We start from the raw sequence: 288358 nt of genomic DNA on the forward strand, positions 1-288358 counted from the left end.
CTTATCTGATTAAAGATTAGTTAGGGAGGGTGGAGGAAGGACAAATAAGAACCACATCTCTTGCTCTTTATAGTGTTACTGTGTGTAGCTTATTAACCTTGTGAAATGCCTCATTTTTCAGCTCCTAGTCTGTAAATCACGTGCTCTCCTGAAGATACCTGAGTCTCCTCTGGTTCTGTTAGTAATGTACCTGCTTTGAAGTCTACTTTCAAGGGAAATATTTTGCATTGGCAACTTTTGTACCTGTTATTCTCCTCTGTGTAAATTGTGAAAGGTAATTTGTGTTTATAAACCATCTTCTGATATGATGTGATGATTGGAACGGGATCATTTAAAGAATCTAGGTACTTGATATTATGGAGAGGCCTTAGCACTGAGGAGAAGGAAAATGTAATGATTCTCATGAAGAAAGACACAACTGTAAATAGAGATCATGACTCCTGAGGAAAGTCTAAACACTGTTGAAAAATCCACTCCTACTTTTTTTTTTTTTTTTTTGGGTAAAAACCCACTGGCTCTGGTAAAACAGTGATGTATGCTTTTTTTCAGTTGGATGAGAGTCTCTTGATCGTAGGGCTACACCACCTCTTTAAATTCACAAGTTTTGCAGTAGAATTTTGGCTGGCCTGAAAAGACAAGTGTCAATACTAGTAACAGTAAAGGAAAAGTAGCATGTGTTCAAAATGCTGTTAGCATCCCACCAAAGACGCCCCATTGCAGTGGAAGGTACCAAATCCCAGGGAATAATTCAGACTGCCTTTATGCTGAATAGAGAGGTGACAGCTGTGATTAGTCAGCAGTGTGTGCCCACCATGTCCTTCTCACCCCTGTGATCAGCCTGGCACAGATACATTGAAATCAAGGTTCATAATTTCTGCAGTCCTGCTTCAATTGGTTGTAGGTGGGGTGGATAGATAAAGTACGCCCAACTGATGAGCAATTAGATTTTGGTGAGTAAAAGACCAGTAGAAAAAAAGCCAGCATTTCTCCATAGAGGAGCTTTGGTAAAGAGCAAATGTGGAGAGAGTATCCTCCTTTCACCTGAGGCATACAAATGATTCTGGGTTATACCATGAACTTTGTACTGTGAAAATCCTTGAACAGGTGTGAATCAGAAATAGTTCCCCTTTGGAAATTGTTTCCTTCAACAGTGTGGCACCTTATGCACTTGCAGTTAACAGCAGAATGAAGAGGATAGGAAATGTTCATTCAACGAAGAAAATATCAGAAGTGTGAGAATTCTGGGTGGATTGGAGGAGGAAGTGGACAGGAAAGCACATGCTTGTATACAAAACTAAAAGAGCAATACAACAGAACAAAAGCTAAGCATATCATTGCAGAGCTATAAATTCTGTCATGAGTTTGAGCTAAGGTGAAGGAGAAGAGGCTTGTGGATTTTTCTTTCTGTCACTCTGGTTTCTTTCACCAACATGGACTTCGCTTCATCTCAGAATGGGTCTGCTTTGTGGTTATGAGAAGATATTTCTGTTTGACTAATTTATGCTTCCTGTTATTCTCTTTATGAGCCCATGGAAGCAACCTCTGAAAGCCTGGTGTAAGTTAAGACAAGGCATATTGGCTAGGCATTGGAAAATATTTTATGTGGGTAAAAGAAAGAATTGACTGCTTCTTCTCTCTCTCCTTCATTCAGAGCAAAGGAGTTACTCCAAATGATGAATTACACAAGACATGAGAATCTATATCCAGGCACTGGTGTACTATGTCAGCCTGAAATTTTTACATAGCTATACCTTGCTACTGTGTCTGAAGATTCATGCCTGTGGTTCCTACAGATGTTTGTGTTTAAAGTATTGATGCTAAGAATAGGCAGAAATTTGAAAACTGTTACTGTGATTGCCTACTGCAAGCTGCTTATGTTGTAAGATGAGCTAAGGTTGTAGCAATGAGAGAGAAAGCCAAGCTATAACTGCATAGCCTTATTGGAGGGGAGTGGTGTTGTGTGGGTGTCTCTGAGGGCATAGTTTCTTCTGCAGTATCTTTATGATCAGAAAGGAAAAATCAGTCTAGTATGAGTTTGGAAGATAACATTCAAGAAACTATATGGAAGGAAAAAAGCTATCTTTTCTTTCTCAGGGAATTATCTGCTATAGTGCCACTGAGAGGCAATAAAGAGAGTCTTGTATGGAGCCACTCTTCAGAGCAGGATCTTACTTTAAATCAAGTAAGAGTGTCTGTCAGTTAATGCATTTTATGATTTCCTGCAGGAAAGTCAAGTGTGAGGAAAGCATTACTATGTAAAGAAGTGCTGTCTCCACTGTAGGGAATCATTTGATCTGTACTTGTAGTGGAAACTATGGTTCAATTGACCTTGAAAAGAGATATTTTATAATAGTACTGGGAAAATGTAGCAGCCCATTGATAAAAAGTACACAGCCTCTATAGGTGATTAACAAATTTTGTACAGCATTATCAGTTTTATATTTTTCTGTGAAGATCAGTGCTAGAATATTACCAGGTTTTAGTTGACTGATATATAGCATGGTTATGATTTTCCTTTCCCCCCTTCATGCCATATGTCTTTAGACGATAAAAGTACAGGATGTAGTATAGAAATTTATCTCCAAAATCAAAATAGTGCTACAGTTACAAATCCACTCAAAGGAAATAATCTTACTCAGAAGTAAGGATGTGCCAAAATTAAAGCTGCCTGTGTGATGTTTATATGAGAAAGAATTCATAAGAACATTTTCTTTCTGTGACTACATGTTCTTCAGGTTTTGTTTGTGGGGTTTTTTTCCCCCTCGTAGTGTCAAGCAGATGGTTAGTGCTTTTCTTCCTAGCGTCCCTCTTAGTAGGAAAGTAGCGCAAAAAATGAGTTTTAGTATGTTCCTAAGCCTGAAAAGAGAGCAAAGTTTTCATTTTGTGAAAGTAAATAAAGTAACAGAACTGTCCCTGGAAGAAAGTGACATTTGAAACAGCATGACCAGGTATAGAGGCAAATTAATTTGCTGTAGTAAAACTGAACATATCTGAGTGGCTTTAGTCCGCTTCAGAGTTTATCTCCATGCAGTGGATTTGTGACCACTAAATGCTTATGGATAATTTTAGGCTGTCTATAGAGCTCCAGTCCATGTAGTTAACCATTGCTTTCAATAAATTCGTGTTACAGAAATCTGTGCAGATTCTATTGTGTTGGTAATGAGCTCTAGTTCTATCCCTTTGCGTTTGATGGAGGGAGAGGAGATACACTCTTACTGCTCTGTGATGAAAGAAATCTGCATGTATGCTGTCAACAAGTGTGCTGGACTTGGTGAACAGGCACTACAGTCAGTCTGACAGCATTAAAAAGGTGAAGTTCTACAAGATAATTTAGTAGCCTTATCTTAATTTGGATCCACTATTTTCGTATGTTTCTTTTTTTTTTTTTGTTAACTTGCTTATGATGTTTAAAATGCTCTAAATACAAGCAGATACATTGGCTTATTAGCTAGTGTGTATATGTGTCAAGTGACTAACTGTTCAGTCAGATGAGTTCAAGAGCAGTTGTTCTGTGTTTCTTGATTTCATGGCATGATGAGAGTTCTCTAACTCTTTTCACAGTGCATTCCTACAGGTGAGCTTCCTCCACTGTTTTCTTCCCATCATGGGCAAAAAAAAAGGTACTCAGCATCACTGTGTGTCTACCACTTGTTTTATTTCCTCCTGTTTTAAATGTATATATTTGAGGCCTCTACTACAAGCTCTAACTGGTAAAGATTGGGCCGAATCTCTTTGTGATCATCACAATAATCTTTGTTTCAAAGACACAGGCCTTACTGTGTTAGATGCTGCATTGATGAACGTAAAGAAAAGAGGTGTGGTCACTGTCTTGCAGGATTAGGAAATGGGGAAGAAACATATATATTACATGCACATGCATGGCAGATCAGATTTTAACTATTCTGCTCACAAGACACATGAAGAGACACATGCTAAATGTGAAAAGCAAACACTCAGCTTCCTTGGATATCTGTTTGGAGAGAGAAGATGACAGAAGTATTGAAGAGGGAAAAGAAGGAGGAAGGAACATCTTGAGTCTGGAACCTTAAGAACATGGTTGGTTACTCTTATGAAAAATACAGTTGATAAACATACATTGTTTCTCTGTATGTTAAAATATCTCTAAGGTATTTTAGAAGATGATAAAATATTTTAAAGGTGTTAATGATAAACCATTGAGAGAAGGAAAGAATGTCACCAGAAGAGAGTTATACACAGGAACAAATCTAGAAATTCTGATTTGGAACTGTGAGATTCTTGTATACCAAGCAAATGCGATTTCCATTACTTAAGAAGTGGAGATAATTCTAAAGCCTAGCTTCATCTTTCCAGTGAAATTCTGAGTAGTTTAATGTTTTGAGTGTTGCAAGCCAGAATTTTATCTGCTGCAAGGAAGGGTAGTGCACAAAATTTGGATTTAGATGTGTATTTTGCAATTGCGAATTCAGCTCATCAGTATTTAAACCTCCAATTAAAGTGTGTCTTGTGAGCAGAATGAGTAAAATGTGATTTGCTACACATGTGCATGTAAGCACAGTCTTGGTAAGGTGCATCATTGCAAAAGAAAGGGGACAATGAAGCATAGTTTTGACTGATACACACTGGTTAGGTTTGTATTGTATGTAAATCAGGTTTTTATTTGTCCCCCTGTGTGTATGTATTCCTTTTCTCATTGCTTTCAGGTTGTGTTGGGCAAAAGCTTGATAATCCCATCATCCCAGGAATATTATGAAAGAAAATCTTGTAATTAATTGAAGGTATAATTGGAAGAACGAAATTAACCAAAATAATGCAAAAGCAGAAACTGTTATGTGTTGCATCTCATGGGGCATCAAAAGAGACAATTCTGACCGAAAAAGCAGTGCAGACAGATGGTAATCAAGCAGGTGTTATTCAACATTTTTGGGAATTGGCAAATCATCAAAACAAAATATAACTGGAATTCATTCTAACAGAGAATCAGACTCAAACATTTCAGATGAGCAGGATCTGTTTAATGTGTCACCTTCATTCCTCAAGCACAACCTGCTGTTGAATGCAACAGGGAAATGTAGCTTCTTAACCAGAGGCACTGATAGGATGAAAATTTTCATAGAATCATAGAATACACTGAATCGGAGGGGACCCATCAGGATCATTGAGTCCAACTCTTGGCCCTGTGCAGGACACCCGAAGAATCACACCATGTGCCTGAGAGCGTTGCCCAAATGCTTCAACTCTGTCAGGCTTGGTGCTGTGACCACTTCTCTGGGGAGCCTGTTCCAGTGCCCGACCACCCTCTGGGTGAAGAACGTTTCCCTGATATCTAACCTAAACCTCTCCTGACTCATCTTCATGCCATTTCCTCAAGTCCCACCGCTGGTCATAAGAGTGAAGAGATCTATACCTGACCCTCTGCTTCCCTTCATGAGGATGTTGAAGGCTGCAATGAGGTCTCGCATCAGTCTCCTCCAGGCTGAACAGACCAAGTGACCTCAGCTGCTCCTCATACGGCTTCCCCTCAAGACCTTTAACAATCTTCATTCCCCTCCTTTGGACGCTCTCCAAGAGCTGAATATCTTTCTTATACTGTGGTGCCCAAAACTGCACACAGTATTCAAGGTGAGGCCAACACAGTGCAGAGCAGAGCAGGACAATCCCCTCCCTTGATTGGCTAGCAATGCTTTGCCTGATGCCCCCAGGACATGGTTGGCCCTCCTGGCTGCCAGGGCACTGCTGACTCATATTCAACTTGCCATCGACCAGGACCCCCAGGTCCCTTTCCATGGCACTGCTTTCCAGCATCTCATTCCCCAGTCTGTACGAACATCCAGGGTTACCCCATCCCAGATGTAGAATCCGGCTCTTTCCCGTGTTGAACTTCATATGGTTGGTGATTGCCCAGTCTTCTGTTTTTTCAAGGTCTCTCTGCAGGGCCTCTCTGCCCTCAAAGGAGTCAACAGCTCCTCCAAATTTAGTATCATCTGCAAACTTAGTATTTCTTCAAGCTCTGCATCCAAGTGATTTATGAAGATGTTGAAGAGCACAGGGCCCAAGATGGAGCCCTGTGGAACCCCACTAGTGACAGGTCACCAGTCTGATGTTACCCCATTTACTGTCACCCTCTGTGCTCCATCTGTGAGCCAATTGCTCACCCACTGTATGATGTGTTTATCCAGCTGTGTCCTGCACATTTTGTCCTGAAGGATCCTGTGACAGACAGAATCAAAAGCTATACCGAAATCCAAAAAGGTTACATCAACTGGCTTCCCTTGATCCAACTAGGTGGGTTACCTTGTCATAGAAGGAAATCAGGTTTGATAAGCAGGACTTTGCTCTCATGAAGCCATGCTGGTTGTGACCGATGACTGTGTTGTCTCTCAGATGTTTTTCAGTATCTCCCAGAATAATCTTTTCCATGATTTTACCAGGTACTGAAGTGACAGGCCTGTAGGTTCCGGGGTCCTCCTTCTTGCCCTTCTTGCAAATCGGGACAACATTCACCAGCTTCCAGTCAGCTGAGACCTCTCTGGATTCCCAAGACCACTCAAAAATCGAGAGAGGTTTTGTGGTGACATCAGCCAGCTCTTTGAGGATTCTGGGATGAATCCCATCAGGCTCCATAGATTTGTAGGGATCCAGCTGGACCAGCAGATCCTGCACAATTTTAGGGTTGACTGGGAGTCAATTGTTCTTGCAGTCATGGTCCTCCATCTGAGGGATTCAGTAAAGGAAAAAATGTGGGTTTCCTTCCAATCTGTTAAGGAGACGAATTTTTTTCTTCATTAATCTGAAAGTGGTTCACTTCTTTAATCACTGGAATTTTTATTTCTAAGTGCTTGCATGGTAGACATACTAAGTCTAAAGAGTTTCCTTACACATTATAGCGTGCAAATGAATAATATCTTTATGTAAATGACCAGCAGTGCTTTTCTTATTATACCAAGAAGTGCAGCATTGGAAGGTATCTGAAGGACAATATTCCTGAGTTTTTATTAATGATACTGGTAACACTGCCATCAAATAGGCATATGACATTTTATCCCTATCTTAGAGATGGTGTAACTGAGGCCCAGATGAGATATATACTTGTTAAAACAGAGGTAATAAATCTCAAACCTGTACCTGTCCATCTGCTAAACTGTGCAGCAGTTTGGTAGGCTAGAACTGCACCTATCTGAAGTAATGATGTTCTTTATTCACCTTTTATGATTAAAGCAACTTATTAATTTTCCAGTATGTTCTCACAGCTTGTCTTTTAGTCATCTTCATAACACATTTTACAGGGATATTTTCAGCAAGGATCTGCACACAGGCACCAAGCTAGGAGGAAATGGCTGAGTGCTTTCCAGAAACTATGTAACATATTTCAAGAGTATGTTCCACTTCTTCTCAGAGGAAGCATCCGCTGAGCTTCTTGAGACAGGTGAAACTAGAAACCCAAAATTAAAAGAAAGGCACTGAGCCAGATTGTTTCCTAAAAGAGGGAAACAGATTAGTTCTACTAATAAAATAAGTTAAAGACATCACTGGTTTTGGCATTTGTCAGAATCTTGTGGTAAGACAAGCAATACTTTAGTGAGTGTGTTACACTGTAATAAAGATGTAAAATAGACTTTATTCTCAATAACCCTAAATGCCTTTTTCGTTGCAATATACTGTTTAATTCACTTAAATATATGGAGCTCTTTCTATAATCTGCAGGCAACTCTTTAGGCTCTACTAGAGGATCAGAAAGCCTGGAGTTGGTCCAAACGAAATAAAACACATGCTGTGAAATTCTATTTAACTGCAGTGAATAAAATGACTACTGCAGAATAATCTTAATTAACGCAATAATAATTTAAAAGCAAAACACAGTTGATGGTTTTTCTTACAAATAGATCTCTTCTGGTTTTCATATAAAGAACAAAGGAAAATCAAAGTGGCTGTGCATCAGAGTTAACAAAGTCACTCAGTTCTTCTTTCTTAGCACAGAACTATGAGTGTTGTAAGCAGTTTCATACAAATCCATTCTGTCCCCACTCCATGATACACGAGCAGGAGGATTCAGAAATTTACAAATTAATTAGCCAGGAGGATTCAGAAATTTACAAATTAATTAGCCAGCAGAGACCACATGGAGGATTCAGTCCTACATGTCTACAAACAAGTCAGTCTGTAGTGTATATGACTGGCATGTATACCCCTCACGCCATAAAGCTCTTATGTTACTTAAAATAAGTCCAAACATATGAAGCAACATAAGGGGACAGGAACTAATTAAAATAATTCTAGGAGAAGTTTCTGGGGTATTTAATCCATTGCTTGGAATTCCAATTAAAATTACATATCTAGTGAAGAGCTTCTGGTACCAGATTCTTATTGGTACCTTAAAGTTGGATGGCTTCCTTTTTAAAAGAAGAAAAATATTAATTAGAAAAAAATTATTTTTATAAGTTCTGTAGTTTTCTTTTGGAATGAAAGTTGTGATGTAAAATACATGCCTGCAGCTTAGTTATCATAGAACCGTGGAGTGGCTGGAAGGGACCTGTAAGGGTCGTCTATTCCAACTCCCCTGCAATGAGCAGGGACATCTTCAACAGAGCCCTGTCCAGTCTTACCTTGAATGTTTCTAGGTATGAGGAATCTACCACCTCTCTGGGCAAACCGTTCCTGTGTTTCACCACCCCTATCATAAAAAACTTCTTCCTTATATTTAGTGTGAATCTACACTCTTTTGGTTTAAAACCATTACCTCTTGTCCTATGACAACAGGTCCTGCAAAAAAATTTGCCCTCGTCTTTATTAGAAGCCCTCTCTAAGTAGTGAGAGGCCGCAATCAGGTCTCCCCAGAGCTTTCTCTTTTCCAGGCTGAACAATCAATCCTCTTTCAGTCTTTCTTCATAAGAGAGGTGCTCCATCCCTCTGAGCGTTTTCATGGCCCTCCTTTGGACTTGCTCCGACAGGTTCATGTCTTTCTTGAGGACCCCAGAGCTGGATGCAGCCCTCCAGGTGGGGTCTCACCAGAGTGGAGTAGAGTGGCAGAACCACCTCCCTTGACCTGCTGGCCACAGTGCTTTCGATGCAACCCAGGACATGGTTGGCTTTCTGAGCTGCAAACACACATTGATGGCTCATGTCCAGCTTTTCATCCATTGGGTTGTCTTTAAGCATAATGTTGCTCCATAAGCAATTTAATGAATAGACTGTACAGTTGCTTAAGTTGGTTCTAAGACTAAACGTATGGGCTTGGTTCACTGAAGAACATGAACTTATGTGACCATTCTTACCCCAAATGTTTTCACACTCGATTATGGTTTTCTGATGGGAACATTGTTTGGTTTTTTTTTTTCCAAAACAACTGTCAGTATATGATTCACACCAACAAGTAAGCTTCTGAATGAAAAAAAACATAGGGATGTAAGAGTTAGTTTGGTTTATTGGTGCCACTTATGAGAGCAGAAAAGTATGATTGCTGCTATTTGCAAAGTTTCCATGCATTTTTCTGAGGTAATAAAAATATAAGTATTGTTTTGTACAGTGCAGAGATTACTGATGCTTATTTTAATATAAGAATTATCACAAATTGTCATTATCATAACTCCTGTATTTGGGATACTGCAATAGAGTGTGCCCATTGTTCTTGTGGAAGGACTTAGATTTGTGCCTAAGAATATAAATTATAAAATATGTTCTAATTTTCAGTTGTTTCAGCTGATAAATGTGTGGACATGCTTATTTTGTAAGTAAGATATCACAGATTTTAAACTCCTTTAACAAATATCTTTGGGGTGTGAGATTTTTGAAATAATGAATATTTTCCGAATCCTGCCAACAAAATATCTTTTAGAAAGGGCATCAAACTTTAGGCCTCTGCGATGGTTTAACCCTAGCCAGCAACTAAGTATTACACAGATGCTTGCTCACTCCACCCGTTCCCTGTGGTAGGAAGAAGAATCACAAAAAGCTCCCAAAACTTGTGGGTTGAGATAAGAACTGTTTATTAATTGAATTATAATATAATATACTACTACTACTACTAAAAAATAATTGTAATGAAAAGGAGAGGAATAAACCCCAAAACAGACAAGCAATGCACAATACAGTTGCTCACCACCTTGCTCACCACTGCCCAGACTGACCCTGAGCAGCCATCGACGGCTCCCATCCAACTCCCCCCCAGTTCATGTACTGAGGATGACATTCTGTGGTAGGGAATATCCCTTCGGCCGGTTCAGATCAGCTGTCCTGGCCATGCTCCCTCACAGCTTCTTGTGCGCTTCCTTGCTGGCAGAGCCTGGGACACTGAAAAGTCCTTGACTTGGGGTAAGTACTTCTTAGCAACAACCAAACATCAGTGTATTATCAACATTATTCTCATAGTGAATCCAAAACACAGCACCATACCAGCTACTAGGAAACAAATTAACTCTATTCCCGCTGAAACCAGGACAGCCCAAAGTATCAGTCAAGAACACAGACCAAAAAAAAAAAAACCGAAAGAAGAGTGTTTAACTACTTCTTCAATTTATTTTGCTCAGTATTAGGTGCTGAAAATCAATTTCCATCTGGACTGAAACACTGGTCTCTTTTCTGCCCTGACTTTGAATCATAGAATCATAGAATCATAGAATCAAAGAATCATAGAATCAGCTGGATTGGAAAGGACATCTGAGATCATCAAGGGAGTTCAGTTCTGGCAAGAACCTTGCATCTTCCACTTTTCAGCACAAATGTGTTAAGATGCAGCTTTAACTCTGATCTCAGTTGTAATCATTACTCAGCAGGTGTATTTATGTGTATTTTGAGCAAAACATAACAACCTGCATGTTGTTATGTTTGTGGTGGTTACCCTTTAGCAGTATTTGTTGGTCTCTGGAGTGTACATTACCCACCAGAGGGAGCTCAAGCCAAGAACCATCTGATTTTTATAGACTCATACAATCATTTAAGGTGGAAAAGACTGGTATGATCGCTGAGTCCAGCCGGTAACCTAACACTGCCAAGTGCACCACTAAACCATGTCCCAAAGTGCCACATCTACAGCCTTTTAAATACTGCCAGGGATGGTGACTCAACCACTTCCCTGGGCAGCCTGTTCCAATGCTTGACAACCCTTCTGGTGAAGAAATTTTTGCTAAAATCCAATCTACCTTCTTCTGGAGCAACGTGAGCTGTCCTTTCAATTCCCAGAAGATTACTGGTGGAAGTCCTCTCTAAACTTCACAGGGCTTTGGATTTGGGCATCTGTCCTCAAGTTAAGCTGGAGCAGATGGCAACCAGATAAGAAATAGTGCATGTCCCTATGCTCCCATTTTTGAGAACGTGTCACAATCAGTCCTCAAGCAAGCAAAGCAAAATCTTGTGATGTATATGTCATCATCTTTGGGATTTATGTATGCTGTTCTTTTTAGCATGAAACAAGGCCACCAAATTGTACAAAATAGAAATATCTTTGAGAGTAAAGTAGTATTCCCCTGAGAAAATTAGGCCAGGTGGAATCAAGTGTGAATAGGTATCTGTGTGTCTAAAAAGAAGTCTCTCAAAATTCCTGACTACAAAGCAGGATGGAGAGGACATTTCTGCTCTGTGTAAACTGAAATTTTGTTTATAAAAAATTAATTGGCTGAAAAGGATAGAAAGTGTAGTTCATCCATATTATGTGTTTTGATTTTTCAGCACAGAATATGTGTCAAGTGTTAAAAGTGTTTAGTTTGACTGAAAAATTTTGGAACTAAATATTTAAGTGTTTTCCAAACTTACATATGTTCATTTTTTCCTTAAAAAAATCACAGTATTTTGGTGTATTCCATTTTATCCCAATTCATGATGATATACTGACAAGTGTTCTGACTTTTTTACTTAGCTAATTTTTTATTCAGCTCAACTACAGTGATTTCCTAGTTGTATATTATTAGAAGTTTGTTAAAATCCAAGCCATTTTTTTATTGTATCGAGCTATGTTTTCATTATTACATATAAACCCTCAGACTATGGTGAGCAGGTTAGTAGCCTGAAAAATCCCATATAAAGCAATTAAAAAAAAATTTGAGAATTTTAGCTGCTTTGTTTGTCCATAAACATTAGGGCTTAACACGTGCATCCCCTTGGCTTGGCTATGCCAGTACCAACATGGGCAACGAATGAGGAACTCCTTAGGGGTTTTTTTGTGATAAACAATTGGTCAAGTTGGGAGGGGTTTTATTGTTCTTGTTCTTGTTTTTTAAATCATAAGATCAATTTATATTTCATTGACTTTTAAAAAAACCTCTTCCTTTGACTTAGAGGATGGGAGGAGCACTGGTCCTTCTGGACAAGTGAGCTTCTTTCCACACATTTCCTTCTGCGTTTGGAATAAGTCATCCACAGAGAAATAAGTAGATGTTGAGATATGGAGATTAACAGCTGAAAGGTGGTAAAGAACAGCTTCTGATACCATTTCTGAGTTGTAGCTGACCACATGAACATAAACAGTCCTTAGGAATAGGTGGAGTTGACTTCTTTGTACTAAAAAAGGCAGGAAAGCTCATACAGTTAATTATAGCTGACCTATTATATACAAAGCTGGTCCTTATTGCCTCTGTGCTGCTTCCTGCTTGCTCAAGTCATTTGTAATTTTCAGTGCCGTTGCTTCCTTTGACTTCTTCAAAATGGTTAGTCTATTGGTCATAAGAATTGGGACTGATAGGAGACAGAGAAACTTCCCTAGTAGTAGTTAAATTTGCTTTCTACACCACCAATTATGGCTGAACAGTCTATGAGACTTTCTACAGGATTTCTTTTTCAGTTCCAAAATCTTGTCTTGCAAAAATGGTAACAGTCACATCAAACCTCAGTTTCAGCTCAGGTTTCTGTTCCTTGACAGTATTTTGTCATGTCCTTGAAAGGAAGGTACAAGATAGTTTATATCAAATTGCTGTCTAATGGACTTCGCTTTATGGCTTCCTCAGTTAGAAGTTGCATTATATACTGGAGCATGAGGTTTTAATACTTTTTTTTTTTTTAATGTCTGAATCTGTTCTAACTTACAAAAAGCTCATTATTCTTTTTTTTTTCCCAGCATTTCTGAGAGGAGGGCTTACTTCTGTACTTATTTTGCTGTCAGTTTAGTTACTGATAGGATAAGTTGTCAGGACTTTTAGTAGGCATTTTCCAACATTTCAATGGGAGTGAATCTGTCAAATATAGAAAATAAAAAGGGAAATGTAAATATTTCAAAAATATGAGCAGGACACTCATAAATTTCAAACCCCAAACAAACCTTAAATTATGCAGTTTAAAATTGTGTCTCTCAGCAGTGGCTGTAAAATAACTTACAGTGCTGTATGACACTTTGAATGTGCATTTAAGGATTTTCCTAATTAAAGAAAAGAGAATGGGAGAAAATTTTACAACTTTTTGGAAGAGGAGATATATTATAATTTCTTTCAGATATAGTTAACTAGCTATAAAATGACCCTTCACTTTGCTTTTTTAGGTTTTTTTAATTACTTTTTATGCTCCTCTTAATTATTTCTGACAGCTTTTTTCTTCTCTCTCTGCACTTCATTGCTGCTGTCATTTCAATCCTCTCGTTTGGATTTGTTTTTCTCTCTTGCTTTGTGTGGTGGTTATACTTCCATATTCTCTGTTTTCATATATGACTTTCCTTCCCCTTAGAATTTTATTGCCTTATACTTTATTCTGAGGTCAGGAAAGGGAAAGGAATACATGCAGCTGCAGATTCAGGAAACATACTCAACTCTGTGAGCCTATACTCTTTTTTTATTATTATTTCAGGGTTTTGATCTGAAGCACTCATGCCAGTTGCTGCATTAAATACTCATTTCTTCAGCAAACACTACTATACACAGAGATTTCTCCATACTTAAGAGATCCAGTGAAAGATTATATTCTATGTGCTTATAGAGTAGTAGAAAGTATTTTTCACTATTGAGAATTTAGGATTTAAAAATTCCTGAATATCAGTCTTCCTTCATTATCTTTTTGCGAAAGTCAGGTCTGTTAACAATTTCTTTATATTTACTCCATTGCTGTATAATTGATGTATTTTCATTATGTAATCTGAATCCAAATGTTATAAGGGATCCCAAGGATACATTTTGTAGCTTTGAATTCTCTCATCTTTTCAACAACCTACTGTATCTTGCAGTGACAAACTGCTACTCAAGTACTTCTTCCAAATGCAGGTTGAAGGGCATCCTCCTAGTTTGCTACACCAATCCAGCATGCAGCTTTATGTTTGTTGAGGTGATTTCTGAGAACAAGGTTTGTCCTAGTGCAGCGCAGGAGTGTTCTCTCAGTTGGTGTCCTATTCCCTGTATCAGCTGGGAGTTCATTATTAATCTTTGCTATATAAATATTGTAGTCATGTAAAAAACTGATGGGCTTTCTAAGGGTGACTAGTCCACTTCTATAGCATATAATGGTAGGAAAGGACAGTAACATAGTTACGCAGTATGTTTCACTGGATTTGAATGGTGAGATTTAGGGGAAGTGTCTGCCACTCTCATTAATTTGATTTCAAATGGCACTGGCAATACCCTGTATCAAAGACAGAAATATTTTGCAAAGGTAAATCCAGTTGCAATGAGTTAAGACAAAGTGTTAGAAAGCAAATGGATGAAAAAGGAAGGAAGCAATACATAAAAGGGATTGTAAAGGGGATCATCCAAATTGTATGTTGATGTCCTTATTCAGCCCTGTTTTTTCTCACTTTTTTATCACTGGTACATCCGAAGGGTATAAAACTAGATGTGCGGATGGTGATGGCATTGGGACGACAGCAAATCATAATGAACACTGCATCTAGATTCAGTGCAGGCAGAAACAATGGCAAAATATTTCAAAAAAAGCAAAATCAAACCATATTAAAAATTCCTACTGTATGTGACAATCTTTTATACCATTATAATGTGCAGTTAACTATCATATTTAGCAATCTGATAGTTTTTATTCCTGAACTGTCACTTCCAGAGCAATCCTTCCCTTCCCCTCCCAGTCATATCATAGTTGGTATAAAAAGTCCAAATCAGGATGCATCAGAGCATCTGGAGTTTATTCAGTGACTTGCTCATCTGGTTGATTCTGACAGTATAGACCTGACGTTGTCATATACCTCTTGCACTGGGTTGAGCATACACATCTGGAAACAATTCAGTCTTCCTTGTTCATGCACTTAAGTCTTCAGATTTTATTTAGTAGTGTGATATATTAGGGCTACAGATATGTGTTCTCTGTTTTAGTTGACTCATCTTTTCTACAGAAATAAAAAAGAAGCCATGATGTTCAGTGCTAGCAAAGGAGATGTGGTTGTTAAACTGATACACCAAGACTCTGTGGCCACTGTTCATGGAGAAGCTGTAACTAATGACTACTTCCTTGTGATCCTTAAGTAATGAATGTTTAGAAACTATATTCTTGCTTCTCCAAAAAAGGAAGTTTTGACCAATTTTAAAAAATATGTTGGTGGCCCATGAAGTCTTCAAGAGCATCTTTTCTAAATTCTTCTGGAATTTTTGAAAATCACTCTGGCAGCCTTCCAACAATTTCAGGTGCCTAATTCTTCCTAAAAGTCTGGGCTTTTGCCCCTAACTTTTTCATCCAGCTGTGTTCTGTCCGGAAGCTGGAGATTTCGGCTCTCTCATGCCTCCAGTGAACCCTCCAGATTCTGGTACCTGCATCCTATCCTGCCCAGCAGCTGCTCCAAGATCAAATTCTGTATTACTCTGTTACTTTTGGAAGGACCAGCAGGGCTGCCTTCACTTTACACTGACATTTGACCCTGAATTTTTCTTGAGAGAACATGTTTTCTTTTCAAGTAGTCTTACAGATTTTCAAACAATTGCTGTTATAAAGTGCCTGTAGTGCTGTAATAGAAACCTCCCTCTTGCTATGAACAGCTCTGCTGTTCCTTACAGGGCAGCAGCTGTTATGCAAGTAGAACTTTTAGTGTTAGCATCTTTGTCTACTCTTGCACTCTTCAGGGTTGCTGCAAGGACTTTATTTGTACCTGCTTCATTAATCATCTGGGTTATTACCTCAAGGTATTAAAATGTATTCCAGACATTAATACTACTGAGATAATACTCTGGAATGTGAAGACCACAGGCATATGGCCAAGTTACTTTCAGTTCATCCTGGAGGTGAGTGGTTTCATTTCTGCTTCCATTTCTTAAATAAAGGAGAATTTTTTCTTTGGATTTGAATAATTTCTGAAAGGATCATGCAAATGGAAATCTCAAACTATTGATATTGTCATTCCGTATTCTACTTCTATAATCTCTTCTGCTTTACCATGGTACATTGTTTAATTTCTTAATGTTTCACATAAAGATCTGCAACAAGGTAGCAATGAAAAACAGTGTGCCATGTAGTTAAAAAAATAATGCCAAATAACCTGAGTGCTGTGAAATATATCATGTGACAAAGGAAATGGGCTTAAGTAGTGAGTAAGTGTATTCATATTTGTGAAAATAAAAGAAATGTGAATAAAATTTCCTGTGAATTTTGTGGAATTTTAGGGGAATTTAAATTTAGTTCCAAATGTTATGTTTGCTCCTTATCACTGAAATGTACCCTAATCCTAAAAACCTCCATTCTGGAAAGCAAGGTATGATTTTCAGTGCTGAATGAAAGTTTCTGCTGCTATCTCAATAGTTTATCAGTAAACTGAATACTAATACCAATAATTGAACATACATTTTAGATTTTCTTGTAATAGTATGAGATTTAAAAATACATTTGATGGCATTAAAGTCAAACAATGGCTTATTCTAAAAACTGTCCTGTGCAGCGTGGCTCAGGAAAAGATACCTGGAAACATTCCTTCTGAACACAGATGTTGTGGTAAGACAGTAGAAGAGAGAAAATTTTGCTAATTTCTACTTTCTCTGTAAGCCAGATTACATTAGGCTTTATACGTAGTGATCAGCACTCTGTATTTCACCTACAAAGTTAAATGATCACCAATGCAAACATTTGTGTACCTGGCCTTTGTGTACTTGCCAAAAAGGTGGCAAAATCCAGACAGACCATTCAAGCAACTTCACAATATTGTCATAGTAAAATAACCACAAACACAAGTGTTAACTGCAGAATATTCTATTCTTGTGTTACAAATGCTTTTTTTTTTTAATTTAACCTTAAATATGTAGGTGTTTCTCCTGAACTTCTTTGTTTACCCTTTTGTGGGGGAGAGAACTACCTTCAAATGGAACTTGGCTGCAAAGATCAATAACCAGTAATTGACTGTTACTACAAACAAGGCAAAAAATACAACTGTTATTTGAGACATTGTGGTTATACAGACTTGTTCCAGGCACGTTCAACATATACAGATATTAGATGTTTAAACATTGCCTTTCTTTAAGTTCAGGGCACGTAGCTGACAAGACAACATGAAAAGCATAGTGTTGCCTTTGAAAACATGACTGAAACCTTCAACAGGTGATTCAGCCAAAAAGAGCACACAAAATGTACTACTTTTAATAATTGGGGGGGCTGGGTTCAGAACTAACATAATGAGCATAATGCTGAACATTGCTAGAATCATCCAGTTACAAGCAAGTTGAACATAAAGAGTTAGCCAAAGGACTCGTCTTTGCAACATCTTGACATGTGCGGACTTTTTTAGACCATGTCTCAGCCAAATTATAGCAAAAAAAAAAGGATTTTTTTTTTAAATTAATAATTAATTATGAGAGCTCAGAACTCCAAAAGTGAGCTCCCACTGGTTTCAGTGAGGCCAGGATTTCAGCTCTGTGTTGCAACTGGATACATATGTATCTGCGCTGGGAAATTGGAGATGACTGCCATGGAATTATTCAAAAGATTCATAAACCAAGCCACTTCAAACATTAAAACATAACAGACACAACTCTGTAGGCAGAATAATTACTAGTCATAAATTGTGAATGGTTTGGGTTTTTTTTGTCTAGGAGATGTTGTATGCAGGAATCTCAGTGCTGGAGTGGTTACAGTGTGAAACAGTAAAATCAGGATGCTATGCTGTTAGAATGGAAAAGGTAGAAATCATTGAAATTGAGCTGATGAAGGATACAGAACTCTGTGTATTTGCAAACAAGGGATTTGCCTTTCTTCTGGATTCTCTAACACTTATTTTTCATGTACTAAATACAAATTTACTCATAAAATAAGTTTGGGGGGTTGTGCATGCTTATTGGCTTTTTTTTTTTTTTTTTACATTTCTGTAAAGCCTAATTAAACAAGACATTTGCTTAGATAATTAATTACACAAAGCAGGCAAGGGATTTTTTAAATATATTTTTACTAGACTCTGTTAACTTATGACCTTTTGAAAAAAGTATGTGAAGAAACAGTCAGGTCACTACATCGTTCCTTGCCAAAGTAAAGAGTACAGGATTCTTGAGGAATTCTACTGCTTGACCTCTCTGAGATTAGGTAAGAGTTTGTCTCTGGCACTGACTGCATCACTTATTGCATCATCCACAAAGTTTTATGTATAGAAAAAAATCATATGTTTGTGCTCCATAAAACTAACTGCTAAATACTTTTAATTAGAATGATTGTTCAGTCAACCGTCTTAATTTCTTTTATTTTCTTGAGTCACAATAGTTATTAGCATAAAGGTAATTCTCTTAAAATCCATCAGATACTTGTGGAAGTCTCTAAATAAAATTAACATCTGAAAATAAGGAATTCTTTACAGTATATTGTGTTTCTGAGTGGAAACTTTAAGTCTGGTTAAGGTCAGCTTTACTTAGTTTCAAAGCTACTGTGGGAAGGCCCCCTTTTCCAGAAATGGAGGGAGACAAAAGAAGTTGCTTTCTGTGGATAAAACTCTCTAACAGTAATAAAGACCTCACTGGAGCAGAAAGATGCAACTCATTCTTCCCTGTGCCTGTTGGACTGAGTTGGTTTTCTCTAGCATTTGTGAGGTCTGTGAGAAATGTTTGGATAAGATCTTTTGGTGCTGTTCCCAGAACATAGTTCATGTGATATCAAAGAATCCTGATGTTTTGCCAGGGAACTTTTTGTCATTGGGAATTTGGAGGCTGGGTTTGTAAAGGATTGGATGAGCTGCAATACAAAGGCAGCTCCTGAGCAACCTACTCTGGCAGGCCATCTTCTGTCAAAGGCCACCAGGGACCTGTACCAGCAGACTCCACCCAAAAGAAGAATGGAGCAAAGGAGAGACAGGTGACAACTTTAACTTCTGTAGCACTGCAGAGCTGAAGCTGAAACATCAGTTGTCCAGGTCATGGATTTGCACTGAAATATGAATTACTGGAATAACTAAAGGAGATCACTGTAACCTTCCTTAAAGCCAGAGTGTCCTTGTCTTGAAGCAGGGAGATCAGAGATGAAGACCAGACTGATGTGCAATTATTATATTCCTTCAACTGCAAGAATTGGTGACCCTAGCTGTCTGAGAAGTGGGAAGGAGAGGTTGTGACTGTCCTCACTTAAATACTGTTTCAGTAGCATTACCATCTCTCTGCACATCAGTCTAAAGCAGTGGTTCCCAATGTTTTTTTCCACCTGTCACCCCTAAGTTCTGTTCACTGACAGGACAGTCCTGGGTGAATGGAAGGTAGGCATACAGACAATTTTCCTCACTACTTCCATTCACCTCCTGAAGTCTGGAGTTGCAGACAGCATGTTTTGACTTCTGAGTAAATGCAAGGAATTTATTCTACCACTACTGTTCACAGTAGTTACTTAAGGTGCAGTCTGTCACCACCTGCTTACAATATACAAAAGATGAGAAAGAACCAGGTTTTCCAGAACCCTTAAATTTGTAGTGATTACCTATTAGGTATATTGTGCATCTTTTGTGCTTAGTGAAGATGAAAAGTTGAGAATCCTAACATATCAAGTTTATATAGCTTCAGCTCACAAAATATTATTCTGCTTACTAATGCATATGTTACGTAAGAATTGTTAGAAATCTGAGAAGCTATTTTGTCCAACTTTGGTTTCTCTCCATAGTTTCCGTTATGATCTGGTATGAGGAAGGTCTCAAACAGGTAAGTGTTCCGTGGTCATGACCATAATTAAGTCCACCTTTTGATTTCTTAACTTACACTGATGATTAAATTTCTAATCAGGAAATCTATGATTTTTCTTCCTAAAAATCAAGTTTTAAATTGTAATAAGAATTTTACAGTTTCGTTGTGTTTTAACCAGAATTTCTTTTTTTTCCCCACAACTTTACAACATTCATTAATAATCTTTGGTATTTACTGTCACCTGCATTTATGAAGTATAAGTGGGGCCCTGTGTTTGGCCTTACTGTGAACAGTTTCCCATCTGACATACTGTAGATAGTCTCAGCCCTGTGTTCATTTGAGATGACTTACTTTGATTTTTCTTAGTCATCACTGCATTGGGTCAACAGATAGATCAGCTGGAGAAGTTATGACAAGTGCATATGTGTACATATACAATAATTTATATAACCATATGAGGAGACTTATGCCTAGAGGTCCATTTGATTTTATGTTTCATTGACCACCACCAATGCCACTTAACTACTTACGTAAATAAACATGCAAAGACTGAGAGAAGGGTACATCTTTTTAATTAGATATAGATGAGATAAAAAGTGCTGACATAAATCTGTAGAAAAGTTATTGAGCTCGTGACTTGTGACATGATCTGCTGCTCCTTAGGTCACAGTGGGTTCATACCACGTGCACCATTTCTCTGAGTTGTTTGCAAGCCTTGTGCCAACTCCTTCTTCTTGAAACCAACACATCTATCCTCTTTCTATACATAACTGCCTTGACCTACAATAGATCCTATCTGGTGCTTCCCAGATACACTGAAGAAGAGAAAATTGACTGTGTCATACCATGGAACTTAGAAACTGGAATGCAACTTACTTTTTGTAGGTTTAAAGGGTCTTTTCATGTTGAAAACAATTTCTAGATGTGGTATTTATAAAAATAACCAAAAGTTTGGATAGTGAATATTTGCAGGAAACTACTCAGAAATGATCAGCACAGCAAGGATTACTTACTGAATATGTTCTCTAGATGCTAAAAATTCATGTACTCATTTTGCCAGTCCCTTCCACCAAAAATTAACAATTAACAAAGAAAATAATGTGAAGTATTATTCCAGTGTTTCTTGAATAGGTAGAAACCAAAGCATATATCCAGGGTTGCTGCTTAAGATACCTGAACATCTATCACATTTTCTATGAGTGTGAAAAATATAATTATTTTGTTATTAATTTATTAATTACTTGCAGCAAGGAGAAAGCAGAGCTGAAAATCCTTTTAGGAGATGATTTATTTCAATGGTACTGAAATTTATTATTATTGGGCCTGTCTTTCTACTGTAATAGGATAGGCCCTTCATATATACAAACATCCCTATTTTCAGTCCAGCAAATAGGTGGTACTTCTGTATAACACGTAGAATGTTGCTCCTGGGTAGTTGTGTTCTGAAGCTGCTGCCTGAATTGACAGGTATCATTACAAGCTTCCTCTGCCTGATCCAAGTCTTGATGCCCCTGGGAAGTTGCACCATTCCTCACATCCTATGCCTTTCAATGTTCTTCACTTGTGGATCTGGATTTCACTAGGAAGAGAAAGGTCAGCCTTCCCCATGCACTTTGTGCCACTGGGGTAGCAATAACTTCAACACAGTTCAGCTCACTCTTACCAGGGGAGTGCAATGAACATGCAACAAGTGCCCCCCCAGGTGGCCACTGGAGATGCTCCAAATGTGCCCCTAGGCAGGGCAAATCTGATGGCTCTGCACCCCTCCTGTCCTAAGAGCAAATACAACATTCTTCAAATGATTTTCAGAGAGAAATTTTAGGGGAATAGATAGGAAGGAGAAATATAAGACTAAATTCTCCTGGAGCTTTGCCTGGGCCTCCAAGGGTATGTCAGTGTCTTCCCACAGCTCAAGAACTCCTGATCCAATCCATTTCCCCTTGCCCAAAGGCAGGATCAGTTACAATTAAACTAATACCAACGTGATTGTATAGCCTGTCTTGTAGCATCTTTGTCACTGGAGATCTTTACTTTCCAAAGTGATATATTCCCATGTTTCACTGTCACTATGGTTGGACAGCTCATTTTTTTTGTTTTATTTTCTCCCTAGTGTCTTATTTAAACTTCCAATGCTCCATCCAAAGGACATTAGTATTGTCCTTTTGATTTACACAGATGTCCCTTTGCTTTTGGAAGCAAACTTTCACATCACTGGGGATTAGTGACTTCAGTCCTCTTCTTTCTAGGCTCTGTTCTATCATTAGAAGCCATTATCTTCTACACCTCTTCTCTATGTTGTTGCTTATTTGAACTCCCTTCACGTTTAAGAGTGGTTTCCTAAACTGAATAGCATGTAATTACTCAACAAATCTTAAAACAGAATTCCTATTTATTCATCTCACAAGATTTGGTTGGGTTTTTTTCTCAATAGTGCAAAATTAGTGACATATTGATCTTACTCTCTTCAAATCCTAGGGGTTTTTGTCATTGATTATTGTACTATATTAAATAATCATTAAAGGTGCTATTCCTTAAGACTAATATCAAATTAATATTAGATGTGTTTATCTGACAGGCACTTAAAATTACTATTTTTCTAAATTTTAGGTTTAAAAATTATTGAAAAATGAGCCAGATTTGTACTGCTAACAATTACATACGGTGGCAGAAGAATTGGGTTTGGAGTCATGATGGAAAATGAGTAAACTCCCAAATGTGTTCCTCTTTTGTTATTACATGAATGGCACAATCAACAATTATCAAGTCCTTCTACCAAATCTCTTGCTCAGAAAGGAAAAATGAGGAAGCTGGCTAATGCTGATAAGGTAACTTCATGAAATGCAAAGAATAAGTTAATGGATTTTGTGCTTCTGCTGATAAGTCAAGGATTTAAAATGTTTGTAAAAATTACTTTATCTTTTTAAACAAAATGACTTTCACATCATTTTATTCCACTCATTTGCGACTTTTCACTGTGGTTGGTCATCCTGCCAGGTTTTTTACCACTTAAAGGAATGACACAAATATATTAGTTTCTGCTTATATGTTCTGGAAATAAGCAGGAATGTTGAGCACTCATTAATAGAATGGCATGATTTGTTTGAAATTAGGCTTTGTCATGTGTCATCTTTAGTAAACAGTGCTCTCTTTACATGGGACTCAGGTTTTAAGTATGACTATTTGTGAATATGCCCCCACTTTTCCCAGCTAAAGTAGATGATGATCATTCCACTCTGGAGTAAAAAAATCTAATCACAGGGACACACCCACTGGGAGACCTGGGCTGAAGAAGGTAGAAGCATCAAACAAAATAAAGGGATCTAGTGAAAAATAAGACTTAGAAGAAATTTAGTATTTTTAAGGCATGAAGAGTAAGTAATGAGAGACAACTGAGAGAAGTTATGCGTGCCATTTATTTAGAGCTATTGGAAGTCCAGTCAGCTGTTTCATGATCTTTCCAAGCCTAACAGCTCAAGTGGTGATCTCTAATGGGCTTTATTTAAGATTTAAGATTTAAAAAGAGAACTGCTTGAAATGGTACACTGATATAAAACTACGACAAAGCTATTATACAATCTGGTTTAATGGAGCTGTTTATAGCAGCAGCACCTTCAACTGAAACTCATAACACTCCATTAAACATCTGCCTACATGGTTCAAAAGCATAGCAGAAATAGCAATACCATAATTATTGGTTCAGTTATTTCCCATGGAGTGATCCAGATACCTAATGAGATCTATCAGCATGTTTTAGAGCCTTGAGTTAGATGACTTCAACTCAGATATCTTACTTAGTTGCTTTCAGTTGATGCAATTTAAGCCTTCAGTAGGAACTTGGCCATTTTGCTGAAAACACAAGCAGTATCTTAGAGAAACGAGCTTACTGCCCTCTCATTACTAAGTGCTCTCATGCCTGGCTTTGGTTCAGGAGCTTGTACCCAGTGCCTCTCCTAATTTTTGCTATTCAAGGCAAAAATAAACAGTTTCAACATCATTATGTGCTCATGGTTTTTAAATTTAATAGAACCAATCTTTAAACAGAGACAGAACCTGCTATGTGCAGATTCCATATTTTGCCAAGGCCTCAATTTAAAATTGCACCTCAGTCTTACCAGTTATTCAGGCTGTTGAATAGGAGATGAAGCACCTGATAAAGAGCAAATCTGCACAAAACCTTTGGAGAAATGGGCAAAGTGGAAAGGCACAAGCTGTTAGGAAAGAACATCAGTTTATATCAGTGGGAAAAAACAGTGTTTGAAAGTACAGTCAGCCTAAGTAACTTAGCTTCGGCTATAAAGAATTGAATGGAAGTATAACATTTTTATATTCATCAGGTAATTCCATTTAAAAGCTGTGCCTAACTTAGTAAGAAGGAAAACTAGGTCTATAATCTGGGCCCATTTTATGTGTCTCTATATGCAGATTTACATTGACCATAAAGCTCAAGAAGGAGCCTCATCAAATGATCTGTTGGTCTGGCAAGCAGATAACATGACCTTAACGTATCAACAACTTTTTCCTACTGGGTTTTTTTGAACAAACTTTTGTCTAGAAGCAAAAGCTATTCCAAAATAGGAGATATATATTTTTTTTAATCCTTCATTCAGCAACAGAAGAGAGACAGGAGTGTTTTTGGTTACTGTCAGGACATTCCTCCTCTGCGGAATCTGCATGATTTGAATTAGTAAAAGAAGTTTTAAATTTATTTTCAGTTAATTTAATTCTTATAAGTTTTAACAGCCTTTTACAGCTAACAGTTACTGAAGCTGCAGTTCAGTTACTCTGGTGCACTCCACAAACCTTTCAAACCTGTGGATGCTTTCTTCTCTTCTGTTGTACCCCATACCAGCAAGTATGGAATAACAAGTCATTAAATACAAGACAGAGAGGTGTGAGCAAAAAAAATTTTATTAAGTATGAGACTTATGTCTGACCTGCTTCCCCCAAACCAATTTTGTCTCCGTGGCAACAGCCACAAGCGTGTGACAAAACATTACGGATTTCTCTAAAGAAAACTTTAAATACTTAAAATGTCACTTACCAAGAAAGCATCATCTTTTATCCTTAAGCAGGTTTCAAAAGTGCAGAGCACGTTTACAGGAAGGCAAGCCTTGTGGCTGTAAAGCTTCATTAGCTTTACAGTGCATTAAGTACCCTCCCCACAGCAAGCAGGACCATATGTTGCACAGGTGTAAGAACGGACACAGACTCTGTTAACTTACCTTGTCTGCAAGTGCTTTGGGAACAGGGAAGTATGTCTTCTGAAGTCGAGTTTAGAATAGCTCTGGTATGATAATCACAAATTTTATTGCATGTTCTTTACATAAAGTCATCCTGAAGTACCTTTGCAGCTTACTACAAATATTTTAATAGTGTAAGAGGGGACAGACTCAAAATTATTCTTACCTTCTATTGCTAAATAAAATGTAGTCATAATGTAGATGAATTTGCCATGCTGGTGCATATTATCATTAGATTGCAGAGTATTGCACTGAAAATCATAGCCAAAGTATGTATCCTTATTTAGAAAATGCTCAGAGGTCTGTTTGTGTATGACTTCAACTATTATTGAACATTTCCAAGTTTTATGAAATTAATATGAAGAGTTCTTTACCAATGCAGAAATTCTGTGATCCAACTGATACTCAGAAATGCAAATCATTTACTACTTTTTAAACTTCTTTAAAGCTCTCCCAAAAGCCATGTAATAGTGAGATTATCTTGTATCCCATGTCCCAGGTCTACTGATTAACTTACACAACTCATTGGCTTCAACTGACCATTGTTTGTTTTTTCAATATTATGCCTTTGGGGAAAAAAACATGTTTAGTTTTTTTCTTACAGACTTTACTATCTATTTGCATTTGAGTATGTTTTCGTTATCTGTTCACAGGATAAAAGCTTGGGATCCATTTGAACACCAGCATACAATTATTCCAGGTTATGAAGGAGGATCACATTATACTGTGATCATCAAACTCCAGCTGCTGGAGGAAAGGATAAAAGCAGTCCTACTTGCAGGTCTATAAAACTGACTATTATACTAGTACTGCTTCTATTTCTCATCTTTCTCCAGTAATAGATGGCATGTTAGCATTAAACATTTACAAGGCAAAATTTCTAAGTAGGCAATAAGGTAGGAATGTAATGGGCTGCAACTTTAGTACAGTTTTTATATTATCTTGATTTTGAAAAATGATGGGTACTTTCCGCTTTTAAATAGAATATTGAGGGCTTTAATTTTACTATCTGATAAGGTCAAAAGGAGCCTTGGAATAATTGTGTGTCTGCCCAGCAGCAGCTGACAGACTGGGGAGCATGCAGCCTCTCCTGCCCCACCCCACCTTGTCCCTGCACTGGGGAGCAGAATTGATGATCCTGGTTACCAATCCCTTCCTGCCTCAGCCACCAGGCTATCCAGGCTATTTATGGCTCCAATAAAGTATTCCTCAGACAATTAAAGGCATTCTTCAAGGCCTGAAAAGCACATTGTCCAGAGAGGACAAGGTTGAAAATAGTAAAAGAACAAGAAAACAGAACTAAGTAAATAACAGTACCAGATAATCTTCATGCAAATAGCAGAAAATTGGGAAGTTTTGTTGTTGCTTAACACAGGTCCCTTTACTCTAGACTTTTAATGTCCATTTATATTTATTTCCAAATGATAACCTATGCATTGTTAACCTCAAACAGCAAGAAAACAATATCTCCATACAAGCACAAAAGGGACTTACAGCTTATCTGGCACAACTACGGATGCTGGGACACCTGTGGGCAAATGAGTTGCACAACTCTCATCCATTTCCCTCCCCTCTACATTAAAAAACCAACCAACCAAAAACAACAAAAAAACTCCACACAAAAATGACAACAAAACAAACAAAAAAAATCCCCCAAAACCAACCAACCCAATACTGTTTCTCCACTGTTAGCAAATGCAACTACTGTGATAACCACACATTATACCTGTCTGGGCTGCTGTCTCCTAGTTGAACCTTGCCATATTCCTCCCTGGAAGATTACAGTTACAAGTAAATTGCAGTCTTTTCCACAGGAGTATGAAACAAGTTTACGCACCTAAAACTTGTCAGATTTTTAAATTCATCCTGCATATAGTTATATAGCGTTCAATTTGTCTCCCATAAAAACCTCTACCTCACTGATGCCACGCAGGGACAAAAAGTTTGGGGTGGCATCTATAAGCCTTCCATTTCATAGCCTGACTGGTGACCTAAATAAAACTTTTCAGTATTAGGTTTTTCCAAGATGTAATTTATACTATGGCTGTCAGGAGTTAAGATAGTAGTTGCCATGGAGCTTTAATCTTTTTTTAGGCTTTAGTCAAAGGAAGCTGGAAATCAGTATGCTGGTAGAACCCTGCTCAACAGAATTTTATTCAAATCGGTACAGGATTTTATCCTAATTTCTCTACTGAATGTTATTCTCAAATGTTCTAGAATTCATTCTATTTTCTTCTCTTTCTCAACAGGAGATGAAAGTTTCCTTTTAGGCTTCTGAAATCACACTACATTCAAACCAAAAAGTACCCAAGTTGCTCCAACTCCTCCAACTATAAGCTGTAACTTTCTTCTAGTCCTACTGTGCACAGTTAATCGCTGTAGTGAAATTCATTCACCAGCTTTTGCACTTTCAGTGAAGGCACTCCGTAAGTTTGCAGAAGCAAAGCTTTAGGGAGGATCTTATTTTTCTGTGTGCTCACTAGATGCTAACCTCTGCAATAAAAAACAGGCCTTCAGAACAGAAATTAGTTTGAATACGTGTATATGCTACTTATAACTTCCTTGACGTATACATAAGAAAAAAATTGAAGTATGCAATGCATGAAGTACAAATTTGCCCATGCTATAGTCAATGATGTTCTGCTAGAACACAGGTGCAACAGAAGAGAGATGCAGTTCAGTCTGCATATATACTTGAAGTTAAAACATCACTGGCTGACTTAAAGCTCAACTTCCTCTATACCAGGTAAAGCAAAAGAATGCAGACGTAGGTGGAAAAAAATGCAAAACTTGTCAAAATAAGCTTTTAGAACTCTCACACTACCCCAACCAGAAATTAGAAAGGATTCAGATATAATATTAGCTTGATCTTAAGAGACTTGGGTTCAAAGGCAAATGACAGCTTCACTTAATGAAAAATTTCCCAGAATTTTCACTAAATACAACTTCTACTGGCCAGCTGTAGTGAAAATCCATAATCCTCAAGCTATTCCAAAGATTGCAGAGTAATCAGGAAATTGGCACAAGAGAAAACTTCCAAATCTTTTCAGCTCTTTCATGGCATGCTAATAGTAAAAAATCCAAACATTTTTCCTTCTAGGATATACAAGTCTGTCGGACTTGAACAGTTGCACAGTAACATCTGTTTTTACCACTGACAGCAGACCGTCTTACCTAACTAGCACTGGACAGAAAAACAATTCTTGTGAATTTGAGTGACAGCCCTGCTCATCAGCTTCAGAGTATCAGATGCAAAAACCTTCAGTATTTTTTTCAATCTGAGGTGTCAATGTCAAAGACTTGCAGAGCTGCTGGAGATGACCCCTCTGAATAAAATAAGTGTGTAAGCAGATAAGAGGGAGAAAGAACTCTAAGCCATTAACTTGCTGGTGTGAAAATTGTTGGAGTTTTGTCCCAGTAGAGCAGTTGAGCCTAAAGAATAAAAACCCAGATCAGGACTTTCAAGAGCCAGATCTGTTGCAGTCAGAAACGGCACAAGCCACAGAAGTGCCAAACTGCATGTCAAGTATGAATTCAGACAACCTTCAAGCTGAAGTGAGAAGCTTTTAAATTGAGTCTTCAAAGTTATGAAATGCCATCTTCTTTACAAAGACTCACTTCAGCTCTGAAAGAATATCCAAAACAAAATTCTTAGATAAATTCAAGGAAGAAATGGGCATTTCACTTGCCACCATTCTGTACTAGTTTAAAGACTTGTCAGTACCACATTACTATTTCTGGATGTGTAGATTAGTTAGTTTGGCAGGGAAATACAGTTAAAACTAGTTTAAATATGGAGGTATTATCACTGTGCTGCAGATATCAAGATGGCCTTACAATATAGACGGCAAATACGAAATTGTTCATTTTGCTTTCAAAACAGTAATCTTTCTATTACGTGTATTTGTGTTTTGCTTTAAAGTTTGGTTTAACTAAATGATTATTTTGTCAAGATTAATCAAACTGGTCCATGGGACAATGATCAAGAAACACTCTCGCTCCGATACCGCTTCTTTTAAATAGTTTATGGGGACCTTTTGCTGCTGCTGAACTTGCATTACTTCAAAACTGAAAGGCAAAAAGCAAGAACTTAGAAGTGTACCATATTTTCATAAGCTTCAAGAAACAAGATATAACCTAGGCTGAATTAGGGTGCAGCAATTATTTTCAGAAGAGGAAGTGGTTTCCTGTGTAGTCACATACACTTCTATCAACTTCCAAAGTGTGTGTAGCCCAGATTTTTTTTTTTTTTTTGCAAGAAGCTAAACTTACTTCATGACAATCAATATATATCTTGAAGATGAACTGGTTTAGCAGTGTTTACTTTTTGTTTTCACTTCACTAGTGAGGTTCATCCCTTTAAGAAAAGGAACTCAACATTAAGAAGCAACATAAGAGTTCTCTACTTACCTTTCTGATTTCATACTAGCCTCTTATGTGCATCTTCAGCAATTACCATTGATCTTCTATGAAAACGGATGCAAACCCACAAAATTTGTGTTTGGTTAAAAAAAAAAAAGTGGTGAAATGCTAAATGCCAGATAACATCAGATCTTCTCATGTATGTCTTCACAACAAATTAGCCAGAGCATTTAAAAGAAGCAATTTTAGAAGCACCCATATATATTTGAGGCACGCTGCTAATCTGCAATATAAACTGAATTATATCTACATTCGAGCAATTTCATGTATTAGGCAAGCAAGTGCAATTTCCCCAGCAGCATCTTCACTGGAAAACTTAAGAATTCATATTCCCTACTAGAAGGTCCATTAGCATAAAAGAAACTATCTCTGCATTAGAGATATCTGGACCACTTTCAAAATCTAAAATTTTCTTTCTGTAACACCCCAACATACACTTCCTACTTTAGCAATTATTTCAGATGAAAAATTATATAAGGCTCCCTGCTTTCTCTTCAGCATTGGAAAAAATTATTCTTGATTTACCCAGTGCAAATTCAAGCAATACTTTTCAAGATAAATTAGTAATGTTAATAGTTACAAATTCACTTGTACTTCATTCTGCAATGGGACTGTTTACTTAAGTGATGTTTGTTTTTTAGTACTAGGAAGCATGCCATTTTAGGTCAACATTGCATGTTCATACAATCTTCAGCCCTAGGCTTCCAATCAATCTTGCCAAGAAGGAAATCTGAGAATCATTAACCCATAACAAATTAAAAAAGTAGTAAAATGCACAGACAACAACTTATGCCACTTATCTCCAACAGTGGGCCTGATCATACTCCATCAGTAGCCATGATCCAGCTCCCTCAAGAAGACTATCATTGCAACCTCACATCATCCACTAGGCCTGGAAAGCATGGTAGGGATAAGGCTTACCTTCTCTCCTACCCTGCTGATGGTCAGAGCCCTTACAGTAGTTTCCTGCAGGAGCTGTTTAATTACTGTGGTATGGGTCTCCCCAGTGGAGCACTAGTCCACTTAATAAACCTACAATTTTAGAGCAAAAATTGAAAACACTACCTCTACAGTCCCCTGACATATAATTACTATTACTTGCAAGTGTTAAATCCTGTCAAGTAATCAGATCATAACTGAGGAAACAAGCTCAGTATGTTACATAGCCTATAATATTGAGTGTCCTGCACATTGACTGGTGCCATCTGGCCTGACAGCATCAAGGCTTTTTTTGTGTGTATGCCACGCACAGCACATCCTGCCCTCCAGCCCCAGCCAGCACAGCCCTCTAGTGGGGATGCAGGAAGGAGTTTTGATGGCATTCATCCATCCCAGCTTGCCTTTGCTCACCTGCCTTCTGGGCTGCTCTCAACTCAGCACAACTGCTTCCAGCCAGGCTTGGCCAGAGATGGTGTCACTTCTCCTTCTGCCCTGTCAAGGGAAACCTTAGCAGCAAAGGGTAGAGACCTACGGAGACTAATGAGCACTTGCAGCCCACCCATAGATAACCCCCACACCCAGCCCTGCAGAGCTGCTGCCAAGCCCACCAGAATTCCAGTATCAAGAAGAGATTATTGAGCAGGAACCCTAAGTGCAAGCTTTGGTACCCCACTCACTTCTCCATTAGCATCTCCCATTACAAAGGAACAGAACACCTGTTTTCATCTTTTTTTCACTTCCCCTAAGACACGGAGATTAGGAAATTCACTTTTAAGTACCACCCAAGTAGTGTTTAGATACATCTGGACAACACTCTTTCACAGCCTTTCAGAAACCTGCTGGGATTTGTCTATTGGCTCTGTGCCAGGCATGCTTATGCCTTTTTTTTTTTATTATCTATCAAAACTTTTATTGAAAGCTTTTACCTTCAGGCTTTTTAGACAGTTGCCTAAGTCCAAGAAATGTGGTGCTATGCGTAAACCCAGGTGTAGCCACACACAGACACAAATACCACTTAAGGTATTAAAGTTTACAGCCCAGAAAATACCAGTCATGTTTCAGCTCTCGAGAGATCAATTATGATGAAGATTCCATCATATTTGCAATTTCTGTTCTCTGAAAAGGTAATATCCTTTCCTCCTAAGGGATCCTTCTATCACTTCAAGCTTTACATAAGCAGTGGCAAAATATAAACAATCAAGGAAATAGTTATGGCAATAGAGAGATCATCTTCAACAATATCGGGATGCTTGACAAAACTCAAACAAAACCTACTAAGAATATCCAAAATTGAGTATACACCATAATTCTATCATACCAAAAACTGACTCCCAAGTATAAAGTCACAAAGACAAGAGTTTAATATTGACCCAAAAAAAAAAAAAAGCTTAAGTTAGTGGTATTTTCTTCCTTGAAATAACATACTGGTCATATGAAAGTCACTGAAGAGGTGGGCTTTTAGCTCGGAAGACTTTTACAGTTACAGCTGAATTCAAAAACCCTAACTCCAAATGTGTGATGTTAACACAAAAACTGAAAACGTAAAACCTGGGATAAAGAACAAACTCAGTTGTTAAGATGCTAGCAGTTACGTGAGGCCTTTCAACACCTTTACCATAACATGAGAAGTTCTTCAGTATCTTTCCCACCACCATTAGTTCAAAATTCACAAGGTTCTTTAAAATACTAATGGGTTAAATTGAAATCAAGCTCCATATGCTTGTAATGTCTTCTGTGAAAGGTCTGAAGCCACCCTGTTTCAATTATTTGGTTATTCAGTGCAGAAAGTTAAAGATCACAGAAGGTATATAACAGCTTTTAATACTCCATTAATAGTATAGATTAAAAATTATTGCATAGTCTTATGCATTTCCTAAAACAGCGTTCTTGGGAAATGAAACATTTTAATATAAAAGGAGCAACTCTTTAAAACATAAATTGCTTTCACTACCTCGATCTTCTATCCTTTTTTGATTTGTCAGTACATTTGTCCATTGTTTTCTCATTGTCTCCTCTGCACTTAGGGCAATACCATTTCCCCTTCGGTTTGTAGGTGAGTCCAACACAGGAGAAGTGGAACCACTCGATAGGGCACTGTTCATTGTCACATCCTATCATTTCGCCGTAAGACACTTGGTTACATAAGCAGTAAGTTGGTTCATTGGGATCAATTGCAAATTCTACAGGTGAAACCTCCCTCTCCTGTTTGGCTTTGGAGCGTTTTTTCTTCTTGGAAGATTTCGATCTCTTTTCCTTAGGCGGCTGATCATCGCAGTCATCGATACCATTGGCTATGTGGCACAGATCGCGGCTCTCGCTGGTTCGCTGGCGACGGGGTCTGCGGGAAGATCTCTCTGGCTGGCACGACTCCATCTTTGCCTTTTCCAGAGGCTTTTCGTTCTCAGACAGATCTTGAAAACACTGAGAGTGTGTTTCCATTTGACGGGCTCTATTCTCTACCAGTTCTAGCATCTGAGTAACTATCTGAATTTTTTCATCTCCGAGTTCTTGACTGTTGATTAATGCACGCTGAAGATGCTGCTGCAAGCGTTTTTTCTGAACTGGGTCATTTTCCGACTTGTATTTTTCATAGACATCATCTATTTCTTTTAACGCTTCTATAAAATAAAGATAATAATAGGAATAATTACACAAGATGGAACATGCTCAAGAAAACACAGGAATGTATTTCTAACTGATGGGAAATAGTACAAATTTTGATTCTAGTATACTCAAGTGGGTTAGATAGGATATATTATTCAAGTTGCAGTGGTCATCAAATCACTGTTTAAGGTCACAATCTGTTGCAAGAAAAAAATTCTCAAGTTCTAAGAAAGAGCAAGCTTATTTTAGCCATTGGAAAAAGAAAGGATAACCCAAGAAAAGGGACACAGTAGTTGCTGATGCGTAGACAATCCAGATCCTCCCTTCATCTGAAAAAGCAAGAGTTTCTGTTAAGAGTCCTTATCACAGTAGTTCCAAACCCCTGGCCTAAATACCAAAGCAATAGCTTACTTTATCACAGGAAGAAACCTTAAATTCATAGAATCATTATGTATCATGATATATAACACTCCAGAATTAGGATACCTGGGTCCTCTGCCTTCCTCTTCTTATTCGTCTAAGGGTTTGGTATTACAGTTTCAGTGTAGTTATAAAAGGAGTATGACAACTGAAGTTACATAATAGCAAATTTACAATCAGGATGAAAATTAACTTACATCACTCAAAATATTTTTCCTATTACCAAAACAAAGTACAGCAAGTTGCATTTTAAATCAAGGCTGAACTTCTGAGAATAGGTGACCCTCTCTTTAGTGCGTCACAGGATATTTTTAAGCAACTAGTAAATGAGTGGCTTATAGCTTGACTACCAAGCTTTCCTTCTTGCTACTCACGCAAAATAACTGCATGAGTTGCTGTGAATTTCTCATTAAATATAGTACTCAGAAGCAAATTTAATGAACCCAAATATGAGACCAACAAATGCCTTATACATCAGTCTTAGTCTGTACACTGCTGTTCTATATTGGTGGATTTTAAAACAGTATTTTCCAAGCCAAAAGTTACACTAGATCTATACATAAAGGACAGGAAATACTTTAGAAAAACTGACAGTGCAACTTGATGCACAGTGTTAGATACAGTACTGGTGCCCTCAGAATTTAAGGATTTTATGTGAACCGGAAACAGAATTCATAAATGGTACTGAACTATTTATTTCTAAAGCAAGAAGACATGCAGCACAGTCTACCTCTTCCTAAAGACAGACCTGCGTTTCACAAACTGGCTTTCATTTTTAAAGAATTTGCATTATACAGTTGTAAAATGATTCAAGCTTGTGCTAAATAGAAGTCATAGCTATTATCTCCACATCGTTCCCAGCGGTTTTTTTCCTGCTGACATCCTGAAACAGTAGCTTAAGCATGAACAGCTGCTTTTTACTATAAATTCTGAAACCTGTACGACAACAGGAGCCAAACGCATCTTGTTCTGTTCCAGACTTTCACTAGGGGAAGATTCCTCTTGTCTGGTAACTCAATTAACCTGTATTTTCTCAATATCAGCATCCCAGCTACCATGAAAAACATTAGCTTCCCTGTATCTTCAGCTGCATCACTTGCCTGTTGCCCTGAAAAGGGGGAAAATAAACTAAAAAAATCTTAATCTCTGCTCCTGAAAAGCATGGAGTAAAGGTACTTTGTATGCTGTTGAATGAGAAAGGCATAACCAGAGTACAATAATCTCTAGCCACATTATTTCCCACATGAACTTCTTTGGAGGGGGGCCGGAAAGTGTACGTATAGTTACATAGACTACCCATATTTGGAATGCCCTACCCAGCAAAAGCCACAAACAATAACTGTTCACTTTTTCACACTGTGACAGAGAACAACATTCACCCCACGTCAGTTATTCCATAGATGCAGCCTGTAAAGATTTAAATGGATCAGCATCCACTAAAGAGAGGAAAGAACATTTTGACTAACAGAGATGGAAGTTTACCAAATGCTTTGTGAGTCCCTAAGACTAGAGAAGGCACCCATACATTGTAATAAACAGCTCTGAAATCCCTGTTAGGGGAAAACCAAAAACAAACAAAAAAACCCCTCAAACCAACACAAACCAGGGCCAAGTGTTCATTACAGATAATCTGATTAAGTTTGGTGGAGCTAATGAAAGCTAAAAGGATTTCTTTTCTAAGCACAGGAGTGACTTTGTTCCATCTGCACAGACTATCACTACCTTTCAAATTAGCTGAAATAACAGAGCATTGCTTTTACATCTTAAAACTTGGGCCTAAAATATTTTTATCCGTCTTTCAGGGTCTTTCAAGATTTTTTTGTTGCTTTTTAAAACAGTTGAAGGCTTTGGTTAAAACTAGCAACAAACTTCCGCTATGGCCCGTACTGGATGATATATATAGGAGATACAGCCTAAATAAAAGATTGAGTCTGTTCAAGGCAGATGAAGAGCGCTGAATAGTCACCACCGACCAGGAGGTAAAGAGCCTGCTAGGTATTCTAGCCTTAACTAGGAATTCCAAATGCTGCAGGCAAGTCTATGCCCTTTAAACTTTAAAATCCCAGGAAACTTACAAAAGCCTGTTCTTATGTATCTTTCCGAGTAATCAGAAAGATAATTGGAAGAATCCCTTCCCGACAGCTGCCTCCTGAGGTGGCCATGCACCGTCTGAGAGGCCTTGGCACTCCCCTCGGTCCCCTCCTGCCCATGCCGAAGGAGGGAGATGCAGCTCCAGTGCCGACTCCGGGGGACCAAATTTCTGCCTCATGGCAGGGCAAGCCGGCAGCTGCCGGGCACCGCTGCGCGCCGCTAACTCCGCGGGATGCTTTAATGGGCACTGAACCTCTCTTCCGAAGGAGCCGTGCCTCCGGATAAGTTTAGGGCAACTTCCCACTCCGCGGACCCGCTCCATGACCCAGGGGAGCGCTGCTGGCGCGTTATGCATCCCCCGCCGCCCCGTGCTGCGTACGCGGGACAGGGGTAGGGCCCCGCCCGGACCGGCGCCCCCGCCCGGCGGGCGGAGCTGCGGAAAGGCCGAATCCCGCGCCCCCGCCTCCAGCGGCACCGCCGGCGGGGCGGGGCGGGAGCGGACCCGCACAGCGGAGCCGGGGCCTAGCGCTGAGCAGCGCCGCCCCCAGAGCGGAGCCGCCTCCGCAGCAGGGACCGGGAGCCCCGCACCGCCCCGGGCTCAGCCCCGCAGGGCCCGGCAGCGTCCCACCGCGGCCCCTCCGCTCCAGGCGCATGTGCAGCAGGCGGGTTGGGCGGGCGGCCGTCCCCGTTCCCTTCCCCGCCCGGTGCCCCGCAGGCGCCCACCTTGGCACTGCGTGTCCATCTCCCGCAGCAGCGAGGCGTTGCGCTGGATGTCCAGCGGCAGCGACTCCACGCACTCCAGGTAGTCCTGCACGTAGAGCGAGAGCAACCGGGCCCGCTCTCCGCCCGGCGCCGCCGGCCCCGCCACCAGCTGCGGCCCCGCCAGCATCATCCCCCCGCGCCAGCAGCACATCCGCCGGCGCCGCGCCGCCCGCACCGGGCGCGGGGTCCCTGCGGCGGCCCCGCTCCCTCCTCCTCCTCCTCCTCCTTCTCCCCCTCCTCCTCTTCCTCCCGCCGCCGCCGCCCCTGTGCCGGCGGGCGGCCGCGCCGCGGTGTGCGGTGAGCGGATGTCGGTGAGCGCTCTCCGGCCCGGCCGCCCCCCGCGGGTCCCGCGCCCTTTCCCGCGGTGCCGCCGCCGAAGCGAAACCCCCGCTCGGCGCCCCCGCCCCTGCCCGCCGCGCGCATGCGCGAGGCCCTGCCCTTATAAGGCGCGGCCGGCGGCGCTGCCAGGGGTTTGCATTCTCCCGCCTTACCCTCGCGCGCGCTCCCATTGGCTCAACCCGCCGCGAGGGGCGGGAGCGCGCGCGGGGCGGGGCGCCCTTAAAGGCGCAGGATCCCCCGCCGCTTCCGCGACCGGGAGGAGCCGCGACTCGAGCGGGGGATCCCGCGGCGCCCGCAGGCGGGAGTTCGGACTGTCCTTGCCCATAAAAAAAGGTGCCCGATTTAGCTTTAAAGAAGAGCGATGATGGTTTGTGATAAACTGTGATTTAGGGAAGCTGAGTCATATTTTGTCCTGTCGAGGAATCAATTCAAGCGGGTTTTTTTGCCTAGCAGCGAATCTCCAAAATGTGACAGAATATCCCGTCTTTTCCAAGGCTGTTGCAGAATTTGTATCAAATGTTCGCCACAACAATTATAGCAGGAAAGTAGGAAACAATAGTAGAAATATACTTTCTAGATATGTACTTTTTAGCTACATAATTTTTCCTACTGGAAGAATGATATAAAGGGGATAGAACTACTAAAAAGTTGCAATTTTATCTCCACTTCTCTTTCAGACATTTTTCAGATCTTTACTGCAGGAATAATAATTGGTAAGCATCAGGAAATAAGATTAATCTTGTGGACTCTCGAAACATCATGAGAAGTCCTGTATGTTTTGCGGTATGTTGCATTTATATTTAAGGAACCTGAAAAAAATTAAAAAAAATAAAAAGCATCAGAAATGCTTTAAAAAGAAATAAAAAGCATCAGAGATGATTCAAGGATAAAAAAATGCAAACCTCGAAGCCCCTTCTGTCTTACATTCCTACCTTTGGTAAGTGGCCAGCACTAAAAAGTACCCATACTAGTCCTGTAGATAACATTTCAGGATGGCATGATCTAGAGTAGTGGTCAAACAGTAGGACAGGTTGCTCAGAGAGGTTGTATAGTCTCCATTCTTGGATATTTTTGGAGCCTACCTGGCTGAGACCTGAGACGACCTGATCTGGCTGTGAAGCTGGCTCTGCTTTGATGGCCTCCAGAGAATCTTTCCAGGCTCCTTTCTTCCTGTGATTCTGTCACTGTGTGATCTGTGCCAGATGGCTCCACGGCTAGTCCTACAGCAATATTAGCAGACATGATGGCAGTCTGCAAGTGTTATTTTCTAAAGACCCCAGTTCAGAGAAGTATTTAAACACGTTCCTAACTTCCATCTCATGCAGCTGCTAAGAGGGTATTCTACATGGCAGTGATTTTCATATATCTATGTCTAAGCTGTTGAATAATTGTAGCTGCAGACAGACAGCTTTGCCCAAGCCAGTAATGTGTTGCAAGTTCATAAAAATGAATGAAAACAAAGTTGTAGGCAGTACTTTCGAAACCCTCTTTATTATGCTGATGTCACTCTGGCCAAAAAACCAGGAAGTCTGTAATTCTGTGCATTCATGTTCTTAAGAAGGCACCCTCATCTTAAAATCTGTAACACCTGTAAAACCAGCTGCTTTTTCTTTCAATGTATTGTTAAAGCTCAGGTTAATGAAGCTAAGCCTCAGATCATTTTATGCTACTTGTCTCATTTTTGCACAAATAGATTTAGAAGGTGGCAATAACCTAGTTACCTTCACTTCCATCAGCAGTAACCCACTCAAACTTTACGGTGTAGCATTCATTGCTGTCACTTCTGAGTAACTGAAGTAACTGAGTAACTGAACGTTGAATTCTTTGATATAATATTAACACATAACACTTACTGTACAGGCGAAAACCACTATCTGTGCACCAGTGCAAAAGGACCTGAATTAGTATAAGTGATACAATGTTCTTGAGAAAGGTGTAGGCTGTTTTGAGGGGTTGTTTCTGCTTATAGTATGTTTGAATGGCTGTATCATTCTGTATCATTCATGAGGAAATAAAGCTGAGAAATAGGAGATTTCCCTTACAGATCAGAAAAAATAAAGCAAAAATGTTCATTCAAAATTAACATGTTATTTAAAATTAAACATTAATTATAATTAAATGTTAATTTAAAACCAACGTTTTGGCATAACTTTTTTTTTCTCTGACTGTTGGTAAAGAAATAGGCAAGACAGCACTTTTAGAATAATTCATAACATTTGTTACAGGTAGTTTCTGTGGTAAAAACTTGCAGTTTGTCACTATGGGGGAAGCAGTATCTAAGGTACAGTAGAGAACATCTAATGATTCTTGAATTTAGGTGTTGTTGCTGCTTTCAAACACTGAAATAAAGATTTACATTTTGAGTACCCTTAAGAATGCAGTAGCAACTTAGACCAGATGTCCCTAGAAAAAGGAAGCCTTAGCTTGCTGCCTGTTTGAAGCCTCAGGGGGAAAGAAAGCAGGAGTAACAGGCTGAATTCTCTGCATTGCCCATGTCTCAAAATGGCTAGGAGCAATCATGGGAGAATTTTGATGTATTTGATTCAAGCTTGCAGGTTGATACCTCTATGACCCAGCTGTGCCTCTTCTCTCACTGACTGCATGTGAGAACAGTGTGGATGTAAGAGAAGACAAGGTAGGGCAGAACCCTGATGTTTGTAGAGATGGAGAGGCCGAGTGACCATACATTTCCACCAACACTGTACTAAGTGGACAATTGTCAGCTTGTGGTTGACATACATGGTGATATCAGGGATGTGATACTGGGGTGTATTGCATAAGACCCATCTCAACGATTGTTATTCCAAGAGTAAATAATACACAGAAATCCTATATCCAATTTATTTAGATTTATTTACATGTCTCTAAACTAACCCAAGTTTTCATGGAGAATAGATCCCAACAGAAGCCCCAGTTAGAGTATCCCCCTTCTTTTTGTGAAAAATTATTTCATTATAGATTTTACTATGATAAAATATTTCCAGAGATTTAATCCAAATCTTATTTTCCCCATTTGCAGTTTTGCTTCTCACCTTTCACAGTCCTGATTTTACAGCCTCAAATCACAGCTGATTCCTGTCCTATTTCACCCAATAATACACAAGTTGGTTAGATTTTTTTTTTTTTTGCTTTTCATTGATAGTCCAGGAAGTGTTTCAGCCTGTGGGGGGGGAAAAAAAGAAAAAAAAAAGAAGAAAAGTAGAATTATTGATGAGGACAAGTCCACAGGGGGCTGTAGTTGTGAAAGACCTATTTAGTATTTAGTAAAAATGCTCAAATGATGATAACAGGATGCTTCTTTTAAGTAAAAGAACTGATTTTTGATGATCTATATTTCTTGGCAGAAATGCTTCTCTGGCTTCCACGAGATGAAGAGGATGAAGAATTATACAAGATAACAAGAAAATAAACCCAAAGAAATGAAAGAATGAGTACAAGCTAGATGAGCTCTTTACAGAGTCAGCTGAAGGAAGCTATAGGCCATAGCTCACCTTTGTATAGATGGCATTCCAGGAAGAAGCTATCCTTGCCAGAGCTACAGAGGTAATAGTGCGTTTGTCCAGGTAAGCTGTTCTCAAAAGCTTCTCTAACATCAGGCCATCCAAAACAGATAGTTCCCTATAATGCCAGACATCATTGCTTTTGGTCTTCCTTAAATATTAGGCTTGATTTATCTGGTGGAATACAAATCATATGAAAACAATCATTATTATTTTTTTCTTTCATTTACACAAGTGCAGAACACCTAAAAATAACATCAGGCCTAACATCAGATCATTTCAATATGATGATAAACTAAACAGTGCATTTCCTGAAAACATTGGCATGTGCTTTTTTCCCTGTTAGCTTCATCCTCAGCTGTACCAAAGAGCTTTCTAATACGAAGTAACAAACATCCCGCACTGATCAGGAGAGATATGTTCTTCCTCATTTAAATACAAACATCTCTTCAAAAACTGGAGAAGTTCCTGTTTTCTGCCCATGTGCTCTAAGAGAAAATCTCTTCCTGAGCCTGAATTAGTAATCAGTTGATTTGTATTAACACGGGGAAAAAGCAGCTACAAAATCCTGCTCAACTTTTTTCTTTAAATGGATGGGTTCTGCTTATCTCACCAGGATCAGACTAAAAAATGGAATAAAGTGTGCAAACTAAGTTTACTCTGTGCTTTGTTTTTTAATAACTATTTATCTGTTTTTTACAGTTCTTTCCATTCAGTTTCCATACTTTAATGCCATGGCTGTATCCAAAATGTTTTGAGAAGTTGATAGACCCAAGGCAGGACATGTTAGGGAATTGACTTTTATATGACATCATTGCTTCCATCAGAGCATACTGACCTATTGTCCCTTTGGTTTGAGCAGAACCATACTGCTCTTTTGTGAGAGTATAAGCTGTTTGTAATACCCTCTGGAAATCATCAGAGGCTGAATAGCACCAGCTTCTCGCAGGTCCTACGGAGTATGCTTGGCTGGCATAGGAACTGCAGCTCCTTAGAGGAGGGGGAGTCTGCTGACCAGATGAGGAGCAGCATCTGGTCACTGTGATGATAGGGCCACATGGATCATTTTCTGTCATTTACAACATGGATCTGTCCACTTGTGTCTCAAGTAATACTTCCCTGTCTTCCTCTGCAGAAAACTGCTTTCAGACGGTGACTCTTTTTTCCTCACCTCTTGTTTTAAAGCATAAATGATCAGTGGATTTGCTTTCCAGCTCCAGAGCCAATCACCATGCCAAAAAACTCAGGAAGTGTGCAGATGACGTTTAGGGAAGCCATTTGAGGAATGGTAACAAGGTAATCTTATGCAAATATGTAGTAACTGTCTTTCTTGTCTTAGCTCAGCCCTGAAGCTTGATCCTCTTCCATTCAAGTAAACGGAAGAATCCATATGACTTTAATGGAAAAGAACTGAGCCTTTTTTGCCCAAAGTAAACAAAGGATTTTTTGTGTGCTCTTACCTGAGCTACAACTAACATGCACGCTGCGTTTCCATGGTTCTGCTGCTCAGCACAGGTCATGTGAAAAACACATTCTTATTTCTTCCTCTTATGAGGAACAAACACACGTAATCGCACCTTTGTAACCAAGATTATGAAATGAGGGCTGGCAGTGCACCTGCAGGAAGTTTCAGTAGTTGACAGTTTAAGACATTCATAATACTCTCCCATATGTGGATGTTAATTTTTCTTTCTAGTTCAGAAAATAACGCTGGGAGTCACCCAGCTAAATATGTTGAATATGAGAGAATCTTAGCATAAATAGGCCTTGCTCTACAAATGTCTCCATTGACTGTAAGGGGAGCCCAGGTCTGCTGTCACAGATGTCAGTGAAATGAATCCCACTTCGTATGCAAAAATGGGGTAATTACATGCCTATAGGTACCGTTTATGAATTTCAGAGTTCCCCTGAAAACTTGAAGAGAGTTTTGCGTATGTCATTAAAACTCCACAACAACAGGGGGGAAGCCTCATTTCATTTCCCTCCACTCATAATGTGGATTTTTTTTCCTTTTGGCATTTGCTTATCCAAACCTCGTACAAATAATTAATCTCTAATGCAACTGAAAAGTCACTACAAATAGCACCAGCAAGTATTTCATGTTTTCAAAATAACTCTGTAGCACCTAAGTCACCCACATTATGTGTTTCCTAGGAGTGCTGCTGCTATGCAAACTTTTCAGTGCCACCATTTACTCCAAGCTACCTGAAAGCAGTACTACTAGGATATGACCAATGCAGACTTTTTTCCCCAGGAACTGACAGATTTTACATTTGCTTTATTATTCAGTTGTAATTGTGAGAAAAATTAATGGTTAAACAAGATTAATACAGGTCCTTAACCTCTCAAACATCATCTTCCTCAAAATAATAAAGAGAAATGTGGCATTTATTCCAAACTAAAGAAGAATTCGGGGTGGAAGGCTGTTGTCAAAATATAGGCAGCATCTGACTGAATATAGTTTGTCTCTTAAACTGCAGCTAAAATCACAGAATCACAGAATAGGTGAGGTTGGAAGGGACCACAGTGGGTCATCTGGGTCCAACCTCCCTGCTCAGGCAAGGTCCCCTAGAGCACATTACTTAGGATTGTGTTTAGACAGCTTTTGAAAATCCCCAGAGACGGAAGCTTCACAGCCTCTCTGGACAATCTGTTCCAGTGCACAGTCACCCACACAGTAATGAAGTTCTTCCTTATATTCAGGTGGAACATCCCGTGCATCAGTTTCTGCCCACTGCCTCTCATCCTATTGCTTGGCACCACCAAGAAGAACTTGGCTCCATCCTCTTGACACCCTCCCTTTGGATACTTGTTGACATGGATAAGATCCCCTCTCGGTTGTCTCTTCTCCAGGCTAAAAACCACAGGATTTGAAATGTAAAACATAAAGCATCAGAGGATTTAGAAAATCAGGCAAACATTGGTTAGATAAGCTTTCTTACTAGCAACACAGTATCTTTTCCCCAATGTGATTAATCTCTGACACTCATATTTAAAAGAAGTCCTTTTGCAGCCCTCTTGGGCCTAACAATTAATGTTACTTGACTAGCAATGACAGCTCAAACTTTAAAGGGCCGTAGGCTCAGATGTCAGAACCAAATGATGCTTTTTTAGTTGCAGAAATGTTCCTGGAGGAGGAAAATACCTAGCTGGTAGCCACTGGAACTTAATCTTCCATTGCTTTAGGAACAGGCAGTTGTGCTCAGAAATTATCATGCACCATTTTCAAAATTAGCCTGCAACATATTTGAAACTGTTACCAGGTATCAACATAAAACCTGTTTTCCTAAATGCCCATCTGTGAATGTGTGTTAATTAATCACAGACTAAAAACTGATACTTCCTAACAGCAAGATTTAATGACGGCATTTTCTTAAAGACACTTAAACTAGCTAATCGCAATACCTTTGCTGTGGCAGTGTCAACTAACAGAACCATCTAGTAGGCACACAAATGCAAGTTAATTGTTGTTACCTGGACACAGAGTGTGGCATATTATACATTATGCAACAACATTGCAAAAATGCACATTTTAGCTGAAAGGAAAGCTTAAAAAATATTCTGCAAAGCAGATATTGTTTTTATTTTCTCTGCACTTTGCAACTTACAAAAATGGGGAACTTACCTGCGCAGTGACAGAGAGAGACAGCATCAAAACTCTTTCCAAGTCAGCTTTTTCCCCTCAGTCTCTGGGCCACTAGACCATGTCATGTCAGCTTACTGTCATCTGTAGGGAAGAGAAGTTTAATGTTTGATGTATTCTCTCCTGCTAACAACATTTACCTGACGACCAACATTTACCATAAATTACAAGTGAAAGCATTTTGTTCACACACACACATACAGAACCAGCCCAAATTGTTAAGGTGCTATAGTGCACCTTAGAAAAACAAGCACACATCAGTCACTGCAGAAGCTTCAGCTTGTCTGCACAAGCTTGACTGTGGTCTTTAGCCTATACAGCAGGTGCTACCTGCACTACAGATGGATGACAACTCATGAAATGTTAGCTTCATAGAGCCTTAGATATATCTTTTTAACAGATGAAACTAGGACACTGGGATATCATTACAGCTTCTCAACCCAAAAAACAAAACTTTCATAGACTTGTGCCCTAGTTTAGTTGTTTCTTTGGGCATGGGTTCTTTGATAGCATTTTAATTTGAAATCTCTCTTTTCCCATGTACATATAGCTGATCACATGAAGAATAATGGGAGAAAAGAAAGACACTCAAGTAGTTCAAGTGGCCAAGACAGCAACCAAAGTAACAGCTCAAGCCAGATGGTTTCTCAGCCCCTTGTGCACCCTTTGCTGGCTGTTGTGTGAGGCAGTCAGAGCTGCCATCACTATTTCTGCAGAGGTACTCCCCACTCTGCAAACTGGTCTCCTCTGCCTTGTGCAGGGTCTTACATGGCTGGAAAGAGGTCACTGTGAGGATATTGCTGGATGAGTAACAACAGGTGTTGGAAAACAGAGGGGCTTGCAAATTGTGCTGTGCCTACATATAGGCTACATGCCCAAGGCTCAACCAAAAAGAAAGGCACTGCTAGTTTAGCAGACCTGGGCTCACCACAGGAGCTCCATAAATACCAAAACAGCATGGACCAGAAGGAAGCTTTGGCTCTGGGCTGCTTGGGAGTTTTTTACATAAGGCAGTAAAGGTAATTTCGGTAAGGTAGTAAATCATCTATTTGGGGTTTGAGGTGCCCAAACTTGATGTCATTTGGGGGATCTCTGCCAGTGCTCGTCTATCATGTTTCATACCCAAACATGACTGTGGGGCAGTAGAGGTTGAGCATGGTGGTGTGCTATTTGTTTGACGTATTAGAGGCAAGAACAGAACTGCCTATGAAATTAATTCAGCTTATCGGCAGGGCAGCAGCATCTTGAGTAGTACCTGGGAGCATGAGCATGAGAACCTGCTTAGAGTAGGCAGGTAACACTGGTGGCATGCATTGGCCTTCTCTGAGGAGGTCCAGGTGAGCAGGGGAACTGCACGGTGCAGGGTGAGTGGCTGCTGTGCTGGAGCAGCATGGTTTGTAGTCGGTGCTGTGCCAGTGTTTGTGCTGTCGCTCAGATACGCACTGGGCTCTCCTGTGTTTGGTGCTAAACTTTTGTGTGGTGCAAGTGCGTGTGGCAAAGCAGTTTGTCACAGTTTGTCAGTTCCATCTGACTTCTTGCTACATCCCGGAGCAGGGAAGGAAGGAAAGCCTTTTCAGGCACGGTTAAGTGCTCCACCTGGCGAGTGCCTCCCCGTCTGAGTGTGCCTAGGTTGGACATCAGGAAGAATTTCTTCACAGAAAGGGTTGTCAGGCATTGGAATGGGCTTGCCCAGGGAGGTGGTGTGTAGTCACTGTCTCTGGAGGTGTTTAAGCAGAGACTGGACGTGGCACTTAGTGCCATAGTCTGGTTGACATGGTGGTGTTTAGTCAAAGGTTGGGCTCGATGATCTCAGAGGTCTTTTACAGCCTAATTGACTCTCTGATTCTGTGCTCCAGGAGGTACCCGAAGCCTAGCAGATTTGAGCTAGCAGGGGGCTGCGGGACCGCGTGTCCTGCCCACCGCTGCCAGGAAGCAGACTTGTGTGCCCACGCGTGCTTTGTTCTCCCTGCGCAGGGCTGTGCTGCGCCGCGCCGGAAAGGTACCACGCAGCCGTGGGAGCTGTCCCGGGGGATCGGTCCGGCAAAAGGGGATGACCTGAGAGTGAGCCCCGTTCTGTTGGCGCGCGTGCCGCGCGCTACCTGCGTGTCTGTGGCCGTGACGAGAGCCCGCCCCGCGCGCATCCGCTCGGCCCGGGGGCGTCTCGGCGGCGTTTGTCGTGGGGCGGGGCGGGCGGGGGCGCGGCAGCGCCCGGCACTCTCTGCCGGCGGTCCGGGGACTTTCCCCTAGGCGGGCGCGGGGCCCGTGAGGAACGGGCGTCCTCCGTGCGTGGCCTAGCGAGCAGGTCTTCAGAACATCCCGGCATCCCCTCCCCGCTAACACAACATTATAAAGGTCGGCAGCTGGCTCAACCTACAGGGCAGGGCGAGGAGTGCGTAACACTTTAGTTGTCTGCATGCTACTCTCCACAGGCTAAGCACAGCAGACAGAGCGCTCGGCCGCCCCCGAGGGGCGCCACGACCCCGGGCGGCCGCGAAACCATCCCCATGGAGGGACAGAGCGGCGCCGGGAACACATTATGCAAATAGCGCCCCGAGGCCCCGCCCCGAGGCGGGCGGGCGCTCTGGCCCCGCCTTGTGGCCGCCGCTGGGACCGCCCCGCGCCACTCCAGGGACCGCCCCGCGCCACTCGTGCCCCCCGGGCGCGAACTGGGAACTTGGGGCGACAGCCCCCGAACCGGTGCGTGCCTTGGAGACTGGAAACAGCAACCAGCGGGGCGGCTGTCCACAAGGAGCCAGCGGTAGTACTTGGATGTTCTACTACACTCCAGAAGAAACGGGAGTCACTTCTGATGGCTGCGATTTCCTGTACTTCTGCAGACGAAACAGGCTCAGTTTTTCTTTCGGTTGGTTCGTTTCCTTTGTCCTCCTGAGGCAACTCTGCACACCTACAGTGTTAGTGCAATTGTTTTCGCCGGTCCTTGTCAGCAGGGTCTGACAGTTAAAGACCAACATCCCCATCCCTAGAGACCAGGACAGTACCTGGAGGGGAGACTGAAAGGTTTTAGAACTGACAGGACCTGCACAAACACTGCTTGCCAAGCCAGTTCTTTGAAACGCTTTCTTTCTTCCTTTGGGCTTAATGAAATGCTAAAAAATTCTCATTCAAATACTCGAATAATGCTTATTCAGTTGTATGTTAGAATGTGCGTTTTGAGTTGCTTTCCATGCAAAACGTGAAATAAAAGTAACACACTTCAACTTTCAGTTTCTATTAAGAGTAGCTACAGACTCATTCTTTAATGATTCACAACCAAACATCAAAGAGGAATAACATTCAAAATTTTTTAAAAGTAAGCCTAAGTCAGGTCTTTAAAAAATGCATCTAGCACCTCAGCCTTTTAACACAGTTGCCCTAACAGCCCTTGAGGTCAGTGAATGCTGTGAGCTTTGCTTTCCAGACGAGAAACACAGGTTTTCACACTGCAACACGCGCTGCAACTCTGACCAGAGATCTGGAGATGCCCCAAACCAACAGCAGCAAAAGCTGTACTCCAGAGGACACAGGATGCAACTCCTGCCCTGCAAACCCCGTCATTCTGTATCTCTACCTGAACAGGGTGGGGACTGAAATAAGATCTCCACTTCCCATGATGAATACCACAGCTCCTAAGCACAGCGTGAAGCTTGCCCTGAGCTTTAAGCGTGGTACCAGCTGTTGCGCTAAGATGCAACTGAGAGCATTCCGTTCTGAACATCAGGTTGTGCTCCAGGAGTACCGAGGGGGAACTCCTGAGAAACCTAACCAGGGCAAAGGGTGACCGAGGACACAGAAGCACAGGGGTCAGGTGGAGGAAGTTCTCAACCAGCCATTGGGAAGCATGAGTGCCTTGCAGGCTTCTGGTGCCACGGACAGCCACTGCTGTTTAAAATCACGTAGGGCAGAGCGTAACAACACAACTGTGGTTTAGTCCCAAAAATCACCAAAGAACTTGAAGTGGACATATGTACTGCTGGGATCCCAGAACTTCCTATTCACTCCTGTAGTACTTGATCAATGGATCTGTCAGTGAAGCATAAGGTCGCCACTAAATGATGCTAACTACTGTAATCAGACAAGATTAATTCAAAATAGCACTGAGGACATTATGTTTTTACAATTACATGTCATTATCCAATATACCAAAACATGCAGTTTGTGCAGGTATTTCAGTAACATTGAAAATAAAAGGTAATCTACTTTCCTTGCTTCAAATCATTCTGTACAGGGTATAAAAATGTAGCAAAGGAAGGGCTCAATTAGCATGAACGCTTTACAATACACTCACTGTCTCCAGCAGACAGCAGCATCTTGATTTTGATTATCTTGGTGTTACAAAAGTAGAAATTGATATTCTATAGGTCGACTCTATCAGTTTTACAGTATTTCAGCTACACATCTAAAGAAACCAACATCCTTGTGGGATTACACCTTGAAGCAGAAGTAAAGCTTTTCGGAAGGTGTTGCAAAGTTATTGAAATGGCTGGAATATTTAGTAGCCAAAACCAAAGTACTATAAAAGCTTATCCCAGAGGTTTTATTGTTTTGAGTAGCAGTCAAAATATACGTAGTGTAGAAATCCATGTTTATTTGAAAAAAACCCCCAGAACTGTAAATGATACTTCACAATATAAATTAAATCTGCTTAGTTTTGGTGGCTGAAATAGCTGTGACTTGACTAATTGCTAAGTCACCAGTGTGATGCTATGGCTCTAACCTGCTAGTATAATGTTAAATGGGATCAGGGTGTCACTTATATTGCAAGTGTTATGAAAACATCCCATAAAAATAGTCAACCAACTACTTTCTCTCCTAGTATGATCAACAGTGAACATTATGAGGAACAAGCCTGAAACAGACAATCCAACTTTTTGATTGAAATTTTTAAATAACCTTCAATCATTCAAGTATTATGGTCCCTACGTACACACTTCTATGTGGCTAGAAAAGACACGGTAGACAATTGAGCACACTGCCATCAAATTGTAAGAATTACAAAAATGTCAGGTTTTACAGCAAATTGTACCTTAATACTTTCATTAAAAATAGAAGAGTTAGGTAGACTATTTTGCAAATACAACAGCACACTAGTGTGCTGTATATTAAGGCAATACCTTTAAATGCACACTTGTCATCTCTAACAGTTTTATTACAATTGCTACTGAGTGAAAGAACTATCATTGTCTTGCAAAACTGAGAAAGAAATACAAAATATCTGGAAGCCTACATTTTCAAAGTACAAAATTAACCTTCAGTCCTTGTATTGAAATACTATACACAGTAGAAACAGTGATTCTCCCCTACAAGATCTCACGAGGATTTCTTAAAGCTGGAGGCAAATTTGAAGGCTTTGACTCTTCATCCAGTAGCACTAAATCTTCAATTTCGCTACCTTTGTATTTTCTTTTACATATCTTCACAATAACTTTCTTCTTGAGGAATAATTTCAAAGCTTCTCTCGAAGCCACTGCTTTGGCATTTTCCATACTTTTACCACAGCCAGTACCCAAGTAGACAGACTTGCACCTCAGTTCACAAACTATATTTTCTAGAGAGCTTTTATTTTGAGGCAGGTCTGCAAGTTCCTTCAGGGGAACAAAAGCAACATCTAATGTAGCTTTTACGGACTGAATAGATGAGTTTAGAAGTTCTGCATGATTTACATTAGGACTGAAGCCTCCAACAGCAACCAGTTTCCAGGCTACAGCTTTGTAGAGTCTGTTAAAAAAAGGCTGTCTTTCCTTTGCATCTTCACTGGTTAATGGTTTGCACAAAGCCTTAGCAGGGCTTTCACCTGCCTGTGAGCCACTCTTGGAAGCCAGCAGGGAAGCACCTGCCTGAGCTCCGCCCCGGGAAGAGGGACCTTGCTGAGCTCCACTCCGGGCAGCCAGCAGCGAGGCAGCCACCTGAGCGCTGCTCTTGGAAGCGAGCAGTGAGGATCCCGCTGTGCGCCACTCTCCGAGCGGCCAGCAACGAGGCGGCCACCTCGGCACTGCTCTTGGAGGGCCAGAAGTGAGGAGCCCACCTTAGCAGGCCCTTGGGGGACAGCAGCAGCGAGGGTGCCCACCTGAGTGCCGCTCTTGGGGGCCAGAGCAGTGAATCTGCCCACTTGAGCAGCACTCTTGGACACTGCTGCTGGGGTACTCGCTTGGTTTTTGGAAGACAGCAGTGCAGCATTTGTGGAGGGGGTGCTTTTGGTGGTTGGTGGCACCGCTGCCACCTGTGGGGTGCTCTTGGTGGTCAGTGGCATGGCTGCTGCCACCACCGCTGCCTGTGGGGTGCTCTTGGAAGCTGGTGACACTGTTGCTGCCACCACTGCTGCCTGTGGGGTACTCTTAGAAGCTGGTGGCACTGCTGCTGCCACCACTGCTACCTGTGGGGTGTTCTTGGTGGTTGGTGGCACTGCTGCTGCCACTGCTACAGCCTGTGGGGTGCCCTTGGCAATCAGTGGTACTGCTGCTGCCTGTGGGGTGCTCTTGGAGGTTGATGGCACTGCCACTGCCACCACTGCTGCCTGTGGGGTGGTCTTGGCAGCTGGTGGCACTGCTGCCGCCACTGCCTCTGGCTGCAGGGTGCTTTTGGCAGCCAGCGGCGCTACACTTACTGTAGTTTTCTTTTCAGGTGATGGCACATTTTCACACTTGCTTTCTTCAGATGGGCTTGAGCAAGGCTTCTTTCCTGGCTCTTTTTCAGATGAGGATGACTTTTGCTCAGCAGTATTTTCAGCATTAGCAGGTTTCCCTTCTGTTTCTATGTCTGATGCTACAACCATTTCTTGATCTGAGCTGCAAGTTGACTGGGAACTTTCTGGATCTTTGCTAGTAACTTTTTCCTGCTTTTTTGGCAATGTGCTCTCTGTTTCCTTCAGGGCTTCTGCCTTGATTATTTTCACATCCTTTCCAGCATCCTTAGAGTCTTTGCTTTTCTCAACAGCTTGTCTCTTGGAGGGGTGCTCTAGCCCTTCTGCAAAACAAGTAAAATATGTTATCCTCTTTCATTTCTGAACTATGAAATATCCATGTAGAGAGAAATCATCTACAACATTCTAGCAATAATTTCTGTGAATTTAAAAGGTATATATTAGGAATACACCTTGAACTGTAATTTCAAGTATTAACATACTATTTCAGAATATTTTAGTACTTTCTTGACAAAAACCTGAAAATACTCAGGTGTAAGATTTCAGGTGTTGGTTTGGGACCCATAGGCAACTATGTATTTCTATTCTTGAAGTCCAAACCAAAAGTAACTAACATACATTAAATGGACTATCTGACCTAAAAAAAAAAAGAAGTGTATTTTGTCTACTAATACAATAAAAGTTTCTTTAAGAAACTCAGTTTCTTACACAGCAGCGGTGTCTGACTAGCAGGAAAGGCAAAGCAACAAGAACGCATTTAAGCTGGAGTACAGCAGTCCATTGCAACGCACAAGTAATCAGCTTAAAAGTGCACCAGTTGTAGAAGTGCAAAACGACAGCACTACATTACCAAAGGAGTACGTGTGCACTACATCCATTTTAGAGATAGATACTATATTAGGAAAAAAATAGCACAGAGAGAGAAAACAAAAACCAGGAGTGTTTAAGGTAAATTATTTTGACTACTTTCTAAGCCCGAGGCAAGCCGAGAACATTTAGAAACAAGCATTTTCTAGACTCCTATGTATTGTCACAGCTATGATCTGCTAACCATTGCTACTTGATATGCCTCTTTTCTTCACCTTGGCAACCAGTTCGTCTCTCGTGGTGCGGACAGGCGCGCCGGTCACTTGGATGCCTTCAGCCATTTCCAGCGCCTTCTCCATGACCTGCGGAGGGTACCTGGAGGGGCGACAAGGGGAAAAGAGGGAAGGGGCGTCGTCAGGCGGCCGCGCCGCGCCGCGCCGCCCCCGGCGCCCCGGTGGGTCCCGCAGAACTCACCGGCATCCCAAGAAGACGTGGTTGGCCCACACCATGGAGAGGGACACCAGGCGCTGCAGCTGAGCGCTGCCCGCCGCCGGCGGCTCGCCCACGTTGCGCAGCAGAAACTCCCGGCGGTACCGCCAGTGGTGCTCGGGCTCGCAAGCCCCGCGCAGCGTCTCCGCCCAAGCCGCCTCCTCCGCCGTCCGCCCCAGGGGCTCGGCCGCCGCCGCCGCCTTCCCCGCCATCGCCGCCGCCGCGGAAACACCCGCCCCGCTCCTTCCGGAGGGCGCGGCCTGAGCTCATATCCGCCGGAGCCGGCGGGCGGGGCGGGCACCGCGGGCTGAGCGCCTCAGCCTTTGGGGCGGGGCAGAACCGTCTGAGTCACGCTGTCTCCGCGAGTGCCGGGGGAAAGGGGGGGTCTGGGCACTGTTACGTGCGCTGCATTGTGCCTGGGGAAAGCGTGAATAAAATTTCTGCTTTATGGCTTGATTTTTCTGGGCTTGCTGAGGTCGGAGTTCATGAAGATCAACTGGTGTTTTACCTCAGAATAACAGTGAGTTAGGTTAGAAAAGACGTCTGAGATCATCGAGTCTAACCTGTGACCGAACAGCACCTTGTCACCATGGCTTTAAGTGCCTCGTCCAGTTTTTAAGCACCTTCAGGGACAGTGACTCCACCAACGCGGGCAGCCCATTCCAATGTCTTATCGCCCTTTTTTTGAAGAAACTCCTCCCACTGTCCAGCCCGACCTTCCGCTGGTGCAGCTTGAGGCTGTTTCCTCTCTCAGCCTGTCGTTGGTTGCCTGGGAGAAGAGGCCGATTCCCACCTGGCTACAACCTCCTTTCAGGTAGTTGTAGAGAGCCTCCAGGCTGAACAACCCCAGCTCCCTCAACTAGAGGGAGTCCTTCTCATAAGACTTACTCTCTAGACCCATCACAAACTTCATTGCCCTTCTCTGGAGATGCTCCGACATCTCAATGTCCTTCCTGAATTGAGGGGCCCAAAACTGGACACAATACTCGAGGTGTGGCCTCACCAGTGCCGAGTACAGAGGGCTGATTATTACTGCAGTCCTGCTGGCCACACTATTTCTAGTACATGCCACTGGATGCCATTGGCCTTCTTGGCCCCCTGGGCACACTGCTGGCTCATGTTTGACCAGCTGTTGACCAGCACCCCTGGGTCCTTTTCTGCTGGTGAAAGGAAAAGGAATCCTAAGGTCCTTTTCTCCTTTCCTCCTTGGTGTTGTCCACAAAATTGGATTTGTTACCTGGTGTGCAATAAGCCAAAAATTGTACACTTGAGAGATAGAGAGTTGATATTTATTTCAGAGTTGCACAAGCCTGGGTGCTTGGTGGTATTCCACAAATCAAGCACGCCTCTCCATACTTTTTGTGCCATTATTTATACACAGAAGTTCACAGTTAGTAACCTTCCAAGCACAGCCCCTCTATTATGATTAATTAGTAATTTCCATACAAGCTATGTAACCTCAGTTAGCTTCTACACATGCTCAGGGGAAGGGTCTTTACCTGGGCAGGAATCTTTTTGACCCGTAGGCATGATTTTTAGTATTATAATATGGTGGGGTTCTGCAGGAGTTCATCTTAGGTTCTGTGTTCTTCAACATCTTCATAAATGACTTAGATGCATGACTGGAAGAGATACTAAGCAGATTTGCAGATGACACAAAACTGGAAGGAGCTGTTGACTCCCTCGAAGGCAGGGAGGCCCTGCAGAGAGACCTTGACAAATCAGAGGACTGGGCAATCACCAACCATATGAATTTCAACACGGGAAAATGGTGGATTCTGCACCTGAGATGGGACAACCCTGGATGTACATACAGACTGGGGCATGAGATGCTAGAAAGCAGTGCCATGGAAAGGGACCTGGGGGTCCTGGTCGATGGCAAGTTGAATATGAGTCAGTGGTACCCTGACAGCCAGGAGGGCCAACCGTGTCCTGGGGGGCATCAGGCAAAGCATCGCCAGCCAATCGAGGGAGGGGATTGTCCCATTCTGCTCTGCACTGATGCGGCCTCACCTTGAATATTGTGTGCAGTTTTGGGCACCACAATATAAGAAAGATATTAAGCTATTAGAGAGCATCCAAAGGAGGGCAACAGAGATGGTGAAGGGCCTTGAGGGAAAACTGTACAAGGTGTGGCTGAGGTCACTTGGTCTGTTCAGCCTGGAGAAGAGAAGACTGAGGGGAGGCCTCATTGCAGTCTACAACTTCCTTGTGAGGAGAAGAGGAGGGGCAGGCACTGATCTCTGGTCTGTGGTGACCAGTGACAGGACCTGAGGAATGGCCTGAAGTTGTGATAGTGGAGGTTTAGTTTAGGTTGAGTATTAGAAAAAGGTTCTTTACCCAGAGGGTGGTTGGGTACTGGAACAGGCTCCCCAGGGAAGTGGCCACAGCACCAAGCCTGACAGAGCTCAAGAAGCATTTTGATGATACTCTCAGGCTCATGGTGTGACTCTTGGGGTGGTCCTGTGCAGGGCTAAGAGTTGGACTCCATGATCCTTGTGGGTCCTTTCTAACTCAGCATATTCTGTGATTCTGCAATAGTTCACCTGCAGGATATATGAACCTTGAGTATTTTGCCAAGTTAACAATGTATATACATAGATATACATTGACATCTTGATTTACTATATCCTTTAAGCTTGTTAGTTCCCGGTTGTCCTTGACAAAGGGATGCTAGCTGCTGCCTGTTCCACTGATTAGGTCTCCTTACTTGCTGATTAGGCTTGCATCAGAGACCATCCTGACTTAAAATAATCTTGACCTATTCCACATTTTGCAGCATCGGCGTGTGACAGGAAAGTGGTGCCAAGGACATGGGTTGTTGTAGCCTTTTGGAGGAAGCATTAAGTGAGGACTGCTGTCTACAAAAGGTTCTTCTAATTGCTCTTGCAGCTCTGTAGGCTGCATTTAATTTGCAAAAGATTACCCCAGAATTCAATTCAAAACCATTTCGAGAACTCTGTGTAAAAAAGTAATAGGCACACTGTGAAAATATCACAAGCTTTGGTCTGCCAAGATGGTGCGTGCTGAATCAGTGCAACAGAGGAATGAATTTTGATTTCTAAAGGGCTGTCCCTGGAGAGCTGTATTGATTTTTCTCTCTGAATTAAAAGTCTGGGTTTGCTTAAGTTTTCAGTTTTTAATACCTACGTGTCATCATGAAGTGAACTACAAGACAGATTGCATTTAAGGAAGGAGTGTTTCTCCTTAAGGGACTTAAATGTCTTATTTTGTGGAAATTGTTGTGTAGTGGCTTAAATTAGAACACCTCTGTGGAGCAAAAACTAAGTGATTAAGGAAACTAAGAAAAATATAGTCCAATGCACTTTCGCTCTTTATCCATTGTTAGAGTGGAAGTACTTTTCCTTCACTTTCCTGATTAGCCCACACAGTGTTATGTTGTACATTGGCAAGAATAATTCAGTGACAGAGAGCAAGTAAACAGTAATGAGTGGGATGGAGCTGAGAGGCTCTCTATTGTTTTATATGTGCATGTAGAGGAAGAAAAGGGCAGAAAGTTTGTACCCTCTCTAGTGTGGGTGTCTTGGAGCAATGGGTTTGTTAAGAAACAATTTCAGAAGGTTTAGAAACAGCACTGTGGTTTCCATATTTGTTTCCAGTCATTAGTTGTATCAGCGTGGTTATCTGGTAATATAGGCTCAAATATATGAAGGACATGATTTGTCACGTTAGGGTTTTCATTGGGTGAGGTAGGCCTGTCTCCTAGACCCCTGAGTCTGTGATACCACAGTTCTTGACTTCATGGTCCATACAGGCCCTAGAATGGAAGGGTGAATGGAATCCCTGCAAACATAGGTTTGAGTTTGCACTTCAGACAAGATTGTCTGTGCTGCCAGCCTGTTTGTTCACACTCTTCAATGAACCAGTTTATTTTTAATGAAGCTGGTTGGGACTTGGTCCAGGCTTGAGATCTGACCCTCGGAGATAGCAGGAATTCAACAAGGCCTGCTCGATGTTATGTGCTCTTAATACCAGAGCTGGAATTCAACAGACAATTCAGCTGCAGCAGGACTGTCTGTACTCTTGCAGAAGTAGCAGAGCAAATAGCACAGGTGAGAATGCCCTGTCCTCCTCCACAAGCATCTGAGTTACCAAGTGAAGTGACTAAGGACCAGTCCACGATGAGCTGCTCATGTACCAGTCAAGAGTGGGAGCTGGGGAGGGTTAGGAGGGTGATAGGGGCATTTGTACACTCAGAGGGATCCCCAGAAGTCGTATTCTAGTGTTGCTGGGTTAATGACAGCCAAACATCAGAGGTTAGACTCCACACCTCAGAGCTTTGTGTCTGCTCCTGGTCACCCCATGTGGATCAGATTATATGGTCTCACCTCTGAGTCCCAGGCTCCTACAAAAGCATTGTTCTAGGGAATGTTGGAGACTCAGCACAGCTACAGAGCTTAGTACATTATCTGGTCCTAGAGTGGCTCAAGGACTGATAAAACCAACTTTTTCTTGCCCAGTTTTAGAGGACAAATGAACTGAGAGCTGTTCCACCTCTTTGCCCACTGACCAAATGTGTGAACACAAACATAGGTGACAGCTAGAGAAAAGTCAAAGGACGGTCCTGAACACATCTGGAACAGCTGTTGTAGTGAACAACTTCTATGGTCTGGTACCTTATGTTTTAATTTTCTCTTCTTAAATTTTCTCTGATGCTCCTGCTGCATTAATGTATTGGTGTTGTTGGTACAAAGACGACTAAAACAAGAATAGAACCTTTTGTCTTCCCCTCTACCTGTTTTTCCAGTCATAGTCTTTCTACTTGAATGTTGTGTGCTTGAATCATACTGGAAATGGGATAAATCCTAGCCCTGGAGCATGGGATGTCGTGCACAATCAAACATAGGTGTATACCTGGAGTGCTCTCTGAGCACTAGAGACATAGTATGTCTTAGGTTGATTAAACAAGTGTGTGTATTAGAAAAGAGAGAAAAACACTGCTGTTAATTTTTAAAAAAATGAAACAAGTAGTGTTTTCATTCTCACCAGGAAAGGCAATTTTGAAGTTAAACATCTTGCTGATCGTGCTATTGCTGTGCATTTAATTTTCAACATTGGAAGAAAAGATATGGTTTTGTTCCCACTAGGGAAACAAAAGGGAAGGAACTTCTAAATATTACACCAATAGTAGTGTTGTTTGAGTCATTTGGATCTTGATAATACCTGCTTTTGGCAAGATATAACTAAAATCTCAAGGTGAATCATACCAGTGTCTACAATCACAGTATTACACCTGCACTTTCTGTATAAGTTTATTTCTGCCTTTATAAACCAATGAATTATTATTTCTTCAAAGTCAAGTCCCACTGAAACACAAAGGGCAGCAGCTGCCATTGAGTTCAATTATATTCTGTGCAGTTAAGGTTAATATATAGTGACATTCTTTATTCAGCTTCATATGAGAAGTGTGCCCTTAACATCAGGACAATGCAAAGAGAGCTGTTGCAAGTTATTGCCACAGAAAGCCAATAACAGTGGGATCTTACTGGCCTGCCACAATAATCCCCTGAGCACCATCTGTAGGTTGGTCCCTGCTATACGTTATAAGTAAACGCTGGAGAGCTCTGGCTTGTGTTCGTTAGAAATGCATCTGGAAGAAGGATGGGGAAGAGACGTTTTGCTGTTACCCAAGATAATGTTATGCGTTCTGCTGGAGCAGATCGCTGAAGGTCTCCTAGCCAGGCAAGGGACAACACTGCTAGGGAGACATGTCTGCACATGCCAAGGTAGCCAGTTATTACTGTTCAGCAAACTAACCTTCGGAATAAAAGAGATAACTTGCGAGAAGAGTATTAATTACTGTATAGGCTTGTCAATGGAAGTGAGGTTACAGTAAATCTGTGTTTTCATTTCACCACAGTTACGCAACTGTTGTTATGCTACCATAAACAGATCTAGATTACAAAATCATCCACTCTTCTGAGATTACTCATCTGAGGAAAATGCATTGAGTAATTACAGACTATAAAACAAAATGTAAAAATGAAGAGGTAAATTTCTGATAATTTTCCTTTACACATACGTGTTCTTATTACTAGTTTAAATACTATTTTGCATTTAGTAATATGTTATACTTTAAATATATATAACAATGCCTAGGATAGGGTTGTTGTCTTTTAAATGAGTTTGTTAAACTTTAACTACAGCTAAAGGTAGCATATCACTTGTAGATTTTGCTTGCTAAATTATGCTTTAGGTAACATATCACTTGCTAAACGTCCATGGCTTGGCATGAAATTTTCCATACTGAGGATAGAAGTGTACTTCACTGCTGCCAAGCATGATCTAAGAAAAAAGGGCTTTTAGAGTAAATTATTGTGGAAATCTTATATTTGAGGTTCTTAAATGCCTTTATGCTTTAGAGCAAACTTGGAATTTGTCAGGAAAAACTGAACCAGGAGGGGGATGTATTGTCTTCTGACTACACATATCATAATTTATGAGCTTTGAAGAAATTAATTTTCCACATTCCTGAATTAGCATGTGTCCCTACCATCCTTGTAAGTACTGCAGTCAAGTGTCCCCTAGTTGTGAGCCCAAAAGAGACCACTGTTTGCCACTATGGACTGGGATGGGTCTGTGGACTGAGAGTGTGGCTAACCATGCATGTCCTGTGCTCTCAATAAGTTGCTGTCTTCTCTTCTTCATGGGTGTTTGAGTGTGTCTTTTTGGAATGGAGAGGGAACAAGGACTAGACTGAAGGGAAGGAAACATTAAATGTGGAGGCAGGGGATATGGCAAGACTGAAACTACTGGGCTTGGAAAACCTTAACATTAGAGCAATAGGGATAGCAATAGAGCAGTAGGATACTGGGATTAGGTGAGGAAGAAAATTAAATTCTCAAGGAGAAATGAAGGAGAATGAGTTCAAGGCAAGGGAGCAAGTTAATATAGATGAGGAATCGGTAGGGGACTGTATGCCAGGAGCTGAGGACTAAGAGACATGAGAGAGGATAGCCAGTGAGGAAACCAGAAGAATGAGAGCACGTTGGTAGAGCAGATAAAATCAAACAGAATCAAGTCTTGACTCTGAGAAAAGGAACAAGCCGTGATGGGAAGTGGAGCATTGACAGAGAAACCACTGGGATTTGAACAGGCTTAGAGAAAGGAAAGTTAAAACTCAGAAGCACAGAGACATTAGCATTTCAATAGGTTTGGTTTTTTCCATTGCAGTAGACATCTGCTAGGGTAAGTAAGACCAAGAAAATATTCTGACTTTTTAATATAGTAAAAGATATTTTCTTGTCTTTTCTGTATGCTATAAAGGAACAAAAGAGGTAGAAATCCATTTGTTTGCAGAAATCCATCTTGCATGCCACCTGTAAAGAGTTTTTAGGTAGGAAGCCTTAGGCCTTTAGCAGACAGCTCTATCCTGGAGTTAGAAAAAGCAAGAAAACGGCCTTAGGAATGTTAATGCAAATATTGGCATGAGTTCATAGTAATTTGAGAGGATTGAGGAAAGTACTAAAAGGGAAAGGAGGTTTTATATGAAAAAAGAATCTATTGTGAGGCTATAACTTATCTACATTTTATTTGTATACAGCACTTACGCATGTGTGCATACACACATATGTAATGCAATATAGATGTGTGTGAATATGTTTTTAAAATACTTGTATTATTGATCATGTAAGCACCTACAAATCTAGATATCCCTGCTCAAGCTATTTGTGCCTCAGAGGAGAAGCAGAATTACAACTAATATTTTATTGGCTTGAGTTGTGGATAGGTGCATTACATAAATGGATGCTGTTAAATCTTTATACTGTGCTGTACCAGTATGAATTTTGTATGTCCTACATATTTTGCAGACACAAATAACTATTTTAGAAATTATATAAGTAGCTTTCCTGAAACTACAAGCAACAATGTCAGATCTAATTTGAATTATAGCTTTTGGAAATTGTGGTTCTGTTTTTCATTACTGTTATACCAATATCCCTGACAACCTGCAATTTACCTGGTATGAACAGCACCTCCTGAAAATATAAAGCTGTTTTGTGTGCTGTTGTATTTTTGTATAAACTCCCTGTGCAAAAGAGTGATATTTCACATTAGTTCCACTGGGTGGCACCGAAGGAGACAAGATTGCGTGGAAATATCTCCTGAAGTTGAATATAACTCCGAAAGTCGAGAGTGGCTTACTTTTTCATTCCATTACTGAAAAAGACAAATGTGGACTCATTTTCCATCCTGATGTAACAATTTGTCATCAGAATCAGCTCTTAAACACTCGCAGCTGTAGTTCTAGGTTTTGACAGTAGCAAAATTACAGTGGAGGTAGAGTCAAGGCTTCTGAATCTGAATATCCCTTTTCCCCCCACAAAGATGAAGGCTAAGAGAAGTGGCTTTGGAAGGTTTACGAAGCATCTGAAAAATTTTTGACCCCTGTCCTCTGTGGCAATGATGTTGATCCTGGCCACTTCTACCATTATGAGCAAGTGCAAGTGTGTTAGCTTTTAAGCTCATTTGAAAAACCTACATAGGAAGGCATTCAGGATTAAAGGCTTCCACCTGTAGAGGAAATGTGGTATAGTGTTTCAGAGAACCTCCTGACTTGAAACTCCATCTGCAGTCTCTACACAAGGACCCCTGTTTTTTCCCAGGTAGGGACTTTGCAATCCTGCCTAGAAGACACACAATTACTCTCTGTCAATCAGACCTGTAGGAGTCATGGGAGTCATCTTTGACTCCATTCTTTTTTTGGCCTGTTTATCTTGATGTATATGAATTTTATTTCCTTTTCTTCTCTAAAGCCTCTTCTTATCCTTGTCCACATCACAGATATGCTTTTTTAGACTTTTGTTATCTCTCATCCTGCTTATGACAGCTTTTTTCCCTATGCCTGACCTGACATGTCAAAAAGGTCCCTTGAAACACTATTCTTGCACTTATCTCCCTGGCCTATTTCTGTGGTTCCTTTTTGTACTTACCTCTTTAGTGTATCTCCATAGATTTCCCTGTCTCTGCAAGCCCTCTAGCCCTCTGAGAGTGCAGTCTGACAATTTTTTTGGCAGCTGTGCTGGCCTAAGACAGTTTTTGCTCCCAGCCATCCGCGCCTGTCTCTTTGATATGCCTGCTGTTTTGCTGGCACAGTTGTTTTGCTCAGCTGTGTGGTAAACCAGATTAGGAACCCGATTTGGCTGAAAAATAGCATTGGAGAGGGAGGAGAGGAGCCATTTTCAACCAGTTTAGTTCTCCGATGGAGTCTGTCAGGCAGTTGGGTGTGGGGTAGAGTCAAGTGGTTAGAGACACGGGCTTGCAGAGCGGTGACGGCTGACGCTGGTTTATGTAGCACCGTTGGTAGGTATTAAGCTGCGACATGGTTTTGATGATAGAGCTAAGCCAAGCTAACAGGCAGCTGCTGCCAAAAGAGTAGTACTGTGCCTCCTTCCTCACCCTTCATCATAGGTTGGTTCCTGGCCCTTCCCTTGTGCCAACACAGGCGCTTATCTCACCCAAGGGAGTCAGCTGTGGGAGCTAACCCAGTACAGAAGCATTCACTTCTTGTCCTGAGGGCTCACCTGGCTGTTCTGTTCTGTTGAGAGCCCCTGGAGCCCACCCACTCAGCAGCAGCTGGGTGCTCTGTCAGCTTAGCTGTGTCCTCAGTTGCACCACAGCACTTCACAACTTTGCCTTTTCCTGTCATTCCCTGTCCTCTTCTCTCTCAGCCTTCGTATCTACTCCATCTGCTTTTCTCGTAGATGTGTTAATGAGGTCCTTTTGGTCACCCTCAACATACGGAATACCCTTCCTGGAGCAATTGCTTCATCCTTCAAATCTCTCAAGGTTTCCTCTACCATGACACATATGGTAAACTGCCAGCTGATAATGCCCAGTTTAGTTGCTTATAGGAATTTTGGATTTCATTACTACAGTTAATGTGTCCATGTGTTAGCTTGAAACGGGCATACTCTGTCAGTTTATTTGAGAAGTTAAAATGGATTAAACTGTCACAGAATATATATTTTTCAAAAAAACCATAAAAAATTCCCAAAGCTATACCCTGAAGGAGATGTACTTCCCTAAGCTCATATATAAATACGAGAGGCTTATTTTCTTGTGCTTCACACCTTGGATCATCATTCATGCTTGTGCAAATGGACATAGCATTGCTACTAAGCAGTTTACAGGAACATCTTACAGAATTGTAGATTAGTGCCCCAGAGACATGAGAGAAGAGAGTCAGCACTTACATGAGCAGCTGAGCGTAGAGACTTAGGGATTTCTTTTCACCTAGCCTTTTTCACTGTTTGGGTTCTTTTTAGACACATGTGGAAGCATATCCTAAACATATCCTAATATCTTGGTATGCTAAACTTTTTTTTCCTATTCAGTTAAATAGAAACTGTGTAGAGAAACAGCAGTAAGTGAAGCTACATGTTGCCTTGAAAGCAATAAAATAAAATCATCTGTGTTTGCTATTTAAAAAAAAACCAACACAAACATGACAGAGGCATCTCTACACCATGCAACAGAGCACAGGACTTAACATACCACATTCATTGAATTACTTGTGGAATAGGAGGCAGCAGCTGTAGACTTGCATATTAGTACCGTTGCACCCCAAGTACTTAACCCTGTGGTAGGTGGTGCTAATTAGGTTGGACATGGTGCTAATTAGGTTAGATACAACACTGTGGTCACGCAAATACACAGTGCCCGTGACTCCGGCTCAGACCTGGCTGGAGGATTCTGCACATACTGCTGCATCAAGCCATATGTGCACATCCAGAGAGAGAAATCATGTGCCCGTGGCCTCTTGTTCATTACCCCTGTAGGCTTTAGCTGCAGTAACAGATGTATTGCCACATACAGGTGTCAGATGTGGCTTTGTGCCAGGGATTACCTCCTTTTCTGTTAAAACCAAAGATACTCTTTTAGTTGTGTATTTCGGGCTCTGAGTTGTTGCTGTGGTACAGTAATAGGCATCCAACATAGCTGCTTCTTAAAACTGTTCTGTTTTACTTCTTAATTAAGACCGTAAGTACTGAGAGGAGCAGGAAAGAAGGGAATGGTAATTTTTTCAGTCACCATAACTTTATAGAAATTGTGAATCTGCTGCAAGGTCATGGAGGCAGACAGCAGTATGGCAAAGAGAAAAGCACATTCTCCTCCAGTACATTTAGCAGGACACCTGCCTTCCCCCTTCAGTGAGACAAAGCAATGTTTCACGTTAGAGACATGACATGACTACAACATAAATTCTGTGTCTGTGTAACTGAATGGCAAGTATATCCCTAAAGCACTGACTGCAGAATTGCTGTATTTTTAAATAACTGATTAATATATTTGTAAGCACAGCATTCTTTCAAAAATAATTTCAACATTCAAGTTGATGTTTGTAAAAAGGCTGGTGATTATTAGTAAGAACAAGGTAAAATGAAGAAGCAAAACAAAAACATTGTTCAAGAGGCAGTGTTCAGAATGACCTCTGGGGTAGAGGGTACTAGAACATCTTTCTCCTTTTTTTTTATTTCTTAAAGGATCTCAAGTGGTCATTCTGGCAACTTCTCTGTGGTATTTCATTTCCATTTGACAGACAGATGAGAGAGAAGTTTTATTAGAATGTAGTGAGCCACCGATAATAATTAGAGAAGACTAGGGAAAATGTGGGCCCTCTCTGGAAGGAAATGAGGGACCTGGTTACTCAGGATATGGAGAAGGCTGAGGTACTCAACACGTTTTTTGCCACTGTCTTCACTGGCAAGTGCTCCAGCCACAGCTCCCAAGCTGTAGAAGGGACTGGGAGAGTGAAGAACCACCCACTGTAGGAGAAGAGCAGGTTCTGAGAACCTGGATGTGCACAAGTTCATGGGACCTGATTAAATACATCCACAGGTCCTGAGGGACCAGAGAAAGTGGACACTATTCACTGTATTTGAGAAGTCATGGCACTTCGAAATTTCCTCTGACTGGAAAAGGAGAAATGTAACCCCCATTTTTAAGAAGGGGAAAAAGGAAGACATGGAGAACTACAGGCCAGTCAGTCTCACCTTTCTATCTGGTAGGATCATGAAGCAGATCCTCCTGGAAACTGTGCTATGACACCTGAAAATAAGGAAGTGATTGGTGACAGCCAGCATGACTTCACTAAGGGCACATCATGCCTGACAAATTTATTGACCTTCTACAATGGGGTTACAGTGTTGATGGATAAGGAAAAAGCAACTGACATTATCTACCTGGATTTGTGCAAAGCATTTGACACTGTCCTGCATACCATCCTTGTTTGCAAACTAGAGAGACGTGGATTTGATGGATGGACCACTCGGCAGATAAGGAATTGGCTGGATAGTCACACTCAAAAGAGTTGCGGTCATTGCCCAATGTCCAAATGGAAGAATGACAAGTGGCATTCCTCAGGAGTTGCTATTGAGACTGGTGCTGTTTCACACCTTTGCAGGTGACGTGGACAGTGGGATTGAGTGCACCCTCAGCAAGTTTGCCAACAATAAAAAGCTGTGTGGTTTGGCCAACACACTGGAGGGAAGGTGTGCCATCAGAGAGACCTGGACAGACTTGAGAGGTGGATCTGTGTGAACCTCATGAAGTTCAACAAAGCCGAGTGCAAGGTCCTACAGCTAGGTTGGGGCAATCCCAAGCATGAATACAGGCTGGACAGAAATGGACTGTACCCCTCTACTCCGTGCTCATGAGACCCTACCTGGAACACTGCATCCAGCTCTCTGGGATCTCCAGCACAGGAAGGACATTGACCTGTGAGTCCAGAGGAGGACCACAAAGATGATCAGGAGCCACCTCTCCTATGAAGACAGGGTGAGAGAGTTGGGATTGTTCAGCCTGGAGAAGAGAGGTCTCTCTGAGGAGACCTGATTGTGGCCTTTCACTACTCAGAAAGGACCTGCAAGAGAGCTGGAGAGAGACTTTTCACAGGGGCATGTAGTGGTAGCACAAGGGAGAAAGGCTTTAAATGGAATGAGGTTAGGTTTAGATTAGATATTAGGAAGAAATTCTTTACTGTAAGGGTAGTGAAGCACTGGCACAGGTTGCCCAGAGCAGCTGTGCATGCCCCATCCATGGAAGTGTTCAAGGCCAGGTTGGACGGGGCTTTGAGCAACCTGGTCTAGTGGAAAGTGTCCCTGCCCATGGCAGGGAGGTTGGAACTAGATGATCTTCAAGGTCCCTTCCAACCCAAACAGTGCTATGATCTGTGATGACTGACCCGTGGAAAGTCACCAAGGAACTATGCAGCATAATACACTTGGACATAATGGATTAAGATATTACATCTATGAAATTATTAATATTATGAGAATAAATAGCTTCTTGATATTGGTGTGGTTGTTCCTCTTGTTTTGTAAATTGTTTAATGTCACAGGGAGAGATCCAGTTCCCTGAAGATTTGAGAAATCATTGTAAACTTTATAATGCCATCAACCTATTTTTTTTTTTTGTCCAAGGTATAGCAGTGATACTGAGCGCTCAATAGTAGGAACATAGATTTTAAGAAATAATATTGCTTAGCAAAGACACACACAGAGTAAGGAATCAAGAAAACAAAGTTGTGTATTTTTCAGGTTTTTTTAATTCTTTTTGGTGCTATCTTCAATTAGGTTTTTTCTCACTGTGTCTGCCAGGAAAATTTATGCATACACAGCATAAAGGCATGGCATTTAGCAAAAGACTTTTTAAGAGAGTCACACAAAAGCCAACATTATCCATGAAAACTATGTAAATATTTATAGGCAGTATATGTTTGATTTCTGTTCTTTAAAAAAATTATTTATTTATTTTTAAAATCCATCTGCTGCTAGCAGATGATAAATATTTAAATCAAATTTGTGCCTCGGATACAAGGGCACTATTTCTTCCAGAAGGGACATCATAAATTTGATACTGTAGGCTCAGCCTCAGTTCCCCAGCTGAAACAGCATAGCAGACACTCTCTTGGGGTGCATTCATAGACTTGTATGAAAAAGCTTCCTCTCTGGAAGGCTACAAACAAGTGATCATTTTGACTAATCTCCTTCAGGAGTTTTGCTAGAGGCTGGACTGGAATATGACTTCTGGAAAAATACCTGATTTTTGCCTTAAAGACTCCAAGCAATGGTGACTCTACCACCTTCTCAGGTAAGTTGTTCCAATGTCTACTTATCCCCCTGCTAAGAAATTGCATCATTTCAATCTTGAATTTGTCTCCAGTTTCCAGTCATTAGATCCTGTTATGTTTCTGTCTGCAAGACTAAAAAGCTTCCCCTACGATCAAGTGCTCTTTCTGTATGTGTATATCTGTGTACAGTGATCCAGTTACCATTCTTCTCTAACAGATTTAATAGATTTCTTAAATCTTATACCCTAGATGTTATTTTTCAACCTCTGGATAACTTTTTTCTGCCATCTATCTGATTTTTTTTCTAGGGCTTATATATTCTTCTTGAATCATGGGCACTCGTTTTTCTGGTCCTGTGTGTAGAGCAAGGTCACATCCTAATAGTTCTTTTTTCATACAGCCAATAACCAGTTATTATATATTACAGCTGACATTTGCTGGATACATTGCATATATCAATAGATTGGTAGATGAAGTCCCTAAAACTTTTAGGAACACTTACATTCTAAATATGTGTTTGCATTATCTAATGTGTGCTGTAAATTGAAGGAACAATGTCTACCAGATCTTCTGTCGTACAATGTCCCTTTTTGCCACTTAGATGATCCATAAATACTACTAATACATATAAATTTTAATTACCCATTTTCTAAACAAAGAGGGAAAGGCTATGTTGTAAAGAGTGAATTTTGTTCTTCCTGTAGGAGAAGTCCTACATTAGGAAGAGAACTATTCTATTGCTGTGCTCAAAGTAGAAGAGGAATAGAGGGAGGAATAGGGGCAAAGAAGCACTGAGAGAGCACGGCGCCAGTCTTCTGAGAAAACTCTGAGTGACTGCTTTCCTGGGTAGCAGGAGAGCAGAAACAGCACCCAGTTAGGAGTTTTACCCAGGAAGAGTTGAAATTTAGCAGAGCTGGCTGGCTTAAGTGTGGCCACATGAAAAACTGGTAAGAGAAACATTATCACTTAATAGCTTGTGCAGGTTTGAAATACACTTATTAGTATAGCTCATTCAACACATACAGAATCTGTTCTGATTATTGGTGTATGACTTCTAATTCCTGTGGTAGAGAATTATAAAATCACAAAAATCTTATTTGGGAAGGATGTCTGCAAGCTGTGTAGTCCAGCTCTGTGTTTGACACAGGCTGTTGCAAACAATCACTCAGGAAGGGACCTCCTTGGAAAATCTGAAAATTTTGTCCACATTTCATCCAACTACTTATCTACTACACCTATCCACGTTTTCTTGTTCTGCTATTATGCAGGCAAATCTTGTTCAGCTCTAACATGCACTCAATCAGGGAACACTTCTGTCAGGAAAAAAAAAAGATGCTTTTTCTTCTCCAGACTTCTTGAATTTAATTAATCATTGATCCTGTCTAACACAGGCTGTATGATTATGGATGCTGGCACATGAACGGTACAGGAGCAGGTAGGAGCATTCAAAGGGAACCACTTATGCACCACAGCTTTGTGGTGTAACCACACAACTCTAGCAGTTTGCCAGTGCAAAAAAAGCGAGGTCATTCTGCTTCTCCCCCTCCTCCTTGGCCGCACATTTCCACTTTTCTGGTGGTCGTGGTGAGCTGAACTAGAGGGAAACAAATCTCACCATAAAAAGTAAGTAATTATTAAACGGTTTCTTGAATAGCAGTGCCATTTGGGGCAGACTAACTGCTCCTTCCAGTGGCAGATAGCCATTTGGTTGAGAAATTTCATCCCCGAAGTACAGCTCCATAGCAGTTTATCCTTATCGAAGAGCTATCATGGTCTGTCCTGGTATTTTTGCAGCTGAACAGTGGGTTGGTTCAGGGAGCTTTGCAGCCAAGAACTAAGCTTGTCAAAAAAAAAAAAAAAATCTGCTCATTCTCCACTGATTTCAGGGAGTTGTTGTGGCTGAAAATTAATCACTATTTTATACAGTGAGTTTTCAGCTAAACTTGCAACCTGACTTGATGCAGTGTGCTGGTACATGTGGTGAGAAGGGGAAAGGATAACGGCTGGAACGTGAATCTGTGTCCTCAGACACGAACAATGTCCATGATTTCACTTGTTCTTTTCCTGAAGCACATTATTGATGTGACTTTTTCTGTTCTCAGTAGGTCTTAAGATTATTGTAAGATGTTGAAAGAGGCCTGTTGTGTATGGAGACATGCAGCGTCAATATTCTGTGTATCATTCTGGACTCGCTGATTATTGAATGACAACTTATGTTTGCAGGGACTGGCTCAGTGACCCAGATGGTCTCTTCCAGTCTTATGTTTTCAGCAGTATCCTTCCTAAGAGTGCCCTACTCTTAAAACTCTTGAGAATTAATTTTTCTTTATTGTGATGTTATTTTAGCCTTTTTCTAATTTGTTGCATTTAATACTATTCAATTCTTCACTGCTGTATTATTTTAACAGCAGAGAGAAACAGAGAGAGTGCTTTTGCTCTTAACTGTGCTAAAGATTTTCCCCAAATGCAGCCATTAGAGACCAGCTCCAGACAAAAAGCACAGGCATTTGATTTTTCAGCAATGTTAGATTTTGAGCTCCTGTCTGCAGTAATTAATTAGCATCATTGCTGAGCCGACTCCCTGCGGGACTGCATGATCATTAGTGCCAAAGCCAGGAAGAGAGCACGAACTCCTAAATCCCTGAGAAGGCTACTGCAGTAACTGTTGTCATCTATAGAGCATTTCAAGAACATTTCAAGTGACACTAGTAGAAAAGATTCACTTTCTTTTCTGTATGAGGGGCTTGCCCAGATTCAGTTAGTCTGCTGGCTGGGATTGGGCAAATCTACTTCCTGGGCAAGATTTTCTCAAAGGCTATCTAAAACCCAAAGGGTTGCTTTCAGCTACTTCATCTTAATTTTGCTGATATGCAGAGAGAACTATAGAAGACTTGAGAGACATCAGGGTACAAATCAATGATGATGTACAGTACTGGGGCTGCTGTGCCAAAAGCTAGCCCAAACCCAAATATCTGTCAGCTAAAAATCAAACTTAAGCCAGCAGAGACACAAATTAATCTAAACATGCCAAAATGAAGGTGCTGGCATGAAATTACACAACTTCCTTCAGGTGCAGAAAAACAGCAGACATTAGGAGTATTTATAAGTTGCTTTTATGAAATACTTTTTGTAGGCTTGGGATGCAGTGTAATATGGTTTAATCTCTTCTCTCATCCCCCATGCTTGTTTCAGAAGAGAACAAGAAATTTAATCCAAACAAAGGATTAAGAAATTTCAATAACTGGACTACTGCCATTATCCAAACAATGTGCCAGCTCTTTAAATGCTTGTTCTTGATTGAATTGAAGTCAATGACTACATCAGAGGGAGCAGAATTGGAATGTAGTAAAGAGGAAATGAAAAGTCTAGAAGAGCTACACAATTATTTTACCTATTACGTGCTTCTAGCAATGCATCCCATAAACAAAGCAGCTCTGAGAAAGGATCTCTCCTCACTGGAGAATAACTTTTGAGAGATGGACAGAAGAAAGAGAAATGAGATTTAATATAGATAAATGTAAAATAATATACCTGGGAAGGAATAACAGTCATCACATATACAAAATCAGGAGCTGCTGTTTAAAAACCAGTAATAGAGAGGAAGGCCTGGGAGGGATGGTTTGTAATTAATTACTGCAGACAGGAACTCAAAATCTAACACTGGGGCAAAAATCAAATACTTTCTTATTCTGGGCCAGCGCTTGAGGTTTGTTTCTATAGTGAGTGCATGGAGATCATTTATAAAAACAAGAGGGAGCTGGCAACAACACAAGCAAAATGTTAAACCTGTAGTTACCATGTTATTAATTTTATTTATAAGCTAGAGCCTTGAGAGCTGATACCATGAGCACAAGCTTGTGGTTTTCTATTTGGTGAATACAGTAAAACAATAAAATATCTCCAAGATGCAAGCTCCTGCTTAGTTTGTAAAAGGGTACTTTTTCTTTTCTTGCCCTCATATTTAAATGCAGAACAGTGGCTTAAAAGTGATCAGATATAACCTAGCCAAGACTGACCAAATAAACCTCCTTTAAGAAAAACATTACAGATGAAAACAGCATAGAGAGAATTAAGACAACAACTATTTCATAACTCAGTAAGAGGGAATCTGCTGGTAAGAAATGAAGGCCAAATGCTTTTATTTAGGTATGAAGTGTTGCTCAATAAATGCATTTAGCAGATAGTGAATCAAGATATCACAACTATCTGTGTTCCAGCAAAGACCAGATGAAACATTACTATGCTGAGAAGACAGTGTCATGTGAAAGCCTGCCAGACAACCCAGACGGAGTGCCATAAAGAACTGTCTGATTGCAAGACCTGATGGCTGTGTATTTAGAAGTTCATAGACTTGTAGATCAGAACGAAACAGAAATTGATTCTAGTCCTAGAAAAGGAAAGGAGGAAAACCCTAACAAGGTACAGTACGCAAAATATTAAAGATTTACAGGACTATTTCCTCTTGCTAGTGCTGTGAGCTAGTATCACAGGGTATTCCTGTCTTTAGTTCCTTACAGGCCATGCCAGAAAGGTGTCACATCTCCCCACTATAAGGCAGCCTTGAGGTGGCTGTCATTTCTTCCCAGGCTGGATATAGCTTGTGCTCAAACCACCAGGCTGTATGCAAGCACAGAAAGAGGCATTGACTATCCCAAGGACAACCTTTTCTCCTTCTGGGAAAAGGATGATGGATCATTTCTTAAAACCCTATATGTCAAAAAGCATTTGTTTTGATAAGTGCAAAACTAAGTATTTTTTAAAAGCTGCAAAAAATATGGCAATATAAAATTGAAATTTCATCTTCCATCTGAGAAGGCAGATAAAGCTATGTAATTAGTCGGGAAAGGGTCGCTATCTTTCTCCCCACAGCCTCCAGAGAATAAACTCCAGATAAGCTTTTCAGAGACTACAGAGATTCAACTGTAGAGGGTTTTAGTCTGTGAAAGAGGTTTGGAGCACACAATAATTAGCAGCTCGCAGCTGAATTTTGCTAGCTGTCACAGTATTTGTTGCTATCACTGCATGAAAGTCCCACTGTAGGTCTCCTGAGTCTTCCTAAATGTGTGCTGTAGTCTGATTTGTCCACATGGAACTTTTTAATAAAAAATTTTGTCAGTTTACAACACTTAAAGGCTTACAGCAAATCCCTTTTCTGTGGCAGAACACCACCTGGACAGAATGAGAAAATAAAGGCTTTTTTCAGGGACAAAGCAGGAACTGCTTTACTCTTTATACCATACCCGGGCCCTTACAATCCAGGGGAATTCAGTATGCTGGGAGAATCGATGGGTAACCTGCTAATCCAAATCCACATCTTCTTTGTGTCCTCCAGTCAGAGTCCCCCAAGAGTTCTTGTGTCCCCAAGAGTTCTGGCAGAAGACAGACCTTTTTTTAAGACTCGTCCTTCATCTCTGCTTGCTCACAGTTTTAGGTCTCGGTGAGAAAACTATAGAGACACTGGGAAAAAGACAGTAAATATAGTGCAATTGCTTTAAACTTAATTGAGATTCACCTATATTTTAAGAAAGCAAACATCAAGAACTGTCCAGGTTACCTGAAATTCAGTATGTGCTTGAGGACTGACACTGTTTCTGAGGTAGACTTCATTACTGCTGCTTTCCCAACTGCAGTCTCAGATTTGTATGAATTTCTTACAAATACTTCCAGCCTGTAATTATAGGATACTTGCTAGGATGCCCATGCACTGACTCTTTTCTCATCTAAGTCGGCTGTTCAAGTTGTTGGTCTGTGGGCTCTGATTTGTTTTCAACAGTTGATGTCTGTCCTGTTACTGCTTTTTATCTTTTTCAGGTGTGCTTTGCTTACCTTCTCAGCTCCCATGGCCTCCTGCCTCCCTACCTGCCTAGAACAACCTGCTGCTGGGAGCTATGTGCATAACATATATGCACTTAACAACATTTTCATTGTCTTTCAATCCAATTGCAAAGGTCATTTTCTTGGCTCATTGTCCCAGTCCTGTCCCTCCTCATTTCTTGCACAACGCTATTGGCTCCCTTTTCTTCACTGTGTGAAATACAAATGACTTCTCTTTACTTTCCAAGCCGTGTTTAATCTACATCACCAAGAAGTATCTCTCACTGCCATTTTATAAACAATCCCCATATTTTAAAGTTCTCTTGTACATTCACTTTCATGCTTTCATCCATGCTGCTCATTATGCATAGCACAAAATCTGTGTAAATACTCCTAAGCCCTTATTCCTCTGCTTTTCCAAGCCTCCCATCTCTGCCTCAAGGTTTGTCAAAGTCTAAGCATAGCTACATAACTGTTTTGCTAGATACACTTTCTTATGTGAACTAGTATCACCTCTTCTTCCTGCTCATCTTCTCTCTATAAGCTTAGTAATAAAAAGTAGTCACTTCAAAGTCAAAACAGCCTGTTGTTTTTATCTATACAATGCAAGCTACAATGAGAGTGGGTTTACATGTAATTTTAAAAGCAGTATTAATGAAAAAAACACAGCAAACCAGACTTTTTGTCTTGTTTGTAAGTATATCATATACTTCCAGAAGTAGTTCTAGCATAGGCTATTTAATTTGCCATACCAAAGTTGCTTAAATCTGTGGATTCCAGGAACAAATTTGCCACAGGAACTAAGAGAGAAAGAGGGGAACTGGAACTGTGCCTTTTCTGACAGATGACTGTTACTGGCTTAGTAGTATTAGCAGACTGCACTCTGAGGGGCTGTAGTCACTCTGATTCAGTCAGTGAGAACCATGCTCAACATGGTGTGATGGGGGCATGGTAGTGTTTTCTACAGGTCCCTTACCAGTATCACAGTCAAATTCACCCCCAGTGCTGACTGGACAAACATGTGGCCACGTGTCTTTTAGAATGAAGCTACATGTGGTTCTACACAATTCTGTTTTATTGGGAGCTAATATAGAATGGCATTTTTTCCCTGATTCTGTTCCTTTTGGAAATTCTGTTATTTTGTCATCTCGTGTAGGTAGAGTGAAGTGAATATTCTGTTCTAAGTTATACCTTCCAAAACCAATTGAAAGGATTGAGGCTGGAGCAGAATTTAGGCTAGTAGCCAGGGTATGCAATTTAAGATTCTTAGAGACTTAAGACATCACTGAGAGGTGGACAGAAAGCTAGAGAACTAAGATCTACATGCTTTCAATATTTAGCAGCTAGAAGATCACATTTTTATTCATGACCACAGAGCGTCTGTTTTATTCAGGAAAAATGGGTCTTGTCAAATAGCTTTGATATCGTTCTCTGGGAAGATTACAAGTACATTTGATAAAGATGACTATTGACATAATACACTAGAGTGTATGTAGGGCATTTATGTTATTCTATATGGCAGCTTACATAAAAGAGATGTATGGGAAGCAAACAAATCTCTTTTTCTGTATGGTTGTTTGCTATGTCACAGCTACCTGCAATATGCCTGCCTTCTTTTTATGTTTTCCGTTACTTTATCACCTTATAATGCCTCTAGTTTAAAGATGTCCAGTCTTTGCATAACTTCTACCATCTTGAAGTATTCAGAATACAAATAACGGGCACAGGAACCAAAGCAGTTTGTTAAAGATCTGTCCTTTTCTAGTTACACCTCAAAATGCCAAGGTAAATATGTCTTCTCTGTTTTAGAAAATAAGTATTATCAGTTTCCTAATTGAATGAATCAGTGATGCAACCATGGAACAAAGCTCATGAACTCTGAAAAAATGTCCAGCTATTATTTGCATGCTGTTGGACTAATCTCAAGGGAATCTATGGGTTGGATAGTGAAAGGGTGAAAACTAGTCTCAAAGTGCCCAGTAAGACTGCAGCCCCAGCAGTTATGAACACACGTGCCAGTTGATAGGAGAGAGCTTCAGTCCCTGTGTGATTATAATGAATCCCTCATGCCATTCACTGATAATAAGTTATACAAAGTTTTATCTCAGTGATTTCAGTACAATTCTCAGTAGATTTCTTAGAATTTCTCCATGTAGGCAATGAAAGACAAAACTGGGGTGCTTTTTTTAGCAGTCAGGAACAAAAAGCACTGATAATAAAATGTCTCTTTAATTGTCTAGTAGTTTGGCTAATTAAGGTGACAGGCAATGAAAGTTTCAGAATACTTACGCTTTTAAAAGGTGGAGTATACACCAAATAAACAGTGCTAGGTAGCTGACTCTAGTATTCAGAAAGACTTGATTCCCAAGCTGCAAACCCTATTAATTGTCTGGATGTTAAGTATTGATTTTAGTAGGTACATCATAGAAAGGCCTTTGACTTCAGTCACTCATAATATACACACTCTCTGAGTAAATCATACACAGATGAAATTTCTGACTACAGGTGAGGAAGGCTCCCTCCTTCTTTATCTGAAAAAGTCTCAGAGGCTACACATTATTGTCTTTTTACTCATGAATGTGTAGGGAGCTGGGGCTCTGAGTATTCATTTGGTGAGTGTGGGAAACAAGGCACTAGAGAAATTACTTTTAAAAAATCTGTTCAATTGACAGCACTCAAAACCTTTCATTTTCTTCAAAAGTATATTTTGATTGAGACAATATTACAAGAAAATAGGCATTGTGTATTTAACTTTATTTGCTTTGAGGGAGAAAAAATTAAATATAATTTTTAGTGGCTTAGTATTCACCTGATATCTCCTAAAGTAAAAAAGTGCAACCTGTATCATTTTTAAGAAAGTTTCTCAGGATTATGTACATGTCTGTAACAAGTGACTAGTGTTATCAACAGAGCTTTTAAGTGAAGGCTTTACTGTTATAGACTTGTCTGACTTGGATAACAAACTCTTTTAGTATTTCAGCTCATAAATCCGGAAGAGAAAGATACTGTTCTCTTGGGTCACTGACAGACTAAAAGAGAATCTTTGTTTGCAGAGCTCCCCAGAGTTAATACAGTAACTAGTTAATGATTTCACCATGGTAATTACTTTCTATGGTCTGTCAGTCAGGCAGTTTTAATGTATGCAGGATGGGCTGCATCAATTTTGTGCAATAGTACTATTTTGCCTACGTTCATGCTCTTTGTCTATCTGCCTGTCCATGACAAGTTTTGAATGTGTGGACCAATTTTTCTCAGTATCATAGAATCATAGAATGGTTTGGGTTGGAAGAGACCTTAAAGATCATCTAGTTCCAACCTCCCTGCCATGGGCAGGGACACCTTCCACCAGACAAGGTTGCTCACAGTAAAGAATTTCTTCCTAATATCTGGTCTAAACCTAACTTCATTCAGTTTAAAGCCATTCCCCCTTGTGCTATCACTACATGCCCTTGTGAAAAGTCTCTGGCTTTATTGTAGGCCCCCTTCAGGTACTGGAAGGCTGAAATCAGGTGTCCTCAGAGTCTTCTCTTCTCCAGGCTGAAAAATCCCAATTCTCTTAGCCTTTTCTCATAGGAGAGGTGCTCCATCCCTCTAATCATCTTGGTGGCCCTCCTCTGGACTTGCTCCAATAGGTTTATGTCCTTCCTGTGCTGGGAAAGAGCTACAGATGGGGTCTCACCAGAGCAGAGTAGAGGGGCAGAATCATCTCTCTTCCTGCTGGCCATGCTGCTTTTGATGCAGCCCAGGAAATGGGCTGCATCCAGTGCACATTGCTGGGTCGTGTTCAGCCTCTTGTCCACCAGCACCCCCAAGTCCTTCTCGGCAGGGCTGCTCTTGATCCGTGGGCCCACTTCTCAAGCTAGTCCAGGTCCCTCTGGATGGCATCCCATCCTTCAGGTGTGTCAACAGCACCAGTCAACTTGGTATCATCTGCAAATTTGCTGAGGGTACACTTGATCCCTTTATCTATGTCATTAGTGAAGATATTAAATAGCACTAGTCTCACTGTGGACCCCTGAGGGACACCGCTTGTCACTATGTCCATTGGGACTGAGTCGTTGGCCAGTGCCCTCTGGATGCAACTGATCGTCCAGCAGTTTCTTATCCACCTGACAGTCCAGCCATCAAATCCCTCTCTTTCCAATTTAGAGAGAAGGATGTTATGAGGGACTATGTCAAAGGCTTTACAGAATTCCAGATAAATGACATCTGTAGCCCACCTTGTCCACTGATGTAGTCACTCCATCATAGAAGGCCACTGCATTGGTCAGGCAGGACTTGCCCTTGGAGAAGCCGTGCTGGCTGTCTCAAACCACCTCCCTGTCCTCCTTGTGCCTTTAGCACAGCTTCTAGGAGATCTGTTCCATGACCTTTCTAGGCAGAGAGGTGAGGCTGACAGGTCTGTAGCTCCAAGGGTCCTCCTTTCTACCCTTTTTAAAGATGGGCACTATGTTTCCCTTCTTCTCCAGTCACCTGGGACTTCACCTGACTGCCATGACTTTTCAAATATCATGGAGAGTGGCTTGGCAGCTATATCAGCCAGTTTCCTCAGGACTCTGGGATGTATCTCATCGTGTCATAGACTTATGTACATTCAGATTCCTCAGGTGGTCATGAACCTAATCTTTACTTACAGTGGGAGGGAATTTGCACCCCCAGTCCCCATGCTGCTGTCCATGCAATCATAAGGTGTATGAAGAGAGGCTGCCATTGCAAATTGAGGCAAAAAAGTTGTTGAATACCTCAGCCTTTTCCTCATCCATTGTTACCAGTTTTATATGCCAAGTTTGAGAAGAAAACAGTTTTTAAATATTAAAACCAGTTGGAATCATGCAAGTTTTGTCAATATGGAGAGGTGGGTAGAGAGAAACTCATGTGAGGGCTCCCATGGTGCAAAGGTTTGGGACAGGGCTCAGCTATCACCATTTCCCTAAGGTACACTAATTGCTATATGTCTAATTCAGAAATTGCACATCATGTGCTATGTCTTGTCAAGCTCACAGGTAGGGGACAAGGTGGACTAAAATGTACATGCAAATGATAGCTGTGTATTTTTTAAAGGTGCATTTATTCACCATGAACTCACCAGAATCATGATTTAGTCCTACCCTGCACTAAATTCCAAATTCATGAGCTTTATACTACAGTTGCATCACAGATTCATATGTGCTTTATTCAAACAAAGGCATCTAATTATACCTCTTTTATAAAACTAGGAGAAGGCAGGTATAATCTTACATTTTGAGGTGTAATTAGAAAGGGACAGATCCTTGATAAAATTCTTTTGTTCCCATACCTATTGTTTTGGTATTCTGAATACCACAAGACATTAGAAATTATGCAAATATTGGACTTTTTTTGAACATGAGTTCATTGAGTATGTTTGCCAGTGTTTGTAAAGGACTCTGGCACTCAGTTGGAGTGCTGACATTGGTTTCAATTAGTGTGTGATGAGTTCCTTTGTCGTTGAAAGCATCATGTTTAAAGGTATAAATAGGCAAAGTAACTGGCTAATAAAATGTAAAGTGAAAAAAAATCAGTTTTAATATGTTTGTAGGAGCTAGGTCATGACTTTTTTCAGCACAACAGTTGGAGTCACAGCTTGGAGAAACTTGAGAACATCTGTTATTTCTGTTGAAAAATACAAGTACATTGAGTAACTCACACCTTTGAAATTCCTTTATGGGGGTGGAAGACAACTCCTCTCTGAGACAAAGCTGATTTACTCAGGATTTGGAGAACATTTGACTGGTTCATCCTTTAGGTCTCTCATAATTCAGGCACAAATGTTCTTTGGAAGGAAGCTTGGAAAAGGTTTTTTTTCCTCTAGGGTTAGTTAATTCCAGAAGGAAAGGCTAAAATGTCTTACAAATTTGCAATATGTAGCACTTAATTTTGCATATAAGCTTATTTAGTTTGTAAAATACATGAAGTTGCTGTCTTAAAAAAAAAATCAAAACAACAAAAAACCAGAAGAAATCTACTTACAACTGATCTGTGATCCAATACTAATTTTCTTTTGTACATCTTAAATGCAACTATCTTACTGTATATTTTTGTAATAGATTTTGGTAAATCTATTTTCTTTTGTAGTAAGTCCTAGGAAAAAATCAGCAGGAGCTGAAAACATTTCTTATAATCAACACACCTATCATATATGCATACATGTTACACCCCTGGGCATATACATCACAACACATAATTCAAAGATGTTCTTTTTTTTTTTTTTTTAAACCTATGAATATATGTCCTTTGTGTCATCACACACCAAGGACTCTGTGTTTTACAAACACACTCACATATTCCATCGACCCTTTAACTAGCATCAGCTAAGAGGCTTTTGTTTTGTGGGCTCATGAAAAGGGTCTGAGTGACAGCCATTTGAGAATGAAGATTCCTGGACAGGCCAATGTGCCCGAAATACCAAGGAGAGCATATTACCTTTCATAGCAGACATACTGGCCTTCCTAGCAGACAGTAAAGGAGGGGGCAGAGAGAAGGTGACAGAAATGTGGAAAGAGATGTAGTAGTGGTAGGAGCATGGATTGTAGAAGAAATATTTTTGGGTGTGAAAGGTGGTGAGTGTAGGAAGCAAATAATCAGTATGACTGGGAAGGGGGATTTCTATGAAAGAAACTGTTCTGTGCCTTATTCCCTTTTTATCTCTAGACTAGGTGTCTGTTTAGGTGATGCCTCCTGTGACATAGTGGTTTTGCTGCAAGTAGTGTATAATGTAACAATTTTGGCAAATGGGAAGCTGCAATCCTCCTTGGGAAAGTTAATCCATTGAACAGAATGTGGTAGCTGAACAGTAACTCCCCAGAAACCCTACAACAATTTACACAGGAAAAGTTTAGTTATAGATTAACCCCAGATGAGGGGGTTTGATTGCTTAGGCAAACTTAATATCAATTCAGTATAACTGAGAATAACATATTTTGTTCTACTTTTCCTAATAGAATAGAAATATTTCAGGAAAACTGTGATTTGGACACTTCATTTTCCAGGGGAAAAAAAGGCAAAACATTTTGTAGAACTTTCCTGACTTTCTCTAAATCAAACAATATTGTGTATAATTTAGATTAGGTTTAGGACAAATGAGAAAATGACAGATAACTTAGAATGTTCTTTATTTTTCATGTTGGTTTTAGCTCCTGTTCTAGCTCCTGTTTCTTTAGTGTAGCTTAGTGAGTTTTTGTGGTGATTTTAATTTCTTCTGCATGTGCAACATCTTGTTATCTGTCTCACGCAACAACCCATATTTCTCTCTCACATCGTCTTGATGTCTCTTCCTATCAGTCTCCCTCATTTCTATATATTTTTTTTATTCTCTGCATTCATTTTTACTCTTTCTTTCTCACCAAATTGACCAAAAGCTCTATCTCATGTGGTTTTCTAGTGCTATTTTAAACTGCAATTCCAGCCTGCCATTAACTTCTCATTCTCTCCCTCAGAATCACATACTGACTTTTCTCTCACATTTTTAGAAAGCAGGTCCTTCAGTTTCCTTCCCTCTTCACTCAGCCATGATTTTATTTTTCTAGATCAAGACTTCTGTGGTTTTTTCCCTCAGTTATTTTTCTTCCAACTTCAACTTTTCCCCTAGGAGGTAGAACAAGATAGTAAGTTTTGCCCCTTGGATGGCATTCCTCTCTAAATGAGGAAGGTTATTTCTGTTCTCGATGGTGTTTAGTCATTAACAGAGACAGTTTGCTTTGCAAATATTTGTCAATAATTTAGTTAAATAGTAACAAAAAGTAAACTGTTTGATTGCAAATCCAAAATTCCTTCTCCTATAGTGGTTCAAGTGGTTTAGGTCATACATAAAAGGGAATTTCAGGTTACAGAGTAAAATATTTTAAAAAGTGCTTTTTAGTATGAACTTGTGTATAGGCTGCAAGAACAATTACAAAAATATTCCTATTAGAAAGTGCATTAACAACCAGAAAATAAAAGTTACAAGTTACCTTATTAATACTTTAAAATATATTTAACTGAAAGAATACACATATTAGACTTTAGGTAATACAAAGCTTATTTTTCCCCAGAGAAAAAGAAATCATGGCCAGAGTACATTAGTAGAGATAATTAGAGATTTGTTTCTTTTCTACCTCCCAAGGTAAGGCTTAATCCTCTCTTTATTGAGAGCCAAGTGTTAGTCAAGGAGCCTGCTGCACAGATTTGGCACTGGGATTTAGCTCATATTTTCAGTATTCTGGGAAGCAGCTATCCTATGATTTTATAGTCTGCATTGCTTTTTATTTTATTCTGCACTGTAATGCCCTGGCATGGATTCATGATACATTTGCTAGCTTATATCATGATATAGTGTGAGGCTTTTCGTTCATGACCAGTAAACCTCCAGAGCTCTTCTGTCCTTTAGCACAGAAGGGGGTTTGTATTGGGGACACAATGAATGGCACAGTCTGTGAATGAGAATAAACCGATTATCCCAGAACAATTCTACCTTTGAGCATTTCAGCATCATGTTGCCCCATTGTCAAGTGTGCTTTAAGGATAAATGCCAAACAAATTTGGGGTTCATTTGAGTGGGGCAGATATTAAGCAAATTGGTCTTCTGTCTTTCTTATTTCCAAACTGTGGTTTGCAGCCTTGTTGTAAACTGGTTGGCTCTTTTAATTTCCAGGTTAGATGAGAAAGAGAAATGTAGCAAAGAGAGAAAAGTACATACTGAGGTTAAGTTTGGGTTTTTTTTTTTTAAAGGCCTAAAGGTTAGATCTACAAATGTATTAAAATGATATTTATGTGTGTGATGTTAAAATTTGCTCTCAAGTGAAATTTTGCACTGAAGGATCTGTAACCCGCAGGTGCCAGCTTCTCTGATAGTAAAGTTCCCACATAGCATGTGCCCAGGGGTGCCTCAGACTTGCTGGTGCTGGAGAGCTCTGGGTCTCTCTCATCTGTGTAGGTCTCAGTGAGGTTCATACATGAGGTAACTCCTTCATAACTGGAAATTCCTCCAGTCACCCTCCTGGGCTTAATGAACACAGGGTTCATGCGAAATACAGCTAGCTCAGAAACAGGTAGTGGTACTTTTCAGGAGAAGAAATATGGAGCAAGGGACACTCTGTAGACCTGGGAGAACAGCTTAATAATAATACTTAATAAACCAACCTGTGGATGCCTGATTCATACTTAACTGTGTCATTTGGATACCAGTCCAGAAAGAGAAGTGGATGATCTAAAGATGAGCATGTCTGGAAGGGATGGATATTCGGTGGATATGGGTGTCCAGGTGACCCCATGTGACAGAGGCCTGTTCCTACATGGTGGTTTGAAGGATCGTGTAGAGAAAGGGTAGAGAAAATGTTTTGCTGCTTGCTGGGTTGACTTGCTATGGATATTTTTTTTTGTGTTTAAAATGAAGTTGACATAGAAAAGTTTTATTTATTATGTTATGCTGGTAAAAAGGCAAGAATGGCCTGTAATCTCTCTTTGTTTGTCCAACAGCTTAATAATTAGAGCATTAATGCAGACAGCAGGTACACAAAGTCCATTTAATTTACTGCTTGCAGGAATCCGAAATGCAATGCCCTTATTGCCAGTCTATAAAATGTTCTAGTGTTCTGCTTACTGAATTCCCTATAGTGAAGTTTTGCATTAAATGATTAAATATGCTTTGGACCGGGAAGAGTGAGTGTTTCACTTGCTAGTGAGAGTACTCCCAAAGAAAAGGGAAGGTAGGGGAGCCTGGTTCTTATGAATAGTTAATGTAGGATAGTTGCCAGAAGAAGGACTGAAATCCATGTGTCCTCCCTTGTGCAGATCTAACCACCAGGTTGTAGAGGTTACTCTCTTTACATGCAAAAATTAAAAATTGGGTCATTCAATTCCATATTTTCACACTGGGTAGAGGAACAGCTCCTCACTGCTACTCCTGAACTTGGTGATGTGTGGTGGTGAGAGTATTTTTTGTGGAGTTTTGCAGCATTTAAAGCAAAAATCTCCATGTTTGGTTGGGAAGTGGTTTTGTTTGTTTATAGGAAGTGCTACTATGGTAACTCAGCAGTTTCCACAAGAACATACCTGTTCACCAAAAGCTTCTCCAGTGTAAATGGCATTCCTAGTCAAAAGCAAGTACATGTCACGTGTGTAAGTGTACCCAACAACTGGGACACTCATTCAAAATCCAGCAGACAGAGGTCAAAATCAGCTTGAATAGAGTCTCTTTGATCTCAGCCGAACAACCAAAACTGTTTGCTCTTCTGGAATGAGCAAGTCTATATCATTTTATTCCTGTAGGTTTTTTTAAAGCATACGGGTCCATCTCAAAGCAAAACAAACTATTTTTCTGAAACCACCACAAATCTTTGTAATAGCAGAAAGCAGTCTGTTTCCTACCTTCTGATTAAAAAGCACTGAATGTCTTTTGTACACATCAGGAGAGTACAGGCCCTCTTTTCACCATAGGGATAGGAAACTGTTGCGGGATTGGCTCGCTGCAGAGGTATAACCCTGAATTAGCAGGAAGGAGGCTTAATGAAACCTGAGTACCTAATTACCCCTCAGCTGTGCCTGGAAGTATGAGGAACCTGTGGTGGCGGCTGGGAAGGTGGGTAGGAAAGACCTGTGAGAGGAGGAAAAACTCACTATAGTGACAGGGAGCTGCAGGAACCTAACTGGGGGCAGGAGTTTTACCATTTGTGCTTTGAGTGAGAGAAGGCTGGGATCAATTAGGAGTTCTGCAGAGAACTGTGGTATGAGAGGGGCAGACGTATTTGATTTGCAGTGATGTTTAACAAGACATATGAAAGTTGAGAGGGCTGTGCTCCTCTGTGAGAAGTGTTGCAACAAGGCCTTGGTGACCACTCTGAAGGAGGCTCACTCTTTTTTTGTGGTGCTTGCACTTAAATCTTGATGGGGGTTCCAGTTTGCACAGGATTTGCAGGATTTGTATGGCAGCACTGGTGTGGAAAGTTGTTGTTTGCACATAGAGATCAGCTTGAACAAAGGGATAAGTTGAGTGGTTTCTTGGAAAGAGGCTGATACTTTTGATGACTTGCACCACAGATTAACCTTTTTTCCCTTCCTCAAAAAAGATGTAGCAAGGTCTATGCATGTCTTTGGCAGGGCAGTGGGTGCTACATAACTTTTGTACTCGTGTTTCTGAGACAGTGCTTTTTCCAGTTTTCTGACATTCATAAACAGTGTCTTCTCTGTCCCTGCCCAAGTATACTGAGTGAGTGCTTATGGATTTCTTTCTAATGCCTGAGAAGGAGGCTTTTGAAACTTTGCTTTCCAGAAGAGATACAGGCAGCATGGCTGACAGACTGGTCATTACCACTGGGAATTTTTGACTGTAGGACTTGTTTGCTCCAGAGGCCTACCTGAACCTGGAACTTGTGACTTAAAAGGGTTGTTGGTATATCCCTCATATACCCCATCAGTCAGTGTGAGCAAGGGAGCTTGTTTTTTTGTCTCTATAGTTCTGAGTAGTTCAACTCTGAGAAAGACACAAAAATGATGCAAGATTTTCTATTCTAAGCTAATTAATAGTATCTATAATAGCATTGTGAGCAAGTCTGTTGGTTACCTGAGGCCTTTTTATAGCCAAAGAGTTAATTGCTGATAACACAGAGCACATCTTCATCATGTTGGTGTGGTGTAAAACCTGAATCTTGTCACAAAACTCTTGCACAGGACAAGTCTAAATTCAGGAAATCTAGGTAATCTCAGTGGCTACTGTTTGAGTTTGCACATTATCAGCTAGCTAGCTTTGCTAGATTGTTCTGGTTCAATTTAGAAGTAAACTAAAAATGAAGCATTTAATTTATTTAGAGAAGATCTATTCTACTTTTGTCTAGAACAATTTTCTCTTTTGCAAAAACAAAATGGTCTCCCTGTAGCTAGGATACATATTTTACCTTACCATATAAAGGTTCTCAGCTGCTTTTCCCCTTCTAACTTTTAAATGGGAATTTTCTTTCTTCACCCTCAATGATTAAAGGAGCATATATTAGAAATTGTGTTTGATTTCTCTCACAAACCAGGGCTGAACAAAGAATCATTGCTGTTTATCTTCTAATCATTCAGAACTTTTGTCTTCTACTGTGGTAGTGTACGATATTGAAATGTTAGCTTCTACGAATTGGCAGAACTGAGGTATTCTAATAAGAAATCCAACTAAAACTGGTTCATTAAAACTGGTTCTATTCTTGTTAAATATTAACTTTAAATTTAAATTACATGCTGGAAACAATCATATTAGAAGCACTTCTATGATTAAGAAGTTATTAAGAGTCACTAAAATCCTCCTTATGCATACTTATGTCTTATACTTTTATCTGTGTGTCTTAAAGCTCTAATGGCACTAGAAATAATTTCTCACAATGCAGCTCTCCATAATTCCCACTGGTATGCTGAAAGATAGCATTAAGAACATCATTAAGAGCATAGTCTCTCTACGTTCCCATAACCTCTCTGGTAATTTGCATGTAGCTGTCTAAACTACAGCAAAGTTAATATTTACAGCAAGTTAATACATTGCTAATAGAAATGTGAAGGACACTTACTCCTCCTGGTTATTAATATTATTGGCTGGGCACAGACGTGTTTTCATAGGATTTGTTTGCTTGCTAGGTATGTGCTAATGACAAGTGCACTCAGACTCTTGCTGGACACATTCAATTTGTAAGAGCACTCTGTCCTAAAAGCTCGATTATATATCAAGATGGGAAACCCTTTCATGTTTCCAAATGTCCCTGTAGAGTGGTGTTGGGAGCAATAACAGGCAGGCTTTACTCTAGATAAACATAATGTATGGATCGTAGACCAACAGCGTTGGCTGAGCCCATGGGGTATGTACAGCTCCTTCGGGAGACATGCGTGTTCTGTGGGTCTAGGAGTGGGCCATGAGGGTACAACCCACACACAGTGAAGAAGTGATTTCTGTTTGGCAGAGCAGTTGAATTAGCCTTTCTGTACATTCAGGCATGCACTGCTTTGTTTGATGATCAAAAACTGGAAGATAGGTTTAGATGAAATTACAGGACTTGATAAGCTGGTACTCAAGGCATGAATCTATTCTGCCTGTCCTACCAGGCTGCTGCTTTTATTTGCTGGTAAGGTAAGGAACTATGCTATAGTCTTTCCAGATGTGATGAAACAAATATTTTGTTAGAATAGAACACATTTGCATGTATTTGCTACAGTCTTGAAGAGACATGTTAGCTTCCATCAGATGGCAAGGTGGTAAATTTCATTGATTTAACTTGCTTCTCACTGCTGGCAGCCTTCTGTGCCTTACAGATCTGTTTTTACTGAGACCATTTCTAATGCTTAAAAGTTGGAAGCGGTTTTAAGTTGTTTATTTAAAAGCTGTCAGAGAGCTAAGGAGAATGAATGTTTTCTTAAAGTAGCCTCAGGCTTCCCATCTGATCCTGGGCTGTGCTACTGCTAAGAATGGGGACACAACTTAAGAGCAGAGAAAGAGTGTGTTGTTACTTAGCACAGCATCTAGTTTTCCTGTACACTGGTTGGAGCCTGAATGAACTTTTGCAATAATATTAAATGAGGCTTTTTCATCAGCCCCTCAGGGAAACTGTTACGGAAGGTTTTAATCTTTTCTTTTTGACTTAAAGTCCTTCAGGATCAGGCACTAACACTTTGTGTGCTGTCTTAGCATGTCTTGAAGCACTGCTCCATTTGTGCCTGGGATCACTGAGTAGTTGTATAATGAAAGGGAAAACAAATGGTAAATGACTCCCAGTTGCTTTGGTTGTGCTAACTGCACTTAGGTATTTGCTTAAGTGAAAGCTTTTAGCAGGAATAGCTATGCATACAGAAACAAATTCAAGTTTTGAGAGTTCTACCTAAAATTTCTGTTTGCTTCCACAACAGCTGTAAGGATGAAATAAACAGAATAGTCTGACAGGAACCATATGCCCTTTCTCATGTTAGAGCTATAACGATCAACTTGTTGTACATTATTGCACTCACAATAAAATGTTTGTAAGCTACGTAATAAAGGCATTTAGCAGTTAGTCTCTCAGATACTGAAGAACTCAAGATGCATTTAATAGGAAATCTTTCAAACAGTCAGCTTGGGTCATAAGGAAAATTGTAATATAAGAAAGGTAAGCATAATGTTAATCGATACTCTATTGTAACTTCCTCTGCGGTATGTAACCAGTTGGTTTGGTTTATGAATACACATAAACTGTGTCTGGAAATAACCCCCTGAATGTCTCTTATTTAAATGGAGAGGAAACTTATTTGTGGGGAAACTGCCTGGAATGGTTGTTCATTGCTTCTCTAGTATTTGATCATGGTTTTGCAGAAATACACTTTTACACTTTGCTTTTTTAAATACATGGCAACAGAAAATATTATGTATGTGAATGACTTTTTATATGATTTCTTTGAAAGAACAAGTCCTACTTGAAAAGAAGTAAATCTGGCAAGTAAGGGCTAAGTTGTGGTACAATAAATGATTCTAGCTTTTTGAAAAGGAATACCTAGAGACATAGCAGCATTAGAATAAGCCCCCTATTCTACAGTTATAATAAGCTTAAAAATGCTACCACAGCCCTTTATAACACACACCTTCTTAGTGTTGAGCTTCTAATGTAATTTAGATGACTGTCAGATCTGACTTTTAAGAAATTAAGTAGTGGCAAGTATAGCAAATTCTGACTTCATTGCCATATATATAAGCCCATTCCTCAGCTTGATGACCTGTTACAAAATCTGAGAAATTTTATATTTGAGTACTTACAGGATATCAGTAAAGGAGCAGAGTTCTACTACAGCTTTCCAAAAACTGAGAGAGAGAGAGAGAGAGAGAAATACAATAGAGACTTAAGGGGAGGTGGTTTAATTCTGCTTCACTTGCATTTAGTTCTTGAGGGTTATGTTTCCTATTTCTTTTGGCTTTCCAGTTGTGCCTGACATTGTAGCATAAGGAGGGTTTATACAACTCTCAGAGCTTGTTCCTAAGTAATCTTTTAGAGACATGGATTTTTTAATTGATTTTTTTTTTTCACAACCCTGTTAGAATAATAAAATGAAGGCAGCTATTCTTTACCTGAAGACATATCAACCTAGTGGCATTTGCCTTCAGATTAGGAATATAAAGCAGCAGGAGACTGATTAAAGCAAAATCTTGTTTCCTTGCAAATGTTACCACTGTCATGTCATTCTAAGTTCTGGTTTGTGTTGTTATTGACCTTGGGCGCTTCAGTGGTGCCTGAGTTAGAAAGAAAGATGGCTATTATTATTATTATTAATCAATACCTACAGAGGACATCTGGGACAAATTCTGATATATTCTGAAGGGACAATCAGGACTATTTGGAACAGAATGGATATTGGCAATATTACTTCCTGGGAAGGAAGGAAGGAAGCAAAGAGTGCCTAGCCTTCTATATCTAAGTGTGATGTTGGTGCTGCAATAAGAGATCCTGAAGTCAAGATTTTTTTTCCCTTTTTTTTTCCCACCTGGATGTCTTGTTTAGAGAAAATGATGTTATGTGACAGGGTTACAGCTGAAGTTGATAAAAGGTATCATTCAGTTCAGAATTGCTTATTTTGGCACAAAAATAAAATAAAAATAGCTAATGCAATTTTAAAAAATCTTTTGAATTCAAAGCTAGGGGATAGGTAGCAATGACTGTGATTATGGGTTTTGAGATTTATAGCTCACTAGTTATTTACTCTCTAGGATGCTAGTGGGATCCCAGAGCTACGTATTATTGGAATTTATGGGCAAATGGCAATGTAGCAACATACTGAGTTGTTGGAAATTTCCATATTTGCTGTATTTTGACGGAAGACTCTGTGGAAAAGCATTTCCTAATTTGGTTTGGCTTCCTTGATGCTAGCAGATTCCTTGTAAGTTTATGGAAAATAATTTTGTAGTTCCTGCTAGAATATGCAGAATGGCATGATGTGAGAATGTAAGAAGTTAGTATTTTTCATCTTCTGTAAGTGAGACTAAATATAGGCAGCTGGGGGGGAAATTAGGTGTCTGTGGAGGTGTGTTCACCAGAGATTCCAGAAATCCAATCCTGTTGTGCCACATGTTCTTTTTGAGACCTAGGAGCACTAAGGCAATGTATGTTTCTATGAAGTAAATACCCTTTTTGGAATGAATCCTGTTGAATCCTGTTCTTGAAATGAGTGCACAGCAGAGTTTTGATTCATAAGCATTGGAGTACCTATCTGACCTAACAGTGCTTGGTCAGGGATGAGAGGGAAGGGTATAAGCAACAAAACACATACATATTGCTTCTCCTTTTTATATTTGCCTCACCTTGAATCCTGAAAAAAATCAGGCATGTATAGGTGATCAAAAAGCTAGACCATTGTTAATGAAAATATTGGAGCTGCTGTGTACTTTATCCATTCTCACAGGATGAGGGAGTTACAGTAAGGTCACTGTTTAGATCCAGGACTCCATGCTGGTTTATACCCCAGATAACTTAATTTGGTAGAGTTAAGTAGGGAATTATATGCTGCCTAAATTACAGATACTTGCTATCCTTGTATAGACTTGGTTTTTATTCATTACTGGATTCTACTCATGGCATGTTCTTACTCTTTCCTGATTTATAATGGATCCCTTTATTGAATTATTGAGCAAAACTTTTAAATAAAACATCAAAGAATTTTTGTCTACTATCAATTCTCCTATAGTCATAAGATATATCAACCCTTAGGACCACTTTCCTCATCAGAATACTGACACTGCTAGACTTATTCCTAAATGTGCTGTGCTCTAAAACATTCATCCAATATAGACTTTTTTCTTCTGAAAGTGAAATGATTTGCCTTATAAAATGCAGAATTAGATTGCTTCTTGTACAAATATCTTCCACAGTAACTGTTTTGTTCTTTCTGGCCACCTTAGATGTGCAATAGTTTTATAGGTGAAGAAAAACAAGGTACTAGCAAAAAATACAGTTAAATTGCTTCTTAAAAGTACATTCATTACCAGAGTTGAGAAAAAGACTGGTGCTTGACTTGTAGCCCTTGGTCATCTTCATTTTTCTACCTGTTACATACTGTTTTGCTTGGTCTAGAGAGCCACTAAATCCAGACTATGGAACTATGAATTGTGATTTTTTTTTTTTTCTCAGCAATCCAGTTTGTGCGGAAATCAAAACTTGAGCTCAAGTCTTCTCATGGCCACTTGTGTAAACTCTGTGTTAATGTGTTTTTTGGTTTGTTTGTTTAATTTGTCTGCTTATTTGAATGCATTAAAACTGACTTTATGGTTCTGATTTCTGTTATACAATAACTTTATGCTACCTTTGAGCTTCTTGACACATCCATAGAACCAGTAAGTCTGGTTTTTTGCCTGGAGGGGACTGGCATTTAGTTTGCACATACCAAAACAAAGAGAAGGCATAAAGCACTGTTCAGTTATTCCAGAACCCTAGAAATATTTTGTAGTATAAGTATTGTGCTTCAAGGAGAGATGATATGAGGCTAGTGGGAACAGCATTCAATTTCTGAAAGTAAAATATATGATTCACAGAAAATGAAATTTCAAACAGCTTGGCTTTTTTTTTTTTTTTTTTAATAAGCGAAATACCAAAAGGAATATGCATATTTATATTTGATTGTTTAATTTCTGTGGGCACTATTTAAATATATGTTTTTGTCATCTGGCTACTTTCTTAAAGTCTGGAATAGTCTTGCTAGGATATCTGAACTAGAAACCCCTTTTATTATCTCTTCTTGTCTAATATTTTACTCCTTCAAAAGGAAATCAGCTGTACAAGCAGAAAAACTTATTAGGTGCTGATTTTAAAAAAGGGGGAAGGGACAAATTTTCACCACAAGCTAACACTTTTACTGGCAAGAGTTTTTTGTAGGCTTGGCCTGAGATGAGGAGGTTTTTTGTAGCTAAACATGATTTCAGTAAGTGCTTGGACAAAATTTAGAACAAGTGTAGGTCTGCTGAAGGCAAAACCACCACCTCTAGAAGCCCCTAACCTGCATTCAGGTGGAAGCTGGAAATATGTTGAGGATATGATATAGCATTATCTCCTTGCCCTGTTCTTCTGCTCTTCCCTAGAATCTCCTACCAGTCCCTGACAGAAATAGGATACTGGCTAAGCAGTGCTTTGGTGTATGGCTTTAATCTGCTCCTAGTGCACGTTCTTGGAGTTGGCCCCACCTGTGTGTGTCTGGGCAACAGAAGATTTTTCTTACTGCTTGGGCTTGTCAGTATGTTTTCAGCTGAAACTTTGAACTCTTGTAAATAACTGATTTTCCAACACCCTGCCCCCACCCTCACTCCCATTTAATACAAACATAAAGCAAGGGAGTCAAAGGCGGTTCAAGATGTATTTACATACAAACTTAATTTGAATCCTGTGACAACCTACTTCCCTGACTGCTTCTCATACCAAATTCTAACAATAGGGTTTCTTTGCTTTATGATCTAAATTGTTTTACTTTTTGCCTTCAGGGACCTAGCTATGTCTTTATAAATTAGGTTTTTATCTGTATCAGATGCTCCTGGCATTGCAGAGTCTCAAGTTTTCTATATTAATTATCTAATATTTCACATATGTAACATTTCAAAGATCTTTTTTATGCTTTAGTTTGCAGTGTTTCTGTGAGGCACACTCCCAAAGACAGCTTCTTCTCCCAGTTTGCCCAGCTGACTGTAAATCTTTCCTTTGTTGATGAAATGTTAGTAAGCTGCTCTCAGGCACTTCTTAGCTTCCTATCAGTTACTGCTTCTTCCCTGAGCTGTTGAAAACTCCCAAATTATGCATCCATAGCTCCTGCTTAATTTGCAAGAACCATTAATTTCTGCCTTTAATTCCTATTCCTACTGGCAGTGGGGATTGTGGCAGTCCCAAGCTGTGCTGCAGTACTTGACACTTCAGATCCTTCTACTGAAACTTGAACGTCTTCAGTCGCCGTCAAAGATCTTTTCATCTGTTATTGGTTGTTTAGGTCACTTACTAGGCTCCATCAGCATGCTGTTCTCTGGTACAGAGCTAAATCATACAAAAGACAAATGAGAGAGGGGTTTTGTTATCTTTTTGCCGTGAGATCGTCCAAACTTTGCCCAGGCCCACTTCTCCTGGTCTTGCACAAATAATGTATAGCTCTGTAGTTAACAGTGGGTCAGAAGATTCTGTTACATTGTGGTTCAATGCTGTGATGCAACACTATTGTTATATGCTGATAAAAGCTGTTCCCCACTCTGACTGTTTCATCACAGCTGGGCTTCTCAGCCCCATGAGGATTGCCAGCTTTGCAGCTTGGGCTACCCCAGATCAGCTGGAGGTAGAACCATGTTTTCCTGTATAAGTCTGAGGAGCCAGTTTATTTGCTACATTTTGCTACACTGTCTGACCACAAGAAAGGTAATGTTCTGTGTGGTAGTTGTGAGATGATTTGAGCACACTAATGTTTTCTGTACCCTAGAAAATAATCCAAGAGATGTGACTGCTCTGTAATTAAGCAGGAGAAAATGTCACAGCTACATACTGACTCACTTTTTCTTCTCATATGCACTGTGCCCCATGCGGGCACAGTATTTAGGAACTGAGCATCAGATCTTTAATAAGATCTTCCAAAGCTATATCCTTTCCCTACACTTTCCTCAAGCCACCTCATTTCCACCCATTCACAATCTGGACGCAGTTTGATTCTGATTCAGAGATCAGTAAAAGACTGCCTCTCTCTTGTATTTGTGGAGATGAAATAAGAGTTCAGCAGGGAGCTCAGTGATCAAACATTTCTAAAAGCAAACCACTTGCAGAGGTGAGAGACAAAGGTGCTTCTGTCAGGGCTACAGGGAGGGACACCAGCAGGGAGAAGAGGAAGGGGAATGCTTGTCAGCCCCTATCTTCTTCCATACATGTGCTAGGAGATGAGAAAGCTCCTTGTCTTGTCAACATCATCAGAAGTCAGAAAGTGTCTGTGTGTGTGCACGTGTGTGTGCACTGCAAGGAATGCAAATATGATAGCAGAATTAAAAATTACAGCAAATCATAAACTGAATGTGATTTAACGATGATAACAACAAAAAGCTACGTCCTTTTAGGGGCTGCAACAAGAGGAAAGTTGTTAAGAGAGCAGACAGTGCCCATTTCTGTGACGCATGATGTTATTCTTGGGGTTGTCCTGTGCAGAGCCAGGAGCTGGAATTAATGATCCTTGTAGGTCCTTTCCAACTCAGGATTTTCTAGGATATTTACCACTAGGTGCTATTGCTTAAGAAAGGAGAACAAAAGGGGAGAACATGAACATGGCCTTAGGAAATATGATCTGTACTCCAGTGCTTCATTAGAACAGGTTGCATAGGAATGCTATGTTTATTCTGTCAGCAGAGATTGTTTTTTTAAAGAAAACTGTGTATTAGTTGTGATTTGCTTTATTTTGTCTTGTAAGAGATGGATACAAAAGACTTTTAATGATTCATCAAATTTACATGGAAACTAGATGTGATTTTATTTCACCTTTGTTCAGAAACTCCCCAGGTTAAAAATATTTCTGCATCCTGCTGTCAGTGGTGTTCCTGTGGATTGTGGTCTGTGTAACTGGACATGTAGGTCAGATAGAGAATTTCACTTGCACTCTTAGAGGGATATAATGCCCCATTTTTCCCTCTACCACAATAGCAGAGAATTCATTGTCCAGCAGAGAAGTGATAATTAGGCAAAAAGAACCGTGATAATGTGTTGTAGCACAAAGGGTTTTTACATGAGTACAGATGTTTTGCTCCTGACCACTGAACCTATACTTTACGAAAATTATCATGCACTTGGGGCGAGGAGCACCTTCCTCATCTTATGCCATCTGTGCATGTGGACAAATATTACAGGAAACTCACTTGTACATCCACTTGTGAGTGTACCCTTCCTATTAAAAAAAAAAAGCCATTTTTAGATCGTATCTTGCAGTAGAAGATATTAGATTACAAGCAGACTACTGCTGAGATAATTCACTGTTTTCCATTGTATTTCTTGGGCTAGAGTTCTTGTTCTGCCAAAATGCAGACACCAAAATACCAATATACTAACAAGATGGTATTCACAATATTTTCAATTTCAGGAAAGATTTTAACAAGTCTTTTTGTCTTAAAGTGCATGGTGAACATGAACATAACTATGAAAATCATACTGGTAGTGGTATGAAAGAAGAGAGGTTTATTTTCCCACATCAGTTGTCTTATGGATGATAGTGTGCACACTGTATTGATCCCTGACAGTGGGAAGGTAGAATAACCACAAGAGAGATCACCACTCTTTCATCTGCTCAGAGGTAATTGTATATATAATAAGCTAGGATCTTTTAGCATAAACAAGACCTCTGCATAAGGATATTAAAGAGGTATATACCAAAAAGTATGCTGATTTTGGCTGCAATAGACTTAATTTTGTTCACAGTAGCTGGTATGGGGCTGTGATTTAGATTTGTGCTGAAAACAGTGTTGATAACAGAGGGATGTTTTGTCACTGAGCAGCACTTACACAAGGTCAAGGCCTTTTCTGGTCCACATCCCACCCCTCCAGTGAGGAGGCTGGGGGTGCACAGAGGGTTGGGAGGGGACACAACTGGGATAGCTGACTCCAGCTGACCAAAGGGATATTCCATACCATATGATGTCATGCTCCACATATACAGTAGGGGAAGAAGGAAGGGGCAGATGTTCAGAGTTTTGGCATTTGTCTTCCCCGGTCACTGTTATGTGTGATGGAGCCCTACTATCCTGGGGACGGCTGAACACCTGCCAGCCCATGGGAAGGGCTGAATTAATTCCTTCTTTTGCCTTCCTTTTGTGTGTGGCTTTTGTTTTCCATATGAAAATGTCTTTATCTCAAACCACAACTTTTCTCACTTTTACCCTTCCAATTCTCTCCCCAATCCTGAGGGTGGGGAGTGAGCAAGTGCCTGTGTGGGGCTTGGTTACTGGCTGGGGTTAAACCATGACAGAAGAATAATGAACATCACGTAAGAACTAGGGACTAGTAGGTAAAATGGTCTAGCAGTGAGTTTATAATTACGGGGGATGCAAGGCAAAATTAAACTGTGGAAGTCACTGTAAGGTGCTTTGGGTGCAGCAAATGTGTGCTTCAGGGGAAAATTCATAGGGGAAGGGGGTCCATCAAAGGCTACTAAACAAGATGATGTAGATTTAAAGTTCAGGCTCAGAGATTTTAACACTGTAGCATGGAGACAGTAGCAATCTATCCTTACCATGTTGTTATATTCTTTTCCTGCTGGGCTAGATGAACTTCTGGCTTGTCCTGGCATAGTACTACCATTCTTGTATTAGTGAATGTGGCTTTGCAAATATATGCCAAACTCACTAACGTATGTGTCTGTATACATTTCCCTAAATAATGTAGTTGTTACCTTTTGTCTTCATGGAGTTTCGTACAAAATAATGCAAACACTTGAGTATATTGCAGAATACTCACTTTCTCAGTATCTCTTCCTGGATACTATGTAAATTAAAAGTAGGCTCTTGTGACAGATCAAAGAATTAAAAGCAAATGTCTGGTCAAGTGAACATAGGTTATCTTCGTATTGGGGAATAACCATTTTAATCATTTTCACGATTGTTTTCTTGCACTCAGAGCCTAAGATTCTTCACTGTCTTTGATTTAGGATGAAGGATTCTCTGTTTAAATATTTGAATCCCTGGCACGGAGGTAACCTTCACCTCTATGCAAGTGTGTTTGGAAAATGTGCAATGCTTTGCAGAAGACTTAGTACTTTTCCAATATATGGTCATCATTGATTAGTTAAACCACTATCACATAACTATTGCAGAGGCATGATATTAGAAGTCTCCAGCAGTGACCTCTCTCTGGGTTGATATTGAACATGGGCAGGCATCGTCTCAATCTACTGACGCAGTATTAACTGAAACTCCTGCAGTCTCACTTCTCTTATCTATACCGTGTTTTGCACTACATGAGGCATTCCTGTGATAATGTATTCTACACATCATCCCTTTCACCTCTGCAGGCAGTATTTGACATCTGAGGGTGCTGCTAGGTGGCTGCAGTTGGTGGGAGGGCAGAGGAAATGAAGGGAGGAAACTGCTGTCCCTCTTTGCATCCATTCCCTCCTCTGGAGTAGCCATGGGCATCTTTACTTGATTCCCTCCTCGCTGTCCCCCTGAAGGAACCTGATTGGACCGAGGCCTTTTAGCTTTTCTTGATGTAAAGTAGGGGAGGTGAGAGGGAGCAGAGAGAAGGGGTGAAGATGAATATGGCAGAAGACAACAGTAAAGTGTATACTGAAAATGTAATGCTTTAATTTGTTAATGACAGGATCTCGTGAACTCTTTAAATAGGTTTTGCTGTTTATAGGTTTGCTGAGATTTCATTGAGGGGGGGATACTTAAATCCTGATTAAATCCTGTAATACTGTGAGGGAAGAAAAGCTTTCTTTTTTCAGCCAGAAAGATATGCAATCTGAGAGAGAACAATTGCTTGCTTTCTTGCTAGGAAAGGTCTTCACTTTCTGCATTTCCTAACTCTCTGTACCTTAAAAGGTAAAGAACAAAATCAGTTTAACCCACTAGAATCTTAGGAACAATCATATTTCAATTACCATACATTTGTTAAGCTTCTTTCCTCCCTTCCCCCAAATCTCAATATGACAGATGACCAAAATGCCACAGGTACTCACACTTCCTTCACTTGTCAAAAATTCTTGTGACTCATTTCCCATTCTGGCTAGATTGCTGTTAGAAGGTGTGTGCAGTCTTCTAATTTATGGTTAACAAGTCTGTATTATCTTTCTAATCCCAATTGTCACGCAATAACATTCCTCATGTGGGTTCAGCTGGGTACCACAAATAATTTCTCATAAGTTTGCCAACATTAAGAAATGTATCTTAAGGAATGAGAGAAAGCTTATTATAATAATTGTTTGCAGGTGTTAAATGAAAAGCATTATAGAAATATATATAACACTATATTAAACCAGAGTCTCATAATAAGGGATGCATAGTGATAAAGAAGCCTACATATTACACAACTCAGAAATTAATTTCTTAGTCTTCCATCATTCAAGGAAATCACATTCCAATCACTCAAGTGACATGAATTTTCGTACTTACAGTAATCTCCTGTATGGACAGTATATCAAAAATAGTTCCCTGAAGAATAAGGCTAATTTTCTAACCCAGTCAACCCTCACTTTGAAGTCTGGATTGGGATGGTGAGGGAAAATTTTCTGCAAAGGTTGAAGTAGTGAGCCTTAAAGCATTCTTTATTCTTCCAGTATAATGATGGCAAATCTACCCTCTCTCATTTCAACCTTTGAATAAGTCCCTAAAGCAGAAATCAACAGTTTCACCTTGCTGTGCTTGACTCTTTCAGTGCCTTTCTCTTCTAGATCTTGTGCAACTGCCATTAATTCTACATGACATCCTATTTCAAGCTTTTGATTAATCTTACAGAAGTGAAACTGTTAGCAAGGTCTTTCAATCACAGAAGTACCTTTCTTTTGCATACAAAACAGGCTCTTGTAAAGTTGCTTAATGAATTATATCCAAGGTTTGTAAAGGAGAGGTATGCTGGCTTGGGCAGTCCCTGCAATACTGACAAGCTGGGAATATTCCCTTTTGTGGAAGGAGGTCCTATTCAGAAGGCTGGAGATGGCTATGCCTTTTTCCCTTGTGAGAGGGCTCTGCAGCCCCTTCCTGGCTCTTCTGAAGGTGCTGATTGCTCACCTCCTACTGCCGTGCTGAACCCAGCTTTGCCTTGCTGTGCCAACCCTGGTGCACCAGTGCTGTGAAACCATCTGCAGTGGCTGCACTGCTGGGGTGTCCCCACTGCCCACGCTGGGGAGGGGGGATCAGAAGAGGTGATATGGCCTTTTGTGTGAAACCTTAGACTCTACCAATACAAATAATATTTTTGGTCAAAGTACACTTAAATGTAGACTAGAGTAAGTCAGTATGGACTGTGGTTTTTTCTTGGTGTTTCAATGGTTTCACTGAAGAGCACGTTGGATATGCAAACCCCAAAGAAGCTCCAGCACACAGACAAATGTGTTCTTAGATGGGTAAGAAAACACTAACACTTATAACTTCCAGTTCAAGCAATAATGTGGAAAGCAAAGGATTGAATGAATTAACTCACTTGTATTAAGATGCTAAAGACACTACCTTGCCAGCTTCTGACAGTAGCTATGTTTCACTGGCTGTAACTAAGATTGTCATAGAAAATCTGTACACTAGCTCTTATTTCCATCTTTTTCATATGTATCTATAAAATTGGAATCTAAAATTGAGAGACCTGTGAATGACTCATGACAGTACTTGACATTTAAATGAGCAACAAGAAATATTTAGGGAACTCCATGACTATCTTCAGATTAGAGAAAATAATGGTAGTATCTGGGGAATGCTATTGGAGATGATTGTACTTCACAGATGAGCACACTTTTGGAGCATTGAAGGAGAATAAACAAGCCACAAAATGAACATGATTATGCTTTATGAAGGAACTGAAAGTATAGGAAAGTGCCAGTCTCATAATACTGCTTTTGTGGTATTAAATTACCTAATCAGATTCCAAAGTCCTGCACCTGATATTTTTTCCTCTTATGCTGACCACAAAACATTGGGATAATTGTGTGGGCTGCCGATCTGTGTAAAGACAATTCCCTACTACTCTTTCCAGCTGGTAAAGTATTAGTGTATCCATCTCTCACCACGGAGGTTCCCAGAAGAGTTAGTGTAGCTTTTGAGGGACTATGTAATACTTGTAATGAGATTCACAATCCTTGTATTCAACCTGAAATGGTTTTATGGGGAGTAAAAATTTAATGCACTTAACTGCATAAAATGTTATGCATGCTGACCACTCCAATTCCCCTTCCGTGTAGTGAAAATCAATTTGCAAAATGATGCTTGGAGCTAGTTTGAATGAATTACGTGATCTCCAGTGCTTTAAAAAATATTCCTGAGCCTGTAGGAACCTGATCGTGACCTGTGCTGTATTTTTCACAGGCATTGTCTGTAACGTGAGGTACAAAAACTCAATGTCTCACAGAACTGGCTGCTGAAACAGTCATATGGCAACAGGAGCAAGCGCAAAGATGTACCACTCTTGTGTCTGTGACAAGTGCCTGGCTTCAGGGGGGCTGATGCTCTGGAGAGTCTCTGCTGGCCTGCATGAGTGACCAGAAGACTCTCTTCTCTGCACCTCAGTTCCTACAGGTTCAGATTGTTTTAGGTGCATAAGCCTCTGTAGGGCGGTATTGCTGTATGTTACATACATAAGGCTTTAAAATCTATAGGAAAAAAGAATGCGAAAATACTTGCTCTAAACCCACTCAAAGCCCCCTCTAAATTGATTCTCACCTTCCTTACTTGAAAGCACACTGGTCAGTGATAGCTGTACCTGCTCTTCCTTTTCTTCTTGACAAGCTTGTGTTGGACAAGCACAGTCCTTGCTGCAGAGGCTGGCAAGGCGAGCAGGGAGACGAGAAGGGGCAGCTCGCCTGTGCGTGGGCCCCAGCTCTGGCTCCAGAGGTCCCTGGTAGGCAGCTTCCCTGTCCCACCAGCCTGGGGGCATCTTTCAGTGGCCATCTCCACTGAAACCCCTTGAGATGATCTGTTGATTCAGGCTGTGCAGATGTCGGCAGATGTTTCTTCTCATGGCAATATAACAGTGAACCTTGGGCTTGTGTTTCAAATTACCCTGAGCCATAGGGCAGAAACTGATGGGAGCCCAGTTCTAGCCCCTGGGTTTCATAGAAACTCTGACATCTCACCATCTGTGTAGGCACAAGTCTACCAAAATAAAATTATTCTGAGAATGAGATATTTTTAGATGAGAGAGAAAAGAAAAAATAATAGCAGGTAGGAAAAATGTGAAAAAAGGACAAGGGAGTTTGGACTCAGGCAGTGACTGACTCGAGAATGTACATATCCCAGTTCAGCTGAGATTGTGATAAGATCAGTAAGTTTCAAGCAAAGGCATTTCAGACCCTTACTGCTGTCCTGGTGACAAGGGAAGTGTTACCTTACAGCCCCCCCCATATAATATATATATCATATAATATATATTGTATTATATATAATCACACAAGGATTATATATAATCTTATCCAGGATAGTGTAAGGAAGCTTTCCTTGCCCTAAGTTAAAAGTAAGCATGGTTAAAAGTAAGTTGCAGAACTTAATTGGCAGATCTTACTCATGCAGCAGTCCCAGTGCTTCTGATGGCTAAAATTTGAAGGCTGGCACACTGTTCCAGCTGTAATCAACATTTGAAAAATGAATGGACTTCACATGCCTGATCCTGTGCTGTCACACTACATGGACTGTTGGAATTGAGAGCAGAGAAGAAAATATTAAATGTTCACAGTCAAGAGAAAGGCAACAGGCTTCCAGTCTGTCGGTAACTGTGATTTTTAAAGTGAGATAAACATGTAGCCCCTGAAGGAGCAGAGTCACTCCTGGAGTGTGGTTGTTTATCTGAAAAATTATTCAAATGGCATTATGGAGATTCTCATTGAAAGTCATGATGATTTCCAGAACTAGCACTCTAGCAGAGAAGCGGGAGAGAAACAACACTGCCAAATCTGAAAGTACAATCTGGAGTCCAAATGAAAGAATGAATGTGGGATTGGTCTGTCTTCTTTTGCCTGGTGGATGGCTTGCGTCAGTTTGTTCCCAGTGTTGTCAGTTATATCCTTAAGGATTCCTGCTCTTGTGTATAGTAATTTTTTTACCAAGTAAAAGCCATTGGACTGGGCTGGTACACAAGATAAAGGGAAATAGATCATCTTTCCTTGTGTTGGTTCTTCACAGCTTGTGACAGGAAAAAAAAAGGGTTAGAAATTACAACTCCATACAGAAAAGGGGAAGAAGAGATTTTCTCACAGTGATATTTCTTGATGATACCCTTCAGGATTTTGGAAATCTTCAAAAGCAGTGTTATGTTTTCCCATCACATAATTCATTTTATGCAACTGAGAATTAAAAATATACAGATATATGTACATTATCACATCTAGGAAATGAAGTCAAGAAAGACTGGAAAACATCTCTGGGTCATACACATGTGCATGTGTTCACACTGCTCAGCTCCTGCTCCCTCCCATAAAGGCTGTGCTGTTACATGTGGGGAGGCGAACAGTAAACAGATGACCTTGCTGACCCTGTAGACATGCACAAGTGTAGCTGACATGAGAGGAGGAAAAAAGCTGAGTTTCCTATTGGGGTAATGGCATAATGGTATCTTGCTTTGATCAGAAAGGTGTACTAGGCATTCCTGGCCCTGGGACCATTGAGTGCCAAATGTTGTTGATATAGATACTAAGTGTATACACTGTGTGCCATCTGGGACATTGGCTTTAGGAAAGGGGACACCAAGCTGTTGTAAGTTGCTACCATGTTGTTGCTGAAGTCCTGGGGCAGGTAAAGTTTACACTGGCTGATGATCTGCCTGGGTTCATTATGGTGGAGGGATGTCTAGGATTTCATTTGCTATGGTACTTTCACCATACCCGTCTCCTTTTCCCCTTAAAAGTCTGTCAAAACAAAGCCCATTTTAAAAGAAATGAATGTAGAAAATGTGAAACATAAGGATCTTTTACAAAGCGTCTTTTACAGTGCCGGGGACATAGAACAGGGCAGTGGAAGATAAGCCATTATGTATGTTGAGGAAGTCTAAGAATAAAGATTATAGGCAAACAGTCTACCTTTCTTTACAAGGCCTTGATTTACATCCCTGAAATCTCAAATTTAGCTATTACAATGAAGTCCTGTTGCACACAGAGCTGCCTTTTTATCACCACTTAAAATCTAATTAATCCGTATTGAAGCACAAAGATTTCTGTTGTGTTTTAGGGTGAGGGGTCATAGAGCCCTCTTTGTTCATCCTCAGGCTTGTAATCATCAGGCATTGGGATATAATTTTACCAAGCAAATTGGAAGGTAACAGATCAAATCCTTATCGGAAAGCCTAACTCATGGTTTAGTGAAGCCCTTCGTCCTTTATGTGAAACTTTATATTCATGAAGAACAAAAAAGTGTTTCAGAGCTTGCAAAGGGTTAATAGCAAGGGCTTATATTTGGGGAAGCAGAAAACTAAAACCATCATAGCTTCCACCATCACTCAAGGTAGCAGCTGGTACAGAACTGCTGGGGAGACCTTCCTTCCTCCTCAAGCTTTCAGGACTCTGCTCTTATAATGGCCTTGGTCTATCAACCAGTGATGCAATTAAGTGGCATACTGTTCTCTCTGTTGGGATGGGTCCTGTCCTGTCTCACGACCTATCTACCCCAGTGGAAAAATCTTAACTTGGAACTGAATGAGTTGGAGATCTGGACCATGGGACTCTGGCAAGCTTGTGTTGTACAAGAAGAAGGGGGAATGCAATGCAAGGACTTTGATTCTTTCCTAGCTTTGCCTCCAGAGCTCAGGATTTCTAGGATTCTGATGTTTTTTTCCAATGGATCAGGGCTTCTGGGCCTCTTGCTCTCGGGATTTGGGTTGGACTGTTTGAAAATTGGTGAAAGACAACAGGAACAAAAGAAGAGGTTGTTGCTGTTTGGAGGAATGCTCGTCTGGATATCAGGGATTACAGCTATTGTCCCAGTTTCTTGGGTTGCCCATTCCACAGTCCAGGAGTTTTGGGATGAGAATATACCAGACATTGTTCCCAGGTGGGATTTTGGGGAAGCATTGTTTGTTGGCTGGCTTGCTGGATTTTGTCTAATATTAGGAGGATCCCTACTTAATTGCACAATCTGTTCCACTGAAGTCCATCCGTCTTCAGTCCATTACACAGTAGCAGAACAGCAGGATCAGTGTCAACGCTTGGAAACTGAAACTAGGCCTTAAAATGGAAGGTTTTAAGCAGTACGGAAATACTGTCCTATCTTTTCCAAACCCTAGTGCAAGCCAGAAGCTTGTTCCAGTAGTAATTCAAAGGACTCTTTGTTACCTAGCTGATTTCCTAAATTTATGTCTGTTTTCTCCATAAACTGGTATTGGAAGGTGGTGTGTTTTCGCACCTGGGGAACTGCTTAAAACTGTGTTTCAGAGAAGAATGCTGAAATTTTTGTAAACTCTGCAGGAGAGGTGCTTTTGCTTCTCAACTGCACTGTAAAATCCTGAAAATGAATATGCATGTTCTCTTACAGCTTGGGTTTTAACAAACATATGCTTCCTTTTTTATGTAACCAATGAAATGAGCCTCAAAGCTTGACTCGCTGTTTCAATTTTCCACTTGCCTAACGCAGTGATGTACAAACTAGAGGAGATTTCCTATCCTAAACAGTCTATAAATACCTGCATTGCATCAAATGGTTTTTCTGTGTATTTGGAAACAGTAGTTTTCTGAAATTGTAGCAAGCTTAGCAGATATCTTTTTGTGCATGAGGTGTGATGGTGTGGGTGCCTTATACCTAGCAAGTCGTGTTTTCCCAGTCTACCACATTAAACTGCCTATACAAGTTATTCTAGGCATTTCTGGCACCTGCATACTTTATGCACAAAAATAGCCTGAGAAATGCTAATTTAAAGAATAGTTACACTATCTTCTTCAGATACAGTCTTGAGGCATTATGCATCCTATCCACAGCTCCTTAAGCTCCATTCACTCATGTTTGGAATATGTTGCTGTGCAATCTTTTACTTTAAACATACAACACTTAACTTGCCACAGAGCAGACAGAATCGTTTTCTCTAAGTGGAAGTGCATCAATGTAGTACTAGAATTTAATATGAAAACAAACTGTGAGATGCCAAAACTAGCAGAACTGCTGTGATGTTTTAGCAGATTGATGGAAAGCCAAGTATATGCTTTTCTTAAAAAAAAAAACCCAAACAAACACAAAATTAACAAAAGGTGAGCCAGCTGTGGCCACACACTTCTGCTACTCGTTTACCACACCACCTCCCAGCACATGGAACCAGACTAACAAAGCAGGAGGGAGGGGGAGAAGTATTTCATGCTTCATAAAGCATTATTTTAACTTTTGCTTATGTACAGTATGACAAAGAATTGATTGGAACAATGCCTGCAAAAGCCAGCAGTTTGGTGCTTCTGTGACTGCAAAAAATGACCTTGGCATCCAGACACAGGCTACAGTTTGCTGGATTTCTGTTGTCTGTGCTAGGATGGATTTTAACTAGTACCTGTAACTATTTATCAGGCTGGAAAAAACTCAGCTTAGACCTAAATATACGGGAGCTCGGACCGTGGGACTCTGGCAAACCTGTGTAGTCCAAGGTGTAGGAGGAACACAGCTTAAGGATTTTGATTTTTTCCTAGTTTTACCTCTGGAATTCAAAATTTCCAGGATTTTAGTGTCTACATCAAATCGACTAGGACTTCTGAATGTTGTGATCTCTGGTCTTGGTTTGGACTGCCTAAAGATGGAGGATACAGAGCAGAAGCTAAAGAAACAGCTGTTACTACTTGGAGGAACACTCCTGTGTTCCTAAGATGCAGTCCCTGTGTCTTAGGTTGCCTATACTATAATCCAGGATTTTTGGAGATTGTGCCCAGATGGGAAATTGGGGATGCACTGTTCAGTGGCTGGTTTGGTGGATTTTTTATAATTCTAGGAGGATCTCTACTCCTCTCCACAATCTGCTTATCATCTGACTGTCAATTACCAGAGCAGTACACCCCATCTACAATGCTGCTGATGCCTTTGAGAAAGCACGCAGGATCACTCTCGAGGAGAAAAGACAATGCAGAAAGAATCGTGCCTTGCAGAATATACCACCTAAGGAGTCTTTCTGCTGTGCCTTCTGCAACCGGATGTGTCTGTCTTGTATTGGCCTTTTTAGCCACCAACGTACTTGCAACAAACGCGGGTAGAGCCTTTCCCAAATCTTTGTTTGCGAAGCCTAGCCATGATGGTGCAATGGCAGATATACAAGATGCCCAACAACATCTGGAAACTGGAAATAGAAGACTTTAAAAAAGGCAGATATCAGGTTTTCCGATTTCTTACTCTTGCATTACAGCAAGAAAGATCTGCTGAACAGGCAGGTCACTGTTTACAAAATCAGGGGAGGGGTTCTTTCTTACTAAGTAGTATCCACTGCTGTATTTCTCCAAATGTGATCAACTGCAGATTTTGTTTTCATAGTATGGCTTGGGTGTTTTTTTAGAATAAGTGAGTATAAAATTTTTAATCTCTAGGCCTGCATGGAGACTTGACCTTATCTTAAATAGCAGAACTCCTACTGAGGCTGCTTTAAACAAAGTATTTTTTACAAAAATAATATTAGTTTAATTCTGAAACAGTTTGTAGTGCCAGTTCAACATGCATAACAAAAACCTAATGCAGTACAACCTTGAATGAAGTTCGCTGGGCAGTATCATTTACAGTAAACTAAATGTTCTCAGACATAATGTCATGTAATACAAGATTCTCCATCATGACTCTGTGAGAGCGAGAGAGATAATATGACCACCTGTATCCCTGCCCAATCTCTTTCTCTCCCTCTCTAAGGAAAGCCAGTATTTCTGAATAATCATGAGATGTCCAGTGGAGTCGACTATGTTCATTGCTATTGCAGGTTTTACTTCATAAATGTAAAGAACTAACTTCAAGTATATGAATCAGTTCCTATATAACTTACCCTAAGAGCTGTCAGTGATTGATGTGAACTTTCTATAAATTGCCATGATTTTACATTGACAAAGCTGTAGCAGCCATCTGTTTCTGCAAAGAGCATATAAAGATATAGAACAGCAATAAAAGAATTAAATAAAACACTGGTCTGGAAAAGAGCTTTGTTAAAAAAATGTATTTTCCAATCACTGAAACACATGAAAAGTGCAGAGACAAGTTAATCTATGTGATGTACTTGCATACTCTTACAGACAAAATTAGAACAGAAACACATTCAGAATATAACCTGATTAAATATTTAGTTCAGTCCTGAGCATTTTATATTTAATACAGTATAAACATAGCAATAGTAAAAAGGAAAATAATCTTAAAATTATTTGATTTGTGTTCTATTACAATTTCTCCTAAACTTTGCTCATTTGGATAAATATTCTTGTACCAGTAATATTTAACTTTCATATATATGCAACTGCAGTGACATTGGTACCTGGCCATAGAACTAATTACATTCGTTGTACCCTAATGTGCGGAGTAAATTCCACTTTAACAGTAATATTTATAACTTTAAACTGATGGGAGCTTATTTGTATGTAGTATTTTAGCTTATTCGATTGAGTTTTTCAAGTGTGAATAAGCTGAATTAATAAAAAAAATCCCAAAAAGCCAGAATTTTTAAAAGCTGCCTATAAATATGTACAACTTTACAAATCTGGAAAATTAAGAGCATGAATATGTATAAGTCTATCATTTTCAAATGAGTTTTGCAAGCTGAAGCCAGCAATACTTAAGTTTTGACCTCATCTCATGCTTACAAATCACACAATAATACTTTTTTTTTTGAAATTATTCAACATGTGAGGAAAACCAGCTAATCTGGCAAGAATTTAGACAGCTCTAAGTATTTTTCACAATAGAATCCTTAATGTCAAATATTTTTATGACCAGAACTGAACTACATTAAACAGAACATAAATAAGACTGTAAATAAATAAAAGAAAAATCATAAAGTACACCTCTAAATATCATTCTACAAACAACTTATATAATCAAGTTGAGAAGTTGAAACTGACAACCATCATTTCACCTCTACATTAAATAATTCCAGATTTTTTTCTAAAATTGACCTTTCAAACATGAATGTTATCTCAAACCCAAGACACAAAAAACAAATGGGGCATTCATAAAGGATGTTCAATCAGTCATCTTGCCCAAAATAGCATGTTTGGCTATACTTTTCAGTGAACTGATGTATTTGTGCATAACAAAACCCTTGGGTGTTACACAGACCTCTCATCACAGAATTGTCACTTTGAATTTAAGACAGCTGCTACCATATAGTGGTTATATTTGTTTCCATTTTCTCATCAAGTAATTATAGCATATCTGAAAGATGAAGTCCATGCAATGTGGCTTGTTGCTTGGGGAAGAAAACTAGCGAGTGAATGAAATACATCTGAATGCAATATATTAAGTAGAAAATGAAATAATTCTGTTCTCTGCAATGTCCACCTACTTACACAGTACCCACAGAAGATAAGAACCCAATTGCTTTACCAAAACAGGACTGCTTAAAAACCTACCTACATCTAATGTTCTGGACTTCTAAGAGAAGGCATCCAAGTTGCCTTCTGATGAAGCAGCCTGCTAGGAGGAAGCATGTAAGACAAATTTGAAACAAGCCATTCACATCTATTCATTAAACCTGTGCACCCTCAACTGAATACAGGGTCAACTGTGTATTAAAAAAAATGGTTTTTATTGTACCGAAATATGTGCAGACTTGGAGTTTGGAGCTTTTCTTTTTCAGAAAGGGTTTACCTTACCAACAGGACTTCTGATAATTGAGTTAGCATGTGACAGATTTTTCTCCTGGTACAAATACTTTAAATGAAACATCTTCATATTTGTAAACCTAACACACACCTTTATGTATTCCTAGTTAGCAATCAGACAGCCCCCTAGGACAAAAGGTTAACAGAGAGAAACTCTCATTTTTAACTGTACACTGGATATAACTATTTCGATATCAATGTTGGAATTATGAATTTGATTCATCCCATTCAGAAAGCAGCTGCCCCTTTTGGTAGTCTCATAATAAGTTTTTAGGGTTACTTGTCTGCCTTGCCTTTGTTGCTCTCCTGCAGATGCAAGAAACCTTTTAGTGCAGGTTAAAGTACTGTACATTCACAAAACTAAACTCTGAACTCCATCTCTTCCTACAAAGTACTAAAAAACAAAAACAGAAGAAATTTGTTTTCAGAAACAAAATTCCAATGTGAGTGATGAATGCAATTAGCAGCTGTTGTGAGGCAGCCTGGATGTTTTGGAAAGGAGCTTACGCTTGTGGCTAACTTTAAACTATAAAAGTCACACTTGTACAAAAATATTGTATGGCAAAACAGCCATCTTCACAGTCTCCTCACATGAAAATAGTGAAAAGATAAACAATTGTCTGTTGAACACCATTTTTCTTAACACAGTGCAGTTCAACAGGATACTTGCTTAGTACTGCCTTAGTTCGTTTGTTCCATCTTTACAAAATAAAAACACATGTGACACATACAAACTGTACAAAATCAGCATCAGTATACCAAAATTAATCTACTTTGGTTTTCTGGTTGTTGGGTTTTTTTGCCATTTTTTAAGATTACAACTATTCAATTCACTATATTTTACAAATAAACATATCAATAGTGAATGTAAAATAGAAGATCTTTGAAAGCACATCACTGAAACTACAAAGCTCATCTGAAAAGAGATGAACAAATGGAAAAACACTTCAATGAAAAAGCATAATTATACATCATCAGCTGGAAGGGCTGGTATACTGATCTTTGCTCTTGTAAAGTATGCTATCTTCTCCCTGAAATTAGAAAAGAAAACAAGGGATTATTTTCCGTTTATGGCACAACTCCAATGTCATCCCCTGTAGAGCTGCTAATGTTACAACATAGTTCTGTAAAGTAGAGGTTTAGAAAATACACAATTTACGTACAAAAAATGTGTCACATTCATGTGACATAATTCCCTTCTTAGGCAGATTTATGTAAAAAGGAGCTCCAATTTTGAAAGAGAAAAAGATCAATATTTCATTAATAACTGCAATGGTAAGACTGAAATATTGAGTCAGTCACTGAATGTCCTATGATGATATTTTCAGCAGGGGGATGAAAAGGCAAAAGAAATCGTTTTATTCTGACATGGGAAAAGGGAAGGGTGGGAATTGTTGTGTCTAGGCAAGAGTTAGAGAAGCAGAATTGTCAACCCATTCTCCAGTTGTTTCCCCTGTGCTGTTACCATTTCTGTCTCCTATGAACTAAGAAATTACTGAAGCATAACAAGTTTACACAGGCTTGCCTAGCAGCAGGCTAGAAAGCAGAAGATAAGTATTAGGGGCTTAAAAATTAAAGCTCAGAAGAGTCAGTCTTCTTGAGAGCTTCAAAAATGCCTGTCTGTGATTAGTCTGAGGCCACAGCACTGTAACAAGCCTAATTAGCAGGGCATGTACAATTCAGCCTCAGGAGGTATCTGTCCAGAAGACAAACCATGTTTTCCACTGGTGAGGCTTAAATTTCCATTAAAAATAGTAGCTCAGAACAAATTCAACTCCCTAAACTGGATTCCTCCTCCTAGTTGTGTGGTGACTAGAAGATAAAGGACAATGGAGTGTTTTGATACCCTTCTTGCAGGGGAATGTCTTGAGCACTATCATATGTTCCTGTAGATTTAGGCAGCAGTCTGTCTGTGATGACTGTCATAAGACCAGCACTGACCAAAACTCTTTCTTAAGACTTGCAATAAGGTGAAAACTGTTTGAAGATGCTCTGAGTTTCACACTAAAGATAAATAACTCAGTTGTTCTTCGCTGAGGAACCCCTTTCTCTCTTGTTTCGATTCTGCGTCACTTACAGCTGTGATTTGCAATACATGTCACTTCACAGGCCCTTACTTGTTTATGTATTTCTCCAACTGCTCACAAAAGACGGTTAGAAAAGGAAGAATATCTCACATTCATTAGTAGCTGACTTAAATTTCCTATAAAGGAATCAAAGATTCAAACTTTAAAAACGTGTTACTGACAAAACAGATCAAATTAACTTGCAGTATTATTTCTATGTTCAAGAGCAAGCACTGTATTTTTCAATCAAAAGATTAATATTTATTTTTATATATAAGTGTGGCCTTCAGGCCGCTTATTGGCCAGCCTTTTAGGAATTTAGACCAGTTAAAATTAAGGTTTGAGATAGAAAGTATTCATGCTGGTTTATGCTAAGAAAAAATACTTCATTAATTGCTTCAAGTAATTGGTTGCTGTTCCCACAACCAAAAGGAGAAGGGAAAGAAAAAGGAGGAGGGATTCAAGATCTTTCTTTACTAGTAAGTCTTGAGCAAGGCAAAAGGAGTGGTTAATCAGTTTCCTGATGAGATGTATCCTGTTCTACCTCTCCTTGAGGAGTGCTTTGCTTCAGGCAGCTGCCATCACTAGAAGAGATCTCAAGACTTAAAGCCCACTGTCAACCTGCTGTGGGTGAGGTGAGCCATGACAACAGTCACACACAGGCCTGCCTACAGCAGATGACACACAGAGGTCTGAAATTTCCCCCTCGGCTTCCGCACCACCACAGCTCAGCTGACACACTGCCACCTCTGACATGAGCAAGTTACCAAGGCCTGGCCCTTCGAAACTCCAACTTAGAGCTGTGTTAGAAATGTGCGATGCTTCTGGCAATTCAAAAGCGCGTGGACTTTTGACTAATGTTACAGGGCACATCTGATTATATCTGTAAATAATTCGGGTTACTACATTAAAAAAGGCATGAAAAGCAGAACAGGCCATACCTGAATGACTGCACCTGCAGTGGCACTTTCTGGCTCTGCTCTCGTAGCCGGCACACATCCTTAGAAGCTTTCTTCATCAATTTCTCAGCACTTAAACCTTGTTTCTGCTCTTCTTTTGACTGTTCAGTCTGTAACAAGAAAAATAACTGTATTTTGCTGATAATGAAAAATTACTCATTTCAAAGAAATGAGAGATTCTTCTGTGTCAAGCAAAACACTTGGCAGTGTTAGGCTTACCGTTCGAGTCAATGATATTATAGGTCTTTTCTAACCTAAATTAATCTATGATAATTTCTATATAAAGGGTCTGCAAGACAAAAGACTGACATCACAAGCCTTGGCCATGGGCACAAAATAAGAATCAGGTTTTTTCCTAAGAAAGTAAATAGAACAAATCCCATGCCATCACAGGTGGCTACTAGGTTTTATAAATTTTGATATTTTTTAAGGCAATGCCTAAATTTGCATGAACATGTGTTGTCTATCCAAGTATCTTTTTAGAACTGGGAGCCACTGATTCTCTTTCCATGTAAGATACTTTTATTTCCTAATGAAACTCTCAGTAAAGTTACTTATAACTACTCTAAAATGACTGACAGAAAACCAAGGAAGGTGTGCTCTCAAAATATGCTTTCAAGTTTTGTTGACCTTGTTAGCAAGGAACTTTTGTGCTTTTATTGAGGACATGGCACCTATTTTGCACAAGACTTTTTTCATTTGCATTGTAGAGGTGTAAAAGCCAAGGCAATTGAACAGAACATCAGTGGTAACAACACATCAAAGGTCACTTGTGAACATTTTTGAGCAGCTACATACTCCCCAGGAAGTTACTGTATTTCTGTACCTTAGGATTCCTGGCTCTATGTCTTTACCAAGCAGTGCTGCATCACCAGGACAACCACAGCTGTGCCATCCACCTTTTCGGCAAGACTGCTATTAACAGTTGCACTTGGGTTTTTAAAAAGCTTAATCAAGGGTTTCTGAACACTCAATAATTTGAACAGCAGCACTTTTTAGGTCACCTGGACTTCTTAGACAAATAGCCACTGTCCACATGTGGGCGAATCCCCTAACACATGCATTATCACCCCAATAATGTGTAGGGTATGTGGCATGGGCAGTGCCACCTTAAGTGTACACTTAGTTTTCATTCCTAGACTGCAGGCACTGCCAGACAAATGTTATTTATTGTAGTTTGAATTTTGTCAACCATCAAAATTCAATAGAAGCAGTTCACATTCTTAAACAACTATAAAGTTCTAAAGAGGTTAATTTCTGATTCTTAACTTTAGATACTCAAAAATGCTGTTTTGTTACCTCAAATTAAAACACACATGCAAGCCAGAAACGGCAATCTTCAAGGTGGTTTGTAACTTAGGAGTTCACATCCCCAGTTCTGAATTCAGCCCAGTAGACTCCTAAACAACAAAACCAACTCATTCAAAAGAGTTAATCCATACTATCAGTTTCATACTGGGTAGTTATAAGAAAGCTGTTCACAGCAGGATAGTGGTACCCTCTGTCTGTTGAAATGCACTCTGGTGTTTTATATGAAAGTGTTTTACATGAAAGAGCATCACACTTTCAAAAACTTGCACAAAATCCTGTCCCCTTGTACTGCTATTAACTTCTTCACTCCCCAGCTCCAAAATAGCTATGATTTTAAAATGAAATTAACCTATAAATATAGTTTTCTTCATTAGATAGTGAGCATAAATTTGCAATCTACAACTGGTAATGTCTTAATTAATTTTATGTATGTCACTGGACATGTTTTACCAGCTCCCCTAGTTAATATTTATCATCAAAGCAGTAAACATACAATATTTCAAAATTTTCTAATTTTATCCTTTCCCTAACTATACATGAGATTCTTGTGACTACTGCATTTTAGGTTAACAGCATAGATGACTTCTTTGTTTTCATACTCTCTATTAGCATGTATTCTTTTTTCATTTTTGAATCCATTTATTTTTTCAGGATGCTCTCAGAGAAACTTGGATTTCAGCCCAATGTCTCTGGGAGTATGCATATCAGAAGGTAAGTACATGACTATGCTTGCATTTGCATCATGTTTCTCGAGTGATCTATATAAAATATGGAAAAGTACACTAATAAAATGGCCATGCATTCAATATGTCCCAAAAATCTGGCACTTATCTACCAAAAATAAGTGCCAGACTGGAATCCTCTATCTGGGCTTAGTTTAAGCTTAAATTATTTTAAGATGACAAAGAAGAAACACTATAAAAATTAAAGCTAAAACCCTATTTCCTGTCTCGTTCTTCCATGTTTTTTGTATAGAAGAAACTGAATCTAAGGAAAAATTATAACTGTGCTAAACACCAAAACACTGGAACAAGAATATACTTGTGGTATTAATGACAACTACAGGTTACCTCTACACAGAAGATGTACTGAAAAGAAATAAAGAAGATACGTACAGATCTTTACAGGAATCTCTTTGGATATAAACAAAGAAGTCCTTCAGAGGACAGCAGGTGTCTGAAAACTTACTTGTATGAGGAGTTAAGACTCAAACTTCACAACACTGCATGATTTCTCACAAAAATCCAATCTAAACAAGACAAAATGCTTCTGGTGCACAGAATTACCTACTGTTTTCTGATCTGCAGGTATTAGTGGGCTTTACATACTTGCTGTACTTAGGAAGGTGTGGTAGGAAGGAGAGGGAAGGTATGGAGTCTCTGTATTTGGCTTCAAGCAGAGTAACTGAGTGCTAGCAAGCAGCCACTGATTTTCAACATCCCCCACATCTGCGGTTTCATTTTCCACTCGAGACTCTCTCAATTTCTCTGGCGTTTCCAGCTGCTGCATTAGTTTGTGCCATTATAATGCCTGCAGGATCTAAAAAATAATCTATGACAATGTTCTCGAGGCTGCTGTGTTTTGCTAACCCAAGAGGAAACACTGACAGCAGAGTACAGCATTCTCAGGCTTGTTTCGCTCCACAGGGGAAGGCAACAATTTTAAGGGTAGAAATATTTCTAGAAACTTTGTAAGCACTCTTCAAAGAGGTGGAGTGACTGTGATCATTGTTCTGACTTCTACCTTTGAAAAGAGGACTTTGATGCTGCGCTACTGCCTCTATATATTTTAGGAATGTATATTATTGCCCTTATTCCTCATGGCAGTGTGTGTAATGCTGTTGATCACTGACACCAGCAATATAAAATGTGACAAACTTATTTGCTGCCTTGAAAGAGCCAGCTGAAATAGACCACAAATCCAAAGGATTCATAATATTAAATGTTGCAGAGTCATACTATGTTCCAGTGGGAATAGCTTTAGAGTGGGAGTAGTTTTAAATTAAACAATCAGAAATTATAATTTCTATCCTGCATCCACCATTAGATATAAACTATGAACTGAATTAATTTAGCTATACTTCTTTTCTATAAGCTACTATTTTTATGGATTAAAATGTAGATCATTCAGTGAATTCACATGGTAAAAAACCCACAGTTACACTGTGTGATGTTTTAACACTGCACTCTACCCCATTTGGCCCAAGGTTTTTTCTGACATTTGTCAGTCCTCAGCCTAAACTCTGCTAGTGCTTTATAGTAATTTTAGAACTCCACTAACTATAGTGAACAGCAGATACCAAAAGAGACAGGAAGACAGAACAGGGCATAAACATAGGGTTGGGAGAACATACTGGGAGAAGGTTTTGTTTCCTAAGCTGTTAGACATTCAAGGGCTTCTTGAAGTATATGGTAACATTACAGTTAATGACCTCTGATGTATTTTTCTTTCATGAATTTATAAAATTTATAAAATCATAAACTTTTGAACCTATGCAAACTTGCAGCACTCAATGTTCTGTTGAAAACATTTTTAGTTTCTGAATGTTGTGCTACGTTTGCTTGCATTTAAGCTGCCACCTCTTCAATTCTCTACTTCCTGTAGAATAAAAGACAATGATTGATTGCTTTCCTCCACCTCACTCATGATTGTATACACTTCAGTTGTAGCTACTTAGCCACTCCTAACATGAAAGCGGTTTCCTCCTTTGACCTCCTTGTTCACCCTCTGTAGTTTTATTTTCCACTTTGAGAAGGAGAACAAGAAATGAACAATGTTTAAGTTACAGGCATAACAGTATTTGTTTTGTTCTAAATTCTTTTCTTACTCATTCCTGTATTATTTGCTTTTTGACGTCTGCTGATTGCTGTGATGTTCTTGCTGATGTTTTTGTTCCTTATATCCAGAGTCTTGCATTCCTAACATCTAATTCAGAGCTCTGCTTTGTATATGTAAACATTAGGATCACCCTTCCCTCTTCTGCACAAGGCTATTTACTGACATTTAGCTTTAAAAAAAAAAAACAACAAAAAAACCCCAACAACTATTGCTTACATATTAGGAGGACCTCTGCACCTCACGAAAAAGTTTCCATTTTTACTACTCTCAATAGCTTGGTGTCATCAAAACACTAATTTCTATCAACCATAAATAGCTAAAGAGAACAGATCCTTCCTGGCTGTCACTCACAACCTGCCCTCATGGAAAACTGGTGTACATTGACTGACATGGATGGGAAGGGGGCTCCAGAGGGCATATACTCCAAGCTCCAGCTCAGAGCAGGTGATGCTAGAGCTGGGTGCTCAGGGTCTTGTCCAGTTAGGTCATGAATACCTCCAACTGTGCAGGTTGAGTGGAGTTTTTTTTGCTTGGTTGGGTTTTTTCCTCCTCTAACAACCTCTCTAGGCCCCTATTCCAGTCTATGATCTCCCTAATGATTTAAAAAACCAAACAACCATCGAAAAACATAACAAAAACCCCACAACATCTTTTTGATGTATCTTGTTGGAATTTTCCACATCCCAACTTCTTACCATTGCATCTTATTCTTCTATCCTGTTTCTTCTCTTTTATTCACATGAGGGAATCTTCCTACCTTATGGCAGTGCATATATACTTATACTGTTTTAGAGACCATTGCATAGAGAATAGAATTTGGCTTTCCTTTGCCAAAATTTCCTTTATGTCCTGAATAAAAAAATATGCCCCTACTACTCTAAGTAATGGTCATTGCCTCTCTCTACCTGTTACAAGCATCTTTTGAATACAAGTTCTGTGCAGCCTGCAAACCAAACGACGCTGAAGGATAGAGAGCATACACAAGTCTGTAGAAGTATGGCTGGAACGTAAGAATTTTAAATTAACTTCTAAGTAAATGTTATTTTACTACAGCAACCACAACTATTACTCCAAATAATAGAACTGCTACTCTGAATTACTGAAGTATTTAGAGGGCACTAGAAAAATACTACCTAAAATTATAGGTTTAAATGCCGTAGTATTGACCAATAAAGAAACAGTTTACATTATGTAGTTCAGAGGTGTAATTAGTCAAATGTCAACTTCTGTAAAAATCTTTTAACACGACTGACCAAATTCCTTAGCAAATTTAAGGCAAAGTTAGGAGCATATATGCCTATTTATTCACACATATCTGAACCGGCTCATACTTGTTTTTCAGCTTGTTTCAAGAGTTTCTGGAAACGTTCGTCCTCTAGCACACACAGGGGAAGGTCTGCCTCTCCTCTGCCTTTCATTTCCTCAAGTTTTTGTTTAAGGTCCCGCAAGGCCTGAAGCTCATCATTCAGACGATTCTGCCTTGTGCGTGACGCCTGGAGATCCAGCTCCAAGTCAAGGGAAGTGCGTACGGGGCATTCTTGCGTAGCTCTTCGCATGATCGGCTGGCAAACAGGCTGGATCATTTGGGAAACAGAATAAAAATTAACATATAGAAAGGCTAGAGTAGGGTTTGACATAATACAGTCAGAAAAGCTCAAATTTTATTTTTGTTTTTCTTTAGCAGTCTTTTTTTTTTAAGTACAAAAATTAATGTATCCTGGAATTTTTCTTCAGTCACTAGCTAAAAATAAATGCGAAAGTTTCTCCAACCAGGTGCACAATTTATAGATTAAACCCAAGAAAAACATTTTGATCCCCAGGATGACACTGCCAGGAGACCCAACACTATACATATTTCCCCATAGATTTCAATTACATTATTTAATTTTATAAACATTTGCTTTTTCCAGGCCTAACCAAACACACAATGTTACGAACTCTGTAAACATGCATTTCTTCAGCGTATTTCACATTATTTACTCATATGAAAAGTCACTGTGAAAGGACAGTAAGTCAGGCAGGAGAAGCCATCCCAGACTATTTAGTATTTCTTTTCTATGCAAAATGCAATCTTGCTACCTGGTAACGGGACTTCCACGGGACTATTTTTCTAGTTACAATTAAGATTAAAATATAACTCTCTCAATTTATGTAAGAATTAATTTCATGCAAGAGAAACAGAATCTTACTCTCTTGTTCTTCAATCCTTTTGCTACTTGAACACTTGGAAAAGAGTAAATCCCTTTAAAAAGATATCTAAATCCTTGACATTTCCACCAAAATTTGCTTCAGATGTACGTTGCTAGCGTTGACTTTTGTGCAGCATAAGCCTCCCTGTGTGACTTTGTAATAATCTGGTTCTTTAACCCAGATCCCTTTGGCAGTAACTCAAGTTTAACAACAAATGCCATGATGCTGAGCAGCCGTATCTGCCTGCTGGCTTCAGCGACAATTAAAACAGCACACGCTTTGTTGGAGAGCGAAGATGTAGGACTGGGACCACTGTGTTGAGATTTCAATGTGAAACTACAGGACTACATGTGGTACTTGCACTGGTTTTGCTGAAAAACTTTCAATAAAGCATATTCTTTAAGTTGTTTGGTATTCCTTCTCTGCCTGTACTTTGTCCTAAACCATGTCCTGTTAATAAAGCACATACCCGTTTAACTCTTAGGCTCCGCCGTTCTGTGGCATTTCTTACAAAGAGAGACCTTTTGGCTAGTGTTGAGCTGTCACTGTCACTTCGATTCAACTGTGAAAATGTACACAACAAAAAGAGAAATAAAGGACATTCATATACATCTGTGTCAATATACCAGTCAAGAGAATCTCAGTGTTGATATACATGTAGGTTGTATTCTTAGTATAAAGTAAAAAAATCTGCAACTAGAATCAGCATCTACTCCAAAATTCTAATCCTACACCAAGACAACCATTGATCTTACTGAATGAATAGTAAGTAAAGAGTAAGTAGACTCTTTAGGAATGCAAGGAAGGTAACTATGGTTATTAGGTACTGACAGATACAAACTATGAATTTCACTTACCTGGGGCAGGCTTTTAACGAATTACTACAGGGAAGATAAATTACTGTAGACATGCATCTGTCCAACAAGCAGTATTTTTGTATTATTTGTAACAAGTACAGGTGTGCCTACAGCTTCCTTCAGAAGCACTTCCTGCTTCTCAAAATTATGCGCCACAGCTCAGCAGTAGCTTCTTCTTAACTTTAGCATTAGCTCCATATCCATCAGTGCAGAGTGACTGTTAGATGCATTGGCATCTGACAGGTGGTAACCTCCAGGGAAAACAGAAGCATCTCTCTGCAGGATATGTATTTCTCCTCTTCAGAGAAGGACAGACAAAAAGAATCACTCTGCTAACATTTCTGCATGTGAAGCCGGAGTCCTAAAGCGTGCTTACAAAGGACTGGCTGGGAGCTAGGGGTGAGAAACACAACCTCTTGCAATACAAGCACACTTCTCAAGAGACAAATCTGTCTTTTCACCACAAGCCACTACTGGGAGCTCACCCCTGGATACAGAGACGCAGCTATCATCACTGATATTCTTTAAGCACTTTTCAAGGGATTTTTTTTTAAAGGCGCCAACAGATTTTGGTTCTGTCCTTTAGGCCTCCAAGATCTCTATGTTTTCTGAACATCATATGAGAGCAGGTGCTCTCTTAAAGCCAGGTCATCACTTCTGAATTGAGAGCAGCTGACAGCTCACCAGAGTGTATCCAACAGGTGATTTCCTCTTGTACAGCACCAAAAAGCAAGGCTGGATATGCAAACTGAGGTCTGGGACTGGAGAGACTCACACTGTTCAGCCCTCCCTGTGAATTTGGATGCAGCTACAGTGCCCACTCTGGAGCCCCAGCAGTGGACAACAAGTATTTCTGAAACTGCAAAAGATTCATCTGTGCAAAAGTGTTTTTTTCCCAGGACACTTTGCTTCCAGGCAATACCATACACAATGAGAAAAAAAAATGTTTATTCAAGGAAAGTTTTTTTTTTTATCCTGGCTTCTGGCAACAGGTATGTAGCAATGTTCAAAGATACAAAAGTCCAACACTGCTGCAGATGGAGAAACTGCAAGAGTTTACACTAACTAAACTACCAGAGCAACTAGTTTTTCTTCCTGTTGAAGACCTACATAGGCAGTAAGCTAAGGCTACATTTTTTGCCAATACTACTACTTTCCATTTAGGAATTAAGTTCTGGTACAGGAATTAAGATGAAGGCTAGGTTCTGAATTCGGCCAATAATGTAAATATGCAAATTATGTGAAGATTGTTAGAAAACAATCTGCTGTGTTTCATTCTGGAGGGTATATGAGATAGTTATTTAAGTATGTAGGTATTGACTATCAATCTATTTTGTTTTAGGCCAATGAGAATCACAGAGAAGTGATCAACTTTAATGTTCCCAAATGATTAAGGTAACTGCCTCTAACTGAACTGGAGAATTAAAGCATAAGCATTATTAAAAAAAACCCCAAACCTGTCATACTTGTATGAGCAATCTGTAGAAACTAAAGATCAAAATAAACTGCCTTTTCTAGGCTATCTGTAATTAAAATCTATAGAGCTGGTAATCCATGCTTAAATCTTTAAACACATGAGTTTTACAGTTAGTTTAACAGCAACAAGGCTGACAATTTAAATATCTTTTTTCCACACTACCATAGATCTAGAGAGACTGGGAACTTAGCTGCCAAAGCCATGTTTAAAACCCAGCCCTGAGGCAGCACTTGCACATCTTTCAAAGATGCAATTACAGCAGGATTTGGGCTGCATAGATTTAAAACCAGCTGAGATACAAAGCGATATTTAAAATTGATGACTGAGCTCTTTCCACACTGTTACCCTTAAATGGCTGCATTACTAAAATATGGTAATGCAATGGCATTTTACAGTGAATTCTATTTCATGTTTTAACAAATTATTTTGCTATGAGTGTTGTAGTTGCTGATGTGCAGGGAAACACACTTTTTGAAGAGAGCCAGCACAGGCATCTGTGTTACTTGTCTCCAGTAGGATGTATTTTTTTCCCTAGTAGAGATGTTTTGCAAGAGCGTGCAACTCTGCTGAAAGTCAATTCTACTATGCATCGGGTCAGTTAGGGAAAGAAAGACTCTAGAGAAAGCACAGGCTCTGCTTCTTGCAGGGAAAATTGGTACATGACTCACTGTCATTAATGCTTCATTCCCAAGAAGTTAAATGACTCTTTGGTTAATAGCTCTTCATTCCAAGTGTTTTTCCTCTTACCCTACAGATATATTGGTTCCGCTCTCCTGGAGAGAAGGTTTGTGAGCGCACTATCATGCTGTTCCTGACAAAGGGACGCTGTCTTGAGCTCCAGCTGGCTCTGTCCTTGGGTCGGACTGGTGTATTCTCATTAATCGATTCCTCAGTGTTGGTCTCTTTATCAACCTATGAAATGAAATTTAGTTTAAAAGACCTACTATATCCAGATACATGTCACTACATAGTTTTTGTGCCTTTGGATTTTACAAGCATTGTTGTTACCTTGCAGTAAATGGAAAAAGGCCAGCAGCAAAAAGCATCTTGCATTTACAGAGAAGCTATATTAAGTAAAGAAACACAAAATTCTCAAAAGGCTTAACATTGTGTGGAGAGACTTTGAAGGTATTCTTTGTTGCCAATAAAACCAGAGCTTTTGCAAAAAGGCCTTTGCTGCCAGACAGATGGTCTGATGCAACCACAGTGCAACAAATGTTTTACTTTGCTGTTTGCAGACATTATTCTTGTGCATTTATTTTTATTTTATTTTGTATTTTGCAGAAGACCAAGGTTCTGCCATGTTAGAGATGGTGCCTGTGCACACTGAAAGGGAGCAGCTGGGAAAGTTATATTGCTCAGGTTCTTCCAGACATACTGCCACGCATTCCAAACCTCAGCAGTAGGGCTGCTTTATGGTAATCTGCAGAGCTTCATCAGCCTTGTGAACCCAGGGAAAAGACCCTGCTGTCTGCTGTCCCTCAGCATGGCCTGCTGCCTACTGCAGTTGCCCCACATGTGCCACAGGGAGCCTCAGGTACTCCCACTTCTGTAGATGGCACGGCCTGTGCTAGCTTACATACTGCAATTATCTTGACTGCCAGGCTAGACCAAGTTCTGCAGTAGCTGAAACATCCAATGTTACTGATGTGCACCAGGGCTTTTTCTTCAACTTTGGTAATTTAATGAGGTTCATGGTTTTCAAAGTGCACATGATAAATACAGTGACCTAAATAGCACAACTGCAACCCCGAGAGGATCTGGCACACAAAGATCTATACTGTGCAATGGTGTCTGATATGTCTTTCACTCATTGTTCAGGTCCATCCAGCCCAGGCTTAGCAAAGTACTTGTGTGCGTGCCTAACCTTCCTATGTCGTCCTTGATGTCTCCCCTTGCCAAGTTAGGGCTTTGATCTATATTTGCTTGCTACCCAGCAGACTGTCAGTCCTTTTAATACCATGGCCTTAGCTCATTTGGCATCTTGCCACATTAATTGCAAGTTAATTACAATTTCCAGCAATCCCACTGAGGTGTTGAACTTTTGTATTGTCACAAAGTTGAAGGAACAATATGTCACTCTTCTCATTTTTACCTCTGCTGTTTTACAGAGCCTGCAAGTTTAACACTTGCAATAGTGTTTTTATTAAGGTGCCAAAAGGTTCTAAAAATTTTATTTCTGAGTGTGTGCTACTACATCAGGGATATGTTTACTAAAAAGGTACTAAAAGTGCTTCCAGGAAAGTGGAATATAATTTAAAGACAACAATTACCAAGAGCATGGAATTAGAATTTGTTTTGTGCAGTGTCTGGGTAGTTCCATAGTACACAGTTTAACACACATTTTTGAGTTTTCTACTCATTAATCTTCCATCCTTTTCTCTGCTAAGCTGGTTTTTGTATTTCACACCCTAAAACAGAAGGAAGAAATAAAGAAATCCCCGCATTGGTTTAAAGATCTTGACCCCTGTTTTGCCTTTCCCCCTGTTTATCATATGAATGGGGGGGAAGGAAACAATGTAACAGATGTGCAGAAATATTTTAAATGTGTACAAGCTGAAGCTACTGAACTGCACTTGTATTTTGAATATTCTCCCTATGCAACAAAAAAGCCAAGATAAGCGAGTTTTGGTTAATTGTTTTGGACTTAGAAGTTCTGCCTAGCTTGTCTGTTAAATGTCCTCTTTGTAGTTCAGAAGTGACCACACTCCACACTGACTTCACTACAAGTACATGCTGATTACTGCTACAGCAAAGGCCACATCAAATTGTAAATGCTCAGAATACAGTAGACTTCTATATTAACTGCTCAGAAATAGATCTTCAGACACAGCAAGATAATGGAGGAATGTAAATTTCAAGATATTCACCAGTGTTAGTATTACAGCAGCTTGCTGGCCCTCATGAGCCTCATCAGTGTTCTCTCTGTCCTTGTTTTCATTTGTTTCTGGTGCATCAATGAGTAACTCCATGTCATCAGTACAGCTGCCTTCTACTGCCAGCTTAATGCTGTCTTCCTCTTCATCCACAATTTCATCAGAGGCTTCTGTAAGCATCTCTAGCCTGTGTGAACAGAAGTAACCCAGGCTTATTCTCAAACTGAAAAAGTTCACCAGAGAAAGATATCAGAAGGCCTAGACCTGCACCCATAAAGTAATCATTTTCCTGACAGGGAAAACAACTGTCATCCAAATGCTTTCACTAACTTCACGTGAAGGCACATTTCATTGCAGCCTCCAGCAAAACTCAAGAAGTGCTACTACAGTTCACCCTCAAGATCATTATGACAACACTGCATTACATTTAATGGCTGTAATGTTGATAACATTGAAAAAATTTCATTATAATACATACGTAAAACAAACAACTGTGTCTCCCCCTCCCCCATAATAAAGCATGTATTTACTTCTACACTGCAGCTAAGAAACTGCACAATGAGAGAACTCAAATAGCAATTTAGCAAGAAATGTGTTTCTTGGGAAAGCTCACAGTTTCTCCAAAACCAAGACCAATAGAAGCACACCCACACTGACTGTCAGACAGCAGCTCTCTTTTCAAATCCTATTAGTTGCTTATCACACTTAATGCAACTATAACATGAGACATTTTGCTACACCTTCAGTGGCTTAGACTGCCCAAGTGGTTTCATAGGTTTACATGGAATGGAGGAGCATTGGCAGCAGGAGTTAACAGAGCAGCCAAAACACTGTAAACCTAAAAGAACATGAATTAATTGACCACACAAGAGAATGAGGCTTGACTTCAATTCCAGTGGTGGTGAGGCACTAGAACAAGTTGTCCAGAGAAGCTGTGGATGTCCTGTCCTTGGGAACGTTCACGGCCAGGCTGGATGCAGCGTTGAGCAACCCTGTCAAGTGGAAGGTGTCCCTGACAGTGGTAAGGGGGTTAGACTGGATGATCTTTAAGGGTTCTTTTCAACCCAAACCATTCTACAAGTCTATAATCTCCAAAAGTACAGCCCTTTTGTTTGTCTAAGAATAGGAAGAATGAGCCGAATCATTCAGGCATGAACAGTGAGGGAGAAAAAGTGGCTTTACCAGTCTTTCTCAGAGCCTCTTTGCTCCTGTTCCTCCTCCTCATCTTCAGCCAGCTCTTGTTCTACTGCTTCCAGCTCAGCAGATGTCCTCTCCAGCAGAGCTGACACAGCATCCTGCTCACAAGGAAAAAAGATAAAACCAGAATTGAGTGACACATAACAGGTAAAAAACTGACAAGTCTTGCAAGAGCTGCATTACCTTGCTGCTCCCTGATGTCAGCAGAAACAATGACCCAGTTCACAAGTAAAAAGTGTTTGAATTGTCCGCGTATAGCACATTAAATTATTGTTTTTATACAGAGTAAATATCAACCAAAAATAGACTGTTTTTAAAACAATAACGCAATCAAACATGCTCCTTTCATACTTTAATGTATTTTCTCTTCTTCCCTCTCATACTTGTAATATCCTGAGGTGAAAAAAGGGTGCTCTTCAAAGTTACATTTTAATGCAGTTCTCTTAAGAAGGTATTAAAGCAGAAAAGCTTCTTTAACCACAAGAATTAGTATGTGTTTTGCATAAACAGCATTTTAAGTGCAGTGGTTTTAAATATGCAGATTCAAATAGTTAATAAACTGACATTTTTGATGTGGCTATTCATATCTGGGTATATGAAAATAAATGGTAAACATTAGGATGCTCTTCAATAACATTCTTTTTATAAAGAAACACAGCTGAAGTGTTTCAAATTGGAGTGCAATTTTGTATCCCATTAAAAAGCATCTGCCATATCCCCCTCGCTAAAGAGTCTGACACCTCACACAGGAACTACTCACACACAAAGTCACTCTAGACAAAACTGCCCACGAAACAGGGCCTTGGACCTTCAGGGGAGGATGTATTTGAATTCACACATTCAAATAATCACAATGCAATGGCACAATTGGAGTGTCTGGATTTTTTCTTGCTGCTGCAGTAGTGGCCAACCCATTGCTCACCAAGTCCAGTGAGTGCAGTGACTGCTTGCTTAACAGAAAGATGCATTCATCATTTGTTCCTTGGGTTTTTGCCAGGAATTTGCTTGCAAGGCAACAGGTTGTACCACAGAGTACAGGTCTCATCCAAAAATGATAAATCTGCCAGGCTGATCTGAGTCCCTGCCTGCACAAAAAGGGGAAGAAAACTGTTTTACTTTGTTCTGTTCTCTACAAAACAGCTGAAAATAAATTCTACAGTACTTACCACGTAAAACAGGACAAATTTGACATGAATCTTAATTTCCTTTTTATCTGTACAATTTCCCACCTCCCTCCACTTCCAGTTAAAATAAACAAATAGAAGTTCATGGAAAAGTCCTTCATATTGTCCATTCTGCCATCCTTTATTTCAGTCTGCAGAATTTCTCCCCACATGCAGACACCACCCTCTCTATCACTGTAATGCACACACCTGCTTTCTGCTGCATTCAGTTACGAAAACCTGTGCCAATGAAGCCTGTAGCACCAACTCATGGGGAAACAATTTTTAGTTGTCCCACCACAAAAATCATCCATGTGGCAAATAATGGATGACCTTGTTTGCTCTAACCAGTGAAGGAGGAGATTAAAAGACAGTAAAAGATTAAGAAACCCTTTCATTTGGACAAGCATTGACATCCACTGAGTTGGTACTCCGGGAACACTTCTGAAGTACTCATGTTTGGGCTGTGCCTTGGAGATTAAAATCCTCTATTCTTTGGCAAATTATCTCCACAGCTACTGGGCTGCACACATAGCTCTTGCCAAGACTCTGGTCATGTTGCCCAGGGCTTTCTGCTGGGGATGGTACTTCCAACTCTTTCATTTGATCTTGTGATTAACCCTTGCCTTCCGTGGGTTTTTTTTTGTTTGTTTTGTTTTTGTGGGCTTTTTTGTTGTTGTTTTTTTTTCTTCACCTTTGTATCCTGCATTCTGTTGCATTTTTGTTCTGCTGCCCTTCCCTTTCCTGAGGGGAAACCTCTTACATACTGAAAAAGGTCAACACATCCCCAGGAATTAACTTCTACATTTCTGAAAGTGAGAGGCTGCTCCCAGCAGTTGGAGCTGATGAACCCCAGCAGGTTCCGGCATCTCTTCAGTGTGTTGTAACTAAAAAAGTCTCACTGTGCTACTAAAATCACTCTCACGGTGAAAAACTAAACTGAGTTGTACCAGACCATGCAAAAGCAATTTGAAAGTAAATGGAGCATCACTGATTAGGTGATGACCACGATTAACAACAAAATTTAAAACATGACAGTTCCCAATGGGATGATCTATGAATGTCAAACCTTTTTATTATTTCTACAGATCATAAAAACCAAAAAGGTGTTCATCATATAATTTAAAACAACATGCAAAAATGTAATGTAGTTTGTTCTTTGTGAAAAGTTTGTGATAATAAGGGTTCGCTTTTTTTCCCCCCTGTGGCTGTTTTTCAGCTTTTGCTTTAAAATCTAGCATTAAGGTAATGTTGCATTGAAGTTTATGGAGGTTTTACGTATAAAATGACAAAGATAGAATATCAATCTGTAATTAAAAGGGTTAAGGTAATGCAGTGTTAGAATTATCAAAACACCTGCTAGAACTTCCATCCAGGATTAGATTCTGTATCAGGAATTTCAGAGAAAGGCAGTATTTTAAGTACTGTAGCAACAGCTAATTATACTTCAGAGTTTGTCTCCAAGTACTGTGGAATTTTAGCAGCCTTGACCATCAAAATAAGAGGGGACACTATAAACAAATGCATTCCAGAAAAAGCCAGAAATAAAACTGCATACCAAGCATTCTTCCCGATGACTTCTACCAACAGCACAAACATCTACTCTCAGTGTCTTCTGTAGTAATGTAACTTGGGAAATGGCTACTCTGAATATCTCGTTGAATAAAACAGTTTCCGTGGCAGGATGAACTTTGGTGCGGAATAGACATCTGATGTCAGCTGAGGATGGAAGTACTGCTACTCTGATATACCTGCCGGACACAAAACAAAATTCTACACTGAATTTAAACTGGCACTTGTTGGTGACACATGATAGAACTTGACCCCATCAACTAAAGGACTGCATAGCAAGAAAATGGAACAGCAACAAATCAGAGGTGGAATGGAAAAGAGGTGACAAAGATGAGTGAGAAACTCCTCTTGCCCCTTGCAGAAACATTTCCCAAAAAGGAATTTCTGTGCCTGGTAAGGTAGTAGCAAGAGAGGTAGCTATTTTCTGTCTCTATCCAAATTTATCCTCTAGTATAGTACTGTAAACGCTGAAGATCATGCCACATATGGGAGGAAACACAACCTTAATTATAATTAAAAAATGAGAAAAATCAGGGTGGATATAAAAATTAAACTCAGAACAATGCAAGCAGCACTGAAAAGTAGCAAGATCTTTTAATATAAAGAAACAAACAAAACAAAGCCTCCCAAGAAACAAAAAACCGAAGGAAATCGAGGAAGAAAATAATTAGGGGCCATTGCTGCTCAAAATCAATTCATAATACATTAAGTGCAACCTAGAAGAATGCATCTTGCAAGCCTAAATTTAAGTAGAGAGAGTAGCTTGAAATTGTTACATGGCTGCATTCTTTTTATGTAACAAATATGGATAGATATTATGTGGATAAAAGTTGTACTAGCTAACTTGCAAGTCTCACTTTAGCAGCAGCTTAACAGAGTAAAGACATTTCTAATGCAATTTGTATGTGTTATTTACCTATTGCACAGTTTCTCATATGCTCATGAATGAGCATAGTAATTGTTTTATATCTTTTCTGTGCCCATGCAATAGTCTCTTTCTGGTACTGGCTTTATATATAATTGACATTCACTGTAGAATAGAATGCAACGAAGCTAGCTAGCTAAAGCAAGAAGAAAAAGTGGGACAAGGAAAACAATTCTGGCAAGAACTTCTCCCAAAATTTACAGCACTACCACTATGCTTTTTCACTTCGTGCATACTGTTGTTAATATTATTAAAAACTTGGATTTACAGTAATTAAACCAAAAGAAATTAGGTCTGTGAGAAATTTGATTTTTTACTTGAATTTGAGCATAGTATTTATTCCCCAATTATGCCAAACTTCTTGGGATAAAAAGCAAGATCTAAATTTTTAGGTTTGCATGTATAGCCTGGATAGAAGGTATGCAGTATTATGAGAAGCCAATCCTGAAGTCGTAGCATAACGTGATTCCAGCAATGCTGCTGCTGTATTCATATAAATGTAGGTAAGCAATTTGCATGGTCTACTGAAAACAGCCATTTTAATAGACTAAGCAATTAAAAACTTTGTTTTACAGGAGCGGTTACTTTCCTTTTAATTTAAAAAGTTAAAGAGTTAACCAATGCCTCAGATTTTGCTGTGACAAACCTACAACTCCTCAACGGATGAAAAAGTGTTCCTGACACAGTAACTCCTTAGCTACACTCTACCTACGCTAAAAGTGAACAGCTTTTACAGACAGTGTGGAAACAGATATCAGTAACACCTCATGTAAAATCTATTCCTTCATGTCTAAAGGTTCAACAGAGTATTAATCTATCCAATGTTCTAGGAAATGCAGCTATAACATAGCATCATTTTCCAGACCCGATTTTTATTATTGTATGTATCTGTACAGATTACATATATATGCATACAATGGTAAGTGACAGAAAAAAAATGCTATTTGCAAGATCCTGCCTTTACCCTGTCCTTCTTCCTCCTTGTTTGTGTAGCTTTAATTCATTACATCTCTTTTAGCAGCAGCAGGTCTAGACTTCTTGACTACTAATTACAACTTTACAGTTTAATTTCTAAAAAGATGCCATCTCTGACCTAACTTTATCTTACTGAACATCTTTTTGACAGTTTACATAATCTACTTTTCCTCTCAGCTGTGCCAATTTATTCTTCTATAGTTTTTCTGTATTCTTGTGCTAAATGTTAGCAGATCTGGAAGATGAGCAGAGGAAAAATGCAGGTCAGAGAAGGAAGGATGATAGTAGACAAGCATTTGTTATTAATAAAAACAGAAAAATCCAGCAAGCACCCGGGCTGGTATCATTAAGACAACCTCTCCATATTCAGTGGCTTCTTATTTATCCGCCAATCAAATTCAAGGCAATGGGGACAAAGGGAAAAGAACCAGAAAGAAAAGCAACTTTTCCAAGGATTGATTACGTTCTATTCCAATCTTATTAAGCTTTTCAACAGTTTAAGATAGTCTTACAGTCTGTCAAAAAATTCACTCAAGTACAAGTGTCCCAGGGAAAACTGCACTTATTTATACAGATGAGAATTTGGACTAGAATCTCAGTGGTAACATATTCAGGCATTTCTGTTCATTTTCTACATAGGATTTCCACTGTAATTTACTTTTAGACTTTTCGTGTTGGTCCAATTCGACACGAGAACTAATTCTTAACAGCCATCCAAGCTCCAGTTGTTAGGAATGATGTATCTCAATGTGACTGTGCACATACACTCACAATTTATTAAACTATCCCTTACCTTTAAAAGCTCACTTAGAAGACACATACTACTTTAAACTTTATTTTACATAAAGATGTCACTTAAATGTAAAAAGACAACATTCTGAGCTGAAAGGATGGCAAAGTATCAAAAGAATGTTTTTAGAACAGGTGTTTTGCACCCACGAAACTACAGAATGTTTAGAAGCATTAGATATAACACCATTTAAAAATCCTTTTTATTCCACTTCAGTGGAATGTGCAAATTCCGATAACTTCTTTTGCTTGCAGCATTGCCACAATATGTAAAAGCTGAATACTTCTACAGCTTGAAAGTTTATATATATTTCAGTGCTGTTAAGCAGTAAATTAACTGATTCTTTTGGAGAATTTTTAAAATTTCTTACTATACTCTCATATTTCAACACTACTGCTCAGTGATTGTTTGACTTACACCTTAGAGCCAAGACGTACAGAAAACGCTGGAAGATTTCTGAGTCGTATTATGATTATCACAAAACTTGAATTATCGTGGTCATATCTGTAAAAGAGAGGACAACATGAGGCAAGTTTACAATTCATGTTTACGTATGAACAGAAATATTCCCTTTGCTGGTCACTCACCTGAGTCCTATTTGTACTGAGCAGCTTCTAGAATTGTTGCATCATCTTCACTATATACAGTGTCCTCAGTTTCATTTGTTCTAAGGAAAACCAGGCAAATAGTCAAATTGTGGAAAATTATAGTTAGCTTTCAGCAATAATTAAGGCATGCATACACAGAACATATACACATTCTCCTAAACAGGCTGATTCAATGACAGCTGGCACTCCAAGTGAGAATTTCAGAGCCTACACAGCAGCAGCGCCCATTTTGGGGACAGTCGCTGCTGGAACCATTCAACAACTGCAGTAATGATTCAGAAAGGCCTTAGGCTGATTACCGAAGCAGGCCAAACTAAAAGTCAAGAGAGAATTGTTTGTTCTTATACGTACTTAGGACTTCTTTATCTCACTGAATACAAAATTGGAAATTAAAATTTGAAATAAACCACAGGCCACATGTAAACTAGATATGAAATACTGCTTTGGAGAACACTGAGCTTCAGAGCTCTGTAAAATACAAAAGTTTCTGTGCAAATAACAAGCATCTTTCCTCTGAGCCTGTTTTCAGAAGCATTCAAAGAACCAAAGGGACACAAGCCTTGCAGCTGAAGAACAAATCTAGTGTTGAAAGTAATTATAGGGAATCCATGTGGCAAAGTAATTCCAGTCATTTTCTGGGAGGTTTGAGTTAGGATGTGGTATTAATGTGTTTCATTGATTTTAAAACTAGACTGCTAGGATCAATAAACAAGATCAAGATAGAAATATCAAGATAGGAAATGTGGAGAATGACAGAGACAACATCTCACAAGACATGACAGCATTATTTTAGGACTCTGCATTTAGAGGTTTTCTTTTTACCACACATTTCCTTGCTGATGGCTAATTTCATAGAGTGAGTGTATTTCCTTCCCTACCTTAAATTACTTAACACAAAGGACTGGTCTATAGAGCAGAAATCACTGCATTGTAACATCAGGAGCACACTGACAAACTGTAAGTCATTCCATACACAGTGCTCTTAAAGACACTTCTACTAAACATAAGCAGCTCGCACAGAGGCACTCATTGCCTTTTCACTACTTCCTACTCAGTAATAATTAAGAATATCCACACCTAGAGCTATCATGGAATAGCCAGTATGTAAATCTTAGCTTGCCACAGATGTCAATAGTGTCCTTTTGTACACAGGTTTAGGGGATGCAATTGTCGTCTTTCCCCTTTTTCTGAGTAGTGACAGCAATTTCTTGTGTTTTCCACCTATCCCATCACTCACAGTCATTAGAGAGGACAGCTAATGACTGCTCCACAGAACACCCAAAGCTTGTAGCCCAATCTCTGCTTGTTTCTTACACTGGACTTGTAACTTGAGCAGATAGTAAGTTTTGATCACAGCAGCTCAAATTGAAACAAAATGCAATGACAACAGTGGTTATTGAACAAAATACAGAGTCTCAGCCACTTAGTCAAGAGAAGGCTAAAGTTTTAATAGACAGGAGTTTATTTCAGCCTAAGAAGTTGCATTAGGTGTAACTGAAGACATGGAGCAAACCAATATTAGGATTCAGAGTTCAGGGTGAAATACGGGTCCATGACCTAAGGTGAGATTGAATGGGCTTTCTAATACTTCAGAGAAAGCCCTTTTGTATTTGAGCATTTTTATTTGCTCTCATCTACTTTTATTACACTTTAATTTGTCAAAGACTTGACAAGTAATTTTATCAGATACCAATAAAACCATTTATGGTATCATAACACACCTTTCACGTCTTAATAGAAAAGCATTTAACCTGGCAAGAGAAGACACACATCTATGTCTTTGCAACCATCATGCTAAAACATATCTCCCCTGAATATTCAAAAGGACATAAAATTCTTAATGTCAACAACTTGCTAAACTGAGCTGAAAAATAAAGATTTTTGTTTCTCTCATAGTTAGCAAACCTTCTTTTATGCAGTCTGAAGTTCATTGTTCTCACTGTCAGAAACAGATAATACTATATAAACTAATATAAGAATCTGTAGAAGTTATCAACAGCAAATACGTTTCTTATATCCTGTTCACCAGGGTAACATTAAACCCCAATCTGGATTATTTTACTACCAGCATTACAACTGAGGATTTCTATCTTTTCTATAGCCTCTTTGAAAAAAGAAACATCCAAACAAAATGCATGCAATTTTAAGATTGTATCTAAACAAACAAAAGTAAAAACACTAACTCTGAGTAATGTCAATACAGACGCATGGCAGAAGTTTAAATCCAGTTTTTCTCTTGAGAACACTTCTAGCAAGAAAAAAAAACCCCAATATTATAAGAAAGCATATTATGCTACTCAACCAAGTCTACAGCACAAAAAATAACCCAAATCACCAAATCAAACTTCACTGTTTGGCAATATGCCTTCTTTTCCATCTGAAAGTACAAAATATTTCTAAAAAGGCAGGACCAATTAATGAGTTTTGCTGGTACTACGTAACTGCTCACAGATATATTTAACTTCCTGGTGGAAAGACTTGCATGATTTCTCAAACCTACTGTTTCACAGAAGCTTCATATACACCACTATCTCCAGCTACAGACTCATCAGACACAGCAGCAGATACACAAGCTGTTTTCTCCTCAGCAGGTGACTGGCTGCTCTCCGTGGTAAGTTAACACCTACAAAAAGGAAACAGAATGAATATTAGTCAAAGAGATTAATAGTCAGAAAAGAGAAGAGCATAGCTTAGAAAGTTGTCAAGTTGAAAGCGGTGACCCTTAACTGAGTATTGGAGAGTAGTTTTGTTTCACATCATTAAACATTCTTAGACTGTACTGCTGTTACCACATATTCTGGCTATAGATAAAACCAGACTGATGAACTTGAAAAGTACTATTATTCATTCCCAGAGAAACAGGCTCCCATCATCACCCTTTTCTGTTGAGCTAGTTATTATCCTTCATTATCCTTACTATTAACTCTCATTATCCTGATCTTTAAACCGTATTTGCCAAGTTCATACTCAGCACCTGTAGTAACACTTCAGCAACATGCCAAGTGCTTGTGTCATGTTTATTAAATATTCAGAATTCAGACAGACACCCTCTCCCCAGTGATATAACTGCTAGAAATGAAAATCCCCTCTGGTTTACTATCATCAAAACCTTTTATGCTACAGTCTCTTTACTATCAACGACTACTTAGCTTTAATCTTCAACTCGCATTCATATGCTAGTGTCATGCAGTGAAGCCACATTCTGCAGCACAGTAAGTTGAGGGCCTTTTATCTGCCAAGGGGTGAGGATATTGGTATGCATTATCATCCCTGTCTGAATCATGACTTACATCCTGTTAAGATGTTTAAAATTTAAGGCTCCAGATTAGATGATTGATTGCTGCATTTAGCTTTTATTTATGGCAGTAGGAATGCTTTTTCCTTGATGATGAAGTGCTCTTTCCCTTCCGCCTCACCATGTGAGGGGTGAAGGTGATGACATGATTTATTGATTACCCTTAGGAGTTATTACAGCAGCCTGAATTGACTTTGACAAGACAGAGACTGACTGTGGAATAACTATATGATATTCCAACTTGGTTTCTGACAGCAGGGACATGTGCAGAGGAGCAATCTGTAGGGTTCACCTGTACAGAAAAGACAGAGACAGAGAAGCAGGTGAACACTGCATCTAGAGAGCCAATGCAGACTACATGAAATATGAGCTATACTGTCTTCAAGTCTGTTTGTGTATGTCCAAGTTAAGAGTCAGTAGTGTTCAGGTTTGTTGTCTTGTCAAACTTAAGTGTGCGGGCTGAAATTTTCCATGCAGGTTTAATGTCTCCAGCTGAGTTTGTTGCAAACCTTCCCATTAACCATCACAGCAGCTTCAAGAACGAAACTGGACTAGAAACACTGAACCGACCCCAGGTCCATACCTCGCTGTTAATGTACAGAAGTCTCACCATGAGGCCCATTTTACTGTGGAAACTAGAGGTATTGAAGCATAATTAATTAGTATCCAGCTTTTCAAATCTGAATGCTTGTTTTGGGCAGCCTTAACATAGATTTAAAGATAATTTATATTGTGTATATGACCCTACTTGAGGAAGTATCAGTATGAAGAATCACAGGATGAATTTACAATTTAGAACAGTACCTACTCATATAGACTTAAGAGACACCCTGACAATATCCAGAATAATAGGTCCTCGAGAAGTTCAAAAATGTTAGACAACCACACAACAGCTGTGGAAATAATAATCTATAGAAATAAATAAAAAGAAACAACTCCGATTCCACACAGCCCTATGTGTTCCCAAATTCCAAGCCATCTTGAAGCCGTTCTCAGACTAGATGAATTGCAGCCAGACGCAAAGACAAACCCAAAGATGATTTTAATTTGGAAAGGATATGCTGCTGAAATACAGGCAGGAAAATTAATTATTGTTTCAATCTTTTATAATACAGTTCTTAAGTAAAATAACTAATGTGTTACACTATCCTGAAAAGACAAAGGACAAATGACCCCTGCCCCCAAATTTCCCTTCCATGTTTTTTCACTTTGCATTTCACAGGTTCACACCATCCATCAGTCAATTTCTTGTTTTCTTTCTGCAACAGTGGAACAGAGAGGGGGACTCACTGCCTTTCTTTTCTGGTGCCACATTGCTCTGGCCAACAGTGAGATTACTACTATATTAGAACCTAATATAAGTAAGGTAATATAATTAGCCAATGGACGTTACAACAATTTTCCTGAGAGAATTAAAAAAAATAAAATCAAATTTCTCATTAAAATATATAACTGTATCAATATGCCCAGGTACTTTTATTAATACTACCAATGCTAAGCACAAGGGTTCAAAGTTGACAACAAATCTGGACAATGCAACCTCAAGAGCTCGGCTGTATTTACTCAAGACACCCAAACTCCTCAGTTAGATGCTTCCCTAACAATTCAGGCACAGAAATGCAGAGCTGGGAATGCTAGGTACTGACCAGGTTTCATCTAGGGCTGCCAGCGCTCAGCGCTGCTGGAAATCTGTCTCCCTCAGTTCTTTCTTGGGAAAAAAGAGCCACTGTGTAACATAAACCATGTCCTGGGGTACATCAGGCAAAGCACCACCAGCTGGTTGAGGGAGGGGATTGTCCCCCTCTGCTCTGCAGTGATGCGGCCTCACCTTGAATATTGTGTGCAGTTTTGGGCACCACAATATAGGAAAGATATTAAGTTCTTGGAGAGCATCCAAAGGAGGGCAACAAAGATGGTGAAGGGCAACAAAGATGGTGAAGGGCAACAAAGATGGTGAAGGGCCTTGAGGGGAAACTGCATGAGGAGCGGCTGAGGTCACTTAGTCTGTTCAGCCTGGAGAAGAGGAGACTGAGGGGAGACCTCATCCCAGGCTACAACTTACTCATGACGGGAAGAGGAGGGGCAGGCACTGATCTCTGCTCTTTGGTGACCAGTGACAGGACTCGATGAAATGGTCTAAAGTTGTGTCAGGAGAGGTTTAGGTTGGGTATTAGAAAAAGGTTCTTTACCCAGAGGGTGATTGGGCACTGGAACAGGCTCCCCAGGAAGTGGTCACAACACCAAGCCTGACAGAGCTCAAGAAGTGTTTTGATGACACTCTCAGGCACATGGTGTGAATCTTGTAGATGGTCTGTGTGAGGCTAAGGGTTGGACTCAATGATCTTTGTGGGTCCCTTCCAACTCAGCATATTCTGTGATTCTGTATACATGAAGAGTTTGCAACATACTTGAAGACAATGACACAGAATTACACTAGAAAAGACTAGACATGCAGAGAAAGCATAACATACTGTCAACCCTAACAAAAGGCAGTAAAGTGAGCACTCTAAGACTGAGCACAAGCCATCAATTCTTAACAGCTGGCATTTTTGAAGCTCTGGTTCTGCCAAAGGTTTTGACAATATTAAGTATGTTGGATGGTTTTTACTGCAGACCAGAAGTAGAATTCACCACACCTAATTCAGCCACTTCAAAGTTAAAGGTAACTAGTTACTAAGGATGCCTTACCTCATCATTCATCCCACCAGTCATTCATCCCATATTCCTTAAAACAGAAGTATGGTCTAGGATGAGATGTCTCATTCTCTTGGAAGTTTCCCACAGGCTACAGGGGGAGCCTAGATTAGCTTAGGAGCTCTGTTCTAACTTGGATAAGAAGATAAAAGCTATGAAAACCTTGTTAAAAATGGGAAGAGCTTCACTGTAACTTACATGGCATGTGGTCACCCATCTTCCTCAACTCACAATGAACTGCAGACCTTTCAGTGATAGCAGGTTCAAATAACTAGATACACATACACACATAATTGAGTCCAGAAATCTCTGGACTGGGGATGTCAGTTTGTATGTAACTTATTCTTTGGTGAGAAACAAAGTGTCGGATTTCCAGTTACCAAAAACCAGCAAGAGGGCACTTTTATTCTATGTCTGTACATCCTGACAGTACCTGGGAACACCATGCATCCTCCATGCCTTCAGGATCCACCTCCAATGTTTTTTCATGACAGAGATTGCAATACATGGACTTTTTTTGGGATAGCGATAGCTATTGAAAATGTAGATGGAATCAGTGTGACTGCAGCTCTGTGCAGCCAAAGCTGGAAGTTCGGTAACTCAGGACTACTGACTGCCCACCCTCGTAAATGTGTGCTGATCAAGATACTCTTCAAATACACAAGGTACCTCCTCATTCAGGAGCCAGCTGTTAACTTTCATGTTACATACACATTTGACGTTAGATATTTTTTAATTACCTGAACTTCCTTCATGTAGAGAAGGCAGAGGCTGCCTAACACCTTCATTAAGATCTTTATCACCTGTAGGAATCTCAGATCCTGCTCCGGCCTCAGAGTGCAATAATATTTGGTTCTCACAGAGACTAATGCCTGCAAAATCACCCGAAAGGTCAGAGTCTTCAAAGTCCGTAGTGAGGTGATGCAGAGGGGAATTTTGAGTTGACACTGAAAATGCAGATTCTAAAACCAAAGGGGAGCCTGGGGGAGACAGGGAAGACAGCGAGGATCTGGAAGACAGTGATGTCACAGATTTGGGAGGTTCAATCAATTTGGGATGGTCTGCAGCTGAAGGAGAGTCACTGTAACCCAGTCTCCCATGGGAACTAATCACTTCATTTTCATGAATAGTAGTGATAGGCCCCGAAGGAATGTAACCACTTTTTTCTTGCAATATGAAATCAAGTTTGTACTGATAGTCCAAATCTGTTATTTGATCGCCTTGGTTATAGTAGAGATCCGTGGAGCTGAGCGAGTTTAGAGACCCTCTGCTTGACGTGTTCAGAGATCCTCGGCTGGATGCCAGGGATCCCAAACTGCTCCCTGAAGACACAGATAATGTACTAGCTGAGAGGCTGCAAAGAAAGCACAAACACATACACTTATGTTACTAAACTAAACCAGCACAAAACAGAACAAAGAGAGCTTGACTGCAACTGCACTATAGCGGTTTACAACCAAAAGCTGCTGGGCACATCATGTTCTTTTAACGACTCATACCTGGTTTAGACCAGTGTATTCAACCTGCACATCCCCAGGGCAATTTATCCAGCTTATGGCCAGCTGCCTAAGCCCCTTCTCTTCTGGAGAAGGCTGCAGATTTGACAAACTGGTCTGGCAGTAACGGCAGCCTTCTCAGCTGCTATATTTCGTCAAAGACCTGATCCACTCTGATGTGGGTGCTCACGTGGTCAATGTGACAGGAAAGGGATCCCCAGGATGGAGCTTAAGACAGCAGAGGAGTGCTGCCACCCCTAAAGCAATTTATGTGGCCTACCAAACACCTGGGAAAGATGGCAGCTAGAAGACAACTTATAGCAGAGCTGCTTCACATCTGTAAGACAACACACACTCTACATGCACAGTAAATCCAAATATAAAGTATGGCAAGGGCCATAACGTGCAATCTTGTCCTGCTAATAACAAGAGATAAGGAGTCCTGCCAGGCCAGCAAAACTGAGTGTCACTGCCTTGGCTCTGAAGGACTGCTGGGAAATAACTCAAGCAGGTCCTTCTAAACACTTAAAAGTTGTTTACTGAACAACAACAGAACTATCAACTCAAAAAATTTTTCCACTGGACTAGAAAGTTTCTTTTAACAGGACAAAGAGACTTCCCAAAGTCTACACAGGAGTACAAAATAGTTTCAAAAATTATTTAAAATAGTCTTTCCCTAACTAATCACCAATAAAGATGACATTTATGGGATCTGGTTGAGATGTCTGAAATAGCTAAACCAGCCTAGATCCAATGAATAGGATGTATGACATTGTGAGAGGAACTTTACAGAACACTTAAAAACATTCTTCCTCTTAAAGCCCTATTTTGATTTCTAAGGGAACAGGTAAACATTACAGTGTCTGATTGGTGTATCCCAGTGGGATATGCAAGAAAATTCAGGATTTTCTAAGTAAATATAATGGACACATAGTTTGGTAGTCCAGGGTAACAGTCCACAAGTGAGAGAAACTCTTCCCTAATACCAGTTACATGTATCATGAATCTCTGTAGGACAGGGCCCTGGGCAATCTGGTATAGTTGAAGGTGTGCCTGTCCATGTCAAGGGGATTGGAACTAGATGATCTCTAAGGTCCCTTTCAATCCAAATCATTCTATGATCCTATAATAATTAAATATTAGAATTCCCATCAGAGCAATGAGTTTGAGTTTACAGTTGTTGTAACTGATTACTCTTTTGTTATGACTATGAATTTCATAAACTCAGAGTCAAATTTTGATTCAATGACTGTCAGGAAAAAAATATCCAGCTGAGGATACATTTCTGTCTATAGACAGTGTAAATCAGTGTTGAAGAATCAAACCAGAATCAACTATTCACTAAATACTCACATGCATACATGTATTCATTAAGCATCATTAACTTATTTCATAGAATGAAGGCTACAGTTCTAATAACTCATTTTAGACAGAAATCTGAAAACCTGTTTGGTCTCCACAATGACAGGACTTTGAAGATATGGCCAAGTAGAGAACTTGTGATGTATTTATTTCCTTATGCAGAAGCAAAATAAAGTCTTCCTGTTTAACTACGAAGCAGTGCAAAAACCATTCAATCCAGTCTTGAGTGCTTACTGAAATTATAAAAGTACACCAGGTTTGCATGGTGACAAAATGTTTGACACTATTACACTTGCATATTCTTACTTAAATATTAAACAAATTTTGTTGAGCTTCCAGCTAATAGAAAAACCTAAAAATGAAGTTAAGACATCCAAGTCCACTAGCAAACAGGTTTTACATTATGCAGTACAGTCTCACCTCCTAAGTTGTGAATGCAAATAAGTAGTTAACTTTGTAGTTTCTTCAAGTTTCTGCACCAACTCTTTTCTTCTCTCCTCCAATTTTAATCTGCAAAGAGATGTATATATTAGTTCAGGAAAGCATTAGAGAATAATCTGTAGGCTAAAATACTTTATAGGTAAGAAAGAAACAAAGTGAAGATCCCTCGTATTTCTATCAGGTTGACAGCTACTAAAACCCAAAATACTGTGTTAGCTCTCAGTCCTATTGTAAAACCTGAACTGCTTCAGCAGAGTGACTTTACCTGCAGAATTCCAAGCATTGTAACAAACCTGCAGAGTGCACAAGCAAGTAGAGCGTTGGGACATGCACACAGTACCAAGGAGAACATGCACCCAATAAAAGAGTAACTGATGACCACTGGGAAAATAGCTGCAACTTAAGTACAATAAGATCTGCCCTAATACAGTTTTTAAAACCTATGCTGCAGACTGGCTCCTCACTTAATACAGTTCCAGGGAAAAAAACCCCAAAACCAGGGGGGAAAAAAAAAAAAGAAAAAAAAAAAAGAAAAAAAATCATCAAAACCCAAGAGAACACTAATTAGTTTTGATATTTCCAAGTTCTAAATCAAAGCACTCCCTTTAATTTCAGAATCTTCATATAGAGACAAAGTACAACAAGTCAAAGCAGCATTCAATGAAAGATTCTGAGATGACAGACGATATTTAGAAGTCCTGAAGTCCTTGGTAAAGATTTCTACATCCCCAACAGCTTTGTCATCACCTCAGAGCCACATAGCATTGTAATGCTTAAGGTTCACCCTTATAAAAAAGCAGGATTTATTGCCTCCTGTTTCATTATGTAGCATAGCTCTAAAGCCACAAAAGGTGGAACTCTCCAATTCCTCTTGGCTGGCTGCTAGCAGAAATGATTCACTAATCTTTACAGTGATTTTTTTTTCCTTTTATAATTCCCTTTATCACTCCATTTACAACACTAAATAAACTACTTTCCCTCAGTGGATTCAGCAAAAATCCTCCTGTAGTTGTGATTACTATATTGTCGTCTAGCCCTTGCTCAGTCAACTGATACATGTCACAAGTTCTCAAGCGACTAATCTGGGAAACAAGAAATTAACTCCCCTCCTTTAATGGATTAAAAAAAAAGTTAATGGTTCATTCTCAGAAATGGTTCCTTTAGCCCTTCTGTCATCTCAAGGATGTATAAATTAAAATTCAAATGCAAGAGAACAGTTCAAATAAAAAAAACCCAAAAATCAACCATTGCTTTCTTACGCAAAGTGAATTAACTGAATTAAATACTGGAGAGTTCCCAGAATTCACTCCCTTTGAGCGTCAGATACCAGTAAAAAGTCTCTGATTCAGCAAAGCATGAAAAGCACTTGCTTACACTCATGCTTATTCAGCGAGCAAATCTGGGTTATGCAAAGGTGAATAAGTTACCCTGAGGTCAGCCAGGGTGTGAACTTCCACTCGACTGCCCACACCCCATGTGCTCTTACACTCCAGTGATGGATTCAACTGCCAATGCCTGCCGAGGCTGTTAAAAGCATACACGGTATTTCATTCTTTGCCCAGGAAGACATACACACAGGTTTCCAAACCAGTTATGCTTATCTATACTATCACTCTTTCCAGTCGTTTTATGATTTATTGATGCCTTCTGTCTTCTTTTAAAGCCTAATCTATCCTGCTTTTCCCAAGCAAGAGTGCTCTTCACTAGCTCTTTTGTGGCATTTCAATAGTGAACTATCATTTTTTTCCTCAAAGAAGAGGCACAGAAATTGCTCTGTGTGTTCAACTACTAATGGTAGAAGGTAGGAAAGGAAATAAAAGCTTAGGATTTTCTCTAACTGAAGTCCTCTAGAGAGACACCTATAGTTGTTCCACTGAATTTGTACTATTGAACTAAAAAGTTTGTTTGTTTTTTGCCTCCACAAAGCACAATCAACAGTTTGTTTTCTTTTATTAAGGAGGTTGATAAAATATAATTTATCCCATATAATTTAGTACCTGAAAAAAATTCTTTCCTGGATGTAATTTGATGTACTAGTAATTAAAGTACAAATATTAATGCCTGCAGATAAATTTCAGATATATGTTAGTCACAAGTCACAAACACAAGATGCATGATGAAAACAATTTTACTATCTGACAACAAATTGAGATTCAAGGGATGTATTTTCATTCTACATTAGGCTGAATGGAAAAAAAAAACATCTAAAACTTTCAGGCAATGAACCTTCCCTTTTTATAGCATAAGTAGGAACTTTAATATCAAAAAACCCATGTAAACACCTAAACAATCATAGTCTTATCTATTTTGACACAGGCCTCTCTCAGTCTCTCCTGTTTGCATCCCTCCTATTTCAATTAACCTATTACTCATTGCAGGAAGGACTTCAGTATAAGTAAGATGTCTTTCTCCAGTTTTGATCTTAAATTGTAACATCGCTGAGAGGGGCATAAAATCTTAAAAGAAAATACATTAAAAAGTTAAAGTGTACATACCTCACCTTTCAGTGCAAACTTACGTGGACATGTTTGTTTATGACAGGCACAAGAGCAGGTGCCAATTTTGCAGGCAACACCACAACTAAGCAGTTAAATCATGCAACTGTTTAAATGCCTGTGATTACTTGGGAGATTTTGCCAAGGATTAAAGCAGTAATGGAATCTCCCTGACACCAATGCAGATGCAAGAAAGTAGTAAGTAGCTCTCAACAGTTCCCCAATCCAGTTATTTCTACTCAGTTGCTGGAAGGCTTCTTAAAGCAGAGTATGCCCTGTCTCTGCCTTTTTGAAGTTGATATGTTATGATCTATACCCTCCTTCTGTAAATTGAATCCACATACATCTACTAGTGGCAATTTCAGCATCCCACTCCAAAATAACCCAGGGCTATGCTATAATGTTTTTGTTTTAAGTCAGAGCACGTCTTCTGTTTCTTTTCACTTTAGAAATAAAGAAAAGAAACAAACCACCAAACCTGTGAAAAACCCTCATAACATTAAGCTCTGCACAATCCACAGCTTCTTACACTGTTGCTTCATTATCAGTACCTGTGAAAACATTGTAAACTGAAGGCATTCACAAAACTTCAGGGAAGAAAATAATAATGCAACAATAGTACAACATTTTGAAGATGGCTCCTCCACTGATAATGGAGAGGAGAATCTTCCTCATCTCCAAGAAACAAAACGCTGATGGTTTATCTGATACAATTAATCATCATTAATTAATTAATTTAATTAATTTCAAATTAAATTTCAGAAAAAGTTTCACCATCTGAATCCTTCTACAAAATGCACGTTTTCTTTATGTTTATAGAAGACAAATGAGAAACAATCCTCAAAATAGCCTGGTGTGAAACAATTTACATGCTCTGAAGTCAACAAGGGACACAGTTTTAATATCATAAACAGTTGTAGGTAGAAATTCACTGGAGATTCACTGACATAACAAAAAAGCAAGCCAAAAACTACCATAAGTGTTACCTCAACCAGCAGTGTAAAACATGATGTCTTACAGTAATCTCAGGAAAAAAAAAATATTAAAAAAATTCCACATTTTCTGGATTAAAAATCAGAAGGAGAAAAATTTGAGAAAAACAAAGGTAAAAAACTAAGCTCTAAACACTCATTGTGTCACTGTACATGGAAAATTCATTTCTTCTTGACACTAGGGGACAATTTTACTTGCCCTTTGTACTCCAAGTTTGGCATCTGCCACATATGGGAAAAGAGTCAGGTGCAGAATTTTCTTTGGCACTAAACAAGCAAATCCAAAACACAAGACTCAGACACCAGCTACCTATTTATACCATGAATCAAGACTTAGCTATTACTTACAACAGCATATGATCAAAATCTTAGATTAAAATTATTTGTGAATTTGCTTTTATTATTGACCCCTTATTCTCCACTTATTAATGGAGTCAGAGAGCAACAGATCTGTAGTACTTTAAATACTACTAGTACAGACAGGTAGCTTCTCCTGCAAAAATATAGCTCCAGTTGCACATAACCCTTCTTCTAGAACATATCTGAGTTATCAATATTATGCAGTTTAAACTATTATACAGTGTAAAAATGTTAAAAAATCATGCCTAATACACACTTATGAACTTTGTAAACAAAAAAACCATCCTTGCTACTCAGCTACAATCTAGGATCCAGCTTCCAATGCCACTAATAGGAATTTCATCATTCAATGAAACTGGAGAAACACCAAGTCTTTCTTAGTAGAGGGAAGTAAGAAAGCCACTCAATGCTGATTGTATTACATCAGTAAGGCATACTACACCAATACAGACAATGACATTTTCAGTTTATTGCATTTTACGTGTGCTAGAGGTGCCCATCAATTTATTTCCACTTACAGCTGATGACAGTCAGCTTTGATTTTCTCAAACTCTGAATCTGGTTAAAACAATTTATTGTGCTGCTCCAGTTACCAGGTAGGTAACAGCAACTTAGAAAAGTTTTGCAGCAATTATACTTCTCATCTGAACTTTTTGGTGGTTTTTTCCCCTTTTGGTTGCATTTTTGTATGTAATAAAACTCACAATGAAAGGCTTCAGATGTTACAACAATCAAGATAATCTTTGTAACCCAAGTTCAAACAGTTTACAGCTATTATCAGAAACGAGTGAATGATGTATTGGCTTCCTGCTGGTATGTTGACATTCCTCAGTTATTTAACATCTGTCACAAGCATTTTCAGTCTGGGAACAAAAGCAGAGCAACTGATATTGCAGACCACATACAGGGTGTTCACTTTCTCTCACAGAAGACTTCTTTGTGTTTCTGCCCATAGGACTAATAACAAATTTAATTAAGAACTACATAGAACTGTAACCAAAGACATAGTTCAGGTTCTGTAATGAGTACAAAGGTTAGATTGCAGAAAGCAGCATTTAATATTAGCAAAAGACAACCCCTTACCTTTCAGCAAGTGCTTGACTGGGTGTGCTTTTTACAGACACCAGCTCTTCTTCAAGCCTCTTCCTTTCCGCTTCTAGCTGCTCTAACTCATCTTGAGTACGTTCGCGTGGTGTAATAAACTGGAGCTCCTTTAAAAGCTCTTCTTTTTCATTGATTAACCTCAGCTTTTCCTTTTCCACATCCAGTGCTCCAGGCCAGGTTTCACTATCCAGCTTAGAGAGTTCAATCTTCAAATTAGCCATGCTAAAATAAAATAAAGCAGATTTGCCTGAGCTCAGCACAGCACACAAATCCCAGGAAAGAGAGAAGTGATACAGTATTTTGAAAGGTATCAGGACATAAAGACATTTTATACTCAAAGCCCTATTTTTAATTAGTTTTGCTTCACAAGAACGCAGATTACGCCGGAGAACCAGGCCACCTATCCAGGCCAACAGCAATATGCATATACATTAAAAATTAGTCGCTCCTGTTCCAATGCCGAATCCAAGCAGAAGTCAAAATGTTAATAAAAGATTTATGGAAAGTGATCTGTCTGGTAACATAGTAGTGGTACCATGCTTTACTCCTTCAGGAGTATGATGGATTTCTCCTAAACTGTTGGAGGCTGACTGCTCCTCAGAAATGGCAATGCCCATGGAAAGAATGTGCACCATAGCAAGGTGCTCACTTCAGTATCACACACGCATGCAAATCCCAAGACAAAACCACTCTTCTATGAAATTACAATGAAAGGTAATAGGACAATGGCTACCTAAACACAAAAGAGATTATTAACTCAACAGTTTGAGTTTCACAACTGTTGTTCCCATTGCAGATGTCAAACCACAGAGTTAAGACAGCCAAGTCTTGGTTATCCACACCTATTGCACAGATACACCCACACAACGGAAGCAGGAACTAATCTACATTATCATTGTACTAAAGCTTTGTCCTGATCAAGACCAGTTATTTTCAGTATTCAGTCTCCATAATCATTCTGTCTTTGGGCTCAGCAGCATAGCTTAAAAAGTGCAGGTCTTGCAATAAAGCCTCACTGTCCACTGGGAAAGCCTAAAAATTCCCTTTATAGGTGCTCTATATCTAGTAAGATGAGACCTTTCAGTCACTTCCAGGCTTAGCCACACCTGAACTAGCTGCATAGCTCAAGAATATGGAAGCTTTGAAATATGTACAGCTTTCTGCATCTCTTTCTTGTACGATGGGGAAAAGGCAGAGAAAGGGCACATCAAAACAGAAGTTCCCATACAACCTAGAGCGAGAGAAACTACTTTGCTACTTTTACTTACCTGTAACTGTCGTAGTTAAATGCACCTAAATCAGCTCAACAAATGATACCAGCCTGTGCAACTTCAGTGTTACCAGGCACTAAGGTAATGCCTGATACCACACTTCAAAACCACACAGAGATAATCTGGCACGTATAATCTTTGTGTAGTTCTGACGGATTTCTGGGAAAGCATTTTCCTTCTTTCCAGTTTGTTTTCAGTGATTAACAAAACCAATAATATCATGCTTATTTTGCATCTCTGGTATTAATTTTACAGTACATTGAGGCATTTATTTATGGTCCAAGCTAAGAAGAGTTCATGTTGAATCTAACTATCCCATTGCTCATACTAGAAGCTTAAGGGAAACCACCCCTTTCTTTTTCCATAGGTAATATTTCCTTCTTACCTGCACCTCAATTTAAAAACAACAGTTTCAAAAATGCAAACAACCCATACCTCCACCCAAACCCCACAAGAACAAGTTTGACTCAGGGTATTTTCACAAAAAAACTGCATATAAAATAAACAGAAATAATATCAGCAGTGCCACTGTAACCAAATGGTGGGATGAAATAAGGCGAAGACTTTCAACACATTTTGCAGCTGTTACATGTATCTTTTATATTCAACAGTCCCTCAGAGGAGCAGTTCTTAGATGGAAAACAACCAAATAATTTCAGATGGATAATGAAATGTCGAAACTTTCATCTCTAGGTCACTGGTTCTACCCAAGCTTACTCTGAAAGTAGTTGCTGCTGACAGCTGCTTGATGTCTTATGGGATGGGATGGCAGTCTCCAAACTGGTCTTTTGCTCTCTCTGCTATAAGACCACTCCTCGCTACCATAACTGACACTCTTTTCAGCTGCCTCATCAGACAGACAAAGGACTACATGGATGTGAAAACTGAACTGGTCTCACATGTTGGAGGAAGTCCTTGCTCAACAGGTGTAGAAGCCCAGAAGAGAAGGGGCTAATGTGTATGCCTCAGATACGGACAGCTGGATGGCTGTGGAGCCAACCAAGGACTGTTGGTAAGAACATGCTGTAAGAAAGAACAGGATGTGACTGGAAAAGGGGGCATACAGGGGTAGGGCAACACTTTTCTGGGTCAAACACCCTTGTTCTGGCTCCGGAGAAAAGCACAACACAGTACAGCACAAGCACAGGAATGAGACAGAGAAGTGGGCATGGACTGTCCACCAAAGGCTGACACAATAGGGAGGGATCAAGACCCTTGAAGCCCTCAACCCACTTCCAGATAGGGTTAGAAGAAAGGACTATACATAACTAATCTGCATAGAAAGCAAGAAACTTATATCCAGGGTAGGGACAAAGGTACCCCCACAGAGCCTGGGCAGCACCCCAGGACACTGGACCCCTATCAGCTACACTGACAATGGAGCCGGGGCTGGTGATGTTTGTTTCTTTGTTTCCTTCCTTCTTTCCTCCTTCCTTCCTCTCTCCCTCTCTTTAACCTCTCTCTCCTCCCTACCCCTTATTCAAAATCCACCAAAGTGCGTGGATTTAACATACCAGTTTCCATGCCATGTGTATAATTTACTAATCAAATTTTGTAAGTTTTTGCAGACTCTCTGACTTTTTGTCATTCCTTTTCGACCACAGGCATCTCTGAATCTTGCGTATTCCCTTCCCCTTAAGGGTGGGAAGGCCAAGAAGGAATATTTGCCAGATCTCCACCGCATCAGGATAGGACTGTCAGCATGCTGTATCAGATCCTTCTGAATAACAATTGCAACTGAATTTAGCATAGTTATGAGCATTCCACCTCCTCAAGACATTCTGCTGGCTAAGCAGCAGAAAATCTGCAATGTACAAAATTACCTGATAATTTTCAAGTTCACTTACAAGATCCTCTCTTTCTCTTAGTTATTTTATAAAAAAATTTGAGAATTTCCACATTTAACATTTTAGAAAAGATGGTCAATCCTTATTAAATTACACTGATGACTACAGTGGCCCAAATAATTGGGGAAAGGGTGTAATTAGGTTCTGAACTTTATGTGCAAACTGGTACGTATCTTCATTATTCCACGTTATGAACATTGAAATGTTCTTGGCTAACTAATTTGTGAAAAAGATCCTGTGCTGCAGTACTCCATATTCTGAGCACTGTACTGTTCTTCTTTTTCCTCTTTTTTTTTCCCCTCTCCAAGGTAGAAGTGGTAAACCGACTTACTGCCAGGTTTTTGTTCCTACAAAGGAAAGATAAAACATAATGCTGGAACTTCCTGGTATCAAGACACAGTCAGAGCAGAGGATGATCTGGTTTTGGATGAATTATGCCTGAGAAAAAATGCCATCTACCTGCATCTAAAACACCACCTGACAATTAAGATTATGTGCATGATGATTCTTAGCCAAAATCACACATGTTCAGTACTGAACAAACACAACAGCCTTAGCAGTCTTCAATGAATGCATTGATTATATAATAAAGTTTTATGATCCATAATGATTATATAAAGGATTACTGTTGTTACTGGCAAGGATGGTAGCTACTACTCTGTATGAAGAGAGTATACATATAAAATTAGGCAAAAAAAGAGTTGTGCAGCCTCCTGCCTTTAAAACCTAAAACCAACTATGCCTTTAATTGGTACTTACAAGTTGCAAATTTATTTTCGTAGTTTTCTAACTGACCATGCCATAGCATTCCAAGTGAAATAATATTTAAATCTCAGATTAAATAGCATTTTAGGTACAGTTTTCACCTGGGGAAAAGTATTACTTTTATTTTGTTGCCTTGCCTAGTTCTTTAAAGTAAAAAAAGGAACTTTAGTGTGGGATAGTCTTTAATACTATTTCCCTTATATTATGAAGAACCCCATAACAAAACCAATAAGGTTTCTGAATAGCTGACAATTATTTAGTGACAATATAAGAAAATAATACAATACAAGATTGCTATCTCAATAGTAAATCTTCCCCCAGCATTATGTAGCACTTCTGGTGCCCCAGAAGACATGTCATTTGAACCTTGAATGTTCTGCCTTTTGATGCCCATTTTTCAGTGCAGTGGCAATTCATCAAAATGGCACTGCTTTCATGAGCAACTACCACAGAACTTTATTTGAAAGGCATTCCACATTCATCAGTGCAGCAGTTTCAGATGTCTTTTCTCCTCAGGTTAAACTCATTAAAAAAACCAACCCCACAGTGATAACAAGTATTTAAATTATCCAAAGTCCCAGGAAAAAAAGAAGTAATTAAGCCTACTAAATCTGCACTGGAAATACGAAGCAATGCTGAAACTGAAGAGCCTTCAGTGGTATAGTAAAGTAAAATGATGATCCCAAAGAAGGACATAAATAACCTAGCAGCTCCTTTCAGCAGAAAGTCAGCTCACTCTATTCCCTTGATCCTGGACTTGCCAGTAATTTGTCACTGTCTTAATTTTCTTTCTTAACACATCCAACTTCGCACTAAATGACAAACATACTGTTCCAGAGCCCAGGCTGCCCCTGGAAGCTGCTTGCGTTCGGAAGGGAAGGGAACACGGCAGGAGCGCCGTCCGCTGGATGTCGCTGCGAGCACAAGGATAAGTGCCGCAGGGAGCCCGAACCTTCCCGGCTCCAGGCTGTGACCGAACACATCAACCGGCCTCGTTACCTTCTCTTGGCCTCTTCATACTGCAGACTTAGTCTGACCTTCTCTGCTAAATTTGATTTACTTCTTGCTCCAATCTGTTGAGGGGGGGAAAAAAAACAAGTAGCCTTATCACTGTGCAAAGCTGTTAAACGAATCAACAAAACCGAGGCAGAGGATAGAAAAATCACAACTTAAAATCAAAACTAGATTCCCTACCCACTCTGCAGCCAGCACCACACTTGCTTTTAAGTGCCTAGTTATCTCATCTACTGTGATGTACAAAACAGCACTATTTTCTTCTGAGCCAGTTCGTCTGTTTTTAACTACTATACTACCAGTTGTCCATGTTCCATCACAGTAAACCCAGAGTATTTTCAAAGAGGTCTTGTGGTGACTGTACCCAAAATTTTGATCTTCTACTTTGAACTCTGCTGAACTTGTAATTTAGAATTAAGTCCATGCATTTCAGAGTTCTCTTTGTTTGGAAACCCTTGTACATGCTCTTCCTTACATCCTCAGTTCACAGAACTTCAAAGAAACAACCAAAATTAAGTACAGTTTTCTGTGTATATAAAATATACCATCAGTGAAACAGAGAAGGTTTACCAAATCACTGAACAAGTAGTTCCACTAACAGTTTTTCAGCTCTGTAAAGTGAAATTGCACATTTAAATTCTGCGATCTTGTTTCTGAAAATTAAAAAAACCTTCATAGGGAATTACATCTGTAAGGTTAAACATATCCTAGAGACAGATCAATTTTCACTGTACTGGAACTATTTGACTAAATTAGATAGTCAAATGCTTCATGCTAATGTATAAAGTTCATCTGAATCTGATTTAAAATTCAAGGGACAAAAAAACCAGATACCTGATTCTAAGTAATCTCTCTGAAACAAATATATAAATACAAATATATATATATATGCCTATCAGCAACGTGAACACGTCATTTGATTCCATTCTATTAACTGTAGCATTCTGTTTCAATTTCTCTTTACATTGGACAAAATGGAAAAAAGTCTCACCTCACCAGAAATGTCAGTCTGCGAGACACTGTATCCAGAGTTTGTCTAGGAAAACACAGCTGGGAGTTTACAGAACTGGAACTTAAGTCTGGTTCAGATGTTTCAATGGTTTGGTCAAGACTGAATTTCTCTCTCAGCTTTGCACGACTCTGTCCAGGTAAACAGATAAAGAAGTGGTGTTAAAATTCCTTTGCACTTTTACCATGTTTATACCATTTTATCTCCAAAAGATATTTACATAAAAGACTCCACTATAAAAATTGCATGTTTATTTCCTATTAAGCAAACTATCCCTTTAATCAAGCCATTGGTAGCTGACACTAAGGGAAACCAACACCTGTGAAAATGCAAAAACTACTCATTTGGGTTTGTATCTGTTTTGGGATTTTGTTTGGTTTCGTTGCTTTATTGGGGGGATTTTATTTGTCAACCAATTAAATCTGGTTGATTAAAACAAAAAAACTTGCTTTCAGAAATGGAAATAGGACAATTTAGATTTGTTAAACTTTCACTGATTCAGAAAATGGTCCTGCATCTCAAAAACACATCTCAATTTCATCCACTTTATATTCTAAATTGTGATTTAGAGGTAACATATACATTGTAGCATACATACATGTTCAAAAAATCTATATTCTCTAACAGAGTGGCTTTTAGATCTAGGAACATCAGAGGCTTCAGTTTTCTGCATATGAAAATGGATTTTAATACTAGTTTGACTCAAAGAATTTGAGAATCCCTTAAAAGTTATAAAATGCAAAGTATTTATCATCTGGGAAGTGAATCGTGTTAAAACAAATCCACACAAAACTTTCATCGACCATTCAAAATACCTTAATTAAATCTTGTTTTTCTCTCTCGCCTGAACTTATTGCCTTTCTGATGGACTTCAGTTCCTCAGGATGGCTTTGGCCTCACAACAGTTCATACCCACTCTGGCCTCCAGACATTTTTTGGTCAATTCTGTGGAAAGAGAGAATATTAATATAAGATACAGAAAATAATACTAACATCTCTGCTGTTCTACTTCAGGCAGAAGCATACTTAGAGAACAGAAAAGGAAGGAGATGAGATACCATTCCTGTAACAGACATGCAAAAAGGAAAAATTACATTGAAATCTCCATTCAAATCCTGGGCAAAAACGTCAAAGCTATGTAGCATACACACAGTTTCCAGAAAATGGCTTACCAAAAGACTTCTATTCATTCTACCACAAGTACCGAGTTATCACTGACAACACTGCCAAAATTCCTATCCCCGCCATAACTCTGCAGCATAGTAGCAGCTTTTGGGTACACCTTTCATATAATTAAATGTCTGTGATCCTTACAGAAGCAGAATTTATTACCAGTAGTATTCTTCCACCCAGACCTGCACTGGGACATGGGCAGACAGGCAAGCTTCTTGGTACTAATCAGCCTTTCTGAGCAGGAACATAAGCAGCACCATTCCTGTCTCAGCTTCCCTCTAGTTCACCCTAATCCTTGGCATTAACCATCTGGTACAGCTGTTGTGCTCAGCCAGTCACCAGGCTCTCTTTATTCACAAAATCTCTAGATAATTAATACCACATGTCATAGATTGGACAATTCATTAAATTCCTGAACTATCAGGATTTTGAAAATAATTGAAAATTGAATTAATTAAATTGAAAATAATTAAATTGAAAATAATTTTAAAAATCCCTCCTAAATGTAGAGATAAAAAGATGATTCATTTTAGTATTTCAACATTTCCTTCAAGAACTATAGTTCGTAAGCATATTTCTCTTGTCTCTAGTTTAATTGAATATTTCATAGCATCATGGAAATGACTGCAGCTGTGTTTCACAAAATTAAAATCAACAGCCACCTTGACAAAAATCAATCATTTAGTAGAGAATACATTCTTTTATAATGCAATTGGTTTTCTGGGTTTTATTATCATCCATCATCTTTGCTGAAAGTCTTTTACCTTGTGAGTGAGGAATGAACAAACATTTTAATGATCAGAAGTGATCTTAAGCATCCCCTGCAAGAACAGCAACTTGCACAAAACACCTGTAACTGTATTCTATTTTTCTTCCAGTTTTGACCACGAAGATATCAAAGTTCTAAAGCAGTCTTTAAAGCTGTGAGCATGCCTGTTCTCCTTTCTCCACATTTCAGTTTTTGTAGAAACTAAAGTGCATTTATGTAAGAAAATTACCTATGTGACTCTGCAATCATTTCTATTCAAGGATGTATTTGTTTCAGCTTGAAAGTTCCTCAAAGTCTTTCATAGGCAGGCACTTGCTGTCTGACAACACTCAATTTTTGGTAACTTATCAGGTTGCTAAGGTCAAATAGATACAGGATACACCAATAACTGGGATCATGAATGAACAGTTGGGTAATACACCACATGCTGTCTAGAATATGACGTGCCACATTCAAATTGTAACTGCTTTATTCTGTATATAATTAAGATAGACAAGAAGGATCTCTGACATGTAAGATATTCCATCATCCTGTTTTAAATTAATGGGATTAGTACTGTTTGAAAGTGGCTGACTGAATTTTAAAAACAAACGTCCATTGTGTTTCTGTGGAATGCTGTTGACAGTTTCTGAAACATGCTTTGGATTCCTGTCAAAATGGCTTGTGAGCAAGCTGCTTTAAAACAATACTTCATTGTTGAATTAATATAATAAAATCAGCATGATTGGCTAACCTTTAATCCTGGGACAGCAGCATGAGTTTTTATTACCTTAAGCTTTAGAATCAATACGTCTTTCTTCTTCCAAATTTTACTACAAATGAGATCCGATTTATGGTTAAATTCAATCATCTATCCTTGCTGGTCTTTTTATATTTAAATAACAGACAAATCTTACATTTCTGTTTAAGTCAAAATGAAGAAGGATCCTCCTTAAGTGCTGAGAGTTTTCAGTCCCAAATTGACTTCAAACTCTTCATATAAAAACCCCACATTTTTCATCCATTTTGACATGTTTCTGATTATGACTGGTCACTTCCTAAACCAGATTTTCTCACAGTTAAAAAAACCCCTATTTTTTAGAAGTGATCTATTAAAATACACAGGCAATAGCTTACAAGATGTTTTGATTAAAACTGGGAAATGAACTCCAATCACTCAGCTCCAAACACAGATGCTCTGGCATCCTTTGCAAATCATTTCTCCGCATTTTAGTCCTCTATCTGGAATATGGAAATGCTCTTCCTTTTTCCCACCTTTTGTCCATTTTCTGTATGTATTTCTCAAGCTCTCCGGGATACAGATTATTACTTATCTGACAGCATCCTGCCAAACACAGGAGGTCCTGAGGAAAAGGGTAAATGATTCCAGACTAATGCTGCAACACTGCTTTTGCTACTGGAATTAGTGTACTAAGAGCAAACAGCTCAGCATTTTACTGTAAATGTATCCTTAATGTACGGGTACATACCATAGAACATATGGGTACATACTACAGAAAACAACTAGCATTAATAAATTTCTCTTCACATTAGTCAAGAAAACACACTTGTTAGCAAAGTTTCCTCTGCAGCAAATTCTTTGTGGTGACAGTTCCAGTAATGTTTAATATTTTAGGGCCCAATTTTGTAAGTCAGGAGCAGCAGGGATTGCTCAGACTGAAAAAAATTCATTCCCTAATAATCCACTTGGTTAAACACCCAGAAAGCTCATCCGGTTCAGCATCAGCCCTTTGGACACCAGGCATTCCAGCAACTGGAACAAAGAAAGTCAGGTCGCTAATCCTCAAATTGTGACTAATTTAAAACCCTGCACAGTTGTGTACCATTCATACCTCCAAGAACAGCACCCTTCTCTCTATCTCTTTTGAGCTCAAGTGTGAGGAAGGAGGAAAGACAGACCTAATTACTTTTTCAAAATTTAAAAAAAATAACTTTAAATGGGACACACAAAGTAGCTAATTTAATCCTACGGACCCTTAACCACCCTTCTTTCTGCCTCTCTGCAACACAAGCTACCTCATGAAAAAGAATAAGAGGGGAGACAGATTTCTCACGTTGACACTTGCACAAAAGGTTTGCCATTTCTACGGATTTCCTGCTTCCTAACTACAACAAAAAGAGTTACTAGGTTCCTGTTTCCCCACAATATTTCTCTCAGATAAAATGGATTCAATTCCATGCCAAAAAAAAAAAGAAATTAGATGTCTGAATTACGTCAGTTTCTACTATTTTCTTTTACTCACTGTTGCAGTGTTTCAAAGCCCTGTTCCTTGTACAGCAGCTCTTGCTTCATCTGAGAGAGTTCCCTCTTCAGCTTCTTAACCTTGTGTGTTAAATCAAAGCAAGAGTTAGAAAATTCCTCTTGTTAAATGGTGTAACACATGGCTTTGAACAATTACTGTATGCTCTACATCAGATAAGAGAAAAAGAGTAAATTGCTCTACTGACACACATTAAAAAAAAAAAAGGGATCTGTTCTCTTCCTGATGTCTATGGGCAACATGCTTTAGTATTAAAGAGACACAAGCAGATTAAATCACATTCCTTATTTGTATTGATACCACACTGTGTTATTAAACCTGAGAGAACTTTAACAAGTAATTTACTTCTCACTTGTTAAGCATGCATTCCAACTGTCCTACAGGGACGTGCCTGTTTACTTTTAGGCTTATTATATTTTCACTTTTTCATTCCTGGAAGCTCTCAAGTCATTTGCACTGTAAAAGACAGTGTAAAAGACTCTTCTTTTCCCCTATGAACCATCCTTTCTTATACAGCTTTCCATACACTGGATCCCTAAATATATAATTTACACTCATTGAGTTCAAAGACAACAATCACTAAACACATATGGATCACAAATATACATGTCTATTTAATAGAAATACCCTTGGAAAAACATTCTCTACTTTCCCCAAATTTGTACGGCCAATTGCTTCTTAATCTTAATACTGCTATTTCAGATGTCAGCAAATATGAGTACATTACAAAATATTTATGAATCAAGATTGAATAAAAAATCCTCCATTTAATTTTTAATGCCATATTTTCCAAATGTTTGAAACAAAATTTCTGGAGTACCCGAAAAGGAATGCACTTAAACACAAATGAATTATCAGCATACACATAGAGACAAATGTCTCCTTGAAGTGCGGAGTACCAGATTTTGGTATTCATACATCTGTATCTGGCTTGTTTGTACCACACACGTTAGCCAGATATTGTTACACTTTCTAATTTTCCAATCATTAGGGTGAAAAAAAGGAAAAGCTGAAAGACCCCTGCTGTCACCCACCAACGAGAAATTCTTGCTTGTTTTTATAAGGTCCTCAGATATCCAACTCTTTTGAAAAATTTATTATATTAAGAATTTAGACCACTTTAACTGAAATTAACTTCAAAATACGTCTCCAAAATGTTTTGTATCCAAATCCTGATAGAATTCCTATTTGCTGATATTCTTCAAATGAAAAAAAGGAAAAAAAAAGTGAGATTCCCAACATGCCAGGCAACTAAAAGTACTGAGCACCAGCAGCTGCTGAAGCTTTCCAAGAGACTTAAAATTCTTTAAATTTCTAAAATAACTAGTGATTTGCACAGCCTTCATACGGGTTTATGAATGATACTTAGGCATTCAAGTTTGTAGTTTCTGGCTAATGAACTTTCTGTGACAGAAATAGAATGTTTTTAATCTCCATTTTCTCCAAAGCAAAATCTGTTCTCTGGATGAGGGGTAAGGTTCAGGCTTTTGGAAACTATCACACTAGTTGCTTTACTTGACAGAAAACTGTTTTTATTTTGACTATACTGAATAGTTATCACAATAAATACACAATGTCACTAAGTACACATTCAGTGCTCTTTATTTCTTCCTTGACTAGAATGAAAACCCCAAGAGTAATCTCTCAAGTGTTCTGATCAAGGTAAAGGGAAATGTTCCAGGTAAAGTGATGTGTAAAATATGAAACAACTATGAATTTTTCTGAAAAATACAGGAAAGTTATTTCTTTTAAAATCAGAAATGTGAATTTACAGTAATAGCAGAAGGCACACTTGATTTCAACTTAGAGGACTGGATCTCTCAGAAACCATTACATTTTCCTCAAGAACATCTTCTGAGTGTTCTCTGCTGTACTTCATCATCATTTCATTATCAAGAAATGTGAGTTGGGCGCATTATCCTAGAAGGATGTGACCTACATCATAATATAGAATGCGTTTACTGCATCACACCTGCATTAAACTATTCTTAGGCTCATTGTCTTCACCTTCAAAACTTTCATATAATTCCTGGTTTTTCACAGCTCTTCACTTGTTTTAACATTCATCCCCTTCCTACTGCTTCTGCACGTCATCCTCAGTCACCTAACAGGTCTCTCGCTTCCTCCTTCTAACTGCATCTTCAAGCAGGCTCCTGTGCTAAGCCCCTTCTATTCCCAGCACTTGAGTACTAATGGAACAACAAGACCACCCTGCCCCTGCCCCCCCCCCCTTATTATTTTATAAAGGTGCCTTCCCTACTTGCTTGCTGCATATGCGTAAAACTTACTGTGATCACATATGCTTTGTGCTGTTTGAGTTATCTTAATGATTACTAATTAAGACGCCGAATGGGCCCACTCAAAGTCCACTGTAGGATCAGATCCTTCAGTTTTAATCTGGTGAGAAAGATCTTTCTTCTCCTTATTTCATTTAATAGCTATCCGATTTCTGTCATATTTTCTCCACAACCTATTGCACAATAAGCAATTCATGTATCCAGAAGGCTCCATATTGTGCATGGGCATATTATGCACAGCTAACAAGGGAAAGGCCAAAGGCCAACTCAGAACTTCCTTGAATGCTGAGTTTCCCCCCTCCAGCCACCACTAACCTGATGATACCAGTAAGTCTCAGATACTGTGTGAGAGAGAAACAGATTTAGTACAACTGACCCAACAGTTCACTAAACAATGTGCAAATTCTAAGTAACTGGCTAGCAGCTGACTAATGACTAACTTTGTTTCTCATTAAGTCCACGCATGCATATACTGCAAAATGCCCAAAGGTGGCATATTAGCAAGCATCCTCAAACATTCAAATAAGGGAAAACTATGATAACAGCCATACCTCTCTTGCCATCTTCCATGAAAACCACTTTCCAGCCCTAGCATCACAGGGCTCCACTTTTTCTTATATCAATTTTCATATCCAGTGGCTTTGGATGGATGACAACACACTTTACGCTGATAGAGATATTCTTGGACTGCACCCTTCTAAACTCTGCAGACAAGATTCAGGTCACCTATTTTAGCCACATATGCAGGACTTTGCAACGCCAATAAATCAGGTGTTGGGAACCAGTAGGATATTAGACTCCTTGACTCCAAGAAACAATGAAGAGAGGAAAGCACCTCCAAAAAACATATTACTGTGATTAACACATCTGACTCTCCCCTTGGTGAGCAAATTGTAGATCTGCAGTCAATGGTAATGGGAAAAAGTGAGCACAGGACCATGTCTGAATTTTCCCCTCTGACCTGTAGGTGACTATATTTAAATTTGGTCATGTGTTGTGTTCTTCAACAACATTGTTAATTTCCCCAAATATACTATAGTGACTGCCTTGCCAAAGGAAACATCTGTTACTGCTCCACTCATTTTAGAAATAAGTTATCACCTTGTCTCTTCTTTCTTGTTCCTTACTGCTGTTGATTCTTCCTACTAAATTTACAAAATCTTTCCTCCCACCTCCTCCAGCATTAAAATAAGTTCCCTCACTAGCCACCATCCCTTCTCCTTAAAGGATAAGGGACTACAAATTGGGTTTGTTAAGGAGAAACAGGTGTTCAGTAGGCAGGAGGGCAACATCCAGACACCAGTTTTAGAGTAAATTCCATCCCTGATTTATACTGGGTTTTAAAATTTTAATGAACTATTACACAGTTCCTTTTAAACATTAATTGTTTAGATTCCTAATCACAACTCTTATTCTAGGTGAAGGAGAATGTTACTCTCTGAGGCTTCTATGAGTGCTGCTCTGTGCAGAAACCAGGAGAGGGCAATGGAAGAGCTGAGTAAATGCTGTTCCTTGTGCTGCTTCTGCTCCCCCAGTCTGTATTTCAGGGCACATCGAAGAGGTGCTGTCTTTTTAACCTGGTTTGATTTAATGGTTTTTAAATGGTTTGATTTAACTTTTTTCATTATTAACTACAGAAAGTCTAAGATATCCATAGAGCGTTATATGCCGTAGCTGAAATAAATGAACTCCCTATATATATATTTTAAATGTCTTCCACATCATTTCCTCCTTATTGAAGATAAATTCACTAGAGACTAAACTGTGAATGAAAGTTCTTTAGAGTCTGTTAGTGACCATACCAAACACAGTTGAACAAATAATGGATTTGTGTTCATTAGCAATTTCAACATGCAGACACAAACTTTCATCCTTGATCTGAATTGTTACATTTTGACAAAACAGAGAGAGGTTTCACAATATTATTGAAAAGTGTTCTTCTAACCAACAGAAACTTCTGAGGCAGTTTATGTAGCTTATGATGCATTTCTAACAGAAAAAAGGTTGTGTAAAAAGTCATCTAGCTGCAGCTCACTTTGGCTATTACGTTTCTATTTTTACTATTTCTTTTAGAAACAAAAGCATATAACTGAAAACAGTTATGAGATTTATTTAAACCCACATCTACTCAGAATATCTGTCAAAGGTTCCCCAAAATGTGTTACTTGAAAGTACCAGGGACAGCTTTAAAAATTAATTTAAAACCTCTGAATGGTATCTAATTAGTATATTAGGAAGTTTCAGTACCAGGGTACAAGATACAACTGCTAGTTCAAGTTATGCTTATTCTATAGTCATAAACTTTGCAGAGAGAATCCAAATGAATATGTTAAGTACTCTCACCCTTAATCTTGTAGTGGAGATTTCAGCCTTCAGAATGTCAGGGTCATACTTCGTGCTTGATGAGGAGCCCGAAAACACTTTTTTTAAAAAGACAGAAAAAAAAAAAAGACAAATATTTAAGTACTTTTAAATCACTAATTGGTCCCTTCCTGGATGAATCCACATTGATCAAAAACTACAATTTGCAGAAAAACGTATAATGCTTTTTAAAAAAAAGCCTTTATAGAGTAGTCAGCATTGCAGCATGGCAATAATTAATGAATAATCAAAATTTTCTTCTTACTTTCCCTACTACTGTATGGCATTTCTTCTCATTTACTTATCCCAGGATCCTAAAGTAGTATCTAATTCTCCCTGGCTTTCTATCCTGTGTGCCATCTTGTGATCACTTCCTTCCTGAAAGTTGTAATTTCTAAGGAGATCTCTGGAAAGCAGATTTATTCAGAAGCCTGGTACTCAGTCCTTCTGCAGATGTACGTGCAACTCTTATCACACTACCTACTTCTAAGAGAGCTGTTTGGCCAATAACAGGCCTTTGACAGTGCTTTACTGTGTGCTTATTCTTTGCCCAACACTGTGATGTGTATCTCTGCTTCACCCCTGGTCACAGCACACAGGCTACAGAATTATTGTCTGGTCTTCTTATAAATCAGTAACAAATTCCTTTCTTGGTCTATCACAGACACCTGTCAACACAGTAGGATCATTTCAGTATGCAGACATGAAGGCGAGAGATCCTATTTACTTTGAACCTAGATCTAGCAGAATTTTGTCCTGACAAACTGCATGACAAAACAGATTTCAGAGCTGTTCTAAATCATGGCTCAAAGGAGTTCAATTGTACCAGAGAGAAGAGGGTTCTCACCAGCAGAATACCTTTCTATTAAATAAATAAATAATGCAGGGATGCTATCTCTAAAAAAGCCAGAGTACAAGGTGTTCATAGCAAACCTTTAAAACTCATCCTAAAGAGAAACAGGATCCCCTGCAAGGCACAGATCAAAGGAGTTACATTGTACTCTAAACCGTACTTACAGCTTGTACGAGAGCTTGACTTTTCTTTGTAGGCACCATTCAACCGTACATACTCATCCAGTGCAAGTGCTAGTCTCTGTTCTTTCACCTGGTACAGTTCCTTCTGAGTACTGAGAGCATCCTGGGCTATCATAAGATAATCTTTTAACATTCTCTCTTGTTCTTGACGCCATTGTTTCCTGGGATCTTCTATTTGTGTTGTTTCTTTATAGGAATAAAATAAAGGATTTAAAGAGACCTCTGCTGAAACCCATTGACAACTAAAATTGCTTCTTTGCTGTAATCCACAGTTAGAGTTTGGCTATTGAGCAGGTGCTTGACTTTGCCTGCCACAACAGTGTGTGTAAGAAACAGTACTTAAGGGATCAGTTACAAAATTAGAATGTAAGGTACGATAGGCAAATGCTTATGTAGATCATTCCCGTGTCTTCAATTTTGAATTAGTAACATTCTAAAACTCAAAAAAAAATTTTTTTTTGCATCAGAGTATTTGGAAATAATGGGATCAACAAAGTCTTTCAATGACATCTTAAAATTTAATGCATTTCTGTACAAAAATTAAAATCAATTTTAGCTATTAAAGTTTTTCAACCCCCTTCCTCCTCACTTCATTAATTTTTACAGCCATACGTTATGCATTATTTTAATGGTTATCTCTCTCCTTTCACTCTACAAAAAAAATTTTATTTTTCCCCCTATAACTGAACCAATAGACCATTAACTCTCCAGATCATCTCACTTAACTCTATCCCTACTCCTTCTAGACATCTGATCCAATACACAACTTCCTTTTACGGTCAATAGACAAGAGAGGGCTGCCCTCAGAGGGTACTGAACTCCATCAAAGACACGTATCCAAGATATTTGGGACCAAACTGTTTTTTTGAGGTGTCTCCTTTTCACTGACTAGTCAGGTAATATAAATGAGTAGGTTGGAACAGGCCTTTAATTCATGACAGGTTTCAGGTCGAGCATTTTAACTCCAGCAGCCACACAGAAGACAGACTTGCATAAGATATGTAGACAAGAGGATCAGACATACATAGTGGTATATATTAAGAAGGTATATGATAAGATCAATATAACTGCAGGTTTTAAGATTTTATTTTAATGTAAACATACAAAGAGGATGAATTGTGGTTGAATGTTCAACCTTATCTCCCTGACTTAGTTCAGCACTTTTTGAAGTTGCACAATGAATATACTTCCTTTAAAAGCTGTACTAAGTACAAAAACATTCTCATAAGACATAGCCACAAAAAGTTTGAAATCTAAATGCAAATGTGCACCTAACTTCCTAGGTCACATACTGTAAATCTGCAGAGATCTACAGAGATAAAAACTAACATTCAGTACCAAAGTATTTAAGTGCAAAGTATTTACTTCAGAATTTTTCTGCAAAAAGTAGGAGGGATGTTTATTCTCTGGGTTAGATTTCTACCACTTTAGTTCTTTGAGTTGCTTTACTGTGGAAACCAATGCAGGGCGGTGGGGAGGGGGGAAGGGAACAAGTGGCTGAAAGACATGGAGAGGAAAAAGAACTGCAGTAGAATCAATATGATTGCTCCAAACTATAGCTGAAGTGCACTCTTGGGAGAAGGCACTCTTTCAACTCCATATATGAGAACAGGTTTTGTAACAGTGAAAGCTGATAAGGGCAGGTTCTGGTTAATAACAATTTCCAATACTAACTACCAGTTTTTAAAAAGCCTTTTCTCTTGATAATATCACATAAACAAAAACACATGCAAAGAAAAGCAGCATTTTGTAAAACTAACCCTGTAGAATTCTAAACTGACAATATCTATGGAACTACTGATGCTTTTAAAATACACAAACACCCTCCGTCTATCATTTATAAATGTGACTTATCTACCTGGGAAAGCCATTTCTTAGATGTGCACAGTGGATGCACAGAGAGTATAAACCACGTAAATCCAAGTGTGGTGCATAAAAGATTAAAGAAGAGAAGCTTTATACACAGTTGGTTTTTCAATAACCCTAACAGGAACACTCTCTCCAAAAAACTAACTATAGCTACAGACACACATACACACAGATCCATGTTTATAGCCACCTGCTCTTTTACACAAAGATATTGGGCACACAAAGAAGCAAATCAATACCTTTTCTCTCCTAAATGGGCAACACATGTTCCTATCTGTGCCCACTTATTGTTGTTGTGCTTTAACACACTCCACATTCACAGTTATTTACACAAGATAAGAAGTGCTGGTTTCCAGAGTTGTCCTTTTTTGTGAAGCAGGATGAAGAGCATGAAGCAGGATTCTCATGGGTCAATGATCAAATACGATAAATGCAGTTATGGTGGTTTTTTAGAAGAATGTAATGATGTGATTGTGTTTTAAGAGTGCAACCAGCAGCCACCAAATAATCTTACAAGATTGGAAGGTCTCATCTTCGAGCATGTTGTAGGTAATTGCTTTGTAGGTTTTAAGTGAGGATTGCTCAACGTGCAGCCCAAAGACCAAATGTAGCCTGCAGAGTTCTAAAATGTGGCCTACAGATGCCCTGTCCTTGCAACTGCAAGAGAAGGACAAAGCTGATCAACAACAGATTATTTTGTATTGCTGACAAATACAATCCAACACCTTCTTTTTGCCTCCTCAAGCTGCAAGCACAAAACAATACTATGATTATATATGAGCTTTTATACTGATATATATAGAACTTTTATACTGATAGTCATAAATGAGTTAAAGGTGACCCTGCATTTTAAAAATTGCACACTGTAACTTCAGCATACCAAGGTTTGGATATTTGCCTCTGTAGGTACATTGAATGGTCAAATTACTCTCAGCCAATTCTATCTACATATTTTATTCTGGAACAAACACTCAGTTGTGAAAATACATCATTATGGAAAAAGCAAAGCAGTGTGTAATGACTATCCCAGAATTGTTACTCAACTTTTACCAAACAGAGAAGACTCTGAATATTTTTCACTGTACTCAAAAAAGCATATCACTTGTTTGGCAAGTTGTTCATGTATGCGTGTGTGTGTGTGTATATATATATATATATATGTATATATACACACACACTTCTTAATCATCTCCATTTCAAATCAGTAGGTTTACCCCGCAGAGCAAAAAAAACCCCAAAGACAGAACTATGGACAATATTTCTGTTACTGTAGCGCTGCATTTTGAAAAGTATGTTCATTTGAGCACATGGACCTTCCAGGAGCCAACAATTTCTTTTTAAAAGCAGGGTTCTTTCAAAAACAAATATTTATACTTCTCAGAGTAAAGCCTCAGAAAGATAAGGATTTTTTTCCTTGGACAAGAATGTTTCAAGCACCTGCTGTTAAGGTCAAACTTGTACACACAAGAATATTATTGGGATAGTTAACATGCAAGTCATTGAGGGAGCGGCTTGCTGAACATTCAGAAATGAGCTGTGAAGCCCTTCATGCTTAAACCAAAGTGAGATTTAAATCACAAAGAACATCCAAACTTTTTCCTACCCTTATTATTCAACAGCTGATGTAAAATAAACTAGGGAGATCTCATTCCTTTTATAAGGCAGATAAATGTTTCCACTGGTGACTGCAACAGGATGCCTTATAACCTTGTCTGCGGCACATACGAATCACGCAGCAGGTTGCTAGCTACATGGATGGGAAGATGTTATTTCTGCACATCAGGTGAGGAGTAAGCACTGGTAATGAACAGTAGATAGAGCTGAAGAGTTGCATCTGTTCTAGAAAATGTAAACTGGACTTCAATCCTTAGCAGTGGAGAATGACATCCCCTTTGGCAGGGCCTCTCCAAAACTTTCTACAGAAACACAGGTATGAACTAAAGGAATCTACTTCAAATGGATCTTTAAACAACTAAGAGTTGTACACCAGGCCCTATGAAGACAACCACTTCGATTAAAAAAAAATTGTATAAAACAACTTCCTCTGTCCAACCACAATGCAAAAATAATGATCCATAGTAACAGAATGAGAAGGTGTGGTGAGCGTAATATTCAGGTTACACATTCCTAATTTGCACTGGTTTGTGTAATTGTTTGGCAAAGCCACTTGCAAAGCAAAATGACTCAATTCTATTAAGAGATCTTAGTTTAAAACCAATTAATTTAACTTGAAACAAATTACTGCAAGTGCATAGTTAATAAATTTATGAAAAAAAAATAAAGAAGCAATTTACTTCCTCCTATTTTTAAAGAACTGAATGACTACCCAGATTAGGGGGGAAATTCTGTGGTCTCGCCCAGCGGAACTGCACAAACGGCAGGATGGCAACGCTCCACCCAAGAACATTATTGTGCAGTGAAATGATCATAGCCCTGTAACACAGAAGAGGAAGCTGTGCTGGCTTTAATCATACTGCTATTCATGAAATGCACTCTTCTTGGGTCACTGCCAGATAGGTTTCATGCACTTAAACTCAGCAAAAAAGCTGGCCCAAACAATAATTCAAAATCAAAATGCCAGGACTGACTTTCTGCCTTGAAAGTTTTGTTTATTCTTTTGGCTGGAGTGTGCTTCAAGGGCAGCAATGTTATGCATGCTCTGTGTAATTATACACAGGATATATATTATACATGGAATACAGGTGATAGTAAGGCACGTCAATGTTTTTAAATGAGATATTTTCATACGTTATGTTCCTGTCTACTATCAAGCAGCTCTGCCAAAATTTTACAGTCTACTTGAACAGAAGGAAACTATTACCTTATCAGCAGTAGATCTTATTTCCATAAAATACGAAATTAAAATCCCACTAGAAAATCCCACAGGAAAGGGAATGGCTCCTTGGCACCCTACTGTGAGACATGAGAGAATTGAACATTTTACTACAGGATTAACAATATGTGGAAGCAATAGTTTCCAACATCTCCCCTTGCCAAAAAAAAATAATAGCACTGACTGGGTCTAGAACAACCCACATGTAAATAATGTTCAGTTAGACACATTGCATTTAGGCAACACGGAGAACAAGTAGTCTCAAGCAATCAAACGTGGAAAAACAAAAGCCTTATATGCTAAATTGCTACTTGAGGAGGACAAATACACAGCAAGAGGAGACAAAAATCATTACATACTTTTCACTCTGAAGAGAGACCTCTCATCCGTTTAAACACATGCCCATACTATTCCAGTTTGTAAGTGTTGCAGAATCATCACCTCCAAAGAGAGGCTATTCCAAGGGAAACTAACTGACCTGGCAAGAAATGAGGACCAGAGACCTAAGATCTCTAGAAAGGAGAGCAGAGGGGAGTTGCACGCCACAGCTGGAGCTGTGCAATAGCTCTCCTTTTTGGCAGTGATGGTTTCCACCATATCACCTCAAACCCACACTCCCCAACATTACACATTCACAAGTTCTCTTTCACACAGTCTCTGGTGCGAACTCAATCCAGTGCAAAACCTGTTTTATGTACTAAATCCACTCAAACACTAACTGGTTCCAGAAGACAACATAAAAGCAGATGCATCACGTTCTGGCAGGTTAAGTGAGTTGTGATATGCTACCAAAGGTCCAATGAGCCAGTATAAAGGAAGAACTACACAGCTGGGGCAATAATCTTTTTTTTTGGCAGCAGTAAGCCTACTTACAGATCCACTGGATTCTTAAATATGGATCTACTCATCAGTACCATGCACCTTCTTCCTCATATACTAGAAAATTTCACTTACAGGAAAATTTCCAAACCTGGAAACCAGAACTACCAGACAAGAGGCAGCAAAACTGCAGTGGCTAAGTCCTGAAAAGAGGGCAGTTCTAACTGATGCAGAACTACTGCATGTCACAGCTGAGCTAGTTACCCTGCGTCAAGGTGGCAATTTCTTTGCCTGAAAGAGTAACTGATGAAAAGATAACTCCATTATACCTGACATCTCTGGTTAGCTTGCATAATAATTGCAGGACTACTCCTTCCAACCAAACAGAACCCCACCTTCAAGAGAATAAGACAGGCCTCAAAACCGCAAACCCAACAACTGACCACATTCAGGATCTCTTCTCACTGGAGCCCCTCCTGAACCCAGCGGGTGAAGAAAGTACACAAGTTAAATCCATACTGGTTTTTCAACAGCATCCAATACCTCTGCTGTACATTCTACTCCACAGAGGTGGTTTGAGAAGGAGGAGATACCTGGAAATCAGCTTACTGCATGCTGAGAGCAAGCCCCCAGAAAAGGGCTGCAGGCCAGCCAAACTAGGGCCAGGCGCAGCAAGGGAGAATCAGGATTTCAGTGGTATCTTGCACAAAAATGTCTGCAGATAGCACAAAAAAACCAAAAGCAATCCTTCCACGTATCATATCAGAGGAAAAATGGTGACTGATACTAACTATCACAGGATAATATGACTTAGCTTAGTGGTGGGTGGTGAAAGCAGTTTTATCAACAACATTACATAATCACTATGGATATGTTTATTCTACAAGTATATCCCACATTATTTGATAAACAAACTGGCTTTCAAATCTCCAGTACTTTTGCATGCAAACCAAAACTACATTTAGGGAAAAAAAGTGCAAATATTACTACATTGTACTTCAACAAGCATAACAAATATTGCAGGCAATTGAGATGCAAGTCTTAATGTTTAGCAAAGGAGCAAATGCACTAGCAGTAGTTTCAGGGAGAATAACCAAGTGTTACTAGACTGCCTAAAGGAATGTACTTTATTGTTTACATAGCAAATGCTTTCTGAATGCTTTTTTTTTCTTATTCCTTTTTCCCCCTGTTTTTAAAAATACTTACAAAAGTAAAGAGAGACATGGATGAAAATTAGATTATTTAGAGTATGTTCAAAATTGAGGTCTCTACAGTTTGTTTCCTGCATCATACTTTCATCCCCAAAAAAGAAATCCTCTCTTCTAGATACCTTCTTCATTTCTCCATAAAATAATTCTGTGTTTGAATTTGAGCAAAGAGAGAAAATGAGAACTTTTTCCAGCTATACTGTGTAAGTATGAGCAGATTTGCAAGAAAGATTTATTCAAAGACTTTTACTATCAGATTCCTTGAGATATCAGGTGACGTATGCTTATATATTTCAGAGTAAAATGCTGTAGAAACTCTGAGCACCTTTTTCTACATTACCAAGAAAGTAGGTAATATTCTACTGCTAAGGTTAGCAGAACTAAGACATTAGAAAAAGATGCAAGTATGATCTTTACATAAATGCCAGCAGGTAAAATCATCTTTAATTCAGAGCCTTCATTGCTTGAGCCCCCTTCTGTAGCCAGCATGCACCAGATTACTCTAATCCCTTCTTATAGCCAGGGCACAGAGAAGACACTTACCTACAAATAAGATTCAAGATAAGATATACTGCACTTGAGTTTCCACCATGTGTGTTTGCTGACAATAAAGAGTCTTCATAATTGTTCGCATGTCACCTTCTGCTCAGAAGATGGTGGTAGGTTGTGGGAACAAACAGTGCACAATTATGATCATGATACATGACTCTCTCAAACTACTGGTAATTGCAGACTCATGGTGGGATTTTCAGATTTCTTCCTTTTCTGAAAATACAGTCTGGCATACTTTCATAGATGCAGATGTATTAGAGTCCCAGGCTGGAGCAGAGAAAAATCAGTCTATCCACAAAAGCCCCTGTGTTAGATAAACCACTCGCACAGGCATAAACTAGCATGAAAACCTTTAAGATTACAACAAGAAATAAAATACCTGTAGTTAAAATATTGTGCTGTAAGTATCAAACAGTGTAGGTAAATAGTTAGGCTTAGAAATTTTAAGAAGGACACCAAGTGAGCAAAGAGGAACCTTTGATGAATTCTATTCTTGAGCTAAGCAGATACAAACCCCTTTGCCTTTTTTTTTTTTAGCATCTCTGACTCGATTTTCTTTTTCTCTGTGGATGAACAGTGATGTAACGCTGTTTCTGGAAAGGTACATTCATGCTTCCAAAGGGGACAATTAAAACTAAGTAGGGAGGAGCCGCAGAAGCAGAGAAGGTAGTTGTCCAACTCTGTTTTGAAAAAAAGTGCTGGGGAGGAAGGCAGGGAGAAAAAACATCATATTGAATACAAAGTACAGAATAGCAAAAAAAAAAGCAATGTGATGGTCTGAAACTGTACTAGGCTGAGAAGAGCTATTCCTTCCTATCATCATCTTTCAAATACCATCACTCAGTTTCTTTCTGCTACCTTTGCCACCAAACATTACTAACAGGAGAGTACCTGTTTTATAGGTTAACTAGATCAGTGTAATGCAGAAAACAACCACTTGCCTTGTTATTCCTGAGACTGAAGACAGGAACTGAAAGTAAAGAGGGTAAGTTATTTAGGAACACACAGGGTGCTGAAGGCAAATCCAGTTCAGGATTCTCTCAGACTATTCATGTCAAGCCAGAAGCAGAAGTTTCCCTTTCTTGCTCCTATTACCTCCACAGCTCTTCATCTAAACACACCATGTAATGATCCAGATCACAAAACCTGAGCAGCTGGGGGAAGGAAGAAGAGGTGGACAACAACTCAGACCTCAGGAAGCAGAGCGCTTCCCCATTGTCCATGTTTACTACATATCCTCACACTGACAATGTGGGGGCAGAAACCAGAGCAAGCAATGACTGCTACTTCAGCTGCTACCATCATCAGAGAAGTGCACCTGGAAATCACAGCTTCAGAGACAAAACTGCTTCCTGAAAAGTCTGCACAGAGCATGGAACAAATGAAAGTTCAAGGATGTAATTTCAAAGAACATGTAACCACTGCTGGTACGAAAAGTAGCTGTCCTCCATTTCTTCCACTTGACTATTGTTTCATATCCCCAGGTCACCTTCCCCTTCTTGCTTGCATAAATAGAGGTGTGGAAAGGAGAACAAACAGCAACTTTTATTTTTCCATACCAGATTAGTTTCAACTCGAATTGACTCCCTGATCTGATTCACTGTCTGGCCATGCAAATGTTCATGCCAGTATAAGCAAAAACATTGCAGGGACAGAACAAAAGGCCAGAGGTAGCAATAGAGCAGGACCAATTCTTTCAAAGATTATACCAGCTTAAAGGTTTTGCAAATCCAAGCTCTAAGAGCACAAATGTTTGCATCTCAGACACTTAATGCTTGATGTTGAAAACCCTGCAGCAGAATTGGAAAAAAATTGAAAGTGATCACTTTGCCTGCAGATATACAAAATAAAGTGGAGTAATAGTTATGTGTTAGCATTGCTTTGAGTTCCTAACCATGTTGTTTAGTAAAATTAGTAAATGTCAGCAAATTAGCTGAAGTAGGTGAACACAGAGGAGAACATATATACAATTATAAGAGCAAACAGCATAAGTTATAAAATCTTTGGACTCTCACAAACCACAGTATTAAGGATCCTGCACAAAAGGAACTCCTCGGGCCCTGGCCACGAAATAGTATCCCTTCAGTCATCCTCTAACACAGGGCACTACTGAACCATAGGGTAAGCATTTAAGTTCTTACAGCATTAGCTATCCATATCATATGCATGTTCTGCTTTGCCAGATGGCCTGTAATCTGGTCTCCCTTGAAGCTGAAAGCATCACATTAAAACTCCTAATTGGGGTAATATATTCATAAAGTAGTGACCTCAGTCAATGTTTCTCAAAGTGGGTTACATCATCCAAAAGGATCATGCAAAAGCTCTAAGGCAATCATTACGAGCTAAAAAAAAATCCCCAAACTGCATTTGGGGGAAAAAAATTAAGATATATAAAAGTATAGAAAATGTGAGATGATAATAAAATTAAATTATACTTAAACATATTGACACCAAAAGAATCTGAGGGATCGTTCTACAAATCCAGACTGCTCACAGACAACTCTTAACCCTCTCCAGAAGAGAAGAGTTTGCACTGGCCGTTAAGGAAAGCAGGCTTTTCTCGGGTTTGTGTGAGAGAAGGGAAGCTAAGGGACTAAGAAAAATAATTACACAGATGGGGAAAATATTTAGTTATCATGAAAAAATAATATATACATTGATTTACATAATTTAAGAACTTACGTTATAGAAATATAGTAGACTCTTTTATTAGAACTTTGCAATGTCCAGCCTAGTACGGCTTTCTCAAAATCAGTGGGAGTTTTGCCAATATCCACCCTTCCAGAGGAGTAAAGACTTATCTGACCACTAATGGAAATTCCATCCTTAACATTTTCAGCCTTGAATTTTTAACAGAAAAGGAGAAAAAAAAACATGAGTAAGACCTTCTGAATTTACAGTCTATTGCCTTAAGTTCTAGCCTGATCCTCATAGCTTACTGGGTTGGTTTGAGAAATTTAACAATATCAGAGCTGTTGTAGTAAAATGAGCCCAAGTCCCGTGGACAACCTGAAACTTCACAGTTGGATCAAACGTAGCTTTTTACAGAGGCACACAGTAGGAACAACAGTGGAAAAAGAAATGATAAAAAGGACAGATAATAGAGAAACTATTCAGAATAACCAATTATGGGATGCAAGAGGAAAGAATCAATGTGCCTTCCCTCAAACACTTTGCTAATATAAATCCAGCCAGAAGGCAGTGAATGTGAAATGTCATTACTCACCTCTCCCTACATAACACATGGGAGAAGATTTCTTCCAGAGGTGCCATCCCCTCAAGATACCACTTATGAGTCCTGAAATTCCACTTTATCCAACCTGTTTTTCAGGCATCTATCCATTTGTTCCTCCTTCTAGCAGTAGCTACAGGTTTTCTCCCTCATTGGGCTCCTTTGTCCAGTAACGGAGAGATCTACCAAAACTCCCTCCGAAAGAGGTAGTCTTCCTTGTTCTAATACAGCCACTGTCCCGACAGGGAATTTTAACAGTTCAAATCCAAAAAGCAGATCCAATACATCTGAATTATTACAAAGCTAATACAGCAGTAAGTAGGCACAAAAACTGTTTTCTAGAAAGGCTTTGCCCCCCTAATTCCAAATGACCTCCATACTAGAGATTTCAATGACATCAAAACAACACATGCACCCCTAGTCAGATGAAGTAGAAGTTATGATCTCCATATTTGGCACATCAGACAAATGACCTACGTGTAAGATTCTTAGGCAGTTTTTACCTCCCAACAACTCAGAAGTACTCTCACCAAAACACTGTGCAAAATACAGTGTACAAAACTAAAATATACCGCTGTACAAGATAAGAAGTTTCATTGAAATTGCTACAAAGAAATATATACGTTAATGTAAGAAGAATCAAATACACTACTGAACAAGGGATGGAAACTACTGTAAGTATACCAACATCCAAAGCACACCACTTTGATATCCATCTTGTAACATGACATAGCAAAACCAAGCTGATCACATTTGTCCCAGCCACAGAAGACGCGTGTACAGATGGATATACACAACTCTCCTCTATTAAATGAAAGCATTAGTGTTTCCAGTACATTTACAATCTTCAAGAGAATTCTGAGACAATGTTATCCAAGTCTCAACATCTTACATGTGTGTGAAGCAGAATTTCAACCCATGAGTAGCTCATAATAATCAGGAATTCACCTTCAATGCATAGAAATTACATTAAGAGTGAAGAAAGTATTTAAACTCTTTCTTAAAACAAAAACAAACAACAAAGTTACAAGAGATTTTTCAGAACTGAATAAATATTTTGAGCACACATGAAATAAAAAGAGCACAATTATCAGAGCAGTGATCTGAAAACACTTTCAAAACACCCAGAAATGAGAATTGCCTCTCAAAATTTTACAGCTTTATGTTTTATAGTTTTGGTCAAAGCAAAAGTTAGAGATGAGTTTAGTCTGCTATTAGAATTTAGATTCAGAAGCAAATCCTTTACTTTCCAAAGCAGACACCCAGTCAGCTACAGCACACTTTTCATTACACTGACTGTACTGACTATAGAGCTATTGACTATAAAAGCAGCTTAGACACTACAGGGCTGATTCACTTGCCCATATGTTTGAGATGCCACGTGTAGCAAGCCTTGTCTCCAGCTTTTGTTCCAGAAGGCCACTGGTCTCTTAATGTCCATGACATATCTACCATGCAGTTGTCTCTGCTAACTTAAAGCATCTGAAATGGCTGTAGACACCTTGCTATCTTTAAAGTAAGCATATAGCAGTACTAGTGCAGGTACCTAGATTCAGGTATTACTCTCAAATAGAATCTCTGTTATTGTGCTGCTAAATACTATTTCTGAGAAAACAGAAAAAGGTATCAATTAATATGGAGTAATGCACACAGAGAAAATAGACATGCTTTCAGAATTATATTCATTTCAGTAACTCTAAATAGCATTGTATTCCAATTTTGCTATTTTTGTATGGTTTAGACATAATTACCATCCAATTAAAAAGATACGTAGAAACAGATGTAGCCATTTTGTACCAGCAGATTTTCTTGTAAGCCTTTTAAAGCCAACAATGTTACACCAAAGGGCAAATTTTCCCCAGCATTTTGATGCTAATCAAGAACTCTGAGTCTAACCAAGATGAACCTGCTTTTATAATCAATATGGCAAACTGAAAAATACTTACGGTTTATGTGATCAATATAGTACACACCAATCTGAGGATCATATGCGGCTTCCCATCCCCACGGCAATTCATCCCCAACACAATCCGCAAATGACAAGGGCTTTGTTAACCTAAAACAAAGAAACAACTCAATGGCACAGCTTCCATACATATGTTTGTTATTCATATTAATTCCTATTATGACAGAAACTAAAGAAAGATTGCAGGGAGAAAGGAAAGCAAGTTGTTTTCTCCCTCTTAAAGTTGCGTGTTTTGACTGTTTTTCCCCTATTCCATCCTTCTGAATTTATTACCTCCAAGAACATATTACTGCAAACATTTTTCAGTCCAGGAACTCAAGTGAGAAATTCAGTGCAACATCTTTCATATTTGACAGTTTAAAATCAAACGACAACCAATAGCTTGTAAAAAAAAAATAAAAATTATCTACATTCCTATTTGTCACCAGGAGAACTGGACCCTTCAACCTTGAGTCGACAAGATTTCAAGATCATTTTCTCTAATGACCACAGACAAGAAAGTCAGAAAAGTGAATACAACCACCTAAGATGCAGTTAGCAGCACGCATCAATCCATGCACTTGAATAAAACAAACAGCAGTGTGCACAGAGCAGACATTTTATAAGTAACATTTAATGGGCCTTAGATGTTCACATGGTGCTTTTTTAGGAAGACAGACTATTAAAGTTTTTCATTTTAATAATGGAGCACTTATTTCTTACATTAAGTAGATTGATAAAAATAATACATGGGCTCTTTTCCAACTGAGGCTGAGCAGAGCTTTATATGATCATCTTTTTCTCCTTTTTTTAAAAAAGAAATTAGTATTGAGTTTCCTGTCGATAAATCCACAGATAAATGCCATCTATGGTATACTGATATATTTAACAGGAAGAACAAGAGATTTAAGGTTTTATTGTCACCATAGTGACAATAAGATTAGTACATATCCAAAGTTTAAATAAAAGAATCCTCAGAGTAAGATTATCAAGAGCAGTTTGTGGGACACAAGCAGCACTCCTTTGCTCACTGCTGATTAGGTGCTATCACCTAAGACAGTTTTTTTCATCTCACCATTAAAATTCTATATAAATAAAAAGCTAACAGTCTAACTCACACATGCTTTTCTGTGTCTCGGGATTTTTTTCTTTAATTATTTTCTGACCAAAATAAACTGGTTTATTGATACTTCTTGTGAGAAAAGAATATTATATTTTACCTTCTACAAACTGAAATGGATTTTGTGTAGAAACCACCAGACAGACAGTACTTTACAAAACTATTGAATTCTCTATGCAGCTGGAAAAAAACCAGAAATTTGAGCACAAGTTTGATTTAGAAACCATTGCCCCATTGTTACCTTTATTATCATCATCATCAAGGTACCTGATCTACCAATTCTTTCAGTAGGACAGTATTCCTCCAAAATAAGGCTGAAGAAATCACAAAGAACCAAGCTCTTAGGATTCAAAACATTTTGAACAGTGATTTTGTTTCCAATTTATGTTTTTTAAATTGCAAGCATGAATCCACTTCCTGATATTTCTCCAGAGTTTACAACATAATCCTATGAAGGTTACTAATGCTTAATTTGAGGTTCTGAACAAATTTGCAGGTATTAGACAAATTGGCCTATTTATTGCCACTTACAAACTGCTGTGCAAAACCACTAAACACACTGAAAACTATTACAAAATACAGGTGAGATTACCAATGTGGAATTACATCTGGACATAAAAATATGGATTATAAGCAGCACAAGCAAGCTGTCAGCTCCCCAGTGATTTCCAGGGAGAGAGTAAGTCTGTAGTAAGCCAAGCCTATCTATTCTAAACCCTAACACTACTAACATTAAAAATACATTTTTAAATCCAGACACTGGTATAGCTCTGAGTGAAGCTGCTCCAAGGAGCTCTCCAGAAACCCCAGCTCTGACCTGCCACCCTGCTCCTGACCCTCCTCCTTCCCTCAGGGCAGCAGAAGCTACGCAGCTCAGCAGGTTAACAGCTGCCTGGCACTGCCATATCAAACGCACCTGCCCAAATGCTGCCTACTAGTAATTACCAGCATCACTTCAAAGATTACTGTTTTGTTGCAAATAGTAACAGCTAGAAAGAAAGAGATGGCTCTTAGGAAAGTAGGAAAAGCCTTTTAAAGCCAGGGTAAGCACAATCACAGTTTCAGACAGGCAGCATGCAGCAGACTGAAAACAGGGTATCCACCCAAGTCAGAGTGTTCCCATGCCACTGCTGCTCAGAGGAAGCATCAATCACGTAAAAGCAACAGTTCTTTGGTGAATCTGGTTAGTCACGTGAACAAGATGTGCCAACCACAAGAGCGCATCTTGCTGTGAAGAAAGTCCTGTCTCAAATTTGATTACAACTGTAGATTTTCATGAAACATCTTAAACTGGATAAAAATAAAAGTTCAATGTCATCATTAGCTTTAATATTATAATATTAACTCAAAACTTAAATCATGTAGTTCAAGTAGAAAAAATATTTTAAATATCATACAGCAACATAGGAATCATAACAAACTCATATAAACATGGCCAGATGACCTCTAATAAATTAATTTAAAACTCTGCATAAGCAAGCATTCAATACTTTCACCAAAGATACACACCACAGCTAACAACACTCACAAGATGTGATTTTTAGATCACCTCTACAGGAAGGATATAAGCCCAGTACTATCCTGGCTTTTCTTCTGTGCTCCACATCAATTTTATTTTTAATCAAATACTGACTTCTTACTATAACAGCACATTCTGTATGTCAGACTGCAGTCGACTCTGATCATGCAAATGTTCTGTCCAGGTGTTATCACTTCCCTGAAATCAAATACCGTGGGAATGAATAGCAGCCATTCTCTCATCCCAGACGCTTCATACATTGAAGCGACTCCAAAAAACTGTGGAAAAGTACTTGAGTGACCGACTCTAGACTTAAAACAAAATGAGAAAAAGAGGGAGACAGAGATCCAAAAATACAGGTAGTACAGGATAAATTGTTCTATGAATTCTGCTCTGCTGGATGATGCTTGCATATCACATCCTTAAGATCTGAACTATGTCAGAAGAAGTACTTCCAAGTAGATTTTTAAAACATGAGAAAGTTTTCACATAGTAAGATCACAATTACTTAAGAGTGTAACGTTCCCACAACTCTCTTTTTCGTTCCAGAGTCTTTCAATGGCACAAAATTTTTGAGTCCGATGTGTACTTCTACATTTGAACAAGAATCAGCACAAGGTGATACCTGATTGCTTATGGCCCTCAGAATTGTCTCAATATAAATAGTATTTACTTTCAAAATACTTATGGCAAATGGATGAGATTAACATGATACGAAGCAAGAGAAAATTTGCAAGACAAAAGTTGAAAGCAGAGAGTTACGAGATGTAATTGGAAAGGAAATAATATCTAGGAACAAGGACTGAAGGAATCTTGTCTGTGTGAAGATCATTATCTGTGACATAATAACCTACGACAGACGGACTACCATTACATTCATTAACCGTGACCCAAGAAAAATGAGGTTTATTGCACCATAATAGAGAATTAAGTGCTGCATCTCTAGGGCACTGATATTCTGAGGTAGTTCATAATACTGTTTCATTTGTAGCCATCAATTTACATGTTCTTAAAAGAATGCTGATACTCTAAAAAGTAGAACTTAAAAGTCCACATTTACTATCCAATGAAGTTCAACTAGTTAACAAAACGCTTGGGGTTTTTTAATGCTTATCATTAAGCTCAAGTATGCTCACCCAGGGGCACTTTTCTTTTTAGCCTTAGTAAAAAAGAAGCAGGTGTGTGTAAGAAGTGGCTATTTTTAGGAAAACCAGGAAGCATTCTGTAATTCCATCATACAAACAATGTATAATTATGTTACTGCCAATCACTTCAGAGATGCCCTGGGAAACCCATGAGAAAAATACAGTTTATAAATCAAAAAGCTGTAATATCATATCAAATCCACTTTTTTCTTTAAAGTTTCCAAAACACAGAGTTAGCTAAGCTCTTAAAATGCAGTTTCTACGATGATATATGTGTTATTGTTAACAGTTGTTACTGCACCTACAGCCATAACTTTAAGAATAAGTCTGTATATGCATCTAAGGTTAACAATGAATCACAGAATATTCTGAGTTGGAAGGGACCCACAAGGATCATCGATTCCAACCCTTAAGTGAATGGCCCATATGGGGATCGAAGCTGCAACCATGGCATTGTTAGCACCATGCTCTAAAAAAAATGAGGCTGGTGATACTGTAAAATGGAACCGTAACTACAGACTGATGGGTTGTCAGTGCAGAAACACTGTTCCGTTTGGACAACTTTCTTGTTTGATGTAGACTACGTTTTGCGGTCCCTAGATCCCAAAAATACATAGAAGATAGATTTATTTCTAAGGTCAGGGTCCACAAAAATTAAGAAATTTACTATATATATTAGTAAAACTTACTATCATTCTGTGAAGATACAGACAGCCCATGATATTTCCCATTTCTGTGATCTGAGAGTATGAATGTGCACGTTCTTAAAAATGTGTATGCAAATGTATTTATGTATATACACGAACTATTTTGAACACACTGTTCAGTGCAAGAAAAATGCTGCATTCTGCTGCATTCCTTCTCTGAGCACCTTTTTTCTCCAAAATCCATTGAGGATTAAATCGAGTGCAACATTGAACTGGAAGTTAAACCATATTATGATTAGCACTCTATCAACAGAAAACTCCACACTTTGGTCTTCATCCTCTTCTAAACTCAGTTGATACCAGCATCACCTATCTCCTTACCCTACTACCAAGACCTGATTTTATCCGTATTTTGAATTACTGTGTGAATTCAGCTACTGATATGATTTGCTTACATAGAACAATGTGCACCAATTGCATCAATGATTTACTGTCACTTATAATACATGTGGTGGAGGGTGTGGTGAAGAGAGAAGGTTAAAGTAGGCAGATCTCAGAAAATGATGGGGTGGGGAAGAGGGAGAAAGAGACACAGATACTAAAAAAATCCCACCCCACCCAAACCTGAGATGATTTTTCCTCAATTAGAAAGGAAGAAAATACAGGTTGGTAGAGGTACACAAATACCTGAGAAATACGAACAGGTTCATCTTAATCTCTTTCAAAATTACTTTCAAGAATACCTCCTTTGCTGTGTGGCACTTCACCTACAGTCAACACTTGAAGTTTGGAATTCAATTATAACTAGGGTCAACGCACAACTCCTATAGCAACTTCAACATGCATTTCAAAACTTTCTTCAAATACCCAAAATGAACTCCTGTACTTTTCCATGTAGCAAGATCTTGTGTGACACTTATATGAAACGCTGCATGGATTAAATGTCACACCTACTCATTTTCATATATAATGATGTATATTACACCATTTATTTTCTCTTAAAATGCAGTACTCTCTAGAACCTTTTCTAGGCAGAAATTGTTCTGAAAACTATATCTCTTCTCCACAATCTAGAACTGAGAAGACAAAACACAACTTACGACTCAGATGTGCAGGAATGAGCATCTATTAAAACATAACAGAAGAAACCAACGATGGCAGAACTATACGCATACTTACCTGGAACCTGGCTCATTTAACTACATACACCTCCACAGAAGGGTGTAGAGATGATTTACCTATAACACAATACAACAGCAACACAAAAAGTTTACTCTGAATGCTTTCAGTTAGCACAATGACATAGAATAGGAACATATGATCAGGATCTTATTTTTCTTATTTTGCAAAAGGATGAAAGTATTTTACTCTTAATTTTGGTCCATAGAGCTTGAGACAAGCAAAGGTAAAAATTTAAATCAACTTATCAAGGAAAGAAATGTACAAACAGAAGAAGAAAATGTTCTAAATTCTTCCTCAGATCTCCTGAATTTAGTGCTCAAGTTGGATTTCAAAATCAATTCAATTCTTACCCAACTTTCTAATGCTATAGGTATTATGACTTTGAAGGATGTATAACTATGTATTCTAATCCAGCCTCAAATATCTTTACAAACATGGATTTTACTCACTTCAAGCATCCAACACAAATTTCTTGTATAAAACTCAGGGGTGCAATTAATCTCATTAACTTCAAAAGTCAGTTATCTAACCTGAATTACTGCTTTAGGTTCCCTAGAGAGGTAGATTCAGCATATGAAGATTTTCCTCTTTTCCCAGTAACTACAGGACTCTGAATGCAACACTCCTTAGCCTATGCAAGAGTAACTAAATTTAAGTGGGATGAATACTATAGCAGAATAGTGAAAGAGTCTCAACTGTTGCACCACCTTGCAGGTCAGAGTTAAAGAAAGGCATTGCCGCTCCCTATGGCTGAGGTCATTAACAGTATGAAAATTACACTGCATAGGGAATACAATTTTCTCTTCTACAAATTACAGTGGCTGAAGCTGTAACAAAATGCATTTGCTTTGTATTAATTATATTGCTATCACTTTCCTAACTTTAAAAAGTGGTAACTGTGCTGTTTACCTGTAGGAAGGGGCAGAATTTGCCCACAAAACACCCTTTTGCCATATTCTTTGTTCATTCAGTTCTATAAACTAGCAAATCCCACACAAAACCTCTCTCTCCAAAAAGCACTCATGAGTCTCTCGACAGGATTTCTTCTTCTAAACACCATGTTCTTAACACAGTAGTGCCTCCCATTCAGATATCAGGACAAGACATTATGTACAAACTTTGAATTGCTCAGGTACATTCTCTTTTAGTAACGGTATTATTAAGATATACTGCCACTTTATTACAGGTATTATTTTGAAAGTGTAACTAAGTGGACATCAGTACCACATTAGAACAGATCAAAAAAGGAGTAGCATGGTCACAGTGCCTGTATGAGAATAGTGGTGTAAAATAAACAAATATGGTAAGGTCTTGCACGTTTACCTTGTTCCCAAGATGTGTGGAACCAAATGTTAACAAATGCCTATGCTTACAAGACAGTAAACATGCATATCACCTTTTCTGTGCCAATACAAAATTGCTAATAGCTCAAACTAAACTTCACCCCATTCTTTACTTATGAAAAATTCTCAATAATATTAAATATTACGCTTCTTAACAGCATTAAATGTAGGCCTATAGCCAGCAGCATGTGCACCACTAATGTGTTTGTTTTGTATTACACACACATGCACACCACAGTACAGGCTTACAGTCAAATGTTCCCAGCCACACTCCTACCTAGCATGGGCACGTAGCAGTCGACGGTACTGCACCTTTTTGCACCACAAGTGGATTCTCAAAATCTAATGGCAGAGACTAAAGTCACAGCGGAGTTATACACTTCTAGGAGACAAAGATTTATTAACTCCATTGGCAAGTATCTCCTGGATACATTTAATGAGTCTTCGCTTGTTTTCCAGATTTCAGATAATTTTGCTCTTGGTAATACAAAGATGGGTAAACCAGCCAAATCCATATAAAATAATGTAAACTTGAAATATGTGGGCACTGATTCTAGTTTTCTAAAAAAACATACAGGCATACATTTTTAATAGCTTCCAACCTTTATCCTGTGATTCTTTTAAGCTCTTGAATACTTACGAAAGACAGCAGGACTTAAAGAAATATATTTCTTGGTTTTACAAAGTTTCCTTGGTAAAGAAAAATGTACAAACGTGCAGATGGAGGATTATACTAAGAGACATACATAAGTTTGCTAACTTAAGCAACATAGAATGGTGGGACATTATTTGGGTATATCCCCAAACTCTATAAGCTTTATGCAATACAGAGAAGATAAGGATAGAAATCTTCAGGTCCTTCAAAGATCTTGCCCATTTCCTCTACAGAAAAAACCTCTCCACAGAATGGGCACCTTATGTCCTTCTCATACACAAATACTCAAAAAGAAGCAAGCAGAGAATACACAACTTAAGCTTTCAGTCCAGGAGGTAGCAGACAGGGGGAGATGAGTGCAGAGGGAGTGTGCTGCCCTCCAGCTCACCATAATATGCTACGTGCGTGTTAATGACTGCCATAAAAACACATTTTAAGAGCAAGGAAGCAGAGCATAACTGCCTCCTCCCATTGAGCTGGCATTAGCTCAATGTCAGCTCATTCCATCCCTTCACAGGTGCTTCTGAAAAGGCACATGAACTGAATAGCTGAGACTCAGAAGGGGAAGAATGCTTTTGCGAAGGAAGGGACCCACACCCACTGGTTGCAGGACCAGGTCAAACTGCCGGCTGGCATGGTTTTTTGTTTCCTTTGCCTTTTGATTATGATAAACTGTTTTGGCTTTTTCACTTAACAATCACCATCAGTGAAAAAAAAAAAAAAAAAGCCCACACTGAACACAGCTATACATTTTGCTACATTATTTCAGAATTGAAGGTACTCAAAGAAACCAAGTCTGTAAGTGAAAAGGAGAACCATTATCTTCCAACTCAGCACTCTAGCTATATATTTTTGTAGGAAAATGGAAAATCCCCCAACCAAGTCACTACTTGTAACTAATTTATCTCTTTAACATTGCCCAGTTCAATGCAAAGATGACATTTTGAAAGGTTAGGGGAAAAGGAGGGCACAAAGAAGTGGAAATCGGTAATGCCGTGAATGTTTTCTCCCGCGTTTTTCTTCAGCGCAGCAGTTGGTCCTGCACTGGCACGCAAGCACTATAATATTAGACACCCGGAATGTGAGGAATGTCTGATAACCATACCCTAGCACAGGGATAATTCCACAGCCATAAACCAATGATACAACTTTTGAGCCTGTCCCTGGAAAGCTCAAATGTAGTGACATTATGAAAAGGCTATTATGTGCAGCATTGCTATAGGTTATTGATATATACACATGACTGTACACTGTTGATAGAAAGACACCATGTTGTCATCAATTGAGAAGACTGTTAAGAAACTTGGCTATTAGTTTTAAGTCCATATACACCATGCTATTTTTCCAGTAATTTTACATGTTTCCAATCCTACAATTTCTGCCTACAAACTTGACTTGGAAACGTTTCCTTTACTTGTCTTGTATCACTCTGCTTCTCATTTCATACATTTATTATCCAAGTATTCTTCTACAGTATGAAGATGGACCCCTAGAAATACACAAGGTAAGCAAAAAGGAAAGCCAAACAACAAAAAACCCCACACAACCCTAAAAAAAGCACCATGAAAAGTCAACAAATGCAGTCAATCATTGGTTTTTGAAATTCAAATAATGGCATACACTGCAGGAATTTCCATATGCAAACCAGGAGCAACATCTGCCTCCAAAAGCTTACTATTTAACTGAAGTATGACACAACAAACAATGGGAGGAAAATACCTATAGATCGGAGTACTTTATTAGAATAAATCAAAACAGATACACTTACAGGAAAGGATTAAAACATTTATTCCGTTAATCTGAATGACTTGTCAGTTTGGCTGTCAGTCACAAAGTGCCAAAAGTAGGTTTCATGACAGATAGTTAACTACTAAAGGGTTAAATATAGGACATTTTTGTACTGTGATAATTAAATATGGGAAAGAGAAATGTATTTCAAAGAAAGAACACAGTCAAAACCAGAAAACAATCACACAATGTCATCATCAAAAGATCTTCCCTACCTCTAATCTTTCCCCTTCCTCCTCTCTGTAATTTCATACACACACTAGTTCAAATCACCCCACTACTCATCTCATCAGCTACAGAAAATGATTTTGAAAATTTTGTACTGTGAATTCCACTTCTCCTGCAAACAAACACTTACTTGCAATACAAGGAACCTTTGGATTTATAGACAGGATATTTAAAGACTCTCCTTGCCTAACTCTGCTCCCACTGAAGTCAGCAGGAGTGTTACCAATTTCAGTAGCAGGAAACTTAAGTCTGTGACAAGCACTTTCGAAAAGTACTATCCATCTGAACATCTCAGATAACCTCACAAACATTCAACTTCATCACTGTGAAGCACTTCAGTCAAGTATACCAATCATTCCAGAAGAAGGGAAGAGAAAACCTGAGTTAAGTCCAAGGTCACTGCAATTTGGTAACAGACCTACAAACTGAACCCAACAGGGGCCAACACCCCACTCTGTTATTCGCAGTACTAAGTTCTTCTTGTCTCGATTCCGGCTTCTCATCCAACCACTTGTTTTGGAACAGTTTTTAATGCGTATTTCATTAAATCATTATGTGTTTTGCAGTACAATGCAGCTCCTGTTGCAAAAACACTGAGTTAGATCAGAGCTCAAATGGTACACAACCACTTGGTTCATCTCTGGCCACTGGTAAACTCTGTATCCAGATGCTACAGAAGAAACCCTTAAAAATGTATTAACATTTTTTTAAATGGAAAAAGAACAAACTCAACACTGATTATATAAAACTGCAAGCAGCATAATATTGAAAAGAAAAAGGATAATATATTTGTATTTTAATATTAATAAGAGACTATAAAAATGTCTGCCAACCCTTGATACAAATGGTTCAGAAAGATCCTTCAAATAATTTCAGCTATGTTTTCATAGAAAACAGACTCTAGAAAAATCTTTACATTCTTGAGATCATATGGAAGTCACAGACTGAGTTATTATATTATATATTAGTAAAATTGCACAAAACTGAAATAACGAGTAAGGGCTGTAGCAAATGTTTGCTTCATACAAATCTAACATTGAAATTAAAAATGCAAGATCATCAAGTGTCAGGGTACTGTAAAATTACAGTAGCATAAAATTATGATTATAAGAAGATTTCAGATATATGTTCTGGCCTGCATTTAATCCCCTCCCACTAATTTAATATGAAAAGCTCTAGTTTGCAATGCTTTAATTAAACTGTCTTTCTTTGTATATTTCAAGATACTCAGAAAATAGTATTATATTAAACAAAATTAATGAAGAGTTTCTTCACCATCTCTACTGTTTTTATATTTCTTTATTCACAATATTAATTGACTTCAATTTTTAGATCAAATTTATTCCCAGTGGCTGTAAGGTTTGAGGAATGGGAAATATGCAACAATTATCCAACAGGAAACATCTAAGTTTGCCGTGACTTCCTTCCCACATACCCACTCCCAGAAACTGCCTGAAAAAATCCACGTCAGAACCTGTAATGAAGGCAGCAAATTTTCTAGTAGTCCCTAGGAGGAATACAGCACATATTCAGTTTATTGAAGCTTGGCCTTCTGTTGGAAGAAAAACAAAAAAAAAAAAAAGAAGAATCACCTTCTGCCTCTCATGTCAGATTGACTAAACGCCTTTCAGGTCAGCTATCCTTTTTGGTTCCCTTTCCCTGAACCCTTATAAGCCTTTCCTCTACCCCCAGCATACAGTTGCTTGTCACACATCCCTCTTTACCAAGTATGTTTGGCACAAAGCTGTTCAGAGCAAATACTTCCAAAGCAGTAATTTGCAAAGATCGCTGAGAAATTCTCTGAGACACTGTCAAAGGAAACCTGGAATTTCCAGATGAGCTAATGCTGGAATAAAGCTGCCTACCTCTCCCAAACATGAAAATGTACTCCCTTCAGGTTTATCAGCAGTTTGTATTGCTGATTTAAAAATTAGAATAATTCAGGTTAAAGAATTACTTCAGAGAACATAGTACATATTCAAACCTAGTCCCTAGTTGTGGTGGCTAGTAGCACAGAGTAAATTATCATTTCTTTAAATAAGCATACTAACATCAAAACAATATACAAAATGCTCTCATGAGTAGCTAAAAGCAATGTTTTACCAGTCCTGTCTTTCAAGGTGAAAGAGAAGGGGAAAGAAGATGAGAACACCAGAATGAGGTTATTCTGCACATTTTCAAATTCAATTGCTTAAGCTAACACTTAAAACTCAAAATTAAAAAAGGAAGTAGCCTATTTACAAAAATCTGTGAGGAGATTTTGTACTACTGTATCACATTTAACTGGATCAAGAGACAACTATTTTTGCCAACACCACTGCAGAAGTCATTCAACTCCTTGTGGGTGGCTCTTTGAATCAGCTCAACACTTAGCAGAAGCCAAAATACCAAACAGCTTAATTACATGTTACGAGGAAAGAAATATAACACAAAACAGAAAATGCCACCATACAATTTTTTTTTAAAGCTGTTGTGTGACTACTCTTTAATGCTCCATTCAGCTCTGATAGCCCTGTACTTCTGCACCACCACAACATCTTAAAAGCAAAACCACAAACCAAGATGCAGAGAAAAGCGAGCAATGGCAATCAGAGCATAGAATGTAATGTAACTGAACGGGTTAATATTATTCATCTTAGTAGTCTCTTACAGAGTGGAAATATGGTGTACATGAGAGGAACAGGCAGCACTTATTCTCTGTTTCTCACACTACAAGAAAGCACATGCAGAAAGTACAGAAGGGCAGGCTCAAAACAAAGTTCTATACAATACACAATCATAGCTGGACCACACTGCCACTGCATTTTGTTGAGGTCAAAATCATAACTGCTTTCAAAAACAGACTTGACAAAAAATACAAAGAACAGATTTATAGTGACAGTAAATGTGATATTCCAGATACAACTGTTTTCCTATTGAAGTTGCTATTCTAAATTCACCTGTTTCCTAGCGCATGCAGGAAGATTAATTAAATCTGCGACTCCCTCCTTTCCCAAGGCTGTTAAGACTGGAAATTGGAATTCCAAAGATAGAAATTGTGTCACACACAGTACCTTGTCTTAAAGTAAATTTAAAGAAAAGGTTCTGGCTATATAGGATCTACTGACCTTTACATTAAGGATTAAAAAGACAACAAAACCAACCAACCAAGGCAGGTGATACTTTTCAGGATAGCTACTATTATAGCAGCATTATTCTTTGGCAACAGAAAGGAACATATAATACCCAAATCCTAAGAGTTAACATACAAAGATGAAAATGAAGAAAATACTTCCCACTGGGAAAAAAAGAAAAAGAAGAAAAACACTTTGGTCTTGTACACATGCTTCAAACTGGATCTTGTTAGAAAGTATTCTTAAAACTGTCTTACTACAGAGAATACTGTGGAACACTGAAACTCATAAACAAAAATATCTTTGAAGTCTGTTTAATGTATTCTTAGTTAAAAACCATTTAGTTATTGAACATTTTTATAATGAATCACTAGAATTTCTCTCTTTTTTTTCTTGCTTCTGTTATAGTCACAAAGGATTTTTTTTTTAAAAGAGTAGCACAAAGCTAACATTTCTTAGACTTATATTAATCCCATTTCTAGCAAATAATATTAAATTTTAGGAACAATAGAAAGCTAACCTAGATAAGGGGCAACAAGTTTGAGGTCCATCTTGAGTTGAACAAAAAAAGTCATAGCTAGTCTCTACTTTTGACTAAAAACATGGTACCAATTCTCATCATCTGCCCTAGTTTTGTAACAGCAACCTGCAAACCACGCATGCCTTCCTTTGGACTAGTAGTCAACAAGTTGTATTCTACCTGGAAAATCATGAAATGTGGACTATTGGAGGGACCAGTCCTGTTTAACATCTGTTCAGTGATTTGGAAAAGGCATCAGACTGCACTCTCATCAGACTTGCATATGACACCATATTGGAGGGACCAACCAACATTATTAAGGACATGACCAGCCTTCAGAAGACTTAGGCTACAGGAATGGGCCAGCAGGAACCTTCAGAGATTCAGCAACACAAATGCCAAGTCCTGCATCCAGGAAGCAAATGCCCTGTACCATAATACAGGCTGGGACTGATCAGCTGTGGAGTAGCTTTGGGGTCCTGGCGGGCATTGAGCTGGCAGTGATCCAGTGCCCTGGCCGCAGAGAAGGCCAACAGCCTCCTCTATCAGCAAGAATGTGGCCAGTAGATCAAGGAAAGTGACTGCCTTCTCTACATTCATTAAACTGTATCTCAAATACTCCACTCAGTTCTGATCTTCTAAGGTAAAAAAAACATCCCCAAACCTAACTGGAGCAAGCCCAGGGGAAAGCCACCAGGATGGCTGGGAGTTGAAGCACCTGCCCTGTGAAGACACTGAGGGACTGGGGTTTGTCCAGCTTGGAGAAGAGGCAGCTTCAGAGGGATGCAACTGCCTGATCCTGCGAAGGATACACAACTTCACAGAACAAGCCAAGGAAATTTCTACACCAAAGTCAAAGGCAGCCTTGCCTTCAACAAGGCTAGAAGCAACCTTTGTATGTATAGAATCACAGAATCAGCCAGGTTGGAAGGGACCTCTGAGATCATCAAGTCCAACCCTTGATCCACTACCGCTGCCGTTGCTAGACCATGGCACTAAGTGCCACATCCAGTCTCATCTTAAAAACCTCCAGGGATGGAGAATCCACTACTTCCCTGGGCAGCCCATTCCAATGGCTGATTACCCTCTCTGTAAAGAATTTCTTCCTAATATCCAACCTAAACCTCCCTGGCACAGCTTAAAACTGTGCCCTCTTGTCCTGCTGATAGCTGCCTGGGAGAAGAGACCAACCTGGCTACAGCCTCCTTTCAGGGAGTTGTAGAGAGTGATGAGGTCTCCCCTCAGCCTCCTCTTCTCCAGCCTGAACAACCCCAGCTCCCTCAGCCTCTCCTCACAGGACTTGTGCTCCAGTCCCTTCACCAGCCTCGTTGCTCTTCTCTGGACCTGCTCCAGCACCTCAATATCCTTCCTGAACTGAGGGGCCCAGAACTGGACACAGTACTCCAGGTGTGGCCTCACCAGCGCTGAGTACAGGGGAAGAATCACTTCCCTGGACCTGCTGGCCACACTGTTCCTGACACAGGCCAGGATGCCATTGGCCTTCTTGGCCACCTGGGCACACTGCTGGCTCATGTTCAGCTTCCTGTCAATCCAAACTCCCAGGTCTCTCTCTGCCTGGCTGCTCTCCAGCCACTCTGTGCCCAGCCTGCAGCGCTGCAGGGGGTTGTTGTGGCCAAAGTGCAGGACCCAGCACTTGGCCTTGTTGAACCTCATCTTGTTGGAATCAGCCCAACTCTCCAGCCTGTCCAGGTCCCTCTGAAGAGCCTTCCTGCCTTCCAGTAGATCAACACTCCCCCCCAACTCAGTGTCATCTGCAAATTTGCTGATGGTGGACTCAATCCCCTCATCTAAATCATCAATAAAGATATTAAACAGAACTGGGCCCAACACTGATCCTTGGGGGACACCACTAGTGACCGGTCGCCAACAGAGTGCCCCTGGGCAAGCCATGGGCTGCCAGCTTTTTCAGGAGTATGCTGTGGGAGACGGTGTCAAAGGCTTTGCTGAAGTCCAGATAGACACATCCACAGCCTTCCCCTCATCCATCAGGTGGGTCACCTGATCATAAAAGGAGATTAGGTTGGTCAGACAGGACCTGCCCTGCCTAAACCCGTGCTGGCTGGGTCTGATCTCTTGTCCATCCTGTAGGTGCTGTGTGATTGCACTGAGGATGATCTGCTCCATAACCTTGCCAGGTACTGAGGTCAGGCTGACAGGCCTGTAGTTTCCCGGGTCCTCCTTCTGGCCCTTTTTGTGGATGGGTGTGACATTCGCCAACTTCCAATTATCTGGGACCTCCCCAGTGAGCCAGGACTGTTGGTAGAGGATGGAGAGAGGCTTGGTAAGCTCTTCGGCCAGCTCCCTCATTAGCCTTGGGTGGATCCCATCTGGTCCCATAGACTTGCAGGGATCCAAGTGGCTCAGCAGGTGGCTTAACTGTTTCCTCCTGGATTACAGGAGGGCTGTTCAGATTCCTATCTCTTTCTACAAGCTCCAGAAGCCAGGTGTCCTCAGGATAACCTGTCCTACTGTTGAAAACTGAGGTAAAGAAGGTATTAAACACCTCAGCCTTTTCCTAGTCTTTGATAACTATATTCCTGCCCATGTCCAATAAAGAATGGAGGTTTTCCTTGCCCCTCCTTTTGCTATTGATGTATCTGTAGAAGGACTTTTTGTTATCCTTCACAGAAGTGGCAAGATTAAGTTCAAGTTGTGCCTTCGTCTCTCTAATTTTCTTTCTACATGACCTAACTATATTCCTAAACTCTTCCTGAGTGGCCAGCCCTTTTTTCCATAATGGGTAGGCTCTCTTTTTTATCCTAATTTCCCTCAAAATCTCCCTGTTCAGCCAGACCAGTCGTCTTCCCTGACTGCTTGCCTTTTGGAGACTGGGACAGCCTGCTCCTGTGCTTTCAAAACTTCCTCCTTGAAGCATGTCCATCCCTCCTGGACTCCTTTGTTTTCAAGGGTTGTTTCCCAGGGTAGACTCTGAACTAGTCTTCTGAACAGGCCGAAATCTGCCCTCCGGAAGTCCAGCGTAGAGGTTAATTAATAGTTTAGTTACCTGATGTTTGTCATGTTTGCAAAACAAAATCTAAAAAATATTTTGTCCTCCTCTGAGAGGCTTTACTTTAGACATTTTGACTTTTATTTTTCCATCAAAACTAGTTCCTTAATGAGGCTCTAGTAAGGAGAGAGTTTAAAAACAATTACTAATGACACAGAAAATGACAACACTGTCTCAAATACTGAGCAGAGGCACTTCCACAGAAAAACAACACCTAAGCATAAACAATTGATTAAACGGTAATCTCCCATGCTGTACATATCTTTTGTACTGGAAAACGCAAATTGCCATATAAGCAACATTTCAATAAATTCAGCTGACTAGAAAGCTGCAATTTCACAGACTTCTGGAATTTCTTAGACACAGTAATTTTAAATGAATACTTCATAAAAATAATTTTCAGTGTTCTGTTAGATGTAAAGCTTTTATACAATTTGAGTAATGAAAAACCTCAACATTAGCTCATACAGTGGAAATACAGTCATTCCTTGCCAAGACAACCATTACATCCCCATTTGCCATTTATTATTCTTTTAAACTGAATAGAGACGATTGCTCTTAAGAGATAGTCCAGATATGAATCTCTACTATCCAATTACTTATGTACTCTCTTTCAATTTCTCAATGGATGGCTCTTACTATCTCTCATAAATCAATCTACATCAGTTGCTTTTGTGAAAAATCTTTAACATAAATATTAATACTTTGAGCTACTATTTTTCCTCCAATTCTACATAGTATCCTTAGGTTCCTTTAGGAAATTACTTCATGTATCATTCAAGCTTTTAAAATAAAACATATATATCTACTTGAAGGCTAGGCTTCTGACTCTCATCCTATAAACATCAGTCATCTAAAACAATTTCCAGAAGTACTGGAAAGTTTAAAAGTAGGCACACTATAATTAAATAGGAGTCAAACTTCTAATCTGTTGAAAGTGCCACTGGGCGTCTGCATGTATTCCAATGCTCTACGACATACTATGTAAAGAAAACAAATACAAGGGAAATTAACATTCAGTCAGAATGTGTATGAGCATGGAGCTTGACCTAACAAGCAGACAGATTTCCAAGCTCGTGACAGCTCATGTAATTCTTTTTAGCTTATCTGCAGGCACTCAGCATGGCTGAAGTTCTAATTTAGAAAGTACGTGAAAAGGTTAGGGAAGAAAGAGAGGATCGTGATTATTCACAGTCCAGCAAAAATCTGTTTTCTGAGTTTTAGACTCTGGGGATTCCATAGTAAATTTAAGAGAAGAAGCTGGAATTTCCTGATCTGGCAGATATAACCTAGGGTGGGGGAAGGATAATTCTCAAAAGAGCTTTCAAAGGTGGGTTTAGAATTTTGCCTGACAGAACAATGATTGATTTAAATCCACCATAAAAAGAGAGATCTGATCTTCTGACAAGTCTTTGAAATGGTAGAAGCTAATAGGAATCATTAGCACTGCATGCTCGCTTAATGAAAAATCCATTCTTTTACGTTTAGTTCTAAACATTTTTAACACACTTGTGAGCTGATCATCTCATGCTTGAAGTTGTCAGTATACTAAGCACCTCTTTCTGTGCCATGCCATGAAGAACTAAACTTTTATAAGCAAAAACAGTAAGGAAGAAAGGTAGGGGTTTTCAATAAAATGAAACGTGCATTCCTTCTTAAATGTGATCTGCATAGCTCTTCACTTTTCAGTACATGGTAATTTCATCCTCTCCCAACCTAACTTCTATGTTTCATCCGTTTCAGCAGTTTTAACTGTGAACAAATAGTGTGAAAATTCTGCTCTTTACTAGAAGTCCAGGTGAAAGGGTCCAAGTCCTGTCGTCTTTTGCTGCTGCACTGTTTCATGCCAAAGACACAAAAAGAATTTAATTTTGCCCGTCACATTTCCTCTCCTTCATCATACTGTTTTCTCTATGTTAAATTCATTGTACTTCTATCATTTGTATTTATAATAAACAGATTGTAACAAGGTCTCTGGTTTGGTTTACATAAACTTACTTAAATAGCAACAAGAACTAGAGACCTCTGCCAAATGGTATCAGTGCAGTCTCTGGGTACCAGTGAAGAAACAGTATTGTTAATTTCTTAACATTACAATATTTCAATCATTATTAGCATTTCTGCATCTACACATAGAAGACATTCTGTCTAGAATTGATTCCTGCTTTCCAAAATCTAATCGTAACAGCAGATATCTTTTATTTGTAATCCTAATAAGCACAAAAACCCACCACTCAAAACCAAACACCACCACACATAATTTCTGATAATGACACCTGGCTTCATTTGACAAGAGTCTGCAGAAAAAATGCATGGCCTTGTGCAACAGAGATGAATAAAGTTGGCAAAGTAACTAACAGTGTTATCTCCTTGTTTTTCCATGCCTGGATTGTTCTTCCTGTTGTCCCTCTACAGTCAGCAGCCAGCTGCTGGGAGATACACAAGGAAACAGCAGTGCTTGGTGACCCTCACCGGCAGCCAAAGAATTAGTCTGGTTGATGGAGCGTGGCAATCCACTGTGCCAGCTGAAAAAAGCAGGCTAGGGCATTTTCTGATTCTTTCACTGGACTTCGGGAAGGCAAAATCTCTTCCTTTCGCAAACCTGACGAGAAAGCCTAACTGATGTCCAAAGGGCCTTTACTGTAATGACATTTGCTATGTTTAAGCTATAACCCAAGTCCCTTATGAATTGCCCAAATACTTATGAATGGCTGTAATCTAGAGTGTGTTGCAATATGGATGACTGCAGGGACAGTAGGGACACAGGCATAAAGATTCATGCGGCATGATGCTCCTGTGATACCCATATTAGCAGAAAGACTGCCAAGTCTGTCAGAAGAGCAAAGTGGGACAGAGCATTTCTTGCAGAGAATAATTTGCGGTCACTAGGTGCAGATTGAGGTAGAGAGGGGTCAGGGAAATCCCTCAGCTGAGGTTAGGGGGGGATGTCTGCAGCCTGAAAATTCCCCACTAAGATAATACAAGGACTTAAACACCTCAACCCTGACCTTCAAGTCTTTGTTCCCTTCCATTTTGCTGTTGTGGCCCAAAAAGCAGAACTAACAAGAACTGTATAGTGCAAATCACAACCCTTCTGCCAGTCACTAACAATCCTAGTTGTGTTGTTAAGCTGCCAACAAGCTAAAATGTATTGCAGACTTCAGAGCATTGAAAAATGCTTCATTCTCCTGCTGCCATCACCCTTATCTACTTTTTATTTATTCCATACTATCCACACAGACGGAGTGATGTATTTGAACAGGCTGAGACCCATTCTTCTCATCACACTCCTGTCTTTTGCTTATTCACTGGAGCTTTTGCTGAACCTAAAGAGAAATGATCAAATTCTAAGAACAGAGGGCACACAGGACACGGCACCTGAAGCTGGGAACTGCTGTTGATAAAAATCTGAGAAGAATTTATGGAGATCACAGACAATCTTTGACTAGTTAAATGTTTCTATTGACAGGCACACCTCTCAATGCTATCCATAGGACAATGATTACATTCCACAGGAATTTCTACAGCACTGTTTCTCCCACCCTAAATTTTTCAAAATGATCCATTTCCAAAACTGAATCCTAGATTTTCCTGTTGCCTTGGGTTATGGCAGTTCAGGAAACAGAACCAGGATGTTCAGGTACCTCTTCCACCTCATTCATTTGGGGGAGATGGTTTTTCAATAGCACCAAGTCATTCTGAGCCAGGAAAGAGACTGGAACCTGACTCTTTCACTTTCCAGACCACTACACTGACTAACAAGCAATAAAATCTTCCCAGTCTTTTACATTCCCAAAAGAGCCCCGACACAAATTTTTCATCAAAACAGAAGAATGGAATGTTCTATACAGACTTATGAACACTAACTTCTGAAAAAAAAAAGCTTATTTTAATCCATCACACAACTTCAACTGTCACTTTGTCTTTTGACATTCATTTTCCCCCTTTTCTTCTGCCTGGCTTATTAGTGACAGTCCAGTGAGAAGTCCACATAGCACACCACTGCCATGTTGATATTTTCAACAGACTACTAAAGCAATTTTCCTTTTGTACACCGCTGTTATGGACGTCTTGGAACTATCCCTATGACAAATATAGCTCTTAGTTTCCAGTCCACCAGCAACTATTAGTATAATAATTATTCATTACATAATGTATGGCTTCCAGTGGAAGAATAAAGCAAAATAAACAGCAACTATCATTTGCTAAAGAAGTATCTCTGTATCTTTTAGCTTGAAATGACATATTTTTTTAAAACAAAAAATAAATTAAAGATAGAATTACTACTCTTTCGAAAATTGCAAGAATTTAAGAAACAAAACAAACCATGGAGTACAAAGAAGATTAGAAAACGCTAAGATCATCAAGAACCACATGTAATTTAAAGGTAACTTCAAGATAGCCCTCAATCAAACCAAACATAGCCAGCAGGCCAATTCTTTCAAGTATTCATCCACAGGTAGTAATTTAAAAAACAATCACAGAGGTGAATAAAAGCTGTTATGATCTATGAAGTACAGCAAAGTGCCATTCAGGAGAGTTGTTTTCAGTCATCCATCTCTGAAAGTGCCTTCTGGAACAAACTTTAAAATACTGTCCCTTCCAAAGTCACATTTGAAGGAACAGGAAAAAAAAACAACTGTAATGAGATGCTTCTAATGCATTTAGTAGTAACTTTAATATTGCACTGCAAATAACGTAGCCCACACAGAGGTATCTTTAATAAACCAACCACTAGATGTAATACACATTTTCCTCTCCAAATTCTAAAATTCAAATTATTAGAAGTACAATGATAACTCCAGGGTGTTGGAGATCTACATCAATATCAAACAGTTGCTCTTCAAAGTGATAAAGAAATTTAATTTCTACATTTTTGCTTGTAGAATTGATAGCTAGAGCAAATTGAAGCTTTAAATCTTTTTACAGACACTACTAAAGCGAAGAGTGGTTGAGTTACTGTCATTATGCTGCTAAACAGCACTTATAACCTCCAACTACCATCATAATTCCCATTCCAATATAGCACATTTTAGTCTCCTTGTCCCACAGCTACTTGATCATCTGATTTTTCCATTAAAGGCACAGGTGTTTGAGATTAAGGACTTCATGTCAGGTATGGTAATAAGTATTTCCTTGCATTTAAACAGATTACATCAAGACTACTTTACTGAAACTAGTATCTTTTTTTAAAATATGATGTTTAGTTAATTTGATGATCTAACACTGATAAAGCCATATTTACCCATATATGCCTGGTAAATAATGAAGAGAAAGAACCTCTGGAAGAGATCTGGTCCAACATACTACCCAATGCAGGACACTTCTGAAATCAGACCAGGTTGCTTTGAGTCATGCCCACAACCATTCAGGGCAACCTCTTGTAGTGTTTGACCACAAATCCCAGGCTAAACTGCCAATTTTTTTGGATGTAGTAAATCACTGCAATTCCATTTGCAATTATTTTTAAAGCTCTTCTGGGATACAGATTATACATTGGCCCATCAGTTTCAATATAATGAACAGTATTAATTTCATCTCCATGTTAAGACTATGTGGTTTCTATTAAAAAAAATTTGTCATCAGTTGCTCACTGTTACTTTCACATACTTTAACATTTGTGTGGAAGACCAAGTCAGTATTCATGTGGTACACATTCTATACTTATTCTATATATATAATTTATCCTTAGTCTCCACACCATCCAGAGATTGTGCTTTCACAACGTGAAGTCTTCAGTACCAAAGCTAGTGCAAGGAGGACGACTCATCTTTTCAAAATAATAATTTTTAAAAAAGAGGTAAATTGACTTTTCTCTGATGCAAAAGTACTACAAGCTTATGTTGTGATATGACCTTTATTGTGATCTTTTTTTCATTTTTGCTCTCGCTGCTTTTAAGCCTTTCTACTCTCATTTGCAGCAAAGTTGCACAAACAGATGTGTAGTACAGTTGAATGGGGGGGTGTCAAAAAGAAGCAAAAAGTGGAAAGAGAAATACCTTCAGCTCTTACTAGCACAAAATGTTATTCACAAAATCAAAACTTCAGTGTCTACTAGTCTCATTTCTCTCTTTCATAAAGTCGTCTGTGCATCAGACCACTCAAACTGACAAGTGTCAGCCAAATATTTCCCCAATCATTTTGTATCATGAACCATTTTATTCTGAAAGAAATTTAGAGATGTTTTCACATGAAAATCAAATATATCTCAACCAAACAGGTAGAACTGAAATACAGTAATGCACTAACATGTTTCTCTGAAACACAACAGTAAACATGGATTTTGTAAAATTTTGCACTTGATTCTTTTTATTTAAAAAATAATTAAAAATAAAGACTGTTATTTATTATATAGACTCTCTGCCCACTCTCCTCCCCTACGACTTAATATCTGATTTCTATTACCTCCTATATTCTTAGGATATTTCTACAGCAGATCCAAAGGTCTTAACACTGGAGATAAAAAATTTGTCCCTGAACTGCCTCACTTGGACTTTAATGGGTTTGTCCACAGCAGCAGGAAATTTATTTGCACTCCTTGATTAGCTCAAAATTCTATGACTTCAGAGTAGACATTACTGAAAAGACAACAGATCACACAGTATAGGAACGGCTGCTTTGAAAGATTTTGCCATCCCAATATTCCTTTTTATCTTCATCATCAAGCAACGTCAGGCTGATTGACAGTCAAAGGAGATATCCCCAGGAGAAACAGAAAGGTAACAATCTCTGGCTACATCTCAACTGGGAAAAGTGGAGTTTGGAAGTGTTTTTAATCTCCTGAGTTACCAGACACTATAGCAAAGTGAAACTTATCTAAGTATCAGTCCCATCTCTCAATGCTGACTTCTGGATCAGCTGGGCCAAAAGAGACCTATGACCTGTAATGGTCAGGACTACAGTTCAGGTGACCACGGGATTAGGTTTCCAGGGTATGTGCTCATACACATATTTCTGTTTAGATGCAACCATTCTTGAGTTGGATCAAACCTGACCTTTGCATTAAAAGCCAGTGTAAGAAAGAGAAGCTGCAGAAAAGATTAATATAAAATCTCCCCATCTCTCTAACTCTCTTACCAAGAGGATAAAAACATCTAGTTCAACTTTTGCTAGACATCAGAGTATTAACATGACACGAAAGGTGGAATGAGAGAGCCCAAGAAAGAAGTTTATAAACATTCTGCAGTGGAATACCTCCAAACAGAGCTTGCATTCCAGCACAAAGATACATTTTCAGGAAAAAAATATATATCAGGTTTCACAACTTCCTCTTCTTTCAATACAGTTGCTTTTTAAAATATGTCTGCTTTCAATAAGGCATCTGCATAAGTGACTGCCTGTGGAGAGACAAATTCCATATATTAGTCTAAAATGCTAAGAAGTAATGTCTTCCCTTTAGATTCTTGTCCTTCAAAATTTTTGCAAGTATTCAATCATCTTACATTTAAAGTTAAGTACTAAGTTCCTATGTAATCAAAATACCCATCAGGACATCATCAACATCAAGGCCACATGAAAACCTTCATGGTATCTGGATGTTACTGTGTTCATCATCACATCAGCTTTAAATATCACCGAAAGTCTTAAACAGATGGGTACTAGTCACACATAAGTATAAAGAGGGCATTCAGACAAAGTTCTAATACTGGTCATTTTAAAAAACTTTTCAAATACAGTATTACAAAACAGATGTTTATGACAGCTCATTCCCAAAGGATCTGTTAGAAACCTACTACCTTAATAAGTACTGCCACAAGAAGGGTACTTTGGTAAGTACTGTCACCCCTCAACACCAGACACCCGCAGTGATAATGTTTCAAGAACCTTCAGGCAGCTGGATGAAGCTGCTTAACTAACCAGGACACCTGCCAAATTCAGAATAAAATCAAAAATGAAGTGTTGATTATGGGAAGGTTATTTCAGGGGAGGTTGTTTGGTTGGGTTTCTTTAGTTTACATTTTTCGTTGTTCTTGCTGTTTGTTTTTTTAAATACTCTTCCTACATTTTTTAAAATACTAGCCACATCAGGCACCACAACTTTAAGAAGAAAGAAGGTACCTTACAATTTTTCAACAAACCCTGACTGACAAAAAAAAAAGGGACATGAAATATCAAGCCTAAAAGGTTCTAAAGGTTTTGCATTAAAAATCTTTAACTGTTCTACATCTGTCCTCCAAGCTCATTTTCTTGCCAAAATCTTGCCTGGAAAAATAAAGTTTTGATGGCTTTCATGTATTCCGAGCAAACAGGCCAGCCAGGTCTTGAATGCAAATCAGCAACCTGCCACAGCACAGAAATCTATGGCTCATTTTATATCATTGTAAGTCATGCTAGCAAGTGAGGCAGAACAACCACACAGGCAAATGAAAACATAAGAAAGAACCAAAACCCCAAATCCATATCGCCATAATAACTTCTTTTGCTACCAGCAATTCACCTTCTAGACCGTAGCATCATTAACTTCACTAACAGCAGCCCAACCAGTTAACAATGCCTTAGCAAACCTTGAACTTCAGTCCACTACACTCTTTGTCTCAAAGAGTAGATATAAAAAGAGAGCCTAGGGATTATCAGTAACAGAAAAACCGAACAAACAAAAAAACCAACCAACCAAATAAACAAACAAACAAAAAAAACCCAGAAAAGAATATGCAAAGTTCAGAAACTTTCAGAACAAATAATCTGTTTACTGTGTATTAAATAATCCTGCATATTAAGCCTTACTTGCTGCAGTAGTAAACCACTGACCATGCTATCTTGACTACACTGTTTGCATACTTTCCTGCATCCCATAATATCTCTAGTCATTTAAACATTATTTCAGGAATGCCCTGTAGAGGTCTCAGATGATTATTCACATCCATAACATTCTACTATTCACCAGAATGACTGTAAACGTGTTAACAGTTCATTTCAAACATTGCAATGCTGACAGCATGACAGAAAGAGGTCTTTAATCCTTGTCAGATTGCTGCCTTGAATTGCATTCTCTTATGTATAACCATTTACTAATCAATGCTTAAGCCAAATATATTTTAAATATTTTATTCTTCCATTCTACATGATCCTCCTTCATAATGTAACCCACTAAAGCACCACCTCGGCCTGCCACTTCTGTGTGGCAGGGAACTGGGAACTACAAAACAAAATGTGAAAAACTTTGGCAAAACTCCTACTATTCAGGAACATTAATGCATGAAAACACAGAAGAAAAGACCTTGAATTCCGGAGTTTCTCTACAAGTCTACATTCCAAACCAATTAATTAATTGATCCATAAATTAAAGGGAATGCTTTTACTTCAAAAGGGTGAAATTCAAGTCAGACCCTCAGAGATCACATCTGAGCAATATCCTGCTTTCTTGATCTTACTCCAACCCTATGGACATTCCAATGCTGGTTTGGTCAGTTTGTCACTGTTCAACCTGGAATTTAGTAGTAAATGGTTTTGTACCTTAGACTCATACCATAACTTAATTTGCAAGTCGTTCTGAGAGAAGTCCCTAGCCCTCCAAACTGATTTGCTCTGAATTCCATCCAAACTAAAAAGAGAGGCTATGTGCAAGCCTTCGCACTTGAAGTCTCAAGAAACAAAAACCCCAAAATACCATTTGGGTCAGATCCTGCAGAATAATAAAACTTTCCATTACTGGGAATGTAACTCAAATAAATTCAGTACCTCAGAAAAAATACAAACATGAATAACTTTTTGCAAGGGTCATAATTTAAAATTTATCACAAATTACCGTACAAGATGATGATGTGTTAAGACAGCACTAACAGAATTAACTGAAAAGAACTTGATTTTTCTTTTTTATGATATGTGATTACACTGACTATACATTGTAGAGGTCTTGGGAATATGGGGATCAGATTTGGATGGATAGTGAGCTTAGGTACACTTGGGAGTACATCCCCAAGAGTACACAAAAAGCATAATTAAGTGCCATATAGCCCTTAGGCAGAATCATGACCTATGTCACACTTTTAACAATAAATTAAGAACACAAGTAATGTGTTAATACATTCCTACGAAGACAACACTTCCTATATAAAATAGTAGCTCCTAAACTTCTGAAATCTCATGAGTTTCTCACAGGATGTTCTCCATATCTCTTAAAAATAGTTATTTGGTGCTGTACCAAGAAACAATATATACAGAGATACCTCAAGTTGGGTATTCACAGTGCAACTCAGGACAGCCAAAATGTTTTAAAACTTAAATCACATCCTCAGTAACAACACACATATGACAACAGAAGTACAATTAGACTTGAGTGGTGGATGATTTATGGAATGTGGATAAAATGACCCTTAGCTCACAAGGAAATTTTGTATCACAAGCATCTCTTACAAACCCACCAAAGAATAAACATAGGTTCATAAGCAATAGTAACCAAAAATTCACAGAAGCAAAGTCCATTAGATGCCAATACACGTCCTACTTTTCCCACCGCCTTTCCAAAAGCAAGAAACACACCCGAACAGTCCCTCTCTAGGTCCTCTCCCAGCTATTTCAGCCTTACTGCACTATAAACCTTTTTCCATTGACAACTGCTCTCTAGAAGCCAAAACCAGCACCCCCTTGGTCAGACTCTGCACCAGTCACGCTACAGTCAGAAGGGTTCATGAACACAAACCAAACCACAGGGCGAGACTGTAATCATTTGCTAAGTAACAGCATTTAAAAAATACAGGTAATTTGCTAATAATAGCATTTAAAAAATCTAGCACGTAAATCTGATTCACATCTTGTTCTCTGATGCACATCAACTGTTTCTTAACCAACAAATTTTGCACAAGGTTACTTCTAAGAAGAATTATGAGTTTTAAGAGAGATATTTTGTTAGCATTGGTGAAGAGGTAGAAAATTCTAAGTCTACATTGACATTTTTTGCATAATCAAAGAAATGTGTATTAAGAATGAAGAGACTAGTCTTTGAATAAGAGTACTTGTTCCCTATCAAATCATCACCACCTCTCATGAAACAGGCATTTCTAGGCTAGACTGCAGTTTAACTATTGACAGTACTAAACAAAGGATTTCATTATTTGCCCACCAAAACCAAATAAATTCTTTCCCTAATAATTTTCTGCAGTCCACCACGGACAGCTACCCATGTTAAAATGCCCACTTTTTCAGCTGAAGGGGCCCATACCTCGTCTTCTGGAAGTATTAAGAGAACCACATAGCAAATCAGCCTGCCCAGAAGTGTCCTAGAGAGTGACAAGCAGAAGAGACCAGAATTGTTCCTCCTCAGCGTGATCCCAATAAAAACACTGCCATGCAGTGATACGACAGGGGACACCTGTGCTTTGGTCAAACTCATCTTGACAAGATGCTACTAAGACATACGGCTGCCACATAGCTAAAAGGCAGGCACTATTCATCATGCATTGACCATATTTTCTGCCATATGGTATGATGTGCTTGCACACAATTTGCAGGTTTTATCAAAAGTTCATCTGCCACATGATTAAAACCAGATGCATCTTTGTCAGACATTCCCAACTCCACGAGGGAGGTAAGCTCTTGAGAGGGAAGGGCCAGGCATTGAATTAGAGTAAGAATTCTTCACAGGTCAGATCTATAAGCCATAAGATAAATTATAGTCTTGCCCAGATAAACTTAACACTTGAAAATACTTTAAAAAGAAAAAATATGTGTGTAAAATACTATTCCTTCATTAACAACACAAGAAAGTTGCTAGTATAAAAAGAGCATCCTTGCAGAGTTTAGTTAAAATATAGATTCTTCTAAATCTTTTCCTCTATACCAAAAGTGAAAAAATATTGGTATTTCTGGACACTGAATGCCTGATTACCAGAACAAACAGCATATTATGGAAGGCATCCCAGTATGGTTGTTCTTTTTGTTTTTCAAATAAAGATTAAAGTTTTACTTCATGAATTGAGAAAAATAGCACAGACATATCAAAGCAGATCCAACACAGAGCATTATGTAGCACACAGCAAGAGTATGCAGAAATTCGAGTTTGTTGTCCCTACTTCTTTACATACCCAAACAATTACTTTGAAAACAATATGTATTCAGAGTTGATGAGATAAAGTTGCCTTTCTTCAAGTACAAACAGTATCCAACTTCAAAGGACAGCATCTTATCTTGTTCTATTAGATGCAAATGATTATTTCAATTTATAAAATACACTGACAGACTGCCTCTAGCCCAGAAGTCCTAACCAACAAAAAAATTCTAAAAGCAAATTGGTCCTTAAAAAGTACATGTAAACAAAGGGGGGAAGCAATCTCTCCTCCAGGAAGCTCTTTTAAAAACAAGAGCCAGAGTTTGACTTCATCAGGTAGAAACTTCACCATAATTAATGGTTTTCCACAGAAAAAGTCACTGTGAAGAGTAACAGTATTCAGCAATACCCAACACGCACTACTTAAAAAGACCCAAACCCTACACCCACAAAGCAAAACCCTACACATTACTCAAGAAACACAAAAGGCAAACCATAAGTACTGTATAACTGCCCTTTTCAGACACTAGCTGCTCCTTCCAGATGAAGGCCAAGTCAATTTGTCCATACAGATGACAACCTCAAATGCACGAAGACAAATGGCTCCAGTTTGCTTCACACAATAAAACATTCACAATCTTGAATTACAACATTATTCTGGTGAGACACTTTGCAGCAGATCATAAAACACATTTTATGAATAATTAGGAACAAAATGCACCAAAGTAAAATAATTTCTTATCTACTTTCATACACAGTAGAAATTAGCTATTCATAAACATATTGTCAAAAGCAGTACATTCCCAAAAAACAGATTCAAATACTGCAACCATGCAATGACAAAATTTCTCTTCAACAAAAGCTTCACAGCAACATACATTTAAAAAGTCAGTAAAAAAAGTCTGTAACATCATAAAGGTTTATTGGTGATAGAAAACATACTTAGGATCAAGATATTTGTGACAGTTGTACTACTGATTCATAGCAAAGGTGAGCACAAAGACATGTACAAGAAAGCAATGGAGACATCCAACAAAAGAAGTGGACACTGAAGACAACAGTTCCATGGCAACTAGGATTGATCTTGATTTCTACAGTACCATTTTCCCCTTTTGCTCCCAGCTCTGGACTTGCCTCCAGCCTCACTAGTACTAGCACCCATTCAGTGACACAATGAGCTGATTCCACTGGAAAACAATCCTAATAACAAGGCATTTCATTTTAGTCAAATCACCTCCTGGGGTCAGTTTTGGTGGCAGAAGAAGAACACATAAACAGAGCCATGACATTCTGGACTCAGTGGGCTGAACTGCCCCTCTGCAAGCCTTTTCCACTTCCCTTCCAGGTTTCTCTACAGCATTCTTACACACCACAGCATAACAGTTGTGGAATCTTAGCATCATTTCTACTCATGCCTTCCTGAAACTGTATAACTATGGAAATACTACCATATGTAAATAAGTTTTTCAATCTTTTCCATTACTTCCATGAGTATACTCCAGTTTCCAGTCATCTGTGTGACATCAAAATTGTTAAATGTCAAATAGCCATAGGGTTTTTTAGGTTAAAAAGAAAAAAGTAGCAAGAAAGCTAAAACTAAACCCACTTTTGTCTCTAGATGTAACAAACATTAGTAAGTGCAAGTAGAGAATCCTCTTACCTTATTTTAATAACCTTAATTTCATGTTCAAAGCACAGAATTTTAACCAAACAGTTGCAGATAAATTATTTAACTGGAAAAAACCCCAAGAACTGCTAATGTCATCCATACAGATCTCTGAAGTTGTAAATATTTTTCCCTACTTGATCTATATATTGATCCTTGCCTGTAAAAATGAAAACTTAACTCTCAGTCATTACGCTAAAGTAAAATCAGTTACTCTTCTCTGAAAACAGAATTCTGAAGTATTCTTTCATTTAACCATATTGTGGTAAGACAACATATCTAGCAAACAGCTCAGCTCCATTCATTCGAGAAAAGGTCTATTTTCCTTCACATGTACAACTTCTCATTAAGACTTATGTTGTGCAAGACAACTGTAACACTATATTGTAAGTCAAGACAGGTTTTAATTGAAATAGCTCTAGTAGGCAAGTACTTCAGACACAGGTCTGGATAAACCACAGTCTAGACCACTTGCCCCACTTTACATACCAGGTCACAGTCCTTGGCTGTAACCAGCAGTACATACTTTGCACACATAAGCAAATACTCTGCAGCATTTCCTGACTTGTTAACTTCATATGCTCTGAGATGAAAGATACAGTGCAGCCCTATCACTCCCAGAGAAATAAAGAATAAAAGTGTTATCTCAGAGTTATCATAGCCATTTTCACTAATGCTAAAAATCAACAACACACAGCTCCATGCAAATGACAGACTGGTTAAAAAAACCTCATACCCAATCACTATGTATTTTAACAGCATCTGATGCTATCATAGCTATATCAGCACTGCAATATTAGAATTCTACTTTACACTGGATAAACAAATGAAGGTGTCAGAACTTCAGACACAGCTAGCCTCTCATTGCACGTTCACTACTTGCCTCACAGGTTTATTTTCAATAAATATACATCAATTAAGTAAAAGCAGTCCCCAACCCATCACTGAAACCAGAGTGAGATGCCAGACAGTTTCACAGGGCACATGCACATTCCTGAGCAGACAAGGAGGCAGGAACAAATTACGTGGAATTAGGATAAAAATCAGCAAATGATACTACAGGATGAAACCAAGAAGAAAAGGACATTTGGGGAGAAAAATTCTTGTCCTATCTCACTACAGGATTATTGCAAGCTGTACACCTTGGAGTGCTATGACTGGAAGTCTTCTACCACACACCCCTAAGCCACAGTAGCATCCAGGAAAGAGACAGGATTAAAGTCCCTCTCCTCAAATAACTTAAACCTCAATATCTTCACTCTTCACAGTCTGCTGTTTACAGGACATGAGAAAGCAAATTCCAACGAGAAGGTGAGGAACAAAGTGCCCTTCTTTTCTAAGGGAAAAGTGCAAGCAACACTTAAATGTTCTAAAATTCAGACAAATCCAATCTTGCACAAGTTACAGAATCCCATGCTAAAAACTGTAGTGTTGTCACCTCCCCACAAGTCAAAAGCACCAATGGAAACTGCATTCCCTATTCACACAGAAAACTCTTTCACTACCTCTTAACTCATTAAGTTCTCTGGTTTCTGCACATCCGATGTTCTCAAGCACTTTCTTGGTTACATAGTTAGCGAGTACTCTACAAACATTCTAGCAAAACCATACCATGAACATTTCAAAAGTACAAATACATTTTAAACAGATTTTTCTCCTCAGTGGAAAGCAAAGTGAGCACAGAAAGACAGCATAGTTTTGTTTTCATACTCCTTACCACTGACAGGAGTGGGAGAGGAGTTCAGATAAACATTTAGTAAAGATCACTTGTAGCTTCAGAATTTGTGATGTAGAACTCATTGTACCCAAGCTATTTAAAAAAAATATCATCTGTTTTGAGTCAGTTGTGATCAGCAGTGTGCACTGGATTATTTATGACATAGAAACCAAGATATGAGAAGCTCTGCATTCATGGTAAGAAAACCAAGCTGAACCAATCAAGAAAACTGCTGAAAAATTCAGGGTATTGAGATTCCTGCTTCCTATTTCACTACTCATTAGTGTTTTATTCTGTTAGTTCCACTAAGAAATATAATAAACATAAGGCCCATTTACAATGTGTTGAATGATGGAAAAAGAGATATTTTCCTTTTCAAATTTCTGTCCCACCCCAAGTGCCTCTTAATTGTCTATCAGAAAAAGAAAAGAAACAAAAACACATCAATACCTTACCATATCTCAGTATCCCAAGAACCTGAAAGAGTTTCAAGGAAACTTCAAGGAAAACTATGAATTCCTCTAGCCCTTTCTCCCCTTTTCATCTGGCTTGTCCTCTTCAGTCCATAGTTGTATTTCTACAACTTTGTCAAGGATACAATTGATATTTTGGGCTACTTCCCGTCTTACAATAAAACAGTTTCAGAAGAACCATCAAGACTAGTAAGTACTCAGTTTGCTGTAGTGTGATGGAGTACTAAAAAAAGAAATCATAATCATATATTTAGTGAGTGAAAATGTTACTACAACTCTCACATTCTTGCCTTTATGTTTCTCCTTCTCATACTTTATATCTTAAAGTGCCCTCTCTTTTGGGCCACCAGTCTTCAAAACAAATCAGAACAGTACCCTAAGTGTTTAGAGAGAAAAATCACTGCTGAATAGTAGAAAACATTAAAACCTCCTGACCTTCCACAACACTCCTAAAACACAACAAGCCAAGTCACTCTTGCCCTTGAAAGAGTGAGATTCTATAACATCAGTGGGATTACTTAGATAAATTAAGTGGGCAAAACTGGAAACAGAGCCCCAAGCTTGAAGCTGATGTGAGGGTTTTTTTCACAGCTGTATGACAAGGCTATAATTACATTAACAAACCTGCACCATCTAAGCACTAACAAAAACATATACTATCAGAACAGTCTAGAAAAGAACATGAGAAAAACCACAAACACAGAATTTTCCAAGAAGCTTTGAAATATAGCATTTTCAACATCAACTTATTTCTAGATATGATTACTTTAAACCATTCCTAACTGTGCTCAAATACACCTGGCAGCCCACAACCATATGACTAATGTCTCACAGCACTAGTCTTTGGTATTTGTATCTTCTAAATCTAAGAGGATAAAAATTATTTAAAAAACATCAGGCATGACTTTTCTATGTAATCATCCAGGGAATGCAGTGTAACAACATTAGAAGGAATATTGTCCATAAAAACTTATCTATTGTACACTTGCTTTACCAATGAAAGATTTTAGGAGCCCATGTACAATGACATTCCACAAGTACATCATGAAAACTTTATCATCTCCATCAGAGAAAATAGCAAAAAAGTCCTAAAGTATCATCAGACAAGGGAATGTGTTTTCAGTCCTTCTGTAGAGGCCGCTACTTTCATTTTGACAATTTAAGATATGTTTTTGAAACAGCATGAATCCAGATTTTATTGTATTGACAAACTCGGAAAATCACTTCTCAATTTTTTTGACAGCAAGCTCTAATTATGTCCTGTATGGTTTCCAAATGTATATTCTCTAAATAGCTGGAAGCGAAAACGGAATGTAGAACAAAGCCATCACAGGGCTTTCATGCATTTCTTATTAATTTTTCCAAAACAGCTCACCAATATAAATACTGACTGGAAACAGGGATATTGTAAATACAAATACTGCAAGTTGCACATTAAACAGGTTTGTCAGTCTCTCTTCTGTGCAGGCAATTCAGCTTCACAGTTGAGCCATGTACACTAAAGCATGGATTCTCTCAAGCACCTAGGGCAAAATTCCTCTTTTTGTTTGTTTTGCATGACTGACACAGGTTAACAATTATTTCAAACACTACTCTTCTGAAAAAGGTCTTTATAATCTGTAATGAGAACTAAGGAAGTAAAGTCTCAGGACTTGATTTCTCTTTCACCTGTAAGATATTAATGAAACAATATTTATTCCATCTCTATAGGATGGTAAACACACAAGTGTTACTCACTTTGCTGTCTACTCTGTTAATGAGAGTGAACATTCAAATTTTACCATCCAATACATATACTCTTGAACTTTTCAGGACTACAGAATGTGTTAAAAAATTAAATTAGTAGCATACTCATGAGGCAATATTATAACAAGTGTACTCTGATGTCACAATTTTGCTTTACCTCAATCATACCATCTTCTATTCTGCTTTGAAAACACAAATTAAAGGTCTAAAACTAAACAAAACTTCATATTCACTATTTCTAGGGACAGTAAAGCCAGAAGTTTTATAGTACCTGCACTAAAAAAAAAAAAAAAAATCACCTGAGAAGGCCAGGTGTAACAAATAACATTGTCCTGGAATACCTTACCACCTCACTAATATTTACAAGGTAATTAACATGTTTTGAAGTACAGAGAAATTTAAGTATTAAGTTTGCCACTACTGGAATTTGCTGTTATAGCAAGTGGGACAGAGCAGTAGGCCTTACACAGCACATGATGCTTGTCAAAACTTTCCTATGCAACTTGCAGCCAGCAAGCTTCGTGACAACTACCTTTTCTAGTTTCATCTGAGAAACATAAGCCAAGGCCCTCATTTATAATTCAGTGCTGCTTGTTCCATAAATTTATAATGTCTTTTAAAACTTTTTTATAATTAGGCTGCACTGTTTTCAATAGCAACATCATACTTCATAATATGCACCAAGTTTTGGTTTCTAATTACTTTTCAGCACCACTTTGGACAAAATATACGTTTTACAATAGGTATCTTGTGCGCCTGAGATACTGCTATTAAAAACAGCATTGAAGCCGACTCTAAGAGTCACTAGCATCCCTCACCAGCTGGCAGACGTGCCCTGGGGTGAGCAGCCTTCCCGCTGGGTCCTTCGCTCGCCGAAGCACTTCCCCAGGAGGTTTACAGAGCTCAGACCAGGGAAGGGCAACAAACACCCTGGGCTTCGGCTGGCGGGGAGTGAGCGGATTTGGGCTTGCTAAGGCCTAGCGAGCGCATGAGGCCTCCGCCAGCCGCGGTCCTTCCCTCCAGCCCCGCACAGCGCTCCGGACGGGCCGGGGGTCGGGGGAGCGGGGGCACAGGAGGGGCAGGCGCCCGGGATGCTCCGCCAACTGGAAGGGAGGGAGGCGGCCCCTCTCCGTAGAGCCCGGGGGAGAGGGACGGCGAGGAGCCAGCGCCTCCGCTTTGGGAGGGACTCGCAAACTTTGGTACCTGTCGAAACTCCACGAACGCCAGCAACCCCCGGCCACTCCGGGAAGAGCTCTACGGGCTTTCCCCCCAGCCCCAACACGAACTCCCGCAACGGGTTTAGGAATAGTCTGTACCCACGCAGCCAGGGGCTTCTCCTGCCCTCCCCCGCTCCGCGCCCCGAGAGGGGACCCCCCGGCGCACCTCCAGTCCCCCGGCGCACCTCCAGTCCCGAGGGGACCCTCGGGCGCGCCCCCCGCCCGTCCCCCCGCCCCGGAGCTGCCCCGGCGGCGCCGCTCCGAGCCCACCCCCCGCCCGGGCCTCGCCGCCGCCGTGCCCTCGCCCCCACCTGTCCCGGGGGTCGATCCAGCTGGTCTGCTTGGTGTTGTGATCGATGTAGAACACTTTGCCGTCGTAATCCCTTGCCTCCTCCCAGCCATCGGGTAAGGGGAGCTGCCCATTCCCCGCTTTCCTAGGCATGGTCGGGCGGCGGGAGTAGCTGCTCCATAGGGACAGAAAGAAAGACGGGAAGCGGGAAAAGCCACGACCTGGGCCGGGGAAGGGGCCAGGAGCGGGGGCTCGCGGGAGCCCAGGGAAGCCCTGTGCGGGGGCCGGGTCTCAGTCCCCCATGCCCGGGCTGCCGCCTCGCCCGCGCCGCGCCGCGCCGCGCCGGCCGGGTCAGGGCTGCCGGCGGAGCACAGCTGCCGTCTGGGCGCGGGGAGCCCGGCTGAGCCCCGGGCGGCCCCGGCCGCCGCTCATTAGCATGAGATTAGCATCCATCTCATCTACATGCACATTCCTCCCGCCGCATTCCTCAGGGTTAACCCTGCCCGCGCTGCCCGCCGGGACGGGCAGGCCATAGCCGCGGATTCGGCACGGGAAGCGTCCGGTGGGGCAGCGCGTAGGGCAGGGCGGCGGGGGAGAGAGGCTGCCAGAGGGACCCTCCTGCTTCCATCGGGCTCTGCCCGGGGGCTCGGCCGGCGTGAAGGCAGGACACAACTCCCTGCGGTAGACGAGGGCTCCGGCCCGTCCCCGCAGCCTGTCGGGACACTGGGGAGGCCCGGGAGCCACGGCCGCCCCGCGGGGACAGCAGCGCCACGGCACGACGGACACCGGCGCGTCCCGTCCTTTGTCTGCCAAGTTGCCGCGGCCCCGCACCGGGTAGCGCAGGCGACTTTATCGCGGGGGATGTCCTGGCCCTGAGGGCTCAGGGAACGCGCTCAGGGAAAAGACGGCTTTGCCAGTGCCTCCATGAGTCGTGGTGGTGTCGAGTTCCCTGTCCCAGCCCTTCAAGGCGCGCTAACTTCACATCTTGTGAACTCTCCCTAAAAACTCCAGTAAGGCTCAAGGGTTCCCAAAAAGAACCTTCACGTTTAAAATACTTGAGTTCAAAATTTAAATTAAAAAGTGAACTCTTCTTTAACCTTGGAAGTAAACTTAGTGTCTTTAGTTTTGGTTTTGTGTGTTTACGGGTTGGTTGTAGTTTTGTTTTGTTTTTTTTTTTATAACAGAAGCATCGGTGGAAAATACACGTACACCATGTGTGCCCTGAACCCTTGCGGCCTGAAAAGCAGGCAGCTAAGTCGCATTAAGTATAGAAACCAGGTGTGAGTTACTGTGTGTTTATCTCGCATTTGCCACAGGAGAAGAGTATCCCAGGCCGGTTACCATGGTTCAGCTGATAGAAGGTAACTTAATGAGCCCTATTAATTTGCATGTGTATCTGATTCCCGAGATCTGGACATCAGAAACAGAGCATCTATGGGGGAATATGACTCTAGTTTAGTGTCTAGGACTCCGAGGTAACCCAAGTCCCTGTCCCCTAGAATATTTTATTTCTTTTCATTTAAAGTTACTGGTTTTAAGTAACAAAATTTTCCTGGAAGAGGAAGTATGTGACCCAGAGCTGTCTTTTCTTATTTTCTTTTTAACTCTATTTATCTACTCCATTATAGCTGTCTAATGTTCAGCTCTACAAATTCTTCTTCAGAGACAATTTACACTTATTAAGTACTGGACTTGTTCAGTGCATAACAAATTTTTGCATTTTGCTTCAGAGGCCACATATCTGACAGGCATTGAAGTAACTAATTTACAGCTCTCCAAGTCCTATCTGCTCCTAAATAGAAAAAAGTACCAACAAGATATGATTTTAATTTAGCTAATTGTCAATCTGGTACAGGTAAGACCTTTATTATTTTATTCATTCTACTTATTTTACTGTGTAACACTGTCTCCACATGGCCCATATGCCTTCCTTCAGATTCTCTTGAAGATTTTACTTTGATATCTGTTATATTAAGGTCAGTCAGTCAGTCAGTCAGTCATGGCTAGGCTTCACAAACAAAGATTAAGATAATGTGCAGTGAATATTAAGGTAATGTGCAGTGAAACTTCATACATGAAGAAAGGCCCTGGTAGTTAACAGTGGAGAAAAACTGAGCTGTCCCAACTTCTGGATATCCATAAGAGTTCACCCACTTAGGGAATGCAACAGGATCATTGCCTATTAAAGTGACAGATGCATTTATTTTCATTGAGAATATTAAGTTTCAGTGAGCTGATTGGTTTATAAAGACCAGTCTTGTTTTCCATCAGTGTAAAAGAACCCCACTTTTACTAAGCATTTACATTTGTGTCTTTTTAAATAATCTACTAAATTTTATAAACTTGTGACATCCTACGGTGAGAAAGTACATGTGGCAGTTGCGGGACAGGATAAACTGGATTTCCTTTTTCCATTTAAAGTTCAGTTTGTGTTATCAATAAGATATTTCGTTATGTAAGTTGATAAAAAGCTATAGAGGATATACTTTTCTTCCTGAAATCAGTTGTACAGCTGTGTCACCACCAAGGCAGCCAGACCTACATCTTCGATTATTGGTCAGATGAGATACACAGGGATGTGGATCTGATTTATAAAAAACTTCTCATCAGAAAACATCAATATTTTAATTTGCACAACAGATAGAAATTGCCATTCTTAAATTTTTGGAAATAAATGCCCTAATATCATTGCATAATTGTCTAATTTTTATGTATATGCTTGAGTGTCTATATACAGATGTGCTTACACTTAAATATAAACTATTGCATGGTGTTAAGCTCTCTTTATCCTCCCTCTAATTTCCATTGTTTGAGTACTTCACTGTGTTTGCCTCTACAGTTAGAGTCTACAGTCCAGAATGCCAGTTTAGGACTACTTAGAAATGACAGTATTTGAAGTCAAACAGACAAAATTAGGTATTATTTTTGTAAATAGACCTTTAAGATTACCAGTGAGAACATACAGCTTTTTGAAGGACTGCTATTGTACAAAATGGGATCCAATTATCCTCCTAGGTTTTTGTTCTTTTGCAATTTGGACTGATAGAAAATAATTTCTTCCACTACCCTGTAATATTTTTTTAATAAATCTAGTAAAGGAAGGCAGAGCAGATGTTCATACTGATTCTTTTTAGCCTAAAATATGCTATAAATTCTAACTATAAGTAGTTTTTCAAGTATACCTCCTACATCTCCATTGATAACCTGCCTAGCATGTTGTACTGACATTGTCAGCTGACAGCATACCACAGATTGTTTGTCTTAATTGCGTAAGACAGCATAGTTCAGAAAACATAAACATGCTTTATTCAAAACACAGAAGGGTGCATAGGAAGGAGGTGCCCAAAAGCACAGAACAATGTAGCTATGGCATGAACTTAAGTATCTATCAGTAAGTATGATAAACAACAAGATGCAATCAACGAAAAGGAGTTAATCATTCCACTCTTTTTCTTTGCATATCCATGTTTAACCAGCCTGAAGAAAGTCCTGTTTTAATTAGTACATAGTTAAAAGATTGAGCTAAAGAGAACTAGAATACTACCTATGTTGTGTCAGCTAGGAGAAGAAAAAATGTTTATGTGAAAATTCACAACACAAGGGTGGAAATGGCTGTATCCAGAACTGGGGTCTCCAAAGGCTTATACTTGTATCCTGTCACATAACATACCCTACTCCAGTCTTTACTAATGTAATTAATCTCCTGATACTCTCTACTTGCTTCTTCTTTCACAGTAAATCTGTTCCTGGGACTGACTGTAATCAACAAAGACGTGTTTGTACCTTGTCCTTCCCTAATAAGACTCCCTTAACTTGATGATCCACTAGAGTTTTGTCCCTGATGAAATTTACAGCTGTTAGAGCTCTAACTTGTACTGTCCACAAATGGCTCTGAAGCAGGAGCCGCAGGTGTCTCCCTGAAAATCTGCATAGTTCAGTCTCTACTGCTTTCACACAGAATTTCAGTGCAGAATGGACTATGAAGTATGATGACAGAATTAATTTCTAGACACATCTGACAAAAATGTTTGAAAATATGTATTGATTATGTTAGGGTTTTTTAAACACTTAAACCACCGAGTATGGACAGAGAGCCTGACTTCTGTCACTTGTAGCTACTGTAGAACTCTCAAAAACTAATCAGTATTTTCAGCATTTTAAATATTTGTTTGCTTAACAACAGTGAATTTTATCTAACAGCTATGTTTTCAAATAAAAAAAAACCCACACCAATAAATATGACTCCATGATGCAGTGAGAGTTTTTAGTTTTAAAAAGGGTTTAAAAAATCCTGTAAAGAAAAACAGTGTACGTGGATGAGGGAGAAAAGGATGAGGAGTGCTGCTTTTACTGTTGTCACCTTCTAATGCATGTATACATCTGAGAGTAAAAGATACTGGACTAATATTGTTTCTGGTTGAATTTATCATGAAGCTCTGCAGAATTGATGGAGCCAGATAACGTTTACTCTTACTCAGCTTTTCTTGTTATTTCAAAGCCTGCTCTCTCCACTTAAATTCAATTGCTTAGACTGTTCTACAAAGACTTCCCAAAGTATCAGCAAAAAAAGACCATACCAGATTCTGCTTCAAATGAATATATACTAGCTTTTTCCTTTTTTTTTTTTTTTTTTAATTTTGGCCTTTTTTCCTTTCTTTCAAGCATGTATAGGAGAAAGTAATGAGCAATTGCATGTTTTGAGTCCTTGCAGACATAACTAAAATCCTATACGTCTCCTAGTAAGTGCACGGAACAATTTTAACTGATTGTTATTCTGATTAAGAGTTTAGAGTAGGAAATGGAAAGTTTAGAATGGAAATGATGTGGTATGAGATTTGCCTCAAACCTTGCTATGGAAATGTAACATTTTCATGATAGTCTTCTCAAGCTTGCCCCAAACCACTCATTAAACTGACTTATCGCTGAGTTCTGTTAATTTTGATTCATACTGCTGAAATGTCTGTGGACGAAATAAAAAGGAGATGAAGAATTTTGGTTATTCCAAAACCCCTATGATTGATGAAGTCCAAATTAGTCTCTGACTCATATTCCCAAAAAATTCTTGATCAAGTCTTGGTATTACATCTTCCAGAGTAACACTCTCACTCTATTTTTTGTGTATTTCTGATACTTGTACACACATTTAAGTGTCCTACCTTTCATCATATCTATGGAATTACAGTGTCTACTCACTGCTGTATAATGGCTTTGGAAAACGGCAAAGGATGCCTGGTCAGCCAAGAAGGTTCCCATGAGCCTGGTCTTCCCTTTTGGCTGCATGTAAGAAAGAAGCAGGCCAGCAATAGAGGGTATGTGCTCATTGGCAGGGAGGGAAGAATGGAGGAGTTTCTCAGTAACCGCTCCTTTGGCAGTGGACAGCAATTAATTTCTTCAAGTATTTAGGGTCCTCCATCAAGCAATATCCAAGTTCACAGGTTTACAGAGCTAATGCTTTTAACAGTCCCTCTCTACTGGTACAAGGATTAAGTGCTCCCACCACAGCCAGTAGAAAGGACTTAGTCTATGCTGTGTTGTACCTAAGGGGGCACAACAGATGAAATACAAAAAGTAAAGTTTTAGCAATAACATTCTGAAGTACGTTTCTGCTCTCTGTCATACATGTACTTTCAGAAACACCGTGCAGTGAATGAAGTAGACTTGAGTAATAGAGTATTTAGCGCCTGCATTACAAAAGAAAAAAAGATCCTCTGACTGATGGAGAGGCTTAGGGAACCTTTCTTCTACCAAATAAAAAATCTTATTTCATATGCAAAGAAGTATGAACTTGCCAAACTATAATATGAGGAAAGTTCTTTTCTCCTTTACCCACTTTTCATATCTTCTTTCCCCTCAAAAAATACTGTTTCTTTGCATGAATACAAAGTACTTTGATGTTTGGCCTGGCCAACAACAAAGTAACCTCATTCCTATCTTATTGCTAAGTTAAGCTAAAAACTGTGCTGCAATAATAAAATTTGAATCTGTGCAAATTTATAGCAAAAATGGGACTGATGCATTAATACCAAGATTTAGCACTTCTAGACTGCTAGAGGTATTGCTGAATTGTATGAATCATTCCATGGCAATTTTCATTCTAGTCTGGTTATCCAAAACAGAGAATCACAATGTTTGCACTTTTTGGAGGATTGAAACTATTTGAAGAACACAGCATGATACTATTATGTCCACTTTGTAGTGGACATTAAAAAAAAATCGTGTTAAGTGACATGATGGAATAAAAAATACCTAAATGAAATTGGATAGGGATTAGAATGTAGGGTGCTTTCAGCTCCTGAGCTGAAGCTATTGAACTGAATTGTGTCATTTGTATTATTCCAATATGTGGTCTCAGGAATACTTTGGATAAACTTTCTTATCACAAGAAAAAGATTATAATTCACACAAAACCTCCTTTTTTTGGTATCTCATTTCCAGGTAAAATGTGTATAAAAGTTATCAATTCCATATGGTCAAGCATATGTTATGAAATGATTGCATCCAAACATGACAATCCTTTGAATTTCTCAGTGGAAAAAACAAAACAAAAGCATAAATTGTAGTTAGCTGTACTTGTGTGGTCATAAATGAAATATACTAATAAAGAAACAACCTCCAACAGCATAAAAAGATTACACTGAATAATAAAAAAAATTTGAATCTAGGCAGTCTGCAAAATTCAAGTATTAAATAATGATTAATCCTCAGAGTATGAAATGTCAGAGCTGTTGCTCATAACCAGCTGTTCTATAAAGGTGTACAAGTAAAGCAAAAGGATATATAGTTGATGCTTATACCAAAGGAATCACAGAATCATGGGATGATTGAGGTTGGAATGGTGTTGTCTGGAGGTCATCTTGTTCAGCCCCCCCTGGTTACACAGGGCCACCCAGAGATGATTGCCCAATCTCCCAGGACCATGTCCAGGCATATTTTTTTAGTATTTCCAAGGATGGAGATTCACAGAATCACAGAATATGTCGAGTTGGAAGGGACCCACAAGGATCATTAATTCCAGCTCCTGGCCCTGTGCAGGACCACCCACAAGAGTCACACCATGTTCCTGAGAGTACCCTCAGGCTCTCATCCTGCTCCATTGCTTGGTAACCCTCACAGGTAAAAGGTGTTTCCTGATGTTCAAAGGGAACTTCCTTGTCTCAGTTTGTGCCCATTGCCTCTGGGCCTGTGACTGGGCACCACTGAAAAGAGCCTGGCTCCATTGGTTTTGTATTCTCCCTTCAGGTATTTATATACATTCATAAGTTAAAACTGAGCCTTCTCTTCTCTAGACTCAACAGTCCCACCTCTCTCAGCCTTTACCTATGTGAGGTGCTCCAGTCCCTTAATCATCCTTGTGTGGCCCTTTACTGGTCTCTTGTATGGGGAAGCCCAGAACTGGACCCTGCACACCAGGTGTGTCCTCACCAGTGCTGAGTAGAGAACAAGGATCGCTTCCCTCGATCACTTTGTATCACCAAGGATCAACTGTGCCTGGAGCGTGTACTGGTGCATGAGGTTTTATTCCTCCTCAGATGCAGGACATTGCATTTCTCTTTGTAGAATTCCATGAGATTCCTGTTTGCCCACTTCTCCATGTCTTTAAAGGGCACAAAAGCTTGCCACACAATTCAAACACACCAAACCAGAGAAACTGCTACACTGCAAACTGGCTTCTTAAACCGTAGGCCGGAGGTTCCCCTCCGAGCAAGCAGCTGAATGTTTGGAATCAGTGCTGTCTTCCCTTTAGTCTCACTTGGCAATCAGAACAAGAGATAAACTGCCTCAATACTGCAGTCTCTGCAGCCGTCTGTGGTATTGTGGACGTCATGACTCACAAAAGACCTTGGTTCTTCTATGGAAGCATTAATACATGACTGTACAATATGCCACCTTCAGCAATTGAAACAAATGAAAGTAGGGGGGTTTAATATAAAGAAAAATGGTGGTTTCAAACACTCATTCAGAAACTCTCTGATCACTTAACATTAATACCTTTTTTCCCAAACATAAATGGGAAAGAAGTACTATACTCTTATGCAGCAGTTTCACTCCAGGAACACAGAAACAGTAAGTTTTGGGCATTTTTTTTAGGTTGCAGAATTAGGCCTTCCACACCAAAGAAATAAAGTGGTGTGTATCTTCAAAATGTAGTGGAACAAGGGTTCATTGTTCTACAGTTTCCATCTAGTTTCACTCCATGTACTTAAACCAAAATTCACGGTAATTTTTGATATATCACTGATGATCACTGCACTTCTCAATGTGTGCTGTCATACCTATATCAACCTTGCTGCTCCCTTCTCTGGAGGATCCCGCATTCCACCTTCCTGGAACAGTCTTGAAAGTGAGTGTAGTTTCTCTGTACCTGTTGCTGTGAACTGTCAGCAAAGAACCATGCTGCCGACAGTGACATCTGCTGTTAGAGTCAGTAGCTGGGGCTACCATTCAAACCATCCCACCACTCTTGTGAGTCAGAAAAATATGGTCAAAGCCAAAACAGGAGTGCTAAGCCTCGATTCTGCTTGGGAGGGGCTGTGAGTGAAGGGGAACATGCTGCACAACCTTCAGTGGCCTCAAAACAGCACCAACAGCCACACTAGCAACTCCATCTGGTGAGAGCTGGAAGAAGATTCTACGATTCCATATAGTTCAGGAAGTTTTTGGACAACTTGCTCAGACAAATGGTGTGATTCTTGGGGTTGTCCTGCACAGGGCCAGGAGCTGGTCTCAATGATCCCTGTGGGTCCCTTCCAACACAGGATATTCTATGACTCTGAGAAGCAGGAACTGGAGGTTGCGGGCTGCTGACACCTCTGCAATGGGTGTGCCTTCTACACTATTTTCAGGGAGCAAGCTGTTCTCAAGTTATGTGTAACATCACTAATCACCGGTGCTGAGATGCTGTTAAGAGAAAGCAAAGATCTGCCCAATTAAATACAGATTTTTAAGGTTTTAGATGGATTTCACAGATCATGAGCAAGCTAACACAAGCTCTTGTTTTGTTTTGGGAAGAGGAGGCAAAGAAATACCCCAGGGCAGGGAAGAAGATAATGAGTTGTTTGTAAAAAGAAATTTTCTTGAATCAAATAAAAACTTGAGCAAAATCATGTTTCAGGAAAAAAAAAATCACAAAAAGAATATTAAAAAAAATCTCAAAAGCACATATATGCACATTTTGTGTCCATAATGCCACATGAAAGAGTAATGCTTTTCTGAATATACTTTTAAAAGATCTTTTTTTATGTATCAACATTAATGAAGAAAAGCTAAAAATAGATACAACTTTTCTGCTATAGTAAACTTGTAGTGCTACTCCTGCCCTTTATCCTGTAAGGTAAGAAAGAAAAAGTAGTGGTACACTGTGTCTTAATACAGTAGAGTTTTATCTCCCTTCACAGTATTCCACATCTGTGGGATATACTTCTCCAGCAGTCTCATTTTAATAATATATTCTAATCCATTAAACTCACTCTGGTGAGCTTGCAGCGAACCATGACATTTCCAAACCAAGGTTAAAAAAAAAAAACCAAACCAGACTGCAGAGCTAAAATTCTTTTTCAAAACTTTTCACTTTATTTACAGAGAATTCTTATGTTTAAATATATCAAACCATCATGACAGAATAATTATGATGTCTTGTCACGTCATATTTTTTGAAACCATGTCAAATACCAAAGCGAAGAACTTGCAGAAAACTAAGAAATAGCAAAAAACCCCAAAAACCAACCAACGTACCAATCAAAAAAACCCACCCAAACCAAAGGCAAACTATGATGGATGAAAGGAAAGCATAATGAACACATCAAAACTTTGTTTTCTCTGCTGCTGTACGCAACAGTTGATACTTTTGCAGCACCATGTGAAGTCCTGTTAGTCCAGTTATTTAAATTCTTAACCTGATCCCATATTCCAAATGTCATCCAGCCTGGGTTCAGGGCAAACTGTGTCAATTCCAGGGTATGGCAGAGCTTCTTAATCTCTGCAAAGTCTTGTTTTTCCTGACCAATGCTGGGATATAATCTAAACAGATAGTAACACATGGTTTCTGAAATGTGAGGTTGTCTCAATGTGCAGTTAGGCTTATTCATAATTTTAATGTGTACCTGTATAAGCAAACTGTTCTAGGACAAGTCACAGGAGCAGACTTTCTTGAAAGCAAATGCATAGCAAATAGGAAGAAAACTGCATTGCTAAACTAAGCAAGGATAATGGAATACCAAACCAAATAGAAAAATTTTAGGGTTGCCTTCAAATTATTCCAGGAAACACAAAGAACTGAGTGTTAGTAACTGCTGAATTTTTAATTGAAGCAAGCAAGTCAAGCAGGGCATTTTTGCATCCTCTTCAGATACTAGATTTTCATTTTAGTGCTTTATATATACCAGAATTAAGCATAGCTATAGCATTTCCATGTCAGAATTCTTCACTCGTATTTTATCAGATGCATTTAAATCTCATCTTGAACAGGTGGAAATGACTATTTCTGTTTTGCAACTGTACATAATATGATCAAATAACTTCTTAATCTCCTCTTTGGTAAGCTTTCACTGCAAAGCTCACTTCCCAGTCACTTAATACTTTTAATTTCTCTCCTCTGACTCCTCTCCAATTAAAGGAGATCTTTCTTCTGTTTGAAATATCAGAAAGAACACTAACGCCCCATCAACAGTCACACTAATGCCAAATATAGTGATACGTAGCATCTATCCACCTCTGCTACAGTTTCCACATTCCTTTTGCCATAGATTGGATTAACTCCTGTAACAGCACCTCACTGGGACTTGTGTGCAAGGATTGCTACCGTGACTGAAGCTCTTTTTCTGATTCTCAGGACTAAGGCCACCCTTCTTTTACATACTTGTTTCCCAGATAACATGATTTTTTATTTTTCCGGTTGAAACCCGTATCCTTTACTTTTGGCATCATATTCCAAAGCTTTAATGCCCATCCCAGCATCATCACCCGTTTTTTCACAATTTACTGTCAGAACAGGAAGTATTTTATTAGCATCACTTATTAACACTTAATGTGCCTTTTCCCCAGCTACAAAAGAGAAGTATTTCTTGAAATGTCTGATTTTTTCCTGCATTATGTCTAATTCTGTTGGCCATCCATTTTACCATTTGTGATATCAGAATGTGAAAAGCTAAACTACACAAAGTCAAAACACAGAACTCAAAGTAGTCTTTTTGAGCACTGGTGCCATAAGAATTCTGTGGAAGCTGACATACATTTTAAGGTTTTTCAAATAAGGATTTGTTTATAATTCTATTTTACCAGAGTCCATTTTGATTTAATTAATGTAGCATGAAAAAATTAAAAAAGGGATTATTTTTCTTTTTTCACAAATTTTTAGTATAATCTTAATATCATCCATTAATCTTAAAATCCATAAATTTTCTCCAGAAAGGCCACACAAGTTCCTATAACTTTTAAAAAATAAGGGCTAATAGTTATAAGAATAACAGCAAAAGTATCATGAAGACATTACCGTTCTTGCTTTATGTCATTGACACCTTATTTCACAATGTGTATTTTTTGACTAACCACAAAATTATTTGGACTGTTTATTAGTTAGCCTAGAATTATTTTGTAAAGATATAATAATTTTGCTTTTATAAAGTGAATTTACAAGCCAAGAAAATACACTCAAAAACCCCTGGGCTTAGAGAAATTCAGCACTCTTGAGTTTCTTTTGACAAGTCTCCTGAACACTTTTCATTTCCCATCTATTCCTAGACAGTCCTTCATGTCCCCAGCCCTGAACCCTGCCTCCTTTCCAAAAAAGCTCAGTCATCTTTCCTTCAGGGACAGGTTGACAAATCAATGCAGTGATAAAGGTTCAGCACTCCTGCTGTTGCTCTGACTCCCCATCTGCCTGGAAGAGCTATAGTAAGAGTGCAGAAATGGATGTAACCCTTTACTGTAGCATATTCTGGACATTTTCCTGCCACATGAAGTTGTGATTTATGGCTCAAATTAGTGAACACATGCTACTGCCTCCCCCAGGGCTGTTTGGGAAGGGACCTTTTGGAGCCACCCAGCTGTGACAGTGGAAAGCAGCAGACCCCTTTGGTTTCTGTAAGAGCAACACCTGGACCTCTCCATCCTGCTGGGAGCACTAGAGATAGCAGGAGGTATTTTATCTCATGGACTGTGGAGACAGGCAGCTTCTGTCTCAGCAGCCAGGCTTCATTACTTCACTGAGTGGACCTGGCTGACTACATCCTCATCCTCCTAACCATCAGCCCAGTTTTAAGCAGGGAGGATGCTGGTATGCTTCTCCTCTCTCAGCAAAGCAGACTGATAGGACTTTTCGTATAGCTTGAGCTTTCTTCCAAGTTTTCTACAGCCACAGACAGACACTACAACAGGTATTAAACATATCATGATCTACTTTGAAACTTCTTTTCAAACCACTAGCCTAGGCACTTGAGAAATACTCATTACCATCTGACAATTTTGAAATACTACTACTAATATTACTACTAATAATAATTATACTTTGGAACGCTCTAAAAGCAAGTTTATGTCTAAAATGCACGTAGGAAGGGGATGAGTAAGAATCAGTTATGTCAATACAATAAGGCTTGAGGCACTTTCAGAATTCAGTCTTTCCGCGTGCCTAATTGCCTACACATAAAAGTTTCAAATCTGTTTGCATGCTTAGATTTTAAGATCAGGTGTAGATAACAGGTCACATATGTGCAGGTACAGTACAGCGTTTGGAAGATCTGAGCCTTGTAAATCAGCAGAAGCTTGGGAACTTAGCAAAATACAATTTTAAGTTAAATAGCAAAAAGATGATAAGTGTATATATGTCTAATTTGACAATACATTAGGTTTTGCTATTCTCTGCTAAGAATGATACTTTTAATCTCTTGCTGCATCTAAACATTTATTTGACAAAGATAAGCACAATTTTTTCATCAATATTACAAAAATTGCGCTGAAAATAAAAATATCGTTGCCATGGGACAAAACTTTAGATAATATATGCAGAAGTTACAGTAGCATCCAGGAGTTAATATTTTGTAGCCATCGTCATTAGGGAAAATCTGTATTAACAGTTAGCATTTTTTTCCTCAGTAAAGTGCTTTCAAAATGTTTGCTAATTAAAACCTTTATATCTTTTAGACAGTAAAAGTGCTTTTTCCAACATGCAACAGCTATGTAACTTATTTTATTAGTGGTTTAGTAATAAAGTCAGATAAACCTTTGATTTAGTAATTAGCATTTACAGAATGGTTTCTGCCTTCAAAGCACTATGCAAACATTAACTAATTAATTCTTGCAACTAACTCCATGTAACTCGAGGAAGCAAGTATATTCATACATACTTGCCTGTTTGAGGAAGAAAGTGTTATCTCAGACATGTTATGAAACAGAGAATTAAGACATATAAAATAGTTATTCACTTAAGTCCACAAAGATGGAAGCATTGTCAAATTAAATAACTAAATTATTGTCATGGTTTAACCTGGCAGGCAGCTGAACACCACACAGCTGTTTGCTCACTGCCCCCCTCCCAGTGGGATGAGAGAATGAACTGGGGAAAAAAAAGTAAACTTCATGGTTTGAGATAAAGACAGTTTAATAGGACAGAAAAGAAAGGAATAATAACAGTAATAAAAGAAGAAGAAAAAGACTTGGAATATACAAAACAAGTGATGTACAATGTGATTGCTCACCACCTGCTGACCAATGCCCAGGCAGTTCCCAAGCAGTGGCCTCCGGCCAGTTTTCCCCCTAGTTTATACACTGAGCACTCTTGCAACTCATGTACCTGTCCCTATAGGGTTGAGCTTGATTTTTCATCCCACTTCCTTGTGTCCTTTCCATGTTCACGCAGATAAAACCACAGGGTGACCTATGGTGTGTACCCACTATATCCTCTCTCTTGAGCAGAGTAGTGCTTAGTCCTAAGAGCTGAGTATAGTATCAGTTCCTCTTCAACAAACATTTAAAAAATCCAAGAAACTTCAAGACATTTTTAATAGCTCAACTGAACAAAGTTTTCATATATCATGGTGTCTTCTTCAAGCAAGAAATACAGAGCGAAACAGCAACAGAGAGATATCTGCTAATGCACACTTCATCATTACATTCAGATAAACAATAAAATTAAATAATGTAGGAGGTTTATAAAAGTTAGAGAATTAGGGACTAAGCACCCCTTGGTGATCAGCTATTTGTTAAATATTGAAGAGTAACTTTTTGTAATTTTGTTTCTGTAAGCTGAACCTGTCAAGTGGAGACTACCAGAAAACAGAGCAATGCTGCATTTTGTGTTTGTTGTGCCAAGCACTATTTCTCTATGGAAATGAACAGATTTTTTTTTTAATTTGCTATTTTATTGTATTTATAATTAGCTGTCTGAAAAAAAAGTTCCATCTTTTAGCATCTGCAGTGTTGCATTGATTCTCTCATTACAGCAAATACACATGACCCCCGGTGTTCAACTGTAAACAATAATAGTTACTGGCTTCATTAGGAAGCTAGCAGATGGCTTATAAGTTCTCATGGTAGCATTTATCCATTTGAGGCTTGCAGTGTGCAAATGTTTGTCTTTTAAACAGGATAAAACAATGTAAAAGGGACTCTGTGCTTTGTTTTTATTAGTAGCAATTTATTTGTTTTGCAAATTTGAATATGAGTATATGATGCACTGTCAATATTTCCTGGCTGCAGGTAAAATACTCTCTGGGCCTTCCCTCTGTCTCTGTGGCATTTTCTGTACCAGAAGAAATGAGGTCAAATGCTATTTCTGGAGCTTTGACAGAACTGTATTTTTCTTAGTAGGACTTGTTATAAACCCAAACTCCCTTCCCTCCCCTCCCCTTCCTTCCCTTACCGTGGTGCCCCCCTTTCATCAGAGAGGCAGTACTACCTAAATTTTACTTTACACAGACTGGGGATCTGACCATGGCAATCATTAGTGCCCTTCTGTCATTCCAAAACATTTACACAGCCAAACTTTTGTGCACAGTTTTGGAATAACGGCTCGTTTACTGTCATCACCAGTCTGGTGCCCGGAGTGTATGAACTTCAGGATGCTTCCCAGATAGGCTGCAGGCAGTTGCAATGATTGTCAAATATAACTGCCACACTGATTACCTCAACAGGCAGAGCTATCCGAAAATGAGTTAATATTCGGTAAAATTTGGTAGAGCATAAGAGCACTTTTAAAGCAAAGCAGTGTGTGAGTCTTTGATGGTTTTTCCCATACTTTGAATACAGCTCAGGCTCTCATTACTATTTTCACATACTTGGTTTTGTTGGTAGCTGAAATCAAGCTACACTATGAGGAAACAGAAGCAGGGTTCTTCTATTAAATATGGTGTTAAATACCTCCAGCTCTCCTTGAAAGCACACATGGTGGTGCAAACTCCCTCGAAGCTGCATTACAGCTGGATCTGCACATGGAAGAGCCAATAATTAGTTTATAGTTCGTGTTCATTCAGTATTGGCTTCTCATGGTTTCTTCACATAAGCATTTGACTTACGGTTTTTACTACATGAAGGCCTCTCTTAAGCCATGTGAAATCAGCCATTTGTTTCAGAAAGGACAATCAAAAATTAGAAACCTTTGTATAGGGAAAGTCTTCTTTTGAGGGTTTAAATGAACCTGACTGCCTGGGACTTGTGTTTTCGTCTTGTACAGTAAGGGCATGAGTATGAAATTAGGGTAATTGGAGTAAAAAATGATCTAGTAAGTCTTTAGTGTTTCATATTGTATTTTCATGTTCAATATTCAGCTTTTAAATTCAAAATTACTTTTTTTTGAGGGACATCTATATATCCTGGAAGAGAGATTGGAATTTTGCTTTCAGAGCAGGTATTTTCACTTTTTAATCTTCTTCTGTTTTATTAAAAATAGTATTTGCATAAAAAAATTTCTTTCTTCTAAGCACATCTGCTCTTGATTCTACCTCACCCGAAGATCTAACCCTTTGCATATGATATCTTCAATGAAGAATGAGCAGCGGGAGCTGATGAGCTTTCAAGAAATAAAGATCTTATTTTCATGCAAATGTACTAGTAATTAAAATCGATGGGAGAAAAGAAAAAGGCAACTCAATATGCAACACCTTCAAATTTAATTTGAAGTATAATAGTTTTAAACTTTTCCATAAGAACACCCAGATTATTTAAGTGGTTTCATTTTGAGAACAGTAATAATTGTCATTCAGATTAATGGGTTAGTTTTTCTTATCAAAAGACACCTTTAAAATAAGTTTAGGGGTAATAGAAGTTTTAAATGTTGCGATTTTTTTCCCTGTGGTTTGAAATAAAGTTGGTTGAATTCTTAACTAAACTGAACTTCAATTCAAGCCTGTGGGTGAAATGTAGCTGTGCTTAAACAGCCAGCCTAAGGCCTACTACAAGCCTAACATGACTTCCATCACAGAAAGTATGCCAAGCTGCGTCTTTAGCATTTACTGTTGCATCATTAACCAACTTGCTTTCCTGAAGGAAGCATTTTACTGAAAAAAATTCTCTGTTTTTACTAAGTTTTACCATTCCTTACTAATCACTTAAAATCTTCTCCTCTCTTTCCCTCTTTTCCCCTCTCCTCCCCTCCTCTCCTCAACGAGTTTGAGATCTTGAGCATTCTCTATTCTCATGTCACATGAGCACAATTCACAATAAAATAAAAACATTGTCTAAACATTGAACCTAGTTCTGTTCATATTCAAAGCTGTAAGGCTGCAAAGTTGGAATGCATAAAAAACTCCTGCCATTTTATCCTACACTGTTTAACTATTATCCTATTATGACAGGTGCATCTCTATTGATTAGAAATGAGTTTATTTCTGATGGGTTTGAAGAGTCTGGGCATTATATACATTTATATATATGTACACACACACACACATATATAGGTGTGTATATATATATACAGCTTTCTAGTATATATATGCACACATATATATACTAGAAAGCTGCATAATTTAGTTCCCACAGAATAAAGAAGTGAGGTATTGATGATTTATTGATTACCACTTACATTTAGATGCTGTGATACAGGAGCTAACAAATAATGTAAGACCACCATACAGACCATAGCTGATGACCATTTAGTTATAAATGAACTACCAATAAGTACATTAAATATAATAATTCTTTTCAATATAATAACATAAAGCAAGCAACTCACAGTAAGTCCTTTCTTTCAAGTACAGTAGTAAGATTGCTTCCATTTCTGTTTCTATCCTCATTTCATTTTCATAGCTTCATTCACTACATGCCTATTAAATATATTATTATATTTCTTCCAACCTATTAGAAAGACTTATAGAAAATTTCTGGATGTCTTGAAAGCTTCATAAAAGAAACAATTAAATGGAAAATTTTCCAGAACAGGATCCCCAGAAACTATTCTCAAATGCATTGGGTCTATTTGTATTCATCATTGTACTCACCAAGAGTAGGAATAATACCCCTGATGCCAGACATGCTAACAGCAGATTGCTCTATTTTGCATATTCTACCAAAAATGTTTATTAGTATTGCAAAACTGAGCATTCAAAAGTTAGAAGCTGACAATATTATGAAAAGAAGCATTAGGAGATTGCTTTGAGGAGGGAGAGTAGAGATAATTTGCATCTTAATGTGTGGATACAAAATCTGGAAATCTACCAAAGGTGAATATCTGAATGTCTTTAAGGAAAATTCTTTACAAAAAATATTAGATATGAAGTATGGATCTAAGATTCATCAGAGAGTTTGACAGCACCTTTATATTACCATCACCCAGTAAGATGATGAAAATATCTAAGATATATTAAGAATTAAGCAAAAATAGTCACAGGCTAATTCAAGAGAATTATAAAGGAAAACCATGAACAATCTCCATACTGACTTAGAAATATTTAATAATATAGAGAAACTACAAAGACCAACACTGAACTGGTCAGCATGGCAGAGATTAGTTCATCCCTTTGCTGTGAGAAGGATTCAGATGGGACAAGGAGAAGGTTTATTTTCTTCTCAGTACCATGATCTCCAGCACAAAAACCTCTCAGGAAGGATTCCTCACCATCACTGCTTTCAGTCTTATTTTCTCCATAGGCATCTGACATCAGTAGGAAGAAAGCTATATTGCTCTATGTAGTGAAGGTTAGAACTCACTGTGGAAAAAAAAAGACCTATCTATTCTATTCATTTTCTCATGCCACACTTAGTATCTTAGTATTAGAATTCCTTCCAATAATGAGATACAAGGACCATCCTCATATGGGGAAGCATATATATCATTTTGGTTTGCTTCATCGAGGAGGGGTCTGTTTCATGGTTTAGCTGGTCTTGCACATGAAACAGAAGGTAGTGCCCCTGTGGGATTGTCTTTTCTTTCTGTAAGGATTGATTCTGTTTTTTCTTCTTCCCCCTACCCTCAGTCCCTCCAGAATTTTGCCTGTCCTACAGGTCATGTTATTCTGACATAGGCTGGCAGTGAAGCAACTCTGCCAAAATCACATTCTTCACCCTCTAGATTTCAGTTACCTTGGCTTGAGGCTGCAGAATACTGAGATCTCAGATCTTCAGACTTCAAATCAATGAAAAATAAATATGAAGAGTGCAGAATGAATTTTATGTGTCCAGAATTGACTCTGATTTTCAGAAGATAAGAAGTAGGCTAGAGCACCTGGAGAGCTGCAGGTTTTACTCTGCCTTGCTATAATCTAGGTAACTGAAATAAGAACAATAAAACAAGATCATTATCTAGTGCAGTTCAACAAAAACAACTGCCTGAGAGTGAGCATTAGTCTTAAATGCAAAGATGTAAGAATTCACAAACAGTCCAGAATTAAGGACTGAGTTAGCCATTTACTGCTTTCTATTTTCAGAGCTCTTCTATTTTCTATGAGCTCTTCAAGTACCATCACTTATTTCTTTGCTTCAGTTTCAGCTAAGTGTTCATTTGTGAGCTGTTGTTGACAAAAGAATAAGCTATCTTGATGCTAATGAGTATGGTTGTATTCGAAGTGTAGCTTACACTTGCTGTTGCCTTAATCTTCACAGAATCAGAGAATCGTTAGGGTTGGAAGGGACCTCTGGAGATCATCTAGTCCAACCTTCCTGCCAAGGCAGGGTCACCTAGAGCTGGTTATACAGGAATCTGTTCAGGTGGGTTTTGAATGTCTCCAGAGAGGGAGACTCCACAACTTCCCTGGGCAGCCTGTTCCAGGGCTCTGTCTGCCACCCTCAGTGTAATGATGTTCTTCATGCTGAGGTGGAACTTCTTGTGTTTTAGTTTATGGCCATCTTGCCTAACTCGTTCTCCTTGTCTAACTGAAAAACGCAGCCTTCATGCGACTTATGTAAACCGAGGATTTGGTAGCAATAGCACTGCTTCCAGTCACTTCCAGTTCTTGAGTATGTACCTTCAAGGGGAGAGGAGAACTCACACTGCAACACTCAAAGTGCAAGGATATATACAGTAGTTATGAGCTCACATATACTGCATTAGGTAGAGAGTAGAACAATGAAAAACATCACTTAGTGCATACTATACACACTTTTGAAATACAATGTGCTAAATCCCTCTTTATTCTCAGAAGTATTATAGCATATATAGTATATATTCTGTCTGTCCTCTACCTGTATTCCTCCTTCTGGTTTTCTGACAATAAGTGGAAGATTCTCAGAGAAAGAAAAAAATTCATTTTCTGTCAGTCACTAATGTTCCAGAGTGGTGTGAATGGTGCTGCATCCAGTTGGTGGCTGGTCACTAGTGGTGCCCTCCAGGGATCAGTGTTGGGCCTAGTCCTGTTTAACATCTTTATTAATGATCTGGATGAGGGGATTGAGTTCACCATCAGCAGCTCTGCAGATGACACCAAATTGGGGGGGGCGGGGAGAGTTGATGTCCTGGAGGGTAGGAGGGCAGGCTAGAGAGATGGGCTAAGTCCAACAGGATGAGGTTCAACAAGGCCAAGTGCCAGGTCCCGCACTTTGGCCACAACAACCCCCTGCAGGCTGGGCAGAGTGGCTGGAGAGCAGCCAGGCAGAAAGGGACCTGGGGGTTTGGATTAACAGCTTAACATGAGCCAGAGTGTGCTCAGCTGACCAAGAAGGCCGATGGCATCCTGGCTTGTATCAGAAATAGTATGGCCAGCAGGACCAGGGAAGCGATTCTTCCCCTGTACTCAGCACTGGTGAGGCCACACCTGGAGTACTGTGTCCAGTTCTGGGCCCCTCAGTTCAGGAAGGATATTGAGGTGCTGGAGCAGGTCCAGAGGAGGGCAACTAGGCTGCTGAAGGTTCTGGAGCACAAGTCTTATTAGGAAAGGCTGACGGAGCTGGGGTTGTTTAGCCTGGAGAAGAGAAGGCTCAGGGGAGACCTCATCACTCTCTACAACTCCCTGAAAGGAGGTTGTAGCCAGGTGGGGGTTGGTGTCTTCTCCCAGGCAGCTATCAGTAAGACAAGAGGGCACAGTCTTAAGCTGTGCCAGAGGAGGTTTAGGTTGGACATTAGGAAGAAGTTCTTCACAGAAAGAGTGATTGGGCATTGGAATGGGCTGCCCAGGGAGGTGGTGGAGTCACTGTCTGTGGAGGTCTTCAAGAAGAGACTGGATGAGGCACTTAGTGCCACCACCACAGGGTGGTGTTCGGTCATCGGTTGGACTTGATAATCTCAGAGGTCTTTTCCAACCTAGTTGATTCTGTGATTCTGTAGCCACTGGCATAATTATCAGTTCACTGCACAGACAGACAAACAAGTAGATTGATGGCAAGAAGTGTTAATCTTTGTCTTCCTGAGACAAATTCAAACTAATATTCTAGTTTTCAATTCTTTCCACACTCTGTTGTATTATGAGTCTGGATTTAACGTTCTCCACCTTCTGCACATCATTTTTGTCCTTTCTAGCTGCTGCCAGATATTGAATGGCTAATGGTATTTAATGTTTTTACCAAATAGTTTGAACATAATTTAATGTAATCATTTATCTAATTACCTGATGTTTTAAACTTTGTATCGAACGCTGCTAGGTCTTTGACATGCTCAGTACAGCCCATAATTTAGAGCATAATCTCTGTTATTTTTTTAACTTCCTTATGCTTACTTTTATACATTTTATATCTTCACTTTTATGGCATACACATATCCACTCTTTTTTTCCCCATTCAATTTGAACTATATTTTCCTCCTTTCTGTTCATGATCAGCTTTTACGTGTATTCCTCACACATCAAATTGCACACCTTGAAGCTCTGTCAGTTGTCCATTAATATGGTAAAAATGAGAGTCTAATGCTAAGCTTTCTGCATTTGTCATCTTCCTTTCACATTTGTGGTCATTCCTTGATTTTGTAAGCAACCCAGCTTGTTGTCCAGTTGAGTATTACTTCCTTACCTTCTTGCCCTATTCATTAATAGCATATTTGGTACTGGATTAAAAACTTCCTTAGAATCCAAGTGAATAATATATGCTTCTCTACTTTTGTCTGCTTTTATTGTCATTTCCTCAAAGAAATAAAGCTAGTTTTTTATATGTGATTTCCATTTTGGTAATCTTCACACTGAAATATTAAAAATTCTATTTGCATGGAAGATCTTGGCAGTTTACCAAAATAGAAATGTTCCCCTTGTATTTTTAGATACCTGTCATAATGCCATAAGCAATATTTAACATTTTACTGACAGTGCATAAAGCAGTGTATTTGGTACTGTATCAAATGCAAAAATATGTTTTCACATAACAGAAATGAACTACAGCCTAATAACAAAGTAGATTTCATCAAGAAATACTTTAAAATGTCATGAAACATATATTTTATGCACGAAAATCTGCCAGTCAAGTTTTTACATCAGTTACAGTTTCATAAAGTACCCTGGGGTGCGACTCTGTAGCAATGTGAAGACAACAAAGGAAATATGAACCTGCAAAAATGTCACAAACATATGAAATCTAAAAAGTACCCATTAAATTTGATGGAAGAAGAATTACTGATCCAACATAATAGGCTGTTATATATTTAAAACTGGAAATCCTTTAAAAAGTCTTGCCACGAAAACCCCTATGAATTCCACAGGGATTCATGGTGAAAAGAAGTCTGATTTGAGACTCTAATCACATCCTATTTTTGTACTTCTCTAAAAATTTGGGGCAATTAAGGGCAATATAGCAACAGGGTTTTTTTTTTCCTTGCGTACTTCATATTTCTTTGTGCTTTATTAATTGATATGGATTTTAAATAATGACAAAAACAAACAGGAAAATGTGAGCATCTTCTCTGTTTGCTTCATGGAATCAGAACAAAGCCTGGGTTTGTGACTCTCCATGCAGAGAGAAGACAGTTGTGTTCCATATGCAAAGCATATGGAACTCGACCACTACAGCCAACTTCCCTAGTCAGCCTCGGACTACCTCAGAGGACTGGTTCTCCACCATTCATGTGACTTAATGCTTTTGCTACACTGACTGATGTGTCCTAACATTGTTTCTTGAGGGTTTCTGGCCCCTGGGGTTGTCCATTGTGACACCTGATCTTGCAGACTATGCAAGCCCTAAGCCCCCTGAACCACACCAGATAGAGTTGTAACTGGGAGCTAAATAGTGAAGTGACAGCTGACATCTCCCTCTACATAATCTTGGACCAGCAAGAATCCTTCATGGCATATTCTCTTTCACTCCCTTCAAAGAGGAGAGACAATTTGTATTGTATGTTTAGGGACTTCACTGGTCTCTGAGGCTGCAGGAGTTCTTCACGACAAACCTTTGTCCCACTAACCATTAATTTTATGACATCGTCAACACACACTGACATCTCCTTATTGGCTCCCATTTTAAAGTAATATACTGGAAAACATCTCAGGCAGACCACTGCAAATCTCCACTTGTGATCATCTCCACAATGAAAAATTACTATTTACTCTGATGCTCTCTTTTCTATCTTTTAACCAACTATTTATCCATGCAGGAAAACTCTGTTTTTAAGCTGTCATTGTTTAGGTAGATTCAGGGTCCCCTAGCCTAATGTTGTCCCTAAGGCCTGCCCTCTACTCCCATGGATTTCCAGTTCTTACCCTCAGTCCCACCATCCCTATCAGGATTGTATTGAAACAAACCTTAATTATTGCCTAGCCAGAGCTCAGGTTCAAATGCACCAGGTTCAAATGGTGGACTTGGTAGAGCTAGGTTTATGGTTGTAATCGATGATCTCAAAGGTCTTTTCCAACCTAAATGATTCTATGATTCTACAAGTCCAGAAAGAGCAATATAGCACCCATAGTTTTTGAGATATATATATATATATATCACAACTCACAATAGGTCTTTTCTGCTTTTCCAGACTGTTTCTTCCACATTTAATTAAGAAGCACACTCTTTTCAACCACCTTTTCTGAACTGTGTCAAAGGCTAACATTAAGCTTAGACTGACGCCTCCTAGCATGCTTAAGGCACCTTGTATACTGTTCTCCCTGGGAATCTCCTGGACACTTGTCCTGCATTTCCTTGGAGTCCCTTTTCTACCATCAGCCTCATCACCCCCTGTAAGCTTTCTAGCTTTTCAAACCTTAACCCTACCCATTGAGACAAACCCTAGCCTGAGGCTGGATTCACCTTACTTTCAAATTCTGTTATGGGCTAAAGGTATCATGCCTTAAAAGAGAAGGTAAGAATGTAGCATTGGTCCTGTTAATGTTTTAATAATCTAATGGTACAATTTACTCCATTAATACAGAAAGGATACTTTAACAATACAGTTAAAATTTACAGTTAAAATTGTATATAAACTTCATTTTTCCTACTCAGTTTCTCTGCTGCTATGCTCACCTGCTGTATGTCCCACTGGGTGCTAAGGTCGACAACTTCCATCTTCCATAAAAAGAGTGCGTCAGAAATGGAGGTGTTATGAGTCATTGGCCTCCTGTTTCCTTTGATGGAAAAAGTTTAATGTTCACAGTAGGAGTCTCTTTCCCCTCTGATTTGGGATCTGCGTGGGTTTTCTTACTATAGTTGGCATCCTTCTCATTGCTGAAGTCTGAAATTTGGCCCACAGCCTCCTACAGCCCCTTTCAACATAAAAAGCCACTGATACAACAGGGTAGTTAGGTTTTTACCATATAAAGTGTACACAGACCACGCTCAACCTAGTTACCCACTTGTTCACTAGATGATTTTCATAGAACACACACACAAAACCCAAAAAAATTAAAATGACGTCATGTCAAGACAAGTCCAGACAGCTCCTGAGACCCTGCACTGTCAGGTCACAACAGAGTTTCTGGCCTTTTACTTGTATTGGCAAAATCCTATTTACAGAGCTACCTCTGAATGCACTGAAAAAACAATACAGTTAATAGTGTCTCACTTTACTGGTACAAGGTCTTTGCTTTTCTGGGCCTTATCCTCCATTTGGGAACAAGAGTCACACCCTTTGGAACAACTTTTCCTTAGTCATGCCCCAAGGCTTATGTCAGACCAGGATGAACGTGCTTATGATGCCCTCACATAATGTGCTGCCTGTAAGCCACCCCTGAAGTCCTGCCTTGGTGGTCTTTTTTTCTACTTTTAGTCTTACCATATCTGTAGACATATGCATTTAGCAAATCCTAATTCTAATCTGAACTCAAGTCTTTTGGAAATCAAAGTAGGGTGTATTGACCATCATCATCATCTCCACATTAGCCACACCCTTTACAGCTTCTTTGAAAAACTTTTATCAGAATTGTAAAGCAGTATTTTCCTCAACAGAATGCTAACTCTTCCCAAATAAATCAGACCTACCCAGATGTCCCCTAATTTTGTTTTTTATCACAGTTTCTAGTAATTTGCCCAATACACATCACACTTAGATTCCTACTATTTCCCAGATTTTCCCTGGAACCTTTCTAAAGAATTGATGTCACATCTGCCGCCTTCCAGAAGCAAGGCAATTTTAAGCAATAGGTTACACCCTGCAGTGAGTAATTCAGCTCTTTTGTCCTTGAGTTCCTTTAGAAATTTGGAGTGAATACTATACAGTCCTGGTGATTTTCACTTTATCTATTTATTCCATAATCTCTTCTACAGTAATTTCAATTTCAGACTGCTCTTCAGACAAGTCCCCCACCAAGAAGGGTTCCAGTTTTGGAATCTTTCCAGTTCCTTCCACAGCGAACACCAATGCAAAGGGTTCACTTAGCTTCTCTGCAATGACCTTGTTTCTCTGAGTACTCTTTCATGACCTGAAAATGAACTTGCCATACAGATTCTAGCAAAATTCCTGCCTCTGGTGTGTTTTGTAGCAAAAAGGATTATTAGTTTTTATTCCTTTGTTAGTGATTATTCAGATGCTTTTTTGGTCTGCCTTATCATGTTTTCACATTTAACCTCACAGGGTTTGTACCTCTTTCTTCTTGTGTCATTGGAACATAACTTCAGCATTTTCAAAGATGGCTTTTTGCTTGTAACAACCTTACTTACCCTGCCAGTTAGTTACACCAGCTTCCTTTTGCCCTTTCTGAAGTCTTTCTTAAGACAAAGTATGTATTCCTACTACAATATTCATAAATAGGTTCTTTGGTGCCTGTACAGAATTGAGACTCTGAGCTGCCCTTCACTTTCTTGTAACAAAATATGTCTTTCTTACTTCATTACTCTTTTTTGAATTAAAACAAAGCTGTGGAGAAGAAGTGCCTGGATGTAAGTCTCTTGCTGTTCTTTGACTGTGATCTTATCTAGATGTTGTTGAAGGAGATTCCTGGCAGGGTTCCCTTCCTCAGAGCTGGGTCTGTAGACAATAGAGAAATAAAAATATGGGGAGATATGGGGGAATAATGTGCATGTGCTGTTCTAGGACTTTCTGTGTACTTACCTGCCCTTGTTTTTTTCCCCCCTAGTCCAGTGGATAATTAATTCATGGAGTTGCCTGTGCTCCTCTCCCTCATAGCACTGTTGGTTTCAGTGAACAGTTGTCCCCATTAATATTTTTGTGACACTCCTACTGAAATCGTATCTGGAATGACAATGGTAATCAGAGTGATGCTCTGCACAGGAAGGCTACAGCTATGTGTATGCCTCAGGCGTCCCTGCTGAAGCACCAGGGACAACTCTTCGTGATATCTCTTCAGTGACCCAGCTGTGTCACGAGTCTGGCACACACAGGGTCAGCAGGACTAAAGGGAGTGGCTCAGTCCCGAGGCCTCTATGCAGAAGTCAGTTGTGAAGATTGCAGTGAATGATTAAGAGATTGAGCAGAAGGAAGGTGTAGGGTTCTCCTCTCATCATCTTCACATAAGAGACCTTGCATGCCTTGGCTAACTCAGATGCCAGTCAGGCTCATAAGAAGATCCATTGCTGAGGGCTTGTCTATACTATACCCTTGGGTACAGGGGAACTGACTGTCTGGTCTAGGAAATCTGTACCGCATCTAAGACAGTTCAATTACAGCATTAAAAAATCAATGACTTTTCAAAATAATCAGGTGTAAAAATAGTAACAGACTGGGGTTCTTCTCACTTTCTTTTCATGGTACTTTTTAAGAACTTTTGTTCTAAGGTTTTTTAGTACTCATATTTCTCTGCAAACTAATTCAGAAACCTTTTGCAGAAGAGCTGGAGAAAAGCTGAAAATACTTCAGCCAAAAGGTGAAATTCAAAAGTTTTCTCTATGCCATGGCACTTTCCAGGTGATGGAAAAGTGAAAATTGAAAGCTAGGGTCCTGCCTACTCTTTGAATTTAAAAAATATTGTTAAATGTGAAAATAAACATGTAGGATTAACCCATTCTGGCATATTCTAAATTTAGGATCAAAGAGATAAGCTTGTCACAGTGGGGTCCCACAGAAGTTGGGGAGATAAAATTCCTGAGGCTTTGATCAGCTGTGGCTGATCCTGAGCTGTCATTCAGTGGTTTATATCCCTGGAATATATAGTCATGGTTACAGTATGTTCGTCCTTTAGATCTCTGCTCTGCAGAAAGTAAAGTATTTTAAGCTCTTTTGTAAGATCACAAATAAAGATTAAGATCTTGCATAGCATAAATACTGGCCTTTATTTATTTGTTCTCTAGCAGTGAGGCACCACTATTATGAGTGGGATTTCTCCTTTATCAGTACACTTGCTATATCCCATTTCCAGCACTATCCATTTTGAGCCATAGCTATCTTACTTATTTTTGTTCTGTGCATTAGTATTTGCCAGCGGGTGGCCATGAGTACAACAAAAATTCTGTGCAAGCAGTCAGTACTTCTGACAAGGTTTTCTTGGTCCTACTGCTGTTGAATTATCAAGAGAACAGAGCAGAAAAACATTTTTAGAAAGCTGTGTTTGATGCCAAGTGGAAACAATGACTACCTCCATCAAGAAACCTTTCTGTACTGGGTACCTGATGCACTACAACTAGCGAAATATAAATGATTTTATTAATATTTTTACAGCTTAAGGCTTTGAGAATAAAAGCATTAGCTCTTATGGACCGTAGTAGTTCTTATATAATCTGCAGCTCATTTCAGCAGCTATCAGCTTTAATTTGTCAGCTCAGAAAAACTGACAAACTCAATCCAATGGCTGTTATTGACTGCAAAAGCTACTATTTTCCTGGTAATTATCTTAGTTCGTGCCACAAGTCTGAATTTAAATGCATAATTCAAATTCTTTTGAAGTTATATGAGTCTTTGCTGTTTTGTTCCTCTGCGTTATGCTTGACAAATTTAGGGACTATTTAATATTTCTAATTTTTTTTTAATCTACAAGGAAATTATTCTTGTCAAGCTATTCTGCAAAAACATAGTTTTGGAGTAAGAATTTACTCAGGGAAGCATATTGTTGTATTTGCATAAGCAGAAATTATGAGTCAGGTCCCTTTTCCAATAGATTAAGATTTGACTTTATATTTTAGGGGCTTTCAGATTCACTTTGAAAAGTACTTAAAATTCACTTTTAATCTACAAAATCTAAAAAAAAAGATTTTCTGTAAATAATAATTCACATTTTCACACTAACATTTATTGGTTCAACCTTTAAGAAAACCATCAACTATCAGAAGACTGGGAATAAAATAGTCAGAAGTGGTAATTATGAAAGCACCATGGAAAGAAGAGCTTTGATAAACTAACAGTATAAAAGTAACCGAAGGGACAGTGGAAATTAATGTTTGATAAGGATAAGGGAAGTGGTCACAGCACCAAGCCTGACAGAGTTCAAGAAGCTTTTGGACAATGCTCTCAGGCACATGTTGTGGCTCTTGCAGATGATCCTGTGCAGGGCTGAGAGTTGGACTCGAGGACCCTTGTGGGTCCCTTTCAAGTCAGCAGATTCTGTGATTCTCTATATCTGGAGTTGCATTTCTTTGCAAAATTGAGGGCAAAATTATTTCTTTACAAATATTTCTGATTCTCTAAATTTGGAATCAGAATAATGTCAGAGAGGCTGCTCTGTCATTAAAAGACTAAAAAAGAGACCGCTTTTTTAATTATAGAAAATCCAGAAATATAGCATTCTAAACATGGTAAATGGTAGACACTTCATTAGGTGAACTTTATTTGCATAAAAATTGAATTTTAAATTATCTTGAAATGTAGGCTTGTAAAATGTAGAAGGGTTCAAACATTCCTGAAAATGAGTGAGGTAGATGACATGATGAAAAACAATGGAAAGGTCATCTTAGACTAGGACAGATCAGAGGACCATAAAAAATTGTTTTAATAGAGTGTATATATATGTTAATATAATATATGTAGTATGTAAGAGTCACTTTTAAGTTAGTGATAGCTAATATTATTTTTGTTTTGAAAAGACAGGATAACTCAATAAAATTTTTACTTTGCCTCTGTAATTGGCACATGATTGTGACTGCAATTTTAAATATTGTTCTCTTGACTAATAAAAGGTTAAACAATGTAAAGAGCAAGGGGGTCAGAGTTCTGGACAATTTTTTGCAGCTAATTTCTGCAAATGCATCACTAAGGAATTTATCTTGGAAGCATAGGAAATACCACAGACTACACAAATCTGAGGCTCCAGCATTCTACTGCCTGCTCCCTGAAGTACGTGTAAACATTCTACGGGATGCCCTAATGAAATAAAACATCTGTGGGTATATTTTCTTCCCATGCTTTAGGTAATTTACGTTTGTTTTATAACTTGAATCATGAGAGTTTATATCCCTCATACATTTTAATACTATCTAAAATAACCCTTGCTATTCTTATTATTCATGTAACAGCAAAATCTTTTATTTAAGTCCTATTTAGCTCTTGTGTCTAAGATGTCTTTCAGACATGAGTTTACAGGTTAATTATGTATCAAGAAACTATTTCTTTTTATCATTATTTTGTGTGTCATTTTTTTGTTTTTCAGTGTCTTGTACAGTGAAAGAAGGTTAATAAAGACATATATTTCAGCTAGTCATAAACTTGATATATGTCTACCATGGCAGGATGTCATCTTATCTCCATTTTCCCCCTAACATGGAAGCATTTAATTTCCTTTACTGCCTTCCATTGCACTGTTTCACCTTCTGTCGTATTCTTTCAAATCCTGGTAACAAGAATACTGAACACAGTATTTAAGAGATGCTGATGGAAATGTGTCATCTTGCAGTGTTTCAGAATAGCAGATATTTTCAGAATAGCAAAGATATTTTATTTTTAATAATGTTCTGAGAACATGAATTTCTCCTTGTCTTGGCCAACAGATCTAATTCTTGGGACTCTCCTTAGGACTGGGTTTATGTGCAATTGTCCACTAGAGTGCAGGCTGAGACCAACAAACTCATTTTGTTTCTGTCATAAACTGACTTTGAACCCAGGTGTCTTAATGTAAATTGTTAGTACATTGAAGCACTGCACCTTCTAGCTTCAGCTGTGAGTATATATACTGGTATCAAACTTGATGGATATAGCTTGTGAAGCTTAGTGACCTAAGGTGGTGATAATAAAGGATTCTGGAACCTGGATAACATCTTATTCTGTCACTATGGTTTTCTTGCTCTAGTGACATCAACTAATTTGTACTGCTTTATAGGAAATTTCTGTATCTGGCTTTTCAGGTAGTCTCCATTTCCTCACACTGCTCTTACCCTTCTCTGTCAGACTGAATTTCTTTCAGAGACAAAATATTGCTCAGTATTGATTCCACTGTGCTAGCTAATTTCAGGTTCTCATACCACAGATCAGCTGAAGTGCTGTTCAAAATATTGAAGAATTTTCTAACACAAAATGCACAGATAAATTGACCCATATAATATCTCCCAACAAGAATCCTCTGTTCTCTAATCCTTTGAAAGATCATTAAAGTCAATTTAACAGACTCTGCATGGAAACATTTTTATTCTAAAAAGTTGTACTAACAAGGGTAGCCAGTTTTCACAAAGCCCATAAAATTCTTATGACTTTTGGTCTGTTTCTTATTTTGCTTCTGTAAGACATTCTTCTTCTGTGGAAAAATGCTCACCCCAGAAGACGTGTATACCAGGAGAGAGATTCGGAGTTCTCCTTGTTACTGTCCCTGTAGAACTTACTGAATTTTTTGTAGAAGTAGAAGGCAGTTTTTTAGTTTACTTTCCTGTAAATGAAGAATACTGTATTTCATTTTCCTTTTGCTTCCTCGGTTTTGACAAAAGTAAAGAACATCTGTTATTTAATTTCTTTATCTCCCTAGGTTTCTGTGAAGACTTGTCTCAAAAGACAGACTTTCTTCAGTACTTTGAACCCTAAATACATTCTGTTGTATTCTGAGAAATAGGAATTGGATATATCTAACTAATGGCTGTCTCCCCTTTCCACAATGTATGGCTCACACATCTTTGAATTCCTTAATGACTCCTGCTTCAAAAATCACATCCCAATCTTTGCCTTCTTTACCTAATTGTCTCTTTTCTATAGCACAAAGCTCCTCATTTACCATATACTATCTTTGCCATCTGAGTCAATGCCTTCCTAAAGTGAATATGTTTTTATTTATAATGGTTTTAAAGTTACAGGAGCATAAAAAAAAATACGGATACAAACTGAAAGATAAAAAAATAATCTTGGTAGAAGCAAGTGCTCAGCTTGGGTTATTTCAGTCTGAACAAATCATCTTTGTCTGATGTAGACAACTAAAAGCAGAATCTCATAATAGGAAAGTGCCAGGAAATATTGAAAAGGAATCATGCTGTCAACTCAGCTTATGAAATAAATTAGGTTTACTAATGGTTATATTTCCCCTCATATCTACAGAGAGAGCACAGAGTTCCCGTTCTTCCAAGTTAGGATGTCAAATGTATTTCCTGACAGCTCCAGCTCACTTTTCATTATTGATAAGTTAGAGCAGCGTGGCTGTTAGCTGCTCTTCTGTAATTAGTTCAGTGAGTTTAGGAAACAGCTGGAACTTAAAAGAGATGAAAAGTAGTCACATATAATATGATAATGGTAGCGGCACCTGATCTCTCTCTGCCCTGATGCCAAGCTAACACTCAGGATGTTACAAAATGAAGGCATTGTGCCTCCTGTCTCACAGTTCTCCTGTGAGCTCCATCTTAGGGATGGAGCAGTTATTACTGAGGAAGGGAAATGCCTTTGATGCTAATTTGGGGAATTGGGAATATTGGCAAACTTGAAAGGCAAGTAGGTCAAAGGGATCTCATCATGCTGAGGTGAGATACAGGACAAACCCAGGGTGAGTGCAGAAGTTCTTTTTATTTCTTTTAACTTAGTTTAATTTAGCTAGCTAAAGCAGTGTATTTGAGAATCCTGAGATATTGTCTTTCCCCCCTGCCCGAATCCACAGGTTAGCTGAAAGGGTTATTCATCTCTTATCACAGAATGGATTTAGCACATTTTCTTAAAACCTTCCATGCTAAATCCCATATAAAGATGTAAGAAAATGATTCTGCATAGCAGCTCTTATATGAAGATTTAAGTATTATCACACTGTAATAATGAAATCTAAAGATACAGTTAAGATAAATGGCAGGAAATTATACATAAAAAAAGGAAAATTCTCTTCAGAGGAAATCTAAAGCTTATCATAAATGAAAAAGAATTTGAGAGGAACAAGAACAAACTTGGACAGAAATTTCACTGAGGTTATAGAAGACAAACAGAAATGGAATTTGTATCGGGAGAAGAAATAGAAAGACTACTAACAGCAAACTAGTTGCCCAGATGGGAAGGGATATGTGTATTCAATATTATTTGTATGGAAGAGTAAAGGTTTCCGTCTTCAGAATGTGTCTCATGTAGTGATTACAGGTAGTGTTATTGTCCAGTTGGAGTTATTGCAAGCTAACATACTGCAACAGATTTTGGGACTTGAGGAAAGTTCATGGATGTAGTGTGAAAAGCTACCTCATCATGATAGGAAAATCATACCAAATCAGAAGGGATGGAAATAGAAAATAATCTTCTTAGATATTAAAAATAGCCTTGAAAAATAAGGGGAAGGTAACAGAAGAAATAGAAAGCTGTGAAGTATGTAGGCAGGTGCTGACTACAGAAGCAGTATGCCAAGAAAGTGAAATTTTATACTGAAAGCTGACAATTAATTTCTCACTTCTAATTAGGAAATATCTGTGGTCATGACTAGTATGGGTGGGAAAAGAAGGTAATTCATATTTTGGAAGAAAACACTATGATTGCCAGAGGATTTGCAGTGTGAGACTTTGTGTTTCAGTTTACTTTCCAAAGGACAACTTCGCGAGATTATCTGGGATTTCCAGTTTTAAATGGAGATAGGAAAAAATATCACGTGCAATATCTTCTTTTTTCCTAGCACCCATTTTTGTCCTGTTATCCTGGTTTCAGCTTGGATAAAGTTAAGTTTTTTCTTAGTAGCTGGTACAGTGCTGTGTTTTGTGTGAGATGTAAAATTCTCAGTATGAGAATTGTACTAGCTTACGTAAAACAGAGAGTTTGGATGTAAGGGCAGGTATGAATGGAACAAGGAGTTTCAAAAGTAGAGGACTGGTCAGAGACTTAGATACAAACATTACAGAAACACAAACAGAGGAAACATCAGCAAATAACATACAGAAAGAACAAATCTAGCTGGAGAATATACTGATACTAAAGAAACAACTATGTGATCAGGGTACTGCAAAGACAATATTTGCCTGTAACTACAACCGTCAATCTGAATAAAAAAGAGAGCTGTCAAAATTAGGAAAGCATCGTATGTCTATAAAAATTTTAGGTGAGATGAAAAATAGCTGTAGTGCTAAAGATGGACCAGAAGACTGTTTAAAGAGTATTATTTATATACTCATTTGTGACCCCAGTCAGAACAAAGTGCAAAAATTCCGGATTTAGGGAGTTAGTAAACTGCAGAATTTTGAGTCTAGAAGACTGAGAATGTGATACTCAAAATAGTATCTCACTTGGACAGGAAGGACGAAAACTTAAATTTAGCACTAGATTCTAGTTTTCAAGGAACAGATGCTATAGAAAGGTAAGGTAATACACAAGCCATCAAAATTTAAGAATAAAGAGAAGATTTCCATTAGGACATGAAAAACATAGAGATATCTTAGTATTGCCTTGATTCTGTCAGGGATACTCATCATGCACAAGAATTTCTGGCATTCATTGCTTACAAATCTGCAAAAAGGTAGGCATCTAAACACAAATTACAATGTTCTGAATTTTAGTAGCTGAGTTTGAAAATACTAGATTTTTAACAGGCTTCTATCTGCCCCTTTACCATGATACCAATTTGTTTTTCATCATAGGCTGGTAATAAGTTGCATTTCTTACCATCTTTATCAATAAGTAGTTACAAAATTATGTAGTATAAAGAGTTACATGCTAAAGTTAAAAATCCTGTAGCTATTCTGAATGCTTATGGCCCCTGTACAAAATGCTACAATATGAAAATGTAGCAGTTTATTGCAGTTCTGTTAAGGGGCTGGTTTACTAACAAGATGCTGCAGCTCACCCTGTTTAATGTCTTCTACCACTGAGGTTCCAAAATAGTATTTTGTTCACAGTACAAAGCCTGACATTGCAACAAATGGTTTTTGATCAGTGAGGAAGCCATAACTTCATATTCTTGATTAAATTAACTACAAAAATTGAGAACTGCAGCATATACCAGCAGCTGCATTTGTATTTAATGTGGTTTTTGTCTGTAAGCAAGTATAGAAGAGAAAGTTTAATTCAGGTAGAAATTCCTATTTGGAAAAACATTTAGAAGACAAGACTTGCCTAAAAAATAATGTTCTTTAACTATGAAAATTATCTTGTCAATGATCAGTTACTCATCTGAAAGACAGGTAAGAACCAGATGTTAAGATACAAAGACATATTGTCATATTTATTTATCTGCATTTCTCTCCAAACCTAGTAATTAGTTCCTGAAAAATTCACTCTATTACAGAAAAAGAAAACAGCTTGTTAGCAATTTCTTTTTACTTTTCCCTTAAGTTTTGAGCGTGGTCTACCAAATTGCATGCTCCATATCCTGGCAAATAGCAACCATTACTCTCCGAGCCATGACTTATACATATGGTACATCTGGGGAGAGATCTTGCTTGCTAGCAAAGTTAAAGAGCCTGTTGGCAAGCAGTAAGAAAGAGAAGAGAGGGTCTGGAACCTGGGGGTTCCTGAAACTCAACTTAGTTTGCTTTTATCAAAATTGACAAAAGGTAGATAAGAATGTTTCACAAGCAGGAAGCTAAAAATATAAACACCTTGACAGATGGTTATATATTTAGCATGTCTTTCATATTTGTATCACTCTTCATTAATAAGAGCATCTGAAGTATTTGTAATCAGCTCAGATTGTTTATTGATGTCTATACAGCAAGGTCATGAAAATCCATGATTGGGACCGTGTAAGGAAATGAGACACAAAAAAGATAACTTATAAAAGACTGTCTGAAGTATTCCAATCTTCTTGACATACATCCTCCTTCTGTGGAACAAGAGAGTGTTAGATACAAAATTAAAAGAAATTCAGTCTATTTGAGTGCATGTCTGTCTTAACAGGAGCTTTGAGTAAGAGCCCTCTAGTTCTGTCAAAGAGATCTGAATGGTTCTGAGACTGATGAAGGGTGAAAATAACTTCCAGATTGCAGACTTAATGGAGAGGAGGATTCAGACAGCAGATCCAGAGTAGCTGCTGCTTTTGCAAAGCAGGCAGCTGCCAGAGAAGTCTTATGGAACCTGCCAGGCAGCATGACTGCCCCATACCTGTAGCAAGTCAAACTACCTACCCTCAGCAGAACCCTGTGTTTAGACCACTGGATCCTGGTGAAATCTTACCTAATCCAGGTGTAACCTACTTCCCAAGTGTGCTTGAAGAAAGAGGCTGTAATGCCAGGTACGTAGCATATTGTCAGAAGAACAGTCACAACTTGGCCACAAGAGAAGTCTGCAGTACAATTCTTTGAAAAAACGTAGGGAAAAATCAAAATGTAGCAAGGTTTCCGGAAGATGTGTCATTTAGCAACCCTATGGGAGGAATCTACTAAAATTCCACCAAGTTTTCCTCCTCAGGCCATATATCACTGTTGTGTTATAAGAAATACTGAATATTGTTAGCCAGGTTTTTGAGGAACAACAAGACAGAAGAGTCAATAATGTTTGAAAAAATTTAAAAAAATAAAAATTTGTCATTTTACTAGATTGACATAGAATCATAGAATCAACTGGATTGGAAAAGACCTCCGAGATCATCAAGTCCAACCCTTGATCCAACACTGCCATGGTTACTAGACCATGGCACTAAGTGCCTCATCCAGTCTCTTCTTGAACACCTCCATACACATTGAATCCACCACCTCCCTGGGCAGCCCATTCCAATGTCTGATTATGCTCTCCGTAAAAAATTTCTTCCTAATATCCAACCTAAACCTCCCCGTCACAGCTTAAGACCATGCCCTTTTGCCCTATTGCTGGTTGTCTGGGAAAAGAGACCAACCCTCATCTGGCTACAACATCCTTTCAGGGAGTTATAGAGAGTGATGAGGTCTCTCCTCAGCCTCCTCTTCTCCAGCCTGAACAACCCCAGCTCCCTCAGCCTCTCCTCACAGGACTTGTGCTCCAGTCCCTTCACCAGCCTTGTTGCTCTTCTGTGGACCTGCTCCAGCACCTCAATATCCTTCCTGAACTGAGGGGTCCAGAGCTCGACACAGTATTCCAGGTGTGGCCTCACCAACACTGAGTACAGGGGAAGAATCACTTCCCTGGACCTGCTGGTCACACTGTTCCTGATCCAGGCCAGGATGCCATTGGCCTTCTTGGCCACCTGGGCACACTGCTGGCTCAGCTTCCAAATTCCCAGGTCTCCCAGGTCAGTCCAAACTCCCAGGTCTCTCTCTGCCTGACTGCTCTCCAGCCACTCTGTCCCCAGCCTGTAGCGCTGCAGGGGGTTGTTGTGACCAAAGTGCAGGACCCAGCACTTGGCCTTGTTGAACCTCATCCTGTTGAAATCAGACCATCTCTCCAGCCTGTCCAGGTCCCTCTGCAGAGCCCTCCTGCCTTCCAGCTGAGCGACACTCCCCCCCAACTTGGTGTCATCTGCAGAGCTGCTGATGGTGAACTCAATCCCCTCATCCAGATCATCAGTAAAGACATTAAACAGGACTGGGCCCAACACTGATCCCTGGGAGACACCACAAGTGACTGGTCACCAACAGTACTTTCAAATTATTATGGAAGCTTATTTGCTAAGCATGACGAAAACATCCAAGTTTTGCATTTCAAAAAATATATCATTCTTATGTAATTTTATAGAAAGTTGAAAACTCCACTCTGAAACTAAACACCTCATTGCTTAGTAATATAAGTAGTTACTTTGCAAGGTATATTTTTTTCTTGTATAATGGGAGAGAAACAGAAGGGAGCAAGAATCTTAGTTTGTTTTTTGAGAAATGGGAATTGTATTACTTTGAATTTGGTTCTGGCTTGTTTATAGGTGTTAGCTGGAAAATGTGATAAGTTCAGAGGAAGGGAGTAGTTTGTAAGAACCCCGGTGCTCATAGAACAGAAAATCATTCACTATGTATGATCAGCACAAAAGCACCAAACTTTAAAGGTTAGTAGCTGTTATGGTCTGTCCTCAGAATCCTAATTATGAAAAATAACAAATTTGGCATGGGCAATTACAGCACTATCTATTTTAATTCATATTTCAAGAGCACGGAAACAGATATACAGAGAGTAGAAAACTTTTGGAATTGAATTATGCTTTTTTTTCCTCCAGATTAATTAAATGAGTGCTCCATAACTCTCTTCACAATCAGCCATAGTCAGGTCTTTCATTTTACCTCCAGGCTTATGCTTTCCTGAATGATGCTACTTTCATTAAATTTGTTTTCTTTTTCTTGCATTTAAATAGTTTCTTTTCATTCATTAACAAACCGTACATGAACATGTGTTGTCCATATGAAATTGTGATAATAGAAGTCTCGCAAATGGAAATAGCTGTATGTTTTCCACTCTGAGGGCTGAAAACCTTGTCAGTTGAAATATAACAGGCTGCTTTTGCCAAGTTTTTTGGTTACAAATGAATAGAAATATCTGTGAAATTAAGTAACATTTTCATATTTGATGGTTTGTCAGTTGTTTCAAAAAAAGAAAAAGACAGCTAGCTTATACAGCAATATAAATATGAAAACATATTAGCAGTGTGTTCCTCTCTTTTGATCACTGCAGGATCTCTCTTTTTTGGCATAGCTTCAAAAATAACCCTGAGCATGGCAGGTTCCTTGATTTAGCTGTCTTCTTGCACACATGCTGGTGTAGTAAGGTGTACCCACTCGTTCAATTTGCTATGCATATGGTCAGTGACGGAGAACTATAAAGACAGCTTCCAGGATAGGACTGCTATATGCCCAGTTTCCAAAATATGTCCTGTTTCCAACCTGAAGCATCTTCCTGGATGAAGAGGAGGATTTTTGGTCAGGCTGCAGGAAACCACTCTCTCAGTCATATCTGTTGACCGCATTCATATCAATGGTGCAGCTCACACGCAGCGTGAACCCATGGCTTGTGCGCACAAAGCCCTCTTGGGGATGCTCTCAAAGGCAAGTGTTTTCCTTTTGTCCATCACTGAGTATGCTGCACCTGTCACTGCCTCCAGTGGGAACCGAATTGGTCACGTACGGCTGGGTTTGGGCAGTTTTCACTTGATGCCTTGCAGCCCCACGGAGCAAACATGTGTACTGTGCTCCCATTTGAGTGCTTCCATAAAGGCAGGCCCCTGCGGCAGCCAGTCAGCCAGGGAGGGAGCTCTCACAGAAGCAAGACAAACACACCATACCAACATTTTATATTTATTATTATACTGCTTATTTTGCACTGTAATGGACAATGTACATGTTCAGCTACCTGTGCATCCTGGGAGACTTCTAAAACCTGGCAGCAGCTGGAGGTATTAATAAACCATAACTCACTTTACATATCAATTTCATATCCAGACAACAACAACAAAAACCCCCCGATTTTTAGACATCTTAATATGTTAATGTCAAGCTTTAATGAATAGTATTTACCTCAAGAGCGTGAGCCGGGCGAAAACCCTCATGCTTGTGTCAAAGCATAACGTTAGGAACAGCATCTGTCAGAAAAAATGAAAACTACACAAACAGATATTCAAGCAACTCGTTTACACGTCGCGGAGGCTCTAGCAGCAGCCTAGGAGCGCCAATAACCTCCCCCGGGTCAGCAGGACCAACTCCCGGGCGCTGCGGGCGGCCCCAAACCGGGGCCCTCCCGCCGGGGCCGGGGCCGCCCCTTTCCCCGCCCGCCTCCGCTGTGGCGCCAAGCGGCGAAAGGAAAGAGATCGCGGCACCGGCGGGATGAGCCGCCCTCAGCCCGGCCACTGCCAGAACGGGTACGCGGGTGGAGGAGGCTGAGGGGCATGGGGGGGCCCGCGGGAGGCTTTTCCAAGCTTTTCCCGCCCGTCTTTCCTCTTCCACCAGCACCGTGCTCTCCTCGTGCTCCTGCTGACTAAACTTTCTCTGCCCCGGGCCTGGCCGCTGCCGCCCGCGGGTGAGGCCCGCCGCTCCATGCGGCCGTCCCGGCGGCTGAGGGCAGCAGGGAGGGAAGCCCGTGTCCTTCGGGGCAGGGAAGAAGAAGAGGGAGGGAAGGTGGTGTCCTAGGAGGGTAGAATAGGCAGGGAGAGGAGGGCTCCGCGGAGCCGGGAGCTCTCCGGGGCGGTGCCGGCCGCGGCCGTGCCCGGGAAAACCCATCCCGGCGGGGAGGTGTTTCTTGGAGCCTCCGAAGGCCCGTCTGTTTTCCTTGGGCTTTGTAATCTCCGTGGTAGCAAAAAGAGCAGGCAGGGTGTCTCGTGTTCATTATTTCCGGAAATGGAGACCGGCGTGAGCAACGTGCAATTAATTAAAGTCAAAAGTGACTGTAAAAGTGAAATACGTTCAGTGAAGGGAGATGTTCTTGTACTGCTCTATTGGGGCTCAGTATTTCTATACAATGTTTATGTTTACAGGTTTGGTGGGTTATCTCACAAGAAAATTTTTAATATAGTTAATGTTCAATGCACTGAGTATCGTTTTTCTGTAAGAAAGGTTGATTTTTCTCTCTCAAAACCTTCCCTCCTAGTAAGGAATAAGTAATGACCATATCTTAGTACCTAAATGAGGGGAAAGGTGAAAAGCCTCAAGTAAAGGAAATACCACATTTGTTTGATCTAATAGTGACTATAAAATATGAGACTTAAAGAAGAAGGTTGTCTTGAAAGTCAGCAAGAGCCCATATCCTGTTTGGCTTTTGGGGAACAAGAGCATTGCTGAAGATGTTTATTTCTTATTTTTAATACACACTTTATTTTTACCTTAATTTCTGTGATTGAAATGACAAAGTATTGATAGTTGGTCTTTAGTAGTATACTTGATACTGGGGAAAAATGCTTGTAAAATAGAGTTGTAGCATAATAAACATGACATCAAAGATAAGAAAGCAGAAGAAAAACTTAAGAAAAGGGGGGTGTGTTTGATATTCACTAGTTCTCTGGTTGTACTATATTATTGTATAGCTGACCATCGTAATTGTTGTATGAAGAGATTTGAGGTGATATATTCTGTTTTAGGATTCTCAATGAAGTTTTTTGTTATGGTAGGCCTTTTTTTAAGTAGCTGAATGACATTTGTTCCTTTTTCAGATGGTGTTACAGCTTACTTGAAGCCAAGATGGATGAAAAAGAAGTGGAAAGGGAGGCAGTGTTCTCTAATTACAGAATCTTTTTCTCTATTTTTATTTGAAATACTGTTTACACAAACTTTTCTATAGACTACTAATTTTTTAAAAAATTAAGTGTTTTTTCCCTTGTGTTCTTCTTGAGCAGTGTTTTTTTCATGGGTTTCAGTTCCCATTATTTTTGTTCATAAGTTCTTATGGGTTATTGTAAGGCTAAACCTTAATTGCCTTTTTTACAGCTAGCTATGGTATTTTCTAGAGTAGCTTTCATTCATGCAATTATAGAACTTGCAAATGAGCATAAAGAAGATGATCAGCTGCACCAAATCCATAAACTTAATTTTCCTGTGTGTGCTTGACTGCTAGCCAAGGCCTTGGCTTCTGCTCAATCAGAAATTAAGTGGTTTATACCCACTTCACAGTCCTGCATTCCTGTGCACTGAGTTGAGGGAATTATCTCGCCAAACACAGTGATGTTAAGTAGAAGTAATTGAGTAAGGGCTTTGGGTTTTTTTTTCTGTTCTCTTTGATGTAAGCCTTCTGCTCGTTTTTTAGATATGCCTCTCTCCCTGTGAAGTTGGTACTCTGAGGGACCTCCACTTACATACAGTTCTGTATTTATTAGAAAAGTAAATATTAGCTTTTTGTGTGTTTTGGATAAATAGGGTTGCTAGGGAATAGTTTAAGAAAAGGAGAACTCACGACCTCTTAGTTCAGAGTGCCACTGTCTATCTAGAGCCCTTTCCCCAGCATGTTTTATTCACTGTAGTTGTGTTTCGTCTCTCTCCAAAGACGTCACTGTGAATGTCACATAGTTAGGAATGTATTAAACTGATCATAAAGTCCAATGGTGTTTTAGATTTTATAAATCCGGTTTTGTGAGGTATTTTAAATAGCCAGTTAGCTCAAAAACTCTTCTGACATTTGAGTTAGCCTGTCACAGTTCTGTTTGGCATGAAGAAGTGTGAGGGAATGTCTTTAGTCTTTCCTTTATGCTCTGAGCTTCCTGTTCTCTGAAGACTTTTTCCTTCTTGGTAGGATGTAGCCCCAATCCTTTAGTTATAGTGACTCAAGCCAGTTTGTGCATTTTCAGAATCACATGCTTGATTCATGTGTTTTGACAATTGACAGTTCTGGGCACTATTTACACTCTTGTCAAAACATGAGAGAGGTGTTTGGGTTACACCAAGGGTGTGTGTTTCTCTCTCCTTACAATGAGACAGTAGCCTTAAGGATGATCCTCATTCATTCCAAGAACAAGCCAAAATTGCTAACTTGTAATGTGCCACATACGAACTATTCAAACCCAGCAATTTATCTTTGGTAAATAGCACCCTGTAGGTTTCTAAAGTACAGTTTTATCATGTGCTGGCATTGTCTTCACTGAAATAGTGTAACCTCTTTATGACAAGCTAACTGCAACCCTCTAATACAGGTTTTTGGTTATAAAAATAATGATTAACTAAACACTTGATTTCTCACATTTGTCTTCTGAAGGGGCTGGTACTAGTGTTGCTAGGAGATGTCTTCTTGTTTGCAGTTACCTGTGATGTATTTTTCTGCATGGCTGTACCTCGCTAGATGGGTGTCTCAGTCTTAAGCTGTAGTCCTTGGTAAGAGGAGCCCAAAAAGAAACATACTGTCCTCCTTGTATTTTGATAGGCTAGTCATTATGCTTGGGATGTTCCACTGGTTTGGTTTTCAAGTTGTAGCAATAATAGGTGTGAGAGTTTGGGGAAATTTCTTTGAATTTGATCTTTTTCTTGAAATTTTCGAAGCTTAGATATGCGTGTGGAGAGGGAAGAGGTGTGTTTGTCTTTCTTCTCTTTGAGCTGAAAAGCACAGAAATTCCTCTGCTGTGTCTTACACAGTCTGAGCACACAAGAGAAAATGATGCATTACCTTTTTTTTCCTTCCTCCTTCCCCCAAATATACCCTTCAGTGCAGGGAAAGAAGGAACCTGTTCTGATGCTTTTATACATTATATGTAAAGGAAAAGTTCTTGAGCCCATCTCCTGTCCGTTTTCAGAAGGCTTTCATAGGACATAATCTCAAGGAAAACTTAGCAGGGGACTATTGGAATGGCCTTAGATTTTTGGTGGTAAATATTGTAACAAGAAGCAAACTTATGATGATAATTGTATGGTCAGAAATGAATGTAGAGGAAGCTCATCATGGCTAGATTTGGGAAGGGCTCTACCCATGTTTGTTGCAAGTAGAGGAAGCTACCAAATAGAAATCTAGCAAGCACTTGTCATAGGCAGAAGTACAAAATAGATTAGAGGCTTGCAGTTATCACAGCCATCATAAAAAACATTTTGTTGTTTGGGTGAGAAGAATGCCAGTACATGATATACCTGACTCTTAGAAATATGCAAGGTGTTATCTATAAAGGATGAGTTGCTCTGTCTTGAAATAGCTCAGTGACTCTGAATACCTCAACCTTCTTATCTAAAACTGAAACTTGTAACCTCGCTTGGATGCTTCCCCCCCCCCCCCCAAAAGGAAATGTTGCATATATAAGTTCCTGGAAAGCACGTCACAGTGATGGTTTTACTGTTAAAATATTAGTGCATGTGTGGTCTTAACCACATTCTGATCCTGGTTACTTTAAACTTGTGCATGTTAAAAGAATAAAATTTGTAGTAACTCTAGGTCTGTGTTGCTTGCTGATGGCTGGTTTTTTCTATAAACTATAGTTTCAGCAATGAAACATCCTGCAAAAAACGAGACGATTATTTGGAATGGCCTGAATATTTTATGGCAGTAGCTTTTTTGTCAGCACAAAGAAGCAAGGATCCAAGCTCTCAGGTAAGAAGGCAACATATAATAATAACATAACCTAATCTATATTGCACATCACATCAGATGCACATGTAGCACTTCCAGGGATTTCTTAATAAAAGTTATTTTAGTGTATAGCTATACAATTTTTAACATAGTCAGCACCTTTTGTTACAGAAATTCTCTTGTTGGGGCTGACCTCGTGTATAATTCTGTGTGTACATTTGCAGCTTGGTGTTTTGTGAATCATCTAGAAGTTAAAATAACACTTGCATTTTCTTTCCTTTTCCCAGTAAATATAGTCACTTTTAGAGAAGGGTAAAACTGCTGAAAGTTTTAGACTATAATTTTTTAAGACACAGCATTTTACAAGTTTCTTTTCCTTACCTGTTTGTTCGTTTGTTATTGGGTTGACAGGAGTTTTCTTCTAGTTTGGTTCCTCCCTCAAGATCCCCTTCTTCCTTCTGCGTCACTGTCTGTCCCCATTTTTTGCATCTTTCATGTGCCTCTGTTCAAACTTGTTCAGTATTGATTTGAGGCAATTGATACATCAGAAACATGATGTTCTGCAGGATCCAGTCGTCCTGTTAGTCTTCCTTTGTGTAAAAAAAATTCAGGAAGGAGATCCCAGAAAAACAATCTGTTCAATTACTCACTGCCTTCTGTATGTTACAGCACTTGGCTCACTGAAGGGTATTCATTTGGGGCTAAATTTTTGTTACCAAGAGCTAGTTGATAAACAGGTTGTGTGAATTAAAATCAGTACTGTTGCCATTTCAGTAAATAATATAGGGAGAAAAGATAAAAATGGGATACTGTATCATTCTATGAGAAGAGTCCCTGTGTAGACTTGGATTGAAGCAATGAAAGGTGGGAATTAAGAGGTCTGGTATCTTAGTGCATGTTTGTGTAAACAAGGCACAAAGTCTTGTGAGGCCTGCATAAGCCAACAATACTGTTGGTTTACAGTATTGTAAGCCAACAGATATTATGAATATAATACAGTATTTCTGTTCCATCTTTCATACCTTTTCTTTTGCTGCTGCTACTCATACTGCTGCTGGAAAAGCTAGTTTGGGGAGTTGAACTGACAAGTTTACTAAGGTTAGATCAGTGCTGTTCCCTGAACTAGACTCACTTCATAATCAGACAAGGAACGGTGCTGGCAGGTTGAGATAGAAATGGCATGACCAAAGGGGTAGCTGGGTTGCTGCTGCCCAACCAATTATTTGAAAGCCCAACCAATTAGGTACAATTGTAGCCTTGCTCACTAGATAGTGTGGCTTAATATATTAAGTGAAACTTTTATCACTTAAATGAAAATTATAGAACTATTATCGCCTCATCTTTCCTGTTGATATGTTGTTTTGCATGCTGTTGGTACTATATAAATCTGATTTTATTTAGGTTGGTGCCTGCATTGTAAATACAGAAAACAAGATTGTTGGAATTGGCTACAATGGGATGCCTAATGGTTGCAGTGATGATGTACTACCCTGGACAAGAACAGCAGCAAATAGACTAGACACAAAATATCCTTATGGTAAGGCTTCTTGTGGTTGACGGTTTAGACTTGTGATATCTGTAACTGTGAAAGTTCAGCTGGTAAAGTATTGATCAGTTTTTCTTCCACTCACTTGACTTCGTTAATATGCCCACATGTGGTACAGCAGGATAAAAATCAGTCCTTATGAAAAGCTGACTTCCTGGTGAAATATGTTCATAAATATTAGCTGTTTTGGATTGGATAGTGAAAACTTGTAAATATAAAGCAGCTCATTAGCACACAGTTGCAGTGTATGCAGATGATTGCTGCTTCCATGTGTTCGTCTCCACAGAAATTACAGAGAGCGTGTATATGCAAAACAAATAATTGGGTCTAAAATGCAGGTATTAAAATTTTAAACTCCAGTGCTTGTGAGAAATTTCCATGTCAGGTATCGATGGCATAGGTAAATACTTATTATGAAGGAACTGAATTTTGTTTGTCTTGAAGTGTGTGTATTCTGTCATTCCATGCCACTTTTGCCTCATGTGGTGTGCACTGGATCTACCCTTCCATGGGTGGGGTGACTTTTGTTGTTTATTTCAGCCTCTGATTTGATTCACATATATTAAATGGACAAACAGAATGAAGAGCAAGGATGGTTTTATGGTGAATGTGGTTGAGTGCTGCTTTGGATCCTGTCTTTGTCTTTGCAGTAGACATAGTTTGGCCTTCTGTAAGTGTCCTTTGAAGGGTCCTCTGAGTCTTTGTGCACCTGTCAGCAGGGCTGTACAGTTCCTCCTCTGAGCCTGGTGTGGTTTGCAGGAACCAAGGAGACTGAGCTGCCTCAGGCTTCATGTTATGCTTGCTGTCTTCTGGGCATGGAAACAGAGCTGAGCTGCCTTGTGGCCTGCAACAGCTGATGTTGGGAAGAAACTTTCATTAGGACTGATAAGAGACTGTACAGTCCCTGTGCTTCCTTAAGTCCTTTGTCTTTCTATACTCACTCCAGCTCCTGCTGCATCTCAGCCTGTCCTGGGCACAGGAATGGCAGTGGGAAGAATAACAAAACAGAGTAAGAGCCTTGAGAAATTTTCCCTTCTCCCTGCATGGGTGGGGGGACATAAGCACCAGAGTTCACCTTTGCAAAGAAACACTGGCTCTTTTCCAGTGTACAGTATTTATCTCTGCCTACTAATTCTGTTTCTCACTTGTAACTTTAACAATTGATCTGATAGAGAAATTAAACTTGCATGAGTTTTGACATTGCCTGACTTCACTCAGAGCTCTCTCTAAAAACTAGCATTACATTTTCTGGTTTCCCATGGCATTGAAGTGGAAGATGATATGCAGTGGCTCAGCACATAATTCATCAGTTTGATATTTTTGAGTTCTTGAAACCCCAGTACTTTGTCCTTGTTCACTTTACCAATTTATTATAAAACCTCGAATGTTAACTCTTAAGCTCAAGATCATTTCATATTATTTTACATAAGAGATGTATTCCAGTACTAGGGCCAAATTTGAAATCTGCTCCAGCCAGATTTGAAATCTGCTCCAGCCAAATTTGAAATCTGCTCCAGCCAAATTTGAAGTCTGCTCTAAACCACTGGTTTTACATATAATGTTGTGACAATAATGGTGCAACTTGGTATGACTGCTCTTTATTTGTAGGATGTGGAAACAAGTGTTAGCCAATTGATTAAATATAAAGCACTGAAAATGGAATATTGATTTCGGTTGAACCTTTATGCTGCTGTAAGATCTCAGTTCTGAACTAAGATCGGTGTGGGTGGTCTCTGGCACCTGAGCATGTTCCAGGCACCTTAAGCTGACCAATTTAAACTAAAAGTGCTGTGAAAAATCTTGGTACAAGATGACCTGAGAATTTTACTTCTTTGGTTAATTCTACCTCCAAAAGATGTGGAGCATGTGATGTTTAAAAAATTCACTAACCAGTAACAGCTTGGAGAGACAAGTTGATTTCTGGGAATTGGTCTAACTACTGCCTTTCCTCCTCAGAATCTTAATCTCCACCTCATTAAAAAAATCACAACTTTGTAACACAAAGTGTCTGCTGTGATGAATAAACAACCTATTTTGTAATTCACAGATCATTTAAACTCTAGCAGTTTCTTATTAATCTTGATAGCACGGTTGACAGACCAGACAAGTACATATAAAAAAAAAATCTGCTTTAAAAAATTTTGGTACACGTAGAATTGCTGCTAAAATCTCATTAAACTGTCATGTTTTCCTTTCTGTTTTTGCTAATCATCACAGCATTTGTGTAAATTGAACTTTTTATTCTTGTTGTTTCCTGACTGGCTTGTTCAGAGATGGTACAAACTTACTGTGTGCTCCATTAGCTAACCGTGGGAATGGTGGCACTTTCATCCCTAGAGCTGCAGTGTAGCTTATTAGACAAAGCTGATAGTAATTGTGCATGTACTGCCACACTAAGTTGGAAGGTGTTTTCTAGAGCTACTTCATGCATCTGTAGTGCTACAGAAAAGGGCTGGGGGAGGATCTGAATGCTGACCTTCTGATCTTATGTAGTGTTGTAGGTGAGGCATAAACGTTAGCTCACTTCCCATCTGTTTCGGACCACTCTGACTAGCTCTCTCTAGAGCAAAGCCTGAGTACTGCTCCTCCAATGGTGCTCCAGAAGGCAAGGTGGAAAAAAGGCTGCAAGAAAACGTCATCCTGTATAGGCTTATAATGCAAAGCCTGCTGAGATGCTATGCTTAACCCTCCTTCTTCCCTCAGGCCATACTGGGGGATATGCAACTCATACTCTGTTTCATGCTCTGAAAATACCTCTCTGGTGAGCTGCAAAAAAGTTATCTCACTTCTTTATGCACTTTGAACTGAGACGTGCAAAATAAGTATGTGGTGTCGTGGGACTCTTGAGACGTGGAGCCTTGAGGAAACCCAGGGCCAAGTACCGTGTAATGCTGATGGAGCCCTGGGTAACATGAACACGAGCTAGTCTGTGCCAGTTGGCCTCAGGGCCAAGGGTCAGTCCCTGGCCCTGTCATGTTTAGCAGCAGAGACACAGTAGGGGATTGGACCCAGAGGCTATCTCTGCAGAAGTGTGTTAGATGATCCTATAATAAATTTATTGAGCTCCAGCAGAACTGATGGATGCATTGACCCCACATCTCTGATCAGATTCATTGTTTCATGGCTAGAAAACTTCCAATTTCCACCCTAAATTTATCTGTGATTAGTGTATAGGTTCTTGTTTTTGCCAGGATTGTTCTTCTAGCTTTTCTTATTCACTGTGATTAACCCTTCCTCCTTTCCCATGCATTTACTGATGACTGTTACCTTTTGAACTTCCGTTGTAGGGTTAAATCAGTCCTGTCACTCTTGAATTTTGCTGTATCTTTAAACTTGTTGGTTTGAAATTCACCAGTGTCTGGGTTATCTCTGTCTGCTGCAATACATGGTACATATCTATCCCACCCCAAGGGTGGGTTCTGCTCAGCTCACTGTTAGGGACAGGGTTGTGCTTGGTTAAGAAGTCTAGGTGCAACCTGAGCTGCTACTGAAAGAAGGCATTAAAATGTGGTGGGTAGTGCTCACTTTACCTTAGAGGATACAAATGTTTGCAAGGCATTTGGATATTACAGGAATAGTGACTGTGGATCACCTCCATTGATACTGTGCATTCCTTATGAGAGCCTTGAAGCGGATTAAAACTCTTCCTTCTAGTTGTAGGGTATATTTGAACAGTTAAGTAGTATAGCCTTGTTATGTGAGAAAGCACAGGGTGTTTTGCAGAATGCCATTTTTCACAGCACAAAATCAGGATTTTCTTGTTATGTTGGAACTGGCTGTTTCCAGGCTGCCAGTCAGTGACAGCAGTGGGGATGTGTCTGTGCACACGAGAGAAATGGAAGGCTTGAATACCTGCTTTACTAAGATGTTGTTAAAAGCCCTTCTTGAAGCATTGTGTTCAGTACTGTGTGCAGAAGCTTCTTAATAATTAGGCAGAATTCTGGCTTTTAGAGTCAAAAGTGTGCCCTCTGTTTCTGTTAGATGAATCCAAGGATTTGATGATGCTCAGTTTCCTCTCACCAATCATTTAAAATATTACATTTTTCTCCTATTAACGCAAATATTCCCACTAATGTTAGTTGCTGTGCTCTTGTTATGCCCTCTGTCTCCACTGTAATCTAAGAACATCCATTTGACAACCAGTCTCTAATTAAGAGTTTTAAATTAAAATGACTGGCAAATTTAGAAGCCTCTGAGCAATACAGAAAATATTGAGTAAATATGCTTACAAATATTTATACAGGTTCAGATATGATAAAATATGTGCTGTGGCAAAAAGTATGCTCTAATTGAACAGTACCTGCTGTGTAAAATGAAACAAACTGTTATCAACATTTCCTCGTGTTAGGATTATGAGCTTTTTGTCAATTTTTCAGAGAAATGAACACTCAATATTCAGGCAAATGTTAGTTTTACAGAAGCTGTTATTTTGACAGCATGAAATTTGATAAGGCACTCTGAAGAGGTGTGATGCTCTCTCTCCAGTTGGCAGTGCAAAGCTGAGACTTCAGCTGGAAAGGCGATCTATAGAAGACAGTCTCCACTTACTCGTGGAGTACTCCACTTACTCGTCTGCATGGATTTGTGATGTTCACGAATGGGCTGAGCGGTTCCCATCTTCACTTCCCAGTTCTCTTTACTCATGGAAGAAAGCACTGAGGCTGGGGCTGTTCCATTTTTCTTACTGCAATCTGAAGAGGCTCCAGCAAAACCTGGTGGTGTTATCCTTGCCTCTGTGCCCTGACTACAGCTACTGCTCTTATCCAGCACACAGCAAGAAAGAGACCAGCAGGAAGGGCTGAGGGCAGTGTCAGCCCAGCATCAGTGTCCTGCCTGCCCTTAATGCAGTGACCAGCAACCATCCCTACACTTTCACAAAGGTGGAAAAAAAAAAAGTTGTTCTACAAATTCCAGATTCATCAACCACTGTTGCCAGTGGTTGTCATTCCAGACTCCGTTCTTTTAATTATTATTTTGATACCTCATGATTTTTGCTATATTCAGTGTCAGAGATCCAGCAAGTAAAGGATAACTGGTAGGTGGAGCTTGGGCAAAGATGGAGTGGACAAGGGATGAATGTGAGAAGGTGAAGATTTTACCAATAAACTGAATAGAAGTGGGCCAAATTACAGAACTCCCTGTATCCATTCCTGTGCCAGGTTTATGTTGAAGGATGCTGTGCTATTACCACGTGTCTGTACTGGGAACCCATAATATTTGTCAAGTTAGTTGATATGACACTGTAAAGACTTACATTAATAAATAAGTCAAAACTTGCTGTGTGACAATCTATATGCATTGAAATGTATTCCTTTCAAATGTAACACCATATTTAGTGCATATTTTTTCTCAAAATTCCTAGTCTGGCTCAGTAATTAATAACATTAAAAAGTCATTCCCTCTAGCCCTTCCTCTGACTGCTTCTTTAAAAGTTCTTTAAAGTTATGGTGGTCCCTACCAAGCACGTAACCCTTTAAACAGTATTAAGAAACACTTTGACTAGTCCTGTGGTTCTTATAAATTTTCTAGTCAGAACACTTTTAGTAGGTGGAAAGAGTGCTTCTGACTCTGCAACCCACTGAGAACATGTTCATGTTAAGTGTTCAATCCCAAAAAATTACCATTTATAAGACAAGTAGGGGTCTCTTAATTACTCATCCTTAAACCCCTCTTAAGTAGGGGTTTAAGGATGAGTACTACCTTATATATGCAATACAAACCAGTATGCAATGAGAAAAGACAGAAACACTAGCAATTAATACTACCAGTAATGAAGCAGTCATTCATCTGCTTTCCCCCCCCCCCCCCCATGAATATAGTAGCAGGTGGTGGGAATGTCAGAGCACACACTTAACTTCTCATTGCATGGTTATTCCTTCAGCTAATGAAGCCTTTTGAGAATACTTTTCAAGCCACTTTTCCAGAATGGAAAACAGTGTTGCAGACATATTATGTTGGCTATATGTGAATATTATTTAAAAAAAAAAAAAAAAAGACAAAAAAACCCCCCAAAACTCTGGAGCCCCTCATAGGGTATTGTAAAAATTCTTAGTTTTACTAGTCTGCTTAAATATACATTTTTCAGAGTTCTGAATACTGTGTACCTGTGAAAGGTTAAGTTATCTTTTTACTATCTCAGAAAGAGCTATTTGTAACTATTAGCAGGAGCTCTTAAGAGATTAGAAAACTTCATAACATCTCAAATGCAAACTAGTTAGTCATTAGCAAGAGAGATTTTGGACTCCTGGATTTGTTTTCTGTCTCCTAACAAAGCTTGGCAGATCTATAAGAAAAATCTGGAGATAATAGACTGTCTTACCTTATCAGTGCCAATCTGTCAGAGAGAGGTGAATAGGAGTAAGTGGGAATTAAGAGTGATGGGACAAAGCCTAAAAATATTTGTCTGATGCCTAAACCTTCTTAAGGACCAACTAGCATAATATCCCTTACAGGGGCCAGTAAACCCCTGTAGTCTGGGGAAATGTATAAAACAATGACACGTGTAATGATAGTTCCCCAGAATATTCTTGCAAGTCACAGCAACTGAGTCAAAAGGGTTTGGTATTTAAGTGCCCAGTAGACTAAAAAAAGGTAATACTGGGTGGAAAAAGATGACTTCTGGCATCAGTGCAAAGTTCTAGTCCCATACTATTTTCTGCAATAAGTTCAGTATGAAATACTTGGTTAGGCTACTGTGTGCATGAAAAACCTATCTCCTTTTGTATTTGAAACAGAAGCCTGCTGGATCTGTTGGAGCCCTGACTAGTTTTTGTCCTGGAATGATTAGTCTGTTTCTTATTGCTGGCTCTGTGTCTTCTGTCCACATTGGAGAGTTGTAATTGTTCTTAACTTCAGATTGTGCTAGATGGTCAGGAAGCAAGATTTCTCTTTTTCCCTTGCTCCAGCTGATTATCTTCTATAAATTAGTTTTGGCCTGATCTTGTTTTTGCATGGGAAGAGGTTTGTTGTTGAAAGTTTGTAGAAGTCTGCCAAAAGAACCTTTCTCTCTCATCAGTACAGGAAGGAAACTCGTCTGGTTTTATGGCTGAAAATTTCTGAGTTTTAATGATGGAAAAATATTTACTGAAGGAATTAGTTTTATTTTTTTTTAGTTCTGTGAGCCTTTGAAAACATCCTTTCTGGGGGCCTTCAATATTTTAGACTGCTGCCTAGAACATAAGTATAGTGTTCAAAGAAACTTAAAAATGATATTTCTGTCCTGTTGACATAATCTAGTTCTAGTTGTGGAAATGATGACACTCATTTTCACTCAATACTCTGTAACCCCAGAAAAATAATTCTCTGACTGTTTATTGTGAAGGCTACATAAGATTGTTGCAACTTAGTAATATACATGGAGTTCAGCATGTTTTCCGGATTTTCTGAATGTATAGGTTCATATAACTGTCCGTCTTACACTTAATGGCATATATTTAAAAATGTGGTGTGACCCGATAACAGCTGCAATAGAAACAATAATAATAGTAAAAGAAACCTTAATGTGATGGTGCTTGGCTCTGGGGTTTGTTTTTTTTAATTTCCTATTTTTTGTGTTAGTTTCTGGCTTTACTGGTTATGAGGAGGTATGTGGACAGCATAACATAGGCATAGTAGAAGCCAATACTGAGCTTTCTTTATCAGGTGTTTGGTCCTTTGTGACTCGTCTGCATGGGAAAGTTTGTGTGCTGTAAGTTAGGCTGTAAATTTGCAGTGCATTAGCTGTTACATAGAAAATTCCAGGTAGACATTCAGCACATACGGAAAACATTTCCATTCAGCAAGGATTCCTGCATGTTGAAGGTACTGCACTCAGTTATTTGTGTGGTGAGATCATTCATATAGAGGTCAGCACAAAGTACCAAATTTACTGTGAAGTTGTGCTATGAAACTGTGCCTGTTTTAATCTTTGTATGGATGCAGGGGAGAGGAAACCTACTTTATTTTTTTAAAATCTATTCTTCAAAACGAGCAGTGGAAAAACTTTTAATGTTGTCTCTAAATGAGCTCAAACCCACACCATACTTCAGCATCTGTTTATAAAGTCAGGGCAGCAGGCAGTTTCTTAGTAGGTAGGTATATAAATTATGCAACTTGCTTTTATTCCTAGGAGTAAACAGGAAGTTCTCGTGGAGATCCTAATGTTTTTTTCAGAGGTTCGTTGTGGATTACACAGAAACTGTGCTCTTCTCACCTGTGTTAGTAACACATTAGATAATCTGCTGATGTCTACCCTATAAACACTTAAACCCTAAGGTGCTGTCTGTCCAGAAAGAACTGTTGTGTTATCGTGAAATAAGGCAGGATGGTCTGTTGGTACCTGGCCTGTCTCAAATCCATGGAGAAACACAGGACTTTGTTTTCGTGCTTGAGAAGTCTGGCACCTTTTAATGAGCAGTAAAATCAGTTTAATATTAAAGCTGGGACATTTTTATGGTTGAGTGTGTGTTGAGTATTCTGGGGGTGAGAGAATCATGCAGCAGCGCTGAGCCGTTCTGAGACCCAGAGGACAGAGCTGCTCAGTTTCACTTCACGATTCTCCTGCCTTTAAGAGCGCACAGCGCACTCTTACAACCATAAGACTGTTCCTATCTGTGCATGTAAACACATAAATGAGCTGTTTTATACTGGCAATTAGATACTCCAGAGAGTTGTGAAGCTGTGAGATACTGCTTCACTTAGGGTGGTTGCAACTACTTGGCCCACAGCCTACGGCTTTGTTGCCTGCAATAGGTGTTGGCAAATGGCAATGCTTATGCACTTAATGATATCATTGCTAATCGGCAGCCTGGTCAGAACAATTGACCTTCATTGATCTTGGTACTTCTGCTTTTATTTCTTCCTCTGCCCTTTATGACAAGCTGTGCACGCTATTTGCCTTTGAAAAGATATAAGCAGTTATATTGTAACACTTTAATTTTAGTTTGACTGATTTATTTTAATGATCGGTATTATGAATTGTTTCTTTTCCTGTTTAATCAGTGTGCCACGCTGAACTGAATGCCATCATGAACAAAAACTCAGCTGATGTGAAAGGCTGCAGCATGTACGTTGCCTTATTTCCATGTAATGAATGTGCAAAGCTCATCATCCAGGCAGGTAAGCAGTAGTGCCAGCCTGATTTTTCAGAGTTGCAGTGCTGCCAGCTCATTGGTATCTTATCATAGATGTATTTGATATTGAATTGCTGATCTTAGATATAAATTAATTGCACTGTCAACTTCATAAGATGCTACTTGTGGGGTTTTTTGCATCTGAATGGTGCCAAATTCTTCCAGTGCTAATTGCATCTTCTGTGATTCTAATCGTACTTCTAATTTAGGTTTGTAACTTCTTAGACCAGGAGCTGCCAAAGAACAACACAGACTTTGCATATAATTACTGTCAATTTTACTGTGCTCTGACACATTGAGTATAGTAGGGGCAGAAAGAAATAAACTTCTGCATGAGAAAAGGTCTGGTGGGAGTATATACATGAAATTTTAATTTGAATGTGATGCATGGCAGATATTTGAAGATTTTAAAATATCTTTGCTCATAAATGTCATAAGACTTCTATGATCCTACTTTAATTATGTCTTTCATTACAATTGTTATAAATCTGTGCCACTGCAGCAAGTGTGCTGGCCTAAATGTGTCTCCTTTTTTCACATTAGGCAGTATCTGCAGCGGGCTTCAGTTCCGTAAAAATCTCTGCTTAAAGTAGCGTATATTTTGCTCATGGAGTGAAGTCCTGCTATTCCAGCATGGATCACTGTTCTGGGGAGTTTTTCTTCTGATTGCCACAGGAATCTAGGAAGAAAGTAGTAAACAGAACACTTCTTTATTTTGGTTCAGTAAGGTTTGAAATCGAAAGGTGAAGAGGGAAAGATGATGGTATTCTGCATTTGTGCTACAAGTCCCTTATTTATAGAATCAAATGGTATTCAAGGTAGATTGGCTCCTTGTTCTCAATCCAGTCACTCATCCTTTTCCTTATGCACTTATATCAGCACTAAATTACAATGTATTGATATTCACGTTGTCCGGCAAACACAGGAAGATGTTGATAGGCTCTGAAACCTTGTGAATTCTTTTTTGAAGCTTTTATGCTTCTCCCCTGCCTAAGTAATTGAGGCATAGATCATTCAGCAATTTCAGACAGCACAGAACTATAAATAGAGGTATACCAAGGAGTTCTAGAGTATGTGGGTGAATGCTGCCTTTTCTGATTTTGTGCTCCAGACACAATTATTTTTTTTTCAGCGTAATTCTAACATCTTTTCTATATGACTTGCTTAGGCATAAAGGAAGTTATTTTTATGTCTGACAAGTATCATGACACTATGGAAATGACAGCTGCACGGCGGATGTTTGATTTGGCAGGTATTATATACAGGTGAGAGAACTTTGAATTGACTTTATATTTACTTTGGAAAGGGGGAAAAAGTGGTGTGTGAAAGAGACCAACTTTAGGAGAAAAGTTTTTCTTCTTTGCATGGTGCAGCATTTTATTCTTTTGTTGTGTTTTTAGATGGTTTTCTTTGTAAAAGGTATTGGATTGACAGGCTGTTGCACCATTCTTTGGCTTCTGTATGGTTAAATTTCAATTTCATAATTGTAGAAGAAAATTGGTAGTTTTGTTCTAGAATGCAAGTGAAATTACAACCGTGATGGTTGTTACATTGTACTCAGGAGAGTCATCACTGACTCTGCTTTGAGCAGGAGGTTAGACTAGATGATCTCCAGAAGTCTCTTACAACTTGAATTATCCTATGATCCTATGAGTTGGACTGAAATGACCAGATGATTTTTTTTTTTTGTGCATGTGTTTGAATAACTTGATCCCTATTGAAACTTTAGTATCTTTTTATTGCAACCGATTTGGGAAGGCGTCAGACTAGCCAGCCAAAATTAATTCGTGGTGCCTATAGCTGTCCATGTTCTTTGGTCATCTTTTTTTGTGAGAAAAGCATAAAACGTGAAATATTTGCCTTAAAATAATGAGAATCTGAAGAATGTTTGAAGAGTGGAGTTTTTAAAGGCACTGACAGAGATACCTAAAGACAATCTGTTCAACAGCGAGTTTGATAGGAGTAACATGCTGTGGGTGAGGCTAATTATGCAGTCAGGGAGGCTTTGCAACTCTAAAAAGTTTTACAGTATTAATATGAAGACTTTGAAAAATTTGCAAACATAACAATTCTGACAGATGAAATTTTGGGATGAAAGATACCTACTGGGCTATGGAAACATCCATGGAAAAAACACAGCAGTACTTGAAATTCAGTTTTAGTCCTTCAGTGTATTTCCTGTCTACTAAGACTATTTGACTAAGCAGCATAAATCATTCTCTTGCAAGTCAAATCCTGTAGCTTCTCCAGGGTGAGAAATGTTTTTTGCATTTCAGATTGCTCTTCTGGACAAAGCATTCAAGAGTTTCTGTGGTCAGCAGCATGTGCTTTTCTGTGTTGACTGTTACTTATCCTTGTATTGATTGCTAAGGATGTAGGTGGTACTTACTGAATCTCTTGAACTGAACTGCAGAGCTTAATTAGGCTCTAAATCCACACTATTTGCATAATCTTTTGTTTACTGATAGATTGGAAAATATATTCTGGGTCCCCAAATACCTTCCTTACTAATTGCTGTAGCAGATGCTCTAATGATAATAAAAGAAAACATTTTGTGGCAGTATTAATTTTACTGTTCTGAAGTTAAAATTTTTAAATGATTCCCTCTTAACTAGTTTGGTTTTTACCCAGTATGATGCATAATGTAATCTATTCCCCGAGCACAAAAAATGTTTTAATATACTGACACAAACTTTGAAAGTGTTTTTGAAAACTTGGCAGGAGAAAATGAATCAATCAATCGTATCAAAATATATTTCCAAATATCTTTTTTATATATGCATACAGTATATTTAAATATTTTTCTGTATACCTATATGTGTACCTATATCTGTAAATATATATTAAAAATATTTGAAATATTAATAGATATGAACAAAAATCCCAGCCGTAGTAACATGATAGCACCACCTGCAGCTAAGCTGTTAAAAGTCCTTTGACTCCTGGGTAATTTATAAACTCCAATAGCTGAAGAATGTACAGGCTAACCCACTCCTTGTGTCTTTTTGTCTTAGTCTTTCTTGTCCAGGTTTCTCTCAGTATGGTGCACTATAATTGGCTCCCATAGAGAAGAAAACTATGTTAATCCAAGGATGTGGGTTTTGTTTTTTTTATTCCTTCAAAAATTTAGTTGGAACTGAAGTAAGCAAAATGTTTTAACTACTCACTAACTAATATCTGTATTTTTCTTTTTTAAGGGAATTCAAGCCAAAGTGTAACAAGATCATCATCGACTTTGATTCAATTAACAGTAGACCAAGTCAAAAGCTTCTGTGAATTATGTCTCATTAAATCTTTAGAAGAGTATGATTATCCTTTTCTAAAAAGCTGCTAATGCCTTTCATCTTTAAGTTACTTGCAACTTTTTAATGGCTTCTGTAGCTAAAGTAGACTCATAAGAAATACAAGGCATAAAATGTCCCCCTCACTTAATCTTGTCATGTGGAATCTAAATCTACTTTAAAAATTTTTATGCCTTTATCAAAACTGCTTAAAAAGTGGAGACACGTAGATGAAACAATATATTTGAAGAAAACTGCTCTGATTCTTCTCATATTCATCACCACATGCTCTGTTGGGCTGTCAGCATTGATTTAGCCTCAGTTTAAGAGTAATATTCACCAGTAGTACACTGGAATATGCTAATATATGTTGATCTCTCTGTTGGATATGTGGATCTAAACAGTTGATCCTAATAAAGGACAAAAAAATGTTATCCATGCAAATGTTAATCTTCCAACTAGTTTAACACTAATATTTAAAAGGTTTTACAGCTTTAAGAATGTGTGGCATTCTGCATATGTTATCCAACAAATAAAATACTGATTTTTCTTTTAATTGCTATCTAACACTGCCATACTTGGGGAGGGGTGACAGAGGAAGCTGTTCTGAGATTTGTCTATGCCTGATGGAGCTTTACAAGTGCTTTCAAGTCCTTATTTTCCCCAAGACTCCAGAACTGGAGGAGGTGGAGGGAGTAAATAATTTGACTCTTTACCTTTGGGAGTTTTACTTGGAGTTTGTTTTCATGCATAGAAGGAAATAATTTTATTGGTCTAAATGGTTTCTAGATAATCCAACATAGCTCAGTCTTAACTCAACCTGTAAGGTAACTGAATCATATTTTGTCCTCTGAGAGAAATTGGAGATAGTCAATCCATATCCAGATCTGTGCCAAAAGAGGTAATTATGGCATTAGGTTGTTTCCCAGTGCTGACATAGTACCTCCATTTTCATAAGTGTTGCCTAAAATAATATCCTTTTTAATTTTATCCTGAGATCTGGGAATAGATTTGAGTTCCTTTTCTCTAATTTGAGTTTTAAAAATTAAATATGCCTAATGGCTTTGTTTAGATAACATTGGTGGTTGTTTGTTTTGGGGTTTTTATGTGGTTATATTTCAATGAGCTTTTATTTTCTCTATAAAAGCCTTGTTTCATATTTTGGGACATTATGTAATTTGGCTTCATACCAGTATTATTAAAGTCTTATTAAAATCCACTACATTGAAGTAGACTCATTATTATAATATTAAGTCATGCGCTTGGCTCCAGAGCGCTGCCGTTTTTGCGATCGTATGGAAAGCATATTTGGTGCATTTGTGATATTACATAAAGTATAATGTTCATGAACCATTTGACTACTAAAGGGACCACTGTAATGTATTATAAGATATGTCCATTTATAAAATAATTTGTGTTTCTCTCTTTTTCCTGCAACTGCTTTCCACCTCAAAATTGGTCTGTGGCTTAGTGCCAGAAGGAGAAATTTGCACATATGTGTAGGGGGAGGGTGAAGCCTGAAAAATTACTTTAATAAAATGTCACTAAACCACCTTATGCACATCTTTTTCTTTGGCCTGAATTAGTAAGTAGAAACATTTTGAGTTATACATGTCCGACACAAGGACAGAGGGGAGAGAAGCAGAATGTTTGGGTTTGGCAGCAAAATTGCTGTTTCCTTCACAGATAATTGCTGATCTAAGATCAGACTTCAAAGATATATGCATTGTGATTCTAGTTACTAAAAGTATTTTTATGTCAGGCCTTGCATACTGTGAATATATAATGTGCATGAAAACTCAGGAGTTTTTTGAACCAATGTCCAGGTGTTTTTAGGAAAGCACTTTTTTTTTATGATTGCTTTTTTTTATTTCCTAAGTATTGTCCTGCTTGTGTAACGAAAAAGCAGTACCGGAGAACAGGATAGGATTTTAATTCTCCTGATAAGTTTTTGATCTGGTAGAGGTACATAAACAAGATATCAGAGTAATTGTCAGTTGACTCAGGCTAGTGAGTGGACTCTTGATATCCAAGGCACTCTTCTGGAAAGGGAAAGCACGTGTACAACTCTTGAGACAGCACATGCTTATTTTGAGGTTAATGTTTTAAAGCAAATGTTAAAGAAGTTTTGATCCTTACTTCGTGCATGTCTAAAGCACTATATGCTTCTTGCTTTTTCTTGGGTTTGTTTTAATAGTTGAAGAGATAGTGCTTTGATTTCCAAATAAAGAATAATTACTAGAGGAAACAAAGAAAACAGGTAAATATAATAAACTGTGTTTCTGCTCCTGAAGTTCAAAATCAATAGAACCACTTGGACTGAAAGGATCTCTAGAGGGTATTTAGTCTTACCCCTTGCTGAAAGCACCATTGACTTACCAGTTAGATCCAGTTGCTCAGGCCTTGTCCAGGTGAGTGTCTGCAAGATCAGAGATTCTGCAGCCTTTCTGGTCATCCATTCCTATACTTGGTATTTATTGACACACCTTCTCAGCAGCAAGGGAACTTCAACACAATCCATCCGGTGGACAGAAGGATCCATGTGGATTCCATTCTATGAAGGTGCCTTCCATCCACTGGGCACCCAGCCAGCGGGTAATTTTTCTGTTCCTGATGCAGAACTCCATCATGTTTCTATCAGCTAATTCCCCCAGCCATTAATTTAGCTGGACTTTGACCCATTGGCTCTTTGAGCCTGGTGGTTCACTGAAATGAAACTTCACAGGCCCTTTTGTGGCCACCAGCACCACTCCCATGGTAAACCACCCCTCCAGGCTGCTGGGGAAGGGGGAGGTGACTGCAAGCTGAGGCTTCATTAGGGATTGCTTGAAAAGCCTGGTACAGAGACGTGAAAGGAGACTCTGGGAAGCACTTCTGTAGTTACCTCAGGAGCATTAATAGGAGGAAGAAATCACATTCAATGAAATGGTGAGATCCTATCCAGTTCAATGTAAATCTGTCTTAACAGTTAAATCTAAATCCTGCCATGATCTAGATTTTCCTTATAAATATTATTCCATTCCCCTGTCAGAGAACCCAAGGAACTGGTAATCTTACTTACATAAATTTCATTTAAGAAAGGATGGTTTCACAGGCTGGCATACTGAGTAAAAGTGTAATCTTCATCTTTGAAGCTTTGATCACTGACTGAGCATTTTATTGCTTTGTATATTAGGAATATTTTCAGAAAGATAACAAAAAGTGTGCTGTGACCAATACAATTGTTCTGATTTCCAAAATAGCCTATGATAACCTTGGCAATAAAAGCTCTTCTGGTGTGTTGCTTAGCCTGAAAGCTCAATGTACATAACTGCAGAAGCTGTAGTAGTTCAGCAGCTAACAAAATGAATCTTACAGGGATTTTAAGCTGTTGAGAATGAGCAAAATAACCAAAAATTCTGACTTGCCACCCTTGACTTTTCTTTCTGAAGCTGGGCGATGGGGGACTTTATGCAAGTGAGGTGGGAGAAAGCAGAGAGGCCTCACCTGATCGCCTTGAAGCACCAATTGCAAGGGGCTGGGGTTAGTTCTCACCCCGGGGCCTGGGTTAAGTTTATGAGGTGCAGCGGGGGCTGTGGGAAGCAGATGGGCTTCAGGGAGCCAGGAAGCTGCTGTGAAGCAGCATGAGACTCATAAAGGAACAGCAAGCAGTGCTCTAGTAATCCAGCAAGGTTGGTTTGGTTTGGTGCTACACTGGGAGCACTTAAGGATAAAGTACAGGAGTGACCACAGCTGAAAGCCCACTTATTTGCAGATGTTTCTTCTCAGTTGTAGGTAAGAAAAGGATTTATATAATAGAGGGCTGAAAGTGTGAGATACCAACTCTTCTCTCCTCAGTGGTGAGGGCTCAAAAGGTTTTGTGCCATTAAAACCTCTTTTAGCAGATTTCTCTCCCTTCCCTTTAAACTCCAGGTTTATCTAATGAAAAACTCTCTCTGATTTGAGAACAGAGGAGTAAAACTTGTTTCAAGTGCTTAGTCTGCATCTGTTCTGTGTTCTTAGCCTTGGGAGCTACTGAAAGGTACAGTGCAAAAGCACTGAACTGACCTGACTGTCTAAGAAACCCTACATGAAACCTGTAAATCTGCATTCCCTTCCTTTTACACTTAACTCACCTGTTTGCTTTCTTTGGCTTGAAGGAAATGAGGTGGGGGAAAAGGAGAGGGGAAAAAAAATCATGAACTGTCTCAGCCTCATTCAAAAAACCCACTGTCTTCCTGGCAATTACAGCTCAGTTAAACAGCAGTGAAAGCTTTAATGAAGCGTGTGGTTAATCAAGCTATGGAAGAGTGCAGCATTTCATTTTTTTTTTTTGCTGGAGTAAGAGCTTAATCGCAGCAGCTTGCTTCCTAACACTGCTCATCTTCAGGAGCAGTGGATTTATGTCGTCTGAATGCTTCAAAGGCACTGATGCGGCTGAGCTTTGAACCCCCTCCCTGCTGAGGAGGTATCCCAGGAGGAAGGTATCTTGGGCAGCTTCATGCCTGGAAGGCACTGCCAGATAATTGTGGCACAAGGGCTGCTGCCTGTCACTCCGGAAAAACGAACTAGAAGGGCACCATCTTTCTGTGAACTGTGCGGCAGAAGGGCAACACTTAAAACAGAGATGTATGTGACAGGATACATGAATTACAGTCATTTGGTTTTGCCTCTACCTGATTTATTTTTCGTTTTTAGAAGGAATTAAGGAGTAGAGGTTGGAATGGGAAACTGCTACTTCTGTCTTATATACCTCAAGATTTGTGCTGGAAAATCTAGTCTCTGCCAGGGCAGCTCCCCCTGCCAAACATGAGGCAAAAGAAAAAAAATCAAGCTCGATGTGCTGCATTTTTAGTTGTTGACATTATTTACTGTGCTCTTAACAAACCCTGCCCTGAGGAGAATGAGAATAATGTGCTCCAGCAGCAAAATATACATAATAAAGAAGCAATTGCCTACGGTTTCCTGGGATTTCTTACTCCATTCTCTATCTCCCTATTCCTCCATTGTTTCAAGCTAATGCATACTTCAATTCTGCCATGCAAATATTCAGAAAGGCTCCCTGCATCAAAGGAGAGGAAACGAAATATATTCAAATCACTTTTTCAGTGGCATAAGTTGTATCTTGGTTTGCCAGAGACTTGAGTACATTCTTTAGCTGCCTGTGTTACTCTGCTGTTGCTGCTTGTTGACTCGTGCTGAAGTCTTTTATGTGGCATATTTTGTTGTGGGAGGATTTTCTTTCCTCCACTGTTCCATCAACTTTGACTGCTAATCAGAGTGTTGCTGGATAAACAGGACTGATTGAAATTAAAATTTTAATTTTGTGTTGTAAACAATATGGCACCTTAATTTCTCTACTGTTATTAAAGATACTAATAATAATGCATCTAGTGTTTTGTGGTACAGCTTTCATATTTATTTTTTGAAGCAATGACAAGTTTTGCTAAAGAGTTTCACATTCAGATGCCAGGATTTTGTATTCCATGCATTTTCTTTTTCAAGGGTGACTGTACTTAATTATATTGGTTATGGATATCCTTTTTTTTTTTTTTTTTTAAATATCACGGGGAAGAAATGTTTCTGTGACAACTGGGGACATCATACTGTATCAAACAGCCATATCATGAATGGCTTAGTCTATATTAATCTACTCATTGCTTATCTACCTTCCAGAGGAGAAAACCCAGAAGCTAGTTAAGTGTGGAAACACTGTAAAAGAGTGTTGGTTGGTGCCTGGAGACTTGCCCTGAGGGGAAGGCGAGTGAGACTAGAAAGTCCTTGACAGCACAACAAATTTGTGATGGGATATTGAAGTCTGGGAATGAAAGGAAGAGAAAAAAAGGAAGTGAGTGGTTGTGCAAGAGGTCTATTACCTATCAAGCTCTTCAAGGCCAAATAAAGGTGTCAGGAAATGGGGGAAAAGAATTTGGAGAAAAATAACTGGAATAAGAAGGAGGGTGGAGAGCCTGAGCATGTTGGACAACCCTGTTCTAAACTGAAGGAACTTTTCAAAGTGTCTAGGTGATATATATGCCACAAATCTTGGGTTTTCTCATCCTAACTAGAGTAATTTTCTTATTAATCTGATAGGCTTTCCATTGGCCTTCTTGGCTACCTGGGCACACTCCTGGCTCACATTCAACCAGCTGTCAAAGAGCACCGACAGGTCCTTTTTTGCTGAGCAAAATGTCTGGGATGGTTCTTTCTGTGAGGCATAATAAAATGGTACTTTCATATATTTGGTTTGAACAAAAACCTTAACAGACTGATTCCATTGTTCTCTCCTGGCCAGTTCCTTTTCTGTTGATCATAGCTCAGAGTGCAAGAAGAGCCGTACCCATCCTTTGCAGTGAGCTAGGTAGCCTGTAAAAGTAAATGTGTATATTCCCCTTGCAGCTAAGATGAATATAGTACTACATATTTCCTGTTCATGACAGAATGTAAAATATGTGCTTAACTATCCTTTAAGTCAGTGGGGCTAAAGCTGATGATGTGCTTAACATCTTTTCCTGATCCAGGGTCTATAAAGAAATGGAGCCCGATGTCCCTACTGGCATTCAGATATCTCCTTTCTGACAAAGTCTGCAAAAACACAGCTTTACAGCTCAGTAATAAATATTCTGATTTGAGATTCTGCCCTCAAGTGGGGCTACACATTACCTGGATTGATTTTAAATGCACTTCTAGCTTAAACTGAAGTAACTAAGGTGTTCTTTTACATATCCCTAGTGGAGTTGGGAATGGACTGGGGAAGAGCAAAGGAGAGCACTTTCAGGTCACAGTTTTCTCTAATGGATAACTCCCTATAAAAGGTGAAATAACTGTGTGGAATTGGAGCTTCACTTTTGTTTTATTTTGACTGCTTTTTAAGGTTAAGGCATAACTACCAGTATCAGGCATGCAGAACTGACTGACTTCACCTCAGGCAGAGAAGGAATATCTAGTTAGATGAATGATGTTTCTGAGAATTTGGCATTCAAGGGAGAACAGGTCATGCATTCACACACCTAAATGTATTTTCTTTCTAAAGAAAAACCTCCAAAAGAGAGGGCAGATTCAGGTAACAGTGAGAAGGGGTGCTGTCTTTTCTTGTTTTCCTTTTATTTTTTTTATATCCCACAGACTTCTGGTCTTGGTGCTTAAAACTCTCTGGCAGTAATGTTTAGGAGTTTCCTCACCCATGTCATTTTTACTGACTTCTGAAAAAGAATCCTTTCTAAGGTGCATGCCTATACACATGTAGCAGACACCTCTTGTCCCCACTCTCCTCTGCTGTGCTGCCCAGGAATGTCAGCAAATTGGGTAGTAACATTCAGATATGAGCAGCGAGCACTGCAAAAAGCGTGTCAGCCTATATGAGTTGTCTGTTCTGATTTGAAAAAATCTGTTGAAGGATGCAGCAGGGGAGACAGGCTGTAGAGAGGAGCTTAGGAGACCAAGATCTATAAAGGGAAGCCTCTCAAAAGAGCCAGGAGTTGAGTTTAAGGAAGGCAGATTGATCTCCTTGATGTCAGGCAATGAGATTTGACAGATGAGCAAAGTTTAAAAAAAAAAAAAAAGTTTATCTCTAACCCAGAGATAATATTAAGGCTACTGAGAAGTAGAGAATGAACAGAAATTGCATACTTCGAGCCTTGCCCCTATGTGTTGCCCAATATGCATATCTTGAATTTCAGTTTCTGAGAGGATATACAAAATTCCAGAACACTGCCTGCCCCAGGGTCTGTGCAGCAGCCAACCTGTATCACCCCAGCCTGATATTTGCATTGAACCTTCTGTGGCAGAAGGGAGAAAGCTTTCCCTCTGTGTGGGTTAACATCCATTTCTTCTCAGCTAGTGAATGGGCCTGCTAGGCAGGAGCCTGCAAGCTACAGGGAGGCTTTTTGTGGCTTCCCCTCAGCGTGTCGCCTGAGCCTGGGATAAATAAGACCAAAATTAGCAGGGAGATCTGAGGGGTCAGTGACTTTTAGCTGCTGGCAGAGAGGTTTGATTTTGTTTGTGAAGTGTAACTAAGGAGTGACTTGAGAGATGCTGGTGGAGATCTTATCAGGAAAAATATGTTGAGACATTTCCAGTGCTCCTTCCTGGCTGCCATGCTCTGAACACCCTTGAACCAGGGCTGTGCCTTGATGGTTAGTGCTCTCAGGTGGGACCTCTGTAGCTCTGTTCCCAACTCTGCCTTTGACTCTGGCAAAGTTTCATGATCTCATTGCGTGTATGTGTTTCCTTCCCTGTGAAATGTCTCCTTTCCTTTGAGATGTTGCAAAAAGGCATCATAGGTAATGGTGAAGGCTTTATGGTTGTGACTGTCTTCCTGCATCTGTATAGGTCACATGTGGTACTACTACGTCAAAATATTGCAAGGACTTATCTGTGAGTCACATCAGGGTTCCATGGATAAATAGAGACTACAGTTCTCTCTGTCCACTCTGCTGTTTGCTTCTGGATATTTCTCTTCTGAGCTAAACTGAAATCCCAGGGTCATAGTCTGATCAAGCTTATCTGAAAAATATTTTATGTATAGTTACAAAATGAGAAAACTTGTTCATCCAAAACCTGTTATTACAAATGGCTTTAAACAAAACATATTCTTCCAATGATTTTTAAAAAGACGCAGGCATCAAAATCCACATCAGACTGTGAAGCAACACAGTCTTCTGTAGCTGTTCAGGCACATGCATTAAATTGCCATACTTACCGATGAAACAAATACATTTTGAAACTTGCTGTTTTCTTTTGTTGTTTCTGCCCTCTTTATTAGATAGAGTTTTACTGTAACTGTAATTCTTTGTTACTAGTCATTTTACTGAAGACAATGTTACTAAGATTTTTTAATGGAGAAATTTACCACTTAAATTTCTGAATTAGCAAGTTTTAAAATTTGGCTTAAAAAACTGCAAATTAAAATTACTTTTTTTTATCTGTCACCTTATAAAGTCCCGAGTTTTGTTCTCATCCAGTAGCAGATAATATTTGAGAGACTGAACACACTTAAATAAGTGGGGACATTTTTGCGAAGAGGGCTTGGAAAGGAGAGGGACTGAGTGGTTTACTTGTGTGGGTGATGAGTCAAATAGATAAAACTTTAGGTTTTGTTTACGGAGTTACTGAAAAGCTACTTAAGAGTAAAACAATAAAGCAGTTGATTTCTCTCTTCCTTATTCCTTATCTTTTAGTTGCATGCTTGCAACATCACATACAATCGGTATCCATGGAAATTATATCAGGAGGAGCTGATGAACTCTTGGGAAATAAAGATCCCATTTTCATGCAAATATTCTAAATAGCAAAGAGGTGAGGAAGAAAAATGATTGATAAATAGAATTATTTCTGTCTTAGAATATATTTCAGTATTTTCCTTGAGGCAGCAGTAGCTTTTTGAAATTGTGTTCTTATTGAACACAAACTTTCATAGATCAGTGTGTGTGTGTATGCAAGTTATGAGGAAGAAAGCGAAATATAAAATAATGCACATTGACTTTGTGTTGAAATATTCTAGATACTCCTTGTGTAATTTAACTTTATTGTCAGAATACAATCCAATAACTTCAGAAGGAGCAGGCACCTTTCATTTAAAAGTCAGATTGCGGTGGAGATGAATTGCTTGCTGGGGGCTGGACATTGGTGATTAGTGTACTCTTCTGTGTCACATGAAAGCTGGGTCTCATTGCCCCCTCAATAATTCACGAAAATCCTTTCTTTCTCTCTGCTTTTAAATGAGAGCAGTAGAGTATTCAAAACACTGCACTTTTGTAATTTTATTCCAAATTGTAGATTTACCTGCACTGATAGGGAACATTTGCTTTCTGTCCTGCTGCTGGCGCATTTTAATGCAAACTCCTGAAATGGGATAGTGTTTCAGTCTGTGTTTCTCCACAGCAAGGATGTAGATTAATTTCTCAAATTTGGCTTCCTGAGTCCTGTCTCTGTTGAAAACTGTGGATGGAAACTTCAGTGAAGTAGAGGTTATTATAACACCTCAGACAAACAGCAATAGTGGAAAACCTGCCATAAAGAAATGCAGTTTCTTAACAAAGAATCCTTCTAATATTCTTTGGACACTGTGGTGGGTTGACCCTGGCTGGACAACAGGTGCCCATTAAAGCTGCTCTATCACTCCCCTCCCCAGCTGAACAGGGGAGAGAAAACAGAGCAAAGGGCTCCTGGGTCAAGATAAGGGCAGGGAGGGATCATTCACCAGTTATCATCACAAGTAAAACAGATTCAACTTGGGAAAATCAGTAGGAAAATGAGAAAGAAAAACAAATCTTAAAAACAACTTTCCCCATCCATCATTTCTTCCCAGGCTTAACTTTACTCCTGAATTCTCCACCTCTTTCTTGCCGGTAGTGCAGGGACACAGGGAATGGGGCTGTGGTGAGTTCATCCCATGTTGTCTCATCACATGTTCTCCTCAGTGGGAGGACTCCTCACGCTCTTCCCCTGCTCCAGCATGGAGTCCCTCCCATGGTAGACAGTCTTCATGAACTTCTCTCATATGAATCATTCCCAGGACGCAGGTCGTCGTAAACTGCTCCAGTGTGTCCCTTTCCACGGGGTGCAGTATTTCAGGAACAGCCTGCTCCAGCAAGAGACCCTCAGAGGGCCACAAGTCCTGGCAGTAAACCTGCTCCAGCATGGCCTTCTCTCTTCACTGATCCACATGGACTACCGTGTGCTGCAGGGGCACAGCTGCCTCACCACAGTTTTTACCCCAGGCTGCAGGGGAATCTTAGCTCTGGTACCTGAAGCACCTCCTCCCCTTCCTTCTGCACTGACTTTGTTGTCTGTAGAGCTGTTGCTTTCTCATATTCGTCCTCCTCTCTCTAGCTGATATTTGCCATTTTGGTTATCCTAGAGGCACTACCACCATTGCTGATGGGCTCAGCCTTGACAAGGGGTAGGTCCATCTTGGAGCTGGCTGGCATTGTTTCCACTGGATGTAGGGGAGGCTTCTGGTAGCTTCTCACAGAAGCCACTTCTTAAGCCCCCTGCCTACTACCAAAACCTCACCGTGCAAACCTAATAGAGGCACATGCATAAAGCACCCTTCCTTAATTTTTTTTGTTTTAGTAATCAAGAACCTCAAATCACTTTCTCTGCCACTTTCTAAGAATGCATATAGGACAAAAACGTGCACCAGTTGTGTGAGCTAGCTCTCCTCTTACATCTTTCCTCTAAGGTCTCTTAAGCAAGACCTTAATAGAAGTGTTGTGGTAGTCACATCAACCATCTCTGAATTTAAAAAAAAATATAGAGCTAATTTCTTGCCTTGTGCATAACTCTGTACTTGCTTCTGTATTGTGGCCATTAGAACCTCAGTTACTAATATGGAATGCACCATGAGATGGTTGCTGAAGACAAAGGTAGGGAGGGACTGATGCCAGGCATTAGAGCTGATGGGACTTTGATCTATTTGGTAGGCATAACCTTCATTAAGGGAGTTGTCTGGACCATCAGAACTGTCTGCAATCAAATCAAATACACTTATGGTACATTTAGCCAGATACTTTAATGGGAATCCGCATCATATGCTTGAAATCAGTTAAACTCACCCCTCATTTGATGAAGAAATACATACAGCATATTACTGGGATTATGCTCCTATAAACCAAACAATAACTGCCTGAGTTTATATCCTGCATCATGGCTGGTTGTCTCAAGATTTTGGTTTGGTGTGGTCTGCCTTAGTCACCTGAAGGTAAACATTCACAGCCAAACCTTCCTAGGAAAAGGGGACAGGGAAAGAAAGAGGGTTGTTAAGTCTCACCGACTTTCCCCCTCTTTTTCTTAGACTGCGGACAAATCAAGGTCAAACATTTACTTACCAAGGTCATACATGAGATTAAAGTGTCTAAAGTGTGAAAGTTTCTTTTATCAGTTGTGTCTGAGGAAAGTATCACATTCAACTGTTAGACTTCCCAGCATGAATGAGGAGTTAGTTGGGCTGATTGGATTTGGCTCCAGGCAATTACACAGGTAATTGTCCTCAAGTCTGTGTTCACTGCAAGTGAACGTAAGTCTCCATAACCACTTTTCTGCCACTCTCCACCCTGAGAGAAAAGGAGAGAAAAGAAAATTACTGCATCTGAGAAAAAAAGATCTGAAACACGGAAAGTCCTTGAGAGGGAGAAATATTGGAAAAAGTTATTAAGTAGTGTAAGAGTTAGTCAATAGAACACAATGGATGAATTTGCAACGGGATATTGTAGATCAAAAAACAAGTGTGACTTTTGGACAATATCATGGAGAAGAGAGAAGTTATCCTTTCTCATAGGCTGCTTTTGCAAGGTGTTCTGCACACTGGTAGGTGCTGAGGTCCTGTCTAGGGCAGTTTCTGCTTTAGGTAATACACAGAGGGTGTAACAACGATTAGGAACCAAGGGATGAGGGTTCCTAATCAAAATGAGTAACCTCTTTACATGATGCCTAAATGACACTGAGGTGTTTCCAAATATTTAAAGTTATAGGGAGGGATTACTTGGCTCAAAACACTGTAACTAGGGACTGTTACAGGAATACAGGACTAAGTATCTTAAAATAAAGAAAGGGGGAAAATTAAATATTTAGAGGAATTTTATTCTGAGAGAGTCACTGCAACAGTAAAACAGCTTTGGGGACCAAACCATTGTTGCACAAAAATCTCTGCAGCTTGATTTGTGTCCAATAGACACTTAAAGGTTTAGGTTTTTTTCTTTCTTTATTCCTTTTCCTGTGATTATTCCGTGGAATGATGTACATACCTATAACATGTATTAGGCATACAACAGAAAATGTTTGCATGAGCATTTGCTTAGGAGGATTTTTTTTTCACATCATATTGACTTGTCCCTGCTACAGTGAGCGTGCTACCAGGGTTTCCACTGCAATCCATATCTTCAGGCATCTGCAATTTGTTGCAATAAAACTTCCAGCCTGAAATTTCTCTCCTGTTGCTTGAGCCCAGTGCAGAGCAATTTTATATTTTAAATACTTATTTTAAATGCTCTCTAAGCTAAACTACCCCAATTGCCCTGATAATATAGTGACTGCTGAGCCTGCCAAGTAAATAATTGATTTCCAGTATGTATTTGACTCTTGTGGCTGGCAGCCACCTTTGTAACTGGCTGGCACTATTAGGCTAAGGCAGAAGCCTGTAAACTGAGAATAACAAGCACATTAACTTTTAGCACATAAATAATCTGCATTCTTTAAAAGGTTGCGTGTGTATTTTACAGAACAAAATACCATAGTATGCCCTTCTAGACCTTCCTCACTAGTCTTTTGTGTACCAAGACCACCAAGACCTCTCTGCAACCAATGTTTGTCATTGTAGCATATCTCCCCATTGTTTTTAAGAGTTGATATGATGGCTTTCTATCGCTTCCAGAGAACAGTCATGCTCAGTTGCTGGGCAATACTCAGTGCACCCCAACAGGGAGATTTTTCTTTTAGAGAGGTAGAAGTGAAAGGTTTGACATTTGGGGGTTTCTCCTCTACAGCTTTAGCAGTGAAGAGAGAAAGTCCAGCACAGCTCACATAAGCAAGGAAGGAAATATGTGCATGTGTTGTTTTTGGGGTTTAGTCCCTTTCCTGTAAAAAGAAATAGTACAAATTCTACTCACTGACTGTTTTGGTCAGTCTTACCCTCCTTTTAATTCCCAAACTCTTACACATTGGTATTTATGTATATATATATTTTTATAGACATATATTTATATACATTACTGTGTAGAGTCCCTGCCATCATTGTCAAATAGGGCACTGACTAAAAAAACCACAGTAACAAAAACAGCCCCCACCTCACAGACTCTGGGATCTGATGTTCTCTTTTTTTTACTCCTCCCCTCACATGCCTGCAGATTAACAACATGAAGGCAAAGGGGAAGAAACCAAGGACTCAATAATATCCACCTTGTCTTTGACTCTCTTCATGCTCTGTCACAACCTTAGTGTAATTTAAGACACCTAAGAGGTATTCATGGATGTGTTGGCTGGTGCTCAGAATCTCAGGGAGCCTTTTAAAAGATTTATGAATTTGTAATATAAAACAGGTAGTTGTGTGAGTCAGCTAAAGCCATGCTTACTTTATAATGGAAAAGTGGCAATGAATGCAGTATAGCTTGCAATATACAAGAGGGATATATGCTCACCTGTGATTAACCTTCCTTGGCCTTTAAATGTCACACTTGGTGCATACACGTGGAGGAGAAATAATACATATTTGTCAGTAAAAAGGTGATTGAATGAAAAAGTAGTGAAATGACATTTTTCAGTAGGTTTGTCATAGCTGGAGCATGGAGGAAAATTGCTTTCTGTAAATCTTGGCCCAACAGAAGAGAACACATTTCTTTCCAGTTGGGAAGCCATACTCATTGACATAATGAAAGCATAGTGAGCTCTGACTTTTGCAAACTCTGATAGAAACCCATCTGCAATCTTGACAGATATGATCTTTTGCAGGATGCACTGTTCATTTACAGCAGCTAGAGACCTCAATTAATTTATGAACCAGGACAGCAGGCTGTGAACTCCCCTGCTCTGCCTAGGTGGAGATGTCCCTGTCTGAATTTACATTCTGGTAATTTAAAAATATTTATACAAAGCTTTTCTTTCATTTTCAGAGTAGATTAAAATTCTAATGGAAACCATTTGTATGCATTTGTTGAATTGAATAATATTTATTGCCATATGAAAAGGGAACAAAAATAAAGTAATGCTGAAAAACTTTGCTATCAATAAAGTTAGTGAGGCAGGAATAAATAAGTACAGAGGCAGAAAGAGTCCAAACCAGAAAGTAATACTTAGTTGAGCCTGTAGAAAACCCACTGTTTTACAAAAGCATAATGAAAGCATTTTGCACCTGTTTCTGAACACTAGAAAATGGGATGCTACCCTACCAAGTGTGCATGGTCTCTCAGTTCTTCAATTAATCTAGGCAGATACTGCTTGAAGAAAGAACAGCTTCATCATAGACATTGATTGCAGCTCAGAACATGCACTCTCATTCTGGTAGGGTTGTGATTTTTTATGGGGGGATGTGATAGTCATGCAACATATTCATTTATTCCTGGAAAAACTTTCTGAAAGCTTGTAAATTAGAGTAGAAATCCCATTGAAGGGGAAGATACTCTTAAGACTTATGCTTCTGAAGCCCATGAACTTTTGAAGGAATACTTTGCAAGCACCACACAGGGACATGTGCCGGCACAACATGACTGTATACAGGAGGAGGAATAAACTAGAAGAATGCCTGATCAAGAATTACTATAATTTTACTTGACAGTTTTCTTATCTGAGCTGTGATCAGTAGAGTCAACCTGTGAGAGTTTTGTGTGAAAAGGAGCATGTAAATATTTGAGCTGTTTCTGAAAAGACTTCTTGGGGAAAGAAATGTACTTTCATTAGCTGACTTGGTAAAGAGAATGCAGGTTCTCCTAAAGCTATCGCCAGTGCACACATCCAGAAGTATTCTCCCTCAATGACTCAGAGCTGGGATCCTGTTTCCACATCTCAGTGTAGAAGTCCAGGCAAACCGCTGGCATTGCACAGATACAATAATGTAGATAAGCTAAAATAAATCCTGGTAAGAACTGCAACAAGGTCAGCTAACATGCCAGGTGCACCAGAATAAAGGAAGGGGTGTCAGAAGGGAAAGTAATTCTGAGGAAAGGGACAGCTCTTGGTGGAATGGGCTGTGGCGGGCAAAAATACACCGATAAACTGGTAAGATTTGAAAACATTCTGTACAGTGTTAAATTCATTTTTATGATGCATATTCTCCTGAAATGCTCAAACATTTCTGGGAAAACCAATATCAACTAATAAGTTATTGTTTTTCTTTGGGCATTCTTTAGGCCAAATCCATGAATTTAATTCCATGAGTTTTAAGATAAAGTGATCCTTGATGATAAATATCTGGATATAAATGAAGAACTAGTGCAGGATATAGACATCCTAAACCGATGAGGGTTAGTTGTGATAGTATTGATGTGTTTTAAAGGCTGGACAAATTAAACTTAGGACCAATTTATGGCATTTTTATTCACATTAAATAGTATCTTGTTTTATCTGTAACTCCACTGATGATGTTTTAATTTCCAGTAAGAATTTCATCCATGAAAATCAGAGTTTACAGAGTATAGAAGAATAAGAATCTCATTAAAATCAATAATATTTTCATTATTTTCTAAAGACATCAGCCAAAAAGATGAAGTGCTATCCTTTAGAGTGTATCCATATTTTGATAAACTTAAAAAAGGTAAAAATTTGGCTCATTTTTCTAAGTAGTTGAGCATCTAGGACAAGTCTTTCAGAAGAGAAAAGTGGCTCAGGTGCAGACTCAGCTTGATTCCCGTGCCTAACTCAGTACATCTTAATGTCATTACTTGAGCATCTGCTAATTTTAAACAGGATAGAGGAACGGAGTCCTTGATAAATTACCAGCCAACCAAGCTATCTAACAGCATTTCTTTTCTGGGCTATCTGGTGGCAAAAGCACACATAAATTACTATCCCCTTATTGTATGCCCACCTGGAATGTAAATCTTTTCCTTCTACCTTTCATCTTAACTTATTCATTGAGCGATAAAGTGTTTTGTTGTTTTTTTTTTCTAAGGGGGTAGTGAATTAATACACTGCATTTTCCTTCCACACACATTCTTTATTGCCTTTAGGGATTTCATTTGACGAAGGCCTTGCTAATGGAAATGCAAATTTTCTACCTGTCATAGAGTACTTGTGACTCTGCTGTTTGTCAGAGCAACACATCCCTCAAAAGCACAGCTATTTTGACTTCTCAGAAGCCAGGGAAATTGTGTCTGCACCCACCAGGACTCTGTTTGTCCTAGCAGACAGTGAAGAATAGTTTTATGTAAATTTGAATGAGAAATATTAGCCTCTTCAGTTCTCTGCTACAAATAAAAACCCACAGAGATTGAAAGCCTTGTTAAGCTTTGATTTAGTGTAGCCACTCACGCATTTCCTGTTTAGTAGTTTTGTTGTGCTTAATTAGACAGCAACTTCCTCTTTCATTTTCTGGGGATACATTAGTGATCCTAGTTCTGATAGTATTCCATCTATCCTAACCTTATCTTTTGAGGGTTGGTTATAAAAAACTACCTGAATAACACTGGAGAGATCCTTGGGCTACATGATTTAGCAGATTAGAAAATGTCCTTTGTCTTTACTGTTCCATTCTAATTAGATCAGACAGCCTTGCCACACTTTTAGTGGTATAATTATGCAACACAAATATATACACTTTTAAGGCAGGGAATAATGAAATGAGCCTCATATATGAGTGTTGTCATACTCATGTAAGAACTGAAAAGACAATGTTTTCTATCCTCAGCAAGAGAAAACCTGTTCATTCTCTTTTTAAGAATTTGCACTTTCGTTACTATCTGAATTTCAGTGGCCACAAAGGGACGTGTTTAGGGCAAAACAGTAAGTGAAATCCTCATGCCTTTCAAGTAGTCTGTAAAATTCCCAGTGACTAGGGAGATCCAGGAATTTGTGTGCCATATGTTTGTCCAGATGAACAATACCACAGTATATTTTTACATAGCTGACATCCATGTTCAACAGCCTTCCCTAGTGCACTTTCTAGCCTAAGCAATATGTTTCCTGACTCTTCTCCCCCTGAAACCGATTCCTTTGAGTAATCACACTTGTTTTTTCAATCCTGACCTCTATTTTCTCTCTTAATTTTGTCTAATTCTTTTCTTTCCTGTAGGATTCTACTCATTCCTTTGAAATTGTAGTATTTCTTCACCTCCACTGTCCTTGAGTCTTCTCTTCCCGATCAACTCATCCTTCACTAGTGCCCTTTACAAAGCCTCTCTCACCATTTGTGCTTTGTCTCAAAGAGAAAGGAAGGCCCTTTCCTTCTCTGCCCAGTTTGACCCTTGAATTTAAGAAGAACCATGGAAACTCATGGCTAGTGCTAACACCTCACCTCAGTAACTTCTGCAATTCACATTCTCTGTGTTAAACCAGGGTCCTGTAGCGCCATTTAAAAATGAAATGCCACGGTGTCACTCCTGCCTGAACAGGCAGGTACTTCTTGTTAGCATTGACTTGGTTCCAGTTCCAAATTTTGTTTCAATAATTGAAGTATAGAGGATAGGAGCTAAATGCCTGACATGTAGGGATGTAACCTCTTGCTTGAAGAGGTCTTGCAGAACAACAGACAGCAAAAAAAAAATCACTTGACTAAAGTTCTCTCATGAAGATGATCTTCACAAACATAGATTCTCCCCTCTGCACAGACCAGAGGAGACCAGCAGCAGCCAGGGCTGCTCTTTGTGAAGGCAAGCAGGGGGTTCAAAATGCTCCTTTCTGCAAACAGATCATTCCACTGAAATAGAGGATTTACTTAGCTGTAGAGATCATAATGTTCCATGGTTTATTTGAATTATTAAAATGCAATACTGCACAATAGTCATTATTGCAGAGCTTCAAAACACTTACTGACAATGTGGTCTTGGCAAAGTAAGTACTAGCCTTTTTAATGGATAGTTGCTGCAACAGAGTAAAACGAATCCTGTGTTTCATACTAAGCTTGCTTTCCAAAGGGACAGAAGGCATTGATTGTAGTATTGATTCCATACAGATTTTTGTTGCTTTATATTTTAAAAGTACCCCCCCCACCCCATTCTCTCTCAGCAGATCAGATGTCACTTCACTTTTCTCTTGAAATAACACTGGAAGCAGATTGTTGACAGCTTCATGCTTATGCACAGTCAGCATTATAAGAGAACAGCATAGACATGAGCAAAAGTCAAATGGTCTCCCAGGAGCTCCAACCCATTAAAACAATTGCTAAGGGCACAAGAGCACAATAAACATCTGTGGTTTGTCTCCCCAGCATACCACATGCCTTTCGGTTTGCCTCTGCATGGAAACGGGCTTGAGCAGCCTGATTGGACCCAGATGTGAACTTGCAGAGTTCAAGGCCTTTCAGAGCTTGGATTTTGGTTCCAGGCTGAGGCTAGGAGTCATTGTAAAGTTAGGTTCCAGATCAATATGTCCTCGGATTTGACAATGCTTTAACAGTACTTATCATTGACTCTGCTCTGGTCTTTGCAAGCATCCTGATTTACTGGACAGTCCTCACTGGAACTAAACATTTTAATGAAGAAAGTAACAACCTTCCTAAGCTTCCCAGTGCAGGCTACCTTCCTCATGAATCAGTCACTGGTTTTAGCTAAACTGGTATTAAAAACATATGCCTTGCCACAAAATAATGAAGTTGCTGCTACAGAACATTTTACCTTGATTTTATGAAAAAATACATATTCATATTTTACTTTAAAGACATACTTAAGCACTCTAAATGATACTAACTTTGCCATGCTAATTAGAAAACAATAATTTTATATGGAAATATTTATCACAGCCCTATGCTTAAATTTGAAACATTTTTCACTTACAGAATGATTATGTCTCATTTATGATAGCAGGCTGGCCATAATGAGGTTCAGCAAAAAGAACAGTGAAACAAAACTCTGGAAAACTCCCTAACAAATGCCACTCATCAGTAATTCAGCCTCAAGGATGAAATGCACTTTGGAGAATGAATTTTAAGCAGAATGAAAACAATTGATTGGTTACTTTAAGTCACCTAGAACTATTCAATCAGAAGAGAGGAGAATTAAGAGATTGCAATAACTATGTATGGTAAAGGTGAATCAGGCACTGTTCAATTTATCTGTAACTGTGTGCTTGTGCATTGCAATGGAGAATAAACACAATCTTGTTAGCAATAACTGTATTACACTTAAGTCTGTGCTTTAATACTTCATGGAGGAGGACATGAGAGATAAAAAACATGCTAAGTAGATTGTAATAAGGAAGCAACAGTTTTAACTCTGAATGCCTCAGTCTGCAACCACTTCTATTCGGAAACTCCCCTTTCAATGCGTCACAATCACAAGCCTTCCTTCCACTGAAGCAGTGGCATAATTTGCCAGTCCCTCTGGTGTGCAATAGGATGGTGACTGAGAACACAAAGAGCTGAGAAGTGCAATAGGAATAATGCAATACAGATGACAGATTATTTGCATTTAGCAAAAGAAAGCACTGTTCCTGCAGTTGAGGAAAACTTATCTAAATGCATCTATGCCTTTGTATGCATGGGAACAGGCAAAAAGGAATGGCATCACATAGGATTTCATATAGCTGAGCAAGTAATGGAAAGACATTAGGTCTGTCCTGGAGATGTTGCAAGAGAGCGTGGCTGAAGGCTGGATGACTGACCTGGACAAACAATATTACAAGAGGTATCACCCACGGGTGGCTTAAATAGGGAAGATCATTGTCTCCTCATTTTGAAGTTGCACGCTCAGTGCTGCAGTTCTGCCAGGCAGAGACAGTGTATCTTTCTCACTAGGGACTAGAGATGATGTTGGCTCATACTGGAAATGAAAGAGTGAAAAATTCCAGAGCCAGGAAGAGTATGGGTAGAGGGATTAAAGCCAATGAACATTATCTTTCATTCTGCAAAGCTTTTTGTATAGGTATTATTTAACCACAGAGCTGATTCCCGATAAACTGTCATGAGAGGTGGACCAGCAAGAAAGGAGAATTTAGGATTGCTTCAGTATGCCCAGTGCAGAAAAGAGATGGGTCCTGTTCCTAACTCTGCAATGAGGGGTGAGGGGGGTATCTTGTCAGCACTGCTGGGACAAGTCTAAGGGGATGTGAGCAGGGAGTATAATCACAGCACTCTGGCTGGTGGGAAGGTATAGCAATAGAAAGGATGACCTGCACAGAGCGAATTACTGCCAGATGGTTCCCAGCTGGGGGACTTAAGGAGACTTGTGATCTGGCTTAATCAAATGCCTGGCACCTTCCCTCCCTGCAGTGTCCAGAAAGACAACCCTCACTGCCAGCAATAGAAAGAATCAGGACTGATGAGACTGCCTTTTACAAATACAGTCTGGGCAGTGCACGTAATTCTTTTTGTTGGCTTCCTCTCAGTGGCATTACCTTGAATATGAGGAAATTAAGGAGAAAAATTGCTATGAGCTTTGTCAGCCCTTTATCGCTTTAATCTCCTCTGTGCTTTCTATTTTCCTGTCTCTTGTCATCCATCTTTGCAGAGATAGTGACCAAGTTAGGCTAAACAACAATTCAGATTTGTTTGCAATTGACTGGATTTCTGCTTTCAGAAACTGTTTGAAATTGTCTAAATGTATTATTTTAACTAGGACTAAATTTTCAATGCAAATTCTGGGAATGTCAGGGCAAGAATTCAACACAGATCTACTGGATTTAGGGAGGGAAAAAATACCTGACATGTCTAAGGGGTGGAAAATAGACTACCTGATTTCTGGGATTCCATTTAGCAGAACATGAGAGAAGGGCAAGAAAGACTCCATTCTGGAGCATGTGCCCTTATCGAAGCTTGGCATGGTGGTTGTTAAGGTTTGGTGTTGCAAGAATGTCTAAAGTTACTGGTTGAGCCTTCTGGATAGTTAGTGCAGAGCCTGCAAGGGCTGTTTTTGTTAAGTTGTTTTTGTTGAGTTGTATTGATTGTCTCGTGTATAATTTAATAAAGTTGAAGCCCGCTTTCTTTCCTCACAGCTATACACTGCATCTGTCCTTGTTGGAGTGTTCCCATGGCAATCATGGGTTGGAATTTTATTAGTTTGATTTATTTGATAAATAAATAGAAAAATAAAACAAGATAATTACCCAACACTGAATAGCTACATATGAACACAGTGAAAACTACACCAAAGGCCACTGGCAACAGGCATCATTCCTAGTTTAAAAGCAGTGCAGATATTCCCAATGAAATTTTTTTGACCTTCATTGGCCCTTCCTCCATTAGTTGTCAGGCTCTGTAGCTTACATGAGTTTCACTGCATACCAAATGTCTCTCCTGGCTTCTCATGTCCATACTATTGTTATTCTTGCCTACACAGTGGCAGCAGCTTTTATGGTCTCTTACAACTTAGTCTGAATAGTAGTCACACTTGCAGGGAAGAAATTTCCCTCTTTTCTCCCCAGAGAAGTGGTACAAAAACCTGTGCTAATAAAACAAATATCTATGCTTCAGCTGAGGTTTACTCTCTTAACAGACTATTACATGAACATGCAGGCAGGCTGCTAACAGGCCCCCAAAACACTCAGGAAGCCAGCATTGCTGTGGGATGTGGGGATCTGGCTGGACTCCTGATAACCTTGGAGCAGATGGAGACATGACACAGGCACCCTTTGCAAGGGTTTTGCAGTGAAGCTTCTTCTATGGAAGAACAAGAGAGGCAGGTTACCTAGACGAGAGGAATACCTTGGTAGCAGCTCATAAGGAAATCACATCTGATGTTTAAAATACAGAAGCATAGGTCACTTCTCTTACAATGTCATTTGAGTTAATTTTGAGCTCACTGTTCAGAAGTGTGAGGAGCCCAGGCTCCTGCTATGGCAACACAGCTTTTGGTGCAGCACAGAATGGTAGAGTAGTAAACACGGCAGTGTATTCAACACTGGCAATAAAATTTGACTTGGGCTTCCCCAAGCACTTGCTCTAAATTCTGGAAGCTGCTGATAGCTAACCATTGCCAGGCCACTCCAACAATGTGTCAGTGGAAAACTAGAGGATCTTTGCCATGATTCCTTGTATGCTTGGGACAGGAGGTGTAGAGTAGGAGTGACTGTTTCTGAACAGAGTCAGTCCAGGGCTGTCTCGAATGTAGGGTGCTTGTGTTTCAGACAAGAATCATTTAAAATCTTAAATTCCATAAAAACTAACAGGACAAGAAAAATATTTTTTCTGAATGTTCAGTGCACTGCCAATCAGAATGTGCTATGTAAGATGCACCCAGTGGTGTTCAAGCAGCATACTAGGCTAGGCTTCCACTCAGAAGTAGATACCATTATCCCTTTGAAGATCTCCTTTTTCTCCAGAGGATCTCACCCAAGTGCAAAACTTCCTAAGAGCATCTGCTGATTGGCTGAAGACATGCCTGACTATGAAAAGCTTCTAAACTGATGTTTGGAAACTGGCTTGAATGCTCCTTAAAAGGCAGCTGTAATACAAGCTAACATTTGAGGCTCTCACAGGGAACTATTTCAAATCTCATTTCCATGAGAATTACATCAGCACTTAAGTCTCCCACTGCATCCCATTTCCATGTTGGTGGATATGTTTTTAAAATTAGTGCTAAAATGTCAGCGCCTTTGTGGAGACACTGTCTTTACAACACGATTCCCGTGACAACAGCCTGTTCCCACCATTAGACCTGTAGAAACTGGGAGACATGGGGTCTGTTTTGTTACTCTACTTCTAGCCTGCTGTGCCTGTAACTCTTATCTCTGTAAAAGAGGGATAAAGCTTGGCTTCTTTTGTACAATATTATGAGCACTTCAAAGAGCAATGTTTCAAAAGAATTAAGTTTTATTAAGAACCTCTGTTGTTCTCACCTCCTCCTCGCCCCTCTGGTATGAAATACTACACACACTGTGGCCTTGGAAGGTGCTTAGGCTCTTTCGTGAGCCTCTCACTGCTGTTTCTGAGGCCAGCTTGCCTAGTAGGAGCACTGAGTAGTGGGCTGGTAATTGTATAATTTCACCCTAGGAAACTTTCCACTTTGGCCTAGAATAATCGTCCAGACAGATACTGCTCCATAGTTATTACAGCCTAAATCAGAACTTTGTGAGAGGGAAGAGTGAATAGTTTCACCTTGGCTTTCCCCAGGAGAGTAGCCAGAGAATATATCCTAAAATAAATGGGAAGATAGCTCTTAGAAAGTAAGAAAGCCCAAGAAAGTAATAAGTTTTCTCTCAGGGCATGTAGATTATCAAGATATCATTAACAAAATTTGTTTGCTGCTCCTGTGAGCATGTAGTGTGTGTAGGTATTCTCAGGCATTTGCAAAGCACTTGAAGGAAAACCTTGGTGGCTTGGAGATAGGAAAAAGGACCCTGTCCCTCTACCATTCCCATGGAGGCTTGGAATGACTTGGGAATGACAAACAGAAGATTGTAATTGTGATTATTGCCCTGTACATCTCAGAGATCCCTAGTCTTCAACCCTTCAATGTTCTTTTAAATTCTGGAGACACGCTAGGAAGAGAAGGTAGTGCCTGAGGGGCAGATGGAGAGGAGGTCCTGTATGGTACATGACAGCTTGCAGGATCAGGACCTCCAGCCTTCTCCCTTCTCCAATCCTTGTGACATTGCCTTCTCTGCGCTATGCTGAGGTACAGAGGCTTTCTTCCTGCTCCTTTACTTGCCCCTGGTGTTCTGTTTAATCAATGGCCTCTTCTTTAGCTAGTATTTTCTTTTCTTTTTGTTTTTCACTTTGCTCCCCCTCTCCTATTTGGGACCTGATCTTGCTCTATCCTGTTTAGGCTGTGTGCATCACCAGCTCTAGGATACCCTCTGCTTTTGTACCTGTCCTGTGGCTTGGTACATATGCCACAGCATGAGCTTGAGTAATGATTTTAGATTTTTCCAGACAAGGCCCTGAAGCAAATTCACAGGGCAAGGTCTTTTGAAATCCCACCCCTGCAATGTGGTGCAGAGAAGTTGCTCCTCCAGGAACCAATGTTAAGAATCACCCTGGGCAGGGAGCAAAGCTGAGTGGCTTTTCTCCTTACGTGCAAGTGGCTTCTGGTCTGGAAGACAGTGCAAAGGCAAGGCTATGATGCTCAAAGCCACCCCCTCTACAGCCTTTGCCTCTTCTTCCTACTAAAAAGATACACTACACAAGCAGTTTTGGGGTGGGGGTATTGAGTTGGGACATATCTGACCATTAAACACTGTACTGTTCACCTTAACTGATATGTAATGGAAGGTTTTTACTGTAATATGCAGTTGGCTTAGGTTTGGGGTCTTTTTTAACTCTTAACCCTGCAACACTATTCAGGAATTTCAGTGGAAGGCTTGTCATATCCTAATTGGTCTTGCAAATTTTGTACAGTACAAATGTTTTGGCAATGGAACTGTTTTGATCAAAGGTTGTATAAATCCCATTAGTCACAGCAGCTGAACCTGTATGAACCCTTTGATGGGGCTTGTACCACCTGAATTCCTACAGCACTGTTACCTTCTATGTATAGATATGCTTTTATTTGAGCTCTGGCTGCATGTTCTGGGGGGCTAAGGCACAATGTGATCTGATGCAATGTGTGGGCTGCAAGATCCAGGCTCAGTAGCCTTTCTTAACTGTGTGTTGTTAGCTCCGCATCTCCCTTTGTTTATCACCTAGCATCACATGTGTAGTTCAATGTTTCTTGTCTGCTCTGACTGGGAAAAGAAATAAGACTGTAAAACAAATGGTTTCCTTACTGAGTTTCAGTGATTTATGCACATGCCAACACGAATGAGGAAATTCAAATTCCTTCTGCTTCCAGATATTGCAGGTTTCTGTTTAATAACACTCCAGCCAACCACTTTGAAGGCACTATTTTATGTCTTGGGTTGTTGAACTCATTTGGCCTTGTGTCTTACAGCACCACATGTGGTATGTCTTAATAGACCTGAAAGATATGGCATGCTGTGGCTTGATTTTATTTACATTTATGTAAATATCACCATGTTTATTTTAAAATGAAAACTTCTGCAGTTGCAGCTCCATGGTGGTAAAGTTTGCTGAAAGGACAGTTAGTTCCTATCATCTAAATCTGGAAGATCTCTCTTAAAATCATGCTCACTGTTTGCCATTTGTTACTTTGCTGAGCTCATCCAGTGAAACTATACTTGTTTGTTGCCTGGTCTGTACTGGCTTCCTGCTTTTTTTTTTTTTTTTAA

General features: G+C 39.2%; 5 protein-coding genes, 5 long non-coding RNA genes and 1 pseudogene across 15 annotated transcripts; 6 read left to right on the plus strand and 5 right to left on the minus strand.

Annotated features, from left to right (window-relative positions):
• Positions 1 to 18875: 18875 nt before the first annotated feature.
• On the plus strand, positions 18876 to 22774 carry LOC116786105. The gene is made up of 3 exons (XR_004356819.1): positions 18876 to 19143; positions 19936 to 19973; positions 22563 to 22774. It is a non-coding gene; the product is annotated as an uncharacterized LOC116786105 (long non-coding RNA).
• A 9120-nt stretch (positions 22775 to 31894) lies between these two features.
• ING2 (inhibitor of growth family member 2) lies at positions 31895 to 36584 on the minus strand. The gene is made up of 2 exons (XM_032686416.1): positions 36395 to 36584; positions 31895 to 33174 (listed from the first exon to the last, which is right to left on the minus strand). Exons 1-2 carry the CDS (start codon positions 36582 to 36584, stop codon positions 32504 to 32506), a joined length of 861 nt encoding a protein of 286 aa, XP_032542307.1. The 3' UTR covers positions 31895 to 32503.
• A 10550-nt stretch (positions 36585 to 47134) lies between these two features.
• On the minus strand, positions 47135 to 52060 carry CDKN2AIP (CDKN2A interacting protein). The gene is given in 5 exon segments (XM_032686735.1): positions 47135 to 49857; positions 49859 to 49915; positions 49917 to 50875; positions 51604 to 51734; positions 51834 to 52060. Coding segments are annotated over 5 exon segments (2019 nt in total). The 3' UTR covers positions 47135 to 49212.
• A 9120-nt stretch (positions 52061 to 61180) lies between these two features.
• On the plus strand, positions 61181 to 111662 carry LOC116785996. 3 transcript variants are annotated; one of them, XR_004356789.1, is made up of 4 exons: positions 61181 to 61280; positions 65866 to 65963; positions 111146 to 111205; positions 111470 to 111662. It is a non-coding gene; the product is annotated as an uncharacterized LOC116785996 (long non-coding RNA). The 3 variants fall into 3 exon arrangements; XR_004356787.1 differs by lacking the exons at positions 61181 to 61280; positions 65866 to 65963 and adding an exon at positions 82243 to 82330; XR_004356788.1 differs by lacking the exons at positions 61181 to 61280; positions 65866 to 65963 and adding an exon at positions 90979 to 91109.
• On the minus strand, positions 90527 to 92613 carry LOC116785998. The gene is made up of 2 exons (XR_004356791.1): positions 92582 to 92613; positions 90527 to 90737 (listed from the first exon to the last, which is right to left on the minus strand). It is a non-coding gene; the product is annotated as an uncharacterized LOC116785998 (long non-coding RNA).
• On the plus strand, positions 100920 to 101573 carry LOC116785994 (claudin-22-like). Its single transcript, XM_032686251.1, has one exon. It carries the CDS (start codon positions 100920 to 100922, stop codon positions 101571 to 101573), a length of 654 nt encoding a protein of 217 aa, XP_032542142.1.
• LOC116785995 lies at positions 102796 to 103666 on the plus strand (annotated as a pseudogene).
• WWC2 (WW and C2 domain containing 2) lies at positions 104487 to 206129 on the minus strand. The gene is given in 27 exon segments (XM_032686250.1): positions 104487 to 107189; positions 109166 to 109293; positions 114664 to 114906; positions 115992 to 116084; positions 118604 to 118768; positions 120727 to 120919; positions 121915 to 122027; positions 122852 to 122923; positions 122925 to 123014; positions 124651 to 124843; positions 127772 to 127858; positions 127942 to 127957; positions 127960 to 128021; positions 130463 to 130547; positions 130550 to 130585; positions 134692 to 135305; positions 137230 to 137319; positions 142181 to 142423; positions 147084 to 147157; positions 148090 to 148119; positions 148122 to 148238; positions 148923 to 149052; positions 152293 to 152372; positions 156951 to 157027; positions 157986 to 158189; positions 170463 to 170572; positions 205863 to 206129. Coding segments are annotated over 27 exon segments (3543 nt in total). The 5' UTR covers positions 205994 to 206129; the 3' UTR covers positions 104487 to 107122.
• LOC116785997 lies at positions 205843 to 207761 on the plus strand. Its single transcript, XR_004356790.1, has 3 exons — positions 205843 to 205956; positions 207025 to 207201; positions 207504 to 207761. It is a non-coding gene; the product is annotated as an uncharacterized LOC116785997 (long non-coding RNA).
• A 21840-nt stretch (positions 207762 to 229601) lies between these two features.
• On the minus strand, positions 229602 to 244478 carry LOC116786195. Its single transcript, XR_004356856.1, has 3 exons — positions 244247 to 244478; positions 231645 to 231785; positions 229602 to 231560 (listed from the first exon to the last, which is right to left on the minus strand). It is a non-coding gene; the product is annotated as an uncharacterized LOC116786195 (long non-coding RNA).
• On the plus strand, positions 244458 to 263852 carry DCTD (dCMP deaminase). 4 transcript variants are annotated; one of them, XM_032686589.1, is made up of 7 exons: positions 244458 to 244587; positions 245872 to 245922; positions 248606 to 248717; positions 250098 to 250233; positions 259222 to 259338; positions 260521 to 260617; positions 262550 to 263852. In XM_032686589.1, the coding sequence occupies exons 1-7, from the start codon at positions 244553 to 244555 to the stop codon at positions 262626 to 262628; spliced, it is 627 nt and encodes a 208-aa protein (XP_032542480.1). In that variant the 5' UTR covers positions 244458 to 244552; the 3' UTR covers positions 262629 to 263852. The 4 variants fall into 4 exon arrangements, with proteins under 4 accessions (XP_032542480.1, XP_032542481.1, XP_032542482.1 ...); XM_032686591.1 differs by lacking the exon at positions 244458 to 244587 and adding an exon at positions 244726 to 244745; XM_032686592.1 differs by lacking the exon at positions 244458 to 244587 and adding an exon at positions 244952 to 245031.
• Positions 263853 to 288358: the final 24506 nt, after the last annotated feature.

This window comes from Chiroxiphia lanceolata, chromosome 4, assembly GCF_009829145.1.
Source record: "Chiroxiphia lanceolata isolate bChiLan1 chromosome 4, bChiLan1.pri, whole genome shotgun sequence".
Taxonomy (NCBI): domain Eukaryota; kingdom Metazoa; phylum Chordata; class Aves; order Passeriformes; family Pipridae; genus Chiroxiphia; species Chiroxiphia lanceolata.

Bases quoted from the DNA above. Each gene is read 5' to 3' on its own strand.
- ING2 (XM_032686416.1), bottom strand. From the start codon at position 36,584: ATGTGCTGCTGGCGCGGGGGGATGATGCTGGCGGGGCCGCAGCTGGTG. The intron at 33,175-36,394 runs GTGGGCGCCTGC...TTTATTTTATAG, and splicing joins GATGGACACGCAGTGCCAAG to AAGCGTTAAAAGAAATAGAT.
- LOC116785994 (XM_032686251.1), top strand. From the start codon at position 100,920: ATGGCCTTGGTCTATCAACCAGTGATGCAATTAAGTGGCATACTGTTC.
- DCTD (XM_032686589.1), top strand. From the start codon at position 244,553: ATGAGCCGCCCTCAGCCCGGCCACTGCCAGAACGG. The intron at 250,234-259,221 runs GTAAGGCTTCTT...CTGTTTAATCAG, and splicing joins AGACACAAAATATCCTTATG to TGTGCCACGCTGAACTGAAT. The intron at 259,339-260,520 runs GTAAGCAGTAGT...TGACTTGCTTAG, and splicing joins AAAGCTCATCATCCAGGCAG to GCATAAAGGAAGTTATTTTT.